The following is a 269,484-nucleotide window of genomic DNA, read 5'->3' on the forward strand; positions in this document are numbered from 1 at the left end:
TCGAGACAGCTCGACCAGAACTACATGCTTGATGTTTACAGGCGATTGTGACGGGCTAATTAGTTCGTTAACCCCCTGATAATTGCTGGATGCACGCGTCGCGAATACTGAAACCGCACACATCTCGGAGGTGAAATCTCCTTGTACAATATTGAACTATTCGAATGAAAGTAGAACAATTATTTGATTTATTATCAATTTACCATTCTCCAGTTCGTTCTAGATTCCAAGTATTATGTTCTCTCTCTCGATCAATCAAGGCATGCTGACTTATACAGTCTTCAATAGTGGCATGTAGATCCCATCAACCTCTTCATACCATTCGCGATTCAAGAAGTTCAACATTTCATATCAGTCATGTGCCTGCGTTGGCCATGCTTATATTTAGTCATTCCGCGTTATACTCATGTGGATAACTCAAGGACCAAAAACTCAAAGTCCTAACTGACGAAAGTCTGATGATTGAGATGGTGTTTTGACCATTGGTTTGAGATCTATCAAGAGATGCCACCACTTGTTCCGGTTCGTTCAACAATTTCCACAGTTCCACTGCACCTCAAGCTGGTTGATTTAGATTATCAGACCATAATACAGTCTGGCGGAACACAGATGTGCCAGAGATCCACGGAATACAGGACAGCCGAGCAGTCTAAACGAGCAGGATAGGGGGTACAGACCGTGCCAAAGAAATCGATTGGTCCCAGCAAATACTTGCTAACGATGAACACGACAGTGCTTGAAAGGGGATTTGTTCTTTTTCCCTGCTTGTACCCGAATGTGCGGAGCGCACGAACGGTGACCTTTCGATAGATCCTCTAGATGAGCTTTCTTCTTATGCAAGCCGCGCATCGTTCTTACATGCCTCTTTCCGTGCCCTTAAGCGGCCCTACTTGTACAACGTAGCTGCCCTCTGGTATAAGCGCCGATACGTCTCGATTTATAAACAGCGATGTCAATACGTATACAGGAAAGTATCGCGACGGCTGCGTATCATGTACGGTGTCATTGACTGCAGTGACCCCATCAAACTAGATGGTTCATGCAAAGGTGTGCGGTGATTATCAACATCGCCGGTATTGTCTGGCAGCGCCGTCCTCGAGGAAGTTTGCAAATCTCGGATATCATGGTGTATTGACACTATGGAGGAGTAAATCCCGAACAGGGAGGGCGCCTCGACTTGCTGGTCTGGAAGATCCAAAAGTCCTGGATTGTAATTGTATCTTCAAAATCAAGAACCAGGGTATTAAAGCTTCTAAGCTTATTTTTATGCCGCCTTTCTCACGATGTATACAACACCATCGCGCTCACTTGACCAGCGCCAACGTGGTACACAGTTAAATCAGTTCGTGTCACGAGCTTTGGAGACCCAATGCCGTAAGGTTTGAAGCGAGTGCCCTGGTTACACGGGCCGGGCAGTTCGTATATCTTGCATTCGTCAGAACCACCCAGCTGGAAGCAACGTCCGCACGATCAGGCAGGCAGGCAGGGTCAAAGTGTCACGGTATTCGTCTCGTCCAACATTTTGGCGTGACTGTAGTAGTTACTTGGCGTTTGGTACTGATCCGGATGCTGCTGACAGTAGACGGGCCTGGCGCTAGTATAATATGCATGGGATTTTGAGCCCAACTAATTATGTCTTGAAGTTTCACGATAATGATTTATTGAAAGTCATTTAACCATTTAATCAGATTTTAATCGTCAGCCGTTTCTCATCTTGGCGAATTCCCCCATGATCATTTTTGTGTTTGATACAACTCAAGATGCACGTCAGAGCTGACTAACACCCTACAGGAGCCGTTTGAAATTGGATTGTGTAACTTCACGGTGATGTCGGGTGCAGTAAGGAATAGTACTCGTCTTTATGCACATGGGGTCTCAATATGGATCCTACGGCCAGAGTTGACTGCTTCAAGCGTGGGGAATGTCAGATTTCGTTGATCCCCACGGGCAATGGTGTGACCAGCTACGGATACCAGTGTCAGCAGAAGCAACGTTGTGCTTACGGCGGATTCTTGTTCTAGCGAGCGACACCGCCATCCGCGGCCCGTTCCACAAGCTACGATTTCAGCGTTGCGACTCATTTGTTTATCGATGCTTCCCGCGACGTCAGCAAATTTGACCATGGTCAGCAACGCGGGGGTTTGAAAATACATGTCACAAAGCAGGATCCGGGGGAGGGGACTTGCGGGCTTCTGTCATGATATTGCGAGACAACTAAACACACCAAAATAAGCTTGTGCGGCCCCGGTGTGAGACTCAGCATTACGCTGTGGTGAGATATTCTGGTTGTATTCCCCTATCGATCTTAGTATGTATAAAGAGTATTGCGACCCATCATGTGCTCGTTGTTTCTCGAAAACTGACCAATAAGAAGCGCCGGCAAGTCTACCCGACAGGCATGACCAGGTATGTGCGTTAAGACTCATTTATATTCATATTCATTTGTGTCGAATACGTTATGCGCCTGAAACTCATCTATCTACTCCAAACATACAAGAAGTGAACATTCGATAGCTCAGAAACTCATCAGACATACATGGTCGAGCCGACTCATAATCAGCCACAGTTCTTTTTTCAAAAAGCTACTTCGGGGTAAGCATACAAAAGGCCGGCCCAGTCGTCTAGGATGATCATGACCCATGCACCCCAACGCGATCAGGGTGGCACGGATGGGGAAGATGAAAGCTTTGCCACTGGGTCCCTGGCTTTGTACTGCAGAGCTTGGAATCGATATTCTCCCGAGGAAAAAGAAAACATTCAATATTGTCCAAGATTATCGTTCGTAACTTCCACCGCCATTTCCAGCTTCCACATCTCTTTACATGATGCGTTCATTAATACCGAAACCCGCATTCGAAAGTACCACCAGAGATACCGAGCGCACGGATCCAGGGTCCTTGCATCTCTGCGTAGAGACAATCCAAGCGAGCTCGTTCGCTAGGTAGGTTAAATGGCCGGGTAAATATCACCGTGTGGTTCACGGGAAGAGTGCAGATGTGCTCGGCAGAGCCCCCGTTTAGCCGGCACCGGGGTTTTCGAACTAGGGGGCTTCGCTCTGGAAGGTAAACGGGTAGGATGGCAAAAAGGTGGTAAGTACCATGCAGCGTGGGTGCCATCTGTGTGTATGGTTTTGAAATTGTTTCGGTTCAATGATCGTTACCAAAAAAAGCCTTTGAGGCGCGCAATGGGTTGAGATCCTATTATGTATCCTCATGTTTGGTACTTTCGGTGGGCCCGACTTCTCACAACCGACATGATCTGCGCATAAACGAGATGTTTCTTCCGTAGCTTTGAATCAACCCACATCACGGTACCGAGGACAGCTGTAAGGAGCCTGCAATGCTACCTCTTGACAGCGCAAATATTTCTCCATAAAGTCCCAGCATGACCCATGTTAACGCTCGAGAACTCGTACCATATTGCTTTTACCCCGGATTTATGGTGGGCTCAATGTCATCTATTTTCATCCCGTCTGCTGGCAACTTGCATAGGGCTTAATAAGCTGGTAGATGTACGTAATTATACGTTATTGATGATGGTGTGCACTCCCCGGAAAGCCAGCATGAGTTCCCCGAAAACCATGCGGCACTGTGATTAGACTGGATGTATAGAAGCTGATCACCCGGGATGCTGCCACCTAGCAGTCACGAGCGCACCTTGAAATGTGGAAAGGCTGAGTTGTCAGCCTTGACACCTGATAAGCTCGACACCATCAACTCGCTCACCGGTGACAGGGGTCCGGGTCGCATCCATCTTCTGTTCCCAAGATCGTCGGGTTGCAATGTGATTGATCAATGGTCAGATAGGACTTCACGTAAGCACGTGGACATGCGCCATCGAACGGTCAACGGTAATCAGGGTTATAACCCACCAATCATATGATTCAATTCCTTAACTTGGTCCTTACTATGCGAAGGTAATTAAATTATGACTGAGTTGAAGTCAGAAGATACATCTAGCCCGGCACCGCATTGGACATCTGCCATCGCGAATTTTCCACAGGGGTTAAAATTTTACAAGCAATCGAACGACATCCGTGTCGATTTGAGATGCGCCTTTTTATTTTTTATTTTTTTATTTTTTTGCTACAGTAGGTGTAGTTCCCATTCACAACGGTCCTCGGTGAGACAAATTATGCAATATTTGCATGTGCAAAAACATACCGCAACTAAGATTGTCAGCTTTGTCTGGAATATGACCAAACCTCCCTGAGTGGCTGGTGATCAATTGCTGGCTCCAGAGCCGTCATGGCTTTGAAATATTCCCACCAAGGAGATTAACCTGACATAGACAGAGACAGAGGCAGAGAGAGAGATGGGACTGTAAGTTATAACTCTGCTGTCTTTGCTTCATTGTGCTAAAATGACTAGAAACTTTGATTGCACTCTTTAGTGATGGGATGTGTCCTCAAGCCGGGCGAAAATTCATTGCTCCATTGATGTGATGATCTGCTGACCCAGGAGGAGTCATGGATATGCATAGGAACCAAGTCCGTTGTCAGTGACTTCACAATACCCTCACATCCCTGGTATCTTCACAGGCACCACAGCAGACACTGGCGTTATCATTTTGTCCGGAAAACAATTCCAAGTACCTAGGTCCAACGCTTCATCAGGAGAACTTTTTTACCGTTGAAGCATTCCACAAAGCGCTCAATGACCATATTGCTCAGGATATTCGACTCGCTTCATTCTGATAGACACTCTGAGATGATCACAACCCGCAGCCAAACAGGTGACTCATAATATTGCATCATCGCATCAGGCTCTCAACGTTCCGCACAATCCATTGCCGGCGATAGATTGGTGCTATTTCAGTCTTGCACCAAACCAAATTTAATTCGTATGTCGCTGAACTGCCGGTAACAATGATCACAGGTCAAATCCTGGCAAGTCCTTGCTTGTTTGTAGGCATGAGCACCTCAGTTTGGGGGTTTCATGGAAAATAAGCACAATAGGGCACAGAGTCGCAAAAGACAAAAAGAGAAAGAAAAGAAAAGAAAAGAAAAGGAATCTACCCATGAGAAGATCTGAGGCAAAAAGTCGAGTCGCAGACGGCAGCTAATCCAGAGATCCTCCGGTGCTAATGTGGGTACTCTGTTAAGAAGTCTCGGAGGCAGGCATTAGAATCGACTCCGTCCGCGTCGAGCTTCCTGTGGTGTAATATGGTCTTTAAATTGGGTCAGTAAGACACAATCTGAAGCGATTTTGGCTGCTGTTTATTTGCCGGCATTAACGTGGGATTCGCGCCGTCAGATTACGGCGCCATTGGCGCAGAAAGCCTATCCGAGATGTGCATCAGGAAAAAGAAGTTATCGGAAGGCTTCTACAGGCTCTTACGATGCCAAGAAATATGCAGGCGCCGTAAGACCCAATATACCCCGCAAAAAGCTTTTATAGTTGATGAAATACGTCTGAAGGAGGGCGAAATCTCGAAAAGAAACGTGCGCTTTCACTATCACCTTCTCGTAGATTAATCAACGAGACTTGTTGCTTCATTCCATCGTGATGTATGGTGGTGCTTGGTTTGGAGGGGCAGTGCTTCTCACGCAGTTGATACTGTGCCATATCCCTCAAATTGGTGCATCGGAAGCAAATCGTGGAACACCGCTCGAACCAAGGTCGTTTGCGAATAGTACATTCGACTACGTGATTGTAGGTGGTGGGTTGACCGGACTTGTTGTTGCTAGTCGTCTCACCGAAGACCCTAATAGTAAGTCGTTCCTATCAGGATTGTACTGTTCTCTGAACTAATCATTTGTTTGCAGAGAATGTATTGGTGGTTGAGAATGGCTATATTGAAAGAGGCTATTTGGCAGATGTTCCATATGCCACCATAGGATGTGAGAATTTTTTTATTTATTTTCTGCCCTTTCCAGTGTGCACATGGAAAAAAGATTTGTGGTTTGTCGCGTGAGGTCGAACCACTCGTGACTGTATTTAAATAAACTAAATATTGTCAAAGCCATCTATCAAAGACTCATGATTAACTCCTAGTTTCTTAGTAAATAGAATATATATGTGGAATATTACGTCGGCACCTGTTGAGAACCTCGACAACAAGACCTTTTTCGTCACTGTCGGGAATGCCGTCGGAGGAGGCTCCCAGGTTAATGGAATGGCGTGTACTCGTGGTTCTAAAGGGGACTACGATGCCTGGGAGCAACTTGGCAATCCTGGATGGGGCTGGGATGGGCTCTTCCCATATTTCTTGAAAAGTACGAATTTTACACCGCCATTGCCAGAGATTATTGATGAATACGGCGTGACGTGGAACGAATCGGCATGGGGTAATGATGGACCAATTCAAGTCAGCCACACGAGCACCTTCTTTGAGGATACTAAACCTATCAGAAAATCATGGATAGACCAAGGTGTGCCCGAATTGGTGGAAGGCGCTGATGGAGATAGCCTGGGGTTATTTTGGCTCCCTACAAACCTGGATAGTCGCAATGGCACGAGGTCTTTCGCACGATCAGCTTACTTCGACCCGGCTGTTGCTCGTCCAAATCTCCATCTTCTTACGGGACACAAGGCCATTGAAATACTATTCGAAAAGGGGAACCTCGAAGCCACCGGAGTACGGATACAATCAAGGGCCAATGATTCCATCATCAAAGTTTCTGCGAGTAAAGAGGTCATATTAGCAGCTGGTGCGATATTTACACCCCATCTACTGCAACGCAGTGGACTGGGCCCAAAAGATGTCCTTGAAAGCGCAGATGTAATAGTCAAAAAGGATATCTCAGCTATTGGAGCGAATTTTCAGGATCATCCAACGGTGTATATGTCTTATAATGTCACCAACCTCACGTCTCCTAACCCCTCATCATTGGATACAAATACAACCTACAATGGCACGGCCTGGGAGCAATATCTCGTGAACCATACGGGTCCTTACACAGGCGGGCGGGTTAGCTTCAACGGGAACAGCTTGATGTTCCTTCCACTTTCGGGTGTGGTGAACAAGTACGAGGAGCTAACAGATGATATTGGTTCTCAAAACGCGGTCGACTTTCTGCCCTCACTTTATGCCCAGAGCCAACCACTTCTCAGAGGATTTGAGTTACAACGGAAGATCGTGAGTGAGCTCTTTTTACATAATAAGTCCGCTTGCTGCGAAATATTCCCATCCATCACTGGTGGAGCAGGCGTAGCTCTCCAGAAGCCTCTTTCCCGGGGTACTGTTACCCTTGACCCGTCCGATCTTGATGCACCTCCAGTAATCCGCTACAATACTCTGGCAAACCCCATTGACGCCGCAACTGTGGTGGCAATGGTGCGATTCCAACGAGAGCACTGGTCCCGGCCACAACTCGCCCGATATTCCCCAGTCGAAACGGTCCCCGGTGCTCAGTACCAGACTGACGAGGAAATTCTGGAAGCCCTCGTATCCACAGGGACTATTGCTCCTAGCTTGGCCCATCCAAGTGGCACATGTGCCATGATGCCGGAAGACCTAGGAGGCTGCGTCGGACCGAATCTTCTTGTGTACGGAACCAAGAGGCTGTCAATCGTGGACGCATCTATTCTACCGCTCATTCCAGGCACACATCTGCAAATGACCATGTATGCGGTGGCGGAAAAAGCCGCAGACATCATCAAAAGCAGGTCTTGATGCCTTCTTAATCTAGCATTAAGGCTAAGGCTTAATTAATTTACCATAATCTATGTGGAATTGTCTCAATTCTAAGTGGCAAGACTAGACAATTACCAGTTGAGCAAACGCAATTAGAATCCGCAACAGTTTTCGTCAAGCACCGGGAATTGACTATCCCGTGATCATGATTAACACCCATGAAGCTGCAGTTTGTTACTAGGACAGCCAGTCTGGATATGTGAACAGCTTGTTTGTGATATGATGACGTAGCCGTTCGTCAAAGAGCAAGACGCCACGACTTCCCGTCCCGCAACCATGGCAGTCACGTTTTTTGTGAATGGGCTTGCATGGCGGCTTCGAGCTGTCGGTATTGGCGAGTTTCCTTCTGTAGCGCATTTGTCTTTTGAAGGTTAGTCCCCCTAAAGTAGACACTTGGTGCACGGCCGGCAATGTTTGGGCGCGGCACGGCTCATTGAGCTGAGGGATCATCGTTTCGGGCACTAAAGACATCTGGTGACGACGGGTGAAACACGTTACAAAGACTCATGGTGTGGTTGTCTCTCCATTCGATATCGTGTCCCAGAATGGAGTCCCGCCGAGAAGAAAGAGAGAATTCGATGATGCGAAAAGGGGAGGTGGAGCAAGACATTTGCCTGTCAAATGAACGGGATCCTCTCTCGGGCAGCGCGGGCGGGACGTGCCTAGTTGGGCCTGTTTCCCCCATATTCGAAATGCCTTAATCAGAGACACTGGGGAGATCCTTCTCGTGGTAGCTATATTGGTCATGTCTGATGTTTTAGAGCCGTGGCTGCTTCGTTTCCTTGACTCGTTTAGGTCATTGGTACGGAAACGAAATTGTTCGCCCTGGATGATTATTTCCAATATATCGAAATAATAACCATAATGTTCCCTGACATGGCATCTCGTCCTTGCACAATAACCATTAACTTACACCTCGAGGTTGCTCTTAGTCGACTAAGAAGGCAATGTAACATATAAAGATTCGAAGTAACGGCGCTACGTGCATGTTTAAGAGCCCTAAGCAAACATGGTTGACTGGGGTCAATAATTAATAAAATGATTTATCGAACTTTAGCAGTAATAATAATTGTTATTGTTCTTGAGGTGTATTTTCCGAGCTTTGAAGAGCTGCTAGCTACTGACTGAGAGACACCGGGCTGCAAGGCTAGCCCTACCTAGTTATTGACGCAGAACGAAGTACATACTTGTGAAGTCATCGTGGTCCAAGAGTCTCCCCGTTACGAGGACAACGTAGATCCCTACTTTCGTCAATGAACACCGTTTCATGCAAGAGCGATTCAAGAATGTCCACAGGGACAAGATGCCTGACAGCCACGTTGTTGGACCCTTTTGAATGGAGTAATTAGTCGGACGAACTTCCCGGGATGGTGGCCCGGCGACCTAACTTGAGTCAACAGTTTAATGGATTGGGTGTAAGGTGACCGAATTCTGTGTTACGGTTGGCGCTAGCAGGTCCATGCTCCCCCGTTCCACGTTCCACCACCGGGGGTAATCGGTGCATTAATGCCCTGTGAAACGTGATGGGCGGGGCGGAGTTGAGCCCGCCGCAGCGCACCGTCGTTCTTCTGGAAGATTGGTGTTGTGCTTTGCTTGAACGAAACAAGGATGATGCACCATGTTGGAACAATTTGGCAATTACAACAGAATATTTCAACCATGTCTACAACCTAGCGCTCGATGTTCTGGCGTGCTGGAAATACAAAACAATACATCTGACATCCCGAGTCATGGCTGTTGAAGCTCCAGGGTCCTCTCAAAAGTACCGACGTTTAGTCCTGGTGGTGATGCTACTTAGTCTATTTTATATATGCAAATGGCGAATGGGCCTTGTTCATACCACAGATACAGGGTAGAGAAACATCCCGTTGACCGCTTTTATCGCTTCGAACAATAGGTCGAAGAGCGCGAAGATGCACTGAAATTCATACAACAACAATCAGTAGTGGAATAACTTCCTTACCATGATCGTTGCTAGATGCGCATTAACCTTTGCGCTACGTCTAACCCCCGTGCGTGTTGGTTGCACCTTTTGGACATGTGCACGGAAAAGCTTCTAGGGCCGGAGGAAACATTCTAGCGTTGACCTAGAGACGGAGAACCCATCATTTGATATGAAATTAGTAGTCGCCGGGAGTTCTGGCGGAAACTTAAATCTTCAGGGTAGAATTTGAGGCTATCCATATGTAGGGCGATGCTACGTCATTATATTCGTGGTCCCTCTTGTGCTTTGATTATCTCGACCCGAGGCTTTGAATATGCTAACATGAGCATGGCTTCGGAAGCGTTGAATGCTGAGATCTGCGCTAGTAGTACCCGTGGTAATGCTACTTGAGACTTGTCCACCACCGGCAATTGCTGTCAAAGACAGAGGATGGATACCTTATGGATCTGTATGACCGGATGGAGAAATGATTGCGCGGATGAAAGGAGTGTTGCTGAGCTCATCCTTCAGAGTGGATGAGTTATAGTAATGCCGTTATGGCCCTACACTGAATGTCACGTAGCACTGAAGTCCCACAAGCACAACGGACAATTCTAATACGAAATATGTGGATATCAGATTCTTCTAGCACTGGTAATCAGCACACATAGTTAGTAAGACTGAGGACAAAACAGAAGAATGTACCTGCTGCCTTCTCAAGGAAATATGCCATATGAGGCTCAATATAATCCATGTTTGTCATGGAATAGCTTCACCGCCACTGCGCCAGAATCCTGAGATATAAAGACGGCTTGATATTAATCAGATCACGAGTATGGTATTATCGTAACGTTTCAAGGCAGCTGGGCTCCGCAAACCTGTCCAGATGTATCACTCTCTGCCGTTCCCTAGGTTCTTTTGGGTTGGATTGACACGGATTTCCTCCAAAGCGGCGGACATTATCCCGTAGCGTTAGAACCTGGACGAAGGTTCTTGATAGACATGGGCCGTTTAGTTCCGGAAGGCATGCACTTGATACCCTGCAGTTGTCAAAGCAGGGGATGACTACTGGTAGCGAGAGCCGGTGTACGGTTTGCGGTCCTCACCGGCCGGCACCGATACTTCCCTGGTCGATATGCCATTCGCTTCTCAACTAAACCGTCTCCCCGGATCCTCAAGCCATGTATTTTCATGGGGGATCAATCAGACGTGGGCAGATCAAAGAAGCTTACATCACTCTCTTTCGGAAGCCACTGATGAGCCCGATGGACGGCTCGCAATGTTACGACCAGGTCATAGCACAGTCACTTATATAGGCAGTGTGGGCGGGCATACCTTGGTCTGTCCGACCATCAACCCAGCGCATCGAACTGCTTGTGATCGAATCTAATCAGGTTAAAGAAGCCGAAATCAAATTTCCAGTTTGCGCTCTACTCTTCTTGAGAGAGGCTTCCTGTACCCCTCATTTCAGATCGCCAAACCGTCGGGCCGAACCAGGATACCGTGGTAGAGAACATACGCCTCGTGCTTGGTGTGACAGGGTGCGCCTCTTTTCATGCGCAAGAAGGAACGTGTACGCGGTAAGATTGCGCGTGTATCGTCCCGGAGCGCGCGTGATTACAAGCAGGTCCCCGTCGGGCGAGCAGTCTCCCAGCTGATCATGCCTGTTCCTCGGTTAGCTGCTGAAGCTGCAACCACTTCACATGAAGAGGTTGGCGTGATATTCTGTATTGAGATTTTCAAAATGAGTGATTTCAAGGGTTTCAGGTAGCGTTCCCGAGGCTTTCAATTTTTCCGTGACTTTGGTAGAGTCACAGATATCAGGGCTGTCAGTGGTGGAAATGACCAAGTGCCTTGCACGGGTCTCGTTCAGGTCCCATACCACAATTAATTCTGAACCTCATCCTCGGGTCGTCTTGCGACATCGATTCATCATGGCGTCTGACGTTACAATCTCCCCCACAAGGCTTCCGAAGAGCTGCCAGAATTGCTCAAGCGATAGACCGGATGTCAAGCCCCCCCTGTATTCAAGCTTCAGCAGCGGGGCCATCAGGATCACGGAGCTAGGGGAATGCCTTTTAGCTCTTCCGCGGGTCAAGCCATTAAGAATTTGGGTACCACATGCGACAATGACAGGAAAATTGTAAATCTTGTCATTTTACTTGAATGGATGGGCAGCAATGGCCCCACTGCTAATGACGGAGAACCCAAAAGGTTACAGTAAAGACAGGGGCTAGATAAATTCGAAAGATGAAAGATAAAATAAAAAGTCATACATTTATTTCCAAGAGCAGTGTGATGTACTGAAGCAGGGGTAACTTAATGGCACCCTGCCATGCGAGCAATGCTACAGTCTGAATGTATGGTGGAAGATCACTCGGTTAACTACTTATCCAAGCACAGCACACGTTAAACTGACACTGGAACCTGCAGATACTGCTGCTCAGGTGACCTCACCAACGAATAATTTTATGTTTGTGGACATGTGCTGGCGGCGCGCCAATACACAATGGCTAAAAGTGTACATATTCATAAGTCAAAGTGATCCCATGCTTTTCATAGGTCCTGAGTAATTCATACAGTTTGTGCAAATGATCATGGTCCTTTAGGCGCTGAGTTGTGGCGTGACTGGTTCTCTAAGCGCCCTCACCTCATCATGGCGGTAAATACTGGGAACCATATAGCCAATTCCATTCTAGCACAGTACTGAATCTGAAGATGCACTCACCATCCTGGCTAGTATAGCGGATTGGGTGATGTACAAGAATACAGGCAGAGGTGCACGCGTCCTACTCTTTCTTCTTTCCCTCAGAACCTCCTACACGCTGATACTTCCTCTTGTCCTTCCGGCTCATCCTCGTCTTGTCTCTGGTTCCTTTGCCACCCTCCCAAAAGCCGCGGCCCTTCCTCCCAATAACACTTCGTCCGCAGAAGACACATGCTTCGACGGCATAGTTCTGCTCTCTGCTACACCATCCACAAATCATGCGGTTTGCCCACTCGTTGACGTGATTTTCCGCATCGTCGTGACACTTGTCACAAGGATGCACTTTACTGCAACATGAGAATCTGAACCACCGGTAAGAGCGCTTGTAGTGTGTGCATGAACCTCGGTCTGGCAATGGTTCTCCTGCATGGAGGCCCAGTTTCTCTTGTCGTCGCCTTGGCCCTGTGGGAGGAGGCACTACCGTACCATGTGTAATGGCTAGAAACTTGACCTCAGGAATCTTGAAAGTAAACTTGCCATGACATTCACGGCAGATGTTAGTGGTGACTTCTCCCCGGACAGAGACTAGACCAAGCCCTGGATGCGAGCATCTGCCACATGTCGGCACAAAGGTACTAAAGCAATGTCAGTATTACTCGGGAGATATGGGCTCCAAACTTAATAATACGCACCTCGGCAGCATGTCGGCTACAGTACAGCCTGCCACATCAACAAACCCAGCTCGGGTTGAATGTTGATGTACCATCTCTGGCCTGAATTTTACCGTGAAAGCCGTCGCACATTTCTTGCAGCTACTTGCCTTCTCCAGATTTGGCTTCAGCCCAGTGACTTCGTTTATCGTCCTACATCTTTCGCATTTGACATTGAGACCAAGGATGGTTACTTGCAGTAATTCAATGCTGTGGAGCTCGACGAAAGGGAAAGATATTGATGTTCCGCTTTCGACCGGCTGCGGAGGTCGCGAAGTCTCGGGGCCCTTCTTGTCAATGAGGACACCGCCATCATCAGACTCATCCCCGGAATCCCAATCGTCGCTAGATTCCTCTGAATCACCATTCTCGTCTACCAGTGTCCACTCCGGTGGCCGGGGAATAAATTGTATGTGGCTTCTATCGGGTTTCTCAACAGAATGATGTGCGTTTGATGCCGCTGTTTGCGGCTCTGTTGGCTTATTCTGAAGTCCCGTCGGTATTTGAGTTGGTACTGGCAGTACTGCTTTTGCAAGAAGATGAATATTTTGGGTGAGATAATTCAGATGACTCATCAGCGTCATCTGCTTTTGTTGAGCAGCCCGTTTCGCAAAAGCCTCTTCTAGTGCTTCTGCATCTTGGGATTCGGCATCATTTAGAAGTATCCTTAGGGGCTGAAGAGGATAGAGTAGTGGAATGATCAGCTGGACTGACTTCACATTTTGCAGCTCCACTGGCAGCTCCAGCCGTCGTTTAGGCTCCAAAGGTAGAGTATATACTATGCCGTCTGCTGACTTGTGGAAAAGTGATATGCGGCCCATACGAGCATCCAGTTGTCTAATTTCTTGTGCGCGTCTGGCTTTGGCATCGGCTATTTGTTCTCTCGTGAATGATTCCTCGGGAACGTAAGGCCTGCTATGTGCTGCTTTTGGTACTGCTTGAGACGAAGACACTGCACTGCTAACCGGTGTTGGGTTGGGTGCATCCATGTGTCTTGTGTCCTTAAACGTCACGAGCGTGACTGTTTCAGTTTTCTGCTCTGAAAGAAATGCCTCGAGTTTCTTGTCCAAAGCATTTGTCAGAGAAAGCAACGTAGCATCTGGCCTGTCTTGCACAAGTTTTTCCCATCCCTTTTCAATGTTGATGCTAAAACCTCGAGGGATATCCTTGTTCTTGACGCGAAGTGCAGGGGGTCGCTCAGGATATGATCGGGGGACTTGAACCTCACAGTCTAGATAATCCAGCTCAAATGGAAAGTCCGGATCTGAAGGTTTTAAGTGAAACGAGAGATTTGTCGTCCCATTCTGCAGTGTCGTAAGCTGTGCACCAAACCGTTTCTTAAGCTGGTCCAGTTGATATTTCCGGGGATCCTGAGTCTGTGATTGTGGCACGGGTTTAGATACCACACGTACAGCAGATGCTTCACCTACAGCTTGCCTCCCGCTGTTACTCGCGGCAGGAACTGTACTCGTAGCCATGCCCAAACTATGAGAATAGAAATAATGGCCGCCCAGATGCTTTCTGGCAAAGTTCTAGAAAGGAGTTGCGCCTCGTTGGCGTAGCGCGTTTGCCACCTACAAATGACGTTGAGGCAGATTTCGACCGACAGAGCCTGCTTTAGACGAGGAAATTTCAGTACTTATCCTTCGTATACAACCAGTTTGCCAATTTGAGCTTAGAGATGAGTCAAATAATACAGGTGTTCTGAGGTGCTAATTCTGTGGAGGATAAATTTGCAATAGTAGATGGCTCAAAATGATTCATACACGCTATGTGGTGGCGGCTGTAACGCGCGTGAAAGCTGCTAGTAGCACTTGTCCGCCATCTCCACCGCGAATTGCCAGGTGTGCGCACTCCCGAACAACGGTAGGCTTCGGTGAGTTATCCGGAAACCCTTCGACCCGGAATATCTCACAACCTATCCGTTTTTGCCTCACTGTTTCTTCTTGCTTCCGGAGATGAACACCTGTTTTTGGGTTAAAACACATATTTCGATTTCATTCAATTTTGCTTCATCATTTGAAGTTGTAGCTTAAACTTGAATAACTCATTCGCCAATCGAGATGAGGTAGGTGAGATATTATCACCGGGCATTGCGCGGGACAGGTAACGGCCGATCTCGTGACCAACGGTTACCGGACCATGCTTGATTCTCACAAGCACTCATACCGTCAACACTCAGCACAACCGGTGCAAATGCGACAGCTTTGTCCACAACAGGGCAGTAAACACATCATTAGGCCGGACGAGCTCAGGTCGGCAGTTCCATACGACGGCATTTGCTTTACGAGGGACAACATTGCGCCAAGCAACTTTACGTGCGCCGGGGATAATCAGTGGCTTTGCAACAAGGTGGGCGGCCACCAAGCAGTGGGTAGCAAGTCGCCGTGAGCGAAATCCTACTGCAGCCTGTTTGAGTCCAACGCCTTATCGTCTTCTAGATTTGGCCGTGGCAACAATGTGCTGATTTGTCCAAAGTAATTTTTTTTTAATATTTTTATTTTTTTGATTGATTTGTTTCTTGGTTTATTGTTTTATCTTACCGTCAGTTGTCCTGCTCGCATATCGGGAAACATGGGCTTGAATGCTTGCGATTTCATTGATCCAAAAGCGTTGCCAACTCATCGATCTTTCAACAGATGACCGCGATTTTATGCAAGTCCAGATCAGCCTCCTTAGCGGTGAAAGTCGCTTAAGGTGGGCGGCGAGGTGCCGGTCCCAGCTATTGGCGTCAACAGCTCACGGGGAATTAAGTAGTGGGGGTCGCTATGTCCTGTTACCATGTTCCACAGACATGTGACGGGTTATCGCCATTGCCAGCGATCTCTCTGCTATTGCAATGACGCAAAACAGCTATCTTTCGTGCCGCTTGCCATGTCAAGTGAGACCCCCAAAACTGTTGGCACGTCAATGGAGATGAGTTGGCCGTCATCAGTGAACTTTTGACATTCCAAATGGTTGGCACAGGCATCTGCCTCACATAGCGGCCCTGGGACTGACCCAAACGCAAACGCCGTTGGGTCAAAAGCGCGCACACCGGTATGCGTCTTTCCTTGCTTGTACCTTGAAATGGTGGGATACTTTCGATACTGAACGGTACATGCTCGGACACCCTTCGAAATGGCAAACGTTTGCTCCCAACGCCGGACAATACAGCCTTCCCATCCGACAATATGCAGCCATTTTCGTCTGCCAGTTATGTATAGATTGTTGATGGGGCAGGCTACTTTAAAGTTGCAGCTGTGCTCAAAGCCGCGGGCTTACTGACTGGCTTCAACTCCCTAATGTGTGTCAGCTGGGCGGCTGTGTCCGCGCTGATAAAGGCTCCGCCTACTTGAAGTGAGCCTATGGCATTAAGAAATTCAATGCTTTTCGGATTTGCGGCCTGGGCAGAATTACACGGCCCCCAACATTTGTGTGGCTGGACCAAATGTCTTACTATAGCTCGTTCGGCACACATGGCCCAGTATGATACAAAATGACTCCAGGGCGCCCTCCACCAACATACGAGCCTTTACAATCCAGCTTCGCACTGATTTTCTGATACAAGCTCCAGCACTAGATCTGAACCTGCGAAGCTAAGGTGATATCCCTTTGAGCATAGTTCCAATCTGCCTCGGGCAGCTCATCAGAGGACATATATCTACCAGAACGTATGTCATAAATGCAGCAATTTCTTGATCAAAACGGTAAAGATTGCTAGAACAGGTTGTAAATTATACCAACACGGACTCAGAATACCATGCAGGTACTCGAAGAAGCGTGACCTGTCCCAGATACACAAACGGCTCTTGCTCATCATCGACTCACATAGCTGTGGTTCATAAATAACACATGTAGTAGTCCGAGTTTTGCTATGGCTTGTAATACTAGATGTGCTAGACGTTTCAAGTGACTATTTCCCTTGCTATGCATAATACAGTTTAACACGCTTTTGTGTATATAGTGCTTAAAAAGACCCCATGATGCATATATCAACTATTCATGTCTTTTCACCAGTAACAACAATATCAGTGAACAATTCATCGCCATAAGAAGATCTCAACATAAATAAAGACCTTCGCCTAGTTAGGGAAATTGCTTACAATTTTATCAACATCCATTATCATGGCTTGTCACTGTTCTTTGATTGTGTAACGATAGCTTACTGTCAATATAACGGCAATAGTAACTGTGTTTGACAAGGTTAAACAGTAACACTAGAGATGCAAACCTGGCCTTTAGCAGTCATCGCGTTATCTTCAACAACTATGTTAAGTCGACCCCAACCCCTTTACTGACCATCCTCACTGAGAAGCAATCTGCGTTCATAAAGTTTTCAAGAACACCTACGTAAAGCAAACATATTCGGCGAAATTATTGATACAGGACATCATGACTAAATCACTGTTTTAGATGTTGAAACAGGAAAGAAAGGATAATTATGTTACCAATCTAGAGCCCAAACTGCTTTGCCGAAAATGACGTTTCGAAGAACTTCTGACTGACTATCAAAGGCAAGGTGCCTTGCATACCAAGTTTACAGAAATTATGGCGGTGGATTGCAATCTTAAACGCATAGTCAAAGACGAGAACTCTTCCTTGGAACAACTCTTATAGTTGGCATGGGTAGAAGGTGAGATATCGAGGTGGGTGGACGTTAGATATGGGTAGTATCTGAAATTTGGAGTTATCGCTCGAGCGGTTCAAGAATAATCGAGCAGAACGAGCTCTTATTCATGGCTGACAGCCAGAACAAGGCCGTATTCGTCTTCACTGGTATTGCAGTCATCTTTTTTTCCGTCGTCATTCTTTATTCCGTACTTTGTTATTAGCTTGAAGGGCCCGATGGACACTGCAAGAATGGAGGCAGATTCCCGGAAGGTATGTAGAATTGCATCGTTCGCTGTCGTCTTGTTAATAATTCTATGTGCATTCCGATACAGAAACCAGCCTCGTCTGGGACTGATGGGCAATTTGAATCACTCAAAGAGTTGAACTTTTGTGCTAGGATTATTTTAATGTATACAATGTTTCATTATGGTTGATGTTTAGCCATAGCGTATTAAAGCGGTTGAAATCAAGCTACGTCAATGACCCCTTGTTGCGTGTTGTTCAAAGATGATTTTCTGACCATCTCGGTCATTCTTTCGGATCCTGAGAGCCCATACCTGGAGAGATCGAGCTCAACGGTTTCGATAGCTTCGAAACCGTAATCTGCATATAATCAACGTCCTTGTTCTGAGGCATGGAGATAGTGCTGCATGTCAATTTCTACAGCCTTGTCAATCTCCCATTGCACCAAAAAGCCGCCAGCACCTCGCCGCCGATGCTTACCGGCTGTTACAAGCAAGGCCAGCACTATTAATTGACCGTTAGATTTGATATAAATCTGTTTCATGGTTTCAATATTACAACGTCAAATGTGACAAATGTTTTCAGATACATGAGAAGCACGACTCACGAAATGCGGCTGCTTGCCCATTCCGCCATTTTTTACGCAAAAGTATCTATGAGCTATCTCTCTAAGATCGCCAAAGTCATCTACGTCCCTCCTACTGAATCAAATGGCTGGCTCAGCTGGTTCAGATCAGGGCCGCATTGTGGATATACCTCCCATTTTGCGTAAGCGAAGACCTCGTCGTCGTCACTGTCGAGATCGACCACTTTCAAATAACGGATATGGGGGCTATAATTATCAAGATCTTCATGTACTGATGCTTTGGCTTAATGTATAAATCCTGGATATGGTGGCGAGCGTCCAATAACCAGAGACCCGAGAGTGGCCACGCGTATGCTAATGCATTGGGAACGTCTGGGTGCTGCGCTGGCAGGACAGCCAGCGGTATGATGCTGTCGGCTTGGCTGTGGATTAAGGAAATGAAGGCTGAAACTGCTGGATTGCGCATAGCTAAAAACTTATCTCTATTAAGAGCAAGAAGCCGCCCTTGAGATATTACGTTCCGCAGTCGCCAGGCAATACTGTTGATATCCGCTGCCGGGCGGTAACACGTGCAAGCTGCAACAAACCCCCCTCCTGGACGCCTTGCTACTCGATTATACACCATACAGTAAGATAATCATGTTTGAGATTCACTGTCAGTATTCAGCTTTGCATAAAGCATTCTTACCCCTCGTCGAGACGAGCATCAAAGGACAAAGTAGAGTTTGTCTTTGTCTGCCACACTGCATCCTCCAACTTACTGTAGCGTAACCTAAGCATGTAGAAATAATAATAACTAAGCTGAGCCAACCGTGGAAAACTACCCGTTTATGATCCACGGAGAATCACAGCAACTTTGAGAGCCGCAACGCCCTATAGCCATCTCGAGAATGACATGGGCTTAGAAAAAGAAATTGGCTTGGCACTTGGATGACAAGTGTTGGGTTATTGATCGAGAGATCCACCGAATCTCGAACTACATGGACGCCCACTACTAAGAATTCCAAGCATCTTTCGCCGCAACACATGCCAACAAAGCTACTACGATGCTGCTTCATCACGTTCATACTACAGATACTGGCATTTACACATTCAGATTGTGCTGATAAAAGAATTGCAAACAGCGCTTTAGCCTCACAAGCCTTGTCTAGACTAGACTAAATGAGACCGTCCTGCCTATCTCAGATAAACACTCTCGTTTTACCAATTGATGAGCCGTGCCGTAGTTCGTATCGCCCAACCGTAGGAAGAAAAAAAAAAAGCCGCATCTCCGGGTGACGTCTTAATCAGTACTAATAAAATAGCCGACCTTAGCACCATGAAGGATCGTTGATATCACGAAGTGCACCCCATCGCATTCAAGCGTCAATGTCTTGATCTGGATACTGCTACCTAGCACTGCCCGTTCCAAGAACCCAAGAGTTGTGGCAAAGGACCGAACCGTTGAAACAGAGAGGCAGTTAGCCTTTGGGCAAGCCCAGCGCCCGGCCCAGGCGCTACAGTACATAGTTGGAGCCCTTGGACCTTGCCTCGCTTAACCAGCAGCCACCATCATTGGCCAGAGACAGCACCCGAAACTCCGGACCACCGTTGGACGGTGCAATTCATGTCCGACCCGCGATCGTTCTAAAATGCTTACGTCTTCGACTCTTGACAACATGCTAATTTACTAGGAATGCTGAATTTCGACAGAGGCGACATCAAACCTTCTTTTCTATGTCCTAACGCGACGTGAATGTATCTATCTCATGCCGGTTTCTTAACTCTCGTTCATCTATTTGTTCGCTATTTTTCCTAGGACCTACTTATATCCACTGCACTGAACTGAAGATCCGAATTTGAAATCACCACCAGGCAATTTTCTGTTTGAGGGGGTTCGGGTGACCGACTGGGTACTCACTTCAGCCAAGTTCATCTTCAGTTGAACTATTGTTGCTTGTCATATACTCTGATATAAGGAACGAATAATGGCCCTTTGAGACTCTTGGCAGCTAGATTCCCACCTTTCTCGTCTGGCCGAACGATAAAATCCTCGAGGTCTGCTCCTACAGCGCATCTTCGTGCCTCTGAGTATTGTTAGAACGACGGATCAGCGGTCGAAATTGTATTGAGCATACGATACTTACGTTGTTCTGCCATGGCTCTCATCAGTCAGACTTGGACTTTGACAGCCAAGAACTTGAAGATCGCATTGATTCGCCATCCTTTAGCAACAGTCGTTCGAGCATTGGTGCTGCCTATTGTTTTGGCAGCGTTTTTGAGTTTTGCTAGGAATTTGCTGGCAACTCCTGCAGTTTACGGTATCGGCGATGCGCATGCCGTCCGCTCACTGCAAGATGCTCTGAACGTCGCCAAAGGGTCCGGTCGCGAGACGATAGCCTTCGTAAACAGTGGCCACTCTGGTGGCGATATAGATCGCGTCATCGACCAGGTATCAAATATGGTTACAGATGGGAACATCCAAAAACTTTCCTCAGTTACTGAGTTGAGGTCACTATGCCGGAGCTCTCTACGTGGCGTGTCATCATGCTATGGCGCAGTTGTGTTTAACTCTTCGCCTAGTGAAGGTGGCTTATGGAACTACACTCTGCGCGCGGATGGCTCCTTGGGTACGAAGATTGACGCGACGAAGAGTACCAACGATGGAGAGATCTACACTCTGCCGCTGCAAAGAGCAGTGGACTCGACTATTGCAAATCTGGATTCGACCAGTTCGTTTCCAGGCACAACGAACGAATATCCGTTTACCACTTTGACTCAAGAAGAGCGAGCACAGCAGATACGGCGGAACTATCAGTCAGCCCTTTCAAACTGGCTGGCCGTCGCTTTCCTTTTAACTATGATTGGGGTGTGTTACCACATGACTGGATTCATGGCGACCGAGCGCGAAAATGGCATGTCGCAATTGCTGGATGCCATGATGCCGGCCAAACACAGATGGCAAGCCCAAGCGGCGCGCCTGCTCTCCTATCACATTGCCTTCACTATGCTTTATATCCCCGGCTGGGTCATTTCGTCTTTGATCATTGGCCGCGGGGTTTTCGCTACGACTAGTGTTGCTATTCCACTAATCTACTTCATCTTGTGCGGGTTGGCATTAACATCGCTATCCATATTGGGCGCATCTTTTTTCAAAAAGTCACAGCTGTCCGGTGTCGTCTCAACAATCGTATACTGTGTGTTAGGAGTTCTCGCACAGTCTCTTACATCGCCCAATAATGCGACTGTGGCTATACTGAGCTTGCTTTTTGCACCATGCAATTTTGTATATTTTCTCACTTTCATTGCCCGCTTTGAGAAACAGTCACAGCCTACGAACCTAGCAAAAGGTGGCCCTGAAAGTCCATGGACTCTTCCTGGCATTGCCTTATGGGTTTTTCTCGTTATACAGATTTTTGCTTATCCACTGATCGGTGCTTACCTCGAGCGAGAGCTACATGGATCAACGACCAAAGGTAGAACAATACTTCATCGCACCCAGGATGGCCAGACTGACGGTTCTGATTCTGCGGTACGACTGGATGGTTTTACCAAGATCTATAAACCAAACGCTCTACGCCGCTTGTTCTCGTTCATCTCACGACCACGGGATCCTGTCGTGGCGGTCGATAACCTTACTCTGTCTGCAGGAAGAGGCCAAATCCTAGCTTTACTCGGGGCTAATGGATCGGGCAAGAGCACAACCCTTGACTCGATTGGAGGAATTAGTAAGTTGACAAGCGGAAATATCACAATCGACGGTACGGGTGGTTTGGGAATCGCGCCTCAAAAGAATGTTATGTGGGATGAACTAACAGTATTTGAACACATTCGCATCTTCAATCGCCTAAAATCTCCTGGAAAGCTGTCGCCTAAGGCTGAGATCATGGAACTTGTTCAAGCTGTTGATCTAGGGCCAAAGATTAATGCACGTTCAGGAACCTTGTCTGGCGGGCAGAAGAGGAAATTACAGCTTGGTATGATGCTCACCGGCGGAAGTGCAGTTTGTTGTGTCGATGAAGTTTCTTCAGGTATCGACCCGTTGTCGCGAAGAAAAGTGTGGGACATTCTTTTGGCCGAGCGCGGCAAACGGACGATCATACTTACGACACATTTCCTTGACGAGGCTGATCTCCTTGCCGATCAGATCGCGATCCTGTCAAAGGGTACTCTTCGTGCATATGGATCTTCCGTAGAGCTGAAGGACCGTCTGGGAGCCGGTTACAGGATCCATGTCTTTAATGCTCGAGACATCAAGAATGCCCCAGAAGTCGAAGGCGTCATTCGCAAATTCTCATTCGATGTTATCAGTTACATCGCAAAGACTTCCGCAGCAGCAGCCGAGGTGATACGCGCCCTTGAAAAGAGCGGAATCCATGATTACAAGTACTCGGGTCCTACCATAGAGGACGTATTCTTGCAGGTTGCTGAAGAAGTCAAAGGGGAGACTATCGCCAAGCTGGACCGCAGTACTTTACCTACCGGTGTCTCCAATGATAAGCAGGCCAGCTCCGAAGACGTCCTGGCAGTTGAAGGCTCGGACAAGGAAGAATTAGAACTATTATCGGGTCAGCGAATCGGCTTCGGAAAGCAGATTCTGGTCATGTTCCTGAAGCGTTGCACGATCTTCAAGACAAATTGGTTTCCTTATATTGCAGCGTTTCTCATCCCAATTATAACTGCGGGTCTGACCAGCCTCTTTATCAAAGGACAACAACCGCCTTCATGTACCCCGACTGAGGACAACTCGGTAGGATCAAATGGTGACTTCTACGCACTCCTCAACAATGCCTTCTTGGTGGCAGGACCAGCCGCGCAATTTACCCCGAGCAACCTGTTGCGTTTATTTCTCCCGGTCTATCAAGGCCAATTGGGAGGTAGTAGCTCATCAGGTTCTTCAGATGGAGGAGCAGCATCTCTCTTCAACAACCTTGCAACCGTTGATTCCATAAGCAACTTCAACGATTTCATCGTTCAAAACAGGAAGAACGTCACTCCGGCCGGTTGGTGGTTGGGAGATGCGAATAGTGTACCGACAATTGCCTACTACGCGAACCACCTCGATGTTTATACTTCCATCATTGGTCAGAATGCCTTGGATATCATGCTTTCGAATATTAGCATCGCCACAACCTACAGTGCTTTCGACACCCCTTGGGTACCAAATACTGGAAACTCGCTTCAATTGCTTATTTACATAGGCTTGGCGCTTTCAGCTTACCCAGCATTCTTTGGCTTGTATCCTAATATCGAACGACGTCGACAGGTCCGCGGTCTACAATATTCTAATGGCGTGCGATCTCTCCCGTTATGGACTGCCTACATTGCATTCGATTTTGCAATTGTCGTGGCTTCCACTGCTATTGTCGCAATTCTATATGCTACATTGTCGAGCGTATGGTATCACGTCGGGTATATTTTTCTTATCTTCATGTTATACGGTTTAGCGGCTACACTGTTGGCATATGTCATTTCGCTGTTCTGCAAGACGCAATTGTCCGCCTATGCTTTTGCCGCCGCTGGCCAGGCCGTAGGGTTTCTGATCTACCTGATTGCCTACTTGTGTGTTGTCACTTACGCTCCAGTGAACAAGATCGATGAAGATATCATTCTAGTGCATTTTATCGTATCCGCTTTCATACCAATTGGTTCAGTCATCAGAGCACTATTTATTGGGCTCAACTTATTCTCTACCGCTTGCGACGGAAACAACTCGGCACCTAATCCTGCAGCAATCACCGTCTATGGGGGGCCGATATTATACCTAATACTTCAATCTGCCATCCTGTTTGGAATTCTTCTATGGAATGACAGTGGAGCAGGCCTGAACATACTTCACCGCTTCACTCAGAAATCAATAGATCCGCAGGCGGATCAGACAATTTCGGACGAGGAAGTGTCTACCGAGTTGACTAGAGTCACAAGCACACCTCAAGATTCTGATGGGCTCCGTGTTATGCACCTTACCAAATCTTTCGGCAAAAACACTGCGGTCGACAACGTGACTTTTGGTGTCAAACATGGCGAAGTATTCGCTTTACTGGGACCAAACGGCGCAGGAAAGTCAACAACCATATCGCTCATCCGTGGCGATATACAGCCAAGCCGTAATGGAGGTGACGTTCTTGTGGAAAACACATCAGTCAGCAGACATCGAGCGGGAGCTCGAGGACATCTAGGTGTATGTCCCCAGTTTGATGCCATCGATTCTATGACGGTAGAAGAGCATTTGCGGTTCTACGCAAAAATCAGGGGAATATCAGATGTGGATCATAATGTTCGTGCGGTTCTCCGAGCAGTAGGTCTCGAGGCGTATACAAAGCGTATGGCTCATGATCTGTCTGGCGGCAACAAGCGCAAGCTCTCACTTGGAATTGCGCTAATGGGCAATCCCTCTGTTGTACTATTGGACGAACCATCATCAGGATTGGATGCTGCCGCAAAGCGAATTATGTGGCATACGCTCGGAGGCATTGTCCCTGGAAGATCTATTCTCTTGACCACCCACAGCATGGAGGAAGCCGATGCGCTCGCCAATAGAGCAGGTATCATTGCGAAGCGTATGTTAGCCATGGGCACGACGGACAACCTTCGGCAACGTTTTGGCGATGCGTTACATGCTCACCTCGTAAGCAAAACGGCACCACACTCTACCAAAGAGGAGATGGAACAAATACGACAATGGGTCGTTCGCACGTTTCCAGGAGCACAGGTCGAGGAGAAGACTTACCATGGACAGATGCGATTTTCCGTACCTGCAAGCGAAGTCACCAGTGAAAGAAGCCACGATGGAGATGCTAATCAGAACGAAAAGACTGCTCAACTCCAACAACGCAGCGCGATCGGTCATTTGATCGTACTACTGGAACAGCAAAAAGAGTCTCTCGGAATTGAGCATTACAGTGTGACACCCACTACTTTGGATCAGGTCTTCTTGACTATCGTTGGGCAGCACAATGTTAAAGAAGAGAACTATGAGGAAATGACCAAGAAGAGTTGGTGGAAGCGCAAGTAGGCATGACAACAACTTGCATGGGCTGCCTTTAGGTTAACTGTATCTGTATAAAATTAGAGCAACATCATTCACAAAGATAGGGTCATGTGTTGTCTGCAAAGACTAGCCTATCATGTTTGACGGAATTAAACTTGACTATTTAAAAGTTTCAAGTTAAGGAATTTGGAGAGTTTATAGCAAACGACCGGTACTAGCCACAAGAAATTCCTTCATCACATACCAATCAAGTCATGGCCTGGGTACGCGTCACATGTTGTTCTCACCAAATGCCTGCATCTCAAGCAAGTGGTCTGCGCCAACCACCAACATCCAACAAGTTCAGGTTGAAATCGACGAATACCTATGATCGTAAACTTGGGGTTCCACGTAAAATAGGCTTGAGTCTATCTAAACCATTTGACTACGGTAACACGTGCCTGCTCTATGTATTTTGGCCAAATCGCACTGTCCATACTCTTGACCATAGGCCTCCTCTTTAAGTTCAGGGACTATTGATACAGCTCGGATCACGCACTGTATATCATCCCCTCTCGCCCCGTTTTCTTTTCTCATTTTGACCTGGTGAACAACCACAGGCCGACTAAATCCTCGCGCACAAGTACGATTGCCGGCCACCGCCCCGGCTCTTGGGACAGCGGCCGCTAGGTATCGACCGACTCGTCCGCCTCTTGAAGGCAGATCCTCAAGGCCAACTTCTGCACTTCTTACATTCCACAGCTAAACGTCATGAGCCACTAAATACGCAACATCACTTCCCATTTGTGTTTGTACCTCGGACGTTTCGTGTTTTCGAGCCTAAAAACATCAAGGCTGCACTAAGCTCAAATTTTGAGAGTGCAATGCCCTTTCTTTATTCCGAAATACTCCATTCTGTATATTTGCAACCAAAAGGGGGGGGGGGACCCTGACGAAGAAAACGCCATGCATATTACGACGTCTGCGCAAGAGCGTCTGTTTTCGCGCCCCTGCTAGGCCACGGCATCTTCACCCAAGAAGGAGTTGGTGCGAAGCTCTCACGCGAACGGCTACAGGGGCAATTCGTACTATTACGGTACCACAGTCCTAGGGAGTATGTTGAAGAACATGTGGCAAACTTGATGTCCCGCCCACTCAAGCGCGGCGTTGTGGATCTGCAGCTTTTTTTCTTCGATCTGACGCTCGACATCACCACGGCTCTGTTATTCGGCCGCTCGGTTCATACTCTGACGGCCAATAGGCATAATGAAGAGAACAGATGCTTTTCACAGTCGTTCGACACAGCGCATAAGGACCTGGCCCAAACGCTTTCGAGCTGCTCCGTTTCACCGGCCCCATCGACCACCATCGTCCCGTAAGGCATGTCAGCTGGTCCGTGGGTTCGTGGAAGGGCGCATCGAAGGGCATGAAAGAGCTGGCGTCGAGGCTGCGTGGTACAAGCTCTCCAATTCACCTCACCACTGGCCTGATGACTGAGGCGAGATCGAGAGAAGAAATCAGGGACCGTCTGCTCATTGTGTTACTGGCCGGAAGAGACACGACGGGCTGGACTTTGTGAGCATGTCCCCGTCCGCAATAACAGGCCTATTGATATACGTGTGGAAGCTGCTGACAGCGCAGTCGTCTTCTTGTACGGCATCCGCAGAGCATGATGCGTCTCAGATACGAAATTGTGTCTGTGGTGGGCAGTTCTACACACCCATCCGAAGAGCAGATCAAGGATATGCCCTTTCTCACCTGCATTATCATAGAATGCGAGTGGTGGGCTGCAGTAGCAACATTCATAAGTCTGTCAGCTTCGTTCTGTCCGGTGCGGATGGGTGTAGAATGTCAGTGTTTAAGGCGGATATTGCATCGCTGGATACCCTGACAATTCCTGGTAAATGCTACTGATGTGGAACAAGCACTGCAAACGATAGAAAGTTCCATTTGAGTAGACTGGTACGCACGGTACAAGCCCCCTTGAACAACGTTGGCATCAGTGGTGACAAACTAGAGCACTATAGTACGTAGACTTAGGCATCGTGGTGTAACAAGCCACAACACCATGGAACAAGTCACTCCTGCCAAACAAAAGTATCATTGGAACCATTTCATTATTTGAGAAGTGCTCAAGTCATCGTATCAAAATCCTCCGGGTCCATAGTCAGCATCGTCGTCGACAACGAAACCACCAGCAAGCTCTTCATCACTGCTACTCTGCTGGTTATCCTCCTCTTCGTCGTCGTTGTCGTCTAACGCAGCTACTTGCTCCTGCTCGACTTCCAGAGCCTCTTGTTGCCTCTCCTCATCTTCATCTGGTACGTTCGCCCAGATCCTTTGTCGGATTCTCAGGTTCATCAACATCCTCTTCCATGCCCTGAGTACCTCACGGCTCCTCCTTTCGCGCTCCATCTCCGCCTCTTGATCTCTCAGGCCCGCGACAGCAGCCCGGACAGCATCCTCATGCTCTGCGGCGACGACAACACCATGTAATACCGCCGTGCCCTGACGGCCTTTGAATTGGAACCCTGTGAGTGCGGGGGCATAATTTATGCCCAGCGTGAAAGCCGCTTGTGCACCAAAGTCGTCAGCGACATAAGCGCCACCTTCTGGGACCATGCTTGGGACATAAATGTCCAGATTGCCGAAGCGATTCTTGGGAATGACCCCATCGACCACTGGAGGTGCCCTGTAGAGGACAGTCTGCTCTTCAGTGAATACGGGCGTCCCTATTGCATCGTCTTCATTTTCATCGTCTTCATCGCCACTCCCGAAAAGGCCTGATTTCTTCTTTAGCCGTTTTGGTAGGTACTTCACAGGGACTGCGTCGCCCAGAACTTCGCGGCCCATTCGGTACCATTTCTCCTTGGTGCGCGCAGTGCGAACATCTCGACGGCGGTAAATCCGTTCTAGGGGACCTTTGCTGCCGACGCCCACTGTGCCTGCGGTTGACGCACCTGGAATCAAGACTTCATTCCGCCTTAAATGTCTCTCCAGAGCATATATCGGGTGATCTTTGAAGTCGGCCACATTGCGTGGCATAGGCTCTCTCGCCTCCGTCGCAGACAGCTCATTAGTCTCAATCTGGTCCATGTCGGTCTCGTAGCCTCGACTGTAGGCCTTAAGTGCCTTTCTCCACCATCTATCTCCATTCGCCGCTACACTTTCAATGCGCATCTTCCGCGTCTTGGCATTGTACGCTTTTGTGTATCGTTTCGTAACATCCCTGGCTGTTCCATCGGCCTCGAAGCCGACGACATAGGTCATGCAGTTCTCGCGCTCGCTAGCTGGGGGTTCGAGAACTTTCGGCTTGAAGAACGATTGGGTAACAAGAGGATCCACGGGCTGCCATTTCTGATGTCCCACGTCAAGGATTTCAACCCAATATACAGGGTACGGACATTCCCGTATCTTCTTGGACGATTCGGTGGGTTGGGGGGCGGCGATGGGCGCACTTGCGACGGGCACGTTGAAAGCGGTAGCATTAGGATGGCCTATGCGCCGGCGGATAGGGGACGTCGAATGCAATGCAGGACTGTCAAAGGTGGCATCGTATTTCGGTCGCCGTGCATACTGTTCTTCTAGAGATAACCTCTGGCGTTTTGTCGGTTTCGTCATAGAAGGGCCTCCGGATGCGAAGGACAATGGTTGAAGCGAGCACACGAGACGAGCTTCTACGCCAGCGCTCCTCAGCAGGGCGCAGTATAGTTGCGCGCCTACATCACGCGAACCCTTCAACGACTGGGCTGCTTCACGGAAGTCTGACCTTTCTGCTGTCGATTCTGCATCGTCAGGCAACCTGTACTCTTTTAAATGCTCCTCTTTGTCAGCCCAAAGAGCACGGCGCAAACCTCTTTCCGTAATGTCATATTTGGTCCTAAATATGGTCTCAAGCTTCTCAAGGGCAGTTTTCAAGGAGTTTGTGCGCCCGAATTGTGTCAGCTCTGCCCCCGGGTTCAGATATTTCCTCAACTCCTTGTTCAACATGGATCGGCGTAGAGTCCGCTGTACTTCGGGGTCGTTACACCATCGATTCCTCCTCGCAGCATGTGACGTCAAGCAAAGTAGATGCATTTTGTGAATATCAATCCGACGGTCTTTCTCGGACTTGTTGATCGGTTTCCTCCTATCCAAGATCTTCTTCGCAATTTCTCTTGTGCGACTGGACAGGTCCAGTTGAATCTCTTTGGGCTTCTCCTCTTGGATATTCCCGTCTGGATTCAGATCGAGGCCCGGGAAGGAAAAATCGACTTCCTCAAACTGAAGTTGTTCCTCGTCATGTTCGTCATCGTCGCTCTCCGAGTCCGAGTCTCTATACATGGTCTGGACCGTCGGCGCGGGTAGTCCGACATCCTCGAACTCGATGTTTTCGTCGTCGTCGTCGTCGTTTTCTCCTCCTTCTCCTTCAGCAACATGGGTTGTAGATGGTTTGGCTGCTGACGCTGTCGGCTTCGATGGTCGCGTAGGGGCAACCTTCTCGCCAGGTCGTCGTCGTTTCCGCGGCGGCTCTGCAGCATCGACGCTTGTGCTGGTGCTTGCGGATGGATTGATTTCGGCATCGGCAAGCATCTGACGGTAAATGGTTGGCGGTGCATTCTTCTGAGAAGCTGAGCGCGTCAGGCGCGGTGTGGTGATAGCACTCCTGGTTCGCTTTCTGGGCGCCATGGTCGGTCGAATGATGTCACAGGCAAGGTTATCGCAGCACCGGGATTAATTCCTCAAGGTATTATAAGGTCATCAGGTCACCTCGTTGTCGCCAAAGAGAACATGGCTGTCATGGCCGCATCACGCATTTCGAGGATGAGGCATCGTCCGACTGACTGTTCTGGTACGACAAATGCCAACAAAGATAGCAGATCAAGCTAAGCACCGAGGTGCGTTACTCGTCATAGGATGGATGGGTATGTAGATACGATACAGTACCTTACTACAAGGATACCTCAACAGTAGGCTGCCCCAGCTTCGCGTGGAGTCAGAGTAGAGGGGGCCGACACGCCTGCAGCCGTCAGACAAACTCCGCGAGTTCACGTGATGATGCTTAAATGTCAATCATAATCTCAGGCTTGAGCAATTCGAGTTCTGCATGTACAATTCAATCTGCTCGATTAGTTTCATGGCCATTCATCAGAAATATCAGACACAAGAGTTTTTCTTTTTCTTTTTAAAGAGATTGAGTTTGTTATAGTCGTTCTTAAAAACTCTTGTTTCCGATATGTCTGATGAATGCTCGACTCGACTTTGCTGGCGGAAACGCCCCTCCGCGGGGTCGGCAAGGCACGATTATCGCATGGCAGCAGAGAGAAGTGGACAAGCAGAGCACTGCTTGACGGACAGTAGCTCCATGTTGATTTGTGAAAATAGAATGGAATAGAAGTCTATATTCTACACCCGCCCTGTAATACATACTTTCTCCATGTGTACCCGAATCTTACGTCTTTTACCAGGTAACTCGACTTGCGCCGATCGGGAGAAACTGTAGACTAGTCATGCAAGTAGAACTTCTAAGCCCACACCAAAATTTGAACTCAACTCCTCACCATTATTGTCTCTGAACGACAGATGATCATATGCAGTGACTGCTCGCTAAGCATCCTGCTCGAGGTATCTAGCAAAATGAAGGACTCGTACACATTGCCCGCAGCAGCGGATTTCCATGTTCACCTACGTGATGGAGCAATGGCAGAGGCAGTTACGCCTACCATCCGCCAAGGAGGTGTTGATGTAGTATACGTGTAAGCGACTCCACGAAAAGCCTCATTGCACTATTCGGCTGTTGCGTCTGCCGTTTCTCTCACGTCAAGCCAGTTCAGCCCTGTTTTTGTCTTGTTCGGATGGAGTAAAGTAATACTGACCTCTGGTTATTGCATAGCATGCCTAACCTGGTACCTCCTGTGACCACAGTCGGCGCCGCTCTTGCTTACAAGGAGCGCTTGCAAAAGATAGACTCCAGCATCAAGTATCTGATGACACTGTACTTGCACGAAAGTATCACGCCCGATGTTGTGCGAGAAGCGAAGAAGGCCGGCATCGCCGGTATCAAGGTACTCACCACTCTTTAAACATCTACATCGCTTGATGCTTAACGTTAATACTTAATGCTTTGTGCTGACGAATGTGTCTAGTCCTACCCAGCAGGAGTTACCACAAACTCCTCTTCTGGCGTCATATCTTATGAGCCTTTTTTCCCTGTCTTCAAGACCATGGAGGAGGAGGGACTCGTCCTCAACCTGCACGGCGAGGTGCCGAGCGACCGCAAAGACATCACGGTCATGAACGCCGAGGCCTCATTCCTGCCCACGCTCCAGGACCTGCACAGGCGCTTCCCCAAGCTGCGCATCGTCCTCGAGCACTGCACTACCGCCGACGCCGTCAAGGCCGTGCGGTCCTGCGGCGACACCGTCGTCGGCACCATCACGGCCCATCACCTGTCGCTGCTTGTCGACGACTGGGCCGGCAACGCCTTCTGCTTCTGCAAGCCCGTCGCCAAGACCCCGGCCGACCGCAGGGGCCTGCTGGAGGCGGCCGTCAACAGCGGCGGCAAGTTCTTCCTGGGCACGGATTCCGCGCCCCATGACATCTCGGCCAAGAAGAATGCAAAGGCAGCTGCGGGCGTCTTCACGCAGCCTTATGCTGTACAATATGTCATGAATGCACTCGAGGACGCGGTGGAGCGGGGCGACATCAAGGATGAACAGATCACGGAAGAGTTCCTCGCGGGCTTCCTCGGCGAGTGGGGACGCCAGTTCTACGGGGTGGAGAAGAGCACGAAGATGATCGTGATAAAGAAGGGCAATGAGGTGATATCATCCTCGGTCAAGGGATCTGGAGTCGAAGTTGTGCCATTTAGACAAGGGGAGCCTACATGGAGTGTGGAGTGGCAGTGATGGAACACGGTGAAAAAAAAGAAGAAGAAGAAAAAATTGGTTGCCTGTTAGCTGAGGCAGGTCGGAATACCGCATCGAGCAAAAGCAAAACGGTGAGGGTATACAGGTCTATAGAAGAGGCAGTGCTCACATCCTGGCCGGGTACCTGCATGTTAGTCTAGTGCTCATTCTGTCAGGTTACCTTTACGGGATCGGCAACCCGAATTCCTGACTTGTACCGTGAAGCATAGCCTCGTTCCAGGCAGTGGTTTACCGGTAATTGTACGACAGTATACCGGAAGTACTTGTGAATGGGCATATATTGCGAGATAACATCATGATTATTAGCGAGGTTATCAAGATATTTTGTCAACGTCACAGTGCAGGTGTATCGGGCGATTTGAACGTCAGCTACGGTGGCTCAGTAGCACTGTCTGCAGGCAGACGTTTGCTTCATGAGAGATGGGATAATTGTCATGGAATTATTCGCAAAGTTTCTTGTCACGCCGGTGGTAGAATGTGTCGTCTGCACTGTGGCTTTACATCAGATGTTAGTTTTCTCAGGGAAGGATCAGAAAGGCAATTGCCGAAGAGATTCTCGACCAACCGGTCAGGAGCTGGCCTGGCGCAGCATCAAATCTTATCGTTGCCTACAATACATACATGCGCACTGCACAGTCAGTCAGGTTGACGCTAAGAACACTCCCGCAGCCCGTCGTTCTGGGAAATTTGACAAGCGTTGGCGCTGAGATCCAGGCCAGAGACGACTCAACAGAAAACGCGATTCATGAGATGGGAAATCTGCTCTAGGCAGGTTCCCACAGGAGGCACCATGATTCTTGGTTACTAGAATATGTAGAAATAGAGGTTTGGGAAACAAAAGATGCAACGCGCCACGAGCATGGATACGGAGTTACGAACATTGGAAGATACTTGCAAAAGAATACAACTTTAGTTCCTGTATCGGCGACGACATTCGTTGCGATGGACCCTCACATGCAACTATCCATGGATGTATTTCTGCGCTGGGCAGGGTTCCTCTGACAGTGGGGCCCAATAATGTGTTGATGGCGCGATAAGCCAGAAACGGGCCAGGGGTTTAAGAGATTAAGCAGTGAGGAGTTTGTGCGACTGGGACCCCTCGACGCAGCGTTTCTTGGCGGGGCAGCGAGCAAACAGCAGTACATACTACATGCTGTAGTAGATTTTCTGGTGTGCAAGCGGGCTTGCGGCAAGTGGTCCATGGTTCCTGTGAACTTGGTCCTTTTCGAACTTGGCCGCTTGCAAGTCGACTGGGAAAGGAAAAGGACCCCGTCGCTTTAGGTACCAACTACGGGGGGGATGCTCACATGGATGCTACATTGTTTGCAGCTCGTGGACGAGGGACCAGTACAAAAGAGGGACGGTTGTATTTACATAATAATACCGATTTTCGATCGTAGACATCTGCTCGTTTCGACTCGCCTCTTCTTCCTACTGTCCTGGAATATACATATATATATGTATATATATACCGTCGACACCCCTTTCGGTAGTCTCATACATAGTAACCCCCCCTTTCTCCCCTACAAGACGCGTTTACAACGACCATTCGATATCACAAGAAGTGATCCCAAGTTGGTGAGTTCCACAACCCTCAGTGTCCACCTGGGAAGGAGCCAGGGGCGAGTTCAAAGTCCAACAACAACCCCTCAGCTCTCTGTTGATCCCCACCAAGATTCATACTACGGTATGAAGACTCGAGAGGTCTGCAGCTTGCATGTTGGGCATCGGGGAGTTCTCTCAGGGTCTCTGGGATGAGTCTTACCTGCAGCAGGAAACGCCGAGTGTAATTGGCGGTGAAAGTGGTTCAAACACATCTAACCTTACAACGGACCCCGTCACTAACACAGTCCTACCTTTTAGACCGAACTGAACTTCTAAGAATTGACTTTTCCTTCGACCACTCGACATTTTCTCTCCCTCACCTTCCTCCATACCAGTAATCATGGCCACCCGTCCCCAAAACATAGGCATTAAAGCCATTGAACTCTATTTCCCCAGCCAGGTAGGTTCAGGCCTTTTGCAAGATAGCAGCAGTAGCCCCTTTTGACTCCTTGCTTTTTTATTATTATTTCTTTTTCTTTCTTTTGTGTCTTGTCTTGCAGACTGGCGGGCTTCGTGGCCCCCATTACCCAAAAATCGTAATTGGACTCTCAACTTACATGTTTCTCTTTCCCCACCATATAGTATGTTGAGCAGACCGAACTCGAGAAGCATGATGGTGCCAGCACTGGAAAGTACACAATTGGTCTTGGCCAGACCAAGATGACCTTTTGCGACGACAGAGAGGGTGTGTAACAACCAAGAAGAAGATGAAAAAAACTTCAGACAAGAGGCTGCCAACGGCCTTTCTCAGAGACCGACAGCTAACACGCGACCTCTTTTCCCAGACATCTATTCGCTCGCCCTGACCGCCGTCTCCAAGCTGATCAAGAACTACAATGTCGATATCAACAATGTCGGTCGTCTTGAGGTCGGAACTGAGACCATTCTCGACAAGTCCAAGTCGGTCAAGTCCGTCTTGATGCAGCTCTTCGGCGAGAACACCAACATCGAGGGTGTTGATACTGTCAATGCCTGCTACGGTGGCACCAACGCCATGTTCAACACTGTCAACTGGATCGAGTCGTCTGGCTGGGACGGCAGAGATGCCATCGTCGTTGCTGGTGACATTGCACTCTACGCCAAGGGCAACGCTAGACCTACCGGTGGTGCTGGTTGCGTCGCCATGCTCGTCGGACCCGACGCCCCTATTGTCGTCGAGCCTGGTCTACGAGGAACCTACATGGAGCACGTCTACGATTTCTACAAGCCTGATCTGACCAGCGAGTACCCCTACGTTGACGGCCACTACTCGGTCAACTGCTACTCCAAGGCCCTCGATGCCGCCTACCGCGCATACAACAAGCGTGAGCAGACGCTGGCCAAGGCTGCCAACGGTCACGCCAACGGCAACGGCGCTGCTGCCGACTCCGCCAAGACTCCTCTCGACCGCTTCGACTACCTCGCCTTCCACTCTCCTACCTGCAAGGTCGTCCAGAAGTCGTACGCTCGTCTCCTGTACCACGATTACCTCGCTGATCCCGAGAACGCTGCTTTCGCCGAGGTTCCCGCCGAGGTCCGCGACATGCCCTACGAGAAATCCCTTACCGACAAGGTTGTGGAGAAGACATTCATGGGTTTGACCAAGAAGCGATACGCTGAGCGCGTATTGCCCTCCCTCCAGGTGGCTACCAACGTTGGAAACATGTACTGCGCCAGTGTCTGGGGCGGTCTGTCCTCGCTGGTCTCGTTTGTCGACAGCGCAAACCTCCAGGGCAAGCGCATTGGTCTCTTCAGCTACGGCTCTGGTCTTGCTGCTTCTTTCCTGTCGCTGCGCGTCAACGGCAGCACCGAGCAGATTGCCAAGGTTTTGAACATCTCCGACAAGCTTGCTGCTCGTCGGGCCCTCCTGCCTACCGACTACGAGGCTGTAAGTCATGGACCTTCTGTCACTCGGTTGTTTATGTAGCTTTGCTAACTTGAGGGGTTTCTCTATTATAGTTCTGCGACCTTCGCCACCAGGCCCATCTCCAGAAGGACTTCACCCCCAAGGGTGATATCTCGACCATCGCTCCTGGCACGTACTACCTCACCAAGGTGGATGACATGTTCAAGCGAACCTACGCCATCAAGGAGTAAACGTAGACAAAAGCAAGAAGACATCCGCGACCATAGACGAGCATTGCGCGTTCACGTTGTTTGTTAGAGGTTCCTCTGCTCTTTCCCTTGCCGGAACGTCTCTTGGCATTTCGGTTTAGGTGCAAAGGAGGCATGCTATGGAACATATATGGCGCATCAGAAGCGCATACCATACAGTTGAGGACGAGCACCAAAAGTCGTGCAATAGACGAGCGAAGAGACGCAAACCATTAATAATCGAAGAGGTGGAAAGCTGGAGCGTTACAGACTACATAGCTTGTATATAGGGCCACCACAGCAGTGGGGATTGCTTTGATACGACAATAGAACATGATGATGACGACTTTTGCTTTGAGACGTGACCCTGCTTGCTGTACTAATTATATTTATATATACTCAAAACACTGGCTGGTCGAGTGAGTACTGAAAAGCCCGTCCATCTCGCCCTCGCCGAGACCAACCAGCTTAGCTTAGCAAGGCTTGAGTGCCTTGGGGCCGACGAGGAGGCAAAACATGGCAATTCAAATATCCGGTTGGAACGTAAATTGGAATTTCTCATATCACATCGATATGCAGTGAACCACTTGCCTGTGCCTCGTAGCCCGGACTGAGTGCACGAGATGTGAGGGCGTCAAGAGCAGTCTGAAGATGATGTGCCCCTCCCCGATCCCCGATCCCCGACCCCCCCTCTCCTCCCCAATTGTGTTCCGACCAAGTAAGAGTTACCCGACTGCTTTGGTGATGGGCTAGCTACATATGGCCCAAGCGCCGTACCCGACCCCGGACTGCGCTAGACGAGACAGCCGACGACAATCGAGCCAGTGAGTGAGCAGTATCAGTAGCCAGACCGCTGTGGATTTGACCAAACAGACAGGCTTTCAGAGGGCCTAACCCAGAGGCCTGTTTCTTGCTGAAACCTGTCATTGCCTGTGGCTGCTGCCCATTTGAATTTGTGCCGCCCATGGCCCATGGTCCCCCAGCGTCCATCACCCCCCCCCTCTCCCAATCGCTCAGCCCGCAGCCTGCAGCCCGCAATCCGCAGCCCGCCTCGCTAACGAGAGTAAACAACTCAAGCAGTCATTTCGTTTGTTCATCCGTCTGCATATTTGACAGCAAGGTTCACAGCCAGAAACCTGTCCATTCTCCGCAGCTCTCAGTCACGGGCACGATTGAGAATCTGCAGCTCATCCTCATCTCCGTACTGCACTCGTCCACTCGTTTCACCCGCGGCCTTGATCTAGATTCACCTTGGATTTGTTACACCCTTGGACCTTTTGTTCCTCGACGACCAGCTGCAGTTGCTGCTAACGTTACTGGCACGCCTGCGCCAGGGCCGCTGAACCGCTGAACCGCTGAACCGCTGAACGAATTGACTGGTCGCCCTTCAGTGTCTTTTTGTTGGTCTGTGTCCCCCCGCCGCCTTCCCTACTGATCGTTTGCATCTATCTGCGCGTCTGCATCTGCATCATCAGCATCTGCATCCATCTGCATCTGCATATATCCAGCCCGGCCGCAACTTGGGACTGGGACGATTGTAGTCCGTCTCCTCCCATTACTTACTTACCGCCAGCCTCGCCGAGGAATTCCTGAACCACCACCACTCGAAACCAACGCGACGCCTTGCCGCTGGCTCTCTGGTTTTCTCGTGTCTCCGGCATTGCGCCCCATCTTCCGGACCACGTCATTTCTTGACCGATTCCCGCCTCGACGCTGAAGTTGAAATTGTCATTGACTCGCAGCCCAGCCCACCTCGACCTGAGCTGAGCTGAGCTGAGCTGAGCCGCGCTGAGCTTCGTTCCCTCTCACAACCACACGCGATCATCGCCATCCGACATGACTGAGGTGTCGGCAACCCGTCTGTACCTGGGCAACCTGCCCAAAGGTGGTAAGCTTGGCCATTCCTCGAGCTTGCTCTCAATCCGAGCTCCATGCTACTCTGCCACGGAAGCATGTCTCGTCAGCTCTCGGTTGCTAACGACACGTGAACAACCAACAGTCACTAAGGCTGATGTCGAGGGGCACTTTGCTACTCACGGCACCGGCGAGATCACCGAGATCAAGCTCATGAACGGCTTCGGCTTCATCGAATACAAAGATGCGATGGACGCGCGTGACGTCGTTCCTGGTATGTCCTGCAGCGCTGCTCCCTGCCCCGACCTGTCGTCCGCACCGCTTTCCTCTTTCTCTGAACCGGCCCATGCTAACCCGAACTGTCTTTCCCACAGCTTTCCGTACGTCCTGGACTCTCCCTGGCCACCGTCTGCCCTGCTATCCTCCATTGTCCCCCCGGCTAATGCAGCATACCATGTAAAAGACGGATCCGACTTCATGGGCGAGCGCCTGACCGTCCAGTTCGCACGTGGCTCTCGTCACCGTGAGGGCTTTGGTAACCACGAGCGACCGCCTCCTCGTCCTCGACGCACTCCCTATAGGATGGTCATCACCGGACTTCCCAATGATACCAGCTGGCAGGTCTGTTACTACTTCCGTCTACTACTACCACTACCATCACCTTTTACATCTTCTTCCTGGATTCTCCCTGCGGTTCGCTAGGATGTTTTCTCCCGTCTTGCGGACAGGAGACGGACATGCCGCTCCGAGAAATAAGACAAGACAAAAGACAGCAAGGACCTGTTGAGTTCGGCAGTTCGCCTTGGTTCCCAGGCTTCCCCTTCCGGTGGGCTTGACTGGTAGACTAGACTGGGTCCGATCTGGACATGGCGCCCGAGAGGACCCTCCGCATTGGATTAGCTACCGGTTCAGGACTCCTGGATTGGTGTTACTTGGGACCCTGCTAGGTTCTTGCTGCACTGGAGAAGGCATCTATCATCGGCATTGTCGCTAATCGCAAAGCTCACTCCGCTCTTCGCTCCTGGGACTACCACTTACTTGGATTTCTGGATCTAGGACCTGAAAGATTTCGCACGTCAATCCAGCCTTGACGTCGTCTACTCTGAGACCGGGCGCGATGGCAAGGGAAGCGGGTACGTACCATGTCCAGGACGCTAGGGTCTCATGCATCTGCTAACACCACAATAGAAGTTTCGTTGAGTTCGAGACTGAAGCCGACCTCAGGACTGCCGTTGAGAAGCTTGACCAGCGCGAATTCAAGGGCCAACGCGTGACCTGCACGGCTGATGTATGTTCTGTCTGAGAGGCTCGCCCCGAGGTTGATTGCTAACCCCCACCGCAGATCCAATCTGGTCCTCCGCCCGGCCGTGACCGCTTCCGTTCTCGATCCCCCAGAGGCCGTGGCGGCGCGCCCTACAACGGTGGCCCGCCTGGCGAGTACGACAGACGTGGCCCTCCGAGAGGATACAGCCCGCGTCGCGAGGATTACCGTGGCGGCTACCGTGACCGCAGCCCTCGCGGCCGAGACCCCTACTACGACGACCGTGGTGGATATGGCCGCTCACCTCCTCGTCGCGGTCCTCCTGTGGACGATGGCTATGGCGCTCCTCGCGGCCGTGGCTACGAAGCTGATCCTTACCGACGTGATTATGGCCCTCCTCCCGAGCCCTACCGTAACGGTGGTGGGCGGCCTCCTTACGACGGTCCCCCTCGTTACGACGGACCTCCCCGCGGAGGCGACTACCCTCCGCCTCGTGACCGTGGATTTGGTGGCCCGCCCGAGGGTGGCTATCCTCCTCGCAGTGGCTATGACGATCGCCGTGGTGGTGGTGGTGGTGGTGGTGGCGGTGGTGGTGGATACTGGTAATTCTATTCCACATCCTGCCTTGGGGTATCATCCCTTACTTTATCTAGATCAAGAACCGCCACAACTCAAAAACAACAGATTGCAACAACAGTAACAAGCGAGAACAATGGTTGCATCCAGCAAGGCAACAATACTCAACTAATGGCAATGCAACGTGATGACTTTGGGGTTCTATATTTCTTCAGGCAGCAGTGGACTTAGGCTATGTGTAATTGAGAATGGCTAAGGGGCACAGCACGCCAAATGGACTTTGAAAAGTAGTTTTTTTTTCCCCTTTTTTCTTTCTTCCCCCCCCTCGGCTTTGGTTTTTGTTACGTTGACGATCAGGTCGATTGTGTATGATGACAGCCGCTTTCCTTACTTCTTTCTGCACGAGGGTTATGTTGTATAACGAATGAATTGAAACGTTTCCAGACATTAACTTGCTCGCTTCTCTTAAATAGCAACCTGCAAGACGTTATGCCGGTCCTACTGTTGATATATGTGACACTAACATTAGGCTGCGGAAAAACAAGGGATAAGATCAGATTCAGCCATGTTATCCTGTACCTAGCGACCCCGAGATACTGGGCTACCTCCCAAACGAATGACTCCTTCCTCTCACATCATTTATTTCCTTTCAACATGGCTTGAGAGGCTGTCCTATGCAGGTGTTTCTTCTTGGCAACGGAAACGCCTCTCCTTCGGATGCTGTGTTGGGGCCAGAGGCGTGGCTAGCTCTTCCCGATGGGCTGCAAAATGATTCTAGATGCTGTTGGCATCCTTCGTGCCGGCCGATCGCTCTGAATCTTCAAGCTGGGGTGGGTTCCCCGGTGGGCTTTCCCAGCGCCCAGTGTCAGCCTCACACGAAACGCAGGTTGCTCTTCTCGTCGCGCAGCCAGTGCCTCGAACTCAGGCAAAGTCGGCCAGGTTTGGTTGGCCCCTTTGATCCTATATCTGGCTTGGGCCCCTTCGCCGAGCCCTCGGTCTGGACAAATCTCTTTATTTTATTTAAAAATCCTTTTCCCACACGGTGCCATGGGAAAAAAAAGAGACTGTATTCTATTTATCCATGGCGAGAGAACAATGTGATTAGCGGCTTTGCGAATATGGGTTTCGAACAAAGATATGGTTCAAAATATAGTCTCGATCGCTTAATTAACGTATCTCCTATCATACCTTAAAAAAAAAAGGAAATTCACGCGAACGCCGATGCTATGCAGGATATGAACCCTCTCTTCCCAATGCAGAACCCTCAGCCGTCTCATAAGATGATGATAAGGATGCCAACTCATCCGAAAAGCACGTCCACCAACTCGTCCAGTATCGTGTAGACCAGATGCGTACTATAAGGAGAGAACAACATTAGCAAATTTTTTCTTTAATAAAAAACCCCTTGATTGGTTTCGGAGATGGGGAACAAAAAAAAAAAAAAAACTGACTTTAGCTTCTCATTGTTCAGCGTAGCAAACAACCTGCGGCTCGCCGCCTGCGCGTTCAGGCGTCCGACAACACTGCCCGCCAGGTCCGGGAGCAGCGTCGCGAGCATGAGCCCGGCCTCCCGCCTCGTCTTGGCCTTCTGTGCGGTCGTCCGGGGCGACTTGCCCCGCTTCAGCCCCCCGCCGTCCGGCCACATGCTGTCCCTTGCGAGGCCGATGTACTTGAGTATGGCGTCCTCCTGAACTAGGACCTTGGCGTTATCGCGGACCTTGCGCTCGATGGTGCCGCCTAGCAGCTGGTGCAGCACGACGACGACGGCGCGGCCGCGCAGCCAGTTGTTGCCGCGGTTGAGCTCGAAGACCTCGAGGAAGATGTCGCAGATGGGCTTGATGAAGGGCTCGAGCTCCTTGTTCTCGAAGGCATTGAGCTCGGCCTCGGCCTCGGCGGCCGTCAAGGCATCTTCGCCGACGTGCAGACCGCCTGGCATCATGCCGGAAGTCGTGTTGAGCTGGCTGGTGGCGGCCGCGATCAGGTTTTGGCCCGCGACCGACAGTTGATCGAGCACGGGGATGTTGCCCAGGATGTCTTCCATGCCATCAGTCACGGAATCGTAGAATCGGGACATCATATCTTTCTTATCCTCGCGAGTGATCAGATCCTCGCCCTGCTTGATCACGCTCTGGGAGAGGAAGGCGCGTAGGTCGCGGGAGCGGCAGACTTCGGGAAGGCGAAGTAGTTGCTGCATGTATTGTTCGAGAGCCTGCTGGCGCTTTCGGAGAAACTCGCTCTGGAGTGTCATGATTACGCGCCGACGTGGAAAGTCAAGGTCGCGTACTGAAGGGTATCTATTGCGCAACTTCTGATGTAATTCGTGGAACTCACTGTAGCGTCTCGTCACTATCCAAGTGGCTGCTGGCATCTTCTCGCCCGCGACCCTTTGCACCTCGACGACGTATAGCGCAAATTCCTTGCCGTCGTCATCTCGCCCGACCTGTATTGCTTTGATCTTTATTGAAGAGCGTCCGTAGAGACTATTGTCGCTCTCCTGAACAACATATTGCTGTCTTTGCAATTCCTTCCGCCTCAGTTCCCTTCGAAGACTTCCTTTCGACTTTCTTAAAATGCGCAACTCTGCTGTATTGTTGGTCAATTCCGCCTTCTTCATCAGTGAATCCAGAACCGCTTCTTGCGCTACAAGTCGATCAATATCGTTCGTGAGAACAGTAATTGCTTCTGCAAGACCAAGGTCGCCGGGTGCAGCTTCGTGCACTTCATCCTCGATATTCCCAGCATCTTCATTGAGTTCATCCTGATCTTCGCCCAGGAGCTTATCCTCGTCACCGAACAAGTCGTTATCCTCGAAGACGCCGATACGGGATGCCGCACTCACCAGGCCAAGGGAGGATAGACTGGGCTTGTCAGGCTCCTTGCCAGATGGGCCAGGGCGCTGGATATCTATTGACCCTCTTGTCGACTCATTGTCATGCCCGGAGAAGATGCTGGCTGTGCCGTCTTCGTTGCCAAAGAGCGACTGGCGAAGGTCCTCAGCTGACTCTGGTCGATCATCCTCCATAATGTTGTTTAGCGCTTCTTCCATGGCCTGCACCACATTAGTGTCAGGCGTCGGATCTACAGGATCTTGATCTAAGCTCTGTATCGAGTCTCCCATCGGGTCATGATCGAAGTCGTCATCGTCGAACAGAGGGGTATGCAAAGTCTGATCTAGTGAACGCCGACCCATGGGGTCAGGACTGTGGCTACCATTAGTGGCCTGCCGCAAGTCTGTCGCCGAAAGACCACGCTTCACCTGCGTATTAAGCCGGGGATTCAGCCTTGCGACGGATGTGGGTGCTGGCTTCGTTTGCTGGTATGACTGTGATGCTCTTGCTAGGGGTGGACTGGTAGGTCTGACGGGTAGAGGCGGCGGTGCAAGGGAAGCGGCCGTCTTGGAAGCTTCTTCGGATGCCAGACATTTGTACCACAAGTCAGATTTCTTGAAAGACTGAAAGTATTTGGATTGCATCTCTTCGAGTACTGTGCTCTGCGCTCTCAATACCGCACGTCTGGCTTTGAAGTACTGCTCCGGTGTTGCTTTCCTTCCGGACTCCAGGAAGTTCCGGATGGCTTTCTTGGAAGAATCCGGCACTTTGAGCTCAGGCCTAGACATGTAAGCTTGGTCTATCTGTGCAAGATCCATGCGATCGGAATCCGTCCATGGTGGTAACGTTGAGGGCAACTGTTCACTTTCTGGCCCATCATCCTCGAGTGGATTCCGAAACCCATCCACGACCAGCCAAAACTGTACCAGGGGCATCATACGCTGTCTGTCCATATATTCCATGAAGTACGACAGGCCCGAGGTATCCCTTAGCAAGTCGGCTAAGCGTGCATGCTCGAGACGCGAGGTTTCGGTTGGCGATGTCGAATTGGTGTATGCTGGTACGTTCCTCCTGTCGCCGCCAGCAGCAAGATGCTGCACCCTTTGATCTAGCAGTCTCTTTCCCATTTCTAGCCTTCTCATATACACTTGATCTTGGCCCTCCTGCTCGGAATCCTTTTTCAACTGGCTGGCAACCTCGCTTCTGAATCTCCTGGCATCTGACAGATTGTTGACTTTTCTTATGGCTCTTATCCACTTCTCAAACCTCCTTTCTCCATCTCCTGGCGTTAGTCGTGGGTATGTGGTGGCCGTCTTCTTGCCCTTCTTGGGGTCTGGGGTGGCATGTGCGTCCAGGGCGGCCCTCAGCTTCCTGACGGTTGATCGATCCTGCAACATAGTGCGCCCATAGTTCTCCATGATCTGGTTCCAAGTGTCCGGCTCGCACAGCATCGTCATCACGGGGAAAAGTACGGCACAGCCCACGATCTCGCGAACAATGGTGGACACAGCCCTGCTATTCAGCACATTCTGAGGCAGCAGCTTGGGCAGTATGGCGGCGACGGTCTTGCGCAGGTGTTCCTGCTGCACCGTCTTGGAGTCCGAGTAGGCCAAACTGGCCGCCGCATGCAGACGGCCATCCCTGTACTTGCCGGCGATGGCAAGGTCGAGCTCCTCCGTCTCCGTGACGCTCCTGTTCAGCTTGCGGCCCCTGACGGCCCGCTCGGCATCGTTGAAGTCCCTGAAGTGCGCCGTCAGGATGGGCACAACTCGATCGATGGCCACCTCAACCAGGTCGACGTCGAGCAAGCGGTCCCGGATATTTGCCAAGGCGATGCGCACCGTCTTGTCGACCTCGTTGGCGAAGACGGGGTTGGCGCTGATGTGACTGTACCACGACCGCACAAAGTCCCGCAGGATCAGAGTCAGGAGCTCGTCGATGGCATGCGAGATGCGTCTCGAGTCCGGGTACAGGGGGGCGGGCTCGTAGATCTGCCGGACGCGCAGGGAGCTCGTCTCTCTGCGCCAGGCCAGGGGTCCGACGAACTCGACGGCTCTGGGTCGTGCGATTCGGGTCCGTACGTTGGCGGTGTAGTGGGCGCCGCCGCGGGATGTCAGGAGGATGAGGGCCAGGATAGAGACCAGAGTCAACAAACAGCCGGCAACGAACGCGTAGACGGCCCAGCGCAGGGCGGGCAGCCAGGAGACGGCATAGCCCCAGGCTACGAAGCAGACGAGCCCGGCGACGGCAAGGTCTCTTCCCTTAAGGACCATGATGGTCGTCCGGATTGTCGGAGGGGTATAGCTCGTGCGTCATCGGATCGCTGGGGAGATTGGGGTGTCGGTGTCCGTGTCCGTGTCGGCGGCAGTCGAGTGTTTGCTACGGAGGCTTTCCATTTGTTTGTTTAATTGCGATACGATTACGGTTACGGTAGGCCGTTGCCCAGTCCAGTTCCGGTGTCGTACCGTAGCCACACCTGCAGGCCCAGCACAGGGGAAGCTTGGGGGAGCTTAGGGGGAAACTTTAGACTGGCTTGGCCTATCCATTACAGCGGCTGCAGCGCCTGTTCATAGAGCAATAATCATCAACTAAGGTTAACCTGGTCTAACCCAAGCCAGGGCCATTCGAATGACTTTGATACCGCTTCTGACATGCCGAGTACAGAACCACCTAACCTAGATTAAGAGCAAGGCATCTTTGCCTGCCCATAACTCATGCTTGGAAGGCCGGAGCCTCGTCGCTACCGCTGGCCGTTGGTTCTTTCTTTCGGTCTCTGCACATAACTAGTATCCACGTGCGTCCTTCCCGTGTCTCATGAGACTGTCAAATTTGGCCCAGTATTTCACCGTGACCGCGTACTAAAAGAAGCTAGACACTATTTGTCAATTCGAGCGGAATTTTGTCTGCCCCCCGAGATCACTTGTGTTGTACCTGAATCCGTACGAAACTGTCCGAATCAGAGCATGAAAAATTACCAAACATTCAACTATAAATAGCATGACTCCCGATGAAGCCTGTACAAGGACTATCCATACAATGCCCATGTTCAAAACCAAGCCGGGGCTGGTAAAAGTCAAGTGTGTACTTTTGGAGTGGGTATCAATATTTGTATTCATGCTCACTGAATTGCCCCAAGACTTAAATTAAGCCGTGCGGCAGCTTCAGGGGGGGGGTATAACGTATGCAATCCATAACTTTAGGTGTTTCGAGTAGCCCAATAGCTTTTGGGGGGACATCGACAACGACGACCTGTGTAAGTTCCAAGTGCTTCTCCATCAGTGGGTACCAACTCGAGGTAACGACCACATCCTGTAATTCATCTGCGGGTACCAACTCGAGGTAACGACCGCGCATCCTTCCACACGGCCTCTCTCTTGCGGGTCACCGACGCGTCATCACATATCACACGGAGAACCATCGTCACTTCACGAACCGACCATCACGCGCAACACATCACGCCCAGAGATCCAATCACGCTTCGAAACATCACTCGCGCGAGGAGTAACTCAGCTCGGGGGACCCTTGTAGTTTTTGCGACCCCATGCAACATACCATGCCAATGAGATCAGAGTGAATGCAACGAACACGACCGACGCGTAGTTCATAGTCGCCGCTTCCACAGGAATGTAGGACGGCATGCAAAACAACGGGACGGCGAGAGCAGACCAGCCTTCACGAGGTCAGCACACGGGAGGCTGTTAAAGGGAAGAAAAACTTACAGATAGAGACCCAGTTGGCAAAGTAACCGAACTTGCCAAGATAGAATTGGCCAGTGGCGACCGTCTGTCGGCGGTCGATTAAGCTGACTATGATGGGCACGGCATAGGCACTCGTCAGTGCAATCACACCAACACCAGAGAAGGCGTTGAAAGCGGCCGTGGATCCAAAGTAAATAAGACCGAGGACGAGTTGGACGACCATACTCAGCATCATGGCGTTGAGCGGCACATCTAATTTGTGGTTGACTTGTTTCCACAGATGAGATCCAGGGATAGCACCGTCACGGGCGAAGGCCCAGACGCAGCGAGAGGCAGCCGTAGTGCAGCCAATGCCGCAAATAAATCCTAGCACAAGCAGTGGAACCAACAGACCGAAGGCACCACCTGCGGAGCCGACGGCACTCTTGATGATGGTCGGGACCGGTTGACCAGACGAGAGGGCAACCAACTCGCTAATGTCAGGGAGGACAAAGACGAGCGGGATCATGAACATCAAGCCGGCAACAGTATTGATGACAATGGTGAGCACCATTGCCTTGGGCACTTGGGTGGCAGGCTGTCGGACTTCCTCACACATACTGCAGAGCAATTAGTCATAATGCTCGAGGCACATGAAACAAAAGTTATGGCTTACGAAATGACCATTCCAGTCGACGAGGTAGCGTAGGCTGCGTGTAAAAGGCCGACCATAAAAGACCAACCGGGTGTCCAACCAGAGCTGACTGTGAAGTCTGTGAAGACATAGGAAGCGCTGTGGCGTCCATTCTTAGCTATGGCCAGCACACACACCATGATGGCAATAACACCGCAGAAAGTCCAGAAGATCGCGAATGTCTATACCCTTACCGTTAGCAGGTGGCACATGGCGTAACACATGAAATTTTGTTTTTGGGGGAAAAATATTTTAAAAAAGGAAGAAGGATAAACTTACATCTAGCCAAGGCAGCCATTTGTTGCCGAGCGAAGATACTGCGTTACAGATCAAAGTGATACCCAAAAACATGAGGAAGATCTGGTATGGCTCGCCCGCGAAGACCGGCTCGCCCTCGGCAGTTTCAAAGACATTGATGCAGGCAGCAAGGAAGAGTGCAGTAGCGAAGTTGACGGACAACGTGATCGTGATGTTGCCTACAACGTACAACCAGCCACAGACCCAGGCCGCAAGGTTCCGCCATCTCGGAGGTGCCAGCATCCACGTTTGGTAGTAGACACCTCCGGCAGTGGGGTATACGGAGGTGATCTCGCCCAGTGATGCTGCCACGCAGATGATGATCAGAGACACGGCGACCCATCCCCAGATGATGTCGACAGGGCCACCGCCGTTGAGAGGATAGTATAATGTGGTTGCCAGACCGTATGGAATCGAGGCTAGCACAAAGGACATGAACGCTACTTGCAGTGTCGATCGGTTCCGTTGCAATTCGGGTGTATAGCCAAGGCTTCCTAGAAGCTCGTCGGCGGAGCCAATGTCTGTCTCTTCGCCAGTCCGCGCCATGCCGGCACTGATTTGCTCCTTCTTAAGACCCATGGTCAGTGACAGAAGATGATGGGACTCGTGGCTGTCAAAGTCGTCGAGTTCGAAATCAACCATGCAGTTCCGAGAGTCAACTCGGTACTTGAGTGTTTTGGAAGGAAGGAGTTGCAGATGACCGGCATATGCGAGGACTCTACGACAGATAAATGAAATGGGCCATAGTAAAGCGACGAGGAAAGGAGGAACTAACTATTCATTCAGTCTAAAATTGCCAAGGTGGGAAATACGGGGACAATCGTGGAGAGAAGTTTTCTAAGAGAACGGGTATTCAGTGGGACCGACGTCATGGTCGTTGGCTAAACGAAGCTTGTGTAAAAGACGCGTTCCACTCTGTCAGTAGTATAGTCAGATGGTTTGGAAACCGGCACCAGGTTCTCCTCTCATTCGCTGCAGTCACGAGACAAATTTCTAGGAATGGCCGACTTGCATGAAATGCCTTCAGCAATGCTACTTCATGGACCGGGATGCGCGTCTCTGCACTAATCGAAGGATTGCCCGATTGTACGAGGGCATGAGGTCTGGAGCAGGAACAGAATCCGCTAAGTAATGTGAATTTCCGTTGGTCGAACAGCCATCGCCGTTTCAGTCTAGTCTCGGCCGGTCATGATGCTGTTAAGAAGCCGCAAGTTAAAAGGATCGCAAGTCGTGAGCCAATCTCAGGCGGCTTTGCAACCAAGGGAGGCCTGCCTGGTCAAACCTCTGAATCGTAATCGCCCCCTGCCAGCCAGGTAGCGCGGCCCGATGTGATTTGTGGTGTGTTTTCTACGAGGCGGAGGAAGTGCCAATGGCTATTACTAACATGAACTCAAATGGCAAATGGGGGTCGGCATAATCGTTCGGTGGTGCCGCTGCGGAGGATTGCCGAGCCGCTAGTTCAGAGTGCGGAGCGGCAGGGACCACAAGGCAGCTCGAGAGCCCGAGCATACCCGAAAATAATCCGCATGAGTGACCTTTTGGGGAATGGACAATGGTCAATCGATATCATGGAGATTAGTTCACGGCGTTTCATCCGTGGATAAGCTATCACCAAAATAGGTAACGCTGCAGATAGGAGCCTTGCGAATGTGATTAAGAGCTCCGCTGTTGTTATCTGGGGTATAGATATCAGGGTCCTTTTTCCAGTTGCGGCTTCTACAGGCAGACAGGATATCTTATGCCAAGTGACCAGGGTCTATCTTGGAAACGCGCATGCGGTCTTCTTTGGCCTCGCGTCTCCCAAGCGTCGCAGTCTCACAGTGGGCTATTGGCTTGGCTTGTAGCGGCGAACTGTACTGCTCCTTGCACAATACCCTTTTCAAGGCTCACTTGTAACGAAGCGTCGCTTCAGTTGTTTAGAAGCTTCATCACATTGCACACCGGCAGTTCCAACAGCCACGAAATAGGCCAAAAACAGCATTGGAGTTGATCAAGTTTACGGTATACTCAAAGCCGGTATGCATCATGAATCAGTCGAAAGGAATATCCCCCGCGGCTCACCATGCGGGATCCGGTAGGCGTCGGAACAATGCAACGAACTTTTGACCCTTGTTTCTTTCCACCTTCTTGCCCTCTTCAGTCGCATTTCTCATGATGTCCACACACGGGTCTGCTTCTTGCTCTTCTTCAGTGACCCTTTCAAAAGATGGATGGGCATTCAAATGATGAACCATCCAGTTGTGCAAGTCCTCAACGTCCGTGATTGTGTAGACGATGCCCCCGGGGCGAAGTACATAGGCATATTCTGAATTCAAAGTCGTCGACACAATCCTCGCCTTGTGTTTTTTAGCCTTGAAATGTGGGTCCGGGAAGCAGATGAAGATCTTGGACAGCTGGGCCTTTTTGAAGAAATTTGGCAGAAATTTCATGGTGTTGGCTCGAAAACAGCCGATGTTTTGATATTTGCCTGATTCCGCTTCCTGAACGCGAAGTGCTCGGATTCGTTCCTGGACATACTCGGTGACTTGGGTACGGATTTCCAAACCAAGCATTAAGGAGTCTGGCACAACCGGTGCCATGGAGACGAGCAAACCTCCAAAGCCACAACCTATGTCAATGATCTCGACGTCTTGCTTCATTTTCTTTGAACCTGTTCTGACGGGAGCATTTTCCTCGGCACTGGCAGCTGCGTCAGGGAGCTCTTCTGAGTCTGCTGCATATGCTGGAAAATATGTCGACCAATCCATCTGTTCCGGGCATGCAGGGCTATGTTATGTTAGTTATCTGAGTTGGAAGAATTATGTGGTAACGAACTATTCTAGTTGATGGTCGGAGAAGGGATTTGCGTGAGCTCTCTGGCGGTAGAACTTCTTCTTGGGCATCTCCAAGGGAGTCTCATCCTGCTGGCGTGCAGTACGGTAATCCGCACGCTTCTGTCGCTTGGGTGCAGGAGTCATATTTCTCTGGGCAGGCTGACGTTGCTGATTTGTAGTTTTCAAGGGTGGTATTATCACTCTGTGGTTGAAAGTGTGACTGCCGATCAATGGTAGCCTTGCATTCCAGTACCTGCGTAAAGCTTCTCGTCCAAAAATTATGGTGGGGTTGAAGCATCTTTTCCAGGACGTCGGCGGATGAGAGGGGGTGACGCCGACATGCCTGGTCTGTGCTCAGCTTGCAAGTCAATGCTGCACAGTAGGTTGCTTGGACATGCATCTCAGACAATCAATAGACGAACATTGGTAGAAAGGAAATGGCAATACTGAAAAGCCAACCACTTTTTCGGGCAAGCCATTTCATTCATTCTTTGGCTAGTATGGATGGTATCAAATTCTGTAGAGGAACACTGCAGCCACCACACATGTGCTTTGTTGGTGGTTTGCACGGATATCTACCTGATGTTAGCAGAGTGGCATGGGTTTGCACCAGCCTAAGCCGGGTATCTTAAGCCTCGGCTTCTGCTAAGTTACTGGGCAATGCCGGCCACCCAAACTGCTCAGTTAGCCAGCGACCTGCCAGTGTCCTCCTCGCGACTTGAATCCGCAGACGCAGCAGCTCAACGTCACTCGACGAACCTCACTCGACGAACCTCACTTTGAAGCACGAGTGAACGACTTACGAGCCATCACCATTGCAGTAAAGTGAGGCTTTTGGCACGAATGGGACGATGAAATAATCGCGACCATACTCGTACTCTCATCATGTCTGTCCGCGAGGATGTCGTCACCTCCGCGGTCAATTTCCTCCAGGACCCCAACGTCACCTCGTCATCTGTCGAAAGCAAGATCTCCTTTCTAAAGTCTAAGAATCTTACCCAGGTAGAGATTGACACAGCTCTGGCGCGGGCGGGTTCACCACCTGTACCCTCACAGGCAGTAGCCCCGCCTGCGCAACACTCCCAACAACCATATTATGGCCAATATCAGCAGCCACCTCCATACGGATGGCAGCCTCCCCCACTGGCGCCGCCCAGGAGAGACTGGCGAGACTGGTTCATCATGGCTACAGTAGCCAGCGGAGTCAGCTATGGCTTGTATACTATCACCAAGGTAGGTGGCAGGCACACTGAACAGAGACACTGCTCAAAGCTAATAGATGAGTAGCGTTACGTCTACCCTTTAGTTGCACCTCCAACCCCGGAGAAGCTTGAGCAAGATAAAACCACTGTCGATGAACAGTTTGAAAAGGCATTTGCGACAATAGAACAGCTATCTAAAGACACCGAGGCTCTGAAAGCATCCGAAGTAGAACGAACCGAGAAACTCGATAAACTGGTCGATCACCTCGAGAGCTTTATACATGATACCAAGTCCGCTTCACGACGACAAGAGGATGAGACAGATCGTATTCGGGATGAGATGAAGACGCTCAAAGAGGTCATTCCAAGGAACATAAGCACCAACAAGGAGTTCACAGACGGTCGCTTACGCGAAATTGCCAACGAGGTCAAAAGCCTAAAGGCCCTCATTGGGCAAAGGATGTCCAGCGGTTCATCTGCTGCCCCGGCGCCTTCAAGCAACGGAGGCTACCAGAGGCCATCCACCAGTACTGCAGCACCGGCCACCTCAGCCGCCGCTCCTGCCGCTCCTGCCGCTCCTACCACACCTGCAGCTGAAGAGTCAGGAAAGGAAAAGGAAACGAACGGTGATGCACCGCCTCAGAGCACGAAGCAAGACTACATCTCATCGCTTGGCGGCCGCTCGAGTCCTTTCGCCAGTAGCGGCATGCCCTCGGCCAAGGCCTCTATTCCAGCATGGCAGCGGGCACTGGCGGAAAAGAAAGTGGCAAGTGAATCTGCTAGTGAGCCACAGGAAGAGGCTGGAAGCAGTTCTTGAAAGCGACTTGTCTTTAAAACCCTCACTAGCCATGTGTATTAATACGGCCATGACAAGATAGGTACTATATTGGCGCGGTTCGGTGGTCTGTTTGGAATTCCAACACGCTTTTAGGGGGCGAAAGAAAATAATCTGATCATGTATGACGCTTTTTTTCTGGCTTAGATCAATATTGATTTGCTAAACATGTGCCTATATTCTCCATATACTCAAACTTGATCGTGTTTGTAGAGTTTACCCAACTCCTGTGTGCCAGCAAATCTTGGTAGCAACAATCGTGTGCGAGAGAATATCAATCATTAGGGACCGACATCAATCGGGTACAGCTCCTCGTCACTTTAAGCTGTCAAAATGGTATTTATATTTTGTCTTTGATCGGCAAACCGGACTGCGTTTTGATTTCAGATTCTACACGTCACAATAGTAATCACTTTCTGCTATGACACTACAATATTGCAATCCAAATGTTTTCCTGAGTGATGCAAAAGGTATTACAAATTCCTGTTTAGCTTTTCGCATGGCCCCGTACGAATTTGCATACCAGTAGCCAACACTACTGTAAATCGTAGATGCTAGTCTGGTTTGCAGGTTCTTAGTGCGAACCATTATTTTCGAGTGCTGTGTTCAATCTGATGTCGTAATCACCACTAACAATATCGACTGGCAATATCATAAATCCGTTATCTAGATATATCACGCCTGACCGAACAAGATCGAACAGTTAGTCGCAATGCTTTTTTTTAGCTGCAAAATTGTTTTCACAACTTGGGATCGTGCTATTGAAATCTCCAACGTTGATAGTCCAGGATACTCCGTACATCCTCTTAAAAAGCCACTTGACGCCATTATTTAGTGGCACGGGCTCTTGAACTGCTCTGTCCTGCCGAGGCGAGGCCCGCGACAGTTGCCTCTTTCGGCCTTGTGTCGCGAGTCCGCCAGCGCACAGGATCTTTAAGCTCTGCCTGTCAAACCACTCTGCATCCAATTTTAGGCACAATGGTTCCCTCCATGTTCGTTTCTAGCTTGTAACTCGGAAATCACCTGCTGACATGGCCATCCCAGATAATTGATAATCATCTGCTTCTCTCAACCACAGATATGAGATAACATGGCGAGTGACCTAGAAACAGGGACTATGCTAAGCTTTGTACGGCATTTGTAGAACCATTTCGCATAAACATTGCCTCCAAGTCAATAGGACATAAATTTAGCTATACACCCCATATCGTTAAGTTAGGCAGATATTTGCGTTATAGTTTACGATGTTTACAAGCGTAGCAGGTTTTCCCAGGACGCCGGAGCGGTCTATGATCAAAATTCATTCTGAAGGTGCCACCAAGCGGCCGCACCAACTAATCGTGCTGTCGAGGCTCGTCGATACATACCTCGAAGTTCGTTCTATAGCGGGTTAGCGGTGTACTCTCAGTGGATGGGAATGCATGATTAGCGTATGCGCAAGGTTCTTCGGAACTTTTCCCCAGGGAGAGGCCCTGCCACATGCGGGAGATGACACTCAACACATTTTCACCTTGCCCTCACCAACCCCTACGGATCTGGCGATCAAGCTAGGGCGATATACACATAACAGGTAGGTCATGATTCTAATGTTTCATTCGCGCCCGGGAAGCTGTGCCGCCGGTCTTGATCTTTCTTATTCTACTGTTGTCCTTCAACTTTGTCCTCTGGCGCTGCTCCCAATGTGAAGGATTTGAGGGGTTTTCCGATAACTAGTGGCGATCTATTACATCACCTTGTAGAGCCGTTTGTAGAAGCGCTTTGTTTGCAAGCAACTCCTACGAAATACTTCACGATCCAAGGCTGAGAACTAGGTCTCCATGGAGCATCCTAGAGAACGTAATGGCATACAGGCTCGAATTAAGAGTCGTCTTGCTTTACTTCGTATTATACTGCCAAGAATACCATATGTATTGCGCGTAGTCCTATTACACGTTTTGGGCATATCAGAGACTGCGAAGTACCTGGACTTGAAAAGCAATGTCACAGTTTCTTTTCTCAGAGACATGATGGGCAATTCGGAACCGCAGCCCATCTCAAAAACACAAGCGATGACACTGAAAGACCCAGGCGTACAGGGGCGAATATGGATCTGCACGGTATCCTCGCAAGTGCCCCCGGAAACGAGCATAAGAAATGCATTACTGGCAGTTATCCACACTACGAAGGAAGACTTTGTGGCGGCTGGGGAGCAATGTAGGATACCTGATATCATCCCAATCGAAGCCGAATGGACAGGGTATCGCGTGGCAGCAGAACGCAACTCGAAGCCGCCAAGCATCTCAGAGGAAGAAAAGTACGACGAGATGATGAAAGAGGTCAAGAGCGAACTTACGGTTCTCTATTTTCATGGTGGCGCCTATTATCTCTGCGATCCGTCAACACATCGTGCATCATGCAAGAGGATAGCCAAATTAACGAAAGGCCGAGTGTACTCCGTACGATACCGGCTTGCGCCGCAGCACCCCTTTCCGTCAGCGGTACTGGATGCGTTGGTATCATACTTCACCTTACTATATCCGCCGCCTGGGGCCCATCATGAGGCGGTATCAGCGGCTAACATAGTGATCAGTGGGGATAGGTATGTCTTTCACTAAAGCGAGTATATTCTTTCAAATCTGACGGTTTTGTAGCGCCGGAGGTAACCTCGGCCTGGCTTTATTACAGACACTACTTGAGCTGCGAAGGCAGAACACGAAAATCACATGGTTCGGGGAGAAAAGAGAGATTCCTCTACCAGCAGGAGCAGCACTGAATTCTCCGTGGCTAGACATGGTACAATCGTTTCCATCTTGGAAGTCGAATCTCAAATGGGACTACTTGCCAGCACCAAATCTGCTCGCGGATAAGAAAACACCCGCCGACAATATTTGGCCAGCTTCACCCCCTCGCAAGCATCTCTATGTCGATGATGCTTACCTATTACACCCGCTCGCAAGTTTACAAATGGTCAAGTCGTGGAATGGATCGCCCCCGATATATGTGTGCACGGGCTGGGAATGCTTGGCAGATGAAGACAAATACTTGGTCTCCAGGTTGACGAAAGAAGGGGTAACGGTTGTCTTTGAGGAGTATGAGGCCATGCCACACGTTTTCGCGCCCATTCTTGGCCATACTCCCGAGGCAAAGAGATGTTTTGATGGCTGGACCAAATTCATGTCTGCGGTGGTTGAGAACCCCGAGAGTCTCAAATCGAGCTATACTCGCATTAAAGCTAAGACGTGCGAGGAATCAGAGATCGATGCCGATACAGTTAGCTCTCTCACTGATGAGCAAATCATGAAGTTGGCCTACAACATGGTTGGAAGGAGGCGAAACAGCATACCGGAAGTGCCAGCAAAGCTATGATATCAAACTTTTGACGGCGTTGCAGAGCATGGAATTGGTAGCGTTGTCAAGATATTAGTAGTATTTACTGTCCACAAAAGGGACTCACTAATAAGTTGGAATTTCTCATCAAACGAAGCCTGGGCATGGACATAGGCATTCGTAAACGATTATATACACGGTATTCTCATACCTCATAGGAAAATTCTGAACATACATAATTTGGATATTAATTACAATGAAATTTCATTAATGTTGTGAACCAGACACGTTACATAACCCTCCAGGAACTTCCAATATCTATGGATCCGTACAGACTCCAGTTACGTGATTCCCCTAACCCAGCGGCTTGCATGTCGTTGCTTCCGACAGCTTTAGCGCCCTTTCAGCACCCCCCGTCAGCACCCTAAATTTTCAGCATCGTATCACGTTGAACACGCGTTTCATCCCCATCCCGACTGCGAGAGCCACCAGCGGCCGTGTCGATGGTTTTGTGTTTGCGTTGGTAACCTTTCTTTATTCTTCGTATCCACAACTCCTTCTTCCTACGGCATCTTACCATGGAGCGCCACAAAGCAGCAGTCCGTCTCATTTCCTCCACAATCCGCTCCTACTTTGAGCGCGCTCTCCCCTACCGCATCAACCATGGGTCCACCAACTCGACCCGGCCAGCACACTTGAAGAAGTCCTCACACCTAGTTGACATCTCGGCACTGAAGCATGTTCTCGAGGTGAACAAGGCCAAGCGCACCGCTCTCGTCGAGCCCAATGTCCCCATGGACGCGCTCGTGGCTGCCACGCTGCCGCACGGCCTGGTCCCCCCTGTAGTTATGGAGTTCCCTGGCATCACTGCTGGTGGTGGGTTTGCTGGCACGGCCGGGGAGAGCTCGAGTTTCAGGCACGGGTATTTTGACGAGACGGTCAGAAGTGTGGAGATGGTGTTGCCGGACGGTGAGGTCGTCCAGGTCACCCCCGACGAGAAGGGCAAGTATGCGGATCTGTGGAAAGGTGCAGTTGCCAGCGTGGGCACCCTGGGTGTCACGACTTTGCTGGAACTGCAACTGCTAGAAGCCAAGAAGTTCGTCAAGACGACTTACCGAAGGACTAACAGCGTAGCCGAGGCGATCAGGATCGTGAAGGAGGAAACTGCCAAGAAGGAGAACGATTACGTTGACGGCATTCTGTTCTCGAAGAACCATGGCGTCATTGTCAGTGGGACCCTGACCGATGAGGGACCGAGTAACGGCGAATCCATTCAGACCTTCAGTGGACCGTGGGATCCGTGGTTCTACATGCACGTTCAGGACGTCACCAAGACTCTACCATCATCAGAAAGCGCAACAGGGAGCGAGGCCAGTAGTGTGACTGAGTATGTCCCCCTTGCGGAATATCTTTTTAGATACGATCGTGGTGGCTTCTGGGTGGGTGCTGCGGCATTCGATTACTTCAAGCCTGTCCCATTCACTCGCTTCTTCCGCTGGTTCCTCGATGATTTCTTACACACCCGCATGTTGTATCGTGCCCTGCATGCCAGTGGCGAGAGCGCCAAGTTTTTTGTTCAGGATTTGGCGATACCCTATGAAACAGCCGAGGAGTTCATTGACTACACAACCGACTCTCTTAACATCTGGCCTCTGTGGTTGTGTCCGCTGAAGACGCCTGAAGGCCCTACATTCCATCCGCACTTACGAGGCAAGGGCGCTGGCGAGATGTTGAATATTGGTGTCTGGGGCTGGGGACCTAGTGATAAACAAGAGTTCGTCAAGGTGAACCGCGGTCTCGAGGCAAAGGTCACTGAGCTAGGTGGCATGAAGTGGCTCTACGCACATACCTACTACAGCGAGCCGGAATTCTGGGAGACTTATGGAAACCGAGAGTGGTACGAGGAGCTGAGGAAGAAGTACCAAGCTACAAGTCTGCCGAATGTGTACGATAAAGTAAGGGTCAAGGATGCGCCGCCGGAGCAAGGCTGGAAAGGAATGATTAAGGGTATCTGGCCACTGGGCGGATTGGTTGGCATTGTCAGAGGCATTCAAAGCAAGGACTATATGTTGCACAGAAATGCCCCCTGGAAGTGGTCTGCTCAAGGAAAAGAGAAGACGGAGTAGATGAAGAATTGCTGTAAGATTACGTGGGGTCTCTTAGCACTTTGCTTTAGGTGGGTACTATAGACATAGACAGACGTATAGCATATGTACAATCGCATGAGCATCAATAAACTTACTGCCTTTTCCGTGTCTCTCCTTTCGATAGAATGTATCTTGCCTCTAGCTATTTTTATTAGCAACTGAAAACAGAACGTTGGCCTTGGTTGGTTGCCTCTCGGCTGGAAACGGCAGGCGCCACCTAAACAAGTGGCGACCGGCGTCACTGGCCGCCACCAAAGCCCAAATCAGCAACAATCAAACATCGCCTACAAATACCGCTATTTCAAAGCATCCTCATCTTGAAAGTTTTCAGCCACACTCAGCCACTTCAGAGAAGATACCACCCTCGATTCTTCAAAACAAAAAAACCCCCCCAGACAAAAACCCATTTACACTCCCCATCTACAAATGCCTATCCCCAGCTCCACAAATCCCGAGCGCGCTAGAGGTCTCGAGGAGCCTCAGGCGATCGGTCCCGGACAGATACGCCACAGGAATGGCGCGCCGCGGTCTGAGAACTCCCCGACGGACAAAGCCACGGGCGCCGGCGTGAACACGGGAGCTGGCACCACGCGGGAGAAGACGGAGGCGGAGAAGGAGGCAGATCGCAAGTACGAGGAGGCTATGGAGGAGGAGTACGCAAAGAGAGAGGGCGGTGCTTAGAGACTGCGTGGAAAACTTTCAAGGGGGTTTCCATGGAAGGACATGCTGTGGAAATGGATAGATTCGTTTTTAATAAGGTTTCTTGTCACTCTTCTATATGACGGTTCCGGGTGTGGATAATGGGCAGCTGCTTCTGTATAGCATTATTCATCGCTTTCGGTACCGCACAGATATAATATAACGGTCATTAGTGAGAATGGGTTTGGGCAGTCGCATAGACCCGTGCGTAAATTAACGTTTTACTCAAATCCATATGTATCCAAGCCGGTACGAGAAAGCACAAATTCAACTACAATAATGTTTGAGCAATTCTCCAGACCGCCCGTCGACGTTAGCACGATGATATGGGAGTCATATTTCCATCGTCACAGTCCAGCCTAGGTGCACATGTTTTAAATTTCACATCGAGACGATGCTGTATTCTACGTAGACCCTGACTCACTCAAAATCGAGCCTTCATTCTTCGTAAAAAAGAGTCATACTATTGTGCCCAGAACTCGGCCAAGGACAAGACTGCCGTTGCGGTGCGGTGGCGTCGGGAGATCGAAGACATTGCCAAGTCCTCGGCCCATCCAGGAGCAGTTACGAATTTAAAGAAGAACCGAGGTTGATGTTCGCTTTATACCGCTATCAATGAGACAGCCTCTGCGTGACTTTATATATGCGCCGATCCAAGCGGTTTGGATCAATTTTTGGCGTGATGTCGTATTTGTCATGCGCGATGATTAGGACTCCGCGGATAGTGGAATGTGTGATTTGGCGGATTACACGCCATGGCACCCCGTAGTCCAAAGGTTCGCCATTCCGTGTGTTTGGCCGTTATATTTGTGCCATACCCTAGGTTTATCTGACCACTCATCGCGTCGCGGGATCTTAGATCATGGTGTCCGCTGACGCATATCTACCTTGTCATCAGACCACATTGCGATGTATTTCCGCAGAACGCCCCTCAGTCAACATCATTCAGTAAGAAGCTCGGTCGATGTAGCTTCTTAGATGTCCGCTAGCTCCGGCCATAGTAGGTCAAAATCATATCTGATGAATCTTTGCTAACGTATTATGGGTACCGGTATCACCCCTAGATCACATATATGACTATCTGTACAGACACAACCAAGAGCACAATCTGTACAATAGACTACAACGCTGGGAAAAATTGGCGGCGGTGAGTGTCGTGATAGATACATATGGCTCTTTGAGTCATGCTGCAGTAATGGTTGAAGGGCTCGTCTAGGGAAGCTGGCTTCCTCCCAGTTCCAGGGCGCCCAATAGCTGGAACCAAAGTTTTGAATGGACTTAAGGAACGGCTCTATCTTTGGAAGAAGGCTAACCAGCTTTTCTATCTTTGAAAGCTTGTTGTACATGCCTGTTATGCATTCCGACATATTTGAGATTCGACGCCTTTTGGTAGAGACTGTCTTCGCATATGATCTGGAAGTTGTGTCAACACAATGGAGAGCTGGAAGGATATGCGCAAGTTCTGCGCGCCACGGAAAGGTCGCAAGCTCCTTTAGTTTGAATCAATCTAATGATCAAGCGCGAAGTAGTACATCAAGGAGAGTGTTTCCACATTCATGCAAAAGAATTCGGACTTTCTTCTCGATGTGGTCAATGTGCTTTGTGCACAATAATATGCTTATTGCAGCTTCAGCATCACTGCTTATAACAGCGACTTGACAGAGTCTCCTTCAATGACGAATGCGTCGTTCCAATGATCAGTGACCTCAGTAGATGCCATCCTTTGTCGTATATAGTCGAGGCCGGACTTTCCTTTTTTGTCGCAAATAGATGGGTTAGCGCCTACCCGGTTGTGAAACAGCATTCCTATGCACTTTCCTATGCGCGAAGCCACCGCACCAGGCGCCCACGCTGGGTCATCGCCATGCTTGTCCCAGGCTTCGCATAACAACATTATCGGTGTTTTCCCATGGGCATCTTGGATGTTTGGAGAAATACCTCGAGTGAGGAGCCTCGCGAGAAGACTTTGATTATGTCTGTGACAAACAGCCTTGACATAGTCGACAATTGGTACGTCGTCAGTGTGTTCTATCCACGGCACATAGACGTCATCAAGTTCGAGCATATAACGATGAGCGGAAGACGCCGTGTGCTCTTCGTCATCCATCATCATGGTTGCGATGGCCACGTCTCCGCATTTTAGAGCAAACTCCATAGGTGTTGTGCCTGCAATGAGGTCCTCGGCTCCTCCAGCCGAGTCAGTCCCTGGCTGGCGTTCGATCGGTTGTCCAGAAATTTTGCGGTGGATCTTGGCTCCTTCTTTCATCAGAACTTTGATAGCACTGTTGTTCTCAGCTGCGATAGCAAAATGCAAAGGGGTTGCTGCAAAGAGCCCGGTTGCAATAGGTGAATCAATATCTACACCTCCAGCATTTATAAGCGTATACAAAATGTGTTCATCTTCAAAGTGACCTGCTGGGTTGGTGCACGCAACACGCAAGTGTGCGCTGCGTTCTTGCTTCGTTGAATCCCAGTATGCCTCTTGTGCTATTATTTCCCGCACAACGTTGGCCTTTCCCAACATGATAGCCAGATCTAAAGGAGATCCTTGGAGCCCACTGGGATCGTGGTGGATCATGGCGCCGTGTTTCATTAGGAGGGCAATCAGTTTCCTGTTTTCATTGGCGATTGCTGGAAGAAGTGGATAGGTACCGTCGTCGTTGCAGCTGTTAGGATCTGCACCCCTTACGAGTAACATGTCTGCTAAAGAAGTCCCTTTAGATTGACAAGCTAGGAATAAACACGTTTCCCCTTCTTCTGAGCGGACATCAAACTGTGAACCTCTCATAAGCAGTACGATAGCACACAGTTTGCTTCCAGCTGCGAGTGCCTTGAGGAGCAAGTGGCCCGACAATAGCAAAGGAGCAGAACCGCGAAAATTGTCCAGAACATATTCGAGGGCCGAGGAGAACTCTGTTTCGATTGCTCTGCGAGCAATAGTCTGAATCATCTTCTTCGTCGGCTTTACTCCAAGTCCCGCCCATGTTGCAGCAAGGCCGGTATTACCGTTGACGATAGACGAGGCAAGAAGGCTCTGGCCCACACTGCGGGCGATTGATGAATTCCCGGCGTAGTCGAGCAAAAGCTGAGCAGCGGTTTCGCGATCTGTGTTGTGCTCAAGATCCTTGGTATTACATAGAGCTGCGAGGGCTACCCGGCACTGCGCACGTTTAGGCTTGCAGTTCAGAAGTGCCAGAACCGTTCGAAGCATGGGCCCAGGCATTGAGCTGCTCGTCGACTGGCAGGCTTTTACCAGTGCTGAATTGCTGTTCGCATCCTCAACATTGGCGTCTGCGCCAGCAGAAAGCAATAGCTCAACGAGCTCTGATAGATGTGAAGCCGCTGCTTCCATGAGTGGTGTCGAGTCCTTCCAGCCCTTCTCAATATCTACCTTGCGATCAATAAGCAGTTGCGTCACTTTGACCCTCAAGTGTGACTGACGCTCAGCTCGGTCGTTCCAGAGCTTGTTTCTTCTTTCTAAGCGCCCTCCATAGCAACAACAGGCCAACGAAGACGTCTCATCGCCGGGCGTGCTAAACGTAACATCGATGTCCGCGCCCAGCTCCAGTAACCGATTGGCTTCAGCAAACTGACCGTAGTTGCAGGCGTGCTGAAAAAGGCTAAATGGGCCGCATTTGGTGTTGATAGTAGCACCCATGCTTATGAGATAATCTATACACGACCAATTCTCGTTGTAATACGCATATACAAGGGGAGTTCTACCGACGTGGTCCTTGGCTTCCAAATTCGTCTGGTACAGGCTGTCGATCAGGTGCCCGCACATCTCAACGGAGCCCAGCTCACAAGCTGTATGAAGAGCGGTAACGTATGGGTCATCGGTGAACATGCAGTCGCCGCCTAGAATTTTGGTTGAGACATTGGTTGAGGCGCCTAGAGCCAAAAGGAGGTTTGCGGTAGTAAGTTGCTCATAGCATATTGCAGTCTACTCGTCAAGCAACAAGTCAGCATTTATCATTTCCCCAATCTGGCTTGAAAAACCTGTAGCAAAGAGTGTCAAAAGAAATTAAAAGAGCAGTAAAGGAACGCAAAGGAACCGTAGTATTTGGATCACAAAACTAAAGCATATTCGTGACTTGCTTGCCGCACTTACATGAAGTGGTCGCCAGATTGGGTTATACGATATTACTCCGGGATCGTTGTAATCACCGTCAGCGATGGGAAGTTCAGTAGGAATCATGCAACCGCAGAAGCCTCGTGAAATGGAGTTGAGATCAGCTCCATACCGCACCAGGAGCTGGATGATATCATTGTGGCCCCACCTAACGGCGATGTGAATGGGAGACCAATAGTACTTCTTTTTGTGCGGTCCATCATCCAGAATGTCGTCCGGGGACAAGGATTCGACACTCCCGTCGTCGCTACTTTCATCGCTGTCTCGTCCTGAATCGTCATCAACATCGTTGTCTTCTATGTAATCCGCTTCGTCGTCGTCATGGTCTTCTTCCGAATAGTCTTCGATATGGTCTTCGTCCGGTATGTCATCGTCTTCATCAGTTGTTGCTTGTTTCGCATCCTTGATAGCGTCTGTTGCTGGCGGCTTTGATTCCGATGCTACTGGAGCAACGGGTTGTGCTTTGTCGTACCGCTTTCTTGGAGGATAGAAACAATCGAACGCTCGTACGTACGTTAGCATTGAGGCCCTCGTTGAGTCTGATATCCAGCCAACATCTGGATCCGCCCCGGCGGCGAGGAGATATTCGACCGTTCGGGCTTGGCCCTCGTCGCAAGCCCAGCACAAGACACCTGGGTCATCTTTGACGATTTGGTACAACGTAGGTGTGAGAACATTGTGGAAGCCTCGGCAGGACCTAGCTAGTGCGGACAGGTCTGGGACATTATCGAGCTCTCTAACAACAAGCGTGATTAGCTCAATGGGAAGATTGAGGAGACCCGGCGTCATCGTGTTGGAGGAGCTTCATAAGCAACTTGCGACAGGCAAAATTGGACCTGCTTGTTCTGCCTGCTGATTTGGAGTGGAGATCGGCCTAATAAATTCAATAAAAAGATATTGCTGTCAATATCTGCGATACTGCACAGGTATGTAGTATATCATGTTCCCAAGATACTTTGCGTATCTATGCAGCAATCACCAATGCAGTGACGTATAGTAGAAGCGCGTTCTGACGCGTGGGCAGACGTGGGATGATGCAAATATCAACGCTAGACTACTTAGTCTAATCTAACATAGTGCATACCCGAGCCCACGGTAGCGTCCTTGGCGCTGTCCATATAATCTCAAGTAGTAAGCATAATGATTCACGATTGTTACAATTACATAGTACATAGTCAATGGATTTGATTAACTGAATGGAATTACCTCGAAAGTCAACCGATCTTAGCAATTCCTCCTGGTGGAAAGCCAGCGGCATAACGCAAGACAATCCAAGCTGCCACGCCTATACTAGACTAACCTTAGCTAGTAGCTGTTTGAGCTATGTGATTGTGAACTTTTACATGTACCGTATAGCTTGATACACCAGTTTGCTCGGCAGGAACTTGAGTAGACCGGTATTCGGTGAGATTCTCTGTGGCAAGTCAAGCCATAAAGTGTGCATATAATTTTGCTTTACGGGCACAGGAATAGTGGTAATGATGGAGACCCGGGAATTGACTCATTGAGAAACTTCGGGATCTGTAAGGGATGATATGAAACAACTTGTCTCTTCCTAAGTTTGCTACCAAGTTGCCATCATAGCTAAGATACAGTGCAAACAATAGTTATACATGAAAGGTGGTAGCATAAGTCCCAGCAGTCTAATTGGCCCTCAATACTTTTCACGTCCTTTTAAGATTCTGACGCCTGTCGAATAGATGCCGTTTTGCGAAACATAAAGCGAAATCGTCCCACATATATGACATTGCCACGGAAGATACAGAGAGGGACATTGATGACCAGCATACGCTGCTGATCATCCATGATGAGGCCGAGAAAAGAAAAAAAAAAAACTCTGTAGATAGAAACTGTTTTGATCACACTCCCCAATATTCCACTCAGGCTCTCACGAATGGTAAAGTCCCCAAGCCGTCGCAAACAACGAAGCTTTGCCAGTGCCCTCGTCCGGGCATTGCATCTCCCCGGAGCTGCCAACCTTGCCTGAGACAGGCTTATTGCCAAATTGACTGATGCTGCTCATGATTATGTCGCCAACATCCTGCCAGCCTACGCGGACAGAGATGCTTGGGCCGGAACTTATGGTGCTGACGCCGAACATGCAAGTCTGGAAGGAAACGACGGGGAAATAGCAGGTGAACTGGCCAGCGGCATCTGGATTACACTCGGACCTGCCGAAATAGGCTTTGTTGTTACCGACCAGCGCGTACACCTGCTTCGCGACAGCTTGACAGTCGCTTATGAGCGGTGAATTGTCCGATCCTTGATTATCATAGACTTCGTTGATGCACCAGTCGGCAGTGTCTCGTTGTGCCATGATTTCCCCCCCAGGAGACAGGCTCACATCGCCTCTTTCGCTCAGTCCATTGCCGTCTGAGGTTGTTTCCCCTGAGAGTAAGGCAAGGGAAGGCGTCCCGTATATTCTGACTCCGCTTGCTAGAGTGGTATAGTTGTCTGCGTATGGGATTACTGGTCCGGCTGTACCAGGTGCGACTGCCCTTAGATCTATCGAGATCGCTGTCGATGTTGTGGCCTCCAGAGATATAAGGACGAACGTCCAGAACGATTGCAGACACCTCATCCTTTCTCCTGTTACCAATCGAGTTGCTGCTCCCGGATAAGATAAGTATAAGGGATGCTGCAGAATTTGACCGGCTAAACGTTTTTGAGCCTTAAGAGATGTCGATGCAGGTAGACAAGATCACAATTGTGACGCGCAATTGAGAACTATAGTACTATAATGTTAGATTCAAGTCATGACATCGGAGGTTCAAAAGAGACAATGATCAATGTTTCTTTTCTACCCCGTCAACTTCTCAAGCAGCTCCCACAAGCCGGGCGCAAACAAGGTGTGGAATGCATGTAACTAGATGTGAATTGCGGTCTGCGTAGCCGACGTTCTGGACTCCCCACATGCCAATTAATTTACCCCGACCAGGGATGTTTCAAATGTTATCTAGATAGTCAGCTCATTATTATGTCGCGGTTGGCCCAATCAGATATCGTCAACAGTCCTTGGGGCCCTATAAATAGTATATTCAGCAATTCTGCCGAATTCCACTAACCAATGTGGGTGATTATTGGCACCGGCTTCCCGGGTCGCATTAGGAAGTTCTTGTGGTACGGCAAAAGTTGGATGTCATGCTGTACCAGGACGAGAGGCCCGAACATGAAAACGTGTTCAGATTTTGGACGTAGGTGCTACCGCAACGACATTTCCAGAGGTCCGGGTCACATTTGAGGCGCTTTTGTTTGTGCGGCTGAATAGACTATTTACGTGGTGTTTGGCGACCAAAGAACGCAATTCGAGCACTGACAAGATATTCCAATCGATTATGAAAATTCTTTATGAGGATGACTCTATCGCCAAGTTGACACAATGCTTATTATTGCAGTACTTACGGCTATAAGAGAATCACAGGGTCAGATCGTCCATTGCGACAGCGCAAAACCATGACGTACTCTGCAATATCATCAAATATCTTTACTCGTTCTACAACTACTGCTCATGACGCGTCTAGGCCTTGAAGACTAATCTATGCTGCTAGGTTAGAGCATTACTGACATCCTTCTTTAGAAGCACACTGGTACCGTAATCCCATGACGAGGGCTGTCAAGATATCACTCGCTTTGGTCCAAGAATATGAGTACATAATATACCGGTGGAGAACATGAGATCGATAGAGGACCATAAAATAATAGAGTTTTAGAAGTATGCACAAACGGCTCTCTAGCTTTGTTCGGTTGTTTACTCGGTTGATTTTCTGTTCAACGCCCGCTGCTGTGGCTGCGTAAGCAGGCGGCGCGTGCTACCAACAGCAGTAAGGTATGGTTATTGATTCTAACGCACGTTTAAAGGATAGATTAAGGTGGGCTATCGTTCTATGTATGAGAAAAGAAGCCAAATCGTGCTCTGAGAGGATGACATTCCAATCCCTTCTATTGCGATATTTCGATATCCAGATACTGCTTGAATTAATTGATTTGTATCGCCCGTAGGTTCTGTTGGTTAGTCACAAAGGTATTTCTTTGCAGATGTGTTAACTTGGTTCGATATCCGGTCGGTCATCGAGATTAGCTTTTTATGTACAATGTATTCTGTATTTTTATGTTTATACGTAACAAGTCGAAGTAATCAGTTTACCTTCGCCATAAAATCGAGAACGGTTCTCTATCTATAACCTGATTGCACAAGAATTCAGGTCCAGGATCTCTTTTAGCATTCAAGTCTGAATTAGAGTTCTGATCCAGGACATGCAGCAATTATTGAATTATGTGCTTCATAAATATACTTTAGTCCCACCGTGCTATTGCTAGCACATATACTTAGAACATTATAGGCACTATGCTTGTGATGATGTATTGTATGCATGATAAGTATATGTCGACATTGGCTTAGGATTATGGTTTTCGGGCATATGTTTCACAGGGGCGAGCCAGGTACGGCTAACCGGGCGGGTCGACTCCAGAGTCTACAAGGTTTCATGATGCGTCAACGCTATGCAGCCCAGGTAAGTACTCACGAAATCAAAGCTTTATTAAATCTAGATCAGAACATGCTTTTAGTCTTATGTTGGTATCTCATATGCGCCGGCCCTGAATGGGTTTTCCATCCTGCGGTTATGTACATAGTAATGCTTAGAGCTTCGAGGCGTTCCTTGGCAAGCCGGCGGCAAAGAGCGAGTTAACGATCTCGTCTGAGCGGCAGGCTAGCACCGATAAAAGGGTGTCACTCAACTACGAAAGTTGTTAGTAGCTGGCAACAAGTGAGGACAAACGTGTCGTGTGTAAACTTACTCCATGAGTGGTTTCATTGCAACCTTGCAACCAGATTCCAGAACCTGGGGCCACCTTGCCGGGGCCAAATTGCAAGCTGTAATCGCGCGCAATCTTGACACTTTTCTTCTCAAAGCGTGATCCTTGAGTTCTTACATCAATCTCTACCTGAGTTGTTCCGTTTGAGTCGATGCCAACACCGCTGCTGAGGTCGGGTAGCAGGCTAGCGACGCCTTCATCCATAATAGTGTAGTGAGCCTTTCGTTGGTACCCAGTTGCGGCAATAATCAAGTCGACATCGAGCACGGAGTCAGCAGCCCCAGCCTGGTCCTCGTGAAGCGATCGCACACGAAGTCGCAGTTTGTCCTGAGCACCCTCAATTGAGTCGACTCCAACAATGTCAGTCTCGCCGAGAATGCGGTGGGGCCAGTTTCGTTCGTCCTTGCCAAGCTCACGGCCCTGCTCGTACATCTTCTCAAAGAGATGCTCGATAAGCTCCAATCGCACGACACCGTAGTTCGTCGCTCGAGCGTCAGAGATGAGAGCCTTTCGGTATGCCGTAGGCTTGGGGTACAGGTTGTCAATGAACTCCGGGTTGAAGATCGAGTTGACACTGTGATTTGTTAGCTAATTTCATGTGTGAAATACAAGTGCGGCTTACAATGGCGAGTCATCGCTGGGCTTCAGGAACGGAGCTCGCATCACCAGGTAAGTGCGCGAGTTGGGGTATAGGTTCTGCACGTTGTTGAAAATCTCAGCAGCGCTCTGGCCGCCTCCGATCACTGCGACGCGATATGGCGCATCTCGTTTGTTGAGGATCTTGGGGACGAGGTGTGCATATTGTGAGGAATGGATGACTCGTGGATGCTTGGCCGGCAGCGACTTGGGAATGCTTGCTTGACCACCGATGGCAAGTAGCACGTTCTTGGCTCTGAAAGTTGAGACATTTCCGGTCTTGCTGTTTCTTGAGCTCACAGTGAATTGCGACACCGGGTTGCCGTTTTGGGATACGGACACTGGCGAGACGGAAACTGCCTCTTGCCCGTATCGGACAACATCCCCGAAATGGTTTGCACACCACCTCAAGTACTCTTCATACTCGACTCGGGCCGGGAGGAAAGTGTTCAGATTCGTAAAGTCAACCAAGCGGTTCTGCTGGTGGAGAAAGTTCAGGAACGTGAAGTGAGATCGTGGGTCACGGAAAGTTGCCATATCCTTCATGAAGGAAATCTGCATCTTGGCACCCGGCAGTAACATGCCGGCATGCCATGCGAACTGGTTCTGCTTCTCCAAGAAGAGAACCTTGGGAGCCCGAGTCCTGGAGATTTTGCCATTCTCCATCGCATCATGGAGTGCTACGGCAATAGCAAGACTCGCCGGGCCGAAGCCCACGCAGATGAGATCGTGCACCTCATCAGCCCGTGTGGGCTTCAGATGAGATCGGCTTTGCGACGGAGGGCCGTCGATGTGGCTTCCAACCAGGTTATGAGATGACATTGCGACGGTCGAACACAGAATGCATGCGCAAAGCGTGAGTGAACTTGTGGCTCAAGAGCGGGAAGTGAAGCGAAGTTGGCAACTTCGAAAAGGCAAAGAAAGTGATGATGTGGATATGATGTTGAGAAGTCCACTGGTGATGTTTTGCAAGCCAGCGGCAAGTGTGCAATGCAAGTACAGGAAGCGGGGCAAATTATTGCAAACAGTGAATGGTCATTCACTTGAAGCCTCAGGATGATTCACTGGGGGTGGGATTACATCAGGAAGGAAGGAACGAAAACTTTAAGAAGGAATCGCGACCATAATAAATAAAGTCAAAAGTTGCCGGTAGCTTGCTGAGATCGGGTTCGACCGTTCCACACAGGACATGCCACCTTTCGAGAACCAGTACTCGATTTGGCGAATATAACATGAAAAGATCCAGCCATGGCCTCATCTCATCTGCAACCTCGTCGAACCCTGCATAGATCCAAACGGCTCCGCACAGAAACGATGGTGTCCCAAGTAACACTTGTGGCGGGATCTCTAACACCCAACGACGGAAATCGAATGGCTAAAGTACACCCAAAGTATCTCCAACAAGAAAGGAATAGGGCGAATAACGGCTTGACGACATTCGATCAGCGCCAATGGCCAAGGGAACTACGCTAACTGCCGTGGTAGGCCTGAACTAGCAGTCCACTGGGGCAGCTTGATTGAGTCGAGGGTACATTGATGGGACATCAGCAGACGTTCCGCTCCCAAGAATTAGAGCGACCGGACGCTTGTCTGGTACACGACAGACCTTGCTTGTGTGTTCCGTCGCCAAGACGACCCTGTCCCGGGCTATCGTCGCTAAACGAAGCTTCGGTAGAGACATTTACTACTTAGTATTCGTGATGAGGCCCAGCTGATGTGGCAATGGGGAAAGCTGGTGCGGACGAAGGCCATGCCCAGAGGCCAAAGTCGCATCCAAGTGGGGCATCTGGGTCCTAATGCTAGCGAAGTCGGCGTTATCGAAAAAATCTTATCAGATGGAGATGCATGAATGAAAGAAGCCCTCGGCATGTGCTTTGGCATGTCTACCCTTAATCCTGGCCCTGACGGGTCATTTTTACTGAGCTTATGTACTTCCAGTAAGGTTTATTCGTTCAATATCCGTTGGCTTCCGACTACTCGTGTTTGAATCCATTTCAATGCATAGCATGTTGGTAATAGCGCAATGTTAGTTAGTACATGGCTAACACTTCTAGAAGATGGGGTTTTTGCGTTGTCCCGACTAATCAACGGGTTTTGCTCTGCACACTGGGAAAGGGTTGCTGCTGAAATTGCGACTAAATTACGTATACAATGATCGAGGACCTATGTCTTTCAACCATGCACATGACATCAATGGGCGCTTCTGTATAGTAGAGGTACTGTGGTATAAGCCCCTGTCGGAATACGAAGCAAATATCGTGGCGCACTTCTATACACACCATAAGCTATTTCGACACGCCATATGCTCGAGGCACCACATGCCATATGAAAGTTAGTGTGCAATAAATCAGCCTTATTGAGCATGGCTTCAATTCAAGACTGGACGACATATCGTCGATGCGCTAACCCAATCATCATGAAGAACCGCGCTGTGCACCTACATAGTAGTCCAGCGAAACATGCAAGATCTTGGCGACTCAGGTACGTTGCAGATTACCACCAAGCGCTCCGAGTTTGTTACCAGTTTCGTGCTGGTCCGTTGGACCCGTACGATCTACCTCGCTGTCGTACGAGGCTGAACAACCATAGCCATTGCGAGTGAGATCCGAAATGCAGCTCGCAGAGATATCAGATGGGTATAGTGGACACTCGATTCCATGTGGCTCCTATGGAGTCATTTGGTGAAAATGCCTGGATCGGACGCGTTCCTCAAGGGCCATGAATAATGCAAGCGAGTTTGCTAAGTGTCCAGGAGGAGCCATGCTGGAAAAAATTTTCATGCAGAAGAAAACCACTCACGCAGTGACGCGGAGTCGATCGGCCAAGTTGTATCGAATCCTTGGCCGTACACCCGCTGTAGTTGTCTCATTGTCTCCAGTCGGCAGTGGTGATTGGGCGAAGAGATTTTATCTGATGATCAGATAAGATTAACACTCAAAAAAGGATCAGTGCCGGGGTCCTGGAGACGATCGGAGCCCCACACTGCACGGTGACGATTTCTAGAGGCTTGGGAAAGGGAAGGTCGAAGTGTTGTGGGTTTTGTAGTATTAAGCCAAGCCGGGCGGACTAATGCTGTGAAGGCAATACTCCGAGGATTTCTAACTGCCAGAAATTCAGAAATCGTTCGATCCTTCCGAAAAAAATCGTTGTATAAGAAATGGTGTTCGGCGTGACTAACATACCAGACAGGGGCTTATGTGCAAAACCCACCAACCTTGATGCATAGGCGCAGTTTGGGTCGCCTTCGGGTTTCGCACTGGTGTACATTTTCTTGAACAAGTTGCATTTAATGACATGCTTTTCAAGCTGCTAGTACTTGGCTGTCGACTTAGTTAGTTGTTGGTCTCGGAGATGTAGTCGTCGGCTCGGGGGTCTCCTTGATTTCTGGCATGGCATTCAGCGGCTGCGTTAATAAGTTGGTGTCAGCCCAACATGGCCCTCTTCGAACCTGACAGACACTAGTGCCCGGCTCAGCACTCCAACAAATGCATAGCCCATTGTCTTTACTCATGGTATCATCCATATGGGCGGTGTTGCAGGCCACTGCGCAACTAGTAACACATGGCGCCAGTCGTTCAAGATTACAGTAGTCTAAGGTATAGAAGCCTGGACACAGTCATCTTTCACTAGATTGTGGATGACTATATGAGAGTGCAAACACTTGTGACGTTTATTTAGTCCGCTGAGACGCACTCGATTCACGTCTGTCGTGCCGCCCACTTTGTAGGGCGAATCGGCTACTTGCATACTGTGGTATTGACTTACTAAATACCACATGTCTTCCATGTCTCCCCACGCTCTGTGCCACTTCACGGGAATCAATGACGTAAACTTGTTTTCAAGCTCCTCGTTGCGCGACTTGATGTGGACACCATCTTTTGGCAAGCGCGTGGACTGGGGGCATGGAAGAGTGACCGGCCGGCATAAGTACTATGTAAGCGTAGTAGTGGTCGCGTCGTCGCCCTATGACAGCGTTGCGTAGCGCACGCCGCCCGCTCCTTCATGTCTAACCTAACACTCCTCCCAGCACTATTTGAATCAATGATGGTGTTGAGTACTGATCTTTAAAGTTTCGGCTACGGCGAAGTAGATTGTCTCCTGCCCAATAAAGAACGATGAGTGATCTGAGGTAGTATGGCTTGATATACTTGTTGTTTCTGTACTCTGCGATCAAACAATCGTTGTTACACAACTAAGGAAGTTCTATGGGCATCACACCAGCTCAAAGTAGCTACTCAACTAATGTCAGTACTTTCGACCAATCTTGGAAGTCCATCTTACTAGAATATCCACGGCCCGCTAGTCACGGGTATCACAGTCGGACATTTTTTAGTCTACGTTCGTGTGTTCGCTAGCTAAGGAATCGGCATCGTCGTTGCATGCCTCGGAAACACGCACCGCTTTTGAAATGTTGCGCGTCAAATGCGCCAGCAAGGAACCCAACAACAAGCCTCACCAGCTCTCAGGACTATTGAGAAGTCGGTAACATTGATTTATGATTGGTCAACCTGTTTACAGTTGCCCTTCCGCATGACCCCGTCACGATCAGTCTCCACGCTTCCACTATTTTACTCGCCCTTCCGTTTTGGTCACCACCATCCAATCAAATCCACCGCATTACGAATTTCCTGGACCTTACATTACAGCCTACCTGTGATTTCAAGCGCCGGAGACTATAATACGCCTTTACTTGTACACCCGTGTAAGAGCTACATCATCGCCAAGCTAGATGCATTCGCGGCTGCACGACAACTTAGTTGTCTAAAATGGGAGATCCCGAGGATACCACTAGGCTGTCCATGCTCAACGCAACACCTACAAAACTTCCTGGACCAGAGCTTCTGCACGACCTCGTCGGAGTCACAGCCAATCACAACCGACCTGCAATTGATTTTCTCGGCGAGGATGGGAAGCGACTCACCATCCCCTACCATGATTTCGAGACTCTTTCAGATCGTCTTGCTGATCGCATATCCCAAGCAATACTTGCACTTCCGGCGAGGCATGCAGAACACCAACTTATTATTCCGCTTATGATACCCCAGTGTCCTGATCTCTATATTACTCTCTATGCTATTCTTAAGTCCGGGGCTGCATTCTGCCCTATAAATTTGGATGCGCCCACTGAACGGATCAAATTCATCCTCAAGGACATCAATGCAGACTTAATTCTCACAAATACAGCCCTCGTGCAACGCATCTCAGCTGCAGGTTTAGAGGCTAAACTCATATGTGTCGACCAGGAAGATTTTACTTCGACCTCAATAGTCGAAGATGCAGAACACCATGGCGTTTGGAAAAGGCAGGCTATGGCGCATGACCTGGCGTACGTGATGTATACTTCAGGATCAACTGGTACACCCAAAGGCGTGGGAATTTCTCATGGTGCAGCAGTCCAGAGTTTGCTTGCTCATGATAAACATATGCCGCCATTCGCACGCTTTCTGCAGTTTGCTGCACCAACATTTGATGTTTCAGTTTTTGAAATCTTCTTCCCGCTGTTCAAAGGAAAAACGTTGGTATGCTGCGACCGCACAGATCTATTATCCGATCTTCCTGGTATTATCTGCAAGATGGATGTAGATGCTTGTGAGTTGACACCGTCGGTGGCCGGCAGTCTTCTTAGGAGCAGAACTCTTGCACCTTGTCTTCAGCTCGTTCTTACCATCGGCGAGATGCTTACGGAACCGGTGGTCCACGAATTTGGTGGAAATGCTCAAACACCAAGCATTCTCTGGGGCATGTATGGTCCAACAGAAGCTGCTATTCATTGGTATGGTCTGCCTTTACATTGCTTTTTTTTCTTTTTCTTTTTGCAACCACGACTAACGCAATGTGTAGCACGTTACAGCCAGCTTTTCAGAAGAATGACTCCCCCAAGTGCATCGGCATACCTCTTGATACTGTTTCCGCATTTGTGATAAAAAGCTCTGCCGATAATGCGAACGAGAATGACTTCGAGGTTGTGCCTATTGGCGAGGTTGGCGAACTTGTAATTGGTGGGTATCAACTGGCAGATGGATACCTCAACAGACCTGAGCAGACAGCGGCATCTTTCATCCAGACAAACTTCGGCCGCGTTTATCGAACAGGTGATAAAGCCAGAATACTGTCTAATGGAACAATTGAGTGTCTGGGACGAGTCGCCGAGGGCCAAATCAAGCTCAATGGCCAACGTATGGAATTGGGCGAAATAGAGCATGTGATCCTGCGCACAAAGGATTGCCATGGCGTCTATGTCTGCGCCATATCAAACGTTCTTGTTGCGTTCGTGGCTGTCGAGAGTATAGCGGATATGCACGAGAAGATCACAGCTAACTGTAAGAAGTGGTTGCCTTCGTTCATGGTTCCGTCTGAAATCGTGGTCATGCAAGATTTTCCGCGTTTGCCATCTGGAAAAGTCGATCGGATGCGGCTCAAATCAGAATACTCGAGATCCTTGTTTCAAGACGAACATCTGCATGGCGAAACAAAAAGTTTGAATGACCTCCAGAGAATGCTTTGTAGTGTGGCTGGAGATTTGCTTCACACATCAGTGCATATCTCATCAAGATTATCGTCCCTCGGCCTTGATTCCTTGTCCGCTATTCAACTAGCAACTCAGCTAAGGGGTCAAAATATTTACGTCACACCGTTGGATATCTTGGATTCAGAAACATTACAAGACTTACACAAACTCATTCAGAGTCGGGAGAATGAGCCAGCAAAGTCACGAGCGCTTGCCAACGGCCATCAAGAGTACAGTCAATCTGAACTGTTTGAGAAGCTGACCCAGACTGCGAGGCATGATGTAAACCTTGACTTAATCGAGGCTGTTACTCAGTGCACATCGCTGCAAACATCGATGCTAGTCGAGACATTGAAAGATCCAAGATTATATGTCAACACAGTGGACGTTAGATTGCCTCTCAATGTACCCGCGTCAACTGTGGAATCATGGTTTTCAAAACTGGCCATGAGCAACGATATATTTCGATCAGGCTTTGTTCATATTGATGATCAGATTATCCGGATCGTGTGGCGACAATTCTCTCATGATCAAGTTATCATAGTCGACGAATTCTCGAAATATGAGATAACTGACGCCGATGCATTTCTCGCCCACCCTCTGCAGGTGCAAATCCACAGATCGCTTTCCAGGGCAACAATAACCGTACATCACGCCATCTACGATGGCTGGACAATCGACTTACTCCTTGACGATTTGAATGTGCTCGCACGTGGCGAAAGTCTTCCTGCAAGGCCCCAGTTTCACGAGATTGCGCAGTATCTTGACACTAGTCAAGCTGAAAGCGACATCCCCAAAGAATTCTGGGCGGAGCTCTTGCGAGGTGTTGGTGGTGCTGTGCTTCCGAATTTCAGGTCAACTGCAATTTATGGCCGTGGCATCGAATTTGCAAAATCCACGCTACAAGTTTCGTCGCAAGAAGTTCTGCAAGTGGCTCGCGCATCAGGTGTTACGCCTCAAGCAATATTCCAGGCATGTCTAGCTTGGCTGTGGAGTACCATCACAGGTTCTGAGGATGTCACCTTCGGATCAGTTTTCTCTGGAAGAACTTTGCCCATTCCAGGCATTGAGCGAGTAATGGGCCCTTGTCTAAGCACCCTCCCTGTGCGGGCAAAACTGGCCGAAAGCAGTTCTATCCTGGATCTGATACGGAGTCTGCATTTATTGAACCGGCAAATCATGCATGTGAGTCCGATCAAACTGCCAGATATCAAAAGAGTTGCCGGTATACCTCAGGGAAGCACATTGTTTGACGTGCTTTTCGTCTACCAAGAATCACTATCCAGTCGGAGTAGAGGTGAAGAGGCGGTTGTGGAGCTTGATCACAAAGATCATATTGAAACGAAGCTATTGCTTGAAGTCGAGCCGCATGGCGATAATTACTCCTGTCGATGGACATATCATTCGGATAGCTTCTCGCTACCTCATGTGCAGGCATTTGCTGAGCAATTTTCACATCTTTGTTCACACTTCTGCCAGCAAATTGAGGCCCCCTTGAGATCAGTGCGGTCTTCGTTCCCACCACTAAGCCTGTCCGCTTATACAACAGGTTTCAAACATCTCGAGACGTGCTCGAGTCTAGCACTTGCAATAGAAAACCAAGCAGCTTTAGCACCAAATGAGGAGGCTCTCTGCTTTGCTCATTCGTTACTTTGTGACTCCGTCCAAACCGAGTCCCTCACTTATCAGCAGCTCAACGAAAAAGCGAATCAAATTGCGGCATTCCTGGTAGCGCGTAACATTTCTCAAGGTGGAATTATTGCCATCATAATGGAAAAGTCACCCTTATTCTATTGTGGTATCCTAGGGATTCTCAAGGCCGGGTGTGCCTATCTTCCTCTGCTGCCTACCACACCCTTCAACAGAGTCAAATCAGTACTAGAACAGTCGAAGCCGCAGGTGTGCTTCGTTGAAGATCTGTCGTCATGGAATGAAATTTCAGTCACGTGTCCTGTAGTCGAACTTCACAGTCGGCAGTTTGGTCATCTCTCTCCAGTGAACTTGGACATATCCCATGATCCAACGCAGCCGGCCTACGTTATCTTCACGAGTGGAACCACAGGTGTACCGAAAGGTGTCTCTGTGACTAACAAGAATATGCTCAGTAATATCAAAGCTCTCTCTCGAATATATCCTCTTGAGGGCGAGAGACGGATGCTCCAAGCCTGTTCTCAGGCTTTCGATGTCTCAGTGTTTGAGATATTCTTTACGTGGGCTAATGGGATGTGTCTATGCGCAGCTACTAACGACACGCTTTTCAACGACTTGGAAGAGTCTATAAGACAGTTCCGAGTGACCCACCTTAGCATGACGGTTACCGTCGCTTCGCTAGTTAACCCACAGAATGTACCCAACGTGAGTTTCCTTGTCACGTCAGGAGAACCTATGACAGATGAGGTACTTAACAAATGGGAGCGAGTCCTTTACCAAGGTATGTCCCAGACACCATTGCATAACGGTATATTGGCTGACCAATCGCAGGATATGGACCGTCCGAGACTACCAACATATGTACCGTCAGGAAGATGCAACCGGGTGATTCGTCGCAGTTCCTCGGTTGGCCGTTGGAAAACACAACCGCGTTCGTATTATACCCAGACTCAGACGAACTTGTGCCTACTGGGGGAATTGGGGAACTCTGCTTTGGTGGTGACCAAGTAGCTGCTGGTTATTTGAATATGCCAGAGTTGACAAACTCCAAGTTCTTCAAACACTCACTATATGGCAGGCTTTACCGCTCCGGGGATAGAGGGCGAATGCTACCTGATGGGTCACTTATCATACTAGGCAGACTTGACTCACAGATCAAACTTCGTGGCCAGCGAATCGAACTACAAGAAATCCAGTCAGTCGTGCTCGGATCTGGTATCGCAAAGGCCTGTGTGAGTACAGTGCTGGAACATGAGAATATAAAGACCCAGCAGCTTGTCATGTTCTACGTTCCATCTTCTATGGACAAACAGAAATTTGAGTTACTGCCCCTCACAGCTGAAAGGAAGACAGAAACTCGGTTACTGTTCCAAACCCTTGAGGCTACCCTCCCGAGCTATATGGTACCATCCTTCATTTTACCAATCGCATGCTTACCTCTGACGTCGTCTGGAAAAACCAACACAGAGCACATTCTTCAATCAGCTACCCACCTAAAATACGATATCTTGGACCAATGCAGCAAACATACCGACGACGAAGAGACGTCTAATGATTGGACGGATACCGAGGTGCACGTCTTGGAAGCATTAGTCGCTACACTGGATGCCGAGAAGAGCACCATTAGTCGCTGGACCTCTTTCACAACACTCGGCCTAGATTCAATATCAGCGATGCCTTTCTCGAGGAAGCTTCAGACAATTTTTCATCAAAAAGTACCAATATCCCAAGTACTTCAGAACCCTAGCATCAGCCGTCTGGCCCGCGCGATCAAACTTAACACCCCTGACCTTGACAGAGATCGATATAGTTCACAAGCCCAGTTCAAGCTGCTTCCAGATGAACTAGTCGATATTGTGAAGAATCGTTTCCAAGCTCACAACATACCCATCGAAGCAATACTGCCATGCACGCCGCTACAAGCCTCAATGCTGGTTTCGACGATGTCAACTGGTGATGGGTTAAGCTATCGCAATCAAATGCTATTCCGTATCAATTGCACGGGTGAAGAGATTTTGGCGGCGTGGAATCAGGTTTACTTGCGTCATGGAATCCTTAGAACCTGTTTCATGTCGACAGAGGATATACAGCACCCGTTGGTGCAAATTGTTCTTGAGCCGGATGAGCTTCCATGGAGTCGAATACGAGTGTCAAACATCGAGGAAGGCGCTGCCCAGCATCTAGAAGCTTTAGATCAGCCCTTGAACACGCTTAAGCCGCCGCTCACGTTAGCACTACTTACCACGGATGATCAACAGAGTTATCTTTCGTTCGTCTGTCATCATGCATTGTACGATGGTGTGGCAGTGGAAAAGCTACTTTCAGAAGTCGAAAGTCTAGTTCGTGGACAGACCCTCCAGCAGGCTCCATCGTTTCAACATTTTCTCCGAGAGTCACTCGACTTGCCAAACGACACGGACGAATTTTGGTCGAGACATTTTGAAGGATTTCAGCCCAGCCATTTGCCTCAAAACACTATTGTTAGCAAAGCAGTGAACAGAAACGATGGAATTAACGGGATCAATGGAACCAATGGCACCAACAGCATTATTCAATCAAAAACGAGAAAGTATACATTGCCGCTGTCATCGTTGCAGGCAAAGCTCCGAACAAACGGGTTCTCTCTTCTATCACTCTGTCAAGCAGCTTGGTTCGAAACTTTGGCAACTGTCATGCAGTGTCCAGATATCTGTTTTGGTAACGTCTTCAGCGGGCGGTCGGTACCGCTTGGTGATATTGACAACCTCGTCGCACCATGCTTCAACACAGTTCCCGTACGGCTCAGGCTGTCAAGAACTACGTCCAAACGAGAGATAATGAGGGAGTGTCAGAAATTAAATGCGAAGATGCTACAATACCAGTTCACCCCGTTACGAAGAATAAGATCTCAATTACCCGTCGACGATATTCGTTTATTTGATACATTGCTATTACTTCAACCCCCTGCGAAACCTTTAGATGAGTCAGTTTGGATACTGGAGCGGGATGTAGGAACGATGGATGTAAGTGTTAATGAAATCCCATTCTGTTAAGACCATCCACTTATGCCAACCAGGTTCCGATAGTTTGCGAAATTACTCCTTGTCCTGATACAGATGAGTTGAAAATATCATTGCATATAGATGTGTAAGTTGGCTAGTTCATTGACAATATTTTTCACTGACGGTTGCTTAGATACTCATATCACCAGTCAATGGAAAGCGTCTTACGAGATGTCTATATTCACGCCCTGGAGACTTATTCGAGATACCCATCCTCCGAGAAAGATTTATTACACACACTGCCTAGTCACCTACAGTTACAGATCGACCAGCTGGTGTCACTCAAAACCACAGATCGGAAATCTAGTCAAGGCCATATTATACCGCTTGTTACTTCGAAAACGCCCTGGACTGATGTTGAAGAGCAAGTCCGCCATGTGGTTGCGAAGCTAGCTGGAATTCCAGTGCAGCGCATCGGAAAGACCACATCAATCTATCGCTTGGGACTTGACAGTATCAGTGTACTTCAAGTCGCATCCCTGCTGCGACAGCGTGGCCTGAGTATCTCACCAGTAGATATTCTTGATAAGCCAACATGCGCCGGTATCGCATCGCGCACCCAGTCTGTAGATAGCCGCCCCTCGGCCCAGCAACTGCAATACGACCTCGCTTCCTTTCAAGATTCAGTGCGACGCCAAGTCGAACATACGAAACTGACAACACACCTCGAGGCTTTGCTGCCGTGCACACCACTTCAGCAGGGCATGTTGTCACAGTTTATTCTATCAGAAGGTGCAAACTATTACAACTTTATCAGCTGGAACTTAGATCTTTCCACCGATTGCGGAAGACTTCAGAATGCCTGGAATTCATTGCAAGGCAGGCTTCAGATACTACGCACTGGTTTCATATCGATCCACCACCCGGACACATCATTTGCTATGCTGACATACGACTCCAATTCCGCCATCTCCTCTGTCAAGAGCCTCAAGAGAGAACAAGCTAAAAGTTTTCATACTGATGGCTGGCGACATCAATGTATATTGAATGCCGTTCGAGACCTGACACAGCCACCATGGCAAGTCGTCATCTTAGAAGATGACGGTTCCAAAACAATGCACGTAGGAATGCACCATGCGCTGTATGACGCTATCTCGCTACAAGAAATGCTTGATGAGCTTTTAAAAATCTATGAAGGCATTGAACTTCACCCACCCTTATCGATGGAAGCTGCGACAGTCTCAATTCTTGGGCGTGTAGCCCAAACGCAAAGTGGAGCTGAGGAGTTCTGGAAGAAACAGGCATCCAAAATGGTAGTGAATTCTTTCCCGACGTTGACTCCTCTACGAATCGACGAGAGAAGGAGAATAAGGTCGTCTAGACTCGTGAGTAGCTCACTCCAGCACTTGCGTCAGAATGCAGCTACAGCTGGTGTCACTATTCAATCTGCACTACAGTCAGCATGGACCCGGATACTCGCATCTTACCATGGAGATGCAGCAGTCACTTTTGGTGTTGTTCTGTCAGGCCGTACAGCAGTTGGACTTGACCAAGTCGTCTTTCCGTGCATTACAACATTGCCAGTGATTGCACAGAATGCTGACAGCAATCGAGAACTTCTTCAATCTATGATGGAATATAATGCAACATTGCGAAAATACGAGCATACGCCACTGACCCGTATCCAACGATGGACTGGAAATTCCGAATCGCCAATATTTGACACGATTTTAGTTTATCAAGGAACGAGTACTCCAGAAGGCAGTGGCCCGTGGCACATAACGAGCGAAACAGCAACAGTCGATTATCCTATTTCAATTGAAGTTGAAGAAACACAATTCGACAGTCTGCTGGTAAGCATCGACTTCCGCCGCGATATTTTGCCCATTGAGCATGCAGATTTGCTGTTGGCTCAATTCGATGCAATTCTAGTTCACCTGCTTCAGTCGCCAGATGCCTGCGCGGATGAATTAGTATTCCAGAACCAGGAACTATACTCCATCACCCCGCCTGAGAACCGCGAACTGCCTACCAATACCAAACTATTACACGAGTTTGTGGAGGTTATGGCAGACCAATCTCCTGATAGTTTGGCCCTCGAATTTGTTTATGAAATGGGCGGAAGTATGAACAGTCGGAAATGGACATATCGTCAATTGGATGATTGCGGTAATCGCATTGCCCACTTCTTGACCACGAAAGACATCAGGCCCGGCGGCATCGTGGCCGTCTGTTTTGACAAATGCCCGGAAGCATACTTTGCAATCCTTGGAATCCTCAAAGCAGGCTGCGCATTTGTTGCACTCGACCCAAGTGCACCATCTTCACGTCACCAGTTCATTCTTGAAGATTCAGCAGCACTTGCTCTAATGGTCAAAGAAAGCAGCTTACCGGATATCGCGTTTACATCTCCGTGCGTCGTGCTGGAAATTGACGTTGATGCGCTCGAAGCTTTCTCTGAGTCACAACTTGCTCGACTCGACATCTCACCAAATGACAACTGCTATTGTTTGTACACTAGCGGTACAACCGGTACTCCAAAAGGGTGTCTCATAACACACGACAATGCTGTCCAAGCTATGATTGCTTTCCAATATTTATTTGAAGGTCATTGGGATCGCGAGTCCAGGTGGTTACAATTTGCCTCCTTTCACTTCGATGTGTCCGTCTTAGAGCAGTACTGGTCATGGTCAGTTGGCATACCTGTAATATCGGCACCGCGAGACCTGATATTGAGCGACTTGATCGCTACAATCTCGGACCTTCAAATTACACACATCGATCTCACACCGAGTCTTGCTCGCCTTGTGAACCCAGACGACGTCCCAAGCTTGTGTAAAGGCGTCTTCATCACTGGAGGCGAGCAGCTTCGTCAGGATATCCTAGACGCTTGGGGATCCAAAGGGGTGATATACAACGCCTACGGACCCACTGAAGCAACCATTGGTGTCACAATGTATTGCAGAGTGCCAGAAAACGGCCGGTCAAGCAACATTGGGAAGCAGTTCCCGAATGTTGGGTCATTTGTACTTCAGCCTGGATCAGATGTGCCTGTACTCAGAGGTGGTATCGGCGAGCTTTGCGTGTCTGGTAAGTTGGTGGGCAAAGGCTATCTGAATCGTTCAGAACTTACTAGAGCACGCTTCCCAGTACTCGATAGATTCGGAGAACGAGTCTATCGAACGGGTGATCTTGTCAGAATATTGCACGACGGTTGCTTCGACTTCCTTGGCCGTGCAGACGACCAGGTCAAGCTTCGTGGTCAGCGCCTAGAAATTGGCGAGGTCAACCATGTCATTAAAACTGGAGTCTCAAAAGTTCTCGACGTTGCGACTATGGTTACCAAACACCGCGACCAAGATAGAGATGTCATGGTATCTTTCATTGTCACAGATACCAGCAGCATTAACAAACGGGATCTCTGCGTCGTCTCTGACGATTCAAGTCTACGTTTGAGCCAAAAGGCACAAGATGCTTGCCGTGCGAAACTGCCAAGCTACATGATACCAACTTACATACTTTGTGTGCCATATATTCCACTGTCCGCCAACAATAAAGCGCAAACGTCGTTACTTAAGCATCTGTTCAATAGCATGTCTCCCGAAGATTTGAGGCGCGTTTCTTCTGGTCTAGATCATGGAAACGCAAAGCTTAGTAAATCGCAGCCTGACCTCGCACGCATTATTGCTAATGTCTTGCGGGTTAATGAAGGCGATATTCTAGCATCAACAACGATATTTGAGTTGGGATTTGATTCCATCTCTGTCATAGAGCTTGCTCGACAGCTGCGCACAGCCGGGTTTTCCGGTGCTGCACCCTCCATCATTCTTCAAAATCCGCGGCTAGGAGCGATGAGCAAGGTGCTACGGAAGACTTCTGCCCCGTTTGAACAATCTGAAGTGCTGCGTATCAAGCAAAGAGTATCGGCTTGTTATCATCGGCACCTTGGCGCGGCATGTCGCAAGTTCGAAGTAACCCAGGCTGACATCGAGTATATCGCCCCCTGCACAAGTTTACAGGAGGGAATGTTGACGCGCGCTTTAAGTACGGAGGAACGTGCAGCATATTTCAATTGTTTCCAGCTTCAGCTTCTTCCCAACATCTCAACAGATCGCCTGAAAGAAGCGTGGGAATACGTCGTGCGAGCAAATGCTGTCCTTCGCACCGGGTTTCTACAAACCACCGATGGTTATGTACAGGTCGCTTTCAGAAATCCCCTGCTCAGATGGAAAGAATTCCGGCTGGAGCAAGATGAAGTTAGAAAGCACCTAGACCAAAGGTACCAAGAGTGGAAGAGATCAAATGAATCGCTCTTCAGCACACCACTTGAGATGGACTGTATCCAAGTAGGCGATAGGCACACACTAATATTCCGAATCTTCCACGGAATTTACGACGCCCGCAGTCTTGATCTGATTCTTCAACAAATCAAGGCATTCTACGATGGTGTTGTACTGCCAGCAGGGCCATCCTTCATGGACGTCCTCCCTCACGGTCCTTTATGCGACTATAGTTCAACGAAATCTTTCTGGCAAGATATCTTCTCAAATTTCAGCTTCCGCCCAGTCGGGGTTCTCAAATCTGAACCGTTACGAAACGATGCTATATCAACGCGATCATTTGATATCAGAGCATTGGAAGGAAGAAGAATTGAAGAGGGAGTAACTCAGCAGACCATGTTTCAGGCTGCTTGGTTGTCGGTCTTGCGGCAATCCCTTGGATTCTGGCCTTCAATTGGTGTCTTAGTCTCCGGTCGATCAATGTTACTTGATGGCATTGAAAACACGATTGGGCCATTGTTCAACACACTGCCATTTCGCATCAAGAACACCGCGATAAATAACTGGCACTCTCTTCTGCAAGAGATACACCACTTCAACGCAATGACAACTTCGTTTGCGCACGTCCCACTGCGTCAAGTGCAGAAGTGGTGCTCCAACGGTCAACCACTAGTCGATAACCTGTTTTCATTCGCCCACGAAGACGAAGGAACCATGGACAAGTACTCTCCCCTCTGGACGGACATACACTCGACGTCAATTGCAGATTACCCTATTGCATTCGAAGGTATAGCTACGAAAGACTACCACCTGAATGTTACAATAGTCGCAAAATCTCATATATTTGACGAAGTCGCCTTGAACGCTACACTTGACCAGTTCCAGTACATAATAGATTGTATTGCGTCTGACAGCGGGTTCGGTGATCTACAGAGCAAGGACATCGAGAATCATCAATTGACGAATGGATTACCGCTTATGACACGCTCTTCGGGCAGTCAGCGGCCGGGAGATGTCGACTTGATCTGGACCGAGCAAGGCCGAAATGTTCAGAAAGAGATTGCGGCACTGGCTGGTGTGACTAACGACCAAGTCAGTCAAAATACGTCTCTTTTCGAGCTTGGACTTGATAGCATTGATGTAGTCAAGCTTGTCGGTAGATTAGGACGCATTGGAATCAGCCTCAAGACGAGTCAACTTATGAGACAACCCACAGTTCGTGGTATCATGTCGGCCTATGACTCTAGTCAAGTTCAAAACGGTAAAAAGTCGTCGTTGAAACATCTTGAAAGCGAAGAATCGCGTCTCAAGCGATATTTGCATACGGTTGGAGTTGACCTAAGCGGTATTGACACTGTGTTACCGCCTACTCCTTTACAGGATTCAATGATGGCAGAAATGGTTGTATCAGATTTCCAACTTTATTTTAACCATGATGTCCTTGAACTTGCAGCCGACACTGACATGCAAGTTCTGAAGTCTGCGATTGAGACTGTTATTCGAAAGTCGCCTATTCTGAGAACGAGTTTTGTCCAGGTGGACGACCCACGATTTCACCATGCCTTCATACAAGTTGTGGCCAAGAAGCTTGATCCCTTCAAAGAAGCTGTATCCGTCGCGAGTCTGGAAGAGACAACCACAATTATGGAACATGCTCGCCAAACAGCTGTTAATTCAAAAGGACAACATGCTCTGCTCCAATTGACGCCCGTCATAATGGCTGAGCGACACTATATGGTCCTGTCAATCGCACATCCGCTTTACGACGGCACGTCTCTTGGTCTCTTCCATCAAGATATCCAAGCTGCATATGCCGGCGAATACCACCAAAGAGAGTCTTATACACCTACTCTGGCAAATATTCTTGATAGTTCTTCGGAATCTGCCGAAAACTTCTGGTCCAACTTTTTACATGATGCGCCTCCTACAATCTTGCCCGAAAAGCAAATTCAGAACGGCCGCTTAGTAAATCACATTCACAGGTTGGATACTTCGTCACACTTGTTTACATCTGAAATCGGATCATTTTGCAAACGTCACGGTATTACGATACAGGTGCTCGGCCAAGCTTGTTGGTCAGCAGTTCTTTCCTCTCTGGCTCGATCGCTCAATGTCACGTTTGGTGTAATTCTATCCGGCAGGTCAACTGAAGACGAGGCAGACCTGATGTTCCCAATGATGAACACAGTTCCCGTCACCACAGTGCTCCATGGCACGATCGCCGAGTATCTTCAATACATGTGGGAGAACATGACTAACATCAGTGAATACCAGTTCTTTCCGCTCAGAAAGGCGCAGAGAATTGCTATGACTGGTGGCGGGCCGCTTTTTAACACCCTCTTCATCATGCAGTCGCAGACGAGTATAACCTTGGGAGATTCTCCAACCATATGGAGGTCTGTAAAGTCCGAATCCGAGGTAGAGTTCCCCATCTGTGTGGAAATGGAGCTGAGTGGTGAGGAAATGGTCTGGAGGGTCGCATGCCACGAGCAGTACGCCTCGGCGGGCGCGGCACAAAGCCTTGTCGATCAACTCGACTCAGTGCTTGAATACTTGATGCGCAATGAACATGGACAACTCGTCGACTTTACCGGTAATAATGCTGTTTCCGTTTGCGGCTTGACCCCGTTCACTCTGAGAGAGGATTTCAAAGAAACAACACCAGCTACCGATTCATCATTGAGTGTTAATGATGGATGGTCCGAGAATGTGACACTAATTATTGGTGTCCTTGCAGAAGTGGGAGGAATTGATGCATCGGCGATATCGCCCAGTCAGTCAATCTACCACCTAGGACTTGATTCTATCAGCGCGATAAAAGTTAGCTCAATTCTACGCAAGCGTGGTATAATCGTGCCTGTCAGAGATATGATCAAGGCAGCAACCATCAGAGACATCGCGATTAATGCCAAAGGGGCTCAGTCGGGCAAAGCCAACGACTCAATTCCAACAACAACCGAGTCCTTGGAGCCATTGAAAGGCTTTGAACTTGAACAGCTTATTACGAAGATCAACTTTACTGGCGCTGCCGTGGAAAGAGTCCTACCTGCATTGCCAATGCAAGTCCATATGCTGAGTGCCTGGCAGAACAGCGCAGGAGATCTCTATTTCTACCAATTCTCATATGAGGTGACAGACGATGTCTCAACTGAGACTATCAGCAAAGCATGGCGTATACTTTTGGTCGAGGTTCCCATTATGAGGACTTATCTCGTAGCATCAAGCTCTTCGCAAATACCATTTGTTCAGGTTCTTATCAAGCCGGATCAGCTACAAACAGAACCGGAAAGACCTAATACTACAACCAAGACATGGAATTTACGACTTGGTAGCACTCCGTTCGTCTCTTTAGAGGCTGTTAGGAATAATGATGGCGTGATTAAACTACAATTCAAGATTCATCATGCACTTTACGATGGTGTGAGCCTACCACTCATTGTCCGTCGCTTCGCAGCACTATGTGGTGTTGGTGGTTCTGCAATTCCCTTCGACTTGTCAGCATGGGACAAGTTCATCTTAGCGCACTACACCCACGGCACGAAGGAAAGAAGGCAAATGTTCTGGAAGACATATTTGAATGGCGCTACTCAACCTCGTCATAACGCAATTAGTACTGTACGTCATGTTCGCACAGCCGAGTTTCATCCCGCCGCCTTGGATCTAACAAAGCTCAAAAACATGGCATCAGAATCTGGCATTAGTATACAAGCTTTGTTCTTTGCAGCTTACGCCAACTGTTTGGTGAGCTTTGGTGAAGACAAACATGTTTCCGCTGAGGAGCACGATGTGGTCTTTGGAATTTACCTTGCAAACAGAACTTCGTTCGACGAAGAATTACAGGATGCGCCTTGCCCAATGCTCGCTATCGTCCCCCTGAGAGTCAAGTTCAATCAGGACGAGCGACTTGTGGATATAGCAAAGCGAGTTCAAGACGATCTTATAGCCATAAGTTCCTTTGAACATGCGTCTGTCGGCTTGTGGGAGATTTCAGAATGGACTGGAATCAAGATAGCCACATTCGTGAACTTCCTCAGCCTGCCTGAGCAATCTCCGGATCATGGAGCAGATGGCGAAGCGAGGTTCCGGGAGACAACACCGACTATGCCACAAGAGAGCCATGGTTATTTAGTACCTAAGGAAGGACTCGCAAAGCCTAGTGATGAGTGGCTGTCAGACAACCGAGTAAAGGAAGCCTACATTGTGAGTACCCTCTGCTTCACGTTTGGTCAAGTAGATATTAACAAACATCCACAGGATGCAATCGATGTTGAGGCAGCTGTCCGGGGCAATCGCATGGATATTGGTGTATTTGGTTCCTCGTCCAGTTTGTCTAAAGCTCAAGCGTCTGAAACGATCCGTCGCATCGTGAGGTTCTTAGAGGATGCATAGTAAACGAGAGCGGGTTGCTAATGTTTTTTTTGTGCTTAGCCTACACTCCAATGTTTAGTAACCAGTTCAGATTTCGAATCGAATCAAAACATGTTCCGGAGGTGCAGAAAGATGCTCATATTGACTTGTGCTCCGATCATGTAATTGAACTTTGATATTAAACAGGAAACATGAGGAGTTGGTCAAGTTCCTTGCAACACAGAGAGTAACAGCTCTGTCATTCATTTTAGTGAAATAGGACCACAGTACTTGGCATACTTGTGCTGTCTTCCTGCTCGAGAGTTGCGTTTGTGCACCCAGACTCCGCAAGATTGTGAGCTCTGCTAACTCTAATCCCCAATCTCCGCAAGTCCCTGCCACTATCAAGTATACTCACGGCTTCTCCAAGCCCGCAAGTATTTCCAGGGGCTCCAATTTAGAAACTTGGCAGCGATGTCATTCTTCAGCGTTGCAAGTTCATGAGCTAGCCCGCAGCACCTGTGCGGTTGAAGAGTCGCCGCTAATTGCTAATGCTCGATGGCAACATATTTCACTGCTCTCTTGACGATTGTATCAGGACTTGACCCTGCATCTGCATTACTAAAGGGAGTCAATTTTGTGCCTGCTAATTGTGTTGAGCGTATTGCTTGCCCAGTCTGACAATGACTGCATTGTGAGCACGCAATACCTTGCTGATCCTCAATATAATAATTGCTGCTATTCAGACTATAACGCCGACGCATAGGTGGTCTTCATTAGTCCACTACCAGAAAACAATCTCTCAATCGTTGGGCCTAAGGTCATTGTTACGCGACCGGCCGGTGACAGAGGAATTGTCGTGTTTTTCTTTTTCAACCGCATGATGGCCCCAACGGCTCGTTTGCTACGAAGCTTGTCAATTCTACGGTTGGTCAGCCATGAAAGGTGTATGGAAATGGCGATAGTGGCAACAACTATCCTTATATCAACATTCAAGGCGTATGGTCCTCCAACTCGTCGGCCACTCTAACGACACCAATACCGAGCAGTGTTAGAACGATTCGAGATTTCACGGAGGGGCAGATTTTATTACAGCCCATACTCCAAAATGCAGTCAAAATCGCATGATATGATGATACAGATGTGGCTTGACAATGAGACAGACATTATTTTATCATGGCGCCTTTTGACAGCGAAAAGATTTTCATTTTTATTACTTCTATCAACGAGGCCATAAGGCTCGACTCTGGGTTCTATCATTTTGAGGCATAGTTCAATCATCCTCAGCTTTAACAAAGAAGCTCTAAGGAGGTGCTCAACAACAATTTGTTTAGCCTTATAGGAGAACAGCCATCACGAATCTCGTCCTTGTCATTTCTTTCCTACTCCGGGAAACTGTTGGCTGGCGCCTCGAGGTTTTTGACCTATTTCGGTTGAGACAGCATGATCTCGGTTCTATTGCTCGAGCCGGTCCTCAGCGCGCGAAAAGCTTCGGCCATGGAGGCAGTCAATGGAGCTGCATTGGAGAGAATAAACAGAAAAGGCGAGCCTCGCTGGAGAACTCATATTAAAAGTTGAGTGTTTCTGATCAGATGTTTCAGATTGCTCAGATCGTCATGAGGAAACTCTTGAAGACTATGCAACATACCTCAGCCTGCAAAACAATATCAAAGGCAAAGACATAACCGCGGCTATATCCGTATAACCTATGACTTATACCGACTTCTTCCTTCCAAGACTGATGAACAGTTATTTCTTCAAATATCCCGAGCGGGCAGGGCCTCTACCGACAGCACGAATATCAATCTTACTTTGCGTAATGCGCAAAAGATTGTGAATATCATGGCGCCATTCTTGAAAGACCAGAAGGTCAATAAAATTGTTCATCTCAAGACTGGCGAAGTCGTGGGAGAGTAGCGCGACTCAACTTATGGATTGGGCAACGCTCAGATACCATTCGAAGTCTATCGCGCTCTTGCTCCCGCAGTGCTTCGGGCTATCTCGCTCCATTTTGAACTGGGAGGACTGTATCCTAACATATCCTCAGGAGAGTCAGCATTGACGAATTATGCTCGGTGCTTCTCAACTGCGCTAGAATACACCAGTGTTTGGGAAGACAAGACAATCGAGTTCTTTGAGGCAAATCTTAGCAAGACCGAGGCATTAGAACGCATCAGTCAGTACCTAGAAAGTTCAAGCTGCTACAATGGCCCCAGCGACGATGATTTGCCATCAACTTATGCAAATGGCCCAAACGATACGATTACTTATCATGCCATAGCGCTCAACGGCTCAGATGCTACTGTTAACGACACAGAGGCTTGCGCCGCACCCGTTCCGAGTACCTCCCGACACTGCGTTTCACCTATTTATGCTCAATCTGACTAGTGAGTCAAGTCCGGCGTACGAACAGATTTATACCCGCCTTCTTAATGACACGGTACGTACAGTCCATAATTCACGAATTTCTCGCGGGACTACTGTACCGACAATCCTGTGTAAAAAGAACACCCCCTCCGAAGCGCATACAACGTACTCTGGGACAGTATAGAGCAGGATTGAGGCACAACCGTAGAGCGCGGTTTGGACCTGGTCTTACGAGAGCAACAATAGTGCAAACAATGAAACAAGCCACGAGCGGGTTCACGACTGTACCGCTTGTAGCTTTGCCTCCGCCACCAGAGGTGAGTGGTGGAACAGAGAGCAACGCGCGCCTGCTATGGAGTCTGACCTGCTTGGCTGTGATCAGAAGTGAAGCTTTTGCTTAATTCCACGGAGCAACGAGAAAGTGGTTACGCAGTCGCCATCTTCTACCAATGAGTTCATCAAATGATGGGGATCGTAGACGTCCGAGAGGGAACAATGAGACTGCTGCTACACATGACATAGGTCAAGGTAGCGCCTAGTACCCGTAACGTTCGACTACTTCCGATCATATATCCATATCCAAAAATATGATGGACTGATCAGGCGGAAGTGTCGGAGGTCTGGCCCCAAGAGATGGATCCCAAATTGTCTTCGTGTTCTTCCATCTCACCACCATGTAAGCTCCAAGTCAAACCAATAACGCTGGTTTCGTAAAAACGGCTGTTCTCGTGATGGCAAGACAGTATATTGCCACTGGCTAGACCAATGAAGCTGCACTTACAGTCCTTCGACGGCGGTGAGGCTTTTCTTTGAACATGCAGCACCATGCAGCAATAACCTTTTGACTCAGTTACATCGTCCATAACTCTGTCTGGTGTTACTCCAGATAAGCAATTTGGAGTACTTTTGGGGCTCGTTTTCGGCAGGTGATGGCGTGCTGTGCTCCTGTCAGTGTGGCGCCGGCCACTACTGTAGCGCCATCGAGTGCGACAGGGTCCTAATGACTGGGGGCCAGCCCAAAAGAGAAGGAGGCCCAGGCTAGGAGAGCACTTCCAAAAACCGCTAATGTTAATCATGTCAGCGAACGCGCTCCTGCGAAAGTGCCAGAATTGGAAGGGGAGAGCAGCCGTGGAAAGGAGGAGCGCCTGTGAATATATCTTTGTCCAAGTGGCCATCAAGGTGTCCTGCAAGGTTTTTCGTATGAAGCAGACCCTGGCACCATCTTCGCGAACGTTCCGAGCCTCAACCGGTGGGTAGTAGATGGCGCTGGACGGAGTATTGTTCTGTGATCCCTCCTGTAGAATTTGCCTCCTTATAGTTTCGCAGCTTGGCGGTTCTTGGAATCGGTGGAAGCATGCTATACTCTGCTTCTCTGAACTCCGAGAACCAAAAATAAGATGAACATGATTGCCAAGATATCAAACCCGGGTTTACTTGTGCTGCGGATATCATGCACAATCTTGAGTTGTGTGGTGTGCATCCGATCCAGAAGCTTGTACAGCAGTCGCCAATCCGATTGGGCCTACACACCCGCGCCGGTATTAGCATCCTGTGCCACTGTTACATAGCTTGAATGCGCCATTCCATGGTTTCTAATATTGGGGTAACATGGAGTTATAAGTCATTGCTATTGGAACAAGAGAGAAACCAACACCAAAGTCGTAGTAACCCAAATGACAAGCATAACAGCATCAGGCTTGTTGCCGTAAGAGTAAGAGTTGTGTAGCACATTTCGGTGGGCTTGTCTTAGTTTGGCAGGTCGCCCATGGCCCCAGACTCCACCATTCCAGACCTAATGTTAGTGACAGAATGCCAGCCAACAGCCTACCGCAAACTTAAGCGCTCGAGTTAGTCGGAATCTGGAGTTACATCAGCTAACGCACTTGCCATTCGCCGCATTCTTTATCTTGACGTCCGGTTCGATGGGGTCAGCGTTATTTGTCTCATTTGTCCGTTGTGCAATTGTGCCAAGCCCTATAAATTGCCTGTTCCTGTCTTCAGCACCCAAGGCCGTTCTGCCAAGCTGATCACGACTGTTGCCAAGCTCAAAGCTAAGCCTCGACAAGAATGTGACATTATTGTGTAGTCCATTTACATAGGCTTTCTGCTGCCCAGTGGAGGACCATTGTGGGCTCTAGTCTTATTCTACGTATGATTTTATCGTATTGATCATCACATTACAGTCGTTCTGCTCTGACAAGGACTAATTATTCACCTTCAGCCAGCAGATCTGTCAGGATTTCATGGGCTCAGCTGACCTAGGCCTGTTGAGCATACCTAGCTTCGAAGTTCGCACATGACCGAAACATGACGCCCCATAATATGCTGTGTTGGCTCTTGCCATGGCGGCATTTCTTTGTCATGGAGTAACTTCGAGAATGACTACCCTACAGATGATTTATCACAATTGTTTTGTGCGGAAGGTTGTAGTAAGAAAAGTGACGACAAATGCTCTCAAGCCCGGCGAAGATGTACCCAGAAATAGTGCTTGAGCTGGAGATATTGCATGGGTGTGCCGACTGCCGGCCCGCCGACTTACACACCAGATTGGTATAGAGCACCAAGTACCGATCTGGCTGTCTGTTTTGGTACCCTGGAGCCGACCCCATCTCATCTCTGCAGTATGCAAAGCCACACTTGATCCTTTCTGAGCACCGGAGTCACCTTCCCGTTTTTGGTAGTGGGCCCGTCAGCATTATATTCAGAGCGCCAAGAGCCGACACCTCGTGTGGCGATTGCTCATTTGGTTGACCTTCTAGAACTAAAGCATCGTCACGATCATTCCAATATACCTTGAGCAGTGCCAAGCCGGCGCAGGGCCCCCAACTGAACCAAGGCTTACCAAGGCTGCACCATGAGCTTATCTGCGAAATAGGCAGTTGATGTTGTGGGGGAGAGGCAACTGATGATGGATATAAAGGTCTGGAATGTCCTTGGTCAGTGATGGAAAGTAGTGTCAGCTTGCGGTTTGATCTCCATCCCGTTGCCCAGTCTCTCTTTCAGGACCTCCTCTTCCAGTCAGCTCTTTCAAGATGCGTTACTCTCTGTTGGCTAGCCTCGTCATTGGCGCGACCTTGACGCTTGCCCACCCGCACGCTGCCGGTCACCACGATGCTTACAAGTCCGGCTTGAACAAGCGATCCCTGGACCTCAACAAGTACCGTACCAACGCCAACTCTGATTACAAGGCCAGCAGTGTTGCCAAGACCGACGACTCACTCAAGGTCTTCAAACGTGCCGACTATGTCGAAACTGCTACGGGGCTGGTCAAGAGCGTCCACCCTGATGCTGAGTTCCGTGTGTCCAACAACTACGTCGGCACCAACGGCATCAGCCATGTCTACTTCAAGCAGACAATTCACGGCCTAGATGTAGATAACTCTGACTTCAACGTTAACGTAAGCCAGGACAGGAGTAGTAGAGTGTACAGAACGGTTGATTAACTTGACAATAGATTGGTAAGGATGGCCAGGTCTTCTCTTACGGAAACAACTTCTACACTGGAGAAATCCCAGCCGAGAGCCCCGTGAGCAAGCGTGCTTTCGTCGACCCCACCAACGCTCTTACCGGTGCTACCAGCATTCTGGAGCTGCCTGTCTCCGGTGAGGCTTCTGCTGAGGCCATTGAGGGTACCGAGGCCTATGTTCTTAAGGGTACCTCTGGCGCCCAGAAAGACCCCGAGGCCCGCCTTATGTACTACGTCAACCAAGACGGTGTCTTGAAGCTTACTTGGAGAGTCGAGACTGATATCTTGGACAACTGGCTGCTGTCCTACGTTGACGCTGAGACCAACGACGAGATTCACGGTGTAAGTGCAAACCTTCGATAATCCTGCTTGTCCCAATTTTGTCGTTCAAAGTTGTCGAATTTTTTTGAAGACTTGCACGAGACACATTGTGCACTTTGTCGGGATTGCCAACATGGCTGGGCAAAAGTCTAGCAGTCAATATTAAAATAGACACAGGCTGACTTAATTGGATATAGGTCGTTGACTATGTTGCCGAGGCCAGCTTCCTCGTCTTCCCCTGGGCCTGCAATGACCCCAACGACTGCTCGCGCACCACCGTCACCAACCCATGGAACACGACCGAGTCTCCCTACACCTGGCTCGGAGATGGTACCAGCACCTATCACACCACTCGCGGCAACAACGCCATTGCCCAGGTCAACCCAACTGGCGGCAACACTTACTTGAACAACTACCGCCCTACTCAGGCTCAGGACAAGTTCGAGTACGAATGGACTGCTGCGATGACTCCTCCCACCACCTACCGTGACGCCTCGGTCGCCCAGTTATTCTTCACTGGCAACGAGTACCACGACCTGCTCTACACCCTTGGTTTCAACGAGGCGGCTGGCAACTTCCAGATCAACAACGGTGGCAAGGGTGGTACAGGTAGTGATTTCACCATTCTGAACGCCCAGGACGGCTCCGGCACCAACAATGCCAACTTTGCCACACCCCCTGATGGCCAGCCCGGTCGCATGAGAATGTACATCTGGACTCAGTCCACCCCTTACCGTGACTGCGCCTTCGAGGCAGGTGTCATCATCCACGAGTACTCTCATGGTTTGTCGACCCGTCTCACTGGTGGACCCGCCAACTCCAACTGCTTGAACGCTCTCGAGTCCGGTGGTATGGGCGAGGGTTGGGGTGACTTCATGGCCACCGCCATCCGCCTCAAGCCCTCCGACACCCGCAACACCAACTACCCCATGGGCGCCTGGGTCTACAACAACGTCAAGGGTATCCGCTCTGTCTTGTTCTCGACCAGCTTGACCACCAACCCCAACACCTACACCACCCTCAACACCAAGAACGAGGTCCACGATATTGGTGAGACCTGGACTACCATGTTGTACGAGGTCCTGTGGAACCTCATCGACAAGCACGGCAAGAACGATGGTGCCCGCCCTACCTTCGACGCCAACGGTGTCCCCACAGACGGCAAGTTCTTGACCATGAAGCTCGTCATTGACGGTATGGCTCTGTAAGTTATCCATCTTTTATCGCACCCCAAGGCTGGTACAAATACTGATATCATATCTAGGCAACCCTGCAACCCCAACTTCGTTGATGCTCGTGATGCTATCCTCGACGCTGATGAGGCTCTTACCGGAGGTGACAATGCCTGCGAGATCTGGACTGGCTTCGCCAAGCGTGGTCTTGGACAAGGTGCAGCTTACGGTACCAAGCGTGTTGCTAGCAACGTCATCCCCTCCGGCGTTTGTTAAATGGCTGCTTGCGTAACACTTGATTCGACAATTTGCTGAAAAACCAATGGCAGTGGCAGAGGTGCGATGATTGTTATGATGTGTCTAGCCTTTTTCGTGTCCAAATTTCTATATATGTACATATTAAATTAACCATGGCTCGCGCAAAGGTAGAGTCAACGCCTACAAGTGTTCTGATTGAGGATTCTTACAGTGAAGATTTGATAATGTGGAATACCTGTTGCTAAAGTTCCCTGGTTCTCTTCCATGCGGACGGTCTCGTACCGATTGAGATACGTCTTGTGCCCATTAGCACGCCGGAATAGACAACTCAACGTAAAAACTGGATATATCGTATTTTTCTGGATAGACTCTTCGTTAAAAAGCACTATAAGAAGCAATAGACGCACACTGATATAATGTGGAATGACCTCGAAAATCACTAGATTAATAAGTGAACTAAAAATAAATCTAGTAGAAAACGATTGTATAATGTGGGATATGACTCGGTATTATAGTCTCTTATGGAAATGGAAACTCATGCAATTATATGGACTTTTGTGTTTCTAGTTTGCTAGGTCTGCCTTTGCAGCTGTAGCACCATTCGCGAGATCCCTTGACTCAGAAGATGTCGTTGTGCCCTGGTACAAGTTCAACTTCCCATCAATCTTCACAACTAACAACGTTGTTTAGAGTAGAACTAATACAACAAATAATGAAAAGGGTTAAATCTACTACTAGACGAGTTATTTGAGAAACCCTCGAACTGTAGGGTTATGGTATCGCCGTTCTTCTCAGCCTCTTGGAAAAGCTTCTCAATTGCGCTCTTCTCCTTCTCATCCTCCCAACCGCTAATCTTAATTACCTTGGGCGGACGAACTTGCCAACCACTTAGCAGGTCGAAGATAACCCAGATTGCCTATCTACCATGGTTTTCGTTGGAGTAACAGTTCTCGAAGCTAAGGTGACGTTGATCTAGTGACAGTGTTTGTATGTCACCAATCCGTCGGCTCCAGATAGTATGCGGGATGTCCGCGAGAAAGTCGTTGAAGACGCTAGTATCGCTTCCATCTATGAACCAATGGTTTGTCTGATGTTTCGGAAAGATACTGTATTGGGAGTGATGACGGCACATGGCGAAGCAGTCATGTCTCGAAAATCCAAAGCTTACGTCGCACAGAGATTTGCTTTAAATGGTGGCAAGCTCTTGTGATTGTCCGAACCAAAACAGAGCGTCGAAGATGCCGAGTGGGAAAACAAACTGCAGCCCTTTGTTGAATTCAGACAGGCGATGCATGCTGGTGCCGCTGTGGCCCTCCCATCCAATGGCTTGCTCCTCGGAGACACCCATTACTACCTACAGGTGTCAAGTATCGATGGTGAAATTATTCTTTTGGAATGAATACTGGAGAGTTGTACTTACGGCCGAGTAAAGATGCTATAACATTAGCTGGCCGCCCCAAGAAGAGTTTATAGGCTGCCCCACGAAGGGTTGGTTGAAAAGAGCAGCAACAAACGAATGTGACAAAAAAACAAGACAAAACAAAATTTGCTTTTTAGTTGCTTGGAAATGATAATACACAATGTTTAGATTCATCTTAGCCCTGGATCTGACGAAGAATGTACAAACGATCTATGTTTCCTGCATTATAATTCTAGGCCTCCAGTTTCCCGGATTGACCTCCAACGAGCAAATTGCTAGGCACTGAACCATTTTCCCCCTATAGTTGAGATAAATTTAAAAGACTGCGTATGGCCTGTGAGAGTTCTAACCAGGGATATCGCTGTGATATCATCCGCTCTCAGTACGTGAACTCTACACTCAAATGAGTGACCATTACAGGCAGATTCCGATGCAGTCAAAGCCCCTGTTGCTCGGATCACAACTATCGCCGGGATAGTCGTAACACTGCAGTCCTGTGCATTGGTCGCACTGCTTGCCAACGATACCTCCGCAGCTTGCGGCATCATTTGGCACGCAGATACCTGGCATGTCGCAAGCCATGCCGCAGCCATCAACACGGGGATCATCCATACATGTGTAATTGTCAGGACAAGGAGTAGGCGTTGAGACGAGACCACCGCACATTCTGTAGGCGATCGTTGCTGTTGCTGTTGTTACGGCTGCCGGGCCAGTCGGCTTATTTGGGCGAGCCGAGGCTATGGCTGACAAAACAAGTAAGAGAGGGAGAAACGATAGTTTCGACATGGTGATAATGATGCTATGTGTATTCTGCATTCCTGTTAGTACTCATCAAGGAATTTAAAATGTGGAACATTCATGTTGTTGCAAATTGTTGCTTGCCTGAGTTTTATTGTATGTGATTGCAGTATAACAGTATTTTGTTCGTGTTGTTGGAGAAGATACTCACGCGTGTAGATGATGACGATAAAAGGAGAGTCGGAAATTACACAAGGACTGCCGCGAAAGTATCGCAAGTGAGACAACATCATCATAGGAGCTAATTTTGTCTCCGTCTAGGGCAAAGCGAAATAAACCGGGTTAACCGTTTCATAATACTCCTTAGTGCCTTATACAATAGAACTACACAATAATGACTTTTAGGAGAAGATGAAGTGGCCTAGGTCTGGCTTATTTGCCCTGCGCAGGCCGTCCTTATTTCCTCGAAAATGATCTTCTTTCCGAAGGACGACATTGCCAAAAAGTTTGCAAAGTCAAGACTAAATTAAGACCTATCTTTAAAATTCGAGGAGTGCAGTTATTTTCTTTGAATATCATAATATAATAGTTGATACTTTTTTTTAAAGACCTCTATAATACTTCTTTCTGAGAGACCGTAATGAGAGAATTGTTATAATAAATCTCAATTCATTGCTTCAAATCTTTTTTAAACAATCAAACACAAAACCCTAGCCATTCTCTCTATGATATAGGACGATAGCCTATTATTGCAAACTAGAATGGCATCGATAGGATTAAGGAAGACTTCCTTAGGCGACGTACTCTGCAGCATTTGCTCCTAGTAAAAAGCCTAGGTTAATACTGTTGATCGCTATCTTTACCGTGACTATGTGGTATTTCACCTCATGGTGGAGACTTGCGGCCTCTTCATTGACACTGTTGCCACTAAGCCAACTAAGTTTGGGACAAGGTTGACCAGTCATGCATCACAACATACATGTCTTAGACTTGTTAAGCTCAAATATAAGCCAGCTATTGTGCTGATGCAGTTTTATCGAAGTTTCCCAACTGCTTTGTTGTCTGATCACATTTATCTAGAAGGACCGGTCACCTAGTACAACAAAAGTTTTCAACTCGTGATTATAACACTGTTTTGATTTCAAGCATCAAGCATCCAATTAAGCCTCGAAACCATTGACGCTAAGATATTTGTATTATGAGCGTGGCACGGCTTGTCCTCTTGAGACCCTAAACCTTCTTCTGCACGAATAAGGGGCGCCACTTAGTATTCTTATTGAGTTCCGATACTGCTAGTGCAATTTCATTCTACTGATTTCTGATATCCCGTTCAGGCCCTACCACTGGCTGATTTGGACTAGTAGCGCATGTATTCAAACACGTGTTCAAGAATGTTTGCGAAACTGTTATTATACTCACCATTTAGCGCGAAGCGCTGCACTCATATCAAAACCCTTAATATTTTCTCCGAGACGCACTTCCTGCATGCACTCAGTAGCAGTGGAAAAAACCCGAATCACTGGGTCTAGGCCTGCCTCCCCATAATACATTCCGCATTCATTAGTCGAACAGACCATTGAGTACGGCCCGGTAGCGAGATGCCGCAGATACGTGTGCAAGTCACTATTGATAGGCTTGCCCATGGAAGGCACTGCTTTGATGCCGTCGAACAAGCGCTGTCTTAGCAACCTCGTGTAATCTGACGGCCTAGCTTAAGGCGCTATCTAGGTCTAGGCTCTCCTCTTTTTGTAGGATCGCCAAGAGGTTATAGGAGTCGGTGCAAGAAGCCTGCTACTTGCTCCACGAGGCGATATCCTGTGTTACATGTTACCGGATGGCCACGTACGACATGGATGTCTTCTGCCGAGGCTAACATTGATCATGAGTAGATCTGCGGCATGGCTCCTCAGTGTCACAACATCGGCATGGTTCCAGACGCGGCCCGGAATAGACACATGCAGAGAATCTACGGCGAAGCCGGGAAAAGCGCCATTGAACCGCCTGTGCTTGACGATGTACTCGTTAACAGTGTACGAGATCCGTTGTCGCGATCATCTGCCTCGTTCGCCATGAAGAATAGGTAATCAATCTAGATTCTACAGGATGTTTCAGCCCTTGCGAGGTCGAGAGATCTCCGTCGCGTGAGAACAGGCTGGCGGATTTGTCAGCCAAACTGGAGCAGAGTGTCAATACGTCAATATGACTTGAAACTGACCACTGATTGATTCGCTCCAATGCTATTTCATCAGCTGGTCTAGCCTTATCCGGATGGGCACTTGCATCGACGCAACTGTTCATTCGTTCGTGTAAAATGGAGCTCTAAAGGTTGTTCTGCGTACACCTCTATGATGAAGATGAAGTTTTGGATGTCAATGGATAAATGGAGCAAGTTTGATTACGCAATAGTTCTTAGTCGACGTCGAGATCTTATGGAATACCTGCCATCAGGGACTTCGCTGTGAGCCAGAGCAGCCAATAGGTCGAACTTCCCTTTGTTGAAGGCCTTCAGTGTCTTGGACTGCAGAGCATCAAACGATTCCAGCCATTTGCACGACTCCTCTCTCATAGAGGGGTCAAAGTGCAGATCGACTTGTCGCTGACAGGGCCAATCGACCATGGTATCTGGAATGAGCAGATCTTGCCTGCGCACGCCGTCGACATCTCGGCTGACAAGCCATTTGCGGGCCTCGGAGCAGGACGGCTAGAGCATAGGGGTTAAGCAAGCTGGCTAGGATCAGTGAGATACCTGAGCGTAGGATGGATGGTAGGTACTAAATAATTGTATATTCTCGGCTCTGTTCAAGGCGGATAACACACTTTAGTCAGTAGATCATGAAGTAGAGTTGAGGACGTGTTGTGGTGGTTTTATGCCAGAAACTGCTGACACCGCCAGTATTTATTCACTGATCCTACTCCGATTGCCACACTTGAGATCTCTGATCGACACTCCTCCTGGCAAAGGTCGGTATGCTCGCTATGCAGATATTGATCCCTCTGACATTGTCAGCTATGTCGTTGGTAATGTGTTTCCCTCGTGGCACAGTTGTGACACGACCCCTATTGGGTCATATTCGACCATTCTCATTCGATTTAGGGAATTGTCGTCCACTTTTTGAGTTAATACCAGTACTACTAACAAACCAAGTAATATGGGCCAATCTAGGTTAGCTAGTGCTAGCCAATTTAATAGGATCTCGATTGTTGGCAGCCAGTTTTGACAAAATGGTTCGTTCTGCAAATATTACAATAGGTAGTTGTTTAGGGTAAGCACCACCAATGGATGACCTTGATCCGCAAAACATGCAACCACTCGGCCCATGTGATGTTATTGAGTTAAGCATATCCATGTGGGAGGCATCTTGCACTCTTCCAACAGAGCTGCGAATACGTTACACCCGATTTGATAGTGAACAGATAGTTGTATTGGTGATGATGCGGCTAAGGGCCTGCCTTGACTTACTAGAACAATCACATTTCCCTTCGGTCCCTTGGATTCCTATCCGGAATCCTAGATGCTTCAAGTCTCTATCCTACCCTGATACTGCATACGCTGATACGCAATCCTCAGACCTCGAGCGTGGGCGAAGGAGAGTTTTACAAACACCTTCAAATTTTTATTTAAGCAGCCCAACGTTATTTTGTTAGCCAGTGTATGGTGGTATGTTCAACGCCTCCAGCACCTCCCAGAGGGATGCTTACTGGCATCAGAAGTCCATCTCAAGTATTCCGCTAAATTTTGCAACTACGTCTAGAAGCACCGCTGATACAAGCAAGTCTTGGTCATGCGAGATGGCTCGACGTTCATGGTATGACATTTCTTTACGATATTAATTGGTAGCGTGCTCGAGAAAACACACCAGCATCCTTTAACACTTCGAAGGCTTACTCGGCAATGATGCATATACTCGCGTGATAAATATCTGTTTACCAAGAACAGTCCGCATACGGTGTGTCTTAAGCACAGTTATTGCATATCTTGTTTTCTGTACTGGAGCCCCTATAAAGGCATGCTTCCATAACGAATCCCTGCCTGCTAAGAACCGTTTCGGGCTGATTGCATCACCGTGAATGTACTACTCCCACCCAGCATATCCCCTCTAAAAACGAACATCGTCGTACTCCGGATGTATCATGGAGCGCGCATTCGGCAAGCCATCCCGGCTTCTTCCAGGAGAATCCAATCGACATATCGAAGCAGTATTGCCAGTTCAAACTTAGCCAGCAGAATCGCATATACACGAGCCATGACGACAGTCAAGCCGTTGAAGAAGCGCGCTGTTGCCGGCACGTTCCTATTTAGATTTCTCGAAGACAACAATTCAAAGAAAGTTGAGGTTGCTCTGTTCAGACGAAGCGGCAAGGTCCGCACTTATCAGTAAGAGATCACTTGGCGCAAGGTCTGATTGATCCAAATACTCAATCATAGGCAGGCACAAGCTAGCGCCCGTCTCGGGCAGCGTAGAAGATGATGATGCGAACCCCCTCGCTACCGCACTGAGGGAGATTAAGGAAGAAACTACTCTTGACTTGACATCGATTGAGCTGTTGCGGAAAGGCAAGCCGTACTCGTTCACGGACGACGATATCAGTCGCGAATGGACCATCAATCCTTTCGCATTCCGCCTGAAATCCGTAGACGAGGGCGGCAAAGGCGAGGCCGGTATTTTTATAGACTGGGAGCATGACGGATGGGAATGGCACGATCCACTCGAGGTCAACGAGTCGGAAGAGTTTGGTGGGGTGCCAAGACTTCTCGATAGTCTGCGCAGGGTATGGCCCGAGTGCGATTTGGGTGCAAAGGCCGGAGCAGCCCTGACGAGCGGCCTCGAGAGTCTGCGAAACGACCATGAAAGCGGTGCCCGACAGCTGGCATCCAAAGCGGTGGGCACTCTACGGGATGTGATCGCGGAGCTGGACACACCAGAGATGGGGAACGGTGCTTGGTGGTCATACGTCCGCATGACGGCATGGCATCTCTGCTATAACGGCCGCGAGAGTATGGGTGCTGCCATCATTACTTCGATGGTAACTGTTCTCGACCGGATTGAGGCTGTGATAAATGAGAGACGAACGATCGACGAAGAGTTGAAGCAACACATTGTCGCATCGATCGACACGTTCCTCTCGCAGCGAGACTCGGCCGTCGAGCGCATCCGTGATTCCTTTATCTCTTACGTCAGATCAAACATGCCAAAATGTTCCGGCGCCGATAAGGTTCTGTCAGTCCTGACACTATCATCGAGCTCGACCATCTCATGCTCTATCCTCGAAGCGGCAGCTGCGCTGAACCTGACGGTGGACCTCCGCATTCTAGAGTCAAGACCGCTGTTTGAAGGCGTAACATTGGCGTCGAAGCTACTTCAGGAAGCGGCACACAACCAGAAAGTCAACATATCGCTGTATTCCGATGCGTCTGCCGCTATCGCGGCAGAGGGCGTAGATCTCATCCTCTTCGGTGCGGACCGCATCAGCTCTACGGGAGATGTGAGCAACAAGACCGGGACTTTGCCTGCTGTCTTGAGTACACGTCACGTGTCACCAAACGCGAGGGTGGTCGTTCTCAGTGAAGTCGAGAAGATCGCCGGACCTGGGACAGTTGCAGAACACGTTGTGGAGGAGAACGACCCCGCAGAGCTCTCGCGAGGCTGGGAACAAGGAGTTAAGGGGACCGAAACAGTCAAAGACTACTTCCTGAAGACGCATGACGATACGAAGCAATCCGGAGTGGTGGTGAGGAACGTCTATTTCGAATGGGTACCTGCAACTCTGATTGACGCATACATCACTGATGAAGGTCTCTGGTCTACAAATGAGATCCATAACAAATCGGACTGGATTGGACAAGAGACAAACAGATTTTTTGAGGGGTTGTAATGATGTTCATTTGATGCAAGTCATTGCCAGAGAGATTAATACTGGGAGCCTATTCGCGGACACTTCTCTTGCTCGGCACTCAGCCTTGGCCGTGACCATCCCTCTACGAATTTGTTTCGTACCTTTTCCATTGTGAACCTTCCCTTTTGCTTTGCTCTGGACACCAATTTTACCTCACGAACCCGCTTACGAATGGGACTGGATGCGATCCACCTACTAACCTAGTCTACTTGGGCGAGACGCACTAATTTCTTTCACTATGTTCAGCTCACTACAACTTCAGCTGGACGACAACACGGGAGGCACTGAGGGGGGCGTGTCACGGGGAAAGGTCTTACTGGACCATCCTGACCTAAGAATGCTTCCCATATCATAGACCATCGACTTGATGCTACCTGCTAGTGTTTGATGACACGCCAGGCCTGTGTCGTTTGTAGTCTGGTTTCATCCTAGACTATGTGCGCTTTTGTATCCCTCCGCAGTCAGTCTCAGTATCGTTGGTTTCCGTTGTAGCCCTGGTTCTGGCCATACCCCTGATTATGTCCGTAGTTCGGGTTTTCGCCGTAGTTCTGGTTCTGGCCATAGCCATGTTGCTGGTTTGAATCGTACTGATTAGGTTGGTTCTGGTGAGGTGCCTGATATTGGTCCGGCCGGTACTCTTGTTGAGGCTGGTATTGTTGTGGCCGGTCTTCATGAAGTTGCTGCTCAGGTCGATACTCCTGGTTGTGCGGCGGAGGAGGAGGGTTGTATGATTGTTGATGAGATGACTGCCCACCATACTGGTCCTGCGATGGGGGAGGCGCATAGTTGCCTTGAGCGGGGGCTTGAGGCTGATTTCCACTACCGAGTTGCGAAGCGGTTGTTGGCGCGCCCACGCTAACATTCTCATTGCCAATGTCATCGGGCACGGTGATCTTGACCTTGGGGAGATATTTCTGCACCTTACCCTCCACAATGTTCTGCACAAAGACCCAGCTCTCGCGCTCAAACTTGCGGTGTCCGCCATTGACAAGACCCAAGATGCTTTCGCGAAGGGTTTCCTGTACCTTCTGAATTAGGCCGCGGATCTTCTTGACCAGCTTGACCTTGATATCATCAGCGAAGCCACGGTCTGCTTGACCCCCGGCCTCGCGGTCGAGCTGGGAGTCAAAGGGGTTGCCGCCCAGGATCTTCTCCAGAGGGCGCTGGAACGCGTCTGGCAAAAGCTCAAAAAGCTGTTTCTCGATTGCGCCTAGGACCTTTCGGAACTCAAGACGTACTTCGCGGTGGACTTTGGCAAGACCGGTGCTCAGCTTGTCGCTGATGACCTTGGAAAATCCACCGCCTCCGCTTGCGTCGCCCTCACCATCGCGATCACCGAGCCCTCTAGAGGGACCTTCACCAGATTGCTTTTTGTTTCCGAAGAGCCCTCCGATCCCCTTGACAAGGTCCTTGACCTGATCCTCAATCTCCCCTTTGACGCCGTCGCCTACATCCCGAGTGCTCGTGTTGCCGCGCAGCCAGCGCTTGATATGATCGAGGGCGATGCGAGTAAACTGCTCAGCGATGGGTGCGTGCTGCTCCCTCAACTTTGCAGCGACCTTTTCCTTGATCTCGGGGCTGATGAGACGGGCCTTCTCCTCCGGATTGCGTGCAGCATCCTTGACGGTATTGCTGAGAACGCCCAAGAGGCCATCGAGCTCAAACTTCTGACCCCCCTGCCCATTATTGTTGTTGTTGTTATTGTTGTTGTCCAGGTGATCTTGTACTGCGCCGATGGCGGCGGTGAAGAAGCCCTTGGCACCTGAAGAGAAGGCGTCGTTGTTGCTGCTCAACCCGCGCGACTGCGTCTCGGCAGGGCCAGCTGCACCACCGCGGCCTTCGGTGAGGTCGAAGATGTCGCGCAGGTCATCACCAGCCTCGTTGGTGATTGTGCTGAAGCTGCGTGTGAGCTTGGCAATCTCGTCGGCGAAAGGTAGGGACTGGCCTCCGTAGGCATCCGGGGGTGAGTCGTTCAGGCCCCTTGCGCCGCCGTCGTTTGCGCTCTTGTCCTTGTTGAACAGCGAGCGGAAGGCATCGACGACCTGGTCCTCCAGACCGTCGATGGTCCTTTGCTGGAAGGTGTCGATCTCGGAGGCGATGCGGGGCTGGATCTGAGGGGCGAGGGAGTCGACGTATTCGTCGACTCGTTGCATCAACACGTCGGGGAGAGTCATTGCTGCGAGTTTGCTTCAGAGGTGCTGACGATAATGGTACACAAACAGGCTAACCTAGTCGACTTTACCTTTGCGCTGTAGCTAATTATAATTTACCTTTACAACGAGGGCTCAATGGGTTGCTAGATTCGAGTGCGGCTGTTCCCGCTCCACTGGTGACATCAGCTACCAGCTACCAGCTACCAGCCCTGCCAGCCCTGCCAGCCCCATAAGTTAACTAACCTTACCTGAGAGGGGCAGAAGGGCAGAGGGCCAGAAAGGGCCGGGGAGGGGCACGGGGAGGGGTAATGGCAGCACGGAGTACCTGCAAGCACTGCTGGAGGGTACTAAGTACGCATACACGATGGCGGGCCCCGCAATGGTTCAGGGAGTCACGGTGGAGTACACGATATATTGAACAGCGACCTGGCCCAAGCTAGATCTCGTCCTGATTTATCGCACGGGAAGCCTACATTACTATATACACACCACGTACAACCCCTGTTGCTCTTTCTAGCAGTTGCATCTTTGGAAAGGTAGGTAGAATCGCACTCCAAGCCGAGTGCTACCTACGCATACACTCCGACATTGACGATACTATCTCCTTAAGGACCTGAGAACCAGCTATCCATAACCCGCGAATGCAACTCTTTCATGCAAGACACCGATCGCTCATCGGCCGAGAGTGCAACCAAAGCTGTTTCCAGGTCCGCACAACTAGCGCTTCTATGTGCCTCTCGGAAATCCCACAACAATGCGAATATCTATAAAAGGAAATAACAACCATCACTATCACTTCTAGAGCATCGTGGACCCTGCAAACCGAGTCCTTCGAGATCGCAGTCCAAACTAGCCAGTACCGAAAGAGAAATCCACATCCCAGAGCCGTCTTCAAAAACGGCGTCCCTCGAAATACTCTTGTTTTCCTTCAAAATCTGCCCTCGCAGCTCGAATACTGTTGCCTGATAGGTATTTTTGTTGGCCCCGAATGTCGCTCCGAGCAGATTTGAAAATACACCAGTATTTTCAACAGCTGCACAGCCAAAGAATTCTATGACGCCTGGATGACGAGTAATTATAGTATGGCAGGCACCCTCCCATATCTTCCTCAGTATATCAAAATTGTTGACTGGTATGTGGAACCTGATGAGGGAGCGGAAACCAAGCGCCAAAACATGTTGTGCTGTGAAATTATTTGAGAATTATTTGACCTGTTTGATGTCTGATTAAGCATGATTCCGTCGACGGACGTCCAAACAAGTGAAAATTCCGGGCAGCCGTTTCGTAAGGTCGAGAAAGTAGCTCGTGACGGTCTACATCGATCGTGCAGCTGAGCGGGCCTCCATCCCGCCCCAAGAATTTCTTTCTTCGCCAGCGAATATTAATTTCACCAAGGGGGGGGAAAGATGTTCAAACTTGTGCTTGTGGTCACGGGCCACGATAGTCACCTGTTGACACGACCAAAACGGTTGAACCCCGATTTTCCGAATTCGTGGTCACATGGCGAAATTGTTGTATATTTGCGACTCATCATAATGCATCCAGGATGCCAGCTGGCTCATAAGCGCGTTGGTCGGCGGTGTATGAACGGGGCTAATCTGTGGCTCGGACGGATTCAGTATGAAACCAACATGATATGCAGTGGCGGCTGGTGGCGGCTGGACGTGAGGCGCCGAGGACGTTAGCGATAATGATTCCATGCCCGTCCATGACAGCTCATCCATTTTGGAATTTCGAAGACGCTGAAGAAGTGCGCTCATGTCACGAAGGACACGCGCACAGTCTTTCGAGTAGTTGCTCTCACCAAGCGATTCGGCGTCAAAGCAGTCGATGACGAATATGATACCCAGCGCGTCGTCTTCATTAAGTTCGTCGGCCAGAAGTTGGTTGAGTAGCAAGATGACTGCAGCATTGAAAAGATTATGAAGACATTGAGACAGCAGCTTCCGAGAGGTACTTAGATCCCGTACCCATCTACCAAGTCTTACATTCCTCCTGGCAGCTTTGATACACAGTTTGATGTGAGATATTTGTGGGTGCTTGTCGACGTTGTATGCACGCCGGGTGATGAATCGTTCTGCGACGGCTTTCTTGACAGCAACGAAGAATATCGGTCGTATGGTAAGGACCACGAGCTTGACCCTGATTAGCTGGGGAATCTTCCAACGAACCCGATTACATACCTGGTTGTAAGCCATGTGGAGCTGACAGCATGCTCTGTCAGTGCTCAGTCGGTCCCCATCCATCCGCAGTTCTATTGGTAGCTTCGAAACCCAACTGGAGAGTAGGTTTAGAGCGTTCTCGATGCGCGCGGAGGTACTCGTCATATGATGCTCCCATGGGGATATGCGGTACGTATTACAGACGATGTACCCGGAAATCTTGGCGAGTTCTACGTGGGCCCGCAACCCCATGGCAGGCGGAAGCCCCCTACCAAACGATTAGCGCAGAAATGCCGAACATAAAAATACCATGCTTACGGTGCTTCGGTGGGGAGCGATAGCTTGATGGCCTCATCAAGTATAGATGGTGGCCGGCCATTTAATACACTGAGCCACCGGTCTAGGACGTAAAGCGTCCAGAATGACCGCTTGCATTGCTCGTTGTGTACCCATCCCCTATGTATACCATTCATAACCGCAATATGCATGCCGAGGCTGACATACATATATGCAGCGTCTCTCCGATTCTTTTCGACCAAGTAAATGCTCAGCATAGATAGTATGGGGATGTCGAAAACATTGTTCAGTGTTGTGTCCAGTGGGTTTCCGAGTATCCATCGGGCCTTGGCAAAGAACATCTCCCCACGTAACGAGCTCTCAGTAGCATTTTCAGAAGATGCATTAAGTTGATATGCCATAGCAACTGCTGCATGGAAATGCGCGAGGTTCCGCAGCAGATTGGGATCGGTAGTGTTTTCGGCAGGTTTGGTGTCGAAAAGTGACAAGTCAAAATCACTCCAGTAGTAGATCCCGCCAGACACAAAATCGCCACTGCCGTCCTGGACAAAATATCGCAGTTGAGTCATCATGATGGCCATTTCTGTTTTCGAAGGGTGCTCCAACGGGTCAACGTCTTGCAGGGCCAGTGGCCGCGAGTCCCATGTCTGATAGCTTCCGAGAGAACCAAGGAATGTCATCTCGGGTCGATGGTCTGGTACTGGCCGTGCCAGTGGGAAGACGGCATGCATGAACTCCTTGATGAGATCTAGGAAGGTTGCGCCTGATGTCGATCCTAGGTAGCGCATGGCGCCGTCGGGGTCCTGGAGGAGGCGGCCTTGGAGGAGGCGACCTTCAGTGTCTTCCTCCGTTCCATAGCCATTCTCAGGAGTAGCAGTGCTGGTAGCGGAGCTGTCGACACTGTGTACGCCGGAGACAACTTGAGCCATGAGATCTTGTCGACGAGACTCTTCTGGCACGACTTGCTCCAAACATGCTTCTAAGCGGGCGCATTTTGCTTTTAGATCTTCCAACTCAGTTCGAGCTATTTGAACCTTCTCAACAATCGTTGGGTATTCACAGTCTCTGGATGTGCTACGACATTGCGCGCAGGGACGCTCCCCAGAGCATTTGATTCTCCTGATATTGCAGCTATTGCAGCTATTTGCCTATCAGCGTGCTTCCAGGCGCACGTCGTTGTATGTATTTCTACGCGTTAGGGATGCTTACGCTGTTGCGACACGCTTTCGCTGTTCCGGCGCGACTCTATGGCGCCGCTGGTTCACAGGCAAACGCTGCGCTGAGCTCGACGCATTCGAGTCTCTTCGCATGTTGGCCATCACTGACCCTCAAGGGCCCGTTAGATGATGCCACAAGCGCCGATGCCAACTATTGCCCAAAGTTGAATGCGAGGTTGAGGTGCACGAACAGTCAGAATGCAAAGCCATCAGTCAGAGATCGGGCAGCCTTGGACCAAGACTCGACGTGCCCAGCTGAAATAGGGCTTTGTATGCGGGGGAACTAATCATAACGGCGCGGTCTGCGATTCGCAACAGACGTTGGTGTCTTGGCGTGTTGTCCGAAAATAGTAGGGCGGGCGTCTGCAACAGGGGGACAAGCTGAAAAGGTAAGAGACAGGCTAATGACTAAATCAGATCAAGGAGCGAACTCTGTTGATGTTATGCTTATTGAAGTTATGCTTACTTACATGCAAAAGCTATTGACTATTGAATTCATGTTCCAGCAGGCAGATGGTAGACAAGGCTGTGCGGCGCGGCGCTCTTCTAGCAACCGGTTGCTCTGACATGATTTAAGGCTAACGGAATATCTTTGTACGGTGCAAAGGTACCCCTCAGCGAAAGTGTCATCTGTCCAATGTATGTATGTACTTGGTATTGTACAGCGGGAACCTCGTCGCGATAGCCCGCCATGGGATGGCTGCCCCTGTCGGTCGGCCCAACTTTAAAGTGATGACAATGGGGGCCTAGTGCATTCCAATGCAGCCAGTCCCTTCAAGATCAATGGCCAACTTCGCTAGCTTTGGCGAACTCAAATTCTTGATTATATACACTTGTACCACGCTTCCCGTCTCGCCGAGTGAGTCGAAATGCCTGCTGCACACCACTTCGAAAATATCTGGCCAAAAGTGCCTGTTACGGTGACAAGACGGCTCAGACTCCTGTAAATTGTTGTGGCAGACGGCCGCTCGTTTCTTTTCGGCAGGCGACAAGGTCTATCATTTGTGCGATCGCGAGCCACACAGCTCTACCCACCGATCTCGAATGAGTTTACTACCATGGGCCTTCGAGCTTACATAACGATTTTGGCGGATTCTACGCTAAGAGAGAGAGAAAGAGGGAGAGAGGGAGAGAGAGAGATGTGAATATCGATCCCGTGACGTTACCGCAACCGTTGCAAAACAACCCCACCGTTATTATCACCGCTATCCAATACTGCGATTTGGCTTCGTCTGAGATCAAAGGATTTCTTGGCCCGCATCTTACGCCACCCGTATTCCGTACAATCACAAACGCCACAGCAGAAACTTGCAGCATGTCAGCATCTGGTTTTCGGGTATAGAGCTTGGCACGCTCATACAAGAAAGACCGATTTTTTGGGGGGGTTTTTCTTTTACCTAATGTGTCTACATAATAAGAGGGTTATGAACCACTACTACCAAGAGTAAAGGAAAGCACGGTCTGTGGCAATTCCCACCCAGAAATGACGAGTTTCTATGACGAACAAGATACTATTTGCCCATTCTTGCTTGACTCATCTTCTCTCGGCTTATCTTTCTTCACTCCGATATGCGTTAAATTTCTCTACGACTGCCTAACCCACACGCAGCTCTCATCAACCTACAGCATCGCCTTGCATAAAAGGGTCTTCGTAATTGGATGAAGCTCATGAAGGCACAAGTTCACAGGCTCGGTTGAGAGTTGGTCCTTCCATTGCCAGCTGAACTGACTGAGTAACTACACGCCAAAGCCGGCCTGTCAATGGCATATAAGAAGCTATTCTAGGAGATTGCGTGTTTACAATTATAGAGAGTGATCATATCAAATGAATCGCACTGCTTAAAAGTCTTGGCATGAGTCCGGAGACTATAGCCATTGTGGGTAAAGCAGTTTCACATTTCTAAATGCAATGAACAATCATTAGTCAATCTCACTTTCGACGACATTCTTGCCTTTCGAGTAACATCATGGGAGCCAGTCTTGGCGACGATTCATTTCATTACTGCTTAATGGATGTCTCAGACATTCACCTGTGACCTCAGGTATCCACCTGTAGCAACCACACTAACCTAGGTAGCCTTCAGTGGAATAGAGGTCAGCTTTGTGCCTCATCGTTACATCCCACCCCCTATCAACAAACTACAATTAATCACCATACGTGACGTATCTATCACTGCTTGCATGAGTATTTGCAGTGGCTTCGAAATTTATGTCCCTTTGGGTATATGTCATAAAGCATCCCAGCAAATACCCGTTCTAGTCTGGTTTGTCCAAAATCTGTTCCGTGGCTCTGAGCAAATGACATAAATTCTGCGAGTCTTGCTGCGCAATCCCTACAACTATTGCGACCTCGAGTGAACATCCAGCTGCATTCTGAACATTGCCATCTGGCAATAACGATGACTGGTGTAAGTATCGAATGTAACTTATTTCCATGAATGGAATCAAGTGTTTCGAGGGGCAAGTTTTCGGCCTCGGCCGAGAGTGGTGAGAGAAATACTAGTGCCTTGAAGTTCCTACTTGTGGCATGAGCAGAGCACTTAGGATTTTTTAGGCTTTCAACGATCATTTAAACCTAGTAGTGAGATCGCCTTCAGCAAGGCTTATAGATACGCAGGTAGGGATTAATCAAGCTGTAGCAGGAGTAGAGTCGTATTCAGGTCATGTCAAGCAGCAGATAGTCTTCGACTTAGCAAGGCGACCCCGTATGTAGGGAGTACACAGCGAGGTCTGAACTAATTGACTACTTATTATAGTAGCTGAAAGGTAATCAGACTTCCACTAGTTTATGAGGCTAGAGGTTGGCTCGTTCACGAAGGTGTCTGTGGTTTGTAGTAATCGGGCTTATACAACGAGTTTATCTTTGAAAATTTTACGTGTATCTGCTTCTACATTATCAAAATACCATACGCATCGCTCATACTATACGGATTTATTTATGAGTGTCCACTCGTGTGATTTCAAAGTTTTTGCCTGTAAACAATGCTTTTAGAAACCAGCTCTCTCCATGTAGTAATTCAAGATATTTACACGAACTCTAGAATATAAGTTAAAAAATGGAAGCAAACGAAAACTATTGAGGCAATACTAATGCAATTTTCAATATAATATTTTTAATGGTCTTGTTGCGAGAACTTCCATCTTCGTGCTTGGCTGGACAGACGGAAGTCCTCGTTCATGTGCCTGAGTGAAACCTAAAGCGACTAACCCGCGCAATATACCAGTCATAGAATCATTACCTGGCCCAGTATGATTTTGGGTCTGATGTGTTTCTGGGAGCATCCGCACCACTCGGCGGTAACATCGAGAGTCCCGCTGCTGTCTCTAAGGGCGTCCCAGGGGTAACACTATCACTGAGCTGGCTCCCTACGCCAGACTTTGTGATTATGCTAGCTTCTGCTTGTTCGCACAACCCGACTTTCTGTAACCAACCAGCTATAGTGTCAAGCAGGAGTACCTCCATCGCATTGGCCACCAATGACGCATTTCCATGCTTTGAAAATACTTGTATATAAGCGCATACCATTTGGTGCACAAGTAGCCACAGTAAGTCGTCCTCCCGCCCCGCCTTTCGTCCTTGAGCAAATATACATATAGTTCTTTGTGAGCCCTCGTAAAAAGCGTAACTGTTGTATTCATCGATGCTCTTTAGATCAAGCATTACAAACGATCGGCAGGTATTTTTACGTTGGAAAAGCCTTCGATTGCCGCCGTCATGCTTGTGACGTGTCAGATTGCCGAAGAAGAAGAGCTGGTCCAGAGCGGAGAGGTGCTCTTGGAGTAAATCTCTGACTGTATTTTTCTGTCCGTTCAAATGATTCTGTATGAAGCGGTGAATCTGTGTTAGGTGGATATGCTGGGCTGTTCGTAATGAATTGCGAATAGCTTGCATAAGCCTATTATGAGATAATGAACTTTCTTCGAGCCAAACCAGTGGTTTTTTTGCAAATGAGCATGGATGTTGGATGGAATTTTGAACTTTTGCTAAGCCTGTTTTGTCGTCAGTCTTTTTGAGGGACGTCATTTGCTCCATCTGATATCGCTGAATGCAGCTTCGGGTTTGCTTTTGAAAATAAAAAAATTATAAATCGAGAACTTGTCGAAATTTGAACTGATTTCGTTATAATTTAGAGCTTGACCCATCTCCCATAGCTTCAGGCTGCGCGGATACGCGAACATATGGAGAAACGCCAGCTCTCACGTCCCATTGCCTTTTCTGACTCTATCCTTCTCACATGTCCCGGTCGACGCGTTCCTCTTTCGTAACTACCGACCTCAGTTTACAGAACGATTGAATTCAGAACAACATTCACAACTTCAACAACATATCGCATAGCTGATCCATTGCTCCAACCGCTTATATGCCTGACAGTTTACATGCACTTTTAGTGATTTTACGATATCCTAGAGTCAATTACCCAGTTGATCTGACCATTCACATGTGTCCCCACATGTGAGTGCTCCAGCTGCTCCTACCTTCTTCGTCTTCGCGTCGGCAAAAACCTCGACAGCGATCTGGATGATGGGGATAACGTCCCAGCTGCCGATGGTCGCATTTTTACCGTTCCTGAGCGGCTCCGGGACTGTGACAGCTAGGCCGCAGACACCGGCGGCACCGGCGCTGCCGAGACGGAATGGTTGATTGGAGCCCAGACTTTCCAAAACCCTCGATGGGCGGCAAGATACTCGGCAAAGGCGTTGCAGTCAGCGACAGAGAGAGAATTTGCATTGGTGGTTAAGTATATGTGCTAGGCCTGCATTCGATGCAGCACCCCGGTTCGGTCGTCAGCTGAGTGACTCTGCCAGGTACGAAACCATGGAACTCGACTACGGCAATGTCGTCGGCAGATAGCCCTGCGCTTAGCTTTCTCAAGTTGCGCGTTGCGGTGGTTGCGAGAGTTGCCACGGTGCCGATGACTGCCATGGCTGTGACAAGGATCGTAACGAGTTGTCTAGTCATGTTGTTGAATGTGTGGTGACTTTTAATGGGTTCTCAGTCGGAAATGTATTTCGTTGAGATTCAAAGTATAAAAGGTATGCTTGCCTGAGTAATGTCCTCGTCCGCCTTATTAGAAGCTCGCTGAATCAGTGGGAGCCACAATGGGGGTAGGGTGATGCGAATTTGTCCATGGGTGATTGCCTTTGCACACCCACCTGCCATTTGATTAATAGAGTGATTCACATGTCACTGGTTAACGAAAATAACATTCCATGTCCCAGGTTACTACACGTTACAAAATGTCAATTCGCGTTGTCATGTCATATGCTGTCCTGCGTTTTTCTGCCTCGTAATAGGGCTCTTAACAATAAACTCTTCGTAGACTTGATTTGTCATTCCAGTGATATAAGTCTTGGATAATGAGGTTTTTGTTTTTTTTTGGCTTGTTTGTTTCTTTGACGACGGGGTGAAGTCGACGGATGCAACTTCCCTAGCGGTGTATGACCTAGTCTGAGTGATGATGTGACACAAGCTAATGGTGAACCTTTATCACGGTTCACAATCGACTCGTATCAGAAGCAAACAAGCATGTATGACAGTTTCTACAGTTGGTATAGAAGACTGTTGTAGTGAAGGTCTGGTGTGATGCACTGAAAGGAAGAGCCTAAATCTACTCGAGCATAGGATAGTGAATACGGTGCTCGCATGAGCGTGGGATCGCAAGTGTAACGCTCTAAGCGTGAAATGATAGTATAGGTACTGTCAAGTAGTATATAGAAGTCTAAGTCTACAAAAGAGAATATCGGTGTACAGAAAATGGGTATATACCCACTGACTAAGTCACGTGATCACCACTTCCCAAGTTCGGTGATCCGCGAGCTCGTCGTCTTAGTGTACGGAGTGCTCCACGTACACTATGGCCATCTATAGTCATTCATATTGCCACATCATGACCTAGATGCTTAAAAGTTTACTGTCCACGTACAGCCACTCCAACATTTTCGTCCTATGCGCTTCGACCATGGAGCAAGTCTATTGATCTAGAATATTCGAGGTAGACGGAGCCTCTTGAAACGTATTCTAGGTTCCATCTCTAATAGGTGCTGGAGATGATACAGTTCCGGGTATGACATATTGACAGGATCAAGCGTTAGGCAGTCTAGTAGCGGAAGTGGCATAATGACTTTACAGATCGCACCAAAGACCTTGATAGCTGAGCAGAGATGCATGAGTAAAACTGCTGAAAATATTGACAGGTGTTTTGTATCGACTCAGTTACCGAAAACACTCTTTCTGTTATTGTTAAAAAGAGTGATATGATGAAGTGATGTACTGTAAGCATAGTTGATACTATCCGCGACGCTCTTATAAGTATTTAATTTTTGGAACGTCTTACTCTTGACTTTACTAATATTATGTTGTTTGAGCATGAATTACTTGAGGACTAGCTGAAGCCTAGACTGTAACTAGAAATTAGTTGTACATCTCTCTTTTGTGCTTTTGAAACAGAAGCTATGCTTTATTGCTGATGCCTATGATGCTAAGAAGCATTACTAATTATTTATTGGCAGTCTACAAGATAATTCTCTGTAAAAACCATGGAGTGTCGAAGTTATTTGTATAGTTAGTGCGAGCAATAACCTCGAGACACTCAAGTACCAACACACCAATAGCTGGGATGTAATCAACGCTCTGCAAGGTTATCTCTTAGAGCTCTGCTCCCTTGCTACCTCAAGACACGACCAATAATTTCACACAAACACGATACAGAAACTCAGAACATTGCACTCTTTGAGGTACCTTGTCATCCCCTCACCAGCTAATTTGTGGATGGAAGACAAGTGGTAGTTACCCGCCAAAGACTTGGAGTACAATATGACAAGTTTGGATGACCCCGGTTGATAGGTTGTTCGCGGATCTGATTGATATACTGTACTGTATAGATGGCAGGATATTTAAGGCACTTTTCAGAAGATGCTCCTAATTTACGGTATACTTGGCGAAGCAACAATTGTGATGAGCAGTTCTCAAACAGATTCTGAAGAAGACGCATATCTGCTCATCTGCTAGCTTCAAACAGTACTGCTTTTTAATCTGAATACGGAGTGATCCCTGCCACCAATTCTCTACACCATGTCTATGCTATCGGATATCGTTGTGAGATCATACAGCATGTAGCGTATAACGGCCAACGAAAAACATCATATCCTCGAATAGCCAAGGATGTTGTAGTTTATCGATAACTAGTTCCTGCAACTCGTTATCTCGAAGGGCGTCGGTCACGAAAGGGCAGTCAATTTTGCCGATACGTGGTACCCCTGTGACCTAGACTCGCAGCTCAATGCTAGTCGAGAAACCTTCTTGGAGCATGTGAGGGTCGAAATGACCCATCTTCGCCGACATTCGAGGGCGAGAGTATCCAAATGCTGGAACGATACGATTCCCGCATGGATTACTTCGGCAACATCGTTTACGTATCCAATCTCGGTTGGTATTCGGCGAACACGATCATAACATAGCTACCGTACACAGTTCAGCAGCTATAAAGTGTGTAAGCCATCTTACAGTGCACGTTGTTTTGTATCCGAATCTAGGAAATCGCGAATGTATCATCAATTCTCAATCAGCCCACCTCAGGGAGATACCACGGAACGAGAGTCGGGTGCCTGGTGTTCGAAAGCGGTGATTGACGAGAGATGACTCCTTCCGACTGTTGCTGTACCTGTTGGAAGACGAGCTCTCCAGGCCTGTTTGGGAGAGATAATTGAATATCTCCTGCTGAGCCATATCTTGGATGTCAGAGATGTAGAAGGCACTGGCGTCTCCTTATAAGCTACCCTAGTCCCAAATCTTTATTCGCCACCCAGTACTGCTGTCCATGAACTGTTTGTGCCTATCTTCTATAGAGACATACTGCATCCAAAAAATAGTGACGCTGTGCCACAATGCACATGTTTCCCTGTCGTAGTCAACGATACACTATAATACACAGAATCTACAGATGGAGAAGTAGAAGCAGCCCTATCGTTGCTATTGACTGGTCGATAACAGAATCGGCCGTCTGTTCCACATATTCTGGATGAACGTGCCGTGTTGGACCTTCTGCTTCGCACTCTCCTAGGGAGCTACTCGAGCCAGGTCTTTAACTCGCGCCGCTCCAGCTAGGCCTGTTTCTATCTTTTGTTTCCTTTCCCGTCGCCGCTCCGAGATCTCAGCATCACGCATCTCTTTAGGCAGTCGCAGGAACGCCGCTCGCTTTTCATCCCTTAGTCTCTTCTCCTCTGCCATGACATGTTCCCAGTTCTTCCCATATTCCAGACGCATGCGTTTCTCCCACCGCTTCCTGCGCTCCAACTTGTCTTGCTCTTCCTCCTGCTTGGCCAGGGCCTTCTCCTCCTTGATGATCTGCCGCATGGCGTAGGCTCTCGCGACCGCGTCGTTACGATCCTGAGTGAGCATCTCCATGACCGTACTGACACCGTGGATGTTCAGCGTCTGCCTGTACGACAAGGCCGATTTCGTACGGTCGCCCGTGGTCTCCTTGACCCAGAGCTCCACCTCCTCGAGCGTCCTTAGAAACACCTCGCGGCCACCCAGCGCCACCAAAGCCTCCTGCCTCTGTGACTTATTCCGAGCGTTGACAACCGGAGCCAAGGCCTCTCTGTCGAGCTGGTCGACGATGATCTCCTCCCAGTCGTCCTCCTCCTCGCAGTCATAGAGCCCGGTGCCGCTGGAGTACTCGTCGTTCCAGTCCCGGACCATGTCCATCCTCCTGACGCGCGTCCTGTTCTTCTGCGTGAGCACACGGTTCAGGATGTTGGACTGCGGCTTGCCGAGGCGCAGGAAGGGGTACTCCCTGGCCATGTCCAGCACGGGTATCTTGCGCTTCTTCCCGGGGGGGAGGTCGGCCGACGGACGCGGTCGCGCCGCGGCGGCGTACGTGGGCTTCGGCTTCGGGTCCTGGGGCGTGGGCGCGGGTGTGGTGTTCACGAGCAAGGGGACGGTGTTGGGGTTCGGGGCCGAGGACGGCTTGGCCGGGTTCTTGGAGTTGGGCGGGTGTAGCACTTTCTGTAGCAGGACGTGGTCGCGCTGGGCCAGCCGCTTGCGCATGAAAGTCAGGACGGAAGCGAACTCAGGCGTCGTCTCGTCCGTGGCCCGCGACAGTGTGTCGAGCATGTGGTAGCCCGCCTCGAGAGCTGGGTAGACGAGCCGTGTGGACGTGTCGGCGCGGTTCTTCTGGAAGGCGCGTCGGATCACATGGGCTATGGGGTGCCTCTTCCCTGGCCATGCTGTCGCGAGGTCATCTGGAAGAGGTACTTTGGGGCAGGCATTGAGGAGGGCACGATAGAGCGCGAGACCTGCGTTGGGTTAGCTACGTACGCAATGAACAAGCTAGCTCTGCAGAGAGTGCTGCTTCGGGAGCTCTGCATTGGTTTTCCACGAGGTTGATTTACATGCTGTGCGGTGGCGCGAGTTCTGCGCCGGGATGAAGAAGCTACTTGATCTCCATTTAGGTGGCATTGAGTAAGATAACGATGGCTGAAAGACTTCATCTCAGGTTTCGAAAAGGGGATGGTTGCAAGATTTCATGGTTGCGGATATCTCAAGAGCGGAACAGTTCCGCACCGCCGCAGTAATCACATCACGTGCGGAATTATTGTCGATGCAGCATATGACTTGATCGGTGCTCACATCCTTAACCATCGTTCTCGGGATAGAGTATTGTCAAGTCATGATCATGCTCGGTATTCTCAACAGAACTGCTAACTCTCATTCCCTCCAGGCGATGGTACCTTGGGTTATCTCCTAGATCCGGCACCTGACTCCAGACAAACACCAGCCGGTGAGATCTCCTCTTCTGAAGCCAGCATCTCTCTGGGTCAAGGCCCGTTATGCACAACTCTCAGTTGCCCATTTGTCGAGATGGAAAACAGGATGATTCAAGGTCATAAGTCATTGCTTCAGTCTATGAAGCAGTTCCTTTCGCTTGTTTCCGAAGACTTATTGTTTCTGGTATTCGGTGCCCTCGGGGGGCTGAGGCAGCTTCTTACATTGACTGCTACCCATGTATCTTCGCAGTTCAATGAGGACGGTCTCCATGGTGTTCTCACGCTTCCAGTTGGCAAGACAGGGCAGCTGGGACGGGTCGACAACACCATTTCGCTGGTTGACGCAAGGCAGGTTTACCATGCTGACGAACTGAACGGTGGGCGGCTTGTCGGGGTACTGATCGCTGCAGTGCATCTTGACCGAGTAGATGCGGTTCTCGTGTACACTCTGCAGAGTGTGTTAGTACGCAGCGGCGCGGTCACGTATGCGCCCAACTTACGTGGGGAGGGCCAAGGATAGTGCCGTTCCAGTCAGACATCAGGAGGTCTTCAGGGTTGTCCAGGCCGTAGCTGCACGCCTCTGTAGTTCAAGTCTTGGTCAGTCGACAGAAGGCCTTCACTGCACGCTGGCGCAACCTACCAGCACCCATGCCCTTCTCGCCCTTCTCGAGCTCCTCGAGGAGACGGAAGTTGCGGGGGACCTTGGCTCCCATGATGTAATAGCACAATCAGTGTCTCGTCGGAGTCGCAGTTGATAGGGCTGCAGTAAACGTAGAGTGATGTTGTCGGTAGCGAAAGACGGGCGACGCTGGCGGGAACGATTTAACGATAATGCTTGGGGAGAGGCGAGGTTCAGGCGCCGAAACCTTGTGTACTGTAGCGATTGGCGTCTTTAAGTTGGAAAGCAAGGGCATCAGCTACCCGCTGGTATGTAGCGCCTTTGCCCTCGAAGGAGGGGCGCTGTTGCTTCTGGTTCTAGGTACATACGTACTTGCCTGGTAGTGGGGTTGATACTAACCTTGGGTATGTGCACTGGACCCCTCGCTAGCATCTGAAACCGCAGGCGGTCAGTGGGTTCTGCCTCGAGATTACCTAAGACGTGCAGCCCGGCTAATGCAGGTGCTGGGCAGTGACACCAGACGCTATGTAGGGGCGGGCATCTGGCATTCATTCAGCGAATCTGGCAACAACCCACGTTCAAACAGCCTCCCTCTCCTTTGTCACAGTGATCCATAACGTGCAATTCTAAATCCACCCGCTCGTCCAGCTCTACCGATGGATCCTCGAGAATATCTCAAACCAAGATGACAACTCAGCTCTTGGCCTCCGAGCTCACAAACCTCATTCAGGAGAGCAAGCGCAAGCACAATGACCTTAGACAGGTACCTTGATGACCCACCAAAGCTGCAACATTCCCGTATTGCCAACCACGAAACAAGTCATGTCATGCTCATACATATGTAGGCTGCAGAGAAGTCACTCGAGGAGCTCAAGAGCTTCCGTGGTGTAAATGAAGCCCAGATAGGAGCCGGTACATCGTCCTTCCACGCGCTGACGCGTTCCCCAAGGTACATGGGCTAATCCCACTGCAGAGCTCGCCCAACGGGTCAACTTTGTCAACCCTTTCATCATTGCTTGCGGGTCCAAGAATGCCAAGTTTACAGGCATCGCCATAGTTTGCCTTGTACGGCTGATTATGAGCAGTGCCCTCCCGCGGTCAAAGCTGAGCCCAGTACTTGAAGCCTTGAGGGAGGCAACATCCGCTGGACTGGATGTCCAACTCAAGATATTACAGGCTTTACCGACCTTGTTGCAAAACTATGCTGTCGATATCAAGGGCGATCTTCTAGTCACCGCCTTGAATATCTGTTTCATTCTTCAAACGAGCAAAAATGGTATCGTGAGCAATACTTCATCCGCAACGCTCCAACAGCTGGTCGTGTCTGTGTTTGACAAGGTTGTGGCTGAAGATAGATCGGCCTCGGACGCAGATTACGTTGGTGACGCGCCGACCCACGATGGCCAGGTCCATCTGCGATCTGCCGCCCTGGATGCGTACCGGGTTTTCAAGGACATATGTTTGATGACCGAAAATCAACGCCCTGAATACCTTAGGTTTACTGGCTTGCCCCAGACCTTTGGGCTTGAACTGATAGAGTCGGTTTTGACTAATCATGCTTTCATATTTTCGTCGCATCCTGAACAGGCTTATGTTTTGCGTACCAGTGTCATGCCTTTCTTGATCAGTGCGCTTTCCGGAAAACTCAACTTCGCAACATCCGTTCGGTTGGTGCGCATTCTCTACACCCTGCTCAGACGACACCTTAATATCCTTCAGTCTCAGGGTGGAGAGGCACTCGAGATCTTGACCCAATTGGTTGACCAAGACACTACCCTATGGAGACGATCACTCTGCATGGAAGTCTTTCGTGGTATCTTCGCAGAGCCTGGCCTTCTGAGAAGGATATACATGTTATATGATGCCAAAGAGGGTGAAAAGGATGTTCTGAAGCACTTGACCGCCACTTTTGTCCGCATAAGTACAGAAAAGCCTGTCGTCATTGGACTAGGTCACCAATCCACCATACCCGTTGCCAATCCCTACGCCAGTGTCGGCAGTTCAACAGATCAGGCAATGCTCGAGGCTAGTGGCGTCACTGGTATTATCAGCGGATCAGTTGCGAATGAGGCCGGCAACACTGGTATCAGTTCTCACTGGAGTACCATGCGTGTGCCTTGTATAGACCAGTTGGACAAGACAGACCCGCCACCTATACCAGAGTCTTATGTTTATGCACTAACACTATCTTGCATCACCTCCTTGTCGGAAGGACTGGCAAAGTTTATCTTACCTCTGACTGTTCCTGGTGACAGTCGTTCCCGGAGAAGAGGGACTAAGCAGCCGGAAGCAGGCCGAGAGTCGCCGGCCACCATACTTGAGGATGGTTCTGAGCCGTCAAGAGCTGGTCTAGAGAGATCTGGGACGACCAATCTTCTTGAAAGGTCTGCATCATTCAAGCGAAATCCAGTGCCTGTTAATCCCTTGGCGCTAACGGATCACCCACTCCACTCAGAAGTGAAAATCTGCGCCCAGATAGTTGATGAGTGCTGGCCAGCAATCCTTGCAACATGCTCGACTTTCTTATATGCAGCTTTGGACTCGGAGTATTACCACGGGCTTGTACGAGCTTTCCAAAAGTTTACACACGTGGCGGGCTTACTACAGCTAGCCACTCCTAGAGATGCATTCCTTACTACGCTCGGGAAAGCTGCAGTGCCCCCGAATGTTTTTACAGCATGCCTGAATTCTGGGACGTCGAAGTCTGGTCCTCCGACCCCAGCAACCGAAACGCCAAACAGCAGTATACTTAGCAATGCCCGTGGGCTTCTGAGTGTGGAAAGTCTTGTAACGCCAGTCGGTGCTGCAGGTGAACGACAAAGACAAGCGTCCATAGATGCGAATATCACACCGCAGACTCTCAACACGCGCAATCTGCTTTGCCTCAGAGCGCTCTTGAATCTGGGCATCGCTTTAGGTCCTACGCTTACATCGTCATGGAGGATTGTCCTTGAAACTTTGCAGCAGGCAGACTTTGTTCTGTTCTCTACTGGTAAGGCAGCGGGCAGGACCCCAGTTGCGGGGAAAACTCCCGACCAACAAGCGGATAACGAAGCCGCAACACTGCTCTCCAGTTTTGGCGTCGAGATTCGTGCCGTTGAGACTGCTGCATCCCGCCTATTTGAGAGTACAGTGGATTTCCCGAACGAAAACTTCACAGAAGTTGTCGAAGCTGTCTGTGCTCTTTTACAGAAACACCCAGAACCAGCTGCGGAGCAAGAGAGCCGGCCGCCTTCATCTGCTTCTCAAGCATTGACACCCCCGCCCCCAGGCTTGCGAACATCGACTGGCCAACATCGCCGCCTTCGTAGCATATCGACGGCTGTCGTAGGAGGGCAAAACCAAGAAGATCAATTCGCCTTGGCAAAACTGGGAGACATTGCCACCATCAACGTCGAGAGATTACTCTCATATCCTCCAGATGTATCTGGTTGGGCTCGGCTAACAACCAAACTCATTCAAACATTGAGCGCTGCTTCCGTAACGGCTCAAGTGCGTATCCGAGCAGCGGAGATCGTCGTTCGCCTAGTTCTCGAGGCTGCCAACACGGCTGCAAACCTCGGAGATGACATCCGGGGTAGTGTCCAGCTACGATTACTGGAGGCATATCGAGACTCTATCTCACCTCTCCAGAAGCAAGATCGGCCATCATCTGTTGCCCACTATGCGACTGACGTCGATATCCATAAAATTATACTCGAAGGACTCAAAAGTCTGCTTGATAACTGTGGAGAAACGCTCATTAGTGGCTGGGATGTTGCCTTCGAAATCATTGGCAGCATTTTCATGGAGAGGCGGTTTGCCCAAGACTCCGGGAATCCTTCTGGCCATTCAACAGTGATTTTGACGCGCTCTAGCAAATTGATTCGATCATCCTTCAATTCCCTACAGCTTGTAACCTCAGACTTCCTTTCGTCATTGCCCAATAGCTGCTTTCTTATTCTTGTCGATACCCTGTACAAGTTCTGTTCGCAAGACGATGATCTCAACATCGCACTGACGGTAAGATTCTCCCTGATGCTTGTTTGGGAACCTGCGTCTGACTTTTTAGACTGTTACATTCTTCTGGGTGCTTTCAGACTTTCTGTCTGGCAAGAATAAATCGTTGCCGATCACTAGCAGGTCGTTAGGCGATGTTGACGATGACACGCTTGCAAGAATGGCGGCCGATCCGCAGGATGCAGCCTCGGACGCTGCTTTGTGGATGCTTTTGTTACTAAGGCTCACCAATGTTACTACCGATGAGCGACTGGAGCTGCGAAACAGTAAAGAACTATCCTATACCCCAAAGTTGACACCTGCTGACGATCAGTATAGGCGCCACACATACACTGTTGCGTATTTTCGATGCTTATGGAGATCGACTGAGTCCTGAAGCGTGGTCTGTTTGTATCAAATCGGTCATATTTAAACTCATTTCATCGATTCAGGAGCACTTGCTCTCCTTTAAAGGATTGGAAGCTAACAGCAAAATCCGAGACGAATGGCAAGACACTGCTGTTGTTGTTCTAAACGGAATCTCTGGATTGCTCGCTAATTATCTCGATGTGCTTACCGCACATTCAACATTTGAAGCCTATTGGCAACAACTATTGGATCATTTCGCTTCTCTGCTGGACCTTCAAGTTCTCGAGATAAATACGGCAACTTTCAAGGCGTTGACGGAAATTCTCTCACGGAGCCAATCTGACGCCAAGCAAAACTTCGAGAAAACGACCATCGATCTTGCTTGGGACCTTTGGTCCCGCGGCATTCCTGTTTCGCAGCAAGATGGTGACAAACCGATTGATAATCAAAACTGTCTGTTAGCTTATGTGGCGGCTCTTAGAGGCCTTTACCGCCTCATACAACCAGACCTTACCGTCGAACGTGTGCATCGAATCCTGGCACTGCTCCAAGACACTATACAACAAGCTAACCCCGGGGCATATGTTATGGACACTGATTATGTTACACCTCTCCAAGGACAGATCTTGGATGCGTTGAAGATGTTGAGAGCAGACATATCTGGAGCGCCCGCCGCTCTCATTACACAAGCATCTGACTTTGTTGGCCTTGCTTTTTCTGACGATAGAGTCCAGAAAAAGGACCCATCAGACAAGCGAAGTTATGTGGCCATGTCAAAAACTAGCATGCTTATACTACAGAACCTCATTGTGAACCACGCATCCGACCCAGAGGTATATAGCGAAGGCGCCCTTTTGGCCGCTCTGGAATCCCTATCAAAACCCATTATTTTAAAGTATCAGTTTCCAACCATAACCAAAGGCACGCAACCATGGAAACAGGCCACATCCTCAGCTATTGCAATTCTGGAGGCTACACTACAGCATCTGCTGACACTGGGAATTTCACCCACCGCTCTTCAAGATATATGGGAGGTGATTGTGGCCATTGCTAATGGCATCACCAACGCAGACTGTGATGTGCCTCCTGAACGCATCAACCTCGTCGAGGACCAAACCTTCGACATCAATTCTTTCCACAGGCTCCGGGAGCTGATCATACCCTCCTTAGGATCTGAGGTCATCACTGACAAGACTCGAAAGCTTTACGCTGAATCTCTGTTTCGTATGTCCATCATTCACAGCCCTGCACCGGCTGACTCATCTCTAATACATGGGAGCACTGATGGCTCTGGGTTTGCACAACTCTTCAAAGTTCGTGCGGGTCGGACCGTCGACCCACCGCCAAGCCTGCGCCAGAATATGGCATATGTCGCCCTTGACGAAATCTTCGCTCTACTATCCTCTCACGACGAGGCCTATACTCCGAATATCACGGTCCAGCCACCAACCCCACGCTTCCCGCCACCCGCCGGAACACCAGGCTCGTTAAATGCACCAACAGAAGCCCCAACAGCTCTGCGAGTGCGCCTTGCTCGCACCGCCGCTCCATACCTTATCCTGCGGTCTGCGTTGACCCTCCGCTCATACATTGCAGACCAGCCACTGCGTGGGAAGATGCCACAGCCCCTGAGTCAGCGTCGCGAACTGGGCCACATACTAGAGAGACTGGTACAACTGCAAAGCGAGAGCGATGCTATCCCGGATTGCGCAAATGTCGAGAGCGAGAACAGGAAGCATCTCATAAGACTATATCCGCTGATAGCCAGTGCCATGGGCGTCGCGGGACGGAGTGGCGATGAGGAGATGGGCAGGAGGTTGGAACGTGCTATGGAAGTCGTCGGTGGTGAATTTGGTGTCTGAGACTCCTGCTACATCTTATGGCTTGAGATACATTCGACAACAGTAAAAGATTTTTTTAAAAAAAAAGAAGTGACACGCGTCATAGTATCAAATATACTTTGTTATTTTTTTCATCCCAAAAATAAGAGGGGATACCAAGATGTTAGCATCTGAGCTGAGCTGTCTTATTCCGCCGCGCCCCCGTCAGCTTTTATAGAATACATGCTTCAGTTTCTGCCCTAATGGCGAAATACGACGCCGTAATATGTAATATGCCCATGACGGCCAAAACGCCATGCCTGCTTTTGTGTCTCACAAACACCACCCGATTAGATGACTGAAGCCATGCTCATGCGAAACCGTTATTGCACATAAGGGGTGCTCACTTTCCTTCGTCATATAGTAGTAGTACATTCTTCCCCTCCCCACAAGGTCACATATCCCGGGTTTTCGTTGAAATGTGGGTTATTTACTGCGCTTTCTCTCGTCCCCTTTCCTTCATGGGGGCGAACGGCGTTCTCTCTCTCTCTCACTTCCTGCTTGCAGTGTTGTCGAACTCCCTGACCACCTCGCCCACGATGCCGCCCTCCTGCTCCCTTCCAGACTTGGTGGCGCCCGAGTCTTCCTGAACGGAGTCCTTGACCATCCTCTCGGCCATGGTCCTCGACTGCGCCTCGCCGACCTTGCCGTACACGCTCAGGCCCGTGGCGATCATGCCGCCGAGGTCGCCGACGTTACCGGGGACCACGATGGCCGTGCTCTCACGCGCCAGCTTGCCGAAGGCGTCGACGTACTTCTCGGCGACGCTGAGGCTGACGGCGCCCTGGGCAGCCGAGCCGCCCGCCTCGATGGAGCCGGCGATGGCGTCGATGCCGGCGGCCGATGCCTTGGCCTTCATGAGGATGGCCTGGGACTCACCGTCGGCGCGGTTGATCTGCTCAGCGCGCAGGGCCTCGGAGGCCAGGATCACGCTCTGCTTCTTGCCCTCAGCGATGTTGATGGCGCTCTGCCGCTGGCCCTCCGACTCGAGGATCTCGGCCCGTTTCGACCGCTCCGCCGTTACCTGCCGGTGCATGGCCTCGACCACGGCGGCCGGCGCGTGGATATCCCGGATCTCGTACCGCAGACACGTGACGCCCCACGCCTGCGCCGCCTCGTTGATCGCCGCCGTGATGTTGGTGTTGAGGGCCGCGCGCTCCTTCAGCACGTGGTCGAGGCTCAGCTGGCCGATTTCGGAGCGCATGGTCGTTTGGGCGAGCTGCGAGATGGCATATTCGGCGTCTTCCACGCCGTAGCTGGTGAAAGGAGAGGTGTCAGTACATTGTTTTGGTCTGTCGGGTTCTCGCCACCATGTGCCGGCGGAATGGCTAGAGTCGTCAAGTATCATCCGGACATAAAGAAACAAAATAAGAATGCGGACTCCGAGTGCGTATTGCACAACCGGCCATCTGTAGATATCCTGAGAAAGCACCTGCTAGGCGAAAGAACTTACCTCGCTTTGTATGCATCGAAGACCCTGGTGTAAAGCACACCGTCAAGCTCCAGGGTGACGTTGTCGGCGGTGATGGCGCTCTGGCTCGGAATCTCGAAGGCCTGCTCCTTCAGGCTCTTGACGTAGGCGATGCGGTCGATGAAGGGCATCAGCACCGTCAGGCCCGGGGGCAGGATGCGGTTGAACTTGCCCATGCGCTCGACGATCCATGCCGTCTGCTGCGGCACGAACCGGATCACGGTGTTGGCGGGCAGTGAAGGCCGCTGGAAGTATGAGGGCGGTGCGCTGCCCGACGAGCCGAATTGCGAGCCACCGAGGCTGCCGGGCGCAGGGAGCTGGACTCGCGAGCTGGTTTGGAAGCCGCGTAGTGATTGTGAGGCGACGAGCCGAGATGCTGGAGATGCCGGAGATGCGGGTAATGCGAGACGGCGGCGGAGGACGGGCGAGAGGAGATTCCTCTCGGCTTGGCGGGTCAACGACATGTTTAGTTTATGTGATGTGATGTTTACACGACGCCGCGAGAGTTGGGTTCGGGGTGGAGGGTCAGAAACAGGAGCAGGAGGAGAGGTGCTGTGAGGAGGCGACCGGGTTGGTGACGTTGTCGTGGGCTGATGACCAGCCTGGAGCTTACAGTAGGTAGCTCCTGTACATATGGAGAGCTTCGGGACTTTTTTTTGGTGGAGCCGAAGCTTGAAGTCAGAAGCTCTGGGGTTGGGTGTGTTCGGGTTCAATGGAGGTTCAATGTTCATGTTCCCGGTTGAGTGTTGGTTAGCATGCATCTAGCCACTATAACGTTGTATTGAAGCGGGCAAGTGGTGGCCGGCGCTGCAGATGGCAATATGTTTTCTTCTTCTCCCGTCTTTCTTCTTCCATACCATGGCGAAACCTCAATGGCTTTCATTCCCTCTACAACCGAATATAGTATTCGAAATGATTCTTGATAGGCACGTCAACTCAGCTAGGTGGTGGGCAGTGAGCACTCGAGTATCTATCTAATAAGAATACGTGTGACTAGCGACGAAGTCAAGGAATAATCCATCTCAGTCTTAGCTTACGTTAAGCCCAAGGTTTATTCCCTGCTGATCCTCTCAACTCTGCACATTAGAGTTATCCATCAATCCTTCTAACGACAGTCATGGCTCAGCTCTTTCACCAGAAAAGAATAGACTGCCGTGATTCAGCCAACCCACCAGCTGATTCCTCATTCTCATCGGTCTCTACCATTGGGGTGTAGACTGGATCATAGCAACAATCTCCTGGTGTCCTCTTCCAACGTTTACCCAATTGGTGGGGTGCTGCAGGTTCTCATGCTGGTGTGTATTGGGCTGGTAGATAGGGTCCTGGACCCATTGGGCTTTGAGGCCGCGGTACCGAACGCTGTCGCTTGTCTTTTTGATGATTTTGGGAAGAACTGCATGTCTTTCTAGAAGGATTGTTCAACAAATTCTAATATGTTCCCTAATACTCAAGGTGGTTGAAAGGTCTTTTTGAGAAGTACGAGATATAGGTGGGTTTCGACCCGATTCATGTCTATAAACACTGCTCTGCTTAGGCATAACGGAGCCAGGTTCTGGTAAAAACTCGCTTCTATAATAGTTTGATCTGCTGTGGATGACCCAATAACATAACGTTCCGTCTGAACAGTCATTGGTGCCTATGCTACACAACTTGTAATACTCCACTTCTTCATAGTCGTCAGCCACAGAGACAAAGCTCCAGGACCCCCAATTCCAGACCTGGTCAACGGTTTCGGGATAGATTGGCGCCTTTCTGTGTGAGCATGGTACCAAGTTTGACCCAGTAGTACTACAACTACGTAACCGAACACCTTAAATGCCACCATAAAACACCAATATACGGTCACAATCAAAAACCGTCTACGCTAACAACACTCGCCCAAAACGCCTCGTCGACATCTTCCGGCTTGAATCCAGGAGTTCTTCCCAAGCAATGCCCTCTATTGACCAGTTCTATCACGGGTTAGCTTATCCAGAACAGAAGGCGGCTTAGACACTTCTTACCACTGGTAAACTTCTCAACGTCGATTTTCCACACGTTCTTCCGTGGCACTGATGGCTCCGCGAGGTTAGAGAGGCCTTGAAATTCCGCTCCTATTGGAAGATGGGATGGTGGATGTTGCCCATCGGTTCCGAATCCTAGAAGTGAAGGGTCTTGATATTGTGCTGTGGTAGTTGCATTCATATGCGCCATCTCTTCGGCGATGGCGGCTTGTTTGAACGGTCGAGCCCACGGCTCTGCCCCTGTAGGAGTTGGTTGGCTCTGCCAAATCTGTGCCGGAATTGACGAGCCGCTGTTGGTTTCTGGCGTCGAAAGATCAGTGGATGTCGCCACTGTTGAAGCAGTGCCAGCTGTGGAAGGCGTCGATAGTACTCGGGCACTCGCATTCGAAGACGTAGAAGTAGACGGAGCACGTCCTTGTGACTGGGTTTGTGCTTGAGAGGGATTACCTGCTGGAGGTCCTGCGAACGTGCCGTCTTCTAGCTCAACGACCCAGTGATCACAAAGTGGGGGAATGTTCACACCGTTTGACAAGAGATAAAATTCCACTTCGTCAGGGTCCCAGAAAATACCATCGAACCCAGGAATGTCGATTCTACCACCCAACTTAATCAAAGACTCACGTAGCTTGCCCGTACGTTGGTCCACCGGACCATGCGGGAACGGGTTTACTGGTCTTGCTAGTCGTGGTTTTGGACTTACTTGACCCGGTGGCGATCCTTTACTGCTTGTCCGTAATGATGGCATTTGAGAGGGCATCTCCGGGAAATGTGTCCCTGCCCCTCCGAAACTGTGGATTGGGTATTTCCAATGTGACAGATCATCATTGATAGATAGTCCGGCGGACGCAAGAGTGCGCTCCCTAATCTGTTCGTAGGTCTCGAATAATCGCGAAAACCCGAAGACCCGCATCATTTTGTCGGGGGGTGGGTTTGACATTGTAATTAGCATTGCTGCGCACTGTATAGCACTTCGATGTAGCCGCCGGCCGAAACTCAGCTCGTTCCAAGCATAAGTGTTAGGGCTCGAGAGCGGGTTCCAGGGAGAATGTGCTGTGTTCCAAGCACTTTGAGAGAAGACGCTTGGTTGGTTATACGGCATGCTTTGAGGGAAACTCGCGTTGTGCGAATTGGGCTGTGCGAGAACTTCATACACCGAGTTGGATGCGCCAGTAGGTATAGGCATGTTCGGCACGGCATGGTTTAGATGCTGCGGTGGTAAGGTCGGCGCCTCGTGACTGACTATAATGCCACCCCAGAGCTGTTGGGGCTGCTGCTGGCGCTGCTGGAGGGTTGCAGGATTTAGACTGCTTGTTGGCGACTTGCTAGCTATGCTTCGAGGTCCACTCGACCCTGCGGCACTATCTGATGAGTCGGCTTCATCCTCCTTGCCAGTGCGCTCTGCTGATGCTTTAGTAAGCGCGTCGATAGCCATGAGCCGTTGACCAAACTCCGGATCTTCCTCGAGCAAACCCTTTTGCATAGCATGTTGGAGTAGGTCACGATAAGCTAGGCTTATCTGCTGATTGGCCTGTTTGAGGCCGTCAACTTCTTTTTCAAGAGTAGTAATAGCGCTCTCCTTTCTGTTGCGATAGGCCCTCTGGGCGAGTCGAATTTGTGTCCGCCTTCTCTACGAGATAATTAGAATTCTGCTTTCAGGACGGTATTGTTGTACAACACTCGAGCTGAGCTTTGCATCACGAAATGACGTGATGCTATCTTTCAGAAGGGAGGACGACATGGTGTCCGGGTTGATGCAATGCTACTTACGTCCTGTGGTGTTTGATCCGTGGGATCTAATCGTGGCCGACCCCTGGCCCTCTTCCTTTCGTCTTCCGGGTCGCCTTGTGTTGGTTCATCTATAGTTGTGGTCCTTGGTCTCTTTTTGGTGTCGACTCCATTACGATCAGATGGTGGAGTCTTCATTGTGACTTTCCCAGCACGGCCTTGCTGGAACCCATATCCATCCTCGTACTGGGTGGCGTTGAGAATCGCCAGATCGGATTGCATGACACGCATCGAGGCTATTACCCGTGCCACTAGCCAAATAGTCAGGGGCTCTCCTTCAAGTCGCTAAGAAGAACGTCTATAGCTTCTTAGGGGATAAAAAATTCGGGGGACAACTCTGCCTCCGGCAAAACGCACCCGTGGTAACAACTTTAAATTAAGATGTGCCCTCGTTTAGGGGTGCTCTGTGTATCTTGTATGTGGACCCCAACGGAGGAAGTTAGGAATATGCTGGGCCGGGTTATGGTAGTGTCAAGTAGGTAGCTTCCCATGGGGTTATTTCTGGCTTCGCACGAATCGGAAGAACATTGGGATATAGACGGCATCGGCAGTCATACAATGATAAAATAAAAGAAGTCGTAGGGAAATAAGAAGTCAGCAGACGCTGGTGGATTTCTCAGCGACTCACCGCGGTAGGGCAGTGAGAATGACACGGTCGAAGCTTATTAATGACCGTTGGAACTCGCTTGGTGTTGGGGTGCGTGCCGGTGTGTGTGAAAAGTGGGAGTGGGAGTTGCATCGAATAGCGCCCGTGCTAAGGAGAGCGCCGGCGGGGGAGGTCTTTATTAGCGGATAGCGCTTGACCAGGGTGCATGAACTCTGTATTACATGCCCTGGTTCATCCAGCTGGCAACACTACTTCAGATTTCGCGACTGCAGATGCGGACAGGGGAATTGTTCGGTTTGCTCCTATCCGTCACCGTTGAGTCGACCTCGGAGCTACTTGGTCTCTTTCGGATTGTGTTGGGACTATACTGTTGCTTATAGGTGCTCTATCCGAATAGAGACGCTATGGTCTATTTGGAAGAATCCCACTAGCACACTAAGGTTGGGTTGGTTAGCCTAGTCTACATATAGGTACCGAACTTCAAGAACCGAGATCCAGAAGCGCCTGATCCACCACAGGAAAGTCAAAAGCAAGCAGTGGCTGACGTTGTGGCTGTTTAGTTGTACTCGCCTCCTCGTGCACAGAGGAAACATTTCCGGAAACAACGATGATACATATGATACGCTGGGTGAATCTTACGAGTTCAAGCATGATTCAGCCAATGATGAAGTCGATGACTAACGCACTGCAGAGTCCCTCTTGGGTGCGTGCCCCCCGACGCAGATGATAGGTCACATTTTAGTCTCCTGGGATTTATTTTTCTGCAGAGAAAGCCATGGATCTGGGCTGACTGTAGCGATCGTCCAGCATTTGCTGCGAACAAACGATCGAGTCGCGAGATTTCTCGAAGTGTCTCAAGATCATATGAACCCCTTCAGGTCGATGACGTCGAGCCACACACTATTTGTATACAGCAATACTATTAACAAGGACTCAATAAGATGTCGTCAGTATTGTTGATGTCCTCGATTCTTCTATTCAACCACGGGAGACTATAATGAATATATTCATATAGAACTATTGTTTTACACCTAGCGTTATGTTTTGCAAGGACACTTCAAATATAGCATCGCCTAGTATACAACGAGATGAAGGGAGCTTCTCGTTTGGCAATCAGATTCCCATGAGCCCCTGTGATTGATATGAGCGGTTACCAATAGAATACCTTCCACCTAAGCCTTATGGCGAGCATGGTGGCGAAATCTCTCATTGATGTACCGGTGCACGCACTTGGGGACCAGAAAGCCATGATAACGAAATGTTTTGGATATATGTTGATGTGTGTGCCCCGATTCATGGTATGCAACTAGTCTAACTAAAGCTTTTAAAGCATGTCACATTGTTGGATTTGAAAGCCACTGTGCAAGCACCGGGAGCTTAGTTATTGACTTCTCGGAATGGCCCGATGACTCAAATCCACTTCACTGATAATTGGATATATTCAGCAGTAGAAGGTGAATGCACCGCGGCAAGGGTCCTTTGAAACTCAACTTCGAACTACCGCATTGAAAGGCAACTTTCTGGAGCGCTGTGGCGTGTACCAAGATGTACTTGCAAGGGCTCTTCCAAATCCCTGACATTGAGTTTTCAACAAAAAGGTTACAATATATATACATATATATATTTATATATAATAGGAAACCCTTGCAAGACAACAAGGAATTACATGTAACATTATGTGCACACGAGAGTATTGTCTCCAACCCCATGGTCGCCGACCTTGGTGGGTATGTAGCTGTGATCGATCTGCTTTAGATCTCGGAAGCTGCAGGGTCCCCGCAAGTGCAAGTGCGGGCGGCGTACCCGTAATTGAAGTGGGGATTCTGCGGTATTGTCACTATTCCTCTTGAGGTCTGTCTGTCTGACAGCGAGTCAACCTCCTCCCTGTTTCATGAGATTGCGACAAAGAACTTCCCACGGTACAGGCACCAATTGAGGCGCTGGAGATGGCGACACTGCCAAGCCACATCAGTCAGTCATAAGACTGCCCGCCATCATGGCCGATGCAGCGAGCGGATGGCAAACTGTCTTGCCCAGCGCCCATAGCCGGGTCGAGCGACTGGACAGGGCCCAGTTGGCAGTCTATGAACGCCAAGCTTTAGAGTTGTGGGCAAAGGTTGATGGTGACTGGTCTGGATGGTGTGTACTGATGCCCTTCCAACTACTTTGTGCTCCTAGCGGGCAGTTTACATCCATGATGCCATGTCCCCCCCCGTAACTGAGACTAACAGTTGATCGCCGGCTCATAGCGGAAAACACACGTCAGACACCACCGAAGCCAAGAAGATACATCACAAGCTCAAGTCAACAATAGTCCAGACCTTGGGTCGCGGCGGACAAGGCGAAGTGGAAAAACTCATATATACACATAAAAGCCGATCTGTCGTTTTGGCTCGGAAACGAATCAAGGGTGTAGTGGATATACTGAGAGAAGAAGCAAACATCTTGGAACGGTTGTGCCACGATCATATCGTGAGACTGATTGGTACTTACGGCTACCACCATCGGGAGCTTTATCTCCTGTTATGGCCAGCTGCCACACGCGACCTAGCTGGCCTTCTCAACGACCTCGACGATCTTCGACACGATGGCGGCGACCGGACAGATATACTCGAAAGACTAGCAGAGCTGGAGCTATATGATACAAGTGCCATTGACAATCCATACGCGGTCAAGGGGTTTGACAGCCTCCATCCTAGTGGGTGTCCATTGGATTATCTGCGTCGCAGCATGGGTTGTCTTACCGGAGCGTTGAAATATTGTCACGACTCAGGCATCAGACATCTTGATTTGAAGCCAGAAAATATCCTAGTAAGCCCCGGTCAGGTTCACCTGGCGGATTTTGGTATATCTAGGGACGTACAAGCTCAAGAACATACCATGACCTATCTTGAAGTTGGCACCAAGAAATGGTTCGCGCCGGAGCGATTCTCCAACTCAGGGGGCTGGTCAATGAAGTCGGGTGGTGATGTTTATTCACTGGGGTTGGTCTTCTTAAATATTACCACCATACTCTATGGAGCTAAACAAGCCAAAATGATGGATATCCTGAAGCAATTTGACTGGAAGATCAAGCTCGAACAGCTTAATGCTTATCTCGAAGACGTACGAAAGCTGGCACTCGTGACGCAAGAGTTTGCGGACGAAAGTGCACACACATTCGCCCCTAAACATGTTGTCGGACTGATCAGACGCATGACCTCGTTAGACCCAGGGAAACGGCCGGATACTGCGATAGTAACCGAAGAGCTTAGCCGACTTGGAGGTCTTGAGCAGATATACCACAACACGTGCTGTAAAGCTTCGCCCAGGGCCCTGACACAGCTGTTCGACATGAACTATGCCAAAGTCTGTGGCGAACGAGACCACCTGAGGGAGGATAACGAGCGCATTCGGAGTCATTGCGTCATTCTCAAGGCAGCTGAAGAAACCTATCATATGCGCTTGCAAAACCAGCAGGAAAAGCATAGCAGAGACTGGGCGGTCTTGACGAGACATCTCGAAGAAGCGAAGCAGTCCAATAGGGATCTCGAGGCACAACTTCAGCAGAGTCGCCGACACCGACCTGGCACGCAGTCGCATGAGCGCAGCAGCATCAGTGGTGGTCTTACAATGCAGCCTCCGCGCCAACCTCACAGATCGCCGCGGCAGGGCCACAGCAAGCCGGCAGTTTCGACGATAAACGCAGTTTCAGCCCCGAGAAATGTATCGCCTGCTGCAACGCATCGACCACTGCCGGATATGCGCAAGTCGACAGATTCTTTGTCTGGTTACCCATTACGATCTCGAACCTCTGGATCTCGACTTCCGCAACCCATCAACCCATCCACGCCAATCAGGTCCGGGACACCAAGCACTCCTCGTGACACAAATTCGACGGATAGCACAATGGGTAGTATGTCTTCATCGATGTTCAGTCACATCAGCAGACGGACCACAAGCAGCGGCCTTTCACCGAATCCCAGTCCTAGTGCTTCCAAGATACTTCCTGGGCCCGAAGCATGCACAGCTGGACAACATGGAGATAGCGTAGCCGTCGCTTTATCGCAATCCAAGCTTCCGGCGCCACAATTAGCAAGTCAGATTCTCGTGTCTGATGTGGTTCATGATGACGCATCTCGATATAGCGACTCTGTGCAAGATAGCGCCAGCCAAGCGGATACGGAGCAGTCAGACTTAGTTGGGCCCTTCAAGGCCCCCTCGCTCCCGGTAGCCAAGAGCTGGGCTGCTATTGCTGGCAGCAAAAATGGCCCGGCCAACGTGATCGGCGCCGCTGTAGCTGGCCGGAAGAAAAGGACCTGATATCGATACAGTGATAGTATGGCCATATGAAGATAAGATAATACCAACTGGTTAAGATTTTATGAAGTTTGGAGATACCATTTATTTTTATGATAAACGGAAAGCAAAAAGACCTCTCAACTCTACATGTTTATGACCGAACATGATATCCATTACCCACTATAATACGTAATGACTGTGTTTCAATTGTTTATTCGTCTATTCCTTCTCTTGACTCACAAATCGATCTTTTCATTTCTCATGCTCCAGAACGCTGGCTCCAGCACTTACCAAGAAAAATGGGCAAATAATTGCGCTTATGTCAGGGCCAGTCGGTCCTGGGAGGCATAAAAGCCCCTAACGCTGGAAACTCAGCTTCAACAGCATCACGCCATACTCCCTGCTATCCCGTTGCTTTCGGCGTGCTTCTTGATTGTGGGGTGGTACTGGCAATAAAGTCAGCTACTGCAGGGTAGTTTGAGCCGATCTCGTACAAGGTCGATGACAGATATTGCATAAAGTGCGGGACGGAATCGGCTATCAGCTCTTTCATCCCAGAGTCGAATACGAACTTTTCATCTCAGCATTAGAGGCGCGACGAGCCCAGTCTACGAGCCCAACGACTAGGTCTGACCAGTGGGTAGCCCACTCTTCGTTCACCATTTCGGCTGCTTGACGAAACTCGATTGTTGGCTTGCTAGCATCTGAGACATTGGAGAATTTGTATGCTTCCCATAAGGACGTAGTTATGAGGAGTGCAACGGCGCGCGTAGTGTTAGCCTTGTTGAGTTCTGCCCACGCCTGCAACGGATCGACTGTCTCGTGCAAAGGCAAGGTTGGGTTTGAAGCAAGCAAACCCAGATCTCCTTCCGTGTTCGCCTGATTGTCAATCGTCGCTTGAGCCAGGTTGGAGAACAGGCGGTTTCTACGACAATAGATATCATCACCTTGCCGGCTTGGTGGTGGAGATCGTTGAACCACACGTCGATTGTGTAAAGTAAAAGAGCGGTCTTCTTTAGTTGCTCTAGTGGAATCAGCTCGAATCCCGTGGCTACATGCACATGGAGAGCGGCGGCACGAGGAACGAGACACAGAAGATTCAACTTGAGCAGGTTCAAAACTCTTGGAATCGTAATGTTCGGGAGATCAGTACGGAAGACCGGCGTGATGAGTTTATAATTAATAAGCTGCCGTGGAAATGGGTTATGAGAATTCCATATGGATGAGTCATCCATGAGAAGCGTCGTCGAGTCCCGCATAACGTTCCATTGTGAGTACGTACCAATGGATGAATCATCGCCAGCATTGATGGTGTTGAGGCCATTGCGGACCAGCAGATTGCAAATGGCTCTACAGGCTATTAACATGCTCTGCTGATTGACCCAGCCATACGCCAAAGGGCTACTCGTTGCTGGTATGTGAGCATACGGCACTATGACATACTCGTTCCAGATTTCGCTTTCTCCGGCGATGGGTATTGTGTCGTTGTAATCTGCGTCTATGTTTAGTCTTGCCACAAGCGTGATCTCGAACTCCAAGCCCTTTGTTGTTGAGTACATCCATTGCTGATTGAAGAGATTCAAAGACTGTGAAACCCAACTTGATCAAGTATGGACATGGGTAAACCATTAATATTTTGTGCAAGGTACAGTACTTTCAATATGACAGACACGAACATTACTATTGTTAAAAGCACAACGCCACAACGTAGTTTATTGTGGTGTGGCTGATCATGTTCGCACAAGCTCTTCATTCGCCACGAACAAAGTATCGTCAATGCAATCGGAGGAGCCGGCGGAATTGAGAAATTAATTGATGTGCTTAGCGGTATTTCGTGTGTTCTTGTAACATTGTGAGCAACGATAGTTCATGGCGGAATAACGAAATTCAGGTACGATGTGCTTCGACACCCATACACACTCCACATTCAACGACAGCAACTGATTTCATACATATCACCACTGCACTTTATAACGAATTGGTGCTGATCCAATTCCCGGGGCTTTAGCTTTAATCGAGTCTATGTCCGGAATCTTCTGATTGAAAAGTACCGAGATGCGCAAATGCGCGATACCCATCACAAGCATGAATTTCCCTCGAGCTCTAGACCATACGAGTACTACTGAATTCCCTCGGCGCTACCTGACTTTTGTTATTGTACAGACTAGATCTTCAACAGGTTCTGCGCGCTTCCCCGAGGTATTAAGCTATATACTCGTTCATCTCAGCAATGTCCACGGCACAAATAAGAATTGTTCGTCTTTGCCTCGACGTACAAACCTCGTACGTACTAATATGCACTGGGTGTCTTAAATTCTTATTTTATTTTCCTTTCTCCTTTTCATTTTCGTCTCTTTTCTCTCGTCAACATAAGTTTCTTATTGACATTATCAGACCGGATTGTTATACTGGGGTGGAGCCCAACGTTTGCGAACCTTGCATCTATCGGGCAACTTGCTTGTTGGTAAGGTGGTTGGCTGAAATAAGGACTGACTGATGGTTTGTGTGGTTGTTTCTGGCACGGCTTCGGAGGTGATTGATGACGAGGCTCGAGATGAAGCCTGTCGAATATAAAATGGAAACGAGTATTGAAAAATGGACGGGTTTGACTCGAGAAGGATACGGATGCCGTAGGTGTCTAAGGAATCTGCACTCGATGGAACTGCCCAATCAAAGTAACCTTTCGAATTATCGACTCCTTGGGCAATATTGCCAAGTATCTGAAGTGTTGCCGGGCTTCCACCACCAAGAAGCTCTAGCGTAATGGTACCCTTAAAGTCGGTCGGGTCCCATACAATCTGGAAGTTCTCTCCAGCTGTAACATCCTGCCAATTAGACGGCTTAATCATAGGATCAAATCCAGGAGTCTGGGCATGGACTGAGCAGACTGATATAAATGTAATGGCCCATATTTTCAAAAGATGCAGAACCATGTCTTCTTGGATGTGAAGATTCTTGTAGTGTGTTGTGAGTTGCAATGTATATGGACTCGAAGAATACAAGCTTGAGTCTGTATGTCCTCGGTACAGCTGGATGATTAAATTTGTACATCTAATGTGCTATATCGAAATGGAGTGGGTGAGAGCTCTACAAGTCCATGTGGGATTAGCAGCAAAGCGCTAAAAGCATGCATCAAGGCCGACAAATTCCTTTCTCGCCATTCCATTGACAAGCATTCCATTGACTTCGCCCGCTTCACCGTTTTGTCAGCAAGTAGAACAAAGCCCTGAAATGATTACTGGGACGATGTGCAAACGTTTGAGATTCACCAATGTGATGAACCAAGTCGAGCTAGTATGGAGTAGATATGATTGCTACAATGCTCATGAAAGTCAACAATAATGCCCTGAAGCTTCATGACATAATCACCTCATCAAGTCGTCCTATAAGAGTTACAAACCCACTACTCAGTTTCTTTCGTGGTTGCATACGAAACTGAAATAGTTTATCGACGGAATTTCTTGAAACGATCACCTTGGCACAGTTCATATTGACTTAAGCGCGAAGATTGGGAGTGTTAAACCTCAGATCGATATTTGTTTAGCAAGTGAGAATCCAGAAGTGAGATAACTGGTTACTAGAACAAATGCCAACGAGCATTGCACCCCATCGGTTGTGACGCTGTAGATGTGCCTTGCTGCAGGAAGAGACACAAACGAACTATCTGTATAGTGTAGCACAGCTGGCGTGAGTTGAAATAACCCCAGAATTCAGTCATCAGCAAGAATGCCATGTCTTTCCCCAAACGCCCGCCGCCAAAAAGGTTGTAGGCCTGCACCTGCGATAAATGCGAAACCATTGAGCTCGGCCTGCTTCTTGACACTCTCAATTGCAGATGCCTCTGGATCCGGAAATGACAAATCCCTTCCAAGAAGTTGTCGATATGACAAATGCTCAAGATCTGATAGAAGCCAATCTCGACCAGCGGAGAAGTCCTTTATTAAGGAGAGTGGCACGGAATTATCTGTCCAGATGGTTCTATTGTCAAATAGCCATAGGCTTTTCAACGATGACGGTAGTATCTGGACCAGCTTCGGTACGTCCTTCTCTACCCACGGTTCATAACCCTCAGAAGGGCTGCAGGAGTTGGTTCCCCTGCGCTCACCAGACTGCAGAGAAGGTCCAGCAAATATGCCAATCTCAAGCTCTACACTCTCAAGGCATTCGAATTCTTTCATGGATGTGACACCATTTATGATACGACCAAAGAGTTGGTCAACAGTAACGGCAAGTTCTGTGAGCTGATGACCGCAATGTTCACCAATGCTGGCAACGAAAGCCCCGGCGTTCCAGTCATGTTCGCATCCATGCCATTTGGTATGATGGCTGTACTTGAAGGATCGCAATTTAGGAGTATGAACAAGCAAGTTCCCAATTCCTTCGCCGTCCATGCAGCAGCTCACTAATTCGACCGAACGGAGTGACGAATTCAAGTCGGTATAGGGCCAATGGAATGAAATTCCAGTGTAACCATCATCCACAGCGACTAGACTTGTGGCGTATAGCTCTTCTAAGCCACTTGTCCCCAGGAAAGGTAGTAACGTGGCAAGTCCATTGCGGGTTTCATAATCGACAGGTTCAAGGAACCGAAGCGTTTTGAGCTGCGACCATGGTGCATGTCTTGTAGATGTGTAGCTGAGCCTCATCATCTTCTCAAGTAACTGCCATCGCCCCGAACGTGTTTCATCCCAATCAGGGACCACAATCGACCCCCATTCCATCGGAAGGGTTAATCTCTTGACGTTTTTCAATTGTGCTAGAAGAAATGCCCATGACCAGCTGACTAGAGGTTTGCTCTCATCGTTTTCTTCAGAGTCCATGGTGACCATGCTTTGCCAATTGCGTACAGCGACTTTATTTTCCAGTAAGCAAGACGATCCAGCAACAAGGCTCCTGAAACGTTCCATCGACTTGGTATCAGCATGCAGGGCATGGAATTCTTCCAGAGATTGCTCGAGATCGAACTGCAATCCATTCAGACCGCTACCCCGCAAGTCGGCACATTCGATGTAGTCAGCAATGATGGGGGCCTTGGCGATTTGGTAGAGGCACTTGAATGCTGCCGCAGTGTCCTGGCCACTGTTCAGGCTTATCTTACGCCATTCTTTCTTGTACGCTGTATGCATAGGAATCTGTGACTTACCACAGGCATATACACCCTGGCACGTGATCATGAGATTCTCGAAGTCAAGTGGCATCGAAAATTCGATGATACGGCCGAGCAACTCGGGTGGAAGCTGAAGAAGATTGGGCATCGCTACAACAACCACACCTGGTAACAATAGGAAAAGAAAGAGGAGAAAAAGAAGGAGAAAAAAAGCAAGTAAAAAAGAAACAAAGATGGGATTGGCGATTGATGGTATTGTCAAACAAGGCTTTGCACGGCTTCAAGCTCAGTTGACAAGCTCAGATTTGTTTGTCGATGCTGCCTATCGGCGTCATCATGTGCTGGAAGTGATTCGTACCCAAAGCCGCCACGATAGGGTATTGTGTAAGGCGGACGTCTCACGGTGGATTGGATCGTCACGCATAGGTAGGAGCACAGAAGGATTCAAAGAGTTGAGTAACAACATGTGAATCCTTGACTTGTTGATAATGGAAAAGGTTGAGTTGCTGTAGTAAGGCCCGAGTACTTTGTAGTCGGCCGCATCGGGCCATTCCCGGCTAATCAGAATCGCTAAAACCCGCAGCAGCAGCCAGCCTTGCCTTACCTAGGCGGTTGCCAGAACTGTTCCTTCACCATAACACTATCGCCGACTCAGCAGTAATGATGCAGATCTTCAAGCTGCTTACTGACAAAACTTTTCGCATAGACTATGTGCACGGAATCGTTGGTGATAACCAGAAGCTCAGATCAGGTTCGTTCTGGCATTGTGGCTATTTGGACGAAGTTCGTAGGTTGCACGCTCCAAAACCCGCTTGAGGGATTGCTTACTGCACTCTTGCTTCGCCATCCTTGAGAATTTGCGCATTAACCGAATCAATTTGGATTAATTGCGCATAGTGACTCGTATAATGTGCACACTGGATTGAATGCCTGTATAAAAGTCACGATCCAGCTGTGTTGATGATGCGTTTTCTCAAGCATCTTGCGCAATCATCTCCAGCTCTGCGAAGCCTAGGAACATTAGCCACCGTTCTGTAGCCAGCAAGCAAAGCCACCGAACCAGCAGAAGTTCGGAAACCAATCGACGTTTAGACGACATCCTTTTCGGTCTCAAGTGTCCTATTTCAAAATGCACGCCGCCGGTCTGTCCGCTCTGTTCTTCGCTGCTGTAGCTCTCGCCAGCCCAGCCCCACTGAGCGCGCATTATGTAAGTCAAAGATATAAATCACCAGATAGGTTACTCACAAAGTGATAGTGCAACACCTTCGGATGCCAGTTCAATGAAGATTCTCAGGCACAGGCGCGATGCGTCGCATTCTGTGAAGCTCTCCCCGGCTCAACCAAGAGAAGTCCCGAGCCGCTCTCAAAGGACTTCGTAATAACCCTGCTGCCATTTCAGTGGTTGAGATTTACTGATGATGGTTACAGTGCGAGCGCCCTGGCATTTGTTACTTCCCAGAGGACCCGGCCGCTCAAGCTCAGTGCATTGCCCAATGTGAGGCCATTCCCGGTTGGCTGAAGCGCAGCCCCGAGCCACTGAGCGAGAGTTTCGTAAGTCTCCTCGTGTTATTACAAAAGCTTATGTGGTAGTCTAGACTGACTGAGCATCTAGTGCAACTCTCCTGGAGTCTGCTACTTCCCAGGAGATGCCGCTGCTCAAGCTCAGTGTATTGCTCAATGTGAGGCCATTCCCGGTTGGCTGAAGCGCAGCCCCGAGCCCCTGAGCGAGAGTTTTGTAAGTCTACTTGTGTTGTTACAAAATTTATGTCGTAGTCTAGACTGATTGAACGTCCAGTGCAACTCTCCTGGAGTCTGTTACTTCCCAGGAGATGCCGCTGCTCAAGCTCAGTGTATTGCTCAATGTGAGGCCATTCCCGGTTGGCTAAAGCGCAGCCCCGAGCCACTGAGCGAGAGTTTTGTAAGTCTCCTCGTGTTATTCAAAAGCTTGTGTGGTGGTCTAGACTGACTGAGCGTCCAGTGCAACTCTCCTGGAGTCTGCTACTTCCCAGGGGATGCCGCTGCTCAAGCACAATGTATTCAACAGTGCATTGCAATTCCGGGCTGGTTAAAGCGCAGCCCAACACCCCTTAGCGAGGAATTTGTAGGTTTTACCTCACACCTTACACTCTAAGATCGTAGTTAGACTGCAAGAATAACACAACATGCAGTGCACCACTATTGGTTGCCAGTTTCCAGGTAACCCTGCGGCTGAGGCCGAGTGCGTTGCTCAGTGCGAGGCTATTCCAGGATGGACCAAGGCATAAATGCTTATAGGCTCATATCGTGCCAGAACATGATTGTTGGATTAGAGGGCATGAGAGTCACATTTCAGCTATGGGTCGGCGTCATGTTACTTGGAAACTTTGGCTTGGCTGTGGTTGGGTGGGTTGCTTTCCGGAGTTATGCTTGGATGGAGAATGGCGCAGATAGAGGTTTCCTAGCAGATTGTTAGTGTTGAGTAGACTTACTATGAACAGATGAGTTTCTCTGTATTGATCATTGTTGTATCTTCTGCAGGGTCTATCAGTAGGATCAAGTAACATTGCTTGGAGTTCGTTGCTGACACTCTTCTAGACTAACACTACGTTGAAATGGGGAGGTGTCATCACGGCTACATGATTCTCAGGGCGAACGGTCGTTATTGTAACAAGACGAATTCGGTTGTCCGGAGTATCTTTGATCTTAATGGGTCAATTGATGTGGTAATCCGTCGTGACCGTTGCCGCAAACGTGCCATTTCGGGGGTTTGTAAGCACCTGTCATCAACTAAAATTTTACGATGTAACGCTGTACTCAGTCTTTTGTGTGCGGTGCTTTCAAGAGGACAATAAGAACTGACCCAGAGTTTTTGGGATGGCGACAAGAAGAATCTGACATCTGCGGAAGTGGTACAGTTGTGTGTGAAACCTGTCATAGTAACATCAAATTTTGAATCCATTACGTATACTTTGTCGTACAGGTTTCTCTCAGGGCCAGGTATACAAAATTTTAAGTTTTGCATGGTGTCGGCCTCGTCACCAACAACGTCGCAGTAGAGCTGTGGAGAGAGTGAGTCAGTTCACATGTAAGCTCATGGGGCTGTACGTAGTATCATGCGATGCCGGTCGATAATGATCAATAGGATCTGCTGTGCAGACCATCCCGCAAGCAATGATTAACCGAATGCTTGATTGATCTGTAAGTGAATCTAGAGCCACATTTAGAACAGGTCCAAAGATGCTTCATGCGCATTCCAGATCACCTGCAGTTATAAATCGGCTGGATGGCTCATGGACGATCACAAGTCCATGTGACACTTCCCGGCATCTGACCGCGGGGATTCGGCATTGGTCCGCAAGGAAGGCTTGTCCTGGTGAATGAGTCGCAAACATTTGAAGTGAAGTGAGTGTTAAGCGGGTACCTGAAAACTACCAGCGGAATGTGGGCGGCCGCCGGCTGATCCAGAAGGGACTACTGCGTGTGATGCTGGCGGATGGCCTGATGGTAGAGATAATCTTGGGCGCATCTAAACATCCATTGTGGTCGGCTTTGTAAGTATGCCCGATAGTACGGGGTCCGTACTCGCATACCTCAATCCAAATACTAGATGGGAAGACTCCGATCCAAGCCGGATATTGCACTAGACTAGGTTCTGGATACGACACACAGCGCCTGTTGGATGGGTGTTCAGGCCCTCACGCTGCAAAGAGACAACTGAAAAGGACGACCGTTAACTTCCCACCTATTCAAGCTCGGGCGCTAGGACGCGAGTCCTACTAGACGTTTAATGTATGATGAAAATGGGGAAGCTCACGAAGCGGTACGAGCAAAGACTGAAGTGGAAAAATTCATCGATTGCCTTGCCTAGTAGGTTAGGTTAGATCAATGTAGTCTACGGAGCCTTAGATATGATGGCGGGCCAGCTCCTTGAACTTACATAGGGCCGGATAGGGAGGATCAACTTGCGGGTCACTGAAGTTTTTAGTGAAACAACTGGCCTAGAACTTTTCCCGAAGTTTTGTTTGTGGGGAAAGCCTTCCCTTCCACGTAATGCGCCAGTCCTTACGCTTTAATCCACTAACAAGCGTACAAGCCCAATCAGCTAGGGGCACTGGGTGATTGGTTAGCTAGGGCTCCAATGCTATAGAAGAAGCAAACATAATGCTGGCAGGCTATATAATTAGCCACCGAAAATTACCGCCGTCTCAGCGAATGGAGGAACCGATGTGATGTGTCGGACCCAATGCACAGGCAAACAGGGAATTTCATGACATGGTCACAGCATGGAAGCGATAAATATTACATACAGTATGTAAATAACTGTTCAAGGATAGTAGTCCTCTTAGTCTGGTGGGTACGAGTCCTTTGCGAACCTTGCATTGATCTTCCCGGCAAAGCCCGGTGGGAATTTCACAGACGTCACTGGTAGCAATGTTATTACTCAAATCTAAGTTGTTACTATTTGTGCTCACCATTGCGCACTGCTTAGTATCAGAACCTGGGCGGCGAAATATACTTAGTGTTTTCATTTCTTGGCGATGACGAAGCCTGTCGCCCTGCCGTTGTCCATGTGGACTTGAGCGCAAGCTTTCAGGCCCGTTGAGTTGAGGTTTGGTTTGACATGTTGCAGTAGAACCCACAACATCTAACCTAGCCCCCTTGGTCATGAACGGGCGGTCACGGTTGGATGTTCCTCGCTACCAATATTCCAGGACACACCTGCGCTGGAGCCATTTGGGGTTTGGTGCAAACCTGGGAGGAGATGAGGTTATGAACCGTTGGTTGGATGGCGCACGGAACCGAAGCACAGCCTAATGTGATGCCGCTTCCCGTTCGTCTTGGTCAGCCCCCAGCTCCGCAATTAATCTAGAAAGACATGGACTAGTACGCAATCTGACTTTTGGGAACGTATGCTAGCACAACTCCCAGATGGTAACATTCAGTTGGGTGACGCTACCCACCCCTGACCCATATTGTATGGACTTGTCGTACAGAAGGAGTATATATGATTGTGACACCGCCGATCCTTTGCACTTTCCATTGGGACTGCATCAGCTAACGTAGACTCCACTACTCGACATCGACAACGAAGAGTATTTACCAGACTTTCCTTAAAAGAATTTCCCTTCCAACACATCAAGATGCTCCGCAATCTTGCCCTTGTTGCCTTTGCTGGTGTTGCTTCTGCCACCAGCTTTAATGGTAACGGCCAGCTCCGTGCACTCGCCTCTGCTGGTAACGGTACCGATCTTGGCTGTATCACAGACTCAGGTGCCTGGACCGTTGATGCGTCTCTTTGCGGTACCTTTACCGGTACTCGATCAACCACGGTTTACACCACCTTGACCTCACTTGATGGACCTTGCACCCTCAACAACTCCGCCTTCGCCTGCGGTGCTGATGTCACTGCTTTGAGGTTCTGGGTACGATATTCATATACAGTTGAATGGCAGATATTCGATGTTATGCTTACAGATCCTAGGCCTGGTCCGACTTACTTGATGACTACGATATCCTCGCATATGGCGAGCAAATCACCTACTCCAGCACTGCCAACATCTCAGAGGCTGCCAACTCATCCATCCCAATTCGCACCTACAGAACTACTGACCACAAACCCTGGATCTGGTTGGGTTGGGTTGCCTTATAGTTTATTGCAGATGGTATCAACATACTCGAATGGCAGCTTCCCGTGCCATGACCTTTTGGACTACTCTAAAACACATACACACATACATCCATATGTATCTCGTCTAAGAAGTAGTTCAGAGCAACAAGGGGTACAAGTTCGAGTATTATGGGGTTCATCTACCTTTCTTGTCGGCTGACTGAGCTGGCCTCTCTTCAAATATCATCTTCAGCGTGGAAGAGATAGAATTGTCACTTCTATTTTCACATGTAAGGCGTTCCGGTTGGCTTTTAAAGATGTTAAAAAAAGTTAAACAATGGTATATTTCTCCGTACTACGATGCTTTCAATGCATGAATGCCCATGCGTCTGTGAGTAATCCATAGTACAGATCTGAGCACACCGTAACATCGACATGTAGAAGTGCTGAGTATGAAACCTACTCAACAAAGAGTGACTGCACAAAGAGTGACTGCACAAAGAGTGACTGCACAAAGAGTGACTGCACAAAGAGTGACTGCACAAAGAGTGACTGCAAAACGAGTGACTGCATAAAGAGTGCGATAAGTGCATATGATAAAATCTATTGAGTGGTCTCAGTTTGTTTGCATTTGTTCGTTTGCAAGAAAGGTCCGTTACCAAGAAATACCAAAAGGATGTAAGGTGCCTATTATCATTTACAAGAACAGTTCGACTACAGATATTATCCAAGTCCAATTCCAGAATAGTCACAAGATCGGCAGTTACTGATCGCTCAAAACAACTTAACCCAAGTTTCAATGTTTTCTACTAGATTAGTATAAAGAGCTGTAACATAGAGCTTTTATTATATGTCTCACTGTATGCTCTTGTGTTGTTCATTTTCATTGTTTACCAAGAGCCAAGACAACTGCTTGAACCAGAAGAATGTCGCGATAAACTTGAATAGAGACAAAGTATTGCAGCATGTCCGTTTCAACCTCAGACATTGGAAACTTCCATCACAGCACTATGTCTGTTTCATAAAAACATAGAAAGATTGCGATAATTATAAAGATAACCCCGTTATTCATCCAGACCAGTGAACTACAGAAATAAAAGCGGCATTAAGCCTCCTGACTTACCACTTTCATTACCGATATCAATCACTATTAAATCGGTGTTCTCTCCAGTCTTTGTGACAAACCACCTCTGGCTAAGAGAACACTCAAAAGACCTTGCAGCACAATGTACCGCTGTGGCAATCGTATGCGTTCTAGTGCAGACGCAGTCAGTTCACATGAGCACTGTGGTGGGCACCAGAGTCTCTACGACCAACCTATTGAGTACGAGCGCCATGTTGCTGCGGATACGGGTTTAGATCTTCATATCAATAATGGCCGAGTCTATGCAGTTCCGGAGCGCCGAAGGGACCGCACGCACTACCAGACTCGTACAGCTTACTACGAGGAGCCTGTGTGTGACAACAGACCATACAAGCAGTCTCTGCTTCATTCAGATCAGGAACAAGCACCGCTCAATGGGCAGGTCTATGACTCGCGCGACCAGCGTAGAAGCAAAAATGTGCCGCCTTCGAGAGATCATATAATGGCGAGAGACCTCAGACCCTCGGACCCCTATGGTTATCACGAACGTACAGAGAAGGTGATGTCTCCTGTGCACGGGAAGCGGGACCAACGAGCTGGAGTAATCGCTGGACGCGAAGTATGCGGTGACACGCGACCGTTCATGGAGGATAATGTCTATTCATTGATGGCAGCGAAGGACTTGCAGGAGCTTGGTCATCATGAGCAATATCCAGCAGAGCCTCGAGTCCTGGTCCAACAATACTTTGTTTTTGAGAAATACACAGCTGATCCGCAGCAACACCCAGAAGAGATTGCGTATATACCCGCCCGAGTCACCGAAGGACGACTGACTTCGCAGCCCTCGTCCATCAGAACAACACCGAGAACAATTGTTCATCCCAAAGAATGGGTAGCAGAGCCTCAAGTCACGTTACGAAGACATGTTTCCCCTGAAAAGTATACAGCTGAACCGCAGCAGTACCCGGTAAAAGTACCGTATATGCTCATTCAAGTTGCTGAAGGACAGACCAGTTCGTATTCATCGTCCGTCAAAACAATGCTGGGAGTAAACGGCCAATTGGAGCACGAACTTTCAACAGTAGACTCTCTCCAAAAAGTATGTCAGCAACGTCCTTGCGCTTGCTCACGCCAAAGTCCGATCGTTTGTGGCCTGAACCTACCACGGTCAATGTATATTTTAACAGTGGCAATCAGTATAGCGGCTGCCAGGTAGCCCTGCCCAGTAGGAAATTGGTGCCTGCGAGCGACAGCAGTGACGACCTCGAAATAGAGCGTCGCAATTATAACTCTATGCGCGAGTCGTCTGGACGTGAGCGTGATCTGGATAAGTTAAACAGGAGAAAAAAAGGATCAAGCCGCAAGGAGCAGCCTCCAGAGAGCCCAAGGGACAAAACATCTAATCGCAAAACTTTGCGCTACCCGCGCAATGACGGCTGCAGACAACATTAGATTCGCCTTATAGAGGCACGGGGGTTTTCTGCATCTGGCAAAGGCGCTCGGCGTAGCACAGCTTTTCGCTAGATAAAAAGTAATGTACCAATTCCTCACTCATCTGCCGTACGTTTCGTGTAACATGCATTTGCTACATGTAACACTCGCCTTGTTCCGTGCAGGATATCGAGAGCCAGCTCAACTGCCTAATGATGGACAAAACTCTCCGGGTAATTGAATTAAATGGACTTCGCACCTGGTGGAGCAGAGATGGCTTTCTGGGCCTCAATTTGAACAGGCTCACTTCCGGTAACAGGTTGCTGAACGTCCCGTGGGGAAGGCAGACACACGAAACATCGCTATGAACAGACCATCATGATACAATTTCAAATTTCGAGTCCCGCAAGCAGGCATTCTAGTACTGTCGCTCGTGATAGGAAAGACTTGTTGTAAATTCATGGTCTTGCACCAATGGCAGACAAGTTGAGAATTCAAACCTTCAGTGCTTCTGAAACTTGGGGCTTTGTTATTAGTGGTTGATCGTCATCCAGTTCATGCGCAACAGCTATAGGCGGCATAAGTTATCTCGCACAACGCAGCCTCTACCCACGACCATTTCACTCGCCTGAGCGTAGATCATTTGCCGTGAGGACTGAGGTAATGAGCTTGAGCCGCCCCCAGATTTCGATTTCGGGTGGTGACAACGCGCATCCTGGCTCCCGACAAATCTGATTGACCGTCTTGCAGCATCCGGGGAAGATGATTGCCATGCCTATGCCATTTGATCGCCCCGATCCGTCAATGCGGGAGCCCTCTTCTCCTCGTTTTACCCATATACCCGTCCTGTGAAAGCACGTAATGGCTGTCTCTTCGATCGGCAAGATCTTCTACCGTCTTCATCACATTCCCCTGAGAACTCTCTTCTAGTCTAGTCCATGCGATGTTTTTATCCCTGCACGGAGTTCTAAAACTCTATAACAAGACGAGAAATCACCGGATTGACATGGTCAGGGTCGAAAATATGATGGTTCCCACGGTTCTCATCTTCCACTTTTATACCAATTTCCTCCACTTCTGACGGTGGATTGTGTGTTAACAACAGCATTGATTGTTGCTTCGTTGTCATTGTTATTCGTCAAAGAACCTCCTTCAGACGACTATCACTTCGAAACCATGCCTGACATAACAGCTGCGACACTTAAGACCTCGTCCGAACAAGTAGTCAACCCATCACTGCCACATGACGATTATGGCCCACAGGTCAATGTTTGCATATGGGCTCTGAGCTCTATGGCGGTGGCATGGTTAATTCTACGGATATACTGCAAATTTGTCCGCCAAAGGCGGCTCTGGTGGGATGACTATATCTTGATAGCTTCATGGGCAAGTGCAATATCAGAGACGGATTGATCTGTGGAATTCTAATGACTGGGCAGTTAATGCTCCTCGGAGGCAACATTTCGATCACATTTGCCATCAGCTACGGTTTTGGGAGACATTCATACGACATTCCGCTTCAGAACTATTCCCCGATGCTCTTTGTTTCGGCATTTGCAGGAACATTCATGATAATTGCAGCTGCTTGGAGCAAGACGGCGTTCGCTGTCACCTTATTGCGGATATCCTCGGGCTGGCAGACAGGGTTTCTATGGTTCATCATCGTATCTGTGAATGCTGTCTTGGGTGTGAGCGCCGTGATAACATGGGCTCGTTGTTGGCCAATTCAGAAAATTTGGGTGAATGTTAGCGGCACGTGCTGGCCATATCGGATCAATGTTCACTACAACATATTCACTGCTGGTAAGTTCAATTCTCCTTATGAAAAACGGCGCTGCCGCTAATTGAAATGTCAGCATGGTCTGGATTGATGGACATCATCCTGGCATTCCTTCCGTGGCATATTCTCTGGGGGTTGACTATTGACAGAAAGGAAAAGCTGAGCGCACTGGCAGCAATGAGTATGGGAGTTTTGTAGGTTTCACTAGTCAACACCCAGCCAATGAATTTGCTAATTAATTCCAGTGCTGGCATAACTTCTTTCGTAAAGATTTACGCAATTCAGGACAGTGGGAATGCTGACATCAGTAAGTCCCATTGTGTCCATGGGCCGAGCAACACTAACTCGAGCAGTCGATACTATTCAACTAGTGGTACTGGCCACAGCTGAAGTTGCGGTGACCATAATTGCAGCATCGGTACCCATCCTCCGCGCACTCGCCCGGGACAAGTTCCCAAGGGCCGGCCCGTTTCTGGCACTCGATGAAACAGAGCACTGGAGGACACAGCAAATCACTGAAACCAACGCCAGTGGTCATGTGAACCCACCTCCAATGCCGGACTTAGCAAACGTTGAGAACATTGAACTTCTACCTACGGCCAAGAAGAGATGGTTTCAAGATAAGATGAAAGTTCAACATCTTTCCCAAATTGAAGAATTCGACGAAAGCCCTGCTGAGCGAAGTCCTCGCAGACATGGCTGGACACCAGTGTGAATGGTACATGTAAGGCTTTATGACAGGTATGAATGAGTCGGTTCTACGTGTTTATGGAGTTAAGGTGTTGGGGATTGCATATGATATCCAGCCTTATCATCGTTTACCTCCTCGCGCAAGTGCACAACTGATGGAAAAGTTGGCTACGAATGTAATTTGGACGGATTTGTTATATATGTATTATTACGTTCGAGAACAGTTGATTGAAGGTTTTGGCAGTTTATTCTGATGTTATCGTCCCATTTGTACATGAGATTCCCATGCCAGCAACGCCATTCAAGCCAGTACACTCCATTTCGGCTGCTTTGCCATCCTGCGAAATCTCAGTATACTATTCTCAAAGGTATATTTGATGCAGTTTAACTTACATAACCTGTCAAATTAATATTTTTGAAGTGGAAGTCCTTGCAGTGGTCTTCATCGGCACAGAGAAGATATAGCCCTTTTCTATTGCTATCACCTGCACCAATTGTTAGTTAATCATTCCAGTATTGAGTATCAGGCTTAATTCAATGTACCAAGTGTAGCACTCCAGCAAGGATCAGTAATGCAGCTGCCGTCGCTTAGGCTTTCCCCTGTTTGGCCGGAAATGTTCTCCCAAGAGAAGTTGGTGGCATAAGCAGCTAGACTGGCATTTGCGCCGGGACTGAGACCTTTCTCTTGGTCCACATAATTCTCGATGAAGTGGATCGGGTAGGTGGTATTGCGTATCTCGAAATTTTTCCATGTAATATTGTTCAGTTGGCAAGTGGTTCCTAATCCACCCTTGAATCGAGCGCCCATCAGCGAATCCTCGACGACCGCATTCTCAAAGAGATAGTTCCCACCAATTCCGCTGGAACAGGATACAGCAATACCATGACCACCAGAAGCATACATGTTGCGCACCGTAACGTTGGTGGTCGGTGGTGAGATGTTGATGAGGTCATCTCCATTGTAGATAGTGAAGCCTTCGATGAGAGAGTTGCTTGCGGACATGTCAATGCCGTCTGGAACAAGACTAGTCAGTTTTTTTTACACGTTAGATGTACTGGTGCGAAATAATGACAAACCGGTGTTAAATGGAAACCCATCATCAGAGCGTGCATCAATGAGAGTGTTCGTCATCCACACATAGCTTCCGCCCATTGAAAACACCCAAGCCACTGGGTTCAATATCTTGAGATCTCGGACTCGAAGATAACTATGAACAGTTAGATTTTTAATCGGATCGATAACTGCGCTGAATTATGCTGTCTTACTTGACCTTTAAAGAAAAGAAGTGAGGTCGTGCGTTGTTACCACTATTCGTGGCGCCTCCTGGCCACCACAGTTCGCCATGCCCTATAGCCTGAGGTTATTTGTTGGCCTCGATACAAGTTTCGCATCTAAGCCAAAATACCAATGAACCATCCGTTCCCCGGTTCTTTGCTGCCGGTCAACGTAACATTCGTGCCTGCAAAATTGATCCATCGCCCAGGATATATTTTCGTGTTGTTCACCACGGATTCGACATACGTCATATTTTCCGGCAATGAAACGTTCGCGTTGAATACGAACTCAATGTTTGTAAGGGAACTCAATTGCAACGGCGTCATGAGATTATACGTGAAACCCGTTTCGAAAATGACGCGCGAGCTATCGCCACATTCTGCAACCGTCTGGACGATGCTCGGGGTGTCGTCGGCCCCCGTAGTATTTTTAGGTACAACGCAGGTCTTGACGCATTTCAACGATTCGGGCAGCCAGTAGGCTGATGCCGTACCAGAAAGTATTAGAAGTGCAAAACTGGCCGGAATGAGCATTTTCTTGTTGGTACCGCCCGTCGAATTGGAGGAGGATGCCAAGTAAACTCATACCGCAGAGCGTCATTGGCTATTAAGTATATATTCCTTAGCCATATCCGTAGTCTCCGAACACTCCTTTCCGAATGCTCGTCATATCTTCAGGGCTGTTCGGCAGGGTTCCCCGCAGACCCCAACAGACACTTACTAAAGCGGTTCGCGAAGTCCACACGTCAAGATTGCTGTCATTGTTTGGTAGACTGTGAGTGGTCGGATGCCAAGAATGTCCATGTTGTATGATGGGATCATCCCCCAGTGGCTTGAGATCGGCCACCCGAGCCGTGTATCGGTCGTGAGTCTGGTTGGTAACACACCTAACGCCTCTAACGTTTGGAATGGATTGTCCACCAATGAGAACGTGTGGTGTCGCAGCAATGTATCCGGTATTGTCGAATTGTGAAACTCCCGAATCGCTCGTACGAACGTCATTAAGACGTCCTTGAATCATCTTTTTAGCATTTACACGCTCAATAAACACCAAATACATGAGCTACAAACGTTGGCAATTTCGAGACGAAACTTACAAAGCGACAATGGAAACTACTTTGTCTTATTGTGTAGCTCCGTTCTCAATGGTAACTGAGGCTAAGGTTGTTCTTTCTTTCTTAAATTTAACTTTTCCCACTAAACTTGGCAATTATCAGCAGAAAAAAAACCCTGGAAAATGAATGGTATCTACGAATCCGCAATGTTTTAATCAATTTGGCAATCTCATCCTACAAGGGGAGGTCAGACTCATTCAGGTCTCCGTTAGCATACTCTGTTCAAGACGTGACATTGGAGCCTCCCATGACGAATTATCTACCTACATCTTCTGTTACTGTATGAATAATGAACCTTGCGGCGGGGCAGATACAACAGACAAGTCCAGATCCGATGGCGCTTGTGGCGAATTCGTTACCTCAGATTACACAGTACAAGCAATAGTTATGATGCCAATAACCAGCCACTGGGCTCTAATATCAAATCAAATTTTGCCACCCTTTACAAACAGCCATTCAACATCCAACTAAACCATCCAGCACGGAGTCTGTAGGAGCTAACCGATTTTGACCGGTTTCAGTAGCATGGTCCAATTTTCAACATAAACTCTGTCTTATTCTTCCGATTGTACGACGTTTGTGAAATACCATCGCTCATGGACTCAAGCGTGGGGATTAGAGGAAGAGAAATGAATATATTTGAAGCTATGGAAATTCTCATGTCAGAATGTAATTGCTACCTCTGACAAGACATAGTCTCAGGAATGGAAAAAGGTCCCGTCAACTGACCCTAGTATTTTCTCCTACGGACTTACCAAGTGAAGATCAAATACAAGGCCTTCGTCGAATTGAGACGGCGACACCGCACGAAATCAATCAATTGAAGTCATTTCCGAAGCAGATCACAATCCACTGTAACCCCAAGTCCAGGGCATAATTATATCTTCGAGTTTGATACCATCGCATAGTGACATGCTTAGAAGGGACTGATCCAAGGCCGGCACTTATTGGCGGCACAGAAGCCATTACAGCACGGCCCAACACTTAAATATATAGAATTAGCCTTGCTCACATCAGAGGTTGACAAACTGTGTTGCGAGCCGTCTCAGAATATCAAGAGCCTGCTCGACAGTGTTTGCTCAAAACGAAGCTGTGCCAGTGAAAGTGACTAAAAACGGGAAAATTTCTTACTACTGCCCTTGTGAGTTATAACAATCTCCATAGACGCCAACACATATGCCGTAGCAGCTGACTGCAGTAATAGGTTGTGGTGGGCCGACGATAACTTGCTGTAGACCTTTGTCCGTTATGCCGCTTGCGAGGGCCTTCTCGCCTGCTGTATAGAAGGTGCACTGAGAAATAGCATTGTAGTCAGGTGCATCAATGATATTCACAGCGATGTTGTTGTCTAAGGAAGCTCAGCTTATGTTGGTAGAAAGAGGTTCAATTTCCATGTCTCCAGACACTCACTCGTTGGATAACGTTTCCCATCGGCTGGAATAGCCATCGAGTACTCAGCTGGCCCACCATGGAAAGTGAGATGCACAGTTTGAACCTGGTCTCGAGCTTCAAGGCGCGATGCAACACCAAGTCCAGTAAGAACAAGGCATAATGGAATCTGCAGAGTGAACTTCATGGTGACTGATTCGTGACTCTAAATGGAATGTGAGGTAGTTGGGCGGTCTCGGACTGTGGTCGAGGCTTCATCATTCAAATCCCTGAGCAGAGACACCTCACTTATATGTCAATCTGAGACGTAAAACCCTCAGTGCCAACCCGCCCACAAATTCTCACCACGTTCTCACCAAACCATCAATCACATTTAAACTTCACTCTTTAGAAGCTGCCACAAAAGCGCCAGCTGTACATGCCCTGTGTCCACTCAAGGGAACACGAAGCACCCTTCTTGGCACGCCATCATCCTTCGGTGCGTAGTCAGTTCAGCTCAACGGGCTAATTCCTCCCCCACGTTAGCCTAGCCTAACAGTCACTAGTTGAACAACGCCATCGACAGTTGTTTATGGTGCGGCGCAAGTCACGAGGAAATCGAAGCTGAAGTTTGAGCTTATTTCGACTTCGTGTCTGCTTGGTGGCGCCGCCTTCGTAGGCTTATGGTTGGCCATACTTCGTGATGCTGCAAATTAAGTGACCAAATTTCCTTGAAACAATGAGAACCGTTGAAATGAGGGCTGAGTTCGCGGATAATGGCAAAGTCATGAACTCAATAACTCGTATTAATCGGCATTTCCAAGCTGTAATGGAGCTACGAGCATGACCGAGAGGTTCACACCTTGTCGCTCAATGATGTGATTATATTATTCTTTCCGATTCAGCCCATTACCCGAATCACACAATCCTCGGATACCCAAGGCTCAAAGACGCGCCAAGGAAAGTGAATTTGTCACAGGTCTTGGTACGTATGCTTTTTGCGAGTCGACCTTGAGCTTAGCTCACAGCCGAGCCTTTCCTCTTCAACGAACATTATGACAGGGCTCTTTCGCAATAATGCACGCTGCATACAAACAATACATATCAATTTACTTGAAATTATAATATTATAGCGCGCCAATATTGTAATATTGCTACTTATTTACGTTCTACGTTCTTTTGACCGAGAAGTATGGGTATCATTAATAACCAGCCATATTACGTGTTCTTACGTACGGAGGTTCTCTTCATTCCTTGGTTGGTGTCTTCTCCACCGGAGCCGTCTCAACAGGGGTCTTCTCGTTGGCGAGGACGCCTTGTGTGCGCTCTAGGTTGCTCTCTTCGTCGGAGTCACGCTTCATGTCACTGAAATCGGTGTTGATGACGAACTCCTCATTATCGATATGTTTGAATGTGAACCAAAAGACCACGGTCAAGACTGCCCCAGCAATGGTCGGACCAGCGAAAGCCCAGATGAGGTAGGGATCGCTGATGGCCGGAGCAGTGGCGAGACCAATAGCGGCAGAGATAGCTGTCATGAAGAGGTTGATTGAAGCAACGAGACCCTTCATGTTCTTTGGAGACTTGGCGTAGGCAATACCGTAACAAGTAACATTGATGAAAATTTCGGAGCAGGCAGTAACGATCGTGGGAATCGCATATAGAGCGTACGAGATGGTGGACAAGAAGTTCTCGCCCTCAGGTACGATATCCGCGCAAGTGGTCGCATTCCAGCCGCAAGGGGAGGTCTTGTAGACATAATACTGCAATACGGGGTAACCGACCGAGCCGATGGTGCATAGAGCGAAACCGAAAGTTATACGGGAGATACTGCCCCATTGAATGCCCCACTTGCGCAGGAGTGGGTAGAGTATATGGTTCATTACAGGAACCACTGTAAGGTGAGGGTCAGCACATCATCTAATTAGAAAATTACCTGGTGCCTGGGTTTGACTTACACAGAACGATAGACACGGAGTTCAAGTTGTCAAGAAGATCGTTGGGGACACCGTTGGTGTCCATACCAGCAGTCAAAGCGTTGGCTGCAGCACCAAGACCACCATCGTTGATTTGAAAAATAGGCAAGAATATAAAGATACCACAAGCCTGGAAGGTACGGCGGACATCGTCAACGAATTGGTCATCGTATCCGTATTCTTTCTTGGAACCGGCAGCATGACGAGCACTGGGCTTCCCAAGGTTCCAGAAACCCTTTCGGCCGATACGGGAGATACCGCCGCTAAAAAGGATGTCTCCAAGCAGCCTGAAGACGTTGCCCAGATCGGAGCCACCGGGGGGTTGCTTGACCAAACGTGGGTTGAGATACCATAGCAGGGGGGGTAGCAGCAGATAGATAATGGTAGGAATAAGGTACGCCGCCCAGTAGCCGACTAATTTGGCCAAGTAAGTGGTCGCAATACCGAACATCCCACCGACGTTGATTAAAAGGTAAAACCACAGCATCACGCTGTTGAGGGACTCTTGGGGGTCAACGATGACCTTTTCGCCATTTTTGTCGGTGATGACATGAGCCACTTTGTGAGGAGACTGATCCATAATGGTTGGTGAAATATTGGGCTTGAACTGAGCTGCACCGATAGAGAGCATGTACAGAGACAAGGCAAAGGGGCCGACAGCGTGACCGGAGGTCAAGACGGGTGGAAGGGCGGATATGATCATGATGATGTGCGCAATACCGCAAACAGCAACGCCTTGACAGATCATTCGAAAACGGCCGTACTTGGTATCAGCAAGCCAACCGAAGAAAACCGGAAGAGAATAAGCTAAGAACTTGAATGCTTCGGTCATCGCTGAGGCCGTAACAGAGCCCATGCCTAGGGCACCAGCGGTACGGTCCGTATAACCGGCAGCTCCAGTTGTGCTTCCTGGTGGGAGGGGAGCACGAATGAAGTTCTTGTAGACTTGGAAGCACCCGTAATAAGAAGCACGCTCGGCGAACTCTACGGCACAAAGTAGGTAGGCCGTAGCAGGCATACTACCGGCTACACGCCTGAGGGTCGCCTTCTCTTCCTCCGTGGGGAGAACCAGTCCATGGAAGGTCTCATGACCATCGCTGTCAAGGACAGATGGTATGTTTTTAGCCTCTGCCTCGATCGCAGCTTGGGCAGTTGCGTCGTATGATTCGCGGTGCTTTTCACCAACCGTGCCGACAGACGCCGGCAGGGTAGCGATAGTGGTTGAAGCATCAGCTAGACACACCACTTGGTCAACATCTCCATTTATATGCAATGACTAGTTTCAGATTTCTGAGAGCCATGAAAGATCTGCTTACCCATCGCGATGGTTAAAGGCGGGCAAGTACTTGTGTACTGGCGATTTGAAAGGACCTCCCAGGATTGAAGTCAACTGAGTAGAAAAGACCTGAGGGGAAGGCGCGAGAACAGCGTCCTCTGGAACGGGCGCGATATGGGTTTTGTAGTACTTCAGGGTGCTGGGGTTGACCGGGGTGGTTTCTTTTTACAACGGCTGGCTGAGAATCTAGGGCTATCAGTTACCATTCGATAAGACATCTGAACTTCCCGAAGCAGAGCGCTGCCAAGCAGACTCCATCGCAGTGCCATGGCCTTGGAATACACGAAGTACACTAAGGCAAGCATACTTCGTGTAGCCTAGGTATCGAAGACAAGGAAGCAGTGGATTAGCTGGACTATCAAGACCCAGCCGTACACTACACACTAAACCCCAGAGGTTACTACTAGGGATGGCCAATGATAGGTCAACATTAAAGGATTACACGTACTCATCCCCACGCAGTTTTGGCTATAGGTGGATGATGAAAGCTAGGGATGCCGTATTCAGCATCATGGGCCGTTAGCCTAATATCGCGCCGGTCGACCCAAGACCTTGGCATCAGTCGTGGGAGATAAGGTGTGATTAGTAACCCCAATTAGGGAGCTGGATGAACAGTGGCGGACCGCCAAGTGTGACGAGGAAGGCTGGGCAGCTGGGCAAATCGATGAATACACTGCTAAACGACACCATTGCGACAGGAACAGAAGTCGTCAAAAAGTTCCCGGCTGACTTATTTGGTAATAACCACCTGAAGAGCTGCGAGATCTAACCAGGGTTGACTGTGAAGAGCCAATAGAATGTCTTCAGCGAGCCACAAAACCTTCTGGAATCGAGGCTAGAACATGCAATGCCTACCCCAGCAATACGCTTGTACAAGCAGTATACATCTCGGACCGTATCATCTTGCGTGACAATGTCTCGAAACATGCCACTTCTTTGGTGAATCCTTCATTCGTGTTGACCGCTGTGGCGATAGCACACATTCTTACCTTGCGTAAGATTGGCCTCAACGTCAAAGCTCTTCAAGCTTGACTGTCAGGTAACGTAGCAAATTCAAGCACGAATTTCACAGGACAGATGTGGCTTCTGATCCAGATTAATGAGCCGTCAATAGAGTATACATCGAGGCTCTATGTTGAGCTAGGACGTCGGTCGGCTAACTCAATTCTGCCATAGCTAGAATCCAAGTTTGAATCATGTAGCTTTAGTGATCCATAGCGGGAGCACGCAAGATGGGTGCTTGGTTGAGAGCGTCGGGGACCGGCTTATCTGAGAACTTTTCACCCACTCCAATCGTAGGATCCAGTGTAGATTATGGGTGACACAACCTAACGTCAGAATGAATTTGGCCGAGGGACAAGACAATCTGGATGCCGGTCGCATGTAGCCATTATTAAGGTTCACGATAAATCAACCAGAGAGCACATTTCGCAAGCCCTGGAGGCCATCACCGTCGAGGTCTGGCTAAGCTTTTCTTTGCTTGACAAGCTTGGTTCTTATTGCTGCCCAGTGCAATGGCCTCCTGAGGCTGTCTTGGAGCGTCTTGTCCCTGGCGACCTCAGCGGCGGGCGGAAGCTTGCAATGCTTGTTGGTGTTTAGGGTGTAGGTTAGTACAAGTAGCAATGTTTTGCCAAGACGTCAAATTAGCGTCTCTAATTGGCCCCTGCACGACCCGCCCTTTCCCGACTTTCACAACCCATGACCATGTGTCCTGTCACTGCTTCTGATCTGATCCCGTGCCTCTCGCATGCTTTATTAGCGCAGGATGCTGCATCGCGACTCAAATAACGAGCACTTACATTGTACTTACTTCCTAGGGCTTGGCGCAGCGCAAAAGCCCTGTGAGCGTCACGAAATGAGTGGAATTTGTGGGTGGAGATCCGTAAGTTACCTAAAGTGCGATGAATATCCAGGACGTCGCGTTCTGAACAGCCAGGCCCGTCATGCACGCAGGAGGGGCTGGCTGGCTGGGGTCTGGACCACACTGTACGGATCCGAATGGTATCGCAAATGCCGCGAACCATCCCGCTACTGCTGTAGAGCCCGCATATGTGCGGAGAATACTGTACTCCACTTTCAGTTCAATGCTTGTATGATCTATTCCATGCATCAAGACTGATTCTGATGAAAGCGTATTTCATATCGAGTTCTTGAAAATTCAATGAGTGGCTTCGGTTGGTGTCGAATCTTCACGGATAGTTGTCAGATCGTCGATTAATCGAAGAGCTTGCTGGGCAGACGTGGTCGCTGCCGCGGCTAGCCAGTGACTGGCGCGCAAACACCACCCCCTGGCGTCGCCAAGACACACACTCCGCTGCCAATCTTCTGGGCGCGAAAAGCAAAACGGCTATCTCATCCGTAGCAGTACATTTGTCCGACGCTGTGATGGGCCAAGATAAGCCATGGCACCTTGGCTCATTATTTAGTTTTTAGTTTTTTTCCTTTGGTTTCGTTTGGCATGAGGAAGACCATGCAACAAGGTGACACGGAAAATTGCGCACCCCCACCATAGCACACTATACCACGTCAATTCCTCCACGTACAACTAACGACCAGGTGCGCAATCTTCCACTTGAGCCATGGTTCTTCGTGCCGTTTCTATTCAATCACGCAGGAACAAGGGATCTCGGAACCCGGAACCCGGCATTATCTCTCGGACATTTTGATGTCTCCGTACAGTGGCTTCCGAAAATATAAGGCATGCACTGGTCTTTGAGATTAGTCAAGAGCAAAGCACTAGGCAAGGAATTTGATACAAAGCTCTCAGATATACCGTACCACTAGACATAGTAGATGCATATTCGCGACAAAATCAATAAATGGCATTGCAGACGACTCACCAACGGACATCCATGCCCAGATGCTAGGGTCACCTGACACAGTAGAAACTAGTATAGAAACATGGGCTTCATGAAAACTATGAGATTAGAAACATATCTGTATACATATAATTCTACTGAGGTACTCAGCTATAATCCTACAGCATAGGTGTAGTCGACCCATCACAACTAGCAGATCAGTTGTTGGTTGCAAAGAGTCGAGTAGTATGAATAAAGTCGGTTTAAATACACTCAAGAGCTGCGAACTTGTTAGTTAATAGAAATTTCATTACATGAATTTTATTCCCAGTAACGATTGTACTGCAGCGTTCAAATATTATTACCGTGCACATTCAACAGTTGTCCCTAGACTGACTGCACAGCAGCCAGAGTCGGAGAACATGTGGTTCTAGAAGTCTCATTCTAGAAACCAAAGTGTTTTTCGACACTCACCCGCGAAGCAGATTCAACTTTGCAGGGATGAATACGCACTGCAGTGAATTCTAAGCACACCTGTTAACTTCTAACGGCGGCAAAGTAACGTTTACTTTCGAGTGTAGGTTGACCGCGGCGCTGGTTTGTAGAGGCTTGTCAACTACTACTATGTCGAGGCAGTGCCTAGTCTAGTAGCGAGTTTGCTCATCACCTCATTTCTGTCCTGCAAGATTACACTAGCGTCCAGCATGCTAGGATATGATAGATTTTGGTGAGTTGCAACCTGATGCTGCCTCAAGGCGTTCCATTGCGTTGTGAATATGTTCGCTTGTTCCAGCTGTGTTCCAAGCTCAAGAAAGTTTCAGCAACATATTTTTTGACCGTGAAGGCGCCATTCACCAGCCTGAAGATGACAATGAGCATTGTAAGATCGCGGCCCGACTCTAAATGCAAGCGACCCAAACATGCGTGCAAGGATCTCTGTAGAATGTACATATACATCCTACTTAAGTCAGTTCCCGACCTTAATGGAGTAGACATCTTCAACAAGGATACCCAATGGTATATCGCAGAGCATGCAGCTAGGATAAATTCAGCCAGCCCATGTTCACTAAAATTTCTCATAGCGAAGAATGCTGATTACGGTGAATACCCACCAGAATATCGCAGTGCCCCAAAAGAAGATACTGGCAAAGATGCTGGAGTATCCTACGGCAAACGCTACTTCACTGGTTAACATGGTACCACTGTTGTACGGACTGAAAGTTCCATCAAGCACTGCTTTTCCTAGGCATGTTAGTCTAGCACTGCCTTTGCCCCACGGGCCTGCTAAGACCATGATCTGGTAAGCGAAGTTGAGAGCTTGTGATTTGCTCTCCTTGGCCCTTTTATCTTTTGTTTGGTTGTAAAGACGACCAAGGAAAAGAGCATCCAGTATAAATGCCAAAAGGATTGCGATGCCCAAGAGCAGGTATGATACAAGGATCACAGGTACACGAATCTCACAACTCCAATAACCGTTCGTACATAGCGAGCCACAAGTAGCTGCGGCGGTTAGAGCCTCCTCGAGAGGCAGCTGGGCGTTTGGTAACACACCAGCGATGCTAGGAGGGTTGATCTGCGTAAACACGTATGGAATGCCCATGATTGCTAGAATGGAAAGTCCGGCACATATCCACCACAAAACATAGATAGCAACATGCCAACCGTTCTTGCCAAGAAAACCAAGAATTTGGACGATCGATGTAAATGTAACCACTGTACTGGCTAGGCATACTACTTCGGTGCTTTTTGGTAGACAATTGTGATAGAAAGTAGCGAGGAAACATCGCAGCTCGAAACGCGGATGGAAAAAGTATAACCGACAACTGCCAAATCGCCACAGCCCAAAAGATGATAGCGATATTATCAAGGCCGTGAGAATAGTATACGAGTTCCCATAGCGTCAGGGCTAGAATGCCGGTACCTTGAGGGATCATGAACCATTGTGAGTCGATAATGCGAAATGCCGTCCGACACGGCTATTCAATCAACTGGATACCGAGAACATTGTCATTTTCCTGCGCATAGGTCTGAAGACTGGGCCGCCCGGATGATAGCGAGCCGGACCGACCACTTCGACTTGCTGTTAGACGTGGACCTTGTAGTAAAAAGATATATGATAAGCCAGCAAGAGCCAGAAAATCATGACGAGAGTATCAATTGATTTGGTCTCATCGTCAGTGCCTAGGACTGCTGGCCATTACTCGTTGCTAGCTGAATTTCCATCTCGTAAGACTGACGTCTGTCGAAAACTCTAGGCCCAGTAGTAGAGCGTTACGTCTATGTAACTCACGGTCATGAAGTCAGGTAACCCGACGAGCCCATTATATCTCCTATGTCGCGCGTTGTGCTCAGGTTTGGTTCGGTAAAAATATACGTGTTTTGATGGCAACTTTGCCTCCATCGTTCATGTCTAATGTGTAGATCCACGGAGTTGCACGATAAATTGCCGTTCAGGCATTGCCCCTGATGCCACCGCATCAAAAGCCACACTCACCTCGACTGGATGGCCTAAGAACAACTGGGGACGTGTGATTCGAAACTGGTGTTTGTATTTGTTAGATGGCATAGTATTCTGTAGCATTAGGCTCTGCGGCTTGCTCTGAAATGTCGTCGGTTAATTGAATGGTGCTGAAGTGCAGTGAGTTCCAGTGCTAATTACGTCGCTAAATTTAGAACCACAGGGCTCCAATAGGTTGAAATTCGCGGGGTAAATGCCTACTAGCGGCATGCAAGTCCCTGCCAGGTACGATGTTGGGTTACTGGCGCGGAGCAATTTTACGCATTTTTGATGAGAGGTTACCTCCATCGTAAGATCTATTGAGCACAGCCATATATTCAGGACTCGGGGATGTTCTAGATCCTTCAGATCATAGGTATCAATATCAGTCGCAAGCGATATTTCGACGCGGCCGATCGGAGTTGCCACTGAGCGCCTTGGAGTGCTGAAATCTGGCGCTAAGGTTTGGCGTTAAAATATGAGCTTGGGCCATCAGAACGCGTACCAACAGACACGCTTAACTTGATGCTGTAGATTATGGTCCTAGAATTTGTAGTCTATCCTAGCTCACTATCAAACCGTGAGCTTTAGTCGACACATTCTGAATACTTGAACCCTTTTGTCCTATTTGTAACTCCAACAGATATCAATTACTTCGTTGTCAACCCCAAGTAATAGGCCTTGGTGATTATCCTTTTCCCCCTTTAGCTTCGCACTTCTCGGGGTTCCCTGCTGTTTGGTAATGGAAGACGACTATGATTCGGGAGATGATCTGCTTGCCGACATCAATCCTGATGAGCTTGCTAGCCCTCAAAAGAGAACGCTCGAGTTTGATGAAGACGGCGGACATGATGATTCTCACTTGAAGAAACGTATTAAGGTCAACGATGGCATCGATTCATCTAATGTCGAACTTGCCCGAACTATTCTTCGTCAGAAGTTTGGCTATGACAGCTTTCGGCATGAACAGGAGAAAGCCATCGAAGCATTACTTCTAGGTAACAATGCTTTGGTTGTTTTTCCTACGGGCGCAGGAAAGTCACTCTGTTATCAAGTGAGCTCCATAGCCAGTCGTTTTGAGCCTCTAATACTGACCCATGGTCTAGGTTCCAGCTGTCGCCTTTGAGGAATTAGACAGACACAGTGGAGAAGAGAGAAAATTCGGATCGGGACTCACCATTGTTGTCTCCCCACTAATTGCTCTCATGAAGGACCAGACAGATGTCCTCAAGGGGAAAGGTATTGCAGCTGAATGCTCGGACTCAACAAAGTCATACGAGGAACACCAGAAGACACACAGCGATATCCATTCTGGACGGCTGCGTCTTCTTTACTGCTCGCCAGAGAAGCTCAACAACGAGACCTTTGTTGCTAGCATGAAGCATGTACCAGGAGGCATTCGCCTGATTGCCGTCGACGAAGCACACTGCATATCCGAGTGGGGAGCTACCTTCCGACCTGAGTACTTGAAAGTGGCAAGGTTTGCGAAAGAAATCAAAGCAGAGAGAGTCGTATGTTTGACTGCAACTGCCACACCACGGGTGGTTGACGACATTTGCGAGGCCTTCTCAGTGGCTAAGGCCAACGTTTTCCGTACTTCACCATACAGACCGAACCTGCAGCTATTGGCAGAGGCTACAGACACCAAACAAGACAAATACCCGAAATTGTTCAAGTTCCTACGGGATCATCCGGGCCCAACGCTTGTCTATGCCACACTTCAGAAACAGGTCGAGGTATTGGCCGACGACCTTGCAGGCCAAGGATTCGAAGCAGTAGCGTTTCATGCTGGCATGAAAACGGAAGTGAAAACAGACATACAAGAGCGGTTCATGGCATCAAAGATTCGAATTGTGGTTGCAACAATTGCTTTCGGCATGGGTATCGACAAGTCTAACATTCGCAACATCGTGAACTGGGATATCCCTAACACAATCGAAGAATATAGCCAGCAGATTGGGCGTGCTGGCCGAGATGGCCAACCCAGTACTTGTATGGTCTACATATGCCCCGACGACTTCTATATCCGAGAAAATTTTGCCCGTGGCGATTTACCTTCACGCCAAGCACTTCGCAATTTACTTAAGGATGTTTTCACCCGAGAGCCCACCATAGATGTGGAAGGAAATGTCATCAAGCTTGGTCATACTGACCTCTCTAGAGCCTATGACATTAGAGCGAGTCCATTGTCAGTGTTGTTCGCTACTCTTGAGCTTCGCTTTGGTCTCCTCAGGGCAATTACCCCAGAATACACCAAGTGGACGTTCAAGGACATGGGTACCTACAACGCGCTTGCGTCGAAAGACAAATCGAAGGAAGGCAAAGCAATTTTCATGTTTGCTCAGAAGGCTAAGACACAATACCACTTCGATCCTAACCAGGCAGTGGCTGGAGCAGGTATACTCCGAGCTGACTTGATGAACAAAATCAATGACTGGCACAACCGTGGAATTATCGAGGTCACTGCGTCAGGAGTTCAGAACAGATATCGCATTTTGCAGAAACTTCCGACCGCGGATGGTGACCTAGACACCTTGACAGACAATCTCTATGCAGATATGGAGGCCCGAGAGAAAGATGCTCTACAACGTACCCAAAACGTGGCAAACTTGATCACCGGAAACGGATGTTTTGCCTTTGCCTTGGCAAATCATTTCGGTATGGGCTTGCCAGACAAGAAGACTCATTGCGGCCATTGTACTATCTGTATGACAAAGATGCCTGTTGTGCTTCCAAAAAAGCCGACACCAGTAATCGATCACGACGGAATACAGAAGGTCTTGGATGCCTGCAGTGTCCGCGACGACCCTCGCTTCCTTGCGCGAGTCGCCTTCGGCATCAAGAGCCCACGCGTCGGCCAACTGAAGCTTGGCAATCATGCTGTCTTTGGGTCGCTCGTTGAGCAGCCCTTCGATGTAAGTGGTACCACGGGACGCATCATAAATGATTAAGTTGGACCTCTACTAACCAGCTTGCAAGGCACTTCTTCGGGAATTTGAGCATGCTTGCAAATCTTCCAAGTATAGCTCATTAAGTAACCCTGATGCAACAAGTACAGCGAACAAGACTAAGAGCGAGTCTGATTCCGCGAGAGGCTCCTACTCCCATCGAGGTAGTAATGACAGGGGATCGACAAGGGGAAGAGGCAGCTTAACGAGAGGTCGGGGTCACATTAGGGGCTCATATGGTAGTAGGTGATGATCTACTTATTCGGTCTACTTTCTATGGCTATGCAAGGTTCTGCGGCAACGGCTCCATCTTTATGATACCATGTTTAAGTAAGCATATCCAGTCAACTCATGAGAGGATACAATAGGATTCAATGATTTGATTCGATATCAGATGCAAGCTTTTCTACAAGTGCATATACAGTAGCTTGAGGGTGACCTGGCGAGGAATATGGAATGATGGATAAGTCCACCACTCTTAGCCCCTCCACAGCAAAGACTCTTGCTTATGAATCCACCACTGCTTTGGGGTTTCCTGCACTTCCCATAGAGCATGTTGAGCTCGCATGCCAAATCGTGTTTGTATTGTTCTTAATGTAATTCAAGATCTCGTCATCTGTTTGAACGCTGACGCCGGGACGGACCTCTGTCCCAAGTCGAATCGAAAGCGCAGCTTCAGATCCCCAGGCTTGACGTAAGCGCCTGATGCCAGCAATCAGAACCTCGGCATCGGCCGCGTTGCTGAACCAGCCCAGGTCGATCACGGGGTTATCTGTGTAATTAGAGCTTGTGAGGGTAACACTACCCCAAAAGAACGTTCTCGTTCTCGTTGCGCTTATAGAGCCCAAAGCACTTCCATTGGTGTTGAGCTACGTTCCGACAATGTATTGTAAATCCGGAAAGTCAGATGGAAATCCCTTCAGCATCTCGAGCGTGGGTTCTGACAGGGTTTCCCGCAAATCAGTTGGGAGGCGTTCGTAAGAAATATACCCAGGGGCGGAGCTGTATGAGCCGGCTGCGTCTTCTGGTACTGGCGTAGAGCTTCTCGCTCAGCTGCTGGGTTGGCGATGATAGATTGTCCATTAGCAGTGTTGACAAAATTCCCGACATTAACGGACACCGGATCCTGGAGGGTTTTGTCCAACCTCAGGAAGATCTGCGACAATAGAAGTGTTGAATGACTTCAGGGTTTCTTGCGGCCCAATACCTTATATTCTTCAGCATTCCAGTAAGATTTACCAGGGATTGAATTATCCTTTACCTGATAACATCAGCAGTTTCGGACTGTTGAACACTCCGGCGGAGACGATGATTTCTTTCGTTGCACTCAAGGTATACTGTGTTCCGTTTGTAGTAACATTAACGCCCGTCGCTTTTTTTCCGTCGCAAATAACTTTTGTGGCTATAGTCCAAGGGTAGACTTTAATACCGGCATTTGCGATGGCATGATCCAGGAACGATGTTTGTGAGGACTCCCGTGTAGCGTGCGCCGGGTCAATCGTGGACGGCAACCAAGCGCCGCCGTCCAACTCTCCGCTGCTGAAACCTTTTGAGTTCACAGGCAGGCCAATTGATTGAACGCTTTTTGCTAGCCAGGTGAGTGTTGGGTCGACCCAGTTGTTCCAGGAGATGTTCAACGGAGATCCAGGCCCGTATGCCGTCAAATCATACTCCGGGGTCGCATTGGATGCGTCGCGCAGGGCGAGATTTGGTGGAGCCAGGCGCACCGATCTCTTGAAGAACGGCAACAATATTTCGAATATGTAACTGTCATCCCCGACTTCGTCTATCCATCGCTGATATGCCCCTTTCGTCGAGCGAAGATATGACATTGTATTCAAGGCAGACGAGCCTCCGAGAGTCTTTCCCTGGGCATAGTGCACTATCTGCCGAGAAGCGTTTGTTTGAGGCACGGTCAGAAGTTCCCAATCGATTTCAGGGCGCCGTGGAAAGGTAGAAGTTGGATCGATGACGTCGATCTTAGTCAAAGAGTACAACGGCACTACGCTGGCATTACCGTAGCTGACTTCGTGATAGCCCCCGGCTTCTATGATCTGGACACCTTTTAGATGGCATACGATGCGGTCTTTGGAGCAAATAATACTGCAACTGATGCGAATTCAGCTAGTCTTGAGGCAATTGTCAAGCCTGCAGTTCCACCGCCGACCACTATTGCCGTTTTAGCGAAAGTATTAAACGACAGTACAGAATCACATACCGACATATTCATAGGTTGCATCGCCATGAGCACCAATATGATTCCCGTCATATTGAAGAGGACTGGCGGTAGTTGATAATACAAAATATACTAAAGCTACAAGGAATCGCCCGATATTCGGTTTCAAGGTGGGCGGTACTTCGTCCGTTTGTTCTGCTAAGGTTTTCTACTACCATATGATGATCAAGGGTCACACGAGTCTTGCGTTTACATTCGCAGGGTGTTGTACTATGTCATGCAGTCAGCTTCTAGCCGATATAGCATCGCCCAAACTCATGTCAGCCGTTACACCGCCTTCAAGATGATCTGCGCCTGTGCCAAGCGTAGCATCCCTATAATGGCAAGCCACTTGAGCCTGGCATGCTTCTATATATGTAACTTGCTTCCGGTGGATCGCAATCGCTTCTGGTCGGCGCCTTTAGGTATACGCTCAATGTATTCCCTGTCTACCTAGGTAATTAGTGAGTGCTACATAGTTCGCCAAAACACGGTTAGTCTACGTGCTGCGGGTGGTGATACTATGGAGATGACCACTACTTCATAGCAATTTGAGTAATCATTCTGCGCTTGAAAGATTATCTCCAGATGAAAGAAAATAGATGAAAGAAGAAAAGGCAACATTGAGACGATATCCATTAGCAAGGTCAAATGTTGCCTAGTTATATTCCGACAGATTATTGAAAAGTATCCATGGTGTGGGAAAAGACGGTCGTCACGATTGTAAAATGTTCATTTATCACCAATTTCGGATAAGTCAAGTACATTAGCCTTGGAGCGGGTCCTTCTCTGAACTATGAACTTCTGCAAAAGCTTGACTGAAATCAATATCTACCTGGCCTTCATGACAGGAGCAGCAACTTCAAATCACGCCCAAGCAATATTTCAGGCATGCTGCTTTTACCTGGCAACACTCATCGCCATGCTTGTACCTAAAGGTCCACCATGTAACCTTTGGTTAAACAACTTCCGATGAAGAAATGGCGAAGTCGCTCTCACATTCCACCAATGACTCCTTTCGTTGTTTTCGCACCTGCCTTACGGACTCGGATCAGGAGAAAGTAGCCGATAGTAATGGCTCTATGATCTCGAATTTCTTGGAAGCGCTCACTAAATCTGGCCAGACAAAGAATCTGCAAGTTTTGGTCATCATTTGCGGCCTCGGGAATTACGGTGTGCATCATTGTTTAAAAAAGAATTTGATGATCGAGGATTATAACCCGTATATCATACGACTCGAGAAGAAGGACTGCCCATTCAACTTCTGATGTGTGCAAGAATGCATCCTCAAAAAGGCGGCGAAAGAGGTAGGGAACAAGTTGTTTTGAAATATGACTCCACCGCAGGATGGGATCGGCCAGGCAGATCGATGTGGGACTCCCTACTCTTTTTCATATGTAGAAGTTATTGTTCCATTGTAGGTATGAGGAAGGCACGCAAGCCAGGTTGACTGGTTACGTAAGTAATTTGGATGAACTTGAGTATTCATTCAGACAGTTAAAGATGAGCAGATGCTACGTCTTAGCCATTCGAGATAGACAAGATAGTTTCATTTTGGGTGATAAATTTCCCAATAACATTTTAATAGATGCAGACATGATTCTTATTTGCTGGATTTGTTTAAGACGTGTCGTGCTAAACCATCATTAGTTCTGCTCCCTCAGTTTAGGGATGAAGCCGACGCAAACACATCCTCGTCCTATTGAGTAAATACAAGCATCTGAACATTTCATTCTCAAGGTTCTGTGTTAATTTGTTTGATTGAGCCACACTTGTGTCCTAGTTATCAATAGAAAATGCCATAATATTATAATGTACAGTTGGTATCATTCCTTGTCGTATTTCTTGTTGTGAAGTAGCAGGATTTAGTTGCTCCTACCCTTATTTCCACCCAAGGCGTCTTGCACGGAGCCACCAATACTACCGTCTGCTGTGAAGTTCTTGCCAATAGCACCGTCTGCGGCCAAAGGACCACCGATAGCTTGTCCTACACTACCGAGCGCGCCACTCTCTGCTGGAACGTTGGTATCTGTTCTTGGTATTGAAGTGCTGAAACTATGGACTTACCAGTGAATTGCTTGCCAATCGCACCTTGCGCGTCGAATGCCTTGGGCTTATCCTCGCCGATTCCTGCATTGGCGGGGGTGGTAGTTGCTGAGGCCATGCCAGTGGCACTTTTGGAGCCTGTGTTTGAGCTGCCGTGGGAAGACATTTTTATGTATTGAGGTATGTTGATTTTGTTTAGGTTTAGGTCTTGATAGAAGTTTGAAAAGATCTTTCTTATTGTACAATAATATACCCGGGCTTTCACAATAAATTGACAGCTACTAATAGTTGCGAATAACAAAGATTGACGTCTTGTTGATGATGGGGCCGCATGTGGGGTTATCCTGAATGAGGTCATGATGCGCACATTCTACCATTGCACATGTCATTAACCTCCCACCATTCATATTAGTTGCCGTCATTAATATTAGGCCTTAATTTTCTGCTACGGCAATGAACATCCAAGTCACCAAATCTTCTCTTTACCCTGACTCAATTTCCAGATCGCTCATTGTTGAAAGCACGTCTGACAATACAAAACTAGCATCCAACTGCCGAGACGAGCCAGCCGAGCAGGCTTAACGACAGGAGTGTCCCCAAACAAAGCGGTATTTTAGTAGCAAATGAATACATTTGCGAGCAAGTTGATTTTTGACCTTAAAATCATACATGGAACAGAGTCACACGAACAGTCGACTTACTACTTCTACCATGTAGAATTTCTAAAGTTATATACATTTGAATTTGTCCATATTGGGTTTATCTCTATGTAGACATGTTAATATCTCCATCCCAGTGGGTGCAGGGAAGCATTTTCCAATTGAATAAACTACGTATCTCTGGGCGCTCGCGCCACGTCTTTTGTAATCCAGTCAACCTAGGTGTAGCTCTTGTGCCTGGCGTAGTTCGCGCGACATAGTCAGCCGTGGCCGGCAGTCGAAGCGTATTTCTAAGGAACTCGCCGACAGAACACACGCTATGGAGCTCTGGGCTAGCTTCCTTCATATCACAGGCTACAAGGAAATTGTGAATATCGCCATAGGATGCTCGTCTTGCCCAGTCGACTGTTCCGACCACTATAGATGACCAATGATGTATCCACTCAGTGTTCATGGTCCCTGCGGCTTGTCGAAATTCGATCGTAGGCCTCTTTGGATCTACGACTGTCTGAAAACTATAGGTACCCCTATCGCCGGTGATAGACAAGAGGTCAGCGATCAGATGTGGTGTTCCGGCATTGCCAAGCACTATCCACGCGTCTGACGATTTCATCCCATTGGCTTCTACATCGTAATCCAGTATTCTGTGATCAGGAACTATTTCTGCGTCGTTACGTGCAAGCCTTGATTTTGTGCGTATAGGAGGGAAGTAATGGTTGTTGTGACGATGAGAAGGGTGGAGATCTTTGAACAAAATGTCTATAGTATATAAGACGATAGCCACCTTCTTGAGCTCCTCCAGACCGAACATAGAAGGTCCTGGGGCTACATGTATGTGAAATCCTGCTGACTCCGGAGTAAAATACATGAGGTTATTGCGCAGTATGTCCACTACTCTTGTGATCTCATCATCACTTTCCCTAGCACTTGCTAATAGGGCGGGCGAGACAAGCTCAGCATCTTGCAAATGAAAGGTTCCGCCGATCAAACTTGTTATCTCGTTATGGTTCACGTAGTTGACGGAGTGATCTTGCTTCAAGATCCATCGGTAATATGTTTTGTCTGCAGCGTTGGCGGCATTAGGATGGTTGGGATCATCAGGTTCCTTACCCCAGTTGTCAAAATCATTGATATCGACACCATTAGTCTTGAGAAGATTGTGGATGATCTTATGGGATACATCTATCGTGTTTGTTTCTGATATATCTTCATCGGTGTCCATGTTTCGCGCTAAGCTATCAAAGGCAACCACGATATAACCGTTTCTGATCTCACCCTCTCCACTCACTTGGATTTCAACCTCACCGTGAGCATCTATGTCATACCTCCAAAGGTACAACCACTCAAACTCCAATCCTTTCGTTAATGGTTTCAAGTCGACGGGCTGTTCTTGTGAAGTTGGAGATTGTGACGCCATTTCGTTTTACTCGTGAAGAAATACGTTGTTGGATGACTAGAAATAAAGCATTACTAGTGTAATATGATATAGATCACAATTAATTCTAATACAATACGTCGGGGTTACTTTAGAGGAGAGTAGTTCATTATATATACATTTTTACTATATCATTCTTTCCTTCCTCTTTCTTTCAATGGAGACAAAACAATTATATGACACAAAGTACCGCAATCCTTGCCAATCGCAGGATCACGGAGAACAAAGAAATATCTTGTAAGGGTCGGGAAGCTTCAAGAAACAAGTGTGTTGTTCATGTTTGTTTGAATAACACGATATTGTATGGGCCCAATGTCTTTTTTCTTCTTCTTCTTCTTCTTCTTCTTCTTTGTTCATGCATAGCGATTAACTTAGGTGATTGCACTGACCCGGAACAGCGGTTGCCAATTAGCGCGATGTTGCGCGATGAAAACCGCAGAAACTAACGACAAGATTGAATTTGTCGCTGTTTGATCAACTCCAATTCATAAGGCGAAAGAAAGGTCAAGCTGAGATTAGGCTGGATTTCGAGCTTTGCAATGTTGCCCCCTAAGTAAGTATTGTTGGTCATTTCAAGTTCTTCATACGCAGCACACCAACTCCACTTCTAAATGTTCGAAAACTCTCAATATAACATGGCGCATTCGTTGGCATTGAGCATGGATTAGTTCTTCAAATATGATGACTTATATGCTTTACAAGAAAGAATTGCTGCTATGCAATCATACACTTAAATCATCCTGTTGTGCTCAACTTTACGATCATGAGAAACTGGGGCACTGAGTCCCAGGGATTACCTCCACCTTAGCCTATCGATAATTGTCCACGGACTTCGCACTCGTTCATACTTGCGAAACAATCAAATCATATGCATTGTAATTGCAGGGTGTTTGTGACTCACTTGTATGCCAACGATAGTGCTCATGTCATTTTGCACAAGGACCACGAATCACCGGCTTCTGTCAGGTTAGTGGAACTACCGCTGGTGGGGTTAGTGGAGCCAGGGACGAGTCATAGTGAAAACGCAGGGGAACAGTAAATGCTGGAAATGAGTCAAGTGAATCTAGAATTAATTACCTGCCAATTCGGGCCAAGTGGATCAAAACAGTATACAGAACTATTCGAGTATAGAACACCTTACTATATAGCTACCAGATTGCCTAATGACTATTTACGACTTCTTTGCAATGGCATCTTTTTCGTGCCTCAATTTGACCGCAGCCGTGAAAAGATCGTTCGAGCATCTCGAAAAGACTAAGCTGCCAGCTTTGAACAAATCATTTGGACAATGTCTTTCCAATTTCCTCCAGAGAGCTACGAAATCTTGACGCCTCGGCTGGTGCTCCGAAGCACAATCGCGCAGGATGCCGAAGCAATGATTGATCTCATGTGCAAAGTGGAGAACCTCCCGATGGGCCAAACCGAGGCAATGGCCGGCCAGACGGTCGAAGCCATGGTTGCGCGCCTGGAAAGATGGAACAGTACTGCCGCGCAAGGCAAGAACGCCTATCTCGCCATCGCACTGCGTGACACGAACGAGGTCATTGGCTACATGGGCTTCAACTGCTTCCGTACCAAGGAGGAATTCGAAGGGACAGTCCCTGAGCGAGAGACGCCCCTCCCGGGTGTCGAAGGGCGCTATCTCACCGACCTGGGCGTCGTAATGGATTACAGACAACGGCGCAAGGGATACTCGACTGAAGTCGTGAGCGCATGCCTCGAGCTCGCATTTAATGCAATTGGCTGCGAAGTTGTTAGGCTGGAGACAGGGCTTGCAAATGAGCCATGGCGCGGACTAATGTATGCCTTCGGGTTTGGAGATCTGGAGGAAAAGGGGGTCCTAAGCTATGGAGACCATCCCATTGGTTGGATCTATAACGTGAAAAGGGACGCCTGGAAGAAGACGAGAGAAACCTTAAAGGCACAAGGCAAATGGCCGCTATAACATTATATTTCTGCCTATAGTTTAGGCGGTGTATTCTGAGTAATAAAATTACTGATCAAAGCGTACTCCGAGGCTGGAAATAAATCAACAGACCAGAATTCCCCAGTGCTCGCGCACCATATCTAATATTCTATCTTTGTTCTTATATTACAGCGTGAAGATGACGGAAACAAGACCGTCGACGATTTAATTATAACCACTTCGGCCGTCCGTGTACGCATCGTCACGCTTCTCATTGCAGTTGTAGCCACTACGACCATCAGGACAGGACTGATCTGGCCAACAGTTAGTACGCCACTTAAACAGTGAATCGGATTGACGAGCTACATCTTACCGCGGACATTTACATTGTTGTAGCCACTTCTACCATTTGTGTCTGTATCCCGCTTCTCAGTGCAGTTATAGCCGCTGCGACCGTCAGGACAAACTTCATCTAACGAAGTGTCAACAATGGCTTTGGCAATTACACTCAGTGGGCATGGATGTTCTTACCACGCTCGTTCACGTTATTGTATCCACTCCGGCCGTCGGGGTCAGCACTGTCCCGTTTCTCATTACAGTTGTATCCACTTCGTCCGTCGGGACAAGTCTCATCTGATTGAGGTCAGCGAAAGTGCCTTCTATATAATCAGGCTGGGAGTAAGTGTTATTACCACGCTGGCCTATAGTGTTGTAGCCACTGCGACCATCTGTGCCAAACGTATCACGGCGCTCTGCACAGTTGTACCCACTACGTCCATCGGGGCAGGTCGTATCTAATGACGAGTGAGCAGGTTTCTTCGTCTATATTGTATTGTTCTACTCACCTCGTTCATTGATGGCTACCGCAGCGGCAGCTCTTGAGGTGAGACCATTGTACGGTAGTGCAGTGGTCAGTGTCAAAGCAGTACTAGCAAGAACGAAAAGAACAGAGGTCTTCATTTTTACTATATCTTGGGGCAGTCTTAAGTATTAGGAAAGGAAAGAAAGAAAATCGTGATATCAGGCAATCATGTGTTTAGGTGATCTGGCTCTTCTGGTCAGCTGAAAACATGGATAAAATTACGGCAAACTGGACATATTTATACCTCAGATGGTTTATCTTACCGGCACCCATCGTGTGGTCTATTATGCCTTGTTATTTCGGGCCGTAAGCAGCAAGAAGGCGGTCCGTATAGTTGGGGTCCATATGCCATGTTCTTCGAGGCTGTGTAACTTTTAGTAGGGAGGACAAGATCCTTGTGCGCACGTTTCAAGGATACAAGACCACGTATTTGGGCTGCTTATTTGTCATTGATTGGACGAAAACAACAAGTGATTGGCGAGCTGAATTCAGTTAACCATACATACCTACCTCTGATTAGTCCACATAGCCGTGAACGTTTTTGGGCGCAGCAGCCCGCGTAGGGCTGAGTGATCAATTGCTGACGACTTGAGCCTACATCAAAGGATTCGGGCGGGTAAATATTCTAAAGGGCTTCTATGTGGCTTGAATGGAACGGTCACGTTTGACCGATATAACAGCACATTACTTGCAAATCTCCTGTTGTGTTACCACGTGGTCCATTGTCGTTTTTGTGGTGTGTAATAGATGCTGTGTCTAGTGAACGCCACATTCCTCCATCACATTGTGCCTCGGGACTCAATGTTTGACATTAATCTTCCATTGGATTTCATGCGTGATTTGTGCTGGCAGTGTTTATCTAGTTGCGTTTCAGGAGCTTTGGGCGAAAGACATCAGAGGTCGAACCCTTGAGGTGTTTATTGGGTATGTGTGCCACAATCGTATGCGAGGTAGGAATTGTGTTCCAGTCGAACCTCCGGATATCTACACATCTATTACCTGTTTTTGTCTTGTGCTTTTGCGTATTGAGTATTGTCCTTTGTCATTGTATGCATCGAACGGAAGTGTTAGCTCCTTGCTGTTTTGCTACATAGCTAGTCTCCTTGCCTCAAATAGGGGGAATCTAAGCCGATTGGACCTGAATCGACCCAGCTCCTTGGTTCTAGAATCAGGGGTATGGACTCGGCTACCCGATCGCGCTCTGCTTTTGGACGGCCTGGCCGAAGATACGCACAAGGTTCACGATGACTGCATGCTGACTCAGAGCCCCTCCCCAGGACACAGATAATATTTGAAAGACTGCATATAGATATGTCGGCGAATCGAGCTCACCGCCGACAAGGATGATTACCTTTCCAATCATTGTCTTTACACCGGTTAGATTTCCATAAGCTCAGGCTGCACTCTGCTCACAACTAGTCGGCGGCATCGTCAAGTCTGCGACAATTAGTTCTTCCAATGGAGGAAAGATGTCCGACCTAGGGACTCATCGTTGATCACGCCTAGTATCTGGTTCTACATAGCCGGCCATCACCAATATCCCTGGGTTCCCCTGTAACTTGTCTACTTTCGCTTCCGACGAGTCGTGGCCCCCAGAACACCCCATCTGAATCCCACTTTCTCTTCACCTGGAGAAGCCGTTGGTAGTTTATGCCAAAGCTCTCGTCCTTCCAGTCTATTTCAACTCCTTGAACCTCGTTGACATAGCTACCAGCACCTGTGTTTTTGGGTCCTGCTGATCCACCAGTGGCGCTCTTCAGCACAGGAGCCATTTGTTCGTCCGTGTACCGCTGCATTTCCTGCATGTCATCCCATAAGGATGGTTCGTCACTCCATTCGTGCATTAATCCATGAATAGCCGCAGCTTCGCGCCATGCAGGTAAGACGGCGTTATGGAAACTCGTTCTCTTCTTGGGCGCGATGGCCGTGCATCCGGCCATCGCACCTTGGTCCGCAAAGTTTCTGGACACGTTGACATAAGTCGATAGAGTCTGGGGGTCACTCAAAATAGACGACGGCACAAGACGAGATATGCTTTGCCAAAAGCCGCCTACAGGTCCAGGTGTGACAAATGCACTCCAGTGGGGATAGTAGCTTGGAAAGTCGGTGAACTGTGCCGTATAGCTCATTCCTACAGAATCCAGATGGTCAGTCCATGGCTTAAGTGCAGCAGTCACCTCTTCTGAGGTCTTGTTATAAGCAGTGAGTGGAACGACAACGAAGAGAGAGTTATTGTAGGAGAACGTGGCCCCGATTCCATTGGAAGTCAGATTTGGTAGAAGGCTGTACCAAGTCTTGATTGTCGCCCAGTGGTTGTCGAGTATGGTAGATGCGTTGGGTTGTGACAGGTCGTTGGATACGTATACGAATGCTCCGCCAACAGGTAGATCCGGGTAGGCTCGCACAATCACGCTCGTTACAATGCCATATGTACCTGGCCCGCCGCCAGAGAGTGCCCAGTAAAGGTCGTTGTTCTCCTGAGGCGAGGCAATGACAACTGATCCATCCGCAGTGACGACCTCAAACTCAAGGGTTTGATCAGCAGCCATACCGAATTCTGACCCAAGTGGACTATGCCCACCACCTTGAGTATAGCCTCCCGCAATGCCAACAGATGGGCACCAACCGCCTACGACAACAAGACCGTATTTTCCAGCAAAAGCCTCTGCCTCAAAACCTTGAACCCCAGAGCCCATCTTCAACGCGGTTCCACTATAGCCCTCCTCTCCTGCTTCACTTTGCATTTCGAAGTTTTCAATCACTTCGAGACTTTTCAGGTGGTGTGTCCACACCGCAAGTCCCCCAGCACCACTCGAGCGCCCAATGAAGTCGTGGCCCGTGTTGCGAATGACAAGGCGAACATTGTGCAATCCGGCAAACTTGACCGTCGCTGCAATGTCTTCAGTACTGGAAACATTGACAGCGTAGGAAATTAAATTGCCGAGCCCGCATGGTGTTGAGCGGCCCGAGAAAGGATTGCAACTGGCATTCGCCCAATACGTCGTCATTGCAGAGGACGAAGAGTCGTAACTGCCATAGGTCAATCGCCAAATCGTGGGACCAGACACAGCTCAACATTTTTGTTACTAGCAATTCCTGAACTCACTGTGGTTCCGGGTCTCTCCAGGCTGCTTTCAAAGCTTCACAAACTGCTTCGTCGTATGCTGGGTCATGGCACACAGAGCCGAGAGGTACCGTCGCGATCAATTTCCCATCCACCGTGGTGTTCAACGTGTTCCACTTGTCAGCCGATGGCCAGCAGGCATCACTAGGTAGACAGTAGCAGTCCGACGATCTGTTAGTCGTTATATGCGTAGCACACGTGCCGCAGACCGCGATGAAAGCAGCGATAGAGTTGCGGACAGCAACCATTGTCGCGGCTTCGATTGAAGTGCCAATAGCAGAACAAGCCAAGTCAACGTAGTTCCTGTCAACCAGCAGCACGTCGAAAGTGTAGCAAACGCACAAGAGCTTTTATCCACTTTAGCGATCCAAAGACAAAGCCGGGCATTGATTGCCACGGCGGTCAGTCGCCAAGAGTCGGCCTTAGCTTGAGATGCGATGCCCATGCGAGACCTGCATTAGACTACAGTAAATGTCAAAATCTTTGCTACCCTGTCAAGTACCGCCAAGCCCGCTGAACTTGTCAAGGAAGCACGTCGTCGATTGACCTAAGATACCTATCTGTATACAGCATTCCGCCTGGATAATATCTTTAACGCGTTAGGGCATTGAATCCGCTAGATTTCGAAGTACCTGTTGTGGTATTGCGTGCTAAGCTTGTCTCGCAGCTCCGATCAATGCTTGAGTGTGTCTTCCGTATCTGGTGCGTGTTCAAGCCTTTCGCGTTTCACAACAGCCCAAAGATTTTCGATAAGATTTAAACCGGGGGAGTAAGGTGGCCATTCCATTACTCGTATTCTTTCATCCCTGAGTAAAGCTGTAACTATTTTGGTCGTATGAACTCTCGCATTATCGTGCATAAAAATGCCATCCCGTCCGATGAAATCTGGAAGGAATGCTTCGTAAAGAGCTCGAATCACACGCGCCTTAATACCTTTTCGCTTCGCTTCTTCGTCGCCGTCAAGAAGAACAAGCCCAGTTCGATCACCGTAACAAAAGCAAGCCTAGCTTGATCTCAGGGTGCTTCGCATGGATTTGATTCGGCGACTAGCCAAGAGAACGAAGCTCAGAAATCCGTGCTTTCATCCCCTCCGAAAGCCCCGGACCACGCGCCATTTCGCTAATTGTGAATAACTTCGATGAACGTGTTCTTGTTGTTATGGTGGTGTCATCAATGAAATCAATGGCCATTTGACGTGCTGGCTTTAGCGGGCTTGGCAGTACTCGACAAGCAAAAGTCTTGACGCCCACTGCACAGATATAACTATATTCCAGGTAGTTATTGCATACTGTATGTAGGTAGCCAGGTAGCATTGCAAAGCGGTGGATAAAGTAGGCCACGCAAATCGCATCACTGCCTGACTGCCATGCTTAACCTAGTCTAGCAGCGTGACCTTAGTCTACGGTGCTGGCGGGCTTAACGGGCACTGCATTCCGCCGCTGTTTGAATCTGCATCGCCAAGGCTTTGCGGGGATGCGGTCGCCGTCAATGAGTGGGGCAAATTTCTTGGCTGAGCAGTGGCGAGGGAGAAGCGTGTTGTCGCAACTCAATCATCATATAATCAATTCAACGCATGGCTGCACCAGTCTATGTGATTTTACATCGACTATCACACAACCGAAATTTATCACCCAGTACCGTTCGCTGAGTACGCAGTGTCTGGGTGACGAATAGTTTCCAGAGCCTGCCCTATCCCATTGTTTGCGCCGGTCGTGTCAGCACATCCCCCTTCTCCCCCACTTCGATTCCCATCGCTCACTCTTGAGGAACCTCCTTCTTCGTTCCTCGATCTCAGTTCTTCTCGTTGCCTCTCTTTGACCTTTCGTGGTTTTTTGGCGCTCATGGGGCCATCGGCGTGTCTATCTTTCCACTTGTACAAAGTCAACGACATGATTGCTTGCATGACCAAGCATCGCCGGAGTGCTTACCATACCGCCGTACCTGTAATATGGAAACCGCTCTTCTAACCCCTTTGCATCTTCAACGCCTCCCGATACTTTCTTCCAGCAAGCCCCCGGACAGACGAAATGCCACTTCTGAGATTCATCGATTGTGCATCGAACAAGCACTTGCCTAGGCGTAGAGCAAAGTGTACAAGGTTTTGTCATTGCAGAAAGCTGACTGCTACAACATAATCTGAGAATGAAATAGTTGATCGTAAAAGAATGCAAACTGTCCTAGTCTGGATTTATAGATGAGCGTTGTGAGCAGCTGCACATTTACTAGCAGTAAGTGGTGACATCATACACTAGTGACTTATGGCAAGAGTTTAGAGGATGTAGACAGATTTCCATTCTACCTACATCTGGGGAAATCAATAGAACTTTTGCGGAAATCAAGAACTTCGAACTCGACTTGGATGATTCGATTCCTAGCGAAGTGGGAAGGACTACTATAGGCTCAGGTAGGCCACTTTCAACATTAACGCCGCCAAAGCCATTTACATTCGAGCATATTTTGACAAAATCTTCTAGGTTGTTATTGGCATAAAGTATTTCTGTAATTAAAATATTTGGTCTTCCAAAGTGTAGCTTCTCAGTTGAGACTGGCCTTTGGATTGGCCGCCCTCGAGGTATCCACGCATTCGCATCATGATCTCTTTCAGTGGAGCATGTAGCTAGGTTAGTATAAAGACTATATTTATCCTACTATAAGCGAGCAAAAGTCTCCATGCACAGGTGCTTTTCACAGCAAAGCCTATTACTTCATAGCGTCAAAATAAATAATATAGAAGTAGCAAAAATATCTGGTATTGATTTCCTTGTACTGTGTTAGTAGCTGCATTGTTTGTAATATGATGTGGTCTCATTTCAACTATTAAAAGGTTTGTGGTAAGATTCCGGAGCAATGCCATCCATATTCTCTGTCGTACTCCATGTCCTCTACACTGTTTTGTAATACCGTGCTGATGCTTAATTTACAAGTCGGTGTACGCGTAAATTTCCGTTTCTACGAATGCTCCATTTAAACGCCCTACCTCAATCTGATAAACTTTCTCAAAAATACAGACTCGAACACTCTGTCAATATGTGTGTACCTGTTTGAGTTTTGTTGCAAGGACATTAACAGCAAGGGATACCACAAATGCTAGTCTTTGATTAGGAAGCAGACGCGAGCAGGCAGCGAAACAAGCAAACGATTCGACCCAGATCTGCCGTAACGAGGCAACACGACACACCTCCGTCTTTTCGGCATGATCATGCTAGACTTTTTTTCGAGCTTTACCCAGAAATTCTTCCTTTCTCTGTTTTGACTACCACCACCCCGTCGGACATCAACCTAGCAGCCTCCGCCGCCGCGAGTGAGGTGAAAGGGTTTGTTTGGGTTGCTGATGTGATACAGGAGGACTGCGACAGACGGAGAAGGACACAGAGATGGAGGAACTCGAGAATGAATGGGGAAGAGTTGAGTGTCAGATTTTGGGCTGCGATACATGATTACTAACATGGCCACTGGCGATGGATCATGTTGGTATCGGTGGATGGCAGAGAAGCCGATAGAGCAAAGAGATCCTACACATCGGCAATGGTTTAGAGTGATACCGTCTGCGTAGAAGGCAGCATTTTCTTTTATGGTTGATCTATCTCTCTATCCAAACAAACTCCGTGGCGCTTATTATGCCTCTATTCGACGGCTCTCCACTGTTTCTCTAGTACTGTTACGATACCCACAGCATCGTGTGATCCAGCCACGACTCCCATGGCCTGTTGTCCAAATCTCGCACCCTGTAGCTCATCCATAGTGTTGAAGCTGCCCACTCCTGGGGAAGAGTACGTGTATGCTGAGCCAAGTGTAATTTGTTGCAGCTGTCCAATATTGGTATGAAAGCTGCTCAAACTGTTGAGCATTCTTTGCTGGCCTAGCGCGAGTTTCTGCTGCTGTATCAATTGCTTGATTTGCGGGACTGTCTGGTAGTACATCTGACGCCTGTGGATCGAGATTCGGAGCAGCTCGTCCAAGCCAGCAGGTGTCTTCTGGGAGCAGTTAAGGTACAACTGTCTCATGCGTGGCGAATACATCTCGCACATGGCACCCCCCTCGATCCATTTATTTCTCAGCGTCATTTGATCCGCTAGTGTGCGATGTTGCTTTGCGAAGTCGTGGAAACACTCGGTACAGATCCGACAATCGTCCCATCCATACCATGATGCTTTGGTTCTCGCCTCGTCTCTCCCACAAGGGGGGATAGCCGCATACATAGCAGCATACTCAACTAGCGCTGTTGGATTTTGCGTAGTGTACATCTCAAGGAGCTTCGGCAAATAGTTTCGTAATCGCGGATGAGCAATGTTAAAGCAACAACGCACAGCGCCTCCCGAGAGTGCTGATTTCTTCCTGAAAAATTGCTTCACGCCCAGCGGCTGGCAGATTGCGTCATAGCATGCCCCGCATATCTGGAATTCCTCCGGCTGATTAGGCAGCGTCCACCATTGAGCATCGTGAATGCCTTCATCCTGGCACAGTGGGTGGTTCTCAAGTTTTTTCATGGCGTCCCAGAAGACGGAGAAATCTTTGACCTCATGCGCGCGCGCCATCACAAGGCGGATGTTAAACCGTCCACCCATCGAACAACGGACTTGCATGTCATTTGCTTCGGTAAGTCCTGGTGCAACATGCCATTTGGACTCTTCGCCTGAGTGTACAACATGATCAAAATAGCAAGAAGCACATATTATGATACCTGCCGGGCCGGCAATTGGCTGAAACCAGTTTCTGCCACGGCTCCTGATGCTCCTGGCTTGGCCACAGGGAGGGCAGTTTATTCGTGCCTTTGCCTCGATCGCGAAGTTGTTCCATCCATCTCTGGTATCAGCATTTTTACTGTCGGCTTCGTATTGTTTCTGTATGAAGGGTAGCGCGAAGTCGCATGCCCAGGTATCCTGGGGACCCTGTGCGTGATGGTGTGGCTGCAGGAAGGTCGAGAGACCCGGAGCACAAGCCGAATAGTCCTCGTAGCAGGCTTCGCAAGCTAGGAAACCAGGGATGGAATTATCTGGCGTGTTATACCACTTGATATTTACTGTGGAAGCGACGGTGCCAAGAACACCATCTGCACCACGACAGTCAGGAATGCCAGGCCGACGGCGCATGTGGTCTATAAGAGGCTGAAGGTAGGAGGTCGAAACAGCCCGAGGGAAGATGTGTTCTTTCACCCGGGGCTTGCTGAAGCGGCATACTCGAGGCTTTCCATCATCAAAGTTGAACTCCTGAAATGCGTCCGCGAACCCGGTATCGAATATGTGGTCCATGTAGCAACGTAGGCATATCAGGAACTCAGGGGCACCAGGATGTGAATACCATGTGGAAGCGAACGTCATTGGAGTATCAATGCATGATGTGACAACTAATGAAGGGTTTGAAGCAGGGGCTGGACATGGTTTGCGGGGAATTCGGAAATAGGATGTGTCCTGAATAGGTGACGAAGTATGAGAGCCTTGGCTCCCGGATCCCTGTTGAGATGCCGTTCGGACATCGGATAGAGGCTTCTTGGGCGGTCTTGAAGGCGCAATGACTCCATTCTCAAGCCCTGGAGGCTGCCGGGGTTCCTCTACTGGAGTAGACAACGGCGAGTATAATCCCTTATTTGGCTGGTAGAATGGTGACGCTTCCGATGCCGGGGTGGAGCTAATGCTCACAGATTGCATCAATTCCTCGATCGGGTCTTTTCGGTGTATCATAGGCGAGACACGCGGGAAGAATGATAATGCATCTGGTGATTGTGGATTGGAAACCGAGCTGGTTCCGGACGATGGAGCAGTGATCGGAGTTATTGACGGGACTGATGGCACCAAGGCAGGAAGGGCGGACGACGATGAGCATGGTGAAGGCGCTGTTTGGGGGAAAGATGCCGGGGGGAAAGCAGTGTAAGATGACACCGAGGCATGCGTCGTTTGTAGATCGTCAGATGAAGATACTAGAGACGACACTGGTTCATCATGTCTTGTTGGTGGTGCCGGAGTTGTCACTACTGATACTTGACTGCCTGGCTCGGGTACTAAGGAATAGGCAGGCGGCGGTGAACTAGGTATCTCCGGATCCATAGGAGGGTCCGGTGGCAGTGGGAATTTGGACCGGAATCGGCCATTGTCGTCCTGTTGCGACCTCGAACTTGACGGTGGGAGATCCACGACGGAGTGCTGTAGCTGCGGCGCTGGATAGTGTGGCACTAGCAACGGTGTTGTCCTTCTCGATGGCGGCCCTGGAGGAGGCGGCGGGAAGCTGGTCAACTGGTTTGGGCTGAGTGCGCTCGGGGTTAGTGTTGGCGTTGGTGCAGTCGGCGTGTAGCCTGGACAAGCGTTCACTTGTGATCCATGGGCATGAAGCTGGCTTCGAGGTGGTAATGGTGGTGGTGCATGTATATGATGCAGTACCTGTGCTCTATGTGGAGACACAGGAGGTGGAAAGCTTGAGTACCCTGGCCTGGCGTGCCCTGGAGGTGCTAACAAAGGTGACGGTGACGGTGATATGCCATGATGGCCGCCGATTGACGGACTGTGGCTAGTTTGGAAACCTTGTGGTCGAGGAGGTATTGGAGGTCCGCTTGCATATAGGCCATTTGATACAGTTGCGCTGAACGGAGAACCGGGAGGCGGCGGAGGGAAATATGAGTACTCCGGGTTTGACGACGCTCCGAACGAGGTTCGAGGGCTCCGTGGTGGTAGCGGAGGCCTATACGCGGACCCGTGGTGAGACATGTTGCATGCGGGACAGGGCTTAGACTCGACGTTGAGGTTCGTCGAGACAGACCTGACCCATTCACTGGTTGAAGAGTAGTAGTCCTTCAGTGAAAGCCTGATAGGGTCAGAGCCACCAGAAACCTGACCAATACGAGTTTCAAGTTCGACTTTGCCTGCTCGGATTGGCAATGTCGCTTTGTCCGTCAAATACAAGCGTTCCGTCCTTTAGCGTATTGCCCAAAGTCGCAACGTTGCTGTAAGGCTTCGCCCAAGGGACCACCACAGCCGCAAAGATCCACTCTATCAGCTAGGTGGATATTGGCTCGCAGGATCATCGTAGCTGACAATTTCTAGAATAGGCCAAGATGGACCTTAGAACCCCCGGGAAGTTGAAGGTGCGGGAGCAGAAGATTGAGTTGGGACTTGACAATGAAAATTTCATCATGAGCTATTGATGCCCTACGGCTCGATATACCCGAAGATGATAACGATGATTTTGGGTGCAAGTGATGAGGCATTCCGATGTAGTGGATCATCGATACCCGTATGAACACGCCTCGTAGTGGGCTACCTTCAAAAGGGGATTGCTAAAACGTGTGATGTCGTTTTGCCATAATTGAAGTGATCTCCTTAGCGGAGATCCTGGATGACTGCGAACGCGCGGACAAGCCACGGCACCAGCACTGACCAGAGCATTAAGTTGGACGAGTTTGAAAGAAATTGGGCGCAAATAGCACGTGAGCCTAAAGGCAAGGATATGCTCGAAACATGGAAAGAGACAAGTAAACAAAGGAAAATAATTGAATTATGACATATCCTAAATAATAAATTTGCAATTGCAATTGCGATTGCTGAGCTAATAGATGCAGATTGCACGCGCAGCAGATATCGGTAGATCCTTTTTACTTTTTCCCCCGCCCCCCCTGCCTCTCTCTGGAAAAGGGTTTGATTTTGCAAACACAGGCAGTTGATACGCAACGCTGAAGCTGTACAATATCTTCCAGGACGTGCGGAGCCGCGCATCCAGAATACCGACCGCTCACATGAGTCATGCTAAACTGGCGGCGGTGAGAGGGATCGAGTTCATATAGATCACTTGGTGATATATACAACTCTCAGTGGAAATTGGTCAAGTTTCACGAGAAAGCAATGCCAACACATCAACGGCAATGCAAAGTCCCTGTACATGCCGACGATCAAGATAGAGGTGCAGTTGCCGGTGAAGTAATATCGCTACATTATTGGCAAAATGAGTTAACGGCCACCGCTTGGACATGGGAGAAGCAATCGATACATGGTGGCCAATGTTGTTTGGTTTTCGTGACCGACGTCGAAATGCTGGCGCGAAATGCCGATTTGAACGACATCAAATGCCCAAAACCCTGCGTTTGGAAGTCAGTGTTTCTGAAGGAGCGGCAGGGTTAAGATCATGAAAGCCGTCGTACTCTCTCGAGCATTTGGCTGGGAACGATATATGTAGCTCGGTGAACCCGATGGGTATCCGATGGGCAGATCAAGCGTGTTCGAAGTTTCACGCCATCCTTCCATGCCTGTGAAAAGAAAACTCATCAGCCTGTTTTTGCCCCCCGTGCCTTTGGGTCTGAGGTCGCCTTGAGTCAAACTCCGCCTGAGTCCTTGAATTCCAGCACTTTGGCGACAAGTGACGGCAAGTGCCCTCGGAAGGCACCAAAGGCAGCTGGGTAGTGCAACCCCGCACGTGAGTGGCTGGCATATCCGATTTTTAGCGCAAGGAGGCTGACACTCCTCTGGCATGATTGCTCCGTGATCATTCTAGGGGTCCCAAGGCCAGAGGTCGTGTGAACGCCGACACGCTGCAGAAATGCGCTGCCATCCGCCGGGCTTTGCTTCCAGCGGAGATGGCTTCGGTGACATCAAAAGGAGTATAACCCACGGCCATGGTGGTAGACACCTTGTCGTTGATCTTGATGGTATCAGATCAGATCGGATTTTTTATTTTATGCTGTGGGCAAGCCTCTACCCATGCTGGAGTCTTGCATGAGAGATGTCGGGAACAGTTAATAAGACCATGCATGCATGGTCTAAATCTGCAGATAGCGTCGTGCTCCTGATGTGATATTTCGGGAGTAGGATTGGGGCTATGGTGAGCCTCGTCTGCGCTCAATCGGTTTACTTTGATATTTTGTGAGATGCAAACGACACTGGCATGCTTGTGACACGTCGTCTATTGATAATGAACAATTCTGGTATCGTCTCCGATCACCGTAGTGTATAGTAAGGAGGTCGATGTTCTCCGGTTCCAAAGATGGCTCAGGAGTCGTGCCATTTTCTGGCATCTGCCCACCTTCCTTCTGTATCATTCGCCGAACGGCCGTTGTTTCCTCATCGGCAAAGGTTGCTGGTGTAAGTCATGATTCGGTACATGCTCCTCATCTCAGAGCTTATAACGAAGGGACGATTTCTGTATTTTGGTCGAGTTGACTCCGCCCTTGAGTGAATTAATCACATCGGCTGCCATGTCCTCGTCATGCCGGCATTTGCATGTCGAACCATGATCTGGGCAGCCGAAAGCAAGGTGATCCCTCCATCTTACTTAGATGGCCTTGCATATCACGATACCGCTGGATGGGCAGAAGAGATTAGCCATGTAGCGTATAGACTTGAACACCAGTGCCATGTTGTGAAGTAGGCCAAGAGGGATGCCGGACCAGGGTGTAAGGTGCTTAATAATATCTAGGTATGCACTGTACAGTAGGTCTCATGGTCTTTGGCTTTTGCTCTAGTTAACTTACCTGTTTCCTGTTCCCTGAGCGAAGTACGGATCCGTAGAAGGCTGGCGTTGCCGCTGCATGATAATAAACTCCACAATGCTAACCTAGCATACCGAGTTAGTGCTCCATAACGGCCATAAGACTCTCGCCCCGCCTGGCTGCCTGGCTGCCTGCGTCCCCCTGCCTGCATCCCCTGGCTGTGTTCCCTGCGCGCCAGCCTGGCGCAGCACTCTAAACACTTGAACCAACAATCAGCAATCAATCAGTCAATCAGGCAATCGATCGCTCCCTCCACTCTCCGTTCTCCGACCACTTGCACTTTCTGCACAGCAGTTAAACGCGTTCAGCCTGACGAGAGGCGGTCCGAACAGACACGGCCACGTACATTTTCGGCACTCGACTCGACGGCGCAACGCGTGCGATTGTTTGTTTCCCCACCCCCATTATTCGGCTTTGGGCTGATCCGTCCGACGATTTGATTTTCTCGAGGTCGCACACGCCTTCTTGAAGAGAACGGTACTGCGCCGGCGTAGTTACAGGTGCAGATGCGGATCCAGATACAGACCCATAGACATATCTGACCTGACTAGGTTACTTTAAAGCAACGTACGGCTAGACATCTGGGCGATTCAACAACCGCCAGCCCTCCACACGCAGACACTGCAGGTGCATACAGGACACACTCAACGCTACAGCACACTAGCTAGCCTAGCCTAGCAGCACTACCACCTGAAATAGCAAGCAGCAAGCAACGAGCGGCAAGCATCGAGCAGAAATCCCCTCCCCCCCCCTCCGATTCCCTGGACGAGTGGGCCATCATCCGTCAACCCCGTCCAGAACCCAGAGGTTTAGGTCAGGCTGGTCAGGTTAGACAAATCCCATCATCCGCCCGCTGCTGACCACATTTCGCCGTGGGGCTGATTTACACTTTACCCGTACTTCTCTCCTAACCTGCCTGTGCCTTCTCTACTTTGCTCATCCATCAATCAAGTCGACAATCAATCCATCAGTCCCGCCCAAGACCAACGCAAACCACATCCCGGGCCACCCTGCCTGTCCCTTGACGGCTCCCATCCCCTTTGACACGTTCCCTCTCCTGCCACCGCCGCCCGACAGCGTGGTCCCGTCTACGAGGGTCCCCCGTCCCCGGCCACGTCCACTCGAGTCGACCCGACCCGACTCGACTCGACTTCACTCTGCTCTCCTGTGCACACTCTCCGGCTGGCAACGCACAACATATGCTGTCAACTACATACTAGACCAGACCCCCCTCCCAATCCGAGGAACGCTGCTGCCCGAACAGCAAAAGCTGTCCCAACACAGATCACTCCGGTGCCCAAGATGGACCAGTCGAGTTCTTCTCACACCCAGCCGCGCTCACGGCCTCGCTCAAGTCAGACAACCGTGTCCGTCAACTGGGAGGACGCACACTCCGTCTCGCCTCAACCTCGCATCAAGTTCGAGGTCGCCGAGTGCATCGAGACAAAGACGATCACCACCACAACCACCACAAAGAGATCCTTCCCTCCCATGTTCGTTCGAGAGCCGAGACCCCTGACGTCTCTGGACACCAAGGACTACCCTCTCGCACAGAAGCCCATGCCTCCCGAGTTGACCAACTTCACCTACGACGTCGATGAGCATGGTGCCCTTTCATGGCCAACAGATAGCGACCTGGACCAAGAGGTATGTTTGTTCCCGTGCTTTTTCACACCTGGTCTGTTTCGGCCCCGTATTTCCGTCGCTGACTTGCCATGCCACAATCAAGTTCCAATCATTCAGCGACGATATGAGCCACGACGTTAAGCCCCAAGCTGAGGCGGGCTTCGAGTCCGTTCGACGACCTGCCAAGACGCTTCCCAACTCCGAAGCCGCGAGCGGCAGACACAACAAGATGAACACGCGTGCTGCGTCACCGAGTGCCCGAAGCCTTTTGAAGAGATCTGCCAGCAAATCCGCCCGATCCCACGCCAGTGCCGTCTCAGACAAGCTTCGCAGAGCCATAGCACACGGCAATCAAAAGGAGAACGTCAACGAAAACAGTGCCAGACTGGGAGGTCTTCCTATCACGCCGGATACATCTGAGCTCGCCGGAACGAGCGCGGCTGCAGCCCGACCCCCTCTGAGAGCCCGACGGTCCCATCTCGATTCGTTTGAGACCCCCGATTCGGATCCGAGCTGTCTCCCATCGGACGAGTACTTCAACATCTCGAGCCCTTCAGGCAGCGATTCCCACACAGCCTTCAGCGGCAGCAACGTGGCTACTCCCCCCGTTACGGACGCTGACGCCGAAGCCTTTGTCGACGCCGACGAATCTTTACAGCAGTCCATCCGTGCCTTGCACCACCCTCGCCCGCTGAACACTCTTGTCGCCCAAGACGCAAGCTTGCCCAGCCCACGATTGTCTCCGACTCTCCAGGCCTCCCAGCTGCACTTGAACGATCGTGAAGATGACGATGAGGATCTGTCTATTGTCGTTCCCGACGACAGCCAGATGACTGGTGACGACGAGTATGACGAGTCATCAGCGCTGGTGGGAGCTTCTCCGCACGCATTGCAACGCTTTGGAGCGTCACAGCTGGCCCTGTCCAGCTTTATGGACAGCCAGTCAATGCTAGATACTTTCGACTCTATGCCGGCCGAGATGAAGTCATTCATGATGTATCAGTTCCTTCGCCGGTGTTCCAGGAAGACCCTCCATGTCGTGGCAGGAGTCGTCAACCCTGCCTTGAAGTGTGATGTCCTCAAGGATCTTCCTCTGGAGTTGACTTTACACATTATCTCATATCTCGACGTTCGCGAGCGATGCCGCGCCAGTCAGGTATCGAAGACCTGGCGCAACATCATTGACAGCGACGAGACCGGCTGGAAGGAGCTTCTTGATCGGGATGGATTTGCCTTGCCACCCGGCGAACTCGATCGCGCGATCACGGAAGGATGGGGCTGGCAGGATCCAGTCGGACCAGAGGGCGCCGAACGGGACTTGAGCCTGCAAAACCGACTCACAGCAACTGAATCTGAACTTCGCTCTTCCAAGCCTGATCCCCCACCCCAGAAATTGCGAAGTTCCAAGCGTAAGAGAGCTTTGAACAACTTTGGCTCCGACCGTTACAAGCGACGTGCCAGTGCGCAGGACAGTGTCAGCAGAGAGCGCGAGGATGCTCCGATCGAGGTCAAGATGCACAAGTCGGAAGGTCCCAACTCTGCTGCAAACGCAGCAGCCCTTGCTGTTCCTGACCCGCACATTGGTCTGAACAGCTTGCGTAAGCTGCATCTCTTCAAGTCCCTTTACCGCCGTCATTACATGATTAGGAAAAGCTGGACGAGCGGCAAGGTCAAGCCCAGTCACGTTGCTTTTGCCGCCCACCCACGACATGTCATTACATGTCTGCAGTTTGATGAGGACAAGATCATCACTGGCAGCGATGATCAACTCATCCATATCTACGACACCAAGACTGGCAAGTTGCGTAAGCGCTTGGAAGGACACGAGGGCGGTGTCTGGGCTTTGCAATATGAAGGCAACATCTTGGTCTCCGGGTCCACCGATCGATCTGTCCGTGTATGGGATATCGAGAAGGGACTCTGCAGCCAGGTCTTCTACGGTCACACTAGTACTGTCCGATGCCTGCAGATTCTCATGCCGACTGATACTGGCAAGGTTGAGAATGGGGCGCCGGTCATGATGCCACCCAAGCCTCTGATCATAACCGGTTCTCGTGACAGTCAGCTACGTGTTTGGCGTCTTCCGGAACCGAACTCTCGAAGATACATCCAGACTGGCCCCCCTGCCAACGACGCAGACTGCCCATACTTTGTTCGCACCCTGCACGGACACACTCACTCAGTCCGCGCTATCGCCGCTCACGCTGACACCCTTGTCAGCGGGAGCTACGACAACACCGTTCGCGTTTGGAAGATCAGCACTGGCGAGACTGTGCATGTGCTACAGGGTCATTCCCAGAAGGTTTACAGTGTAGTGCTTGATATGGCACGAAATCGCTGCATCTCGGGTAGCATGGACAGTTTCGTCAAGATCTGGGATTTGGAGACCGGAGCTTGTACGCATACCCTCGAGGGCCACAGCCTTCTCGTCGGACTCTTGGACCTTCGAGACGAGCGCCTGGTGTCTGCGGCCGCAGATTCCACCCTGCGCATTTGGGACCCTGAGAGTGGCAGATGCCAATCCACGCTAACCGCCCACACCGGTGCAATCACTTGTTTCCAGCACGACGGTCGCAAAGTTATCAGTGGTAGTGACAGAACTCTGAAGATGTGGGATATTCGCACAGGCGAATGCATCCAAGACCTACTCACCGACCTTAGTGGTGTCTGGCAAGTTCGATTTGATGAGCGACGTTGCGTTGCCGCGGTGCAGCGAGATTCGCTTACTTATGTTGAGGTAAGAAAAACTTTGATGCGGCAAAACGACGGTTGGCTAACGCGCTCCAGATTCTTGATTTCGGTGCTGTTCGTGATGGCAAAAACCCTGAGGAGCTTGGCAGGCGCATTTTGCTCAATCCCTCCGAGGTCCAGCGGCTTACAGCAGCTGAGAACGACGATAACTAGAGCTCATCTTGAGTCTTGACACTCTACCAAGCCTCTGAACTTCTAGCAGCCGAGCTAGCGCGTTTATAAACTGATTGACGACATTGAAATACGGCGTTTACGGACACACAGTTGACCTTTTGAGATGATACCTCTTCATTGTGGTTTGCTTTCGAAACAGCATATACCACATCTGGCACCACATGTTGTGTGCCTTGCATTCGATTCAAGATAGGAGTTCGGGTATGAGAAAGAAGAATCATCTATTGCATTTTGTAATCCTTCCAGGGAGATCCCGGTGATGGAAGCATGATAATGAGAAAAACATTTGTTGTCTATAATTTGAAACGCCGTCCTATGGTATGCAATGCCTACCCTCGTGGGGACCTATCGGCGATTTTTGAGGTTTCATCATCATTAGCATTTTTAAGGACCATATTGGTCGGCGAGGCGTTGGGGGGTTATTTGGAGCATTTATTAATCGGCGATGCCCAGAAAATACAGCATATCACATGATGGATCGGAAATGGTAGAATGCGTCATAGCAGGGTTAAATATGGTTAGTAATGAGACGACGCGTATAGGTTCTACACGCTTGCTCTCAAGCATGTCTGCTTATGCTGATTATAATGCGACTCATGATAATGTTGCCTGAATAAAGTTCAAATCGCAAGATAAATACGGCCACCGTATACAGCGTCCTGACTAAATGAAGGAGCGTGAATGAGACGTGAATCGCTTTTTGCGATTCTGAATGGACTGTTTTCGCTGGGTCCACGGGTACAAGGCCAATTTTTGGTCGTCTCTCTTTTGTGTGCATATCAGGATAGTTACAAAATCTAAGACTGCTGCTGTCTAGTTCATCAGAAGCCTCCCCCCATAATGTGGCAGTCTCATCCTAGAGACTGTCTCGCGTGTTTCCTCAGGGTCGTATCTATTAAAACTCAATGAAACGATCTCACACATGTTTGAGATATTCCGCTGCGCAGACGAATGCTAAATCATTGAGAAAGGTCCCCCTGTGGCTCTGGAGGCGGATTTAATAAGACGACAATCATCTCGGCCATAACTTTTAGAATAATTGTTCGCAGAGTCGTAGGTCAGATGAGTGAACGGCAGAATATTCGAATTATCGGACAAAGGATAGGGTTTAGGCAAGTGCTAGGAAAAAGAGCAGCATGCATGGGTTTTGGCTTTCCCGTCCGACCCCATCTACCGCTAGAGAGGCCCTTTCATGGTACCTCTCGTGATTAAGTGTGAAGATGCATAGTTTCGACAAACCACATGAACTAATATATCAAAGAACACGCATGCCACCAGTTCAGCAACTCCTGCCGCATCATGGCGATTCGTGTTGGCCGTGAAGCAGAACAGTAGCCGCACTCACCCATCAGCATGGTATCGAAAGCTCGCATCATGCAATTACTTACAACCCCTTTTCCTCCACCCCTATCTTCTCACTGCCTCGAACGACTATCGCTGGCGAACCCTTTCAGCTACTTGGACCTGAAGTGGGTTGTCGACAATGCTGGGCCCGGTCCGAACTTTCTGCTCTCAAGCATCGAGACCGTAGCGCATCCTTGGGAGAGCGCCCGCATCCTTTCCCAGCGGGCAGTCCTTGACGTCGAAAATCTGCGGGCAGCTAGTACAGAACAAATAGTAAGCCGTGCGGACCGGGGGCCGGTCCAGGTCGGACGTACTCTATGACAGATGGATCCGATGCTTTCAAGCTTCCCATTGCAGTATAGCTAGAATTTGGACTGTAGCCAGCGGTTGACGGGTCCGGCAAATGGAAGTGAGGCGAAGGGCTGTGTCTAGGCCTAGGCAGATGATCATGCAGGTCTTCGGCCAGGGCAGCAGCGAAACATACCTCTGGGGCGGATAGTGCGACTTAGCGAATACAACTGGTTGTTTCGACGTCTATGTACCAAAATAGGATGTGACGATCGTAGAGGGAGAGACTGAAGAGGGACGTAGGGGCTTGAGAGAGAAAGTATTATCACGTGTTCTGGAGATGAAATGGCCAGGCTGTATATTGGGATGCGTTTCAAATGGCAAGGCCAAAGCCTTGAACTTGCCTTTTTTGATGGCCTCCAAAGCCTTGCCCACAGCTTGGGCTGGTATGAGTGATGGTGTCTCTTGGAGGCCTTGTTTTCTGAAAGTTGGGTGTTTTGTTGGAGATGGCGAAACCATACCAGCTATCTACCGTAGATCAAATAACCAACTCGCCCTTGGACTTGTAGAGCATTTGTTTTGTATCAGAACAAACGCCGGGAAAATCCACCGTAAACAAAGCTAGCAGCAGAACATGGTGAGAGCCAGCCGTCCCAGAACCGACACAGAGATGAGTCTGATCAATTTCGGACATAATTCGCCGTTACCCAGCAAAATTAACATGCTGCAAACACTCCTGCCCTCGCTAGAGCTACATATCACGAAATGGTCAGCCGGCACAAGGATTGGAAGTTGGTAACCTTAACCTGTCACAATGGTAGCAGTGGGCCAACCACTCGAAAAAGGTGTCTACAGTATACTCAGCCTACAACCCCACTCACTCTTCTCGTATCCTTGCTACTCTCTTTCACACAACTGCACTCTAAATGGTAATATTTCGATCTATTATACTATTTGTTGGACTTATATTCTAGACTTTATTATATGCAGATTAAGAAGTCTTTCTGTGATAGACCCATCTAGCTGACCATGACGATGCATACTACTCCAGTCATCTATGCCGCCGCAAACTGCTAGTAACCTGGTATTCTTCTGTAACCCTTATGCCCTTTCCATAAAAGTCTCCATGGCCACTGATATCGCTTCGCTCTGCGGTCGATCTCAAAACCCCTTCGTCGCTTCCCTCATCGCTCGCCCTCCGTCCTGCCCGGACTGCGAACGTCATGTCTTCAGTTTTCGACCCCATCACATACATACTTGTCTCATTGGACATATCTCGGTCCTCCTCTAGATCTCGTGTGCTCAGTGCATGACCAAACTGCTTATTACTCTCATTGGTATCAACGGCAGCAAATGTGTGCATGGCATACACCCGGCTATGACGCCGGCTGCGGCTGTTGTGATTCTTCGAGTTGGTACTAAGACCATGACTTGAGAGGCGGGATGAGAGTGTTTCGAGGAAGGTCTTGTATAACGGACGGCAGATTGGAATGCCGATGCAAATCATGGTCACGGCGATCTCGGCGGTGGACCAGACTATGAGGCCTACCGTGTCTTCTATTATACGGATCAGATATCTGAAAGTGGTAGAAGAGAGATAACATATAGCCTACTCAGGTAGTTTGGGCTTGAAAGCTCAGGGACCTCCATGGTACGCTTGATACCACATGCGCCAGCGCTGTTTTATCGGTGAGTACATCATTGCATTTGACATCTTAGGCAAGCGGGCAGCTTACATAACCCCGAGACTCATGCTGGCAAGAATAACCAATTTCTCCCTCTTGTTCATCTGGAGGCTCCATATAAACAGCCAAGGGAAAAGCGCGAAGAAGAAATCGACCAAGACACAGAGAACTAACCAGACGCGTCAGTGCATGAGGCATATTCAAGAAATTATCCAGGCCAAGAACAGACTTACTGCAAAGCAACATGCTCACGGGCGTGCTATCAATCGCACAATAGCCGCCCTGGATTGTCTTGTCAAACAGGTAGGCCGGTGGCGTGCACTGCAGCCAGAAGACGAAGACGACACTGACGGACGCTGCCATCAGTACGCTCATGGTCGCCCATATTGTGATCCTGTGCCAGGCCTTGGTGACGAGCCGGAGCAAGAACAAGCCCAGGGACCACTTGGCGACCGCCATACCGACCACGGCAAAGGACTGCCCCACGGCCTCGAAAAGCACGGCAGCGATAGCATCATCTGGGCTCAGGATCGCGTCCCTGGATTGCCCGAAGCCATACGTTGAGGATAACGTAACAAAGATTACGTATATCAGGAGAAGAGCCTGGAACAGAGGGGCGGCGCAGAGTGTTAGTGTGTGGCAAATTGGGGGTTGCCGCCTCGGGAAGCAAAGGAAACTGGCGAACATACAAACGCTAGATTGTAGACGTGGTCGTCGATTCCATGGGAATGTGTGACCCGAATTCGCGTGTACATTCGGGCCACGACGAAGACAAACGTCAAGGCCGTCAAGATCCACATAGTTGTGATAGCGGATGGAGCATCACCGCCAAAAGCCATTATGTAAATGTCGAAATAGCTCTTAGGCGCGAGCACAATTACTTCGAAGATTTATTGGATTGGTAAAATGTATAGCTGATTAGCCAATACTGTACTACGCTCGTGTTTGTTATACGACTCGGGATCGAGGATAATTTGGGGTGTCTGCATGACAACAGGAATGGGAAGGCTTGGTCGATTCTTTTATTTCCCGTCAAGGTCAGTATTCACTTCTATACTTGTGAAAATTTCATGTTATAGGGCTGTGCAACACCACCAAGTAGTTAGCCTGGCGAGAGGCACAGTCTCTCCGTTAAATTACACAGCACTGCAGACGTGTCGCAAAACTGCAAATCAACGGCTTTTATGATCAATCGCAACTTAGGTCTGAGGACAAGTATTCGTCAAAATCAGCATACCATCCATATCGCATGATCCTCAGCCTGCCCGATAGCGATCAATGCTGCTGGCTTCCTACTCATCTTCAAACTACTAGACTAGTTCGGAGGAGGACAAAGGAAGTGGGAGCCTCACCCGGCAACTTGCAGGGGCCGATGCCAAGAACATGCAGTCATCCGTTCTTTGATATTAATAACATAGAAAATGCCGACGATAGTATGCATTGGAACTAATATATTGCTCATGGTCGATTGCATGAAGCAGTAGAAGATTGTCCAATATTGCCCATGAAGGCCGAGCGCGTTACAGTTTTGTGCTACGCTCGAGCCGACGGGATACTCAGTCGACTTACTCCCAGATATTGATACTATTGATAGATCGTGTTAAATAATGGCTTTACCATAGATGACACAATTGTTTCATTCTGAGAACAGCATACGTAGGCTTGTTGTAGACGATAGTTCTGATAGAGCATCAGCATGAACAATTGGACCATACACAAATTCTGGTCAGAAGTCATATAGGTAGTATCTATAGCTTAGCAGCGTATTATGTAGCCACTATACTATATAATATAGGATCGCTCTGATATTGTCAATATACTGGTCTTCAGTTTTACCGAGAAGCCCGCGCCAGTCATTCGCACGAAATGATCTTCAAAGAAACAGATTGTGGAAGCATATAGTAGAGGTCGTCTTTTGTGGTTAAGCACCTATCATCGACTACGGACTATGGTCCACAAAATACCTACTGATCACAAATATGGTTTCCATTTCTGTCTTCTCCTTTTTGGTGGCGGTTATAGTTTGCCAGAAAGCGCAGATACTTGAGAGCGCTCAGACATTCGGTAGAATATGACGTGCAACGAAAAGTCCACATGTTAAGATATTGTGCAAAAAGCCAAACCTCGAGAGATCGTCTCGCAATCAGTATGAATAACGGCAAATGAATAGCCTGTAATCTCTTGCACCACAAGCCATTCGATGTTCTTTTTGGCCGAAATTGCAACCCAACTTTGAAACAAGTTCAGGATGGCTAGCAATTGATCTGATGCATCATCTCCTCTAGGGGAGCTTATATTTCTTCTATCTGTCTTATGTGCACGATATTCCGTAGACGTGTACTGGCTCCCTGGACATGGTCATCCAAGCAATTACCCGCATCCGTTTCTGTAGCTACCCGTCTACTCTGGCTCAGATCAGCCTCTAGTTTGTGGTCATGCGGGATAGGTGGGGGACATAGCTGCAGTCGGTGAACGACAATTAATATCTTGGCAGTGGGGTCATGGAATAAATACTTTCAGCTGTAGCATCGGTGTTCGAGTCAGCGACCATAGCATAGATGAAATGAAAATTCTTCTTCCCCGAATTCGGGTGATCAAGTATACTGACGAGATCCCACCGACCGCAAGGGCATAAGAATAATCGATCATTATTCATCTTGCCATATGTATGTACATGATCCTGCAGTAACAGTTCGCCTGCATCATTAGCCGGGAGCCAACCTTAATCTCTGACGAACCAACAATCCCTGATCGTATACAGAACCATTCCGGTTGGCTGCATATGTCATGCTCGACATATGTCAGAAAGAGCCCCTTACTGCCCAATTTGTGCCGGCGGTGTTTGAATCGTGATTTCTCACCATCCCGCAGGCCTGTCTGTAGCTCCCGCCTATACTCAAAATTAACTTTATGAGATATCCATGAATTCGCGCGGTACAGCAATTCGCCGCAGCCGAATTGATCTTAGCATTTGCATGAAATCCTATCGGTTCCCCTCAGCAATCATAGTATTCTTTGCTAGAGAGATGTTCAAGGAACCATTCTCAATTCTCGCAGCGAATCCTGCAAGTGTACAATTATGTAAATGGGGGCCAAAGTCCAACCCTCATCCGACTGAAACAAATGTCATCGGATACGGGATTTCCGGGTGCTTTTTTCAAGAACTCGGATACAGCTACTGTATCATGAACGAACCCTTGAGCATACTCCGCTGAGCTAACGGAAGTATAGACACTTACCTGGGTCCACGCTGGGGCGAATTCACGACAAATGACATTCTTATATATGCACGTCTCTCTAATTTAGTAGCAATCGTATCTTTACTTTACATCGGAAATTATCAACAGCAAAAGCATTTCCCTGACAAGGGCTGTTTTTGTCATAACATGCCAGGCATTACTGCAACCATCCAGTCTGCGTCCGTCGACACACTCCTGCAGGACTTTAAGCAGCATGCTGATTGGCAATCCGGAGTGGCTGTCGTGGTCATCCTGGGCCTCTTCACGTATTTGAGTGTATCCCTTTTGACTGAGGCCTTGTCACCACTGCGACGATACCCAGGCCCCTTCCTTGCCAGTAAGTCCCCGTTGATAGTTACCCCATGGATACAACAAACTGAGGCCCAAACTAGAATGGACCAACATCTGGCGACTTCTTCAGGTAAGGACAGGCCATTATCACCTTGAGGTCAAGAGGCTTCATGATCAGTATGGCCCAATAATCCGGATTGGGCCCAACATACTTGATCTCGATATTCCAGGGCTGATCAAGACCATTTACGGCATCGATGGTCGATGGTGCAAGGTATGCCTGACTTTCACGACATTTACTTATAACCACTAACATATCCTATCAGACAGAGTTCTACCATAACAATAGCACTTTCATCAATGGCAAGATCACCTACCACCTGTTCAGCGAAACGGACCAGGTCGAGCATGCCCGTATGAAGCGGCCGATTGCCAAGTGCTATTCACAGAGCAGTCTGCTTTCTTTTGAGCCACTCATGGACAGAGTGATCACGGACTTCTGTACTCACCTCAATTGTCGCTTCGCAAAGAGGTCTAATGCTGCTACGTGCGATCTGGGGGAATGGATCGCCTTCTGTATGCCCACCCATGATATTCCATTTATTTTATGAGCCGACTGACTATGTATTGATGACGCTCTAACCACTTAGATTCATGGGACATGAACGGTGCCGCGTCTTTCAGCAAGCGGTTCGGGTACATGGACAAGGGGCACGACTTCGACGACACCGTCGCAATAGCAGACAAAGCACTAGATTAGTGAGCATTGGAGAACTGCATAGTATTCCATACAATGACATGGCACTAACCATAAATCAAAAAGTTTCGCCACTGTTGGGCAGATGCCCTTCCTAGACTTCCTCTTGGACAAGAACCCAGTAATACGAATCGGCCCGCCTAATCTAGGCAATGTGACACGCATTGCTCTTGAGCACCTTATTTCACGCCTTCAAGGTAAGGATGAGCACTTTGATCCTCAAGTACCGGATTTCCTCCATTACTTCATCGATGCCAAAAAGTTGTACCCAGATACTGTTGACGATAGCACCATCCTAGGCTACCTGCTCGTCAACCTTCTCGCCGGAGCGGACACCACGGCAATTACTATCCGTGCTATCTTCTACTTTACACTGAAGAACGCAGCAGTCTACAGCAAGTTGGAGAAAGAGGTTCTTGCCGCTGAGTTCGGAGAAGTAGCACCGTTCAGTGCTGCCAGGGCACTGCCATGTAAGTTGTTGTCGCAGTTGGACGTGAATTTGACACCGTGGATGTTGACAACCCCCTTAGACTTAGAAGCAGTCGTCCGAGAAGCAATGCGCTTGCATCCAGGTGTATGCATGCTTCTGGAGCGGTACGTTCCGGGGGGCGGCTTGACCCTGCCGGACGGCAGCTTCGTTCCAGCCGGCACCGCTGTTGGCATCAACCCGTACGTCGTGCATCGCAACAGACGCGTTTGGGGTGACGATGCTGACGCATACCGGCCGGAGCGGTGGTTGCGCGGCGAGCCCCCGGGTCCCGTGGACGAGACTGAGGGAGCATTCCGTGAGCGGTTGAGGTTGTTTAATGCAAGTGATCTGACGTTTGGTGGTGGGTCGCGTATCTGCATTGGACGCTCGCTAGCGCAAATGGAAGTCTACAAGATCGTCGCGACATTGGTCAATAGGTACGAGATTGAGATGGTAGATCCGGGAAAGGAGTGGGAAGTCACTGGCAGTTGGTTCTGTCGGCAGAAGGGCCTGGAGTGTCACCTGAGAGCTCGTGTGTGAGATTTTAGCGTCATGTCCAGCACCTTTTCACATGATATTATGAGACACCAAGCAACCCATGTTGTACCAGATTGATCACCCACTCGTGTTTCCCATTATCTTCTAGTTCTGGTGTCTTCGAACCATTGACATGTCACAAGTCCAACATGTTAATTCTGGTCGTATCGCGTATTGTTGGTGCAGATATTAGTCTAGGGTACAGCATATCCTCTTCATCAACTAACCTACTAAAGTGCGATCCAGGCTTGGCACATGATGGAGCCAACCGAGGGCTCATCGGTAAGACTATATCATCGGCCGTGATTATGTTATTTGAAAGCCACAGGTGATACACAAGAAACCACCGAATAAAATATTACCAATTACCAGGTACGGATAGATAGATGATATGATACCCTGATAGATGGCGAATAAGTTGTAGTTCACCCTGATGTTGAGATCAGGTCAGAGACCATCAAAAGTGTTCCAGATAATGCATACCTAGCGTTGTTGAACGAGATCTAGAACAGCGCCACGTCACCGCCCGCTGGACTTGACTAGGCTTTGCGCCATTCATTTGGTATCCTATGAATAGTCAAACCTATGATTACGGTTAGTCCGATCCTCGAGTACTACAAGTCTCGATAAAGTGGCTGGCTGTTTGATCAGCCCATGTCGCCCCCAGCCGATCCGCCAATGATTGCTTGCCATGAATAATCCGTGGCTGTGGGCGAAGGGAATGTGTGAGATAGTTCAGAACGATCTATGCTAGCTAGATTCGCAGCCATCTCATAACGAAAGCCAAGGGGTTTTGTTCCTGGTCCTATAAAAAGATTCCGAAGCGCCTCGTTATTAGGCGTATTCTCGGCGTCAATTGAGCCTTCCGAATCGCAATACCTGTTCTCCACTAATTAATTGCACAACAAAACACGACGATAATGGCACCAGTTGTCTTCGAGCTACGAAATTCCATCCGGAAAGGAGACGTGTTAGTCCCTGGAGATGAAGGATATTTTGACAGTCTGGAACGATGGAGTGCAACGTGTGTGAAACCTGCTGTAGGTGTTCGCCGTAGCTTCCTGCATCAGCAACACTTCTGTATCTGTCGCTAAAACTAATCAGGTATATGTTGTCCGGCCGGCGAATGCAGCAGAAGCAAGCATCGCCGTCAAGTTTGCAACTTCGCATTCGATACCCTTGACAGTTCGCGGTGGAGGCCACAACCCAAGTGGATGGTCTGCCTCTTCTGGCGGTATGGTCATTGATCTTGGTCTTCTGCGTTCGGTACGAGTCAACGAAGAAGAGCAATCGGTCACATTTGACGGAGGTTGTCTCTGGGGAGACGTAGATTCCGCACTCTGGGAACGAGGTTATGCCACCGTCGGCGGCACTGTCAGCCACACAGGGGTAGGCGGACTCATACTCGGAGGTGGCTATGGCATGTTGACGGGGCGTCATGGTCTGAGCATTGACTGCCTCATAAGTTGTGAGTTGGTTCTGGCCAGTGGTGACATTGTTACGGCCAGCGAAGAGAATAATTCCGATCTCTTTTGGGCTTTGCGTGGTGCAGGGCAGAGCTTCGGCGTGGTAACATCCTTTACGTCACGCATTTTCCCGCAAAGAAAAGTATGGGGCGGGATCATTATTTGGCCAATATCTAAAATTCCTGATATTGTGGCTTTTATGAACGAGTTCGTCACAAAGACTGATGGAGATCAACACATTTTAACGTTATTGTCTTGCCATCCGAGAACACTCGAGCCAGTCATCGCAGCAACATTGTTCTATAACGGAGACAAAGACACCGCTGAAGATTTCTTTGCGCCTATATTGAGACTAGATAAAATCATGGACCAGACAGCGGTTATTCCATATCCAACAGCCAACACCTTCCCCGAGCCAAAAGTTCCGATCGGCAAACGGTACATATTCAGTGGAGCCAATTTCACATGCCCCCTAGAGGTCAAGCTGGTGCAGCAGGCGTCAGATCTGTTCCATGAGCTGCTATCCAAGTCAGGAAACGAAGAACTGAAAGCAAGAAGCATGATTGGGTATGAACTCATGTCGCATCAAAAAGTCAGTTCCCTTCCTACCGATCTAATGGCTTTCGCCGGACGTGGAGGCGAAGCGTATAATATGATCATCTCGATATCGTGGGACAGTGAAGAAAAAGACGAAGAAGCAAAAAGAATATGTGCCACGATCTCAAAATTCCTCATCACGCAAGGGTGGAAAGGTGACGAATTGGGAGATCGTGGAGGAACGTATTACAATTATTTGAGTAAGTTGTTATTCCCTTGTAGCTTTTAGATTTGTCCGGGAACTAACTTCATATCTATAAAGATCTTGCTGTCGACGAGGAGCATGCCTATATCAAAGCTGATCGAGTATTTGGGTCTAATATCTCTAGGCTAAGAGAACTGAAGATAAAATACGATCCGACTAATGTGTTCAAAAAAGCTATCGATTTATTATGACAGGTATGCTGTAAAACGATGGTTCGGAAGGAAGCTGTCTACGAATCATGAACCTGTGGTTATGTAAACATATCTATCTGTTGGAATATATTATTCGCGGTCTCGTACGACGGTTGACTACGTAGTATAGGTAGTCACCGGCGTGCTGGCAGTAAGCCACCACAGCCACGATGTGGCTGTCGGCAGCCAGCAGCCGTACGGGTGAACCCCAAACCCCTATCTATAGACCACGTACGAGGGGAAGAATCCCTTCTTCTCCTTCGTACGACAGCGCTGAATAGATCTATTTGTCGCCCACACTGTACGGAAAGAATTGAATGGAGAAGCCATTCCACACTATCAGTACCTCAGGCAGCTATAATAGCTACAGTGGCCTAGCTATAATGACTTAAGGATACTGTAGCATATATTAATTTATCTCACAGATAATTCAACTTAAATTTTATTTACATTTATAATTAAATGCTTTAAATATTACGAAGAAAATCACTATAAGAAACTAGTAAGTATATCAATATTTATTAATACAATACCCTTGTCTTATTGAGGCCCACTTCAGGGGGAGTATTATATCCTTGAAACTTCACTAGTTAGCGCTTATATACCGCTGGTCCTAGGCTTTTTAATTTATGTGGGGTTCATCATCATCGAGTAACGAGTGACGCCAAGACTAAAGATATCCTCACGTTATTACTCATGTCCAACTACATTCAATCCGCCTTTCAAACCAAAGCTGTGAATTATCAGACTGATGTTCCTTTCCAAATTATGGGTCCTTGATACATTCCGCTTCGCCATGCCCAGGAACGTCTAGAGAACCGGGAGTGTCCTGCTGGCCCGTGTATGTGATCCCGTCAATTCCAAATGCGCCGAAAGAATCGAGCGACTCGGGGTAGGTCGTTTTTGCGACACCACTTTTTGCAACAGGGTCTACATCGCAGGGGTCGATTCCCTGGTCCGTAGTTGTTGCAAAAATATATCACGGGTAATTCCGGTACAAGGTTTCCGTAATGAAAAGGACCTTTGGTGAAGGGTCTGGAGAAGGAGAAGAAGGTTCCTCAGTCGTCGTAGGCGTTGTTTTGGTGAAAGATGCCGACGTGCTGATACACGAGGTGTGCGTCACACACGCCGTCTTGCCAGTTCGTGTAGACAGGCAGGCCTGAGATGGTTGATGTTTTCGTTGGTACGGCATTAAAGCCGATACCCTTCCAGGCTGTGCACCCGAGCACGAAGTCGACATCGATGGCCGCCTCGATCTAGACCGTCTTGGTAGCAGGGCAATTCCAGTCTAGCGTCGTGGCTCTCTGTCAGTCCTGCAAAGTGATCCTTGCGCCCTCCTCTGCGACATAAACGGTATCTTGTGCACAGTGAGCGAAGATCGGTGGTTTGGTGTAGCGTGCCACATATCAGCCATGGTCCTACTGGGTGGTGGTGGTAGGTCCCTTCCCCATGAGCTCCGATGTGCCTCACCACTGCCTCCATCCATCACCGCGGCGGATTAGTCGACGTTTGCGAAGCTAGGTTGTACAGTATTGAACGGGGCGGCGGAAGGCGAGTCTGGTAATCGGCCTGAAATCGGTGACTATTGTGAACAAACTTGTACGGCGTGCAAGCGAGCGAGCCATTGGCACCATCACGCCAGTGCAGGATCCGATCCATGAGATCCGGGTCAGATGGTGTGGATTCGGTGACCTTGCGCTGTAGCGCCCACATATTTGGGTAGTACTCGTTGTGGTACCGCACGCTCTCGGGAATGGGTCTTCTGTACGGCACCTCCGGTGTGCGCGCCGCTTGGCTTCCCCACTACTCTGGAGATAGAGGAACTCCTTCCTCCATCTCCTCGCAGTGGACCAGGCCAAGCCCCTCGGGTTAAAGCAAGACGAGCCAGCTTATCGCTATTCCTTAGAGATATCCCACTGTCGGTGCTTTACTGGACAGAATTCGAACAGGAGCTACCATCGTAAGTGGTTGAAATGAGGGACAGACAAAATCGAAAAAGAAAAAAGCATAACCACGAGGGAGAACGAGGAAAGTAGGCCAAGGATTAGCTGGAGCGAGCGAGTAGGGAACCAAGCACAAGCACATCAATTATCTTCGTAAGGGTTTACGGCAATGCTATCCTCAGTCGATCCGATAGTCCAAATAGCTTCACACAGTCTGTGGTGGAATGTCACATATAATCGCTTGGCTGACTGCTAAGAACTGTGAATCAATCAGTATCTGCCGCTCGATGCCCGCCCGGTCACAGTCACTATCAACGTATATACTCTCCATGTTGTGAATGTGAGTATGTGTATTGGCAATAACGGCCATCAAAATACACCAAACGTCTCTAAATAGCTCAACGGATCTTTAAGAAACGATCGGACTTGCTGTTTCCAGCGCTAAGAACTCTATTGCAGGCATGTTGCATTGTACACAATGCGGGTTGAGCCTATTTGCAAACGTGCTTATGGTGGATTGCGATGTTTTTACATGTTCATTCCACCTCAAGACGACTAAAACACAACGAATTGTACGAAACAATTGATGGGCTTGGTGCCCGACGACAAAGAGCAATGGAAACAACAGCAACATTGTCCCATCTTGTCCCGGCTCGAACAATATGTCGCACAAGTAACAGTGAATGGTCCAAGAGGACGCAGATTGTAGCAAGTCATTCTTCGCCGAATATTTTATGGCGCGAAAAATATCGTCTCTGAATCTTATACGATGAACTCCAACTCTGCGCTTCCCTTCCTCCGTCTTCTCCGGAATTGGAACGAGTCGCTCAAAGCTTGCCACTCACGAAGGGCGTAGAGCTCGAAATGCTAATCCCGTACAGGTTGAACACCGACAAGAACGACATTGTCGAGATCGAGATGCCCCCAAACCAGGCAGCGATGGTCCAGAACGGTTGCATCGTTGTAAATAATGACACTGGCAGGAGAATGGGCGGAGATGGCTATGAAGCACACCATTGCGATATTCTGATATATAACACTCTGGTAGCAGCCGGGATAGATGTCAACGACCCCCGAGCTCAGTTCGCCGCTGAAGATGAGCCCTTCGCTTATGTAGACGATCCAGGTCACCCAAGAGCAGCGCTGACGTAAAATTTGGACTACCTCCACTGAAACATCGAGCGAGATAGAAGTCTTATCTACCACCAGGATGATGACTGGGATCATGAACTCAACGGCTAACCTTATTCCCTGCTGGATGTTGAGATCGTGTCGCCGCCACTGAGGGCGAATTCCGCAGCGGACGATGACGAGATCAAGAGGGTCATCACCACCATCAAGCAGAACTTCGTATTTCATACTCCGCGATGCTCCGGACTTTGCGTCCACTCTGGCTAAGGATTGCGCAAATTCAGCACATCTGATCTGAAGCGGATTGCAACTACGTGTTCTATGGTTGAGCCGATGTTCGCCGAATTGCATCCGACATGGCGCCATGTACTGGAGTCTAATCATCCCCCGGTTCGGGAGGATACAAACTTGGCGTGTGGGATGTCCTGCAATGTCGCCAAAATCGGGGGAAGTAAAACGATAAACATGTGGGATTTGGAGTCACAAGGCTCCTTCCGGAACTGCAATAAGGACTTGCGCTCAAGCCGCCGACCAGCTATTATCTGGTACGTCGACAGAAGCTCTGTGCAAGCTCATGGAGGTGAACGGCTTACACGGAGCATATAACTTCGGGAGTTGCTCTAACAAAATGAAACTGACCATCGAGTTTCGACAAGTGGCCGGGTCTCTCAACGAAGAATGGGTGGTACACTGGACAAATATTATCACCCGAATGGTGTGGACTTTGCTCGTTCGGTCACAGACCTGACACCGTGGTAGGATATCATGACAGAATTCGACCTTAGGGACAGGATACCGTATGATCCCCAGGTCATGAATATGGACAAGTTCTTGCGGAATGCCTTAGTAAGGTTGCCACAAGTAGCAGATTATATCAATCGAGTCACAGATCCAGTAAAACGAAGCAATCCGATCCCCAATACCAGACAGAGAGCTTGGCGGTGTTCGCCAGCCCTCAGTCGGCACGAGGGGCCGGATATCATGCCTAAAATTGATGATAACGATCATTCGAGTGACTCATAGAGCAGCCGATGGTAAACAATAGGTACTGATAACTTATCACATGCGTTCGTATTCAATTCAAATATAACTACTATCGCATATATTCCACCGTGTTATATCTTTAAGCGACAGCTCAAGTGAAACCATTGCGATTGTTTGAACTTCAAAGTGAGCATGAGATCAAGTAGGACATCCTTTTCTTTGTATGAAGAAGCTTAAATGGTTTTGCGGTCAGTGAACAAAGCTCCAACCAGACTCGAAGTGTTAGAAATGATGCAAAGCTTTCTCCTTCCGATCTTCGATAGTAGAGAGGACATGATGTTTTTTGTTTTTCAAAGAATTAGGACTCTAGTCGAGTAATACCGAATTTGGTTCTGCGCCATTACCACCGGCAAGTAGATGTACGAATTCAATAGCTGCCTTTTCAAGGAGGCAATAATGCAATTTCCATCAATGCCACTCTTCCTACCCTCCGATTTAGCGCTTAAGGATCAAAGTCGTGCCAACCACCTGAATACCATCGGTTCCAAAGCATGTCAAGCTCGCGGTCCCTTCAACCCGGTCAAACTTCCCGTCACCGAAACTTCTCTTGTAGCTGTTGATAGTATTATTGACGAAGTACCCGAGATCACCAGTCGCAATCCTAGAGGTCTTATGAGCATCGTTTGTTTCCCCACAGTGTTGCGGAAATTTGGGGGACGCCTTACTGGATAGAGTTATGAGTCGCATCAGGCTTGTAGTAGAGCGAGCAGGTATTGTGTTTCACTAGTTCATACTCCTGGCCCGGGCTGAGTCTGTATAGGTTGAAAAAACCCTTCAGATTGAAGATATACGTATTTATGTAGGCGCAGTCCTCGACATATGGGCTGTTAATCTTAGTGTGGCCAGCGTCGCTGTCATGGGTGCAGAGACTTTCGTATGTGTCGGTGAAGAAGAAGTCCTCCTTATTTCGACCTTTCTGGGATCTCTTTACACTGTCGGTAAGTTCCTCGAAACTGCGGCTGGTGAGTACCTTCGAGGTCGTGCCATCAGCATTGGCAACGTTGCGCTCGGCCATGTTGGCTGCAACATTGGTAGTGGGAATGGCGTCAATGAGAGTAGCCGCAAATACGGTAGCGACTATGTTGATAGGTTTAACCATGATTAATGATTACCGGGACTTTTATGAGAAATCTGAGCTTGCGGGTGAGTTGAGGGTTTGTGCTTTTGAGTGAGATAGAGACGTGGTCCAGCATTCGACGTGGCAGTGAAGATTTTGTAAGCAGACCTTTGTTGAGTGTAATGCAGCTTCTCTGAAAACTACCCGCCGAGCAAACAATTGTGTAGAGCCACCTGCCCCAAGAAATCGTGATTCAATCCAGCGGAAATAAACAAATCACTTCTGGATATAATTTTATGCACATGGCAACTGCGGCCATGATGGCATTTCTCCAAGTCAAATGACCACGATACGCCCGAAGTCTAAGGGACGATACAGATTCCATAGACGCCACATTGTGAAGGTTCAAACTACGTCCCGTTCTGTTCCTAACTACGGCCCGTCCTGCCGTTATATTTCTGGAAACTTCAAAACACTTGATGCTAATGGTCTCACTTTTGGCGCTTGTATTGACATTTCCAACGTTGCTTATTCCGGGTGTATTATTTAGACATCAATACTTCTTTGAATCAACTGATCATCCACCATCTTGAGAAGTTTCAACAAGGGTCATTCAAATGCTCTAGCGGATAAGCCTGCGAAACAGAGTCTCATATCGACAATATGACGAAGGCAATAAGCTCACGAAATACATTGTTGAAATGTCTCAGTCATAGGTCAGCTCTGAGCTTGCTATGAGATTTTTGATTCTATTCTTAATCAAGCTTAACACCCAAACTTCTGGCTTGTGTTTGAACATGGCAGGAAAATGCTCTTTTGGGGTTTGAGATAATGCGGAATGTCTTCGTCTATCACATCACCACCAGTCAAGTGAGCTAAGCCTAATGATAAGGGTAGAAGCAATCCTAAACTACACTTCATTCAGTTAATGAAAAGGTGAAACCATGTGACAAGGGCGTAGCTTGGGAGCTAATCACTCGTCTAGTGTTGTGCGGATTACAACCTTGGTCGATGGCGGATTGTCCATGTGTCTCACGATCATGGGAATAACTCCTGCTGTTCCTCAAATACCAATGGAGGATTAGTGGTGTGCTTTACAATTCAAGGAAGGCACTCCTACAACCTTGAGTATGGGATTTGGGACAGCATGGTCAAGTCCAGTAGTGATCGATTTAGGCCTACTTTAGAGAACATCATGGGTTTGGCTATACTCTGCCTGATGTCATCATTTGCTGAGAGGGCCGTGGAATGACACAAAGTAAGACTTGCGAATGTCTTCACGAAATGTGTCCATGTCCGATCATGTTACTTTCAGGTTGCTTAGTGAGCAGTGATGTCCGATCTTTACCTCAAGGCTACAACTAGAACGGGGAGGGCAATACTTTGCAGTGGTCATTCAAAGTTGACAGTTGGTCAGAAAAATCAGTAGATTGTCTGAATTGCAATATGGTGCTCAGAGAATTTGGCATGTTGGTGATATCGATATCGTTGTGTCAACCTCTGTGGTGTTTGTCAGTGTGGCCGTTCAAAGAGCTATTTAGTTGCACTCTGGAACAGACATTATGCCAACAGCAAAAAAGAAAGCTTACTCTAATGATACCATTGGCAGTTGCCTGGGGAAGCTGGGTCAATACCGGAGCTGGGTAAATACCGGAACCAGGTGTGGTATTATTTATAATATCGATTTCGCATTATCCTTCTCAACAAACAATGGATTAGTGGCCAATTCGGAAGCGCTCCAGACTTCATAAACTTAGAGGCTAACAGTTCGAGCAGACTCCTAGTCCATAGGACGTGTTCTCCGGTAGCTCAAGGTTCAATCACAGCCAGCGGTGGCAGTCAGCCGGAAGGCATCCATGTCTTGAGTTTGTGACAACTAGACACGGAGAAAAAAAATGTAGACCGTTTAATTGAACTACAAAGTGATAGAATAGTTACCATTGTAAGGGAGGCTACGTGGTCGGGACGTACACCAGTCAGCCGGAAGACACAAGAAGCAAGGAGAGAGGGAGGGGGACAGAAGAGATACACACTCGTAATTAACATCCCAGCATCCCTCCAAGTTGGCCATTAAACTCCCCCTTTCTTACTTTCTTTTTTCCTTTTCCCCTTCTTTTTTTTTCTTATCTTTCTTTCTGTCGAAGCTTGGTGGTTCTTTTATAAATTCCTCTAAAAGGTTATAATTAACTTGACTATAACTACACAGCTTAATTGAATACAACAGTTAACTGGCTCAATAGTAGCTTGAAGATAATAATAGTTTCTACTAGCCGTTTCCTTCCTGATCTTTTGTTTCGTCCTCTGATTCAATTCCCCTCAGGTGCGTGACGCGGTAATAACGCGGTAACGTTCACCCCCACTCACTATAAGCCGCCGACCTCAACCTCGTCAGCCTTTTGACGTCAACCATAACCCACCTTCTTTCGATTAAGGCCGCAGCGCAGCACAGCACTCCCAGAAGTCGCCCAACTTCCGTCAGACTCACCCGGCGCGCCCCCATCCGTGTTCCATGCACATTCATCTCTGATCGCGTTAACGCAAATACCGCCGCGATGCAAGGCTTCAACATGGGCCGCTACGTCCCCCCGGACCTCGAGGGGACGATATCTGGCAACAAGCTCAACAAGAAGCACCCCCTTGGGTCGCGCGCATCGAAACCCGGCGCCCTCACTGTGCGCTTCGAGATGCCCTACGCAGTTTGGTGCACGACATGTCCTAAGGAGACCATTATCGGCCAGGGCGTGCGCTTCAATGCCTCCAAGACGCGCGTCGGGTCGTATTACAGCACGCCCATCTTCGCCTTCCGCATCAAGCATACCGCCTGTGGTGGAACCATCGAGATACGCACCGATCCAAAGAACACCGCGTACGTTGTCACAGAAGGCGGACGCAAGAGGGAGGATGGCGCAGATCAGGTCAAAGACGGCGATTGGGAGATCATGACGGATGCCGAGAGGGAGAAACTCCGAGGGAATGCTTTCGCGAAGCTCGAGAAGACGATAGAGGACCGCGAACAGCTGACTGTGGCAAAGCAGCGCGTGGAAGAGCTTCAGGAGAACAACAAGACTTGGGACGACCCGTACGAAATGAACACGAGACTCAGGAAGGAGTTCAGGGTCGGCCGACATCAAAGAGAGAAAGAGGGACACGCCACAGAAGACCTGAAAGATCGCATGAGCCTGGGTATCGAATTGCTACCTGAAAAAGAGGAGGATAAGATACGTGCAGGTCTTGTGGACTTTGGCTCCATACTCCGAGAAACCGGAGAAGAAGCGATGGCGGCGCAGGGTTTGCACAAACCACTGTTCGAGAACACGATTACAGCGGCCAAGACTGATGCGTCAGACGGAAAGAAGAAGCTCAAGTCAGAAGTCAAGGCAGAGCAGACAAAGAGAGACTTGGTGTCCGAGCTTGTCAGCAATACAAGGATCTCGCATGATCCATTCTTACACATGGACAAGAGGTTATCGACCACCAAGACTCCTGTCAGGATACCGGGCATCAAACGGAAGCGCGCCTCGATTGACCAAGATACGAGAGGCGACAAAACGACAGACAGGATCACGGACACAGTCAACGCATCCATCGCGGCGGAATCCATAGGGTCGCAGCAGGCTCATACAACCAACGCGGCATTAGTGGCGTACGAATCCGACTCGGAATGAATATATGGATCTCATCACACAGGCGGATTGGCGTTTATGATTTTTTAAAGATACCCCCAGCATTGCGATATCAAGAGGAGGAACATGACTTTAGTACGACAGAGGACACGTTAGGATAGTATTCGGGACAAAAGCTCATCTGCGCAACCCCGCCAGCTCGATACACTGTTTCTGGTATTCCTACATAGAAGTATCAAAGGTTAGATTTGTGGGAAATTTTATAGTGACTGTTTCCAGTTGCTCCCAAGGCTCGAGATTTAGCACCGATTCAGCGGGCAGCACTGATCAAGTACCTCTATCGAACACCCTGGACATTCTTATTCATGTCCCTTTGATCTATTCACAAAGTATTCTGCTAGCTCAACTCTTGCGCAGCGCATTTTCATCAGTTATCTCCGCACAAAATATTCTATTTTTATCGCGAAGATATCGCTTCTGGCATTTGTACAGAGAGATGTGCTGGGTAACATACGACCACTCCGCGCTTATACTTCCTCCCCAGCAAAGAGGGCCACTGTATACAATCCCTTCACAAGTCCTCTCCCTCAACCTCCCACCCCTCGCCTTCCAAGAAACTTATTACATTAGCCCGAACCGCTTCCGCATCCCTATAACTACCATCCCAGCAATTCCTCACTACCTCACATAACAATTCCTTCTCAAACGCTGGCCACTGCCTCGCTGTCATCATTGCTTGCACCTCCTGCGACGACTTTCGAGGCCTCGTACCCGGCCTGAAGCCCGTCATCAGCTCGTACACCAAAGCGCCCCACATGAATAGATCCGTCTGTTGCATGGGCGTCTTGCCCCTTTTGTGGCCGGCACATCTATTCTTCATTAAATATTGTGGAAGGTGATGCAATTGGTAATAGCACTGGGCATGTAGTAAACGGAATGGTGTTGACTCCTGTGTGACTGTGCGACCATAAACCACATGAGATGAAACGACCGTATTTCAGCCTCCTAAAAGTCATCAAATTATATACAGCTGAACCAAATACGATAACTCATCTACACACTTTACTCTATAATTCGGGTTTCCGAAAGCCTATCCAATCATGTAGTTGCCCTGTTGAGATGCGACCGGATAAACGTCGTGTAGATGCCGGCATGTATGTGCCTAGAAATATATTGGTCTTCACAACTACCGACCTGACTTTAGCCTGACGCCAGTCTGCACGCCTAGTATAGGCATTTGATCCTACAATCGTCGCATGATGACGCACTGAGAGACAGATTTGTATAGAGCCTATAGTAACGCTTCACGGTACTTGGCTCTAAATACGGCACTTATTGACACCAATGCTATTAAAAGATCACGTAGTTCCTCAACAATTGACACAGATAGCAGCGGAAACGACCATAAGAGCCACCCATCGTTTCTGGTTCTCTTCTAGCTCCCAAGAGAGTTCAAAATATCAGAATGCTCGTCTCCACGCTCTTCTCTAGCTTGGCCTTGGCCGCAACCGCCACGGCGGCCTGCCCACGGGAGCAGCTCCAGAACGCGACAGCCGAGTACGTGGCATCGCAAAGCCAGGGCCGGGTCAGCTTCACGTCGCTCGCGAGCAACGTCAGCTACACGGAGAACGAGCAGCCGCTGGCCATAGGCTCGGGGATCCTCACGCAGGCGCTCAAGATCGACCACAGCCGCAGCATCCACGACACGGAGCTCTGCGCGACCTTCACCGAGCTCATCGTCACGGACCCCAAGCACCCTTACGTGATCGGCACCCGCATCGTCTTCAGCGGCAGGGTCATCTCCACCATCGAGTCCATCGTCACCGATGCGGGCGACTGGGCATTCAACGCCACGGGGTACCTCCACTGGAACTCACTCGAGAGGTGGGACCCGATCCCGGCGGAGAAGCGGGACAGCCGCGCCGTGATCCAGGCCGCGGGCGATGCGTACTTCGACCGCTTCGCCAACGTCAATGTCACCGTGCCCTGGGGCACGCCGTGCGCCCGGCTCGAGGGCGGCGCGTACACGGACGCCAGGCTCACGGGGAACGACACGTGCAACCTAGGCGTGCCGACGAACGTCCATGTCACAAATCGCCGATACGTCATCGACCAGGAGTACGGTACTGTAGACATCTTCTTGGGCTTCCCAGGGTTGGATCGCTCCGTCGGGCAGCAGCCCATGCCGGACAGCCATTTCTTCAGGGTTGAGGGCGGGAAGATCAGATACATTCACACAGTGTCCTCGTGCGTCAATGCTGGCTGTGGGCTGAATGGTACAGTACCCACCATGCGAATTCGCCGAAGTCTCCGTGGAAGGGCATGGAATTAGCTAAGGTGTGCTATTGGCAGTCAGACTTCTAGCGAATAGCATGATTATCATATCTTTACTATGAATCGGAGGTTTAAGATATGAAAACAGACGCTGAACTCATCGTTTTAAAGCAGGAGCGGTTCTTACCAGGTCCCCCCGTTTGGTATACAAACAAGTTCAACTGAATGTGAACCTTGGGTTTCGTCGCAGAAGCTCCAAGGCTGATTTACGCAGTCTAGTGATATATTTGCCTTGCCCGTTGTAGTAAACAATCTCATTCGATCGCGGAGTAGTACAGCGTATTATAAATACACGCTAGAATATATTGCATGCTATTATTAACCGCACGATACATATATGTTACTACCACCCTGCCTGCTTCAGAAAGGCCAGTTTGTAAACCAAGTCCTCCTCGGCGCCTACGAGGCCTTGGCAAAGCTTCTTCCAGCCCTCGTTAATCCCTTGCGTCCCAGATACTCCTTGGCCAAGAACCACACGCATGTCCGGCATTATGTCGTGACTGTGATTAAGCCAATGCTCCTAGACTGGGCGCACGCTGGCCTGAAATTTTTCTGCGCTTAATGATTGGATCGCCGCGTCTCGAACACCTGAACTATTGAACTGACCTTTGCCCATTTTCGACATGGTGTCCATTGCGGCTCGCGTCTCTTCGGCTGTATAAACCTATCGTGTTCAGGTTAGTCATGGCGTGTGTGGCGGATTATGGCTAGGAGTTGAGAGGATGCCTTTTGTTGACTTCCCGCCTGGAGAATGGAGACTGCAAAGTGGCACTCTTCTATGATTGAAGGTGGGAAAATGGAAAATCGTGGCAACAGCGATGGCTGCCTAGTTTATTTGTGTAATCTCATATGGATCTGTGTAGGGGAGCGGAGTGGAATTCGACTATACTTGACTGGCATGTCACGCTGAGCTTTTCCCAGAACGCCAAGAGATACAGCGAACGTATTCACCAAATTCATTGCGAGAAGGGTGAAAGGATCCGGATTGGCGGGGCTAGTGGTAAAAGAGCGGCTTGGCGTGGAAATTCCATGGCTTTATGTCACTACTCCGTAAGATTCACAATATGGTCTGGCGCCCAGCCCTTGTGCAAAGCGTCATGGTAGTGTCGAACAAATCGGGAAGAAATTGCTTGTATGTGAACCCGGATACTTCGGAACGGAGACCAAATCTTCGATTTTTCGACAGGTACAAAGAATTCAAGAAGACGAATGATGCGTTGTGGCTGGTTTCAATACTATCTGCAATATGAGCAAGCAATTCCGTTTCGAAGCCACTCGAGTATCTCTGCAAGTTAATCGATTCATGTTCCTAGCACATATATGAGAGGCACTACGATATTACTATTTTAAAGACGTAAGGTGTGGAGCAGTTGAATCAACTAATTCGTCGCTCACTATTACGGGGTGTTGGCTAGGCATAGATTTGATGAGTGGGATGCTACTATACTAGATATTGATCATGTCCATATATATATCGACGATTCGACCTATGACCTACAGGTCCATATCTGCATGAGTACCTCTACTGATGCTTCACGGCATAAAGCTGTCCCGTCTTAAGGATTATTGGCTAAAATCTCAACCGATGTCTTACCTTGCGGAAGTGAACCGGTTGCAAATTGACAATTCGCATGTTCGGCTGGCTCGATAACGACAATACGTAATGATACGAGAGAAAGTAAACATGTATAATCAGCTAGGAGGCCGGGGTAAAGTTCAGCTTGCAGTTGGGTTGCGAGAGCAGAAGCAGGATGATCATGGCGCGCCCATCGACGAGATGGCGGAATACTGCAAATTCCTGGCTGTTCCAATGGCCGTACATAGTCATGTTACACGACTTAGAACTGACAGAAGAATTACACATCACCTCGACGAATTGTTAGATGGCGCCCAGTTGGTTTCATTTGTTTTTAACTAGAACAGTCTGGAAAGTCATTTCCACTCGGAAAGTGAAAAGCCGATTGGTGTAAAATCAAAGAACAAGCCAGAGGGCGTAAATCTCAGCGATGTCGAAGTGGAGGTTGGTCTTATGCAAACTCCAGGCAAATAAACTCCTTTCCATCCATGATATCAAACGCAAAGACTCCGCATCCTAACCTGTGATGACAAAGGAGAGACAACAAAAGGAATGGTTCGTTCTTTGCCCGCATCATACATCATCCATCTGTCCTGCTGGCTCGTCCTCTTCGTCTCCAAAACTGGCTACTGAGGACATGTCAGACTCGTCCTCATCTTCGGCTCCGGCCTCGTTGGCGGCATCCTTGCTGGCGTATTTTTGAACATATTCTGTAGCCATAGTCAGCTTCGTAATTTTGCTTTGATCTTTACTGGAAGTGTATCGCACCCTTGACCTTCGCATCGTAGCTCTTGGGTTCTCTCATGAGCATGGCAGCCGCCTCGCCGTTTAGGGGGTCGGAAGGGTTGGGGTATCGCAAGAGTTGGGGCAAGAAGACCTCGAAGATGTTGATCATGTCAAACATGGGCGACCATGTCTGGTTGATGACATCCAAGCAGACGGATCCCGATCTATAATAAACCAGCTCTTAGCGTCTGCGTCTACCCTTGCATCTTGTGTGGCAGTAGCACGGTGTAACCAAGCGCACTCACAGCTCATCGATATTGGGGTGATAGATCCTGTTGACAAAGCCGATGCTTGGTGATTTATAGGGGTATTGATCGGGCAACTCGACGTGAACTTTCCAAACTCCGTTTTCGAAAGGCGCTGTCTCTTGTGTTAGTAGGTTGGTTGAAATCGGGGGAGTCTCAATATCGTTGTTGCTGAGACGTACTCTCTGTCGGTCCCTTGAAACGCACGTAGAACTCCTGCCTGAACAATCGTGAGCACTTGCGCATCAGTAGGTGGGGGGGGGGGATCTTCGGTTACACTGCGAGCACGGGTCAGTCAGTCAGTCAGTCCACAACAAGGTTATGGTGAGATGCGGAGGATACTTACTGTTGTCATTGACCAAAGTGACTTCATAATCGCTCATGAGCCTATATTCAAGCAACATCAGCACCAGAATTCATTCGCTTATTGTCGCTCATGTGACAGTGGCAGTGGTCGTACATCCTGCAAACACAGTCAGCGCCTCCATGTCGTGGCATGACGGTAGGATTTGCATTACTTCATGACCTGCAAATGCGCTGTCAGCCGAGAATACTAAACAAAATGGCCGAGTCACACTGGAACTACTCACGTCGGTCTCAATACGTCTGCGAGGGCTACTCATCTTGACGGTTGAGCCGGATGGTTTCTTATCGTGATCGTAGGTACTGATAAGGATCAGGATAGCTGGAGCGTCCGAGGCCGGGCGAAGGACGTTTGCAAGTGTGAAGTAGGTGGTTGTCGCAGTGTAGGGGTTGGGTGTTGTGTTTCGGGGACAACGTTTTGGAAAAGAGTAGAAGATCAAGTTGGATCAAGTCGAAGAAAGGGTAGGATGAGGTCGAGGTCGAGGTCGAGGTCGAGGTCGAGGTTGAGGTTGAGGTTGCGCTCGAGACTGGTCGTGAATGGCGGCCCGATGGCAAGTGACGCGATTGATTGAAGGCTGGCTCATCAGTGGGCCATGCGCCTGAAGGGAATTAAGGTTAGGGAGCTATGCACGGATCCGTAGGGGAACAAGAACGAGGACGGTCACAAGTCACAGGCCCGGAGCCATGACGATTGCGGCGTCTTCCGAATGAGGGGCATTTAGCCTGCTGACCTTGGTCTACTCTACCTACAGTACACACTGTAAATACTGGGCTATTCGTGAGGAGACCAGGCGATGAGGAAGATACAAACCCGCAATCTTGAAGGCTGTTATTCAGTTGGAAAACCACCTTAGCTGTGAATCATTGAAGTCATGAAAGATTCACAGTGCTCATGATCGGGACTGTTGGTGTCAAAAGCCGGCCACGAGTCAGATTTGTCCGGGACGTTGTCTTAGTCTAGTTGCAGCGGGTTCCTGGCACTCAACTTACGACGACGCAATCGGCCATTTGAATTCCAAAGGTTTAACTCCCATGTAAGGGTCCAATCTAAGCTCGCGGTATATGGAGCACATTCCAGCAGACCAACACCTACTGCCAATGTGTTGAGGTCAATGCGCCAGAACATGATTAGCAACTACCTATTGACAACGCCGTGTTCACCTTTCAACCTCAGGCCAGCAGTGTCTTTAGGTTAGCATATTGGTGATTATAAGCTCAAGCTGTACAAATGCGAGCGCAGGGTCGTCCGCGATGAAACGCCAAGATAGCGCCCACGACGCGCTTGGCGGTATCATGAGACGACACATAAACTTGCCGCAACCCCAGATTTTGCATTTCCAAATTTCGCAACTCTATCCCTACTGCGTTGACAAAGTGAACTGGTCTTGCAAATAATCAAACATGCGTCTTCCTGCGCCAACAATAGCGCTCATTCTCACGATCCTGGCGTCGCCGAGCAGCGCACAGCGCAGGCGCCTCAGCGACCAACAAGCAGCCCTCATGGTTGACGGCACAGTTTCGCAAACAGATATTCCGAACATTGGCGAAGAAGCGATGGTCCAGTCTATTGCCCCTCTGAATGCGACCAAGACGCCTATACCACTAGCTCAACCCACGCCGCAAGCAATGCCAGCGAAGCCAATTCTGCCTATAACTGTACTGCTCTACAGCTCCTCGCCAGGCCCGAAGGAGTGTCGCGGAACACCCATCTTCAATCTAAATATTCCAAAAGGCCCCGGGCTGGATACTCCACCGGGCCCAACGTGTTATAACGTGACAGTGGTGCCACAAGCTGAGTGTGGCACGTTTATGGCCAATATGGAAGACGGGTGTCAAGCAAGGATATTTGGCGAACCTGGATGTGCCAGCTTTACGAACCTTGCGGTCTTCATGGATGAGCTGAGGCCTGTCGGCGGCATCATCCGGAGTATCGAGGTTCAGTGTGGGATCAAGAGCGCGCAACCAGCGCCACTAGCTCTGAATCTGCCTGCGAAGCAGAAACCTGCGGGGTCGCCAGCAAATGGATGAGGTCTGGGGTCGTCCAGTACTTATCTAATATCTCGCGTGTGAAAGATATCAATGGTTCCCCCTCGGTCCAACGCATTTAAAGGAAGTATAGTGTCATATGTACAGTACAACGAACTCCAAACGAGGCAATAGATCCCACGTCGTATTGGTTCTCTTAGTGAGAACTGACCACGTACCTTGGAAAGTTGACCGTGTACTCGGGCGATTACAGTGCAATAATTATCAGTTTGGGGAAATCGGGATTGCCAAGACAAGAAAACGTGTGTAATTTTCGTCAACGGCGAATTTGGAAAATATGGCTGTAAAGAGCTGAAATATAAGCCATGCTCAAGACAAAGCCGTGCCATATATAGAGGGCCTGAGCACTACCTCCAAGCAAGAAACTACAAATTGGATAAAACGAATCTTCAGAAGATCGAAACAAAAAGATATTTGGATGTCTGGTTAATGGATGCCTCAGGTACACACCCAGGGCAACCACTTTAGGTAGCCTTCAGTAGAATAGTTGAAAGCTCTACTCCTCGCCGTTACATCACACTCCATATCAATAGACTATTATTGATCATCATACGTGACGTGTCTATCACTGGTCGCTTTTGAGGATGTGCACTGATTTGATCTGGAGGCCCCCCCCCCCCCCCCCCATGATTAAATCTGTTCGTGGTGTGGAAAATGCTTAATAACGTAGGTCATAAAGTGGTGACCGTGATTATGCATGGGCTGCTTTTGAGCATGTTCTGTCCTGTTCGATTCTGATTTGTTGTATCTGATGTTGTGCATCTAATGTATTTTAGCCATAAAATACTTTCAATCCGGTGAAGTAATATTTTTACAAAAAGAGAAAGTGGGTGGATGGCCGATTTGGAATTCTGGTAGCTGCTTACATGTTTGCTTGATTGTTGGAATGCCTTCCGGCGGACTGGGTTGTTTTCTGAAGAACCCCATTCCTTGCGATTCTGCCTTTCGGCGCTTGAACTAGAAATGAACTGTGCCTGTTAGGCGGACTGGTTATTTAAAGAGGATCCCCTCTATTGAATGAGATTAATACGGGCATGAACCATACTGCTGAGATGGTTAGCATGAACCTGAACTTGTTGGAAATATCAGCCACGTTGGTGGCGACTGAAATAGACTTGGCCATTGGTCTGCTCGAACTATCAGCCCATGGAAATTGACTCTGGGAGTTCTTCCGAATCGGCCATCCATCCAATTGTTGCATATAACCGCTGTTATTGCGCTTGTCATGTTTGAACCAAGAACAGCACTGACCGCACCTGTCACATTATGACTTCCCGACCACTGATTTAGAAAGCAACTACTACAGTCCTTCAATCATACAGAAAAGAAGAGGGGGAAAAAAAGAAGAAAAAAAGGCCTAGAATATTTCTGGAGACATGACCAACAAGACTATGTAAACTCTACCGAATTGTTGAGCTTAACCCTCTTATGGCCGGAATATAGCCAAGTCATCTGCACCTAGTTGCTCTGCATTAATGCTCACACGTTTGCACATGGTTGCGAGGCACAAAACAAGATGAACCTGACATCTTATGAATGTTGCTACCTTATGACGACTCTCGTGCCCGGCCAAAACACAATCGACTTCGATGGCAGACTAGATGCTAATTTTCAGCTCCCGTTCTCCCTTCATTTGTTTGGTATTAGTCGGATGCAAATTCTCGACTTTCATTCAGTTCGCCCCAGAGTGAATGTGACTCGGGCATCTACAGCAGACTCTGATGGCCTGCAGATCAAGTACTGCATTTTCTGCTGTGCCATTGCCTATTGTGGTAGCAACAGGCGCTATCTTCAGTACTGGATCCATCAGTGATTCACCAGCACCTACCACGAGCCCCAGCTCCGTCAATCCCAGGTCCGGCACAGCGACAAGACCAACAAAACTGGCGATCAAGAAAGGGTTCTGGTCCATCGTACACCCAAGCTCATCTCTCACCACCTTGTCCAACTTCAAGCTAGCATCCCTGACCTTTTCCCAAGGGTCGGAAGACATGCAGCCTGCAACGTCCAGCTTGACTGTCCCTAGCACACTTGTCCCATGTTCCCCGACCGCTAGCATTCCACCGCCCAGGTTCTGCATCGCACGCACTGCTGCAGCAATCGACTCATCGTCCACGCCAATTACAACCAGATTCTGATTCTCACAGTTCGTAGTCGTGGCAATGGCACCCCTTTTCAAGCCGAATCCTCGCACGAACGCAATACCACGGTTGGGCGTGCCATGGTGTCGATCCACAATTACCACTTTCAAGACATCATTCTCCAGGTCACAGAGGATGTTGTGTGGTGGCTCGGAGTCAACAGGAAGCGAGGCATGAAAGGCGCGCTTGAAATATCCATCGTACATTTCTACACATTGAACCCATGCTTGCAAGGGGGGTCCCGTCAAATCCGCAGGAGGAAAGAGATGGTAAGAAGATGCCACGAGATGCTCGTCGTGGATGTTCACTGTGTTCAGCGTGAAGTCGGGGATGGGGTCGTTATTGGAAAAGAGGGCTCTGTTGTCTTGGGCTACGACCAACCCATTTCCGATAACCACGCTCGAACTGATAATCTTATAAGTAAATTACATACAAAATAGGATATTGGAAGAACACGTACAGCGCATCTTCGAGCCTATCCAGAATGAGTAAGTCGGCCAGTTTCCCAGGCGTGACACTCCCTATCAAATGGTCAAGTCGGTAGTAGGATGCCGCATTTATCGTTGCCATTTTGTACGCTTCCAAGACAGGCACACCAAGCTCGATCGATCTCCGTACGTGCAGGTCGATATGACCGGTTTTATCGAGGTCTTCGCAATATTTGTCATCGGCACAAAAGCTGATGTACTTGAGACCATCTTTGTACAGCTCGAAATTGTTAAAAACAGAATCAATGTTCGAGTTCATACTTCCGGACATCACCGTCAACATCATGCCCAGGCGTAGACGCTCAATGACATCTTGTGGTCTGTGAGCGTTATGGTCATCGCCGATACCTCCCTGCGGTTATGTCAGTCACGAAGCTAACGTAAAAGAGAGAGGATCCTTACCGCACAATAAGCCCATAGCGGCTCATTAACGAGCAAAGCCGAATGGCCCGTGATGCGTTTCCCTGCATGCAGAGCAGCAGCTTGCTTTTCAGCAGAGGCTTTGTCGAGAGAGAAAGGATTCGACTCGCCCAGCGTCGCTGCCTCGCGTCTGGACACGCGGCTACATATCTCTTGGGTAGATAACGAAGTACCTCCGAGCTCGATATCAGGACCACTCATGGGGACTTTATGAGAGACTTGCCGGAAAATTCGAAGCGGTGTTGTAGTTGTACCTGAAACCACGTTTAGTGGCTGTACTTGACCGCGTTAACCAGATTGACATACCCATAAAGTCCATTCCTTTTCCTCCTAGAACCTATGCCGGTTGTCCAAAGATTAGCGTCCAATAGTCACCATAGTCGCTATTGAGGCTACATACATTCGCAATGCAGTTTGCATCAGCTAAGACGGTTGTGGTTCCTCTCGGAACGCATAGCCTTGCCAGTTCTCCCGGTGTCAACTTCGTGTACTCAATATGGATATGTGTGTCGATGAAGCCAGGACTGATGAACTTTCCACTGGCATCAATCTCTTCAATCGGAGAGTCTACTGCGTACTTTGTTCTTGGGAAATAATTCCATGGTGTAACAGCTGCAATGTGTCTACCTTTGATGATGACATCCCTCTTCAGTAATTCACCGGTATGCACCGCAAGAATGGTACCGCGCCTGATGATCAGGCTCGGCTGTGTAGTTCCTCTGGCGACATGCCGAAGCTCAAACAGCTCTTCTGGCGTGATTGTTAGATGGGCCCCTGTCGCGTTGGAAGTCCCAAGTGATGACATTTTGATTAACGGTACAGTTCAATTTGTGGTTGCCATCATCACAACCATGAATTTGAATAGGGCAGTCTGGCGCATGAGAGCCATTCAGGTGGATAACATATGATCTCAGACATGGGTACAATTGCGCTACCAGCAAATGGTCTGCCGGCGGCATATTGTTACGACACGGTCGGAACCTCCTACCGGCAGCACCGGCCGGCATGCTGTGTTGCACAGTTATTCGATTATCCATTTAGAAGCACAATTTCTGACGAGGCACCTGTATCGGCCATGTCCGTCACTCCTACTTACCAGGAAGTCGTGGATTCGAATAGATTTCATGGTGGCGGGTGCCTCCGCCAGTATTCTAGAGGTCGGTGTTTCGACAAGTGTTTCTTATCAGCACACCATCACCCGAATAGCAATGGACGAACAAGCCTGGTCCGAGATCCTTAACGACACTCAGTTTAGCTTACAAGACGGCATGTTTTGATTGGTCACTGGTTGCGACACTGTAGTTTTTTGAATACTTTATGTATGCCGATCTGGTTAGAGAGCTCCGTCTGTGGAGAGCTCTTATCGGCAGGCCCAAGATTGAGGTTCTCACCATATGAACAGGGGGCCGTTAGACAGGGATGTTTTTGGAGCATCTTGAGAGCCGTACGCACTACAAAACGGCCTGGGGCCATCTTGTAGTTCTTGTTACGTACTTGAACGCTTGATTCTGAGAAGTTGTGAGAAGTTGTATAACAACATAGTTTTTAAGAATTGAGCCAGTATGGAGAAAGACGTCAGTTACCCCACGAGCAACGCCCATATGGTCGCGGGGTCAGTGGATTCGCCGCACAAAGGTGGACTCTGGTCTAGAATCAAGGGCCACGCGACACTCGAGGTCGAAGAAAGCAGTTATGCTCCTCCCGGCACTCCTTGGAGTAACAAGGACCTAGATCCGGTCCCGCCAGAGCAGCAAACATGGCATACGGTATGATCCAAGAGAGCGGCATCCCGTACAAAAGCTAATTCAGTAAACAGTACAACTTTGTTACTTACTGGATTTCCGACGCTTTTGCTATTTCAAATTGGCGCATCGGCGCGTCACTGATTTCAATTGGTCTTTCTTGGAAACTAGCTCTCGTTGCTGTTGTTATTGGCAATTTCGTGACGGCTTTGGTGGTTACCTACAATGGCATCATCGGTAAGCTGCCCATACGCTTCGAGAAATATGACTGACCTAGCATCGAAAGGCGCTCGCTTGCACATCCCTTTCACTATACAAGCACGTTCCGCATTCGGGTTTTACTTCTCTTACGTGATGATCGTATTCCGTGTCATTGTTAGTATCTTTTGGTATGGAATTGGCACATACACTGGAGCAGAGTGCATTCGGTCTATCATATATGCTTGGGTACCGAACTTCCGGAATATTCCTAATCATTTGCCTGAATCAGCGAACATCGACACTGGCTTTATGATATGCTATTTCATATACTTTATTCTGGTGTTGCCCTTTCACTCTATTCCAGCTCACCAGCTCCATTGGTTCTTCACCTTCAAAGCTATTGTAACACCAATTGCTGGCTTTGCGATCCTAGGATGGGTGATCCATAGCACAGGTGGCGGGGACCAGGTCTTCACTTATGGAAATTCCTATTCTGGATCGTCACTTGGGTGGGCATTCATGTCCGGTGTCAACGCTATGATCGGCAATTTCGCAACGCTGGGTGTCAACATGAACGACTTCGCAAGATACTCGAAGAAGCCCAATAGTCCATATGTCCAGTTGATTATCATTCCGGTCGCCTTCATCCTCATGATGCTCTTTGGTATCATTGGCGCTAATGGAACCCGTCTGATGTATGGCGAGGTGCTTTGGGATCCTATGCTGATTATTGACAAATGGACTTCGCCTGGTGGGCGAGCTGCAGCGTTTTTCATCGCGCTTGCTTTCCTGATCGCTAGCATTGGCATCAATATTTCTGCCAACAGTATATCTGTGGCCGTGGATCTGTCCACACTGTTCCCCAGGTACCTAAATCTTCGAAGAGCGCAATACGTATGCGCATTCCTTGGAGGGTGGGCTATGTGTCCATGGGAGATTTTGGCCTCTGCTGAGTCCCTGCTAACGTTCATGGATGGTTACTCAATCTGGTTGGCCCCCATGGCTGGCATCTTGATCTCTGATTACTGGATTGTTAACAAACAGAGGGCAGATGTCCTGGAAATGTACCAGCCCCACGGCATCTACTCCTACGAGAAGTGGGGGACGAATTGGCGAGCAGTTGTTGCTTTTGTTGTAGGCTTCACGCCGTTGCTGCCGGGTTTTGCAAAAGCTGTTACATCTACGCTCAACGTCTCTGCAGGCGCCTCGAATCTCTATGCACTAGGATATTTCTATGCGTTCCTGAGTAGTTCTGCTTTGTACATTGCGTTCAGCAGAATCTGGCCACCAAGAAGCCAGTACACGGGGAGGACGATTGCAGAACACCTAGGGGCAGAGCCATCGCACGTCTGATATTTCGGCAGCCCACAAGGTACCATGAACTGTTCGACAGCTGCTCAGTCAGGCAACTAGACTCGTGACAAGTGGTGGCAGCCTGAATAAGATTCGCGACTCGGAGTAGCTATTGAAGTTCATTAAAGGTTAGAAACAACAACCGAGATTAGGGCACCTAGGTGCAGAAAATGGAACGCGTCCTCTGCAGTGATAATAAGCGAGTGATCTCCAGGGGCACGGCCGTCGTGATTCATACGTCGGACTTAGCGCCCAAAGGAACGCTAAAACTCAATGTATGTTCGATGATGCAACTCCGCTGAAATTGTTGCTAGTCGGCGTTAAGTCAACCGGAAATGTCGCGGTGATGATTCTTTTGACATTGATTTCCAATCATTGCATCCCAGATTTGTACAAATTAAGACAGTATTCCTCGGCTCAATTCAACAGCATACACATTGGAATCAACTTCGATTAGATGACGTCTCAACCACAGTCCCGTGCTGCAGAAGCAGAGATAGAAGCGCCACCACGTGGGCGTTGGGCGAACGTCGTTAATCGCTTGCTATGGACGCCCCCGTGGCTGAAATGGGACTCGAGCGCGAACCACGATTTAACATGGGCCCAAAATATCATCTTTGGCTTTGTGGGTTTGACAGAACTTCACTGCAAGGATAACCGGTCACTGACTCCCATCATAGGCTGCGGCTTTCAGTGTCGCTAACTTATACTACAATCATCCAATCTTAAATGTCCTGGCGGAGGATTTCAATGTCACAGATGAGCGTTCTTCGCTTGTCCCGACCATTATGCAAGCCGGCTACGCAGCAGGGCTCTTGTTCGTAATTCCAATCGGGGATATAGTTCGCCGGCGGCCGTTAATTCTAGGATTGATATTTGTTACAGCCGTTCTGGTAGGCAAGATTTCCGTGCAACTGCATCTTGAGCATTACTAATAACCGATAGTGGCTGGGGTTGACTTTGACTCATTCCTTCGAAGTTTTCCTGGGTATATCATTCCTCGTGGGAATGTTAACTGTCACACCTCAGCTCATGTTTCCATTGGCTGTACAATATGCACCACAACGCCATCGTGCAACCATGATCTCAATTGTTATGTCGGGCTTGGTCTTTGGTATACTCATAGCCCGTCTGCTGTCTGGTATCATCACTCAGTATAGCTCGTGGCGTAGTGTCTATTGGATGTCGTTTGGACTTCAAATTGCAATTTTCACGTTGCTTTTTTGTTACATGCCAGATTATCCAATCCTTCGACCGGATGGCTCTTACCTGCTCTCTCTGCTCTCGATTGTCAAGATGCCATTTAAGCATCCGATCTTGACACAGTGCAGTCTAATCGCTTTTTTCACCATGGCCATGTTCACCTCATTTTGGACGACTTTGACCTTTCAATTAGCTGGTCCGCCTTTCAACCTCTCGACTCTGACAATCGGTCTTTTTGCTCTTATTGGCATATCACCCGTCTTCCTCAACCCAGTTGTGTCTCGGCTTCTAACGTCCCGCATCCACACTAGCGGGACGTTGATTATCGCTATCATTGTGACCGAGGCCGCGGTCGTCATTGGTACATTTGTAGGAACTTTTTCCTTAGCAGGTCCCGTAATTTGGGCCTTCTTTGGAGATCTGGGGATGAACACCATTGTTGTTGCAAACCGAATGGCATTTGCCAATGTTGATACCAAGGCCCAGAATGCAGTGAACTCTGTCTACATGGTTTTGACGTTCTGTGGACAGCTTTTTGGGACAGCTGTAGGAAATAAACTCTATGCTTCGGGTGGTTGGATACACAGTGGCGCATTGAGCATCGGTCTAGTGGAAATAACATTAATCTTAATCCTCATAAGAGGTCCACATGAGAAGGGCTGGGTCGGCTGGGGTGGAGGATGGGACTTGACCAACAAGAAGATCGAAGAGAAGCCTCAGGAACGCCCTGGCCAAGATGTCGAGGCTGCACCAAGTCCTGCAACAAATGGATTCGAGAAGTCTGATGCTCCTTCTGGGCAATCAGAGGCGGCTGGGGATGCGACATCGGTAGCCCGGAGCTAAGGTTAGAATCTTGGGACAACAGCAATAGAAAGCTCTTGGTAGGCTCTCGTCATGACACTTTAACGATTATAATAGTATTTCCTATGTAAATCGAAGACCCACCACAGGTTGGTTAGGACAGATTATAGTAGTACTTCAGTGTTAGCACGGCCGGCCGGCAAACATAGTCACTAAGACGATAGCTCGAAAGACTGGTCCCGGTTCATTGGCTCGATTTCTTAAGGTGGAGTACAAGCCATCTCATTACTGTGGTATTCCGTAACACTTGGTTGATCGTGAATCGTGCGATCCAATCATAATTGTACATAATCAGTTAGGATAGCCTCCGGGGTCTTTAGCAATTTGTCCAAAAAAGCAGTTAGATTCCTACCAGTCAAGCGATTCTAACTAACCTAGTCTAGTACCAAACCATTCCAGGCCGAGCTTTTGCTCTGCATTAGGACAATTCCAGGGTAACTCAGTCGGCAATGTCAATCTTTGGTACTACCTTGCACATCTAGTATACCTAGTTACAGGTTGAAGAAACCGCAGGGGCAGGTGCTTTCCCAAAGAGGGTGGGGGGTACATTTGTGTTCGCGCATAGAGGCATCTTGGAAAAGAACTGATTATTGCTCCGTTGCGGTTAATAATTCTCCATACTATCTATCTATAGTAGTAATTGGTCACCGCAAGGGCGTGTGGGAATTACATTCACTTTCCCCACACGCTGTCTGCTGCAGAATTGTGCTGGAGTTGACCACTTTTGGCGCCCTTTTGCACTTGACAAAGAAATGTCGAGGGTCCGCTTTACAGCCGGCGTCGGCATCGGCCTCTGTCTCTAGACCCATCACGCAATTGAAAACATCAACCATTTTTTTTTCCACTTGTTTTCTATTTCCCTCTCTTTTGTCTAGCATTGTTTTAATTTACAAAACAATTCGGCTTTATGGACGAGACCCAACCCTTGCTGCCTTCAGAGGCTGACCGCGCCCCGATTCCAGAAAGCGACCAGATCGCTGATAAGGACCTCGTCACTTTTGACCCTGATGGCGATACGGAAAACCCACTGGATTGGCCAATCGCTTACAAATGGAGTATTGTCGCTTTACTGGCTTTGATGGCGTTTACTGTGTAAGTCAAATATTTTCTAGGCAGTTTGAACATGGAGACTGATCCTAGTTATCAGCACGTTTACATGCATTTCTGTCGTGCCAGTCGCAAATCGCATCGTATCCGACCTTGATGATGGCCGGACGAGCAAATCTGCTAGTGTCCTTCTAGTCACTATTTGGGAGCTCGGTGAGGCTGCTGGGCCTCTCTTCATTGCCCCATTGTCGGAAATGTATGGTCGCTGGCCTGTAATCAACATCTGCAATGTGTTATTCATTCTTGCCACCCTGATGGCGGTGCTGTCGGAAAGCAGTATCATGTTCATCGCAGCAAGGGCTCTGACTGGCGTAGCCGTAGCCACAAATGTGTTGAATCCTGCAATCGTTGGCGACCTTTTCCCTTCGGAGCATCGCGGAACAGCTATGAGCCTTATCTCTCTGGCACCCCTCACGGGCGGCGCTGTTGGCCCTCTACTTAGCATAGTCGTCGCAGAGGGACTGGGATGGCGAGCCGTGTGCTGGATGAGCATAATTTTGGCTGGTGTCGCTGAGTTACTCTTCCTGACATGCTACCGGGAGACTTACAAGGTGCCCATTCTGAGAAGAAAAGCTGCGAGATTGCGAGCAGAAACAGGCAATGATTTGCTAAAGACAGCATTTGATGAAGATGTTCACAGTGTTGCCAAAGTCCGCGAAGCCGTTTTGCGACCGCTGATTGTATTCTTGGAATCTCCTGTGCTGCAGCTGATGTCGCTGTTTAGTGCTGTTGTCTTCACGTTCTTTTACGTTATGTCGACAACACTACCTGATATTTCAGAGAATATCTACCATATGGAGCCTACCGCCGCTGGAGCGGCTTACATCAGCTTTAGTAAGTGCTCTGCATACACTTGTGATTGAAAGATTATTAACCGTGGGATTAGGTGTTGGTGCACTCATCGTCGTAATCCTTCTCAATAACACGCTCGACAAAGTTTATGTCGAGCTTCGCAAGCGCAATAAGGGCCTTGAGGCCCCTGAATATCGGCTGCCATTCGTCATTCTTGGCGCGATTGCCTTGCCACTCGCAATTGCCTTCTACGGCTGGGTACCTCAGCTGCATCTGCCGCTGTGGGTGATGATCCTTGCTATCGTAATATTCGGTGCGGCAATGCAGTTCGCGTTCCTGCCTGTGCTCACTTATATTGTTGATGCATCCGGTATTTATTCAGCGTCATCGCTTACCGCTTTAATCGTAACGCGGTGCCTCATGGGCACTTTCCTCCCTCTTTTGACAACGCCCTTGGTCGAATCATTTGGATATGGCTGGGGATTTACAATACTAGCGGCGATGATGCTGAGTCTTGCGCCTATTCCGATATTTCTCTACAGATATGGTCAAAAGTGGAGACAATCATGCAAGTATACTAAAGATCAATGATTGGAGGAGACTCTCCATGAGAGGAATAGACTCATAAGAGATTCCAGTGTTGAAAGAATGCTAGAAAGTTTAAGTCCGAATAGATACGCACTGTAGCTACAGATATTTCACCTGAGATAATAATGACCACTGCGAAAATTGTACCTCAACTCTGGTTTCCCTCGATGCCAATCTTTCAATGTACCTACTTCATTACTTCCAAACACTAGCACTCTCTACCCCCTCTTTTTTCCCTTCCTGATACGTCTCGCTCAAGCCATTGTACAGACGTTTTATCCTCTCGATCTCAGCAGTCCACTTCTTCCGGTCCTCATCTCCATCTAGTTCCCCCACCAAGTCCATGAAGCTTTTCGCCGTGAAGAACTTGTTTTTTCGGTTATACAATTCCCGCTTCGTGTGATTATCTTCGCTCTCCCCGTCAGCCTTCACCCTGAAAACTTCCTCGAGTATCTGGATATCATATGGAATGGCGAACAGATCCCGACTGTCTTCGTAAGTGAAGAGGTAGAAGAAGTTATCAAACCCGGACCAAGTGATTCCGCTTAAGCATAGTGAGCATGGCTCATGTGTGGCAATGAATACACAGTCCTTCGTTTCTGGTCTCGGCGAGCCATCAAGTGTTGTAGGAGAGGTGAAGAATTGCTGAATGCAGTTGATTTCACCATGTAGCAGGGGCGATACACGCTCATTGTTGGTGGCAACAGTCAACGGGGTTAGAGTTGACTTAGATAGAATAGCAGCACCGAAGAGCTTGCTGCCTGAAGACACTCCCTTCGCTGTCAAAGGTACGATCTGTTTTTCGATGACCGACAGTAGTGCGCTGAGGAGGGTCTTCGGATTTTGAGTTTGAGACTTCGTCGCCATGATGTATGATTGGAGCTTGTTTAGTTTCTTGGAGATATAAAGGGACACAACAAACTTCAGCAATAAATAAGCTTGCAAGACATTGCAGATTACGCTGATATATAGTGAGCGCTATATCTCAGCGCCCGCTTCGGGACCGGCCGTTGCAAGTAGTCTTCAGCCCTATCGGCGACCTCCACAGCGGGCTCTTGGCCGGTTGCGGAGAACGAAGAATGGCCGCGATGCCATACGGCACTCATACCTGGAGTAAGTAGTCAAATTATTTAGACGAAAGTTTTCCACACTTATCAACGTACTTATTAGTCATCACTGGCGTTACGCAAGAATCTCACGAAGTGCGCGCTTGGGCAAGCCGTTCAGAGAATCAGTCCCAATTGCTCGGGTTTGCAACAACGACACGGAGCACATGGCACAGAGCCAGTTGTAGTGAACTCAATCCACAAAATTTGTCGATCTCATGCAAGAATCTCATTCGCTGCGGCTTTTAGATCCCCTTGTAATATGTCTCCTAGCCTGACCCAGTCATCTTCTAGCCATTATGACCGTACACTGTTCATCTTCCGTATATCGAGCGAGAGAAGTCTTTCTGCGGTCACATATCGTCGCCTCAATAAAAACAAAATTCGACTGCAGTGCTTAAACTTTCCAGTTCCCTAATCGCTCGCTGCCCTTGGCGACATTGTTGGCGCCATCACCAACTCCGTTGCCCACAGAGACGAGAGCATCACCAACAGGTTTCGCAGCAGATCCAAACGTACTCGTGACAGTTTTTCCTGTACCCGAGACGACAGTGTCGAGCACACCTCCTGTCGTTCGCACGACACCACCGACAAGATTGCCGACCATGCTCGTGCCTCCCTTGATGGCACCGGATGCGCCTGAGTTTTGGTTGTTCATGATGAGATGTGCGGGTGAGTCGATTAATCTGGTCCAAAATCAACGTTGAATACTGGTGATGAGACTGATGGGTTTATTGAATAGTTTCAGAGTGTGGCTCAGCGATCTTTTTATGTTACTGTATTCTTCTGGTCGGTTCCCGGAATCGGGGTCTGTCCGCATCCTGTTTTAGGAGTCTAACATCATGACGTCACATACTGTGCAAAAACGTAACCCTGTAAGGTCAACAACATTTGGTCTTCTCAAGTTCGCCGGAGCAGCATTTCGGACAAAAACGCAGACCTTTGACCGCTGCTAATTGATTATGCTTACACCATGCACCAGCTACCAATAACCGAGTTCACAGGTTCTCCCGTGGGAATGAAACGGCTAGCAGGTGATATCTATCGCAAGTGACAAGCCTGCACCTTTCACCACAATTTATCGGTATTGATGATATCAAAGTGCACCACGTGCCATGGACCATGGCACAATCCTGTTGGTATAATATCGCGGGCATATTTCTCATATAGTAGACGAATTAACTTGACCCTAGAATGGATCAGTATAGTAGAAGTAGTTGAAGAACTTCTATGGATTATTACCTCGTGCTCTGGCAGGAACTATTGTTTCAAGAAACGTGGACTTTCAGCATGGTCCTTGATGGGACAAGATTGAGGATTTACATTTGAGTCGATGTGCTTAAACTATCTGGCAACACGGAGCTGGACGAGACCAAAACGCCTCAGATTGTTCATTGACCCAACAATCTATGTTCGGATCCTCCTTGACTACTTTATTGTATAACGGGACGTCAATGGGCAGTTTCAAGACTTGCAGATCTTCGTGGAGCATCTCTGTAAGCAAATTCCTGAATGTCCTGTTTTGGCGGTTCCTTTTCTTCATCATCACAATCTGAATGTTTGCCACTAAGTATTCAAGAACACACCGACCACAACTCCATTTGACCAAGGAACACGCACCAAGTCCCATACCTTACTCTCGTCGACAGCTCGAAGCAGCACGGAATTTTGACAGCCTCCCAGGGTATACACGTTTCGCGGGCCCACTTCGAGAGTCCCAGCACACAAGAAGTTGTCGCCCATATAGATTGTAGCCCGTATCGCTCCAAACAACTGGCACAGCAGCAACCGCCGACTACTTGTCAAAGACTCCTGCCTGATTTTTTTCCTGCGCCTTGGAACAAATCTTACAACTGAGATCGCTTCGCTCAGACTACGGTACCCACGAATTTCGTCACCCCGAATTAGCCAATCTGCAATACAGTCCAATCCAGTATAATTAAGTGCCCTGGTGGAAGCTTCCTGCAAATTCCCACCTGAGTAATACGCTTCGTCGAAATCTAAATCCTCCAGCAACCAACACGATTTCCTCATAAACATCGAGTATCGACGGCTCTCCCCTCGGATCGGCCGGTTACAACCAGTTCGTGGTGGTTATAAACTACCAGGAGGGCTGACAGTGAAGAGAAAGATTTAAATCTGCTGGCGCCACGGTTTCGTAGGAGGCGAGCAATAAGCAGACCATTCTCCTCCAGGTCGGCGTGTTGTTTGCCCGCCATTCCTAGTAAAGTATTCTTTGGAGTTGTGTGGGCATCATACCGTTGGATTTGCGCAGTGGCACCATAATTTCATCCTCAGGGCCTTGTGTGATGCCATAAGTACGAGGCTAGAGGACACACTGCCCTGCAGAAAAGGAGATTTTGCTAGTGCCCAGTTAGATGATGGCTGAGAGCATGCAAGTGTATCGTGTACATGAACATTTTGTCCGTCAGGAAGTCTTGAACTGTGGCCATGGGCTTGGCAATGTTCATCCCAATGCATGGCTTCGTAATGGCTAGGAACATGGAGTGTGGAACATGGCTTGCAGGAATACCGGTGACTTGTTACTTACCTATCGATGCCGATACTGATTATTTTGAAATCGGCGCCACAACAGGTCTCGGGCGTCTTGAGTTTGGGCACGGCATTGTGTGAGCTTGAATTAACAATGTTGCCTTGCAGAAGAAAGGTATTATGCTCATAGTGCTACTACGATCTGTACACGGGTACTCTGTATTCCAGTGTTCAAATCAAAAGAGGCGATCTTATGATGATCAATTAGTGCATTTGCTGTCTATAAGTCTCATAAGTAGAGCTGCTGTATGCGCCACGACACACCTTTATCCTAATCAGTAGGCGACATGACATCAGATGTGCTCTCACCCTGTCACTGTCAACCAACACCTCCATGCCACAGAATCGAAAACGCCACTGCAGGGCATACGCAGTGCCCAATAGCTCTAACGCCGACCAATGCGGAATAAGGGTGAAAAATCGATTGTTCCTTCCTGTTTTATCGGTGAAGAACCGACTGAAATATTTTGGGGCCAATTTCTGGTCTGCTCAATGCCCTCACCCCTGCCAACACCCATTGTGACAGCCGTGCATGTCCGTCGGAAACCAGGTTCGACACAAATGATACTAGTGATACATCCGTTCTAGAAATGTACCAATTGACTCATCACTCGTTGGTGTTCCCTCTGGTGGAGGTCCTGTGAGCAATTTGAGCTTGACAGCTCCTCGTCGTGTAAGAGCACGACTGTTCAACTCTGGCATGTCATCTTCGTCAAACGGTGTGAGAAAGTGGCGTAGAGGCTCCAAGGGTGCTCGATGATCCTTGTTGTTCCTCTAAAGCTCCGACTCGGCACCGTTCGTCTCGACTGCCATGGGACTGCCTCCTTGGCCATTGCGTCTTCTGGCGCGTAGCCGACGGATCGGCCTCCCACTCAGGTTGGTGTTGCCCTCATCCTCATCGTCGCTGTCATGATTCTCCTCAACGTAGCGCCGGGCCTCATCCAATTCGGACATATCGTCGGGCTTGTTGCGAAGCCACTGCATACGGGGACCTGAGCGAGCTACTTCCGAGACCCTGAAGCCATAGATGCGCGGCTGGTAAATCTTGTTGCTTCCCAAGCCAGGAGCAACGTTTCCGACATACATGCCGTTCAACAACTCCTTGTCGTCGTCGGCGATGCGGGCACCAGCAAGAACGTCTGCGCCCCTCTTGGTCAAATCGTACTCTGGGAAAGTAAGTAAGAAAAGGGCACCAAATGTTCGCCCGAAGAAGGCCCCGTCGACAGTCTGGAAACGGCTATTAGGAGGCACGTAGACGTCTAGGCATGCGGGACAGAACAGCTTGACCGTGTCCTCGCCAGGAATATCGGAGAGTCCGACTGGAAGGGTTCGTGCCTGCTCGCAGTTGCTGCGAGGGCACACGCCGAAATGGCCAAGCTCGTACTTCTCAGACATCTGTTGAATACCGGCGCGTGAGCAGATGAATCGCTGATGTATCAGGCCATAGAGCATTTCGGCCGAAGACTCGATAACGGAAAGATCACTAGCTATTCGGCTGTGGTTTCTTCGCTCTCCTGATCGCATTCGGTCCACACCTTCGATGGACTCATCCTCGTCTTCCTCGTCTTCCTCCTCATCCTCGTCGTCGTCCTCGGGCTCGACATCGAGTATCATCTGTGTGCGGGAGGGTCAGCACGGGGAGGGCCTGAGCTTATCATGCATGGCTGGTGCACGCCTTACCTCTAGAGCCTCCTTGTACATGGCGACTTGCGACTGCAGTCCAGTCAGATTGAAGTCATCCTCGATGAACTCTTCCGAGACCTCGGCGAAGTATTCGTGTCCGAGGAGGGAGCAGAAGGATGAGATCCACGACTCAGGGGTCCCCGACGAGGTAGACATGTTTCCGTGTTGAGCTGGGCTTGTGGCACCCTGGCCCGACGCTTGATGCAATTTCTCGACGTCGGTGTGTAATATCGATAGCAATAATCGATGGTTGGAGGGGTCGTCGATTATTATACCCCGCCTAGGAAATGGTAGAGACGGGGGGAAGGAATCCAAGATTGGTCTATCGCGCCGGCATGACTCGACGCAAAGGTTGGCGACTACGATGATCTGCAATGGTTGGTCTCTATTTTTTTGGGCGACTGATTCTGCAGAGCGACGATCTGGAGTGTATCGCCGACTGCCCTATTGATGCCTTGGGGAATTTTGGTGGGTTGAGGTTGGATGTGCACGAATGGGCGGCAGCCTCGCAATTTGGCACTGCAAAGTGGTGTAACCAAATCCGTTTTCAGTGAGCCGAAGGGACCCCAAGAGCCAGAGCCACAGCCAGAGCCAGACCTTCAGCTGCCAGGGGACTGTGCCACTGGGCAGTACACACGCTAGTCTAGTACGCTGGCAAAGCTGACCTGGCTGGTGGCCGGAGCAACTACAAAGAAAAGGGGCCCGTGCACTCCGCCGCAGATCACTTCTTCTACTCTAAGACCAACTAAGGCTTGCCTCTTTGCTGATCGTCTCTCTTATCGCTTATCGGCTGTGCCGCCCTTCCTTTTAGCTGATCAACTTGAAGTCTTGAACGCTCTCTCCACCTAGTGTTGCGCAATAGAGAGAAAAGCATGTCTTCCAAATCTCTGTTCAATGCTTCTCTTTGCCATTGCACCGTTTGAATAAAGGCATGCCAATCCACATGATCGATTGCCTTTGCGATCAGAGCCAGCATTGAGGACTGCCCAGCATGCTTAGGCATCTGCTCCTGAAAAGGACATCCGGTCTGGCTCCCTCGCTTGCAACACGCGCCGCATTCCAAAGTCACAAGCAAGCTGCAGTCAAGCCTCATAGTACCAATCGCGCAATCACCACTGTAAATGAGCAACGCCGATCTGAAACCGAGACTCTTGATCCCGATCTCGAATCGTTCCGCCAGCATGCATTCACCCCGGAACTCCCATTGGTTATGAGAAATTCTCACCTTTTTGCACCTGTAAGACATTGGTTTGTCAATCATGACGGGCCTTCAGCCAGTCTCAGTGACTACTTGACACAGCACAGCTCGGTTGTCTTTCCATACGAATTTCTCCATAGCACGGCTCCCGGGGACAAGGACTCAGTGCTTAGCTTTATAGACTGGCTACGTGCCCAGGATGAGCAACTTGCGCTTTGTCTGGCAGGTACCCTTTCTAATACTGGCCGGGACATACCCGAGGAAAGCACTGTCTTCCACCAGTTTTTTGCTCCTCTTGACCTTCTTTCCAAGGCATCTGAATACAACAAGTTACAAGCCACGGAAAGTCGGGTCAAGCGGCTATACATAGCGCAATCTCAGCTCAATGAACTGCCCGAGCCTCTTCGAAACGACCTGCCAGTTCCCAGTATTGTCGAACATGCCGGAAAGGGGGACGTATATGACTCTAGTATTTGGCTCGGCTTGGAGCCTACTTACACTCCCCTTCATCGAGACCCAAACCCGAATCTTTTCGTTCAGCTTCTGAGTGACAAGACTATTAGACTGCTCACTCCTACTCTCGGACAGCAGTTGTATGCACGAGTTCAGAATCAGTTGGGATCCCGAGGTAACTCACGCTTCCGAGGTACGGAAATGATGCAGGGTCCCGAACGTGCGGCTTTGTATGATGCCGTCTGGGGCTCTGAGCTCTCGGAAGACATTCTTGAAGCCGTGCTTCAACCCAACGACGCCCTGTTTATACCAAAGGGTTGGTGGCATAGTGTACGAAGTAATTTCCATGACGGAAGGTTAAATGCTTCGGTCAATTGGTGGTTCAGATGATAGCAAATGAACCACTGACCACAATACATTCGAACAGGCCAAACTAGCAACGAGACATCATCGACTGGTGGCCCTGCACAGGCCACTCAACATCTACGTTGCATTCTTCATTCCATAGAACTTCCAACACTTCTGTCGGTCAGTTGTCTCGAAACAGTCAATCATCGCAAATCAGAGCAAAGCCACAGATAGCATTATGGTTGCACACTTCGTGCAGGTAGGCACCCCGTCATGATTTATGCTTGGAAAGAGTTCCGATCTACTAGCGTCGCAGATGACTAGGTAACGGCGTGAACGTACAATTGTATCCATGACAAGAACTGACTTAACCGAAAATTCTGACGGCAATGCTACACATAATTATATCTGCTGCTTATGCGGCTCATATCCGGTTGAGTTCGGAAGTGCCATCGAATATGTGGACTCGGTGGGGCATGTCCCAGCAAATGCTAGCAAGACTGACTAGTGTCGGTTCCCAATTCTCCGAAGTTATACTCCGTACTTGAAGCTTAACTACAGATTCCCAAGAACGATTGTCGTGCGAGCATCTACTCTCGACCGTCTAACTATCTTCCTGCCCCTACGGCATCCAAGTCATACTTCAAGGTACTGTCTTCTTCTGTGCTTACCCCACTCTCAGCTCGTCACTAGCGCCCATCCTGCAAATTTCTACTATGAGCTCACCAAGCATCACCAACGTGCGATTTGAGCAGCATCACGATGGCTTCGGGGTAAACACCTCAACTCCTCGAATATCATGGTCGTTTGCGGATGTTGATGCGTCCAGCCGCAATTGGCAACAGGAAGCATACGAGCTGTATATCCTTGTAGATGGTGATGGTTCAGCACATCAAACAGAGATTGCTGGAGAAGGTTCATTGTTAGTCCCTTGGCCAGCGCGGCCGCTGAAGTCAAGAGAATCTGCTTCAGTTCAGGTACGCGTACGAGGAAGATCATGCTCCTGGAAGGATGGGGAGTGGCGTCATGATGGAGATGCCACGCAGTCTGACTGGTCTCCAGTCGTTCGAGTCGAAGCTGCACTACTGCTTGCCGATGATTGGACATCGCAGTTCATCACGTTAACTGATGATTTCCCAAAAGAGGCGGAAGATGGTTCTTTGAGACCTATTTCGTTCGTCAAGCAGGGCAGCCTCCCCGCTGGCAAGATTACACGCGCTCGTTTGTATATCACAGCGCATGGCGTTTATCAGGCGCATATCAATGGAAAGCCTGTCGGGGATCAATGTATGGCGCCAGGCTGGACCAGCTACAAACACCGTCAGTACTACCAAACCTTTGATGTTGCAGAGCTGTTGAGATCAGACCAGAAATTTGACCTCAATGTGGAGGTTGGAGCTGGTTGGTATGCTTCTGCTCTGGGCTGGGCTGGAGGTAGGCGGTGCCGGTTCGGCTCAAATCTCGGTTTGTTGGCACAGCTTGAGGTTGATTTTGAAGGTGCAACAACAAGCTTCATGGTGGGGACAGATGAGTCGTGGCAATCCAGCCTCAACTCTATTGTACGCAGCGAGATATACAACGGCGAAGTATATGATGCGAGACTACGAGCTGGTAGTGGCAAACTTTCTTGGTACCCAGTTAAGGTTGACAAGACGCCTTCGGCACAATTAATTCCACAAGAAGCACCACCTGTGCGAGTCACTGAAGAGAAGGACATTGTCGACATACTCAAAACGCCATCAGGCAGGACAATCATAGATTTCGGTCAAAACCTAGTTGGAAAACTACGAATCAACTCTCTTCACAAACCCAGAGATCATCAGATTCGGTTCAGGCACGCTGAAGTCCTTGAACATGGTGAAATTGGAGTTCGCCCATTACGATTTGCCGCTAGCCAGTACGCGGTCATTTCTAACGGTGACGAGATTGAGGGTCAATCACCCTGTTTCACCTTCCATGGTTTCCGTTACGTGGAAGTAGATGGGTGGTCGCCAGAAGATCAAGAATGCCCGCTTACAAAATGGTCTCTTACGGCCCTGGTGATGCACTCAGACATGAAGCAAACGGGATGGTTCAGGTGCTCGCATAAACAAGTCAGTCAACTGCACGAAAATGTAATGTGGAGCATGCGAGGAAATTTTGTTTCTATCCCGACAGACTGCCCTCAGCGCGATGAGAGACTTGGCTGGACGGGCGATATCCAAGTATTCTCACCCACAGCAAGCTTCCTTTATGACACTAGCGCAATGCTCGGTGGGTGGATTCAAGATGTTGCTGCTGAACAACTAGCTGACGGCGATGGCATTCCTCCCTTTGTGGTCCCCAATGTAATCGGAAGAGACGATGAAGCTGTGAAGGATGAATGGTGGCCTCGTGTTGCGAATGCAGTTTGGGATGATGTTGTCGCCATATTACCTTGGGATCTTTATCAAGCATTTGGTGACGAAGCTGTCTTATCCAAGCAGTATCAAAGCATGCAGGCTTGGGTTGATAAGGGAGTCAAAAGAGGCGAGGATGGCCTCTGGGAGAGCGACAAGTGGCAGCTCGGCGATTGGCTCGATCCAGCGGCGCCTCCAAGTGAACCCGGTTTCGGCAAGACTGACGGAGTCCTAGTTGCGGACGCGTACCTGGTTCGCATCACCTGGATCCTGGCCAACGTCGCCCGCATATTGGGAAACCATCTAGACCATACTCGGTACCAAGATGATTGGTTGCGACTTAAGAACAGATTTCAGGAAAAGTACATCACGCCAGCGGGGCTTGTCGTTTCTGATACCCAAACAGCCATCGCTCTCGCTATCGTGTTTGATCTTTTTGCAACAGAGAAACAGCGCATATTCGCTGGTGAGAGACTTGTTCGGGCTGTCCGATTCGCTCAATTCCGTGTTACTACTGGGTTCGCTGGTACGCCAATTATCCTACGTGCACTGTCAATGGTGCAGCGCCCACAATATGCGTACCGAATGCTGCTCGAGAAAAGGTGCCCTAGTTGGATGTACCCTGTGTCGATGGGAGCAACGACCATTTGGGAGCGGTGGGACAGCATGCTCCCCGATGGCTCGATCAACCCCGGCGAAATGACAAGTTTCAATCACTATGCATTGGGATCTGTTGCTAATTGGCTTCATGAAGACGTCGGCGGGATCAGTCCCTTGACACCAGGTTGGAAACAGATCAAGATTCGCCCCATCCCTGGCCCAGCCCTGACCTGGGCTCAAGTGAGGCACGATTGTCCGTACGGCACTATAGGAGCATCATGGACATTGCAGGAAGATGAGTTTAAGTTAGAGATTATCGTTCCTCCCAACACGACGGCCTGTGTGGTGCTGCCGGGCCACTACACAAATTCTGCCGAGGAATACAAGGAAGGGACATGGGTTGGGTCGGGAAGGCACACATTTACAAACCAGTATCGCAGTCGTGATACATGGCCTCCGACTGGCATCCATCCAGAATTCTGGCCACAACCTCATGCTGAACTTATATAATCCAGGCTGAGCTACCATATTGTCATAAGAATGGATAGTATTATTTTGAATGCTTGCATCATAGTGCGATTACTGGCCAGGTAGCGATAATTGCCTGGCTCAGTTGAAATACCTCAAAGGTTCACTACAACAATCTGACACGACTACCAGTATCATCTCTACACCTTGAGCATAAAAGGCATCCTATATTGGTTGAGTGCACCCGTGAACCAATAAGCTTGTGTAATTCAGCTCGTAAGCTTTTACACAAACTGGACCGGCAACCGTCCTTGCCTATTCGACGTCTCGCTGTCAATGATACGCCGCCAACAACAGCACTTTTGAATCGAGTCGAATACCCCAGCCACCAACGTCGAAAAGGTCTAAAATCATCCTTTTCCTACGCAGCTGTCCACTTCCCGACCTTCATCAATATCTCTAGGCTGATGTAGATTCCCAGAATTGGAGAAATTCGCGAGAATTCACACCGAGTTTGGGGATCTTGTGGACCCGAAGTGGGGGACTGTGGGGAGATTGAAACCCGGGGTAGGAATCCAGTCAACTTACTAGGTTATACCCGTATTGGCTGAGTCGAGCTCACTTCACTGCACGGAATATGCATAGAATCGGTTTCTGGTATGCCGAGCTCTTGGCCTGGCCCTTGACCATGCAGATCTCCATCGAAATTACTCACTTGTCTCGCTGGAACTCCCGCAAACCGGCACATGAAAGCGGCATCTCCGGTTTTACCCCAACCTCAGCCGACAACTAACACCGGGGTTGGATGTGACCCATATGAAAAGCTTTCTTGTGCATATTCATGCCGTGATCTTGTAGATCTATCGACTTTGTTCGTCTCTTTTTGTTTGACTCTCCACAAAGAACGTGATTGGCGTAGACAGTGTCGTCGTACTTCACTGGTGACAACAATTATGCCTTCGGGAAGGACGATCACGATCTTCTCCGCGGCCTTTTTGGCCGTGGGAGGCTTCCTGTTCGGCTATGACTCTGGTATCATCAGTTCAACGATCGCTCTGGATACATTCAAGGCGTACTTTGATAACCCCTCAGAGAGCATTCAAGGTGGCATTGTGAGCTCTTTCCAAGGAGGTGCTGTGCTTGGTACTATGATTAATATGGTAAGTCGATCGTGAATCGTGGGCACTGCACAGCAAGACTTGATTGCTGAACAAAGCTGCTCGCAGGTGTTCGCCGATATTCTTGGTCGAAAGAAAACGATCTTCATGGGCGCTCTAATTTCAATCGTCGGTTCAGCATTGCAGTGCGGTGCCATTAATATGGGCATGCTAATTGCTGGTCGCTTCATTGGTGGTGCTGCAGTGGGTGTCCTTACCTCAACAATTCCCATGTACGCCTCCGAAATTTCAATGCCGAAATGGCGCGGCACGCTGTCCGGCCTTTTGCAATGGTTCTTGAGCTGGGGGTTCTTCGTTGCTCAATGGCTTGGTTATGGTTGCTCTTTTTCTACAACCGCCTTCTCCTGTAAGTTGCACTGGGCTGGATTTGTCAATCAAAATCAAAATCTGACCTTTGACTGAAGGGCGATTCCCACTCGGCTTCCAGTGTCTCCCTGCTATTGTTCTTGTCTCCGGTGTCTGGCTACTCCATGAATCGCCTCGTTGGTTGATGGAGAAAGACCGCCACGAGGAAGCCCGCACCATTCTTCAGAAACTGCGATCAGGTGAAGACCCCGAATTGATCGAGCTTGAGTTCATCGAAATCCGAGACGTTATCGCTGCCGATCGCGCAATTGGCAAAGTCTCTACGAAGAGTATCATTACAAAACCGTCTTGGAGGAGGCGACTGATACTTGGATGCGCTGTCCAAGCATTTGGCCCCCTTTCTGGAATCAATGTTATTAACTACTATGGACCTACCATCTACAAGATTCTCGGTATCGAAACGCAAACCTCTCTCATGATCGTCGGTATCAGCGGTGCTCTGTCGATCGTATACTGCACTATTGGTCTTTACCTGCTCGACAAGGTCGGACGTGTCAAGCCCCTACTCGTATCTGCTGCTGGTCTTGGAGCCGCACTTCTTGTCAACGCCGTCCAAGCACAATATCTCAACGAGAACAACGGCAGTCAACTTCGCTCCATGGTGGCGATGAACTTTGTCTTCAGTCTTTTCTACACACCTCTGGGAATCATTTCCTGGGTGTACCCAGCTGAAATTTTCCCCGTCGAGGTTCGTGCCTTGGGCAACGCCATCACTACCTTCACCAACTGGGTAGTGAACCTCATATTTGCCCAGTTCTCCCCTACAGCGTTGGCCAGTATCGGATTCAAGTATTTCTATGTCTTCTTCGTCTTCAACATCATCGCTTTCTTAAGCTACTGGTTCTTCTTCCCGGAGACCAGGGGCAAGACGCTCGAGCAGATGGACGAGTTATTTGGAGATCAGCTGATTCCTCACGCCATGGATGACCCAGAGGGAGCTGCTGCTGTAATGTCAAAGGACCCTGACTTGATCGTACATGTGACACAGAAGGAGGAAGCTTAGAACGTACATGACGATTTGTGCAAGAACTAGGATTCTTTGTACTATTCGCGTTTGCAAAAGGTTTCTCTTCATATTTACATCATAGCTAAGAAGATCCTGGATATAATACAGACTTACCCACGGTAAATCGAGCAACGTCAGAGTCTAGGTCATCATAATTACTGCGAATTTTAATCACTTCAAGTGCCTCGAGTTCCGTGCAAGTCTGCAGGCAATGGATAATGTTGTAAATTCCATGCAACCATGCAAGATTATTAGGTATTGTCTGGTTGAATTCAGAAGCCAACGTACCAATAAGTCGAAGTTGACTAGGTTAGTGTCAGGGGAGCTATAGCACTTAGCAAGCGAGGGCGCGGTACAGACTCAGTAGGCGGCGCACACGCACTAAGCAGTAGCCCTCCTCTCAGGAGGCCAAGAACATGCATTTCACTTTCTCCAACAACAAAACTGTTCTCAATATTAACTGCCAATGTATATACGCATTCAAAATTGCTCTTCCGGCCAGCCAAGAGCTTGAGCATGACCTTATTCAAGCCTTCTCACCAGTCTAGTCTAGTCCAGCATCGATCAGGATCATGGCATTGCTACTGGTCGAAAAATCGATACCAACACTTCTCAACAAACATTCCAATAGTTCTGTACCGCTTCAAGATTGAATAGCTGATGCATAAGAAACAGTGATTACATTCTCGATCACGAATAAGTGTCACATTCAACCACGATCACGAGATGCATTCTGTACCCGGAAATTCCGATGTTAACTCCTCCACCGGAAGGATGAGTGTGGGCACCAATGAGCGACATACTCAGCACCACCATCTTTTGGCTGTAGGGAGAATCTGGGAAAACTGCAGGAGGGGCGGGGGAGCCAAAAGACTGGTAGCGAGCATGCCCGAGTATTTCGTCAGCGAGGAATCCAACCATAGCGCCCTGAATCAGATTGTCATAGGGCAGATGCCAAAAATGCTTGGGAGTTGAAAACAGTGTCCGAATTGGTTGAGGTGGTATATGTAGAATATTATTCAATACTGCTGACTCATAGGAAATCTTCACAGATATGTATCTACATTGTTCATGACTAACCAACGTAACCTGTTACCAACAAGAAAATAGAAATAAAATTCAGCCGCCTTTGTACTAAGCAATGTCTGGCGCGCCCAAGTTGGATTAGCAAACTTATCCAGACATGAGAATTAGAGCCATATGCTAAGAATAATGGCAGACTCTTTCGCCTAGCATTATTGTGGTGTTGCCGATGTGATTTTGCCGGAGGATGACGATGGTAGTGGTGGTAATGACTAATACATAGACAACTCCAGGCTATATATCCAAAAACGGATTGAGTGGCATCTTGGCTGATGACGGAACATTACCATGATACCTATGAAAATCTCATTGACTTTTGTGCTGCACGTTTAGCGAGCAAAATAGAATATCATGCTCACAGATTGCATGCTCAAACACATACCGCTGTTTTGGCGGAAGTCATGACTGACTCGTATTGGGTTCTAATATTTCGCGCCCAGCCGTTATGCTAAGACGGAGATAGTTGTCTATCTCCGGTTGCTGACAGATACGAGATTGCGAGTCTGGGATGGCTTTGTTTTTATGGGCTGTCTGGCGCAAAACCTGACACAACTTTCTGGTCTACAACTAGGTACCTGACTCGATCAAGATAATAGTGGAGCTTTGGGTTTGAAATGACTATGGGGCTTCGGCCATGATTATTTGGCTTCTCGGGTTTCGGCTCAAGCATAATCATGATATGTATTATTTCATCTCTTGCAAGTATTTGCGAGGGGTTGTGGACGCAGGAAATATCGTGCTACACGCCGCATGTTGTTTAGTTACGGTCAGCATTGCCATCATATTGCTTCACAGCAGTAGGGTCGCTCCGCGAGTCGTGGGCGTTGAGATGATAAATAACGATCAAAAATAGTCAGAATGAGCATCATCCACGTGACCGCACACCTTGGCAGCAGATCACGGCAGCTTCAGAGGGGAGAAAAGAAATGCTGCCAGCAAGAAATTCTGTCATACATATCGATTCATGCACGACTTGCATTTGAAGCGAATTGCACATGCCGCATGATGCCATACCGCTCGTCCAATTCGATCCTGAGGTTAGCAGTGACTATTCGAATATACGGAGTACTCTGCGTCCAGACATCCCGACTTACAGCGTAGACTAGACTAAGTAAAAGATGGGCCCCGCAGTCATGTATCCCACCTGCAGAAATGGTATAGCGTTTCAAATATTTTGCAACAATTCCTCCGTGCTTTGAAATGAGAATGCTGAGACGGAATATATGCTCCACTGAACTAAGTTGACTTGGGCTTATAATCTATCCGATGATACTCCAGCATTCGACCAAGGTACACGACTCAGGAGGTATAGCTTCACTTGGTGAAGCTACCGCAATCCTTCATCAGATTCTTTTCGTACTGGCGTTCTGATAACAGACCAGCTCAAGTATCTTTGGCAAGATATTCGAACATTTGGGAATTGTCACGTGTTTGTTTGAGATTGCCGCGACTCCACATGCCACAGTCCTTCCCCTTAGACCAGGCATCAAAGCTGGGTACAGTAGTAATAGTACTCCGTACATATCTGATTGCGCCCCCACCTCATCTACCTGACGAATTGAAATGTCTACCTCACGCGTGAGCCCACCCCGCCTGCAGGAAACATTTTGGGCACACGCATTCTGCACTGCAACAAACACCGGCCGGCGTCGGAACAAATTTGTCTTCGGCTGTGAACTCTATCCGATGGAGATTATGAATCATCGTGGAAGACCCGCACATGGGTCATGAAATTGCCACTTGGCCATATCTTGGTACAGAGATTAACTAACCGAAAACGTCACGCCGGCTGGCCGGGTGACTACAGTCTGCTGTACTCCGTTGCAACTTTTGAATGTCATTGGACATAGACAACTAACTAACTGACGAAGCTCGCGCATAGTTGCCGGTCGCAGCGGTGCGGGCAGGCGGGCCAGTGGAAACGCGTTTGTGCTGGTCCGCCCGCGTGGCACAGGCAGACAGGGGATTTTAGCGGAGTCCATATTACATACTTAGTATAGCGCGGGAATAGCGCTGTTAGATCATGGTGGGGAAATGTCGATCCCCTGGATATGTATCTAACTTCCGCGTCAAAGTTTCTGGGGACAGGAACGAGACGAGAGAAGGGAAAACAAAAAAAAAAAGTTGAAAAAAATTCCTTGATTGGTAATGAGAGTTAACTAGCTTTACGGCATACCACACTATACTGGGCTCACCGCGATACAAGTGCCGTCTACTAGTACTCGGCCTGTCCCTCCATCTTTCTCGATGCTTTACACATTAACCGGTTTTCCAACTTTCCCTTTCACTGAGTTGGCTCCTTAATTACATTCCTTTCATCTCATTCTTCGTAATACAATTGCCCCCATCACTGCTCCGGGCGAGCTCCTACACCCGCCATTCGTCGGTTTCGTCAACCAAGTAACCGTCACCCGTGGTAGGGCAGACTGTGGTTTTGGTGCCACTCACCTAACCTAGTATACACAAATCGGTCACCGAACACGTCGCGATGGCCGAAAGAGAGGTTGAAAAGGAAATCCTCGCTGGAGTATCTGGCAGTGCAAACATTGCGCCTGAGACCACGCCCACCGAATCCAAGGAGATATGGCCTAGTACATCCTCAACTGCCAGCTCCACCGACATAGATGAAGCCCGCGAACAGGCTCGGCAGAACAACCCCAATGGCACTTCTAACCCTCACACGGGGGTTTCCGTAGAACAAGCCACCGCCGATTTTGCAGGTCTGCAACGAGAGATCTCGGGTCGCTCAAGAATAAGTCGCCGACAAAGCCAGGCCACTCATGCTGATGGTGATGTTGAGAAAGTCGCCAATGACATCGCAGAGTCACCGGCATCCGCCTCTACAGAAGATGTCTTCGATCTGGAGGCGGCGCTCCGAGGCGGCCTTGAAGCAGAGCAAGCCGCTGGCATCAAGTCCAAACACATTGGTGTATATTGGGATGGTCTGACCGTCAAGGGTATGGGCGGCATGGAAAACTTTGTCCAAACATTTCCGGATGCTTTCAAAAACTTTCTTGATATTTGGACCCCCCTCAAGGGTTTATTTGGTATGGGCCCCAAGATGGAAGAGGTGACAATTCTGGATAATTTCCGCGGCGTCGTAAAGCCTGGTGAGATGGTCCTGGTCCTGGGTCAGCCGGGTAGTGGGTGCACCTCGTTCTTGAAGACAATCGCGAATCAGCGACATGGCTATACTGGCGTGTCGGGTGATGTTCTGTATGGCCCTTTTACTGCCGAGGAATTTGGTCACTATCGAGGTGAAGCCGTCTACAACCAGGAGGACGATATTCACCATGCCACCCTGACGGTGGAGCAGACTCTGGGTTTTGCGCTTGACGTGAAGACGCCCAAAAAGCTGCCCGCTGGCACTACCAAGTCCAAATTCAAGCAGGATGTCATCACCATGCTCTTGCGAATGTTCAACATTGAGCACACCCGAAATACAGTGGTTGGAAATGCCCTTATTCGTGGTGTTTCCGGAGGAGAACGTAAGCGTGTGTCGATCGCCGAAATGATGATCACAAACGCTTGTGTTCTTTCTTGGGACAACAGTACTCGTGGTTTGGACGCTAGTACTGCTCTCGATTTCGTCAAGTCCCTACGCGTACAAACCAACCTGTACCAGACTGCGACCTTTGTCTCCCTCTACCAGGCTTCTGAGAACATCTACAAGCAATTTGACAAGGTCATGGTCATTGACTCTGGCAAGCAAGTCTACATTGGCCCTGTGGCGGAAGCACGTGGCTACTTCGAAGGTCTTGGATTCGCGCCAAAGCCAAGACAGACAACCCCTGATTACGTGACGGGCTGTACCGACGAATTCGAGCGTGAATACGCAGATGGGTATTCCCCCGCTAATGCGCCACACAGTCCCGAGACTCTGGCTGAGGCTTTCAAGAAGTCTGTCTTCACTGAACGACTGAACACTGAAATGTCCGAGTACAAGGCTCGTCTTGACAAGGAGAGCGCCAAGCACGAAGATTTCCGCACTGCTGTTCGTGAAAGCAAGCGCAGTGGTGCTAAGCGCTCTGTGTACAATGTCGGTTTCCATCAGCAAGTCTGGGCTTTGATGAAGCGCCAGTTCGCTCTCAAGATGCAAGATAAGCTTGCTCTATACCTTGCATGGTTCCGCAGCATCGTTATCGCTATTGTTCTCGGTACTCTCTATCTTAATCTCGGTCAAACGTCAGCCAGTGCTTTTAGCAAGGGTGGCCTTCTGTTTATCTCGCTCCTGTTCAACGCCTTTGAAGCTTTCTCGGAATTGGCTGGTGTAATGACGGGTCGTGCAATTGTCAACAAGCATAAAGCATACACGTTTCATCGACCTTCAGCTCTATGGATTGCCCAAATCTTCGTTGACACGGCATTCTCGGCCTCGAGAGTTCTAGTCTTCAGCATCATCGTTTACTTCATGACCAACTTGACCCGGACAGCCGGTGCCTTTTTCACATTCTACTTGTTAATCATGGTCGGAAACATCGCGATGACACTGTTCTTCCGTATCGTCGGATGCGTTAGTCCCGACTTCGATTACGCCATCAAGTTCGCAGTTGTGATCATTACCTTGTTCATCATCACTTCGGGCTATCTGATCGCTTATCAATCCCAACAGGTGTGGTTAAGATGGATTTTCTGGATCAATGCCCTTGGTCTAGCGTTTGCTGCTCTCATGGCCAATGAATTTAAAGGAAACGAGCTTGAATGCACAGCTGATTCATTGGTGCCTTCGGGACCAACTTACGGAGACATCAATCACCAAGTATGCACCCTGGCTGGCTCTACGCCTGGCACCTCGCAGGTCAGTGGCGCCGCATACATTACTCAAGGCTTCTCTTACCATCCGTCGGATCTTTGGAGGAACTTTGGCATCATCATGGCTCTTATCGTGTTCTTCTTGATAATGAATGTTGTACTTGGAGAGTTTGTCAACTTTGGAGCCGGCGGCAACACATTCAAGGTCTTCCAAAAGCCCAACGCTGAGAGAAAACAACTCAATGAAGCACTATCCAACAAGCGCCTACAACGCCAAAAGTCGAGAAAAGATGAGGATGGTTCAACCCTTTCCATCGACTCTAAGAGCGTCCTGACTTGGGAAAATCTCAACTACGACGTCCCTGTTCCGGGTGGTACTCGCCGTTTGCTCAACAACGTTTTTGGATATGTTCGACCAGGCGAATTAACGGCGCTTATGGGAGCTTCAGGAGCCGGAAAGACAACATTGCTAGATGTGTTGGCTGCACGAAAGAACATTGGTGTTATTCATGGTGACATTTTAGTTGATGGCACAAAACCCGGCAAGGAGTTCCAGCGATCAACATCGTACGCCGAGCAACTCGATATGCACGACCCCACCCAAACTGTCCGTGAAGCACTTCGCTTTTCTGCCGATCTTCGACAGCCTATGGAGACGCCGGCGGAAGAGAAATACGCTTACGTCGAAGAGATCATCGCTCTGCTCGAAATGGAGCACATGGCAGACGCAATAATTGGATTTCCGGAGGCTGGTCTGACTGTTGAACAGCGCAAGCGAGTCACAATTGGTGTTGAGCTAGCTGCGAAGCCTCAGCTTCTTTTATTCTTGGATGAACCTACTTCCGGTCTGGATTCCCAAAGTGCGTTCAACATTGTGCGTTTCCTGAAGAAGCTTGCCGGTGCTGGACAGGCCATTCTCTGCACCATCCATCAGCCTAACGCCGCACTCTTCGAGAACTTTGACAGATTGTTGTTGCTCCAGCGTGGGGGTCAGACTGTCTACTTTGGTGACATCGGCAAGGACGCTGTTGTCCTCCGGGACTATCTTGCTCGTCATGGTGCTGTCGCTAGCGAGTCTGACAACGTCGCTGAGTTCATGCTCGAGGCAGTCGGTGCCGGTAGCGCCCCGCGTGTGGGCAACAAGGATTGGGCCGACATCTGGAATGACAGCCCTGAGCTCGCCAACGTCAAGGATACCATTTCGCAGTTGAAGTCGTCGCGTGGCGGTCAGGCCGTTGACCCTGCTTTGCAGCGAGAATTTGCTTCATCTCTCTCACACCAGTTGAATGTGGTTATTAAGAGGGCAAACTTGTCATTCTGGCGATCTCCTAACTACCTGTTCACTCGCCTTTTCAACCATTTTGTCATCGCTCTTTTGACAGGTCTCAATTTCCTCAAGCTGGACGACTCGCGTGCTTCTCTTCAGTACAAGGTTTTCGTCGTCTTCCAAGTTACTGTGCTGCCTGCCCTTGTCATTTCACAGGTCGAAGTCATGTATCACGTGAAGCGAGCCATCTTCTTTAGAGAGCAGTCGTCCAAGATGTACAGCAGCTTCACCTTTGCCGCTTCAATGGTACTTGGTGAAATGCCTTACTCGATTCTCTGCGCTGTGCTCTTCTTCATCCCCCTGTACTACTTGCCTGGTTTCCAGACCGACAGTTACCGTGCCGGCTATCAATTCTTTATGATCTTAATCACCGAGCTCTTCTCGGTCACCCTTGGTCAACTCCTTGCCACCATTACTCCTTCTGCTTTCATCTCCAGTCAATTCGACCCCTTCGTCATCATCACTTTCGCCCTTTTCTGTGGTGTGACAATCCCCGCGCCGCAGATGCCCGGCTTTTGGCGCGCCTGGCTCTACCAGCTTGACCCATTCACGCGCCTCATTGGAGGTATGGTCACCACCGCGCTGTACGAACTTCCCGTCACATGCAACAACAACGAGTACAACTCCTTCTCTGCCCCCGACGGTCAGGCCTGCGGCGACTATATGCAATCATTCTTCGATGCCGGTGGTGTTGGTTACATCCGCGATAACGCGACCAGTGCATGCGAATACTGTGCCTACAAGATCGGCAATCAGTTCTATGAGCCTTTAGGTTTCAGCTATTCCAACCGATGGAGAGATTTGGGAATCTTTCTTGCTTTTGTGGGGTCCAACTTGATCCTCGTTTTCCTCGGAGTAAGTACACTTGTATATGAACACATTCAAGAATAAACATTAACACCTACGGCAGAGCAAATTCCTGAACTTCAACCGAAGATAAGCGGCACTACTCTCACACGAGAATATAATCATCGTAATGCATATTTTTCAAGGGTCTGCACCCCTAGTATATATTTTCACCAACAGCCCCGAGCACATTTTTATCAAGACATTTCCAGCGTTGCATGATCGGATAGATGGCGTGGCATAGAAGAGGGTTTGCCATAAGCATATACCCAGTAGAATAATAACGTCAATTACATTCTATAAGAGAGCAATCCATCACAATTGTTTTTAATTTCAGGCAGAGGGCCGTGGCTGGTATCTGGTGTATGCACATCGCACAGTCCAAAACAAGCTGCAAATCTATGCGGTGCCGTATCGACTGTCATTTTATAGAACATAGAAATAGGCCTAACCAGAAACCTGTTACACAAAGACTATATTAACGCAGCAGAACGGGCGGCGCGAACTCGGTGGCTACGTCCGACACCGCCGACACACTGCTGCCCGTTGCCGCGGCGGTGAATCTCTCCCCGCTGACAGTGTTATCAGGAATATCGTATAGAACTAGTCGTGGGCGTCGCCATAATCTAGATTTGAGCTGATCGTGTCGACATAGGCTAACCGAACTAGCGTGTTGCCGTTCGGATTGTGCTGAGGTCGCCCAGGATCTGTCAACCAATTAGCAGGGCCCTTGGCGAAGGCTGCCCCATGCACTGCATATACTTGTCCACGGCAATCTGATCGAGTGTGTTGGGGATTGTTGTTTTCTAGTGTTTGATCGAAAGAGATGGGGTCTGGCCCACCAGGTAGACGAGTGAACGTTCCTGGGATGCAGTCACTCGTGCAAAGACACAGAAACGAAGAGAGTTTCCACGGCTAGACGTACCTCAGAGCCCATGCCACGCACCCTAGGCGAGGCTAAAGGGAATCAGCGGGTTGCCTACGAACATGTCCAGTCCATGGTTTATCGAGACGAGAACGATTTCCTATTCTTCGGATATATACTAGCCACCATAACTCCATGGAGTTTCCCGGAGGAAAAGACCCTCCGCCACAGATAGTTAGCTATCCCCGTTTCGACCTTCTGTAGGATTTGTTCGAGATACTCCGATACGTCTGTATGATTCGGTGCTGCAATTCTAATCAGTGCTATACTAAGTCGTCTGTACCGTCTGCCAGACAGGCCAAACGTTATTTCTTCATGTCGTCGAGCAATCTTGAGTATGTATTAAGCGCATCACAAAAGGCACCGTAAACGCAGCAACGATAGTATCGAAGATGTTTGGCTGCCGCCCATTGAGAGCCCGCTAGGATATTGAAGGCGTTGTCAAGGGTGGTGACGGTGACGTGATTGCATAGGGTAAGGAGATACCCCCGCCCTTGCTAGACGTGTACCATGCCAGTAGTTTGTAAGTGCTCTAGAAATTCTATAGTATTTCAATCACATGGTCTGCTTCTCTACAAGCAGATAGGCTTCCAATATTGCTCTTCATATCACAGAACCGCTGGTCGGAGTGGCGCATTGCGGGGATTGCGAAATCTCTTGGCACCGGAGTGGTCGTCTGTAATGGGCAACCGGTAAAGTATGCACTTCATGCGAGATATTTTTGCTTGTCGAAACCACAGTCTTGTGCATGACACACGGTCAATCAGAAGCTAAGAGGATAGTAAATCGTGAATCACATTGGCTGATGCGGTCTCTGATTGCCCCGTGGAATACCACGTTATCGCACCGAGTTTCGGCGAAAGATATGAGATATACCAACCATTAGCGACCACAGTCGGTACATCAAGTAAGCTCTCGATCCCGTGTCATACAACAACCGTAGCATATGTATCGTCAATCCTCGTAGGGATAGCATTTGTGAGCAGCTGACCGTTGCGTTGGCGGTTCGCTTTATCGTTTCCAATGAGTTTTCTCCATCGTATAGTTAGACCTGCCAAGTGTCACTCTTTGATGTGACTTGCTGTTGCGGGGCAGCCGTTGCTTTTCTTTATCACCGTCGGTGATTCATTTTTTCCTAGCAGTAATAGTATAGTTATGCCTACGCCGCGTTAGCCGAGCGTGCAAATGTCTTATTTACTATGATCTCTGAAAAGTAGCTCCTGCAATACCCACTAACATCCTCTCAAGTATATGGCCATCTGTTTGGTGCTCGCTTCTGACCGTCGAAACGGAATCCTGTTGATATAATTCCGAACCCATAGAGCTAGACATTAAAATCGGGCAAATGAAGTGATCATATAAGTACAATCATCTATTCCCATGATCATACTCATTCTGGCATACTCACAAAGAATCCCGCATCTATTGGGTATTTTTCGCCCATCCAGATCGCCCTCTGAGTATGGTTTCTCTTCTCGATGTCCCTTTGTGAGCCCTCTTCCACCGTGTTGGGATGTACAAGCGCGGAGAGTGGTCCTCTCCATATCGCCAACCACGGGATGAAGGCTCCAAACTGAGCCGGAGTGTACACATTCACCTCAAACATGGCCACAGGATGCGGCCCGATTGGCTTGTCCCAAAATGTGTAGACCGAGAGCTCAGGGACTGATGAATAAGTCAGTAAAATACGAATCACTTGAGATGATGTATTTAACCAGGAGAGTCAACTTACACTCGCGTCTAATGCGCTCCCACAATTCCCGCGCATATTTGGCCTGCTCCGGGTTTCGTTGGTTGTAGTAGATGTGCACATCGAAGCCGCCACGCGGAGAGTTGTCCAGAGGATCGGGGAATTCTTGATAAGCTTTGCTTGGTGTCTCTCTCGGCGGGTTGATATAAGTTTTATCCTCGTTTCGTTGTTCCGGTAACGGCGGGGCATCCTCGAACCCTTCTAGCGGCGACGGGAACTTAAACCCGGTTGCGTACTCCACGGACATGTTGGTCAGATTGTCGATTAGAAACCGAGATGATTTAGAATGAATAGAGCAATTGAATGGGATAGAATACAACCACTGAATGTGTCATCCTGTAGAACAAGATTGCTCCTGGGCACCGTCAGGGTCTTATAGCGCGGGGGCGTTTGTGTGGTGTTGCGTGATTGAATTGTACTACATTCGGCACTAACTAAGGTTAGTGACCTGCTTAGTTTGTCATCCTTTGCAAAGACATTCGTAATCCGCGCGGAATTGGTCAGAATGTTCAAGTGCATAATATCCCAAGCGCCATAACGTAACCATCAAGGCTCAACGAGCGACAGATACCTGTGCAACACCAACAACTCACTTTGGTCATCAACTTCGACACAATTAATTGCTTCCGGGGAAACTTGGAAATGGCACGTTCTCGGGCTAATCTCTTTTAGGATAGTCTATATCCAGTTTTTCCCGTGTTTGACTTGTGGAAGACCTTTCTTCATGCGGATCAGATAGAATCCTCCATATTACAGAGTACAAGTCGACTTAAGTTGGCCCGATAGAGGATCCCAGTGACACCTTGTGCTGCATCTGAAACTTTGCTCAATATCGAAGAAAGCAGGCAATCGCCGGGCCTTCGAAAAACTCGTCCAAAATGAGAAATGAGAGGTTCTCGGACAGAACGCTGTCTACCAACGAAGTGAGGTTGACGCGTCCTTTCTAGCACTTCCGTCTAGTTATTCTTGTTTGCCTCACTCGTGGCGCTTGGAGCATAGTGAGGCATGAGAACAAGTATTGCTGTCTCTTGTCTACGAATGGAGTTCGCAGACTCTCGGCCTAGGATTTTATTCGACCCCTTTCGTGATAGCTTCGGTTTTGTAAGGCGTGCCCAGACAGGTGGTTTGAAAGACGGAACTCCAAGGGGTTTTGTACTGGAAGAAGGCATGCTTAGCCCTCATATCCTGTGATATCAGGCCGCGCAGCCTCGGGATCTTGCTCCAAACCCAGTTGCTGGCCCAACGATCTACGCAAATGTAAACAAGCCCAGGGAATCAGCAAGTAATATACTTCGTCATGCTGAATCAACAGCAGGGCCGAGCTCTACAGCCAACAGACCGAACCTAGGTATGTATCGCAACAAAAGGCTGACGTATTGTGCGACTTTGCCGCTAAGTTTGAAACCCCCAGCGGGTTGTAGCTTGCCGCATTGCGCACCCAAGAAGTGACGGCGTTGAGTCAGCACGCCCACGAGAAGAAAGACCCCTCCACGGATTCGGACTCCAAGTGATGTAATAAGACAATGCGGCTGCCCTCGCAACTGGCATGGCCGAGTTCGTAGGGAAATCTGTCACGGATTACCCTGAACGTCTGACATTGCAAAGGACCATCCTGTCAAGCATCGAGCGGAGAGCGATGCGCGAGTTACGGAATCGGCCCTGAGTGACACTGGCGCTCCTGTACCGTTTCTTGCTCGTGCTAATTTCTGCCACAAACCGTTCCCACAGACGATGCAGTGCGGTGCGGTTGGAACCGTTTGTACCCTACCTTGCTATACTGCTCCTTCACCGTCAGATTCACGATTTGCTGCGGGCCGTTTTCCACTTCAGGATTCGCGAAATCATGGGGTTTTCCAACAAATTGTTAGACGTCACAGTGGAGAGTTGGCAATAAAGACGTGCATTAGTACGAAACTGAAAATTCTGCTGCCCACTTTGAGACTCGGTTTATATGAAATGGTGGCAGAGCGATGAGAAGTGATTGCCTGATGTTTGCGTGATATCATCACTGTGGAGACGAGAGTGTTGTCACTGGCAGAGTTTGATAGGTTGTAGTATGGGTGAAGTTGATTTTCCAGACTTCCGGACCTCGAAAGGCTGCGGCTGTCAGACGATGTTGAGTTGGTGCTAGGCTATGGTGGGTTAGCGCTACACCAATGTTCCGCATGTATGGTTTCTATGCCACTATTCACTTCAATCACGATACATACGTGGTATTCTTATGTGTAATTGAGCTTCCAAGGTTTGTTATTTCTGCTGTTCATTGGCAGAATGCCCGAACACGTCAAGGCGGCGCACGGTCATTGCGGCGAAATTGTCGGGAAACAACTCGTAACAACGAATCTCGGCCAAATTTGAACGATTATTTGCAACGGTTGTTTATCTTTCAAAGGCAGATGAAGACTGACGAAAACCAAAGTGATCTCAACTAGCGGCGAAATTGACTCTATGGCATCTTTGTTGTCAACGAGTTGCATGATTTGCATCGAGTATCTCGTGATTGGATGATCGTGATGAAAGTACGGATACATAGTAATGATGGCGACGGACTTCGATTAGCTTCCGTTCCATAGATCAGCTCTAATGCACGCTGCCGGCCGCCGATCTCCATGGCGTCTCAGTCCGCGCTGCGAATGTCGCTTTCGTGCAGCCGTCTGCCGTCCGGCCTAAAAGGGCGGAAGACACGGTGAAGGTTGAGGGTAACAATGCTAACTTAACGGGTGAAATCGGCAAGGCTCACGTGAGACGAAAAAGGTTCCGGTCACAGGAACACAGCGGCGCTGAAGGGACTGAGAGTAGGCCCACCGGAGTTCGTAGGAGTCCGCTGTGAGTAGTGGGAACCGCAACCATGTGAAACTCCGTGCCAGACCGACGGGAGCATGACTGGTCGGAGGCATCTTAAATGTCAGTTCAGAACGCAGAAGAATGGCCTGATGTGTGCGAAGCTTTCCAAGGTCCATTGGAACTTGGGATGTGCCGGATGGACGTTCCGCAGCCCTATCCGTGCCCTGGATGCATGTGAGCTGGGCGGTAGCGGTGGAGTCGAGTCGCTCGGAAACAAAAGAGGTGTGCGTGCCTCGACCACCCCCACGTGTGCAGCTCTGTTTCTTTCCCACTATAACCATCACGGGTATCTAGTTGGCACTGGCAGCTTCTATGCCTATCTTGATCGTTGATTCTTAGGATGCGATGCATTCCGCGGTAGGTAGTGGTGATTATGGAAACGACGCCATAGACAATAACCACGCCGTATAAGCTGTGTGGCTTCTCCAACAGGGGTTCACAAAAAGAAAAGACAAATCCAACGGTTTTTTGAGGACGCCAGCTCCATCCAATCAGATGTTAGACAATTCTCCGACAATGGACACAGGGGATCTCCGCGACATCAGCTCAGAAGTGGCCTGACAGTTATTATCTCACTTCCTCTTTCCTGCGAGTCTGGCCCACTTGCAAACTTTGCCCTGGTTCACTGCAGAAATATACCGTGGTAGGCTCCACAGCAATGGTAATCGACCATGGAATCGGGTATGAGAGCCAGAGATAATGATCTGGCCCGTCGATCCCAGCAACTCAGGCCATACTCACATCGGACCCCTGTCGCCTTCATACCCAAAACGAAAAGCATTGGTTGCTGGATTTCATGCGGTCCTACTTCAAACTCTACGTGAAATATCGGCGGCCTATTCTCGTCACCCAGAGGGTGCAGCTGGGCATTAGTTCCCCCGTACAAGTCCTGGAAGCCCCCGAACCTGCTGGGCGGTACTGGATTCCCATAGTGATGATACCCGCACGGCAGGTGACATGTCCATGCACGTCAATGTATCCTGGATGTAATTGCTCAAATGGGCTCTCTGGGATCTACGGATTGACACCTAGTAGCCCCAGCAAATTGAGTGTCAGGCCACTTTTATCCATTCTGGTCTCTTCGCAGGCGGCTTCCGCCATTGCATGTCCATGAGCATCGGACAGGCTTCCCACCAGCGTTCTCGTGCTCCAATTAAACGAAGCGTGTCTTTCTGGAAGCGACTGATACATATTGCTTGAGAGTCTTCTCACCTAGCCTGGTTTGTCTTCCCATACATGAACAGACAACAAGCGAACAACAACTTACGATACTTCACTCCAGCATTCCACCTCGCCGGACAACAAACACACATCTCAAAGAAAGACCATCACCACCTGCCGGCACATCTGCATCATCACCCGGCACCTACCAATCGGGGAACTCTTTGGTCCATCACTCACCACCCATCCAAAGGGTATCTCCGCTGCACACCACATCGAACCACAAGTGTTCAAGCCATCTGCTCGCAAGAGTATAGCAAGACTTTTCCACTCACTAGTAGGAGGCATAGTCGAAGGAAGCCAAGCAGACCCTATACTAAGGTGCTGAGCTTCGTCATGGATACGGATGTTCTGCAGAACATCGACTTGTTTCCGGTAACCAATAACAAGGTATGGCCGACTACCAACTCCTCACAGCTTGTGGGGTCAACGAACATCGGGCCCACGATCCTAATACGACTATAGGCTATCGACTCTTTGCTTGACAATTCTCCTAATTGCCTAAAGCAATTCTCAGACATATCCTTTTGGGATAATTTCGCCAACCAGGTCACCATCAACGGCACTGATTATACCAAAGCCGCACAGGTACCAAAGGTGACCACTACTGAATTGACCAAAAACTCGCCCAAAAGGTCACCAAAGCCCATCAAGAAAACTCTGAAGAGGGCACATACCCCCGACCACAAGAGATCAAAGCTGAGCCAAGACTCGTCAGCTCTTGACTGCTGTGATTACTGGCTGCGCTTCGATAGCGACGACGACAGCCTGGAGAGACTTGGTGACTTCGACCACCAAGCAGTTTCTGCAGCACGCAGGTGAGTACATCGTCATGGCATTGCACCCCAGCAAAGCTTATATGGTTCTGAACATTAGCCTAGGCCACTCAACTCCTTCCAACAAGCAACAAGGCTAGGACGTGTCGGACAACCCGGCAGCTTCAAACTGGAGCTTCCTTCAAGGACAGACGACTGGCTCGAGGATAGTGCTCTGGAACACGCACTGTCGAGTGAGGAAGATACATATTCAATGGCGATGGATGACGAGTTCGCCACGCGCGACACAAACCAAGCACAGGACATCGCTCCTGAGCGACTCTACTCAACACCCCTGAGCTGGGATGCACCACAACCCGGCGTTCGGAATGAGTCGTACTTCAACATCAACCCGGCGTTCAACGACCCTGAACGACAAAGGCTATTAGCTATCGCCATGGGCTCTGGCTTGACCCAAATGCCGAGCGAGTCCAGGCCCTCAGTGGATTTCACTTTCGACATGCACCCCAGCCCTTCAGCGACAAGCGACACCACCAGCAATGGGCCACCCGAGCCTAAGCGTAGGGCTTCGTTCGTGGTCAACTCGGCAAAGACCTCACGCTCAAATTCGCGATCTGGTCTGATCACTCCGGGCGAGCCCAACGACTCTACCATGAAGAAGGAGAAGCCACGAAACAGCGACCGCGCAGCACACAATGATATCGAGCGCAAATACCGCACAAACCTGAAGGACAGAATTGCGGATCTGCGCGAGGCGATCCCGTCGTTGCGGTCTATACCCGAAGACTACGACGACGACGGTTCTCCAGTGCCAGTCTCCAGAGCACCTAAAGTGAGCAAGGTCAGCAAGACTGCTTTTCCACGGCGAGATATCTAGAGGCTAACATGATTTTCAGGGTACTATCCTCACCAAGGCTACTGAGTATATCCATCAACTGGAGCGACGCAACCGAAGCATGTCGCATAAGAATGAGGAGCTTCTTCGCAGACTGCAAGCTTTCGAACAGCTTCTGGGCGCCAGCCCTGCACCTGCCACATGGCAACCGCAGGGCTACGGTGCAGCCGTATTCAACCCGGCAGCCCGCTTCTCTTCATAGAAATTCCTTCAGAAGCCGGCCATCATCATTCACCAACATTTACATGGACATCATCGCCATGACTCTCCACTCTCGACGGCATGAAGTGTCGTTCGAGTTCCATCGAACACTACTTATTATCCACGTCTAATCGAAAGAGGCAATCACTAATTGCTGCCATCTTTTCACTACTGCACACATAACTCGACGAAACTCGACGATACTATCTATCGTTATGAACATTTTTACGCTTATGGGACGAACGGGCTGGGAGCGTGGAATCTGCGGAACGCAATAGCGTTAAGAGTGATGCTTAACTATGGAGTTACTGGTTGGGAGGCATCTGTCTACAGTGGTTGCCCTGAAATTCTCAGCATGCATATTCGGGGCGTTCAGTTAAAAAGAAAAAGCATATCTAATGATTGCTTTTTGTTAGCATACATATACCCTATGAAGTTAGCCTTTATGAGGTGAATTGAACAATTACCATTTTCAGAAAAACCTGTGTCGCTTTTTTTTTTTATATGAATTGACACGTTATATGACTCACGAGATTGTTTGATTGCCGAATTCCAATGCGTGACGAGGCAGTAAGTAGCCCCAGAGTTGAAAGCCAGTTGCCTCTTGGTTCCCCCTCGTCTGGGGTGTCATTCATCTTGCGTGGCTGCACGTAACATTCCCCTAAACCGAAGCTCCAGCCATGGGTCCCTTGAAATCGTATGATGGCCTGGCCGCTTTATCTGATCACCACAGACGTTACTCTATATGCACCGAAACGCACATGCTGCACTGCGAGAGACCTCTTCTAAAATCCAACGCACCCACTGCCGCTCGCTTGGAAAGTGCTTACCCTGATTGAAGAAAATACCTGCGTTCTAGACCGCTGGCCACGACCGAATGGTAGATGATGTGCAGATCTGTGCTGCTACCCTCCTAGAAGTATCCTCTGTTTACCCAAGGCAGATCTCGCCGAGACACTCCCATTTGTCTATCGACGCCATGGCTCATCACCGAGACTGACTGGGTGGCCGTCGTTGAGTTGTTTGCCAAAGAGCTATTGAAAATTAGCCGTCCGAGTAATTATCTAGCCCAATTTCTTCGAACCCTTGACGAGCGGATATGGAAACAACGCAGTCCAAACGAGAAGGGCTTTTTCATCGCCTGGAATTGACTAAACGTGATGATTAGTTGGTACGATCATTTTGTTTGATTGTCGCACTCGCTAGTTGACTCTTGATCCAGTCGTGCTTGGGGCTGGCTGTCTTCATCGCTCCCAAAGATACCCTTCTCGAAAGACGTTTCATGCACTATTGGTTTATTCTGTTCAAATCGTCCATGGGGTACAGTGACGAACGTTTTGTGTCCTCGATCGAAAACCCTGCTTGTGATTTTCATCATCCACACTTGTCCTCATATGTCCCAATGACCCGTCCAGCCTCGTCAGAATAAACATTAACATGATCAGAGTCCATGCTTCAAAGCATATCTGCAACGGGTCTATCTGTGCAGTTCCTAAACGGGAGGCATGGTACGGGCAATGCGTCACGTATCGCAATGATCGCTTGTGTACCTCCAACTGTCTGTTTGTCTTCACCATCGTGTCGAGGTGAGTACGACATGGTTGATTCGCCTCTGCTCATCAAGACAGTCCCTCTGGGTCCGCGAAGTACTTGTTGGAAGGATGGCTAGACCTAATACCTTGCCCCGATAGCCTCTGGCTGCACATAAGTTCGTCATTGACCGCACCACTAGCTCGCAAGGCTGCACAGACACACATACACGCTCTCTAGGACATGTTCAGACTCACGAATGCCGGTTCTTGCTTGATTTTGACCCGCCCACCGTCTGCTGCGACGTGCACTGCTGGTGTCAGTAAGAGACCACGCTGCTAATTAGGACCACGTATTTAGGTTCCAGAGGGTTAGTTGAGCCACAAGTACGCTCGACGGGTACCTATCGTTCAGAGTGCGAACATATCAATTAGTACTCATCTGTTCGTTGGTGGATCGTGCGGAAAGAACACGTTGGGAGTTAGATCAACTCCAGACGATGTCCATCAGACAAGGAAATGGGGTAAGGTCGAAATCTAAATGACCCACACAGTTTGAAAATTGGATCTGCCGTGGTATCGGTACCGATGAAATCTCTTAAAGTCATATCAAGGTAGATAGAGGCGCTGCGGGTTCGGCAAGCCCAATATTGGCACTTCTCAATAAGTTGTTCTTATGGAGAGTTGAAATGGCGTTGTGTTTTGCGATATATTGTGGCCTTTTAAAATAAAACGACACCCTCTCACACTTGTCTTGTAAACCAAATACTTCTCAAAATGCTGGCATATTGAATGATGATAAGACTTTTTCAACTTGGCAGTTTTGATAGATTGTCTCTATGGATGTGTGACTAACATGAATCTTTCGAATAACATGATCACTAGCCAAGCCAATACCGATCGGAACACTTTCTCCGGATACTTCCAATGTATGCTTGTCACAATTACCTCTCGGCATCTCAATCTTTCGACGTTTCTTTTCGGCTGCATGATATCTCCTTGCTAACGACCCTGATTTAGGTTATTTTACTCTCACTAGCGCTACGTTATTCAACCTTCGGATCTTGAATGATCGAAAGCTCTCTCATCATTCCCAGTGTCTAAGGAGCTCTTCTTAGGAAGGCTCATTGTCTGCGATGCTCCCGAAGCGACACAATGTTCAGCCAGATATCCCTATGGCGCGCAGTGGTGGACTCGAAGGACACGTATAGCCGCAGTCCTTTTTCTTAAAATTTTGTTTTTGTTGCCAAGGTTGCATCGTTCGCAGTCTTCTACAAATATTGCACCTCTGAAAGTCGAAGAATTCCATGTCCATGTGTTCTGTCCCTAACATCAGTGGACACAATGAACATTAACTTGTTAACAGTCGTTGTGGGAGATTACCATTTCCGTTCTCTGCGGACAACCAGCAAGGCGTAGTAGAAGCACATATTTATTGGATAATTAGTCGAACACGCAACTGGCGATTTTCGGATCGGTGAGTCGCTGGGTTGAGTCTTTAATGTTCTAAGGATCCGTATCGGCCTATGGTTCGGATCCTGTGATGCGAATGATCTCAAGAAGCTGCAACCAATTTGGTACCCAAGCGAGCGTAACAGAGAATACGTTTCTCCGCAGTAGGTTTCAGCGGGTTGGGAAACGTGCGGGACATCGGGGTTGAGGGTAACATCAACTGCACTTTCTGGTTCAACGGAGCCACGAAGCTCACGCCGGAAGCTCACACCGCATTACGCTGCCAACAACAGCAACGCTATTCATCTCGGGAATTTCATCGGCTTTCGAAAAGCCAAGGGCGTATTCCTCAGCAGGTACATAAATCCGTGAGTAGAGAATGTAATAAGACGTCCACGGTGCCCAGCTGACCGAGTCTCCTGTACCGAAGCAGACTCCTGTCCTTAGCACATCAGAGAGACGACAAACTTTTCTCGGAAGCGAAAACCAGTAATACACGGTGCTGCCCACAAGGTTCCCGGCAGGGAGACACTGGACGAGGCCGGCGGTTCCCGGACAGGTGCTGAAGTAGACGGCACATCATCAAGTCGGACAGCGATATACACGGTCGTATTGTTGGTAGAGATAATACGAGACTGGCGTAAAGAGGGAAACAAATGCCGGCAGCACGTCTGGAGAAAAGAAAAGAGCCAGTTACTTGTCTACTCGGGAAGGGCAATGACTTCTGACCAGCGAGTACTGGATTGTAGAGGAGTTCACGAGGAGGCTGCGAGAAGAGAATACTCCGTCCCGAGGCCAGCGCCGTCGAACCCAACTCGAAACCAGAAGCAATCTCACGAGCTAGAAGTGAACCAATTTGTGACGCATCCTCGATGGGGGCATTCTTTGCACATCATCAGCCGCAGTCTACTTCAGATTCTTGTGGAGTAGGACAGGTTGGCCCTTTCAGTACGCCTCTACCATCGTAGAATATCTGGATGCGGTTTATACAATGCTGTACTGTTTTTACAAAATGGTGACATATCTACATTGCAAAGTTTTACAAGCTCACGACAATCCTGCATGCATGAAAATTGGATGCGCAGGCTCTCTCAGGGCCTCAATATCGACGACCTCCTTGACGGCCTCCGTGGTCAAAATCAATGGGTTGTCCTGGCCAACTGCTATGCTGTCCTCGATTCTGATGCCGAGACCTCTGAAGGCCTTAGGCCATCTCTCGTCGTCCGGAACGTAAATACCCGGCTCCACTGTGATGCAGTGGCCTTCCTGTAAGGTGACGCCCCTCGAGTAGCCAGGGATGTCGTGGACGTCGAGTCCGATGTAGTGCCCAACGTGGTGCGGGAACAAGACATTCATGGCGTCGCCGCTGAGGTCAAATCCCAGCTGCTGTAACTGATTCCTCAGAGCAGTCTCGGTGATGCTGTGCAACTTGTCGAGGGTGACGCCTGCACTGGCGCGGCACAAGCTCACACTCGATCGCTGTGCAGAGAGAACGGCTTCATACAGATCTTTTTGTGGCTGTGCGAACTTGCCAGAAACAGGCCAGGTGCGGGTGATGTCGGCGATATATGTGCCGTACTCTCCTCCAGCATCGACCAAGACAAACTCGCCGTTATGTAATAGCCCATTGTTGAGGACGTAGTGAATAAGCAGTGCCTTCTGGCCACCAGCTATGACAGGAATGTAGGCAGACCCGTCAAGCCCTGCCTTGTGATACTCGTATTCGAGAAAAGCAGCGAGGTCCTTTTCGCATGTCCAATGCTGGCGCATGGCATTTGTGAGGGCCCTTCCGGAGCCCTGGCCAGCACGGCGCATGCATGCTATCTCCGCTGGCGACTTGATTGCACGGAGCGAGTTGAGCACTGGCCGGAGAGGCGCAGTGCTTACCCCGGACGCAGCACCCCTTAACGTATTGCCAAGTTTGGTGGAGACGCCATACTTGGTGAGCTCTGCGTCGGTGTAGACTTTCTTGACCCCCTTCAAGGCGTCAGCCAGCCCTTGCTCAAGGCGTCCGATATCGCCCGCCTGGTCGGCGTTCCAAACGTCTCTCGCTGCATCTACGCCACTCCAAGGTCCGTTCCATTGCTCTTGCTTGGGGTCTTTTGGTCTGGACCAGAGATAGAATGTGTAGTCATCATCTTGGGATCCCGTCTTGACTATCAGTGCTAGTGACTCGGGCTCGCTGAAGCCGGTCAGATAGAGGAAATTGCTTTCTTGACGAAAGGCGTGGAAGACGGCGCCAGAGCGATATTGTACTGGAGCGGCAGGCAGCAGAACTGCGGATCCTGTCGGCAATGCGGCGACAAGTTTTGCGCGGCGCTCGTGATATTCTTGGGCTGTGATGCCGGGAGTGAGTTCGCCTGGCGCAAGGAGGTGGGGATGCGTTTCATGGACAGGTTGGCCAAAGAGAACACTCGATGCAGGGACAGTCGAGTACGAGCGTTGGCTGCTCAAACGGTTGTTTCGACAAGCAGGATATCCGAGGGTTGATTTTGGTGCGCATGGCCTGGCTCCCGAAACTGTGGCTTGGAGGCTCGAGGAGGCTTGCCGCCGTGCCTGTTGCTGCAATTGGCGCAGAGGGAGTGATACTTTCCTCAACTTCATATCTGCATTGGATGTGGTGATTTGAAGGGCAAGAGGAAGAATCAGGGGGGTGAAGAATCCAAATTGGTAAAAGAGGATGATGTCAATTGAGTGTCAAACGTTCGGATCACAACTCAAGCTTGAGATGGGTCGATAAGCCTGGATAAGCCCGGATAAGCCTGGACAGCAGCAGCAGCAGCAGCAGCACTGACGCAATTGCCATCTGCCCACCCGCCCAGAAGAAGACGAAGAAGAAGAAGTTACGGCAGGGTTTAAGCCTGTTCAGGTGTAGTCGATCGCGGTTGCCGTGCTGCGATGCGCGTGGTAGTAATAGCGGGTCGCCTGGCCCGTGTTTAGTGGGTTATTATTATTTGTTGATTCCTGTTAATTGTTAGTGTATCGGAGCCAGCTAGTCCTGGCCACCCTCGCGCCTGGAGATGCAGTCGGTGTACCTTGTGTCAAGCCTCGCTCATTTCTCACCAACACAGGAGAGAGCCGTCAGCGTTGCTCTGCTCACTACAGTCAATCACGTCCATCTGGTAAGTCACTCTCGCGTCTCTCTCGAGCCGTGGAACACCTGCATCTCCATTCTCTATCCGGAGCCTCAAACACAGAAACAAACGCACTTCTTTGCCTCTGGTCTCGTTACCCAACACTGTTTTTTTTTGCGTGTTTTGCGTCACGCCCCGTCGCGTGCCCCAACTGCAGCTGCAACCTGCAACCTGCAACCTGCAACCTGCTGTCTCTCTCTCTCTCCCTCTCACTCGCTCACTCTCTGTGCCCCTCCACACCCCCATCTCCATATCACAAACTTTGACCCATAGCAACCACGAACCTACATACACATACCCTCTCCTTCTCATTTCGATTTGCCATGTATCAATTGCCCTAAGCACAAGCACTCGATACCCGTTGCCGCCGGAGCATTGTCCGATCCATCCAGTTACCAAGACTAACACCACCAGTCGTCGAGTCCACCAAGACTTTGCTCCTCGACGCGGCATCGACAGCAACAAAGATACCCTCTTCCGCACACCCGGTCCAGAGGCATTCTTGCAGTCGAAATATCTCCGCTCAATGCAACTCGGTGCCTTCCGCGTAGCACGCCCCCCCAGTCACCCAGAAACACTTGATTCCGACGTACGACGCACGATCTAGTATGGTAGCTCGATAGCACCCGATTTTATATATGGCAACAGTATCCCTATCTCCGCTACCCGTCAGTCTCTCCACCACCATGTCCACCACTCGACGCATCCCCCTCTCGACGAACCAGAATGTTGCCAACTCCCCCATCAGAGCGTCCGCCCTGACCAAGCCCAAGAGGTCTTACGCCAACCTTCAACGAGAAGAGGCATACGCCCAGCCACCCCCCGCAAAGAAACAAATCCTCGAGTCTACTAGTGGCATACCGCGCCCTCTGAAGTCCCCCCAACCACAGAGGGTCGTCAAGAACCAGCTCTCCCTGCAAACACGTCGAAATGCGAGCACCTATGAGAGCAAGCTGGCGAGGGAGAGGTCGGCACCAGGTCACCACCATCACCGCCCAGAAAGCACGAGCACGAGCAATAGCAAATACACCGACAAGGACCTCGAGGAGATTCGGCAATGGCAAACCCACCACCGTGCAAGATTCCCAAAGATGGTCTTCTACTTTGACGGCATCCCCGAGGATGTCCGCGCCAAGGTAGTCAAGCAGATCACCTCTCTCGGTGCCGTAAGTGCTATTGCTACTCCGTCTTGCATGTGTGTTGGCTAGGGGCTCATTTGCTAATTGTGGGCATCCCATAGCGCGAGGAGAGATTCTTTTCTAGTGACATTACCCACGTTGTCACCACTCGAGCTATACCCCCAGAGCAACGGGGCTCCCGCCGACAGGAAGAGGCAGATGCCGAACCTCACCATGACCAGCATCAGCCCCAGACCATCAACCCCTCCTTGCTGGATCGGTCCGCTGACCAGTCAGTACGACGAAAGCTGTTCCCTGATGCCAAGTCGAAGCTACAGGTGCCCTCTCGGGGTGGCCTGGCTCAGATGCCGGATACGAAACCCAAGAGAAACATGGACGTGTTATCCCGGGCACGCGATATGAGCAAGAAGATATGGTCACTCGATAAGCTTCAGCGCATGCTATCTATGCTCCTGGAACCCGACCTGAATGTCAGTGCTGCCATAGCCTATGGTTCAAGGACTACCTCAGTACAGACCAGCCACACCCATGTCAAGCCTGCAGATGAGCGAAGTCTGCTTCAGCTCCTGCATAACGAGCGTGTACATGGTCCTTCTGACAGAGATCCCACTGTTGTCACCAAGGAACTGCACTATTTCAGGGGCCCGTACATCTATATTTATGATTTTGAGGAGAAGCAGAAGCCCATCATGGTCAGGGAGTACACCAGAGTGCAAGAAAAGAATGAGGGAGACTGGCCGCAGTTTCGCACGGCTCCACTAGGTCGGTGCCCGTTCATCGAAGACTATGATCATCGGGAGGTCATCAGGCCCAAAAAGAAGGAGACGGTCAAGCCGCCTGTCGCAGCAAAGCCCGTCTTGCAGCCTCCCGAGGCGCAACCCGCCAAGCCAGTGACTGGCAAACGCTCCCTTTCCGAGATGGAAAGTGCGCACAACCGGGGATCCAGCGTTAGCGTCGCGTCGACCGAGTTCGTTATGCCAAAGCCTAATGCAGGAAAGAAGTTTGACTTTCGTCCTAATGCGTTCACGAGCCGCGCCGGCACGGGTAGACTTTTTGGTGGCGAGCCTGTTGCTTCGGGTGTCCAGCCTTCCAACGTAACCTCGGCCATCCGATCTCAGATGATCTCATCAACGGCTGCCACACCTGGTGCGATTGGCGTGGTCAGCAAGGAGGTCCATGGCCTGCAGAGAAAGGTTCTTCAGC

At 49.1% G+C, this 269,484-nt stretch overlaps 74 protein-coding genes across 74 annotated transcripts in view; 33 read left to right on the forward strand and 41 right to left on the reverse strand.

The window, feature by feature from the left end:
* Window positions 1-5,507: 5,507 nt before the first annotated feature.
* On the forward strand, window positions 5,508-7,617 carry BKA67DRAFT_523682 (uncharacterized protein; the record flags this gene model as incomplete). The annotated part of the gene is made up of 3 exons (XM_046098494.1): window positions 5,508-5,712; window positions 5,768-5,842; window positions 6,005-7,617. The coding sequence occupies 3 exons, from the start codon at window positions 5,508-5,510 to the stop codon at window positions 7,615-7,617; spliced, it is 1,893 nt and encodes a 630-aa protein (XP_045954198.1).
* Window positions 7,618-12,030: 4,413 nt separating this feature from the next.
* Window positions 12,031-14,561, reverse strand: BKA67DRAFT_395780 (uncharacterized protein). The gene is made up of 2 exons (XM_046096645.1): window positions 12,962-14,561; window positions 12,031-12,904 (listed from the first exon to the last, which is right to left on the reverse strand). The coding sequence occupies exons 1-2, from the start codon at window positions 14,455-14,457 to the stop codon at window positions 12,352-12,354; spliced, it is 2,049 nt and encodes a 682-aa protein (XP_045954199.1). The 5' UTR covers window positions 14,458-14,561; the 3' UTR covers window positions 12,031-12,351.
* Window positions 14,562-20,055: 5,494 nt separating this feature from the next.
* BKA67DRAFT_578279 (ABC transporter) lies at window positions 20,056-25,618 on the forward strand. Its single transcript, XM_046103686.1, has one exon. It carries the CDS (start codon window positions 20,539-20,541, stop codon window positions 25,393-25,395), a length of 4,857 nt encoding a protein of 1,618 aa, XP_045954200.1. The 5' UTR covers window positions 20,056-20,538; the 3' UTR covers window positions 25,396-25,618.
* Window positions 25,619-27,244: 1,626 nt separating this feature from the next.
* BKA67DRAFT_578281 (uncharacterized protein) lies at window positions 27,245-30,443 on the reverse strand. Its single transcript, XM_046103687.1, has one exon. It carries the CDS (start codon window positions 30,016-30,018, stop codon window positions 27,496-27,498), a length of 2,523 nt encoding a protein of 840 aa, XP_045954201.1. The 5' UTR covers window positions 30,019-30,443; the 3' UTR covers window positions 27,245-27,495.
* A 523-nt stretch (window positions 30,444-30,966) lies between these two features.
* BKA67DRAFT_524142 (uncharacterized protein) lies at window positions 30,967-32,237 on the forward strand (the record flags this gene model as incomplete). Its single annotated transcript, XM_046098543.1, has 3 exons — window positions 30,967-31,085; window positions 31,223-31,394; window positions 31,476-32,237. The coding sequence occupies 3 exons, from the start codon at window positions 30,967-30,969 to the stop codon at window positions 32,235-32,237; spliced, it is 1,053 nt and encodes a 350-aa protein (XP_045954202.1).
* A 1,966-nt stretch (window positions 32,238-34,203) lies between these two features.
* Window positions 34,204-35,939, forward strand: BKA67DRAFT_523579 (putative hydroxymethylglutaryl-CoA synthase; the record flags this gene model as incomplete). The annotated part of the gene is made up of 4 exons (XM_046098486.1): window positions 34,204-34,263; window positions 34,446-34,548; window positions 34,649-35,730; window positions 35,802-35,939. The coding sequence occupies 4 exons, from the start codon at window positions 34,204-34,206 to the stop codon at window positions 35,937-35,939; spliced, it is 1,383 nt and encodes a 460-aa protein (XP_045954203.1).
* Window positions 35,940-37,772: 1,833 nt separating this feature from the next.
* BKA67DRAFT_539540 (uncharacterized protein) lies at window positions 37,773-39,657 on the forward strand (the record flags this gene model as incomplete). Its single annotated transcript, XM_046100655.1, has 6 exons — window positions 37,773-37,824; window positions 37,936-38,064; window positions 38,254-38,411; window positions 38,847-38,923; window positions 38,979-39,078; window positions 39,133-39,657. 6 exons carry the CDS (start codon window positions 37,773-37,775, stop codon window positions 39,655-39,657), a joined length of 1,041 nt encoding a protein of 346 aa, XP_045954204.1.
* A 1,111-nt stretch (window positions 39,658-40,768) lies between these two features.
* BKA67DRAFT_610496 (PXA domain-containing protein) lies at window positions 40,769-44,870 on the reverse strand. Its single transcript, XM_046105388.1, has 2 exons — window positions 41,079-44,870; window positions 40,769-40,982 (listed from the first exon to the last, which is right to left on the reverse strand). The coding sequence occupies exons 1-2, from the start codon at window positions 44,726-44,728 to the stop codon at window positions 40,928-40,930; spliced, it is 3,705 nt and encodes a 1,234-aa protein (XP_045954205.1). The 5' UTR covers window positions 44,729-44,870; the 3' UTR covers window positions 40,769-40,927.
* Window positions 44,871-45,961: 1,091 nt separating this feature from the next.
* Window positions 45,962-47,702, reverse strand: BKA67DRAFT_662465 (amino acid permease; the record flags this gene model as incomplete). The annotated part of the gene is made up of 4 exons (XM_046108004.1): window positions 45,962-46,125; window positions 46,175-46,752; window positions 46,809-47,008; window positions 47,106-47,702. The coding sequence occupies 4 exons, from the start codon at window positions 47,700-47,702 to the stop codon at window positions 45,962-45,964; spliced, it is 1,539 nt and encodes a 512-aa protein (XP_045954206.1).
* A 1,478-nt stretch (window positions 47,703-49,180) lies between these two features.
* Window positions 49,181-50,080, reverse strand: BKA67DRAFT_662466 (uncharacterized protein; the record flags this gene model as incomplete). The annotated part of the gene is made up of 2 exons (XM_046108005.1): window positions 49,181-49,889; window positions 49,938-50,080. 2 exons carry the CDS (start codon window positions 50,078-50,080, stop codon window positions 49,181-49,183), a joined length of 852 nt encoding a protein of 283 aa, XP_045954207.1.
* Window positions 50,081-50,821: 741 nt separating this feature from the next.
* On the forward strand, window positions 50,822-51,955 carry BKA67DRAFT_539544 (peroxisomal membrane anchor protein conserved region-domain-containing protein; the record flags this gene model as incomplete). Its single annotated transcript, XM_046100656.1, has 2 exons — window positions 50,822-51,169; window positions 51,224-51,955. 2 exons carry the CDS (start codon window positions 50,822-50,824, stop codon window positions 51,953-51,955), a joined length of 1,080 nt encoding a protein of 359 aa, XP_045954208.1.
* Window positions 51,956-53,979: 2,024 nt separating this feature from the next.
* Window positions 53,980-55,318, forward strand: BKA67DRAFT_539545 (alpha/beta hydrolase fold-domain-containing protein; the record flags this gene model as incomplete). The annotated part of the gene is made up of 2 exons (XM_046100657.1): window positions 53,980-54,551; window positions 54,604-55,318. 2 exons carry the CDS (start codon window positions 53,980-53,982, stop codon window positions 55,316-55,318), a joined length of 1,287 nt encoding a protein of 428 aa, XP_045954209.1.
* Window positions 55,319-55,607: 289 nt separating this feature from the next.
* BKA67DRAFT_578337 (uncharacterized protein) lies at window positions 55,608-57,526 on the forward strand. Its single transcript, XM_046103688.1, has one exon. The coding sequence runs from the start codon at window positions 55,858-55,860 to the stop codon at window positions 57,403-57,405; it is 1,548 nt and encodes a 515-aa protein (XP_045954210.1). The 5' UTR covers window positions 55,608-55,857; the 3' UTR covers window positions 57,406-57,526.
* A 2,103-nt stretch (window positions 57,527-59,629) lies between these two features.
* BKA67DRAFT_396240 (ankyrin repeat-containing domain protein) lies at window positions 59,630-62,070 on the reverse strand. Its single transcript, XM_046096647.1, has one exon. It carries the CDS (start codon window positions 61,970-61,972, stop codon window positions 59,768-59,770), a length of 2,205 nt encoding a protein of 734 aa, XP_045954211.1. The 5' UTR covers window positions 61,973-62,070; the 3' UTR covers window positions 59,630-59,767.
* A 2,075-nt stretch (window positions 62,071-64,145) lies between these two features.
* BKA67DRAFT_662471 (putative necrosis-inducing factor-domain-containing protein) lies at window positions 64,146-64,838 on the reverse strand (the record flags this gene model as incomplete). The annotated part of the gene is made up of 1 exon (XM_046108006.1): window positions 64,146-64,838. The coding sequence occupies one exon, from the start codon at window positions 64,836-64,838 to the stop codon at window positions 64,146-64,148; it is 693 nt and encodes a 230-aa protein (XP_045954212.1).
* A 2,057-nt stretch (window positions 64,839-66,895) lies between these two features.
* Window positions 66,896-68,530, reverse strand: BKA67DRAFT_662472 (L-lysine 6-monooxygenase (NADPH-requiring)-domain-containing protein; the record flags this gene model as incomplete). Its single annotated transcript, XM_046108007.1, has 3 exons — window positions 66,896-66,994; window positions 67,055-67,646; window positions 67,695-68,530. The coding sequence occupies 3 exons, from the start codon at window positions 68,528-68,530 to the stop codon at window positions 66,896-66,898; spliced, it is 1,527 nt and encodes a 508-aa protein (XP_045954213.1).
* Window positions 68,531-72,474: 3,944 nt separating this feature from the next.
* On the forward strand, window positions 72,475-87,516 carry BKA67DRAFT_662473 (amino acid adenylation domain-containing protein; the record flags this gene model as incomplete). Its single annotated transcript, XM_046108008.1, has 6 exons — window positions 72,475-73,481; window positions 73,550-76,647; window positions 76,698-78,868; window positions 78,922-78,992; window positions 79,041-87,327; window positions 87,382-87,516. The coding sequence occupies 6 exons, from the start codon at window positions 72,475-72,477 to the stop codon at window positions 87,514-87,516; spliced, it is 14,769 nt and encodes a 4,922-aa protein (XP_045954214.1).
* A 2,825-nt stretch (window positions 87,517-90,341) lies between these two features.
* BKA67DRAFT_396336 (uncharacterized protein) lies at window positions 90,342-91,127 on the reverse strand. Its single transcript, XM_046096648.1, has one exon. The coding sequence runs from the start codon at window positions 91,014-91,016 to the stop codon at window positions 90,441-90,443; it is 576 nt and encodes a 191-aa protein (XP_045954215.1). The 5' UTR covers window positions 91,017-91,127; the 3' UTR covers window positions 90,342-90,440.
* A 1,746-nt stretch (window positions 91,128-92,873) lies between these two features.
* Window positions 92,874-95,076, forward strand: BKA67DRAFT_524203 (extracellular metallo proteinase MEP; the record flags this gene model as incomplete). Its single annotated transcript, XM_046098551.1, has 4 exons — window positions 92,874-93,239; window positions 93,296-93,649; window positions 93,826-94,832; window positions 94,893-95,076. 4 exons carry the CDS (start codon window positions 92,874-92,876, stop codon window positions 95,074-95,076), a joined length of 1,911 nt encoding a protein of 636 aa, XP_045954216.1.
* Window positions 95,077-96,725: 1,649 nt separating this feature from the next.
* Window positions 96,726-97,416, reverse strand: BKA67DRAFT_396363 (uncharacterized protein). Its single transcript, XM_046096649.1, has 2 exons — window positions 97,361-97,416; window positions 96,726-97,288 (listed from the first exon to the last, which is right to left on the reverse strand). Exon 2 carries the CDS (start codon window positions 97,262-97,264, stop codon window positions 96,893-96,895), a length of 372 nt encoding a protein of 123 aa, XP_045954217.1. The 5' UTR covers window positions 97,265-97,288; window positions 97,361-97,416; the 3' UTR covers window positions 96,726-96,892.
* Window positions 97,417-99,565: 2,149 nt separating this feature from the next.
* On the reverse strand, window positions 99,566-100,224 carry BKA67DRAFT_578350 (uncharacterized protein). Its single transcript, XM_046103689.1, has one exon. The coding sequence runs from the start codon at window positions 99,831-99,833 to the stop codon at window positions 99,612-99,614; it is 222 nt and encodes a 73-aa protein (XP_045954218.1). The 5' UTR covers window positions 99,834-100,224; the 3' UTR covers window positions 99,566-99,611.
* A 1,236-nt stretch (window positions 100,225-101,460) lies between these two features.
* BKA67DRAFT_662475 (translation initiation factor eIF-2B subunit family protein) lies at window positions 101,461-103,090 on the forward strand (the record flags this gene model as incomplete). The annotated part of the gene is made up of 2 exons (XM_046108009.1): window positions 101,461-101,591; window positions 101,647-103,090. The coding sequence occupies 2 exons, from the start codon at window positions 101,461-101,463 to the stop codon at window positions 103,088-103,090; spliced, it is 1,575 nt and encodes a 524-aa protein (XP_045954219.1).
* Window positions 103,091-103,578: 488 nt separating this feature from the next.
* On the reverse strand, window positions 103,579-105,285 carry BKA67DRAFT_523953 (uncharacterized protein; the record flags this gene model as incomplete). Its single annotated transcript, XM_046098522.1, has 1 exon — window positions 103,579-105,285. One exon carries the CDS (start codon window positions 105,283-105,285, stop codon window positions 103,579-103,581), a length of 1,707 nt encoding a protein of 568 aa, XP_045954220.1.
* A 1,475-nt stretch (window positions 105,286-106,760) lies between these two features.
* BKA67DRAFT_594654 (uncharacterized protein) lies at window positions 106,761-109,042 on the reverse strand (the record flags this gene model as incomplete). The annotated part of the gene is made up of 4 exons (XM_046105068.1): window positions 106,761-107,399; window positions 107,448-107,694; window positions 107,745-108,863; window positions 108,933-109,042. 4 exons carry the CDS (start codon window positions 109,040-109,042, stop codon window positions 106,761-106,763), a joined length of 2,115 nt encoding a protein of 704 aa, XP_045954221.1.
* Window positions 109,043-111,928: 2,886 nt separating this feature from the next.
* Window positions 111,929-113,900, reverse strand: BKA67DRAFT_649424 (uncharacterized protein; the record flags this gene model as incomplete). Its single annotated transcript, XM_046106012.1, has 6 exons — window positions 111,929-111,977; window positions 112,180-112,361; window positions 112,464-112,836; window positions 113,142-113,206; window positions 113,417-113,606; window positions 113,713-113,900. 6 exons carry the CDS (start codon window positions 113,898-113,900, stop codon window positions 111,929-111,931), a joined length of 1,047 nt encoding a protein of 348 aa, XP_045954222.1.
* A 2,931-nt stretch (window positions 113,901-116,831) lies between these two features.
* BKA67DRAFT_396445 (uncharacterized protein) lies at window positions 116,832-118,444 on the reverse strand. The gene is made up of 2 exons (XM_046096651.1): window positions 118,334-118,444; window positions 116,832-118,237 (listed from the first exon to the last, which is right to left on the reverse strand). The coding sequence occupies exons 1-2, from the start codon at window positions 118,398-118,400 to the stop codon at window positions 116,997-116,999; spliced, it is 1,308 nt and encodes a 435-aa protein (XP_045954223.1). The 5' UTR covers window positions 118,401-118,444; the 3' UTR covers window positions 116,832-116,996.
* Window position 118,445: 1 nt separating this feature from the next.
* On the reverse strand, window positions 118,446-119,542 carry BKA67DRAFT_396444 (ubiquitin-conjugating enzyme). The gene is made up of 3 exons (XM_046096650.1): window positions 119,349-119,542; window positions 119,209-119,288; window positions 118,446-119,156 (listed from the first exon to the last, which is right to left on the reverse strand). The coding sequence occupies exons 1-3, from the start codon at window positions 119,419-119,421 to the stop codon at window positions 118,881-118,883; spliced, it is 429 nt and encodes a 142-aa protein (XP_045954224.1). The 5' UTR covers window positions 119,422-119,542; the 3' UTR covers window positions 118,446-118,880.
* Window positions 119,543-120,111: 569 nt separating this feature from the next.
* On the forward strand, window positions 120,112-125,790 carry BKA67DRAFT_396501 (uncharacterized protein). Its single transcript, XM_046096653.1, has 4 exons — window positions 120,112-120,239; window positions 120,301-123,329; window positions 123,379-123,592; window positions 123,645-125,790. The coding sequence occupies exons 2-4, from the start codon at window positions 120,405-120,407 to the stop codon at window positions 125,534-125,536; spliced, it is 5,031 nt and encodes a 1,676-aa protein (XP_045954225.1). The 5' UTR covers window positions 120,112-120,239; window positions 120,301-120,404; the 3' UTR covers window positions 125,537-125,790.
* BKA67DRAFT_578370 (SPFH domain/Band 7 family protein) lies at window positions 125,616-127,716 on the reverse strand. Its single transcript, XM_046103690.1, has 2 exons — window positions 127,008-127,716; window positions 125,616-126,810 (listed from the first exon to the last, which is right to left on the reverse strand). The coding sequence occupies exons 1-2, from the start codon at window positions 127,487-127,489 to the stop codon at window positions 126,045-126,047; spliced, it is 1,248 nt and encodes a 415-aa protein (XP_045954226.1). The 5' UTR covers window positions 127,490-127,716; the 3' UTR covers window positions 125,616-126,044.
* Window positions 127,717-128,873: 1,157 nt separating this feature from the next.
* Window positions 128,874-131,044, reverse strand: BKA67DRAFT_662481 (uncharacterized protein; the record flags this gene model as incomplete). Its single annotated transcript, XM_046108010.1, has 3 exons — window positions 128,874-128,977; window positions 129,029-130,655; window positions 130,796-131,044. 3 exons carry the CDS (start codon window positions 131,042-131,044, stop codon window positions 128,874-128,876), a joined length of 1,980 nt encoding a protein of 659 aa, XP_045954227.1.
* A 2,372-nt stretch (window positions 131,045-133,416) lies between these two features.
* On the forward strand, window positions 133,417-135,722 carry BKA67DRAFT_539560 (kinase-like domain-containing protein; the record flags this gene model as incomplete). The annotated part of the gene is made up of 2 exons (XM_046100658.1): window positions 133,417-133,559; window positions 133,670-135,722. The coding sequence occupies 2 exons, from the start codon at window positions 133,417-133,419 to the stop codon at window positions 135,720-135,722; spliced, it is 2,196 nt and encodes a 731-aa protein (XP_045954228.1).
* A 2,095-nt stretch (window positions 135,723-137,817) lies between these two features.
* On the reverse strand, window positions 137,818-138,634 carry BKA67DRAFT_649431 (Ser-Thr-rich glycosyl-phosphatidyl-inositol-anchored membrane family-domain-containing protein; the record flags this gene model as incomplete). The annotated part of the gene is made up of 1 exon (XM_046106013.1): window positions 137,818-138,634. One exon carries the CDS (start codon window positions 138,632-138,634, stop codon window positions 138,092-138,094), a length of 543 nt encoding a protein of 180 aa, XP_045954229.1. The 3' UTR covers window positions 137,818-138,091.
* A 777-nt stretch (window positions 138,635-139,411) lies between these two features.
* On the reverse strand, window positions 139,412-140,956 carry BKA67DRAFT_539563 (uncharacterized protein; the record flags this gene model as incomplete). The annotated part of the gene is made up of 1 exon (XM_046100659.1): window positions 139,412-140,956. The coding sequence occupies one exon, from the start codon at window positions 140,954-140,956 to the stop codon at window positions 139,412-139,414; it is 1,545 nt and encodes a 514-aa protein (XP_045954230.1).
* Window positions 140,957-141,781: 825 nt separating this feature from the next.
* Window positions 141,782-143,259, forward strand: BKA67DRAFT_396617 (uncharacterized protein). The gene is made up of 7 exons (XM_046096654.1): window positions 141,782-142,015; window positions 142,064-142,183; window positions 142,237-142,359; window positions 142,421-142,543; window positions 142,604-142,726; window positions 142,787-142,909; window positions 142,977-143,259. The coding sequence occupies exons 1-7, from the start codon at window positions 141,938-141,940 to the stop codon at window positions 143,070-143,072; spliced, it is 786 nt and encodes a 261-aa protein (XP_045954231.1). The 5' UTR covers window positions 141,782-141,937; the 3' UTR covers window positions 143,073-143,259.
* A 2,669-nt stretch (window positions 143,260-145,928) lies between these two features.
* Window positions 145,929-146,437, forward strand: BKA67DRAFT_662486 (uncharacterized protein; the record flags this gene model as incomplete). The annotated part of the gene is made up of 2 exons (XM_046108011.1): window positions 145,929-146,210; window positions 146,270-146,437. 2 exons carry the CDS (start codon window positions 145,929-145,931, stop codon window positions 146,435-146,437), a joined length of 450 nt encoding a protein of 149 aa, XP_045954232.1.
* A 3,429-nt stretch (window positions 146,438-149,866) lies between these two features.
* On the forward strand, window positions 149,867-151,657 carry BKA67DRAFT_396792 (uncharacterized protein). The gene is made up of 5 exons (XM_046096655.1): window positions 149,867-150,296; window positions 150,350-150,713; window positions 150,767-150,884; window positions 150,936-150,997; window positions 151,044-151,657. The coding sequence occupies exons 1-5, from the start codon at window positions 150,087-150,089 to the stop codon at window positions 151,403-151,405; spliced, it is 1,116 nt and encodes a 371-aa protein (XP_045954233.1). The 5' UTR covers window positions 149,867-150,086; the 3' UTR covers window positions 151,406-151,657.
* BKA67DRAFT_578393 (exo-polygalacturonase) lies at window positions 151,548-153,450 on the reverse strand. The gene is made up of 6 exons (XM_046103691.1): window positions 152,787-153,450; window positions 152,647-152,728; window positions 152,458-152,588; window positions 151,924-152,394; window positions 151,774-151,865; window positions 151,548-151,718 (listed from the first exon to the last, which is right to left on the reverse strand). Exons 1-6 carry the CDS (start codon window positions 153,187-153,189, stop codon window positions 151,626-151,628), a joined length of 1,272 nt encoding a protein of 423 aa, XP_045954234.1. The 5' UTR covers window positions 153,190-153,450; the 3' UTR covers window positions 151,548-151,625.
* A 935-nt stretch (window positions 153,451-154,385) lies between these two features.
* Window positions 154,386-155,428, reverse strand: BKA67DRAFT_578403 (uncharacterized protein). The gene is made up of 3 exons (XM_046103692.1): window positions 155,181-155,428; window positions 154,902-155,118; window positions 154,386-154,753 (listed from the first exon to the last, which is right to left on the reverse strand). Exons 1-3 carry the CDS (start codon window positions 155,344-155,346, stop codon window positions 154,687-154,689), a joined length of 450 nt encoding a protein of 149 aa, XP_045954235.1. The 5' UTR covers window positions 155,347-155,428; the 3' UTR covers window positions 154,386-154,686.
* An 818-nt stretch (window positions 155,429-156,246) lies between these two features.
* Window positions 156,247-158,539, reverse strand: BKA67DRAFT_396810 (uncharacterized protein). The gene is made up of 3 exons (XM_046096656.1): window positions 158,431-158,539; window positions 157,097-158,347; window positions 156,247-157,032 (listed from the first exon to the last, which is right to left on the reverse strand). The coding sequence occupies exons 1-3, from the start codon at window positions 158,432-158,434 to the stop codon at window positions 156,386-156,388; spliced, it is 1,902 nt and encodes a 633-aa protein (XP_045954236.1). The 5' UTR covers window positions 158,435-158,539; the 3' UTR covers window positions 156,247-156,385.
* A 3,676-nt stretch (window positions 158,540-162,215) lies between these two features.
* Window positions 162,216-163,037, reverse strand: BKA67DRAFT_682986 (voltage-dependent anion channel; the record flags this gene model as incomplete). The annotated part of the gene is made up of 2 exons (XM_046108959.1): window positions 162,216-162,285; window positions 162,361-163,037. Coding segments are annotated over 2 exons (747 nt in total), but the record flags the coding sequence as incomplete, so codon positions are not given.
* Window positions 163,038-164,261: 1,224 nt separating this feature from the next.
* Window positions 164,262-167,062, forward strand: BKA67DRAFT_396845 (P-loop containing nucleoside triphosphate hydrolase protein). Its single transcript, XM_046096657.1, has 3 exons — window positions 164,262-164,799; window positions 164,852-166,660; window positions 166,725-167,062. The coding sequence occupies exons 1-3, from the start codon at window positions 164,488-164,490 to the stop codon at window positions 166,941-166,943; spliced, it is 2,340 nt and encodes a 779-aa protein (XP_045954238.1). The 5' UTR covers window positions 164,262-164,487; the 3' UTR covers window positions 166,944-167,062.
* A 2-nt stretch (window positions 167,063-167,064) lies between these two features.
* On the reverse strand, window positions 167,065-169,087 carry BKA67DRAFT_594660 (uncharacterized protein; the record flags this gene model as incomplete). Its single annotated transcript, XM_046105069.1, has 8 exons — window positions 167,065-167,178; window positions 167,212-167,545; window positions 167,639-167,741; window positions 167,814-167,900; window positions 167,955-168,747; window positions 168,798-168,862; window positions 168,912-169,007; window positions 169,051-169,087. The coding sequence occupies 8 exons, from the start codon at window positions 169,085-169,087 to the stop codon at window positions 167,065-167,067; spliced, it is 1,629 nt and encodes a 542-aa protein (XP_045954239.1).
* A 1,562-nt stretch (window positions 169,088-170,649) lies between these two features.
* On the reverse strand, window positions 170,650-171,257 carry BKA67DRAFT_578412 (uncharacterized protein). The gene is made up of 2 exons (XM_046103693.1): window positions 170,976-171,257; window positions 170,650-170,919 (listed from the first exon to the last, which is right to left on the reverse strand). The coding sequence occupies exons 1-2, from the start codon at window positions 171,118-171,120 to the stop codon at window positions 170,774-170,776; spliced, it is 291 nt and encodes a 96-aa protein (XP_045954240.1). The 5' UTR covers window positions 171,121-171,257; the 3' UTR covers window positions 170,650-170,773.
* A 462-nt stretch (window positions 171,258-171,719) lies between these two features.
* Window positions 171,720-173,030, reverse strand: BKA67DRAFT_539575 (putative amidoligase enzyme-domain-containing protein; the record flags this gene model as incomplete). Its single annotated transcript, XM_046100660.1, has 1 exon — window positions 171,720-173,030. One exon carries the CDS (start codon window positions 173,028-173,030, stop codon window positions 171,720-171,722), a length of 1,311 nt encoding a protein of 436 aa, XP_045954241.1.
* Window positions 173,031-174,150: 1,120 nt separating this feature from the next.
* Window positions 174,151-175,090, forward strand: BKA67DRAFT_578414 (gcn5-related n-acetyltransferase). Its single transcript, XM_046103694.1, has one exon. The coding sequence runs from the start codon at window positions 174,337-174,339 to the stop codon at window positions 174,991-174,993; it is 657 nt and encodes a 218-aa protein (XP_045954242.1). The 5' UTR covers window positions 174,151-174,336; the 3' UTR covers window positions 174,994-175,090.
* An 89-nt stretch (window positions 175,091-175,179) lies between these two features.
* BKA67DRAFT_682993 (uncharacterized protein) lies at window positions 175,180-175,914 on the reverse strand (the record flags this gene model as incomplete). The annotated part of the gene is made up of 5 exons (XM_046108960.1): window positions 175,180-175,268; window positions 175,328-175,426; window positions 175,486-175,587; window positions 175,647-175,748; window positions 175,800-175,914. 5 exons carry the CDS (start codon window positions 175,912-175,914, stop codon window positions 175,180-175,182), a joined length of 507 nt encoding a protein of 168 aa, XP_045954243.1.
* Window positions 175,915-177,318: 1,404 nt separating this feature from the next.
* On the reverse strand, window positions 177,319-179,188 carry BKA67DRAFT_662495 (FAD binding domain-containing protein; the record flags this gene model as incomplete). The annotated part of the gene is made up of 2 exons (XM_046108012.1): window positions 177,319-178,846; window positions 178,923-179,188. 2 exons carry the CDS (start codon window positions 179,186-179,188, stop codon window positions 177,319-177,321), a joined length of 1,794 nt encoding a protein of 597 aa, XP_045954244.1.
* A 1,306-nt stretch (window positions 179,189-180,494) lies between these two features.
* On the reverse strand, window positions 180,495-181,168 carry BKA67DRAFT_578417 (uncharacterized protein). Its single transcript, XM_046103695.1, has 2 exons — window positions 180,869-181,168; window positions 180,495-180,810 (listed from the first exon to the last, which is right to left on the reverse strand). Exons 1-2 carry the CDS (start codon window positions 181,046-181,048, stop codon window positions 180,568-180,570), a joined length of 423 nt encoding a protein of 140 aa, XP_045954245.1. The 5' UTR covers window positions 181,049-181,168; the 3' UTR covers window positions 180,495-180,567.
* Window positions 181,169-182,563: 1,395 nt separating this feature from the next.
* Window positions 182,564-185,635, reverse strand: BKA67DRAFT_662496 (uncharacterized protein; the record flags this gene model as incomplete). The annotated part of the gene is made up of 1 exon (XM_046108013.1): window positions 182,564-185,635. The coding sequence occupies one exon, from the start codon at window positions 185,633-185,635 to the stop codon at window positions 182,564-182,566; it is 3,072 nt and encodes a 1,023-aa protein (XP_045954246.1).
* Window positions 185,636-189,708: 4,073 nt separating this feature from the next.
* BKA67DRAFT_539581 (quinon protein alcohol dehydrogenase-like superfamily) lies at window positions 189,709-192,936 on the forward strand (the record flags this gene model as incomplete). Its single annotated transcript, XM_046100661.1, has 3 exons — window positions 189,709-190,053; window positions 190,136-192,769; window positions 192,820-192,936. 3 exons carry the CDS (start codon window positions 189,709-189,711, stop codon window positions 192,934-192,936), a joined length of 3,096 nt encoding a protein of 1,031 aa, XP_045954247.1.
* A 2,704-nt stretch (window positions 192,937-195,640) lies between these two features.
* On the reverse strand, window positions 195,641-197,113 carry BKA67DRAFT_539582 (uncharacterized protein; the record flags this gene model as incomplete). Its single annotated transcript, XM_046100662.1, has 6 exons — window positions 195,641-195,801; window positions 195,847-196,146; window positions 196,203-196,267; window positions 196,326-196,443; window positions 196,508-196,877; window positions 196,964-197,113. The coding sequence occupies 6 exons, from the start codon at window positions 197,111-197,113 to the stop codon at window positions 195,641-195,643; spliced, it is 1,164 nt and encodes a 387-aa protein (XP_045954248.1).
* Window positions 197,114-199,660: 2,547 nt separating this feature from the next.
* On the forward strand, window positions 199,661-201,899 carry BKA67DRAFT_539583 (cytochrome P450; the record flags this gene model as incomplete). The annotated part of the gene is made up of 7 exons (XM_046100663.1): window positions 199,661-199,850; window positions 199,906-200,078; window positions 200,131-200,380; window positions 200,455-200,563; window positions 200,628-201,031; window positions 201,092-201,562; window positions 201,814-201,899. The coding sequence occupies 7 exons, from the start codon at window positions 199,661-199,663 to the stop codon at window positions 201,897-201,899; spliced, it is 1,683 nt and encodes a 560-aa protein (XP_045954249.1).
* Window positions 201,900-202,337: 438 nt separating this feature from the next.
* On the forward strand, window positions 202,338-204,135 carry BKA67DRAFT_578436 (uncharacterized protein). Its single transcript, XM_046103696.1, has 3 exons — window positions 202,338-202,607; window positions 202,672-203,830; window positions 203,893-204,135. Exons 1-3 carry the CDS (start codon window positions 202,488-202,490, stop codon window positions 204,024-204,026), a joined length of 1,413 nt encoding a protein of 470 aa, XP_045954250.1. The 5' UTR covers window positions 202,338-202,487; the 3' UTR covers window positions 204,027-204,135.
* A 2,701-nt stretch (window positions 204,136-206,836) lies between these two features.
* BKA67DRAFT_539585 (uncharacterized protein) lies at window positions 206,837-207,466 on the reverse strand (the record flags this gene model as incomplete). The annotated part of the gene is made up of 1 exon (XM_046100664.1): window positions 206,837-207,466. The coding sequence occupies one exon, from the start codon at window positions 207,464-207,466 to the stop codon at window positions 206,837-206,839; it is 630 nt and encodes a 209-aa protein (XP_045954251.1).
* A 784-nt stretch (window positions 207,467-208,250) lies between these two features.
* Window positions 208,251-209,442, reverse strand: BKA67DRAFT_578437 (uncharacterized protein). Its single transcript, XM_046103697.1, has 2 exons — window positions 208,810-209,442; window positions 208,251-208,745 (listed from the first exon to the last, which is right to left on the reverse strand). The coding sequence occupies exons 1-2, from the start codon at window positions 209,241-209,243 to the stop codon at window positions 208,580-208,582; spliced, it is 600 nt and encodes a 199-aa protein (XP_045954252.1). The 5' UTR covers window positions 209,244-209,442; the 3' UTR covers window positions 208,251-208,579.
* Window positions 209,443-211,613: 2,171 nt separating this feature from the next.
* Window positions 211,614-213,267, forward strand: BKA67DRAFT_578439 (CWC16 protein). The gene has a single exon (XM_046103698.1). The coding sequence runs from the start codon at window positions 211,754-211,756 to the stop codon at window positions 212,864-212,866; it is 1,113 nt and encodes a 370-aa protein (XP_045954253.1). The 5' UTR covers window positions 211,614-211,753; the 3' UTR covers window positions 212,867-213,267.
* A 66-nt stretch (window positions 213,268-213,333) lies between these two features.
* Window positions 213,334-213,839, reverse strand: BKA67DRAFT_578440 (uncharacterized protein). The gene has a single exon (XM_046103699.1). The coding sequence runs from the start codon at window positions 213,702-213,704 to the stop codon at window positions 213,396-213,398; it is 309 nt and encodes a 102-aa protein (XP_045954254.1). The 5' UTR covers window positions 213,705-213,839; the 3' UTR covers window positions 213,334-213,395.
* Window positions 213,840-214,289: 450 nt separating this feature from the next.
* Window positions 214,290-215,323, forward strand: BKA67DRAFT_594666 (uncharacterized protein; the record flags this gene model as incomplete). Its single annotated transcript, XM_046105070.1, has 2 exons — window positions 214,290-215,100; window positions 215,247-215,323. The coding sequence occupies 2 exons, from the start codon at window positions 214,290-214,292 to the stop codon at window positions 215,321-215,323; spliced, it is 888 nt and encodes a 295-aa protein (XP_045954255.1).
* A 1,845-nt stretch (window positions 215,324-217,168) lies between these two features.
* BKA67DRAFT_682998 (ubiquitin-conjugating enzyme/RWD-like protein) lies at window positions 217,169-218,169 on the reverse strand (the record flags this gene model as incomplete). The annotated part of the gene is made up of 5 exons (XM_046108961.1): window positions 217,169-217,444; window positions 217,503-217,684; window positions 217,766-217,880; window positions 217,948-217,985; window positions 218,108-218,169. The coding sequence occupies 5 exons, from the start codon at window positions 218,167-218,169 to the stop codon at window positions 217,308-217,310; spliced, it is 534 nt and encodes a 177-aa protein (XP_045954256.1). The 3' UTR covers window positions 217,169-217,307.
* A 1,360-nt stretch (window positions 218,170-219,529) lies between these two features.
* On the forward strand, window positions 219,530-220,156 carry BKA67DRAFT_539590 (uncharacterized protein; the record flags this gene model as incomplete). The annotated part of the gene is made up of 1 exon (XM_046100665.1): window positions 219,530-220,156. The coding sequence occupies one exon, from the start codon at window positions 219,530-219,532 to the stop codon at window positions 220,154-220,156; it is 627 nt and encodes a 208-aa protein (XP_045954257.1).
* A 1,484-nt stretch (window positions 220,157-221,640) lies between these two features.
* On the reverse strand, window positions 221,641-224,222 carry BKA67DRAFT_397153 (adenine deaminase). The gene is made up of 5 exons (XM_046096658.1): window positions 223,624-224,222; window positions 223,530-223,560; window positions 223,206-223,477; window positions 222,776-223,155; window positions 221,641-222,720 (listed from the first exon to the last, which is right to left on the reverse strand). The coding sequence occupies exons 1-5, from the start codon at window positions 224,026-224,028 to the stop codon at window positions 221,847-221,849; spliced, it is 1,962 nt and encodes a 653-aa protein (XP_045954258.1). The 5' UTR covers window positions 224,029-224,222; the 3' UTR covers window positions 221,641-221,846.
* A 602-nt stretch (window positions 224,223-224,824) lies between these two features.
* BKA67DRAFT_523670 (uridine permease-like protein Fui1) lies at window positions 224,825-226,519 on the forward strand (the record flags this gene model as incomplete). Its single annotated transcript, XM_046098492.1, has 3 exons — window positions 224,825-224,989; window positions 225,040-225,202; window positions 225,252-226,519. The coding sequence occupies 3 exons, from the start codon at window positions 224,825-224,827 to the stop codon at window positions 226,517-226,519; spliced, it is 1,596 nt and encodes a 531-aa protein (XP_045954259.1).
* Window positions 226,520-226,976: 457 nt separating this feature from the next.
* BKA67DRAFT_594669 (major facilitator superfamily domain-containing protein) lies at window positions 226,977-228,565 on the forward strand (the record flags this gene model as incomplete). The annotated part of the gene is made up of 4 exons (XM_046105071.1): window positions 226,977-227,144; window positions 227,200-227,412; window positions 227,465-228,385; window positions 228,425-228,565. The coding sequence occupies 4 exons, from the start codon at window positions 226,977-226,979 to the stop codon at window positions 228,563-228,565; spliced, it is 1,443 nt and encodes a 480-aa protein (XP_045954260.1).
* Window positions 228,566-229,490: 925 nt separating this feature from the next.
* Window positions 229,491-231,073, forward strand: BKA67DRAFT_662509 (MFS transporter; the record flags this gene model as incomplete). The annotated part of the gene is made up of 3 exons (XM_046108014.1): window positions 229,491-229,675; window positions 229,731-230,524; window positions 230,577-231,073. 3 exons carry the CDS (start codon window positions 229,491-229,493, stop codon window positions 231,071-231,073), a joined length of 1,476 nt encoding a protein of 491 aa, XP_045954261.1.
* A 96-nt stretch (window positions 231,074-231,169) lies between these two features.
* On the reverse strand, window positions 231,170-232,255 carry BKA67DRAFT_397174 (cytidine deaminase-like protein). Its single transcript, XM_046096659.1, has one exon. It carries the CDS (start codon window positions 231,935-231,937, stop codon window positions 231,266-231,268), a length of 672 nt encoding a protein of 223 aa, XP_045954262.1. The 5' UTR covers window positions 231,938-232,255; the 3' UTR covers window positions 231,170-231,265.
* Window positions 232,256-235,503: 3,248 nt separating this feature from the next.
* Window positions 235,504-236,568, reverse strand: BKA67DRAFT_662512 (casein kinase II regulatory subunit-domain-containing protein; the record flags this gene model as incomplete). The annotated part of the gene is made up of 2 exons (XM_046108015.1): window positions 235,504-236,343; window positions 236,410-236,568. The coding sequence occupies 2 exons, from the start codon at window positions 236,566-236,568 to the stop codon at window positions 235,504-235,506; spliced, it is 999 nt and encodes a 332-aa protein (XP_045954263.1).
* Window positions 236,569-237,403: 835 nt separating this feature from the next.
* Window positions 237,404-238,453, forward strand: BKA67DRAFT_662513 (JmjC domain-containing protein; the record flags this gene model as incomplete). The annotated part of the gene is made up of 1 exon (XM_046108016.1): window positions 237,404-238,453. The coding sequence occupies one exon, from the start codon at window positions 237,404-237,406 to the stop codon at window positions 238,451-238,453; it is 1,050 nt and encodes a 349-aa protein (XP_045954264.1).
* A 674-nt stretch (window positions 238,454-239,127) lies between these two features.
* Window positions 239,128-241,899, forward strand: BKA67DRAFT_523254 (alfa-L-rhamnosidase; the record flags this gene model as incomplete). The annotated part of the gene is made up of 1 exon (XM_046098446.1): window positions 239,128-241,899. The coding sequence occupies one exon, from the start codon at window positions 239,128-239,130 to the stop codon at window positions 241,897-241,899; it is 2,772 nt and encodes a 923-aa protein (XP_045954265.1).
* A 911-nt stretch (window positions 241,900-242,810) lies between these two features.
* BKA67DRAFT_524026 (hexose carrier protein) lies at window positions 242,811-244,404 on the forward strand (the record flags this gene model as incomplete). Its single annotated transcript, XM_046098531.1, has 3 exons — window positions 242,811-243,017; window positions 243,084-243,381; window positions 243,440-244,404. The coding sequence occupies 3 exons, from the start codon at window positions 242,811-242,813 to the stop codon at window positions 244,402-244,404; spliced, it is 1,470 nt and encodes a 489-aa protein (XP_045954266.1).
* Window positions 244,405-247,978: 3,574 nt separating this feature from the next.
* Window positions 247,979-252,509, forward strand: BKA67DRAFT_523787 (ABC-2 type transporter-domain-containing protein; the record flags this gene model as incomplete). The annotated part of the gene is made up of 2 exons (XM_046098506.1): window positions 247,979-252,424; window positions 252,480-252,509. The coding sequence occupies 2 exons, from the start codon at window positions 247,979-247,981 to the stop codon at window positions 252,507-252,509; spliced, it is 4,476 nt and encodes a 1,491-aa protein (XP_045954267.1).
* Window positions 252,510-254,730: 2,221 nt separating this feature from the next.
* BKA67DRAFT_539601 (DOPA-like domain-containing protein) lies at window positions 254,731-255,337 on the reverse strand (the record flags this gene model as incomplete). The annotated part of the gene is made up of 2 exons (XM_046100666.1): window positions 254,731-255,005; window positions 255,073-255,337. 2 exons carry the CDS (start codon window positions 255,335-255,337, stop codon window positions 254,731-254,733), a joined length of 540 nt encoding a protein of 179 aa, XP_045954268.1.
* Window positions 255,338-259,491: 4,154 nt separating this feature from the next.
* On the forward strand, window positions 259,492-261,028 carry BKA67DRAFT_662518 (uncharacterized protein; the record flags this gene model as incomplete). Its single annotated transcript, XM_046108017.1, has 4 exons — window positions 259,492-259,545; window positions 259,621-259,973; window positions 260,037-260,772; window positions 260,828-261,028. The coding sequence occupies 4 exons, from the start codon at window positions 259,492-259,494 to the stop codon at window positions 261,026-261,028; spliced, it is 1,344 nt and encodes a 447-aa protein (XP_045954269.1).
* Window positions 261,029-265,055: 4,027 nt separating this feature from the next.
* Window positions 265,056-268,001, reverse strand: BKA67DRAFT_594691 (peptidase M24, structural domain-containing protein; the record flags this gene model as incomplete). Its single annotated transcript, XM_046105075.1, has 2 exons — window positions 265,056-266,454; window positions 267,952-268,001. 2 exons carry the CDS (start codon window positions 267,999-268,001, stop codon window positions 265,056-265,058), a joined length of 1,449 nt encoding a protein of 482 aa, XP_045954270.1.
* Window positions 268,002-268,503: 502 nt separating this feature from the next.
* BKA67DRAFT_397592 (Dfp1/Him1, central region-domain-containing protein) overlaps window positions 268,504-269,484 on the forward strand; it is a 1,602-nt gene continuing 621 nt past the window's right edge. Inside the window, exon 1 of the mRNA XM_046096660.1 lies at window positions 268,504-269,484. This exon is cut by the window's right edge and continues 621 nt beyond it. Within this exon, the coding sequence (XP_045954271.1) occupies window positions 268,626-269,484 (859 nt within the window). The 5' untranslated portion in view covers window positions 268,504-268,625.

The sequence above is a fragment of the Truncatella angustata genome (assembly GCF_020726525.1).
Source record: "Truncatella angustata strain MPI-SDFR-AT-0073 chromosome Unknown BKA67scaffold_8, whole genome shotgun sequence".
NCBI classification, from domain to species: Eukaryota; Fungi; Ascomycota; class Sordariomycetes; order Amphisphaeriales; family Sporocadaceae; genus Truncatella; species Truncatella angustata.

Coding starts and splice junctions, on each gene's coding strand:
- BKA67DRAFT_578437 (XM_046103697.1), bottom strand. CDS start 209,243: ATGGTTAAACCTATCAACATAGTCGCTACCGTATTTGCGGCTACTCTC. Junction 208,746..208,809: donor GCGACTCATAACTCTATCCA/GTAAGGCGTCCC, acceptor TAAGACCTCTAG/GATTGCGACTGGTGATCTCG.
- BKA67DRAFT_578436 (XM_046103696.1), top strand. CDS start 202,488: ATGGCACCAGTTGTCTTCGAGCTACGAAATTCCATCCGGAAAGGAGAC. Junction 202,608..202,671: donor CAACGTGTGTGAAACCTGCT/GTAGGTGTTCGC, acceptor AAAACTAATCAG/GTATATGTTGTCCGGCCGGC. Junction 203,831..203,892: donor AACGTATTACAATTATTTGA/GTAAGTTGTTAT, acceptor ATATCTATAAAG/ATCTTGCTGTCGACGAGGAG.
- BKA67DRAFT_397174 (XM_046096659.1), bottom strand. CDS start 231,937: ATGGCGACGAAGTCTCAAACTCAAAATCCGAAGACCCTCCTCAGCGCA.
- BKA67DRAFT_578337 (XM_046103688.1), top strand. CDS start 55,858: ATGGAGCGCCACAAAGCAGCAGTCCGTCTCATTTCCTCCACAATCCGC.
- BKA67DRAFT_578439 (XM_046103698.1), top strand. CDS start 211,754: ATGCAAGGCTTCAACATGGGCCGCTACGTCCCCCCGGACCTCGAGGGG.
- BKA67DRAFT_396336 (XM_046096648.1), bottom strand. CDS start 91,016: ATGGCCACTTGGACAAAGATATATTCACAGGCGCTCCTCCTTTCCACG.
- BKA67DRAFT_578417 (XM_046103695.1), bottom strand. CDS start 181,048: ATGACAAAACCTTGTACACTTTGCTCTACGCCTAGGCAAGTGCTTGTT. Junction 180,811..180,868: donor ATTACAGGTACGGCGGTATG/GTAAGCACTCCG, acceptor ACTTTGTACAAG/TGGAAAGATAGACACGCCGA.
- BKA67DRAFT_396810 (XM_046096656.1), bottom strand. Junction 157,033..157,096: donor CTCCGTGTCTATCGTTCTGT/GTAAGTCAAACC, acceptor CTCACCTTACAG/TGGTTCCTGTAATGAACCAT.
- BKA67DRAFT_396617 (XM_046096654.1), top strand. CDS start 141,938: ATGCACGCCGCCGGTCTGTCCGCTCTGTTCTTCGCTGCTGTAGCTCTC. Junction 142,184..142,236: donor AGCCGCTCTCAAAGGACTTC/GTAATAACCCTG, acceptor TGATGGTTACAG/TGCGAGCGCCCTGGCATTTG. Junction 142,544..142,603: donor AGCCCCTGAGCGAGAGTTTT/GTAAGTCTACTT, acceptor TTGAACGTCCAG/TGCAACTCTCCTGGAGTCTG.
- BKA67DRAFT_396363 (XM_046096649.1), bottom strand. CDS start 97,264: ATGTCGAAACTATCGTTTCTCCCTCTCTTACTTGTTTTGTCAGCCATA.
- BKA67DRAFT_610496 (XM_046105388.1), bottom strand. CDS start 44,728: ATGGTCCTTAAGGGAAGAGACCTTGCCGTCGCCGGGCTCGTCTGCTTC. Junction 40,983..41,078: donor CTGAACAATGAGAAGCTAAA/GTCAGTTTTTTT, acceptor CTCTCCTTATAG/TACGCATCTGGTCTACACGA.
- BKA67DRAFT_396445 (XM_046096651.1), bottom strand. CDS start 118,400: ATGCCACCTAAATGGAGATCAAGTAGCTTCTTCATCCCGGCGCAGAAC. Junction 118,238..118,333: donor CTCGCGCCACCGCACAGCAT/GTAAATCAACCT, acceptor AACCCAACGCAG/GTCTCGCGCTCTATCGTGCC.
- BKA67DRAFT_396240 (XM_046096647.1), bottom strand. CDS start 61,972: ATGTTCACCGATGACCCATACGTTACCGCTCTTCATACAGCTTGTGAG.
- BKA67DRAFT_578440 (XM_046103699.1), bottom strand. CDS start 213,704: ATGAAGAATAGATGTGCCGGCCACAAAAGGGGCAAGACGCCCATGCAA.
- BKA67DRAFT_578370 (XM_046103690.1), bottom strand. CDS start 127,489: ATGTCGTTGACCCGCCAAGCCGAGAGGAATCTCCTCTCGCCCGTCCTC. Junction 126,811..127,007: donor TTCGATGCATACAAAGCGAG/GTAAGTTCTTTC, acceptor TCCTTTCACCAG/CTACGGCGTGGAAGACGCCG.
- BKA67DRAFT_578281 (XM_046103687.1), bottom strand. CDS start 30,018: ATGGCGCCCAGAAAGCGAACCAGGAGTGCTATCACCACACCGCGCCTG.
- BKA67DRAFT_578393 (XM_046103691.1), bottom strand. CDS start 153,189: ATGCTCATTCCGGCCAGTTTTGCACTTCTAATACTTTCTGGTACGGCA. Junction 152,395..152,457: donor TGGGTTTCCATTTAACACCG/GTTTGTCATTAT, acceptor GTCTTGTTCCAG/ACGGCATTGACATGTCCGCA. Junction 151,866..151,923: donor TTGCTGGAGTGCTACACTTG/GTACATTGAATT, acceptor CAATTGGTGCAG/GTGATAGCAATAGAAAAGGG.
- BKA67DRAFT_578414 (XM_046103694.1), top strand. CDS start 174,337: ATGTCTTTCCAATTTCCTCCAGAGAGCTACGAAATCTTGACGCCTCGG.
- BKA67DRAFT_396444 (XM_046096650.1), bottom strand. CDS start 119,421: ATGGGAGCCAAGGTCCCCCGCAACTTCCGTCTCCTCGAGGAGCTCGAG. Junction 119,289..119,348: donor CGAGAAGGGCATGGGTGCTG/GTAGGTTGCGCC, acceptor CTTGAACTACAG/AGGCGTGCAGCTACGGCCTG. Junction 119,157..119,208: donor CTATCCTTGGCCCTCCCCAC/GTAAGTTGGGCG, acceptor CACACTCTGCAG/AGTGTACACGAGAACCGCAT.
- BKA67DRAFT_396501 (XM_046096653.1), top strand. CDS start 120,405: ATGAGCAGTGCCCTCCCGCGGTCAAAGCTGAGCCCAGTACTTGAAGCC. Junction 123,330..123,378: donor ATCTCAACATCGCACTGACG/GTAAGATTCTCC, acceptor CTGACTTTTTAG/ACTGTTACATTCTTCTGGGT. Junction 123,593..123,644: donor GCGACTGGAGCTGCGAAACA/GTAAAGAACTAT, acceptor CGATCAGTATAG/GCGCCACACATACACTGTTG.
- BKA67DRAFT_578403 (XM_046103692.1), bottom strand. CDS start 155,346: ATGAAGTTCACTCTGCAGATTCCATTATGCCTTGTTCTTACTGGACTT. Junction 155,119..155,180: donor TGGGAAACGTTATCCAACGA/GTGAGTGTCTGG, acceptor GAGCTTCCTTAG/ACAACAACATCGCTGTGAAT. Junction 154,754..154,901: donor TATAACTCACAAGGGCAGTA/GTAAGAAATTTT, acceptor TATATATTTAAG/TGTTGGGCCGTGCTGTAATG.
- BKA67DRAFT_396845 (XM_046096657.1), top strand. CDS start 164,488: ATGGAAGACGACTATGATTCGGGAGATGATCTGCTTGCCGACATCAAT. Junction 164,800..164,851: donor GAAAGTCACTCTGTTATCAA/GTGAGCTCCATA, acceptor CCCATGGTCTAG/GTTCCAGCTGTCGCCTTTGA. Junction 166,661..166,724: donor TCGTTGAGCAGCCCTTCGAT/GTAAGTGGTACC, acceptor CCAGCTTGCAAG/GCACTTCTTCGGGAATTTGA.
- BKA67DRAFT_397153 (XM_046096658.1), bottom strand. CDS start 224,028: ATGTCATCACTTGGGACTTCCAACGCGACAGGGGCCCATCTAACAATC. Junction 223,561..223,623: donor ATGCAAACTGCATTGCGAAT/GTATGTAGCCTC, acceptor CAACCGGCATAG/GTTCTAGGAGGAAAAGGAAT. Junction 222,721..222,775: donor GATAGGCTCGAAGATGCGCT/GTACGTGTTCTT, acceptor TAAGATTATCAG/TTCGAGCGTGGTTATCGGAA.
- BKA67DRAFT_395780 (XM_046096645.1), bottom strand. CDS start 14,457: ATGGCTACGAGTACAGTTCCTGCCGCGAGTAACAGCGGGAGGCAAGCT. Junction 12,905..12,961: donor GTAGCCGACATGCTGCCGAG/GTGCGTATTATT, acceptor ACATTGCTTTAG/TACCTTTGTGCCGACATGTG.
- BKA67DRAFT_578279 (XM_046103686.1), top strand. CDS start 20,539: ATGGCTCTCATCAGTCAGACTTGGACTTTGACAGCCAAGAACTTGAAG.
- BKA67DRAFT_396792 (XM_046096655.1), top strand. CDS start 150,087: ATGCCTGACATAACAGCTGCGACACTTAAGACCTCGTCCGAACAAGTA. Junction 150,297..150,349: donor ATATCTTGATAGCTTCATGG/GCAAGTGCAATA, acceptor ATGACTGGGCAG/TTAATGCTCCTCGGAGGCAA. Junction 150,885..150,935: donor GCAATGAGTATGGGAGTTTT/GTAGGTTTCACT, acceptor AATTAATTCCAG/TGCTGGCATAACTTCTTTCG.
- BKA67DRAFT_578412 (XM_046103693.1), bottom strand. CDS start 171,120: ATGTCTTCCCACGGCAGCTCAAACACAGGCTCCAAAAGTGCCACTGGC. Junction 170,920..170,975: donor GATTGGCAAGCAATTCACTG/GTAAGTCCATAG, acceptor ACGTTCCAGCAG/AGAGTGGCGCGCTCGGTAGT.
- BKA67DRAFT_578350 (XM_046103689.1), bottom strand. CDS start 99,833: ATGGTCGATTGGCCCTGTCAGCGACAAGTCGATCTGCACTTTGACCCC.